This window comes from Canis lupus, chromosome 3 (assembly GCF_003254725.2).
Source record: "Canis lupus dingo isolate Sandy chromosome 3, ASM325472v2, whole genome shotgun sequence".
NCBI classification, from domain to species: domain Eukaryota; kingdom Metazoa; phylum Chordata; class Mammalia; order Carnivora; family Canidae; genus Canis; species Canis lupus.
Genome location: NC_064245.1, coordinates 66,697,747 through 66,986,104, shown reverse-complemented (window position 1 = coordinate 66,986,104; position 288,358 = coordinate 66,697,747). Strand labels below are relative to the sequence as shown.

General features: G+C 40.4%; 1 protein-coding gene, 1 non-coding gene and 2 pseudogenes across 7 annotated transcripts; 2 read left to right on the top strand and 2 right to left on the bottom strand.

Annotated features, from left to right (window-relative positions):
- Window positions 1–20,426: 20,426 nt before the first annotated feature.
- Window positions 20,427–21,953, top strand: LOC118354304 (elongation factor 1-alpha 1-like; annotated as a pseudogene).
- A 128,767-nt stretch (window positions 21,954–150,720) lies between these two features.
- RAB28 (RAB28, member RAS oncogene family) lies at window positions 150,721–288,059 on the bottom strand. Of its 6 annotated transcripts, none has more exons than XR_003132081.3 (9): window positions 287,739–288,059; window positions 283,001–283,097; window positions 277,572–277,660; window positions 264,561–264,690; window positions 198,348–198,451; window positions 193,161–193,238; window positions 168,066–168,232; window positions 154,363–154,500; window positions 150,721–150,865 (listed from the first exon to the last, which is right to left on the bottom strand). XR_003132081.3 is itself a non-coding variant. In XM_025437405.3 (8 exons), exons 1-7 carry the CDS (start codon window positions 287,811–287,813, stop codon window positions 177,756–177,758), a joined length of 663 nt encoding a protein of 220 aa, XP_025293190.1. In that variant the 5' UTR covers window positions 287,814–288,059; the 3' UTR covers window positions 176,432–176,486; window positions 177,751–177,755. The 6 variants fall into 6 exon arrangements, 3 of the variants coding, with proteins under 3 accessions (XP_025293189.1, XP_025293190.1, XP_048964578.1); XR_007409925.1 differs by lacking the exons at window positions 150,721–150,865; window positions 154,363–154,500; window positions 168,066–168,232 and adding exons at window positions 176,470–176,486; window positions 177,751–177,845; window positions 178,855–178,903; XR_007409924.1 differs by lacking the exons at window positions 150,721–150,865; window positions 154,363–154,500 and adding an exon at window positions 167,756–167,838.
- On the bottom strand, window positions 213,244–217,253 carry LOC112653447 (secretory carrier-associated membrane protein 3-like; annotated as a pseudogene).
- On the top strand, window positions 269,624–269,740 carry LOC112654209 (small nucleolar RNA SNORA25). Its single transcript, XR_003132870.1, has one exon. It is a non-coding gene; the product is annotated as a small nucleolar RNA SNORA25 (small nucleolar RNA).
- Window positions 288,060–288,358: the final 299 nt, after the last annotated feature.

The following is a 288,358-nucleotide window of genomic DNA, read 5'->3' as shown; positions in this document are numbered from 1 at the left end:
CAGAGCCCACGCCCGTGGTAAAAAGTCCCATCTTAGAATGAGAACAGAACTCAATGCCCTTGAAAGCCCCATATCAAAATGTAAACACACTTGAGAAATTCTTCCATCCCTTCTGAAAATCCCCTAGACCAGCCTATAAAAAACCCAGCTGTAACCCGCTTCGGGGTCCAAGTCCCTGCTCTGCTGTGTCGGGTATACTTGGACCCAAGCTCGAGTTTGCTAATAACCCCTCGTGTGCTTGCATCGGTGTCGGCTCCTTGGTGGTTTCTCGGATTCACAATCTTGGGCACAACATCTGGTCCAAGTCTAAAGGTTTGAGAACCAGAAGAACCAATAGTATAAATTCAGTACAAGTGTGAGTCCAAAGGCTGGAGAAGATTAAAGTCCCAGCTCACCGGCAGAGAGAGAGAGAGAAAATTCTTTCTTACTCAGCCTTTTATTCTATTTAGTCCTTCAATGGATTGGATAAGACCCACCCACATTGGGGAGGGCAATCTTCTGTACTCAGTCTACTGATTCAGGTGTTAATCTCATCAAAGACACTCTCACAAACACACTCAGAAATGAAATTCCTAGTTTTACCAATTATGTGGGCACTCCTGGGCCTAATCAACCATGACATAAAATCAGTCATTGTAATGCCCACCACATATGTCAAAAAATAGGTAAATTTGGTGAAAGCGTCTATCCCACTCTACAATATAAGAGCAAAGGGTCAGATGTAGGTTTCAAATTTCCTTCTACAAAGTACACTTGTATCCTCATCACACACTAGCATGGCTGGGTCAGAATAAGGTAACTACAACAATAGGTACCATTTTGGTGAGTGCTTTGTACATGCCACATACTGTATTAAAAGGTTGACTAATTTAATGTCTCATTTATTGTCACAACAACTTATTTAGAGCAGTATAATTATTAGCTGTCATCTAACCTATGGGAAACTGAATCTCACATGTGGAAAATAGGTAATATTCTGACCTCTAAGAGCTCACTTCAGAGCTGGGATAGTGTCTCTAATAAGTTCAGGTTCTGTTTGGCCAACGTCCACCAGTTGAGAAAGGGTGAATATGGGTGTAGGGAGCAAGGCACAGCTCTGCGACCAGGGGTACTAGAGTCTTAGGGAGTCTTAGAAGTGGAAGCTCTCCAGTGAAGGGTAATAGACATAGACCTTATTGTGCCTGAAAATACAAAAATAAGGTGAGAAGTCACCACTCTCATAAGAGAGGGAGATGCAAAATCCTAGATGGGGGTAAGGAGAAAGGGAAGACTCCAAGAGGACCATGAAGAGGAAGCAGTGGCATTTCCTTCGGAGGTAAAATGCACAGAAGCAGCCAACAGCCAAGTCTCCACGGATGGCTTTCCATCATCAGCAAGACTTTTTGAGCTTTTACTTATTGCTTACGTCCCTCACACATGTGCTAGGCTAGGTTTTCACACCCACCCATAGCCTGGGCATGTGTCATTACCTCCAGTTTGTAGATGAAGAAATGCCAGTTTTTACAGAAGTTAAGAAATTGTCTAACATTGAATGAATAGTAGGTTAATTGCAAGAACAAGGAAAGACATCAGATCTTTTGAGGCACTTGTGTGAATAGTGTGCCTTGTAAGTTTGTATTTCAACAACCCAGCTAGATGGTTCTTATTCACTGGCAATTCAGGGAAATGCAGAGCCCATCTGTACTGACACACATGTCTGTCTCATCAGCCCCCACAGCAGCAGGCTGGGTGCTGGTGGCCAGGGCTGCAGAACAGCTGCAGATTCCTGGGGGCGGGGGAGCCACTGACAGTTTGAGTGCCATAGCAGGGACCAACATGGGTAGGACAATCTCAACAACAGTGTTGACAACAAACTAGGAAGGCAAGATAGTGATACACTGAGAATGCCAGCTTTGGAGTCTGACAGACCTGGCTCTAAACCCAACTCCTTCTCTAGCCAGCTGCGACCCAAGCATCTCACTTAAACTTTCTGAGTTTCAGTGTCCTTACCTGGAACTTGTGGCTCTTGATGCCTCCCTCATAGGATTACTGTGAGGACCAGCCATCCTGTGTGAAGTGTCAGGACAATGTAGCCACTCCCACGTGGTAAATCTTACTGTTGTCCACTTCACTGTGGAGCCCTGAGCCACCTTTGCCGGGTTTGAGTCCCTTGGGCTACTGTAACAGAATACCACAGGCCAGGGGCTTATCAGCAGCAGTTTATTTCTCACAGCTCTGGAGGCTGGACATCCATGATCAAGGAGCCAGAAGATCCAGTGTCTGGTTGCTGACGGCCAGCTTCTCCTCTTGTGTTGTATCCTCACGTACTGGAGAACAGAGCCAGGGAGCAGGCTCTCTGGTGACTCTTCCAACATGAGGGCCCTACCTTTGTGGCCTCCTCTGATCCTAATCACCTCCAAAGGTCCATTTTCTCATACCATTGCACTGCAGAGCAGGGCTTCCAAGGATGAAGGGGGCAGGGTGGTGAAAACATTCAGTCAAAAACAGAAACTGGAAGGGTTAGAATTTTGGAAACAATAGCAATAAAAAACCTCGTGTGCAGCTGTGTGTGTGCACATGTGTACAGTGTATACACATGCATGTCCAGAGCTTCCCAACAAAGAACGGCAACCCCTAATATCCAACTAAGCCTTGCAAGGCCTGTTCTGGCAGCCGGTGAGGGGCCAAGGCAGGGATTATCATCACAATTTCAGGAAACAGCAGACAGATGCAGACTCAGGTGCAGGGAGCTGCCCAAGGTCTCCCAGATGTGAAGGTGGGTCAGAGCTAAGAGAGCAACATTCTTCTCCAGCTCCTCAGTTCGCAGCACTTCCCTCAGGACTGGGGTCTGAGATGCTAGAGAGGCCACACTTCCCAAAAGATGGTATTTGGAATGCGCAAGCAGAAAGAGGGAGGGAAAGAAGTGAGGGAGAACACAGCCATTACCAACTCAGAAAAGGGCCACTGATGTCTTCTAAGTTTGTAAGGGAATCAGATGGAACCCCATCCCGCTCCATCACTGAGCAGAGCTTATTTGCACTAATGATGCATCTGATGCTGCCCCCTTCATGCAGGTGCCTAGCGAGCCTCTGTAAGGCAAGTGTCATCTTCTCCTTCAGTCCCTTTTCTGGCTGTGCATCGTGAATGATCCAGAAATGAGAGCACTGGCAATGCTCCTGACCTGCAGGGTCAGTTCACTTCAATGGAGGTGGGTTGGGTAGGAGAATAGTCCCACTCCAGATATTGGCTCCTCCCCTTTCTCAGAGCCACCAAATTGGCCAGGCTGAGTAAGCCTCAGTGTCCTAACCTGGAAAATGAGGGAAGGGATGGGAATAAATAAGATGATTCAACATATGCTTTATGACGTATCTGCTGTAGTGCCGGGCATGACCCCACATTCCAAGAATGCAGTGGTGACCAGGACAGTTGCTGGCCCTGCCTTGCTGGAGCTCATGCTCATGCGGGAAATGCATGTACACTGCAATCAATTCCCAATAGATTTTACCTACTGAAGGAAGGTCAGGGAGTCAACAAAAGCCCAATTATTTGTTTCCTCCCATTATATTCCCTCCCCCCAGACTTGATCTCTTCCTGCTTTTAAGAACAGCTAGCTTTAGGTTTGCATCTAAGGCAATGAGGCCAATATAGTCAGCATATAAATATCTCTTTCAGCTTTGTATTTGAGTTTAGAACCCTACAACCCTCCATTCCCTGCCCCCCACCTCCAGCACATATATTAATAACTAATTCCCCCCAAAAGGAAATGCCTGTCTGTTAACTGGACCAAGGACGCCACTGTAGCAGGGCCCAGCCACCTTTTCTGTAAAGAGTCAGATAGTAAATATTTTAGGCTTTATTTAGGCCAAGGAGAAAAATTGAGGGTATTGTATAGTTACTTTTCTCACAAGACAGAAAACAAATTTCCATAAGCTTTTTATTGATGAAATCTAAAATGTCATAAAAATTAAGCACTTTTTTGTAATATATTTATGAGAAAAATACGTTCTTCAAGGGACATTTTGCTTAATTGGGGTGCAAAGCCAATGCTCCCTATCACCAAAATTGATTGCAAATGTCACCTGTGAAACCTGACCTGTAATGTCATTTTACATATTTCATCTTTGAAAATGTATTCTTCTTTTGATTTGTTTTGTTTGGCTATTTAAAATGCAAAAAACAGGGACACCTGGGTGGCTCCAGCAGTTAAGTGCCAGACTCTGGGTTTCTGCTCATGTCATGACCTCAGGGTGGTGCGATTGAGCCCAGGTTGGGGCTCCATGCTCATCCAGGAGTCAGCTTGAGGATTCTTTCTCTCCCTCTGCCCCTTCCTCTCCTTGACATCTACACTCTCTCCCTCTAAAATAAATAAAATAAATAAAATAAATAAAATATTTTTTTAAATGAGATGAAATGCAAAAAACATTCTCAGTTCATGGATCATACAAATACCAGCAGGAGTGCCCCTGCCCTGTCTCTGCCCACTTTGTGGATCTTAAAACACAGTTTCATAGTCTGCTGCATGGTGAGTTCCTGGTTAGAATGCTGGCGTTTTCATCACCAGCTCTGTGATGTTTCCTTTCTCAGTAAATAAACTTAATAAGCAACTTTAATAACTACTATTCATCTGGAAGGAAAGAAGAAAGAGGAAGGAAGGAAGGAAGGAAGGAAGGAAGGAAGGAAGGAAGGAAGGAAGGAAGGAAGGAAGGAAGGAAGGAAGGAAGAGGGGAGAAGGTGTTTTTAAAGAACTACTATGTTGCAGGCCTTGTGCTAAATATTTTATACCTACTATCCATTTAATCCTAATAATCCTCTAAGTGTGTGTTATCCCATTGTACAGATGAGGAAAATAAAGCTCAGAGAGGTTAAGCACTTGGAACCAAGTCACAGAGCAAATGAGTGGCAGAGACATGCCCCTCTCAGGCCAGTTTTAACTCAGAAGCCTGTGCCCTATCCACCCTTGCCTGCTTCCTTGGAACCTGTCAAGTTCACAAACCCAAATGCAAGTCCTCATGGTCCTTGTATTCTTGTACCTGAGTTTGTTGGCTTTGCAGATTGTACATAGATAAAGCCCATTCCTGCAGAAGCCACACCTGGGCTCATCCAATATTTTCCTTGAAAACCAGGAGAAAAGAACATTTTCAAGTTCAAGCAGCGCGTCCTGGCACCGGGAAGTGTTTGAGAAGAAAGGGCTCTTTGTCGCTGGTGTTGCACCGTGGACGTAATCTCATTTTCAGCTAATCAATTCATATACAGTAAAAAGCCTAATGTGATTCCTCATTAGCCGAGGCTCATAAAGAAGCTGGTTCGGAGGCTGCACTAAATCCCAAAATGCCTGGCACCTCCCGCTTGGCGATTATCAAATTGGCTGGCATTAATCATTTTTAATGGCCAATCTGTTTTTTTTTTTTTTTAAGAAAAAAAAAAAAGAAGAAGGGGGGAAGCCTTGTCTGATTACTGGTGTAAAAGAAAACAAGCAGGCTTAGTAAAATCTCATTTTTTAAAAATAGTGGGAGAGAACTGAGGGGAAGCAGGGAGCCTGAATCACTTGTGTCAGGTATTTAGCTGTGACCAGCAAAACAGACCGTCAAGAGGGGGCCTTTCAGCAGAGGCCTGCAGGGGGAGGCCGTCAATGGCCCCTTTATTTGGGCAAGATGGATTATTTTAAATAAATTACAGAGCACTTTCGCTGAATAAACAGCGCCTCGGTGGCTGTGGTGTGCTGCGCATGCTTAATTGCGCCACAGAAAATCCTAAGTGACTCTTGAGCCTGGGTCCGGCCTTTGATTCTGCAGATAGGACCTGAGTCTTCAGGTTGGGCCCAGATGGTTTCAGGCTGGAAGGCAGTGCCATGGAGAAGAAAACAGTAAGCCTAATCGGGAATATATACTTCTAATATTTCGGAAAACCACAGGGATGGAGGATTCCCAAAACTGCACAAGGCTGCCTCAGAAGTGAGCCATCTGCGTGTCATTTTTATTTGCGTTTGATATGTTAAATGCCCCCGATGTTTACGGCACGGAAGCCCACTCAAACATTGCAGGGATTCTTTGGCCAAAGCAAGACAACTCTCTCCCTCCTCTGCCATTGCACCCACCATAGACCCCCATTACTGTCCTTTCTTTAGGCGAAAGGTCTACCGTGAGAACTGCATCTTAGGAAAGATTTGAAAATCCTTTTTAAGAATTGCAGCACAATCTGACCTTGTTTTAGAAACAGGTTAAAGTGATTTATTATGTGAGGACCCAGAGTGACTACAGGCGGGAGTCAGGCTAATGCGGGGAGTAGGAAGGGGCATTTGAGCCCTTCCCAAGGAACCTAGCCTCGGGCAGGGAGCCTGAATAAAAGGGATGATGAAGAGCTCTGAGTACAGGCAAATCAAGTCAGGAGAACAGGTACCCTATGTTTTGTGGGAGGCATGGAGTATTAATTTTGACAGCCGGTATTACAGAAAGTAAAATGACCCTCATTTGCTAATATCCCCCAAATTGAATTGCAACAAGCAAGCAGCTACCAGTTGCCTTGATGAACAGCAATTGGGGGTGGGGGTGGGGAGAAAGATGGATATAGTCAAGCCTCACAAAAATCGTAGAATCTGGGCTTTCTCTTGAGAATTTCAACACATACTACTTTAATAAGGGACTTACCACCCTCCCTCAAATGTAGCTGTGAAATTCTTCCCCAAAGGTGACACAATTAATTGCATTTGCAGTTAACACAATTAAAGTGTAGCTGAAAGACTGGCCTGCACCTAATAAATCTGAAATGTTAAGAGGGATAATCAAGTTGATAAATCATTGAGTTGTACCACCTGAGAAAGTATATAAAAGCCCAGAATCGTGGGAAAGGATGAGCAATTAGTGATGGATAATAATCATTTTATGGCCCCAAAACCTTCATTTCAATGCCATGATTATTGTGAGACCCCTTCTTATTGTTTAGTTTTGCAAAGAACTGTAAAGACTGCTTCACAGATGTTCTTTGCAAACTCACTGTTCGTGAACTCCTCCGGAAGATGGTTTGCCACCTCCTTGGACTCAGTATATTGGTCATGAGCTCTTAATCTCTCTTCCATAAAGCAGTGGGATTGACTAGTTAATAATGGTGCTTACATTCAAAGAACTTGTAATAAGGGAGGAGAAGTAGGACATATACAAAAGAAAAATTAATCCTTCCAAAAAGGTGGCGGTCAGCAACTGTAAAATCTGTAAAATGGGTATAATCTTGGACAACTTAATTCCCTCAGAATTAGACTCTTCATATACAATTGGAGAGAAGACCACCCAATTCAAGATTTAAAATGTTGTTTTGAAGACTAAGAAAACAATACAGTGGATCTGCAACAGTAGGTTCACGATAAATATCTGTTTGTTTGTTTTTTTTTAAAGCACATTCTGTAGGAGGGAAAGGAAAGCATGTTTGGTAATGAGACACAGATCTTAATTCCGAGTTCTAGGGGACTAGGAGGAGGCATGTGGCAGCAAGAGCTTGCTTCCAGACGATAGATCTTAAAGACCGAACTGTGGGCTTTGTTCTAAAAGCAAAAAAGAGCCATGGGTAGATTTTAAGCTTGGAAGTCAGTGGTATTGTCAAGGCTGGCATTATCATAGGAATCTGCCCTGTATAGAAAAGGAAGGAGAATTTGAAGCTGGAGCAGAAATACAGGTGTTTTACTGTAATTATTACAGACATGGAAGAACTGGGTAGGGGCGTTCTCAATAGGATTGAAAATGAAAGAACAAGGTGCAACAGAAGGCAAAGGGGAAGGGAAACTCAAATCTCAACTTGAAATTTGACTCCTGGGGGGTTGGAAAATTTCATTCATTCACTCATTCATTGGTTGACTCAAAATATTATTTAATGATCATTATTATTGTCAGATACTATGCTAGAGAATAAAAACTAAGAAGAGCTTAGATTCCATATAGCCTGTCATGTAAATAAACATGATATGTCTTATAATCAGTATATGTATAACCATGTATAAGATGAATATGAATGTAGCAGTGTCAAACCCTGGAAAGTCAAGAAAGGCCTGCAGGGGTAAAGTGATGTTGCAGCTGGATCTAAGGCTTTCCCTAGATAGAAGGAAAGGAACAGTATCCAGGCAGAAGGGACAGCATATGAAAGAACACGGAGATGTGAACTTGAATGCTATGTTTGGGGAACTTGGAGAAGTTCATTCTAGTTGGGCGTCAAATTGTATGGTCAGGAAAATGAAGCTGGAGACGTAGGTGGAGGCCACATCATATAGATCCTTATGCATTATGACAAGTTTAAATTTTACCCCAAGTAAACCAATACAAGCTTTCAGTGTAAGTAGGTCAATGTTATTAATAGAAATGCGGGCCCTCCAGATGGAGAACTAATATCAAAGGAACGACGCCGAGTTTGATATCAAATATATTGAATTCGAGATGTCCAGATCATCCATGTGGAAATGTTCAGTAGGTAGTCATGGAAGTAACTCTAATCTTTGGAGAAGTAGTGAGGTTGAAAGAAGAATTTTGAAGTTGCTGCACAAAGGTGACTAGTAAAGAGTTTAGACCAACTAAGACATTCTGGGAGGGTACGGAGAGAGAGAAAAGGATCCTAAACTCAACTGTGTAAACCCCATGCTCACAAAGAAGGAATACAAGCCAGACAGGGAAAAGTAGAAGGAGAACTGCTCCCTGGAGTGAGAGGGAAGTCTGGAGAAGAAAAAAAAAAAATTCAGCAGGTTCAGGATAATTGAAAGACAGAGACAGGGCTAATAGAAGCAATTCAAACAACCTGCAGTTGTTGGCATGAGGAGAGAGACTACAAGAAATGGAGCACAAATAGTAGAAAACATTCTTTCCCTTATGAAACTCAATATTTAGCTGGAAAAGCAAGGTTAATCTTCTTTCTAAAATAGCAAATAATAAAAGACAAGATAAAACTCACTCCTCAATATGTGGGACATTTCATAAGAGCTATAGAAAACCTGAGAAGGGCAGGTTTTAATATCAGGAAAGGGTTTGTGGATGGGTTTGACTGACCTTGGCCTTGAAGGACAGCAAAAACCTGGCTGGAGAAACAGGATTACAATAGGCCATTCTTGCTGGAGGAAATTCCTGAACTGAGGCCGAGAGTCAGGAATGAGCGTGGTGTTTTGTCAGGACAGCTAGGAGCCCGAACTGTCGGGCCGAGAATCTGAATTTGGAAAGAGTAGGAAACAAGATAGGATAGGTTGGAATGGGATTGAATAAGAGGGCCTTGAAAGTCAGATAGAGAAATTTGTGTTTGTTGATCCAACCTTCAGTAGAAAGAGATGGTTGAGTACATAGCCTCAGTTCTATGCAGTTCTGAGCCAGCTCAGCCTCTCATTCATCCATTCATTGGTTCAGTCCTCCACTGAGTGACTGATGAGCTGGATGCCAGAGACGCAAAGACCAGGAAGGTTCAAGAGGCCAGAACAATCACCCCCATTCTTCCTTTCCTTTTTATGTGCTTGCTGCCAGCCCAGATAAGACACCACACTAGGATTTAGGTCCACAAAGGCCAAGACAAGCCAGTCTGTTACCAGTAAGTTCCCCTATAACTGAGCTCCTTCACTTGTCTCTTCTTGTAGCAGCCATTTAGAGACTCTGGAACCATTCCCTCATGACATTAGCTTCTGGCTCACTGTCTCTCTTTCCAGCACGGCTGTTGTAATTCTTGGCAGTTATCGGCACAAATAATCCTTCTATTAACACGGCCTGTCAGTGCCCCTGCCTCTTCTCCTCCAATGATCCTACCTTCTACCTACCTCAGTCATAATTGAGAACCCATCATGATCAACTACTATAGCCTCTTCCTAATCTCAGTCTCAGGCCTCCCTCTTCATTCCTTCTCCCAAACCTCAGCTCTGGTGATTCTCCTATTTCCTCAGTTCTTTTCTTGCCTGACTCAGATTCCAAAAGTTCTGGAAGAAACCAGTCAATCTCCTTGCTTCTATCTGCTCTATTATACCTACTAGAAAATCCCAGTGAGATTGAATTCTGCTTCTACGCTGGACAGTTAAATGTGCTAGGCTAGGAAAAACACAAGTCCAAGTGATCAGTCTCACCCTGAATGTATGACAGCTATTCTCAAGTATATCTTTAATGCTACCTGGCAAGCTTAGGACAGTTCCCTGTGACATCCATTCTCACATTCTCTGCTGTATCTACTTCTTGCTTCTGAAATCCCAAAACCCTCTCTCTAATGATAGTCTCAGAAATCAAATATGGGTAAGATTGGAGTTGGGATTTATCCTGAGGCAACATTCCTCTCCAGCTGTGAAACCAAATATGTTATATACTTCCAAAATACAATGGCAAGACAGGTATAGTATAGACATTTCTATTCCAAAACGTTTGGAGGGGCAAAGGGGTGATGGGTCCCATGGAAGGCCAACCAAGAAAGACAAATACCATTAGACCTCAAGGCTGGAGAATAATCCTCTTTGATTCAAAGTTCTGCCTTCTAGACCCACCGGAGCAGCAGTCCCATCCTTAGGACCCACTGGCTCCACTAGGCAGGAGTCACACCCCACAGTTCCTGGTGGCTACTATCTGGCCTGTTGAAACCAAGGAGGCAGTGCCAATGATCTCTGAATCACCTCCAGAGTCATCCTTCCCTTGTCTTGAAGAATAAGGTGCATTTCAATGGAATGATTCTATAGTCCCATCCTGTAGAAACTAAGAAGTCCAACAGTCTTCTTCCATTTTATCCTGATTCTGTCCTTTTCAGCTCAAACTGGCAGTGTTTCTACTGCAGTGGTTAATTAGATCCACGGTTCAAACCCATAACACCCATACTAATCTCCTTAACAAATGACCGTTCAACCCCTCTCTTGGCATTCTCTATAATATGGCATATTTCCAAATCTTAAGTTCTGGCTCCTTTTTACTTAACAATTTCTTCCTCAATTCATTTGTCTCTTCTTAGATTTTACCAGAAGCAGTTAGAAGGAACCGAGCTACTCTTTCAGCACTTTACTGATCTACCCAGTTTCATTGCTCATAAGTTCTACTTCCCATAAAACACTAGAACACAAACACAGTTCAGCCAAGTTATTTTCCACTTGATAATAAGGATCGCCTTTTCTCCATGGCCCAGTAGCATGTTCCTCAATTCCATCTAAGACTTCATCCAGAATGGCCTTGACCATCCATATTTCTAGCAGAATTTTGTTCATGATCATTCATGTATTCTCTTCAGGAAATGGAAGCTTTCTTGCAGCTTTTTTCTTTCTTTGCTAAGTTCTCAGTAGAATCTCCTTTCACAGTCCCTTCATGGCAACTCCAGCTTTCTCTAGTGTGTGCCACAAAACCCTCCCAAACCACTACCTCTTACCCACTTCCAAAGCAGTCTCCACAATTTCAGGTGTTTGTTATAGAAGCACCCCAAGCTCAATACCAATTACTGTCTTGGTTTGCTTAGGTTGCTATGACAAATACCATAGATTGAGTGGCTTCAACAACAGACATTTATTTCTCACAGTCCGGGAGGCTGGGGAGTCCAAGAGCAATGTGCCAGCAGATTCAGTTCTCGGTGAGGGCTCCCTTCCTGACTTGTAGACAACTTCCTTCTTGCTATATGCTCATGTGGCCTCTCTTTGACATGTAGAGAGAGAATCTCTCTATCCTCTTCTTTGGAGTGCAATAATCCCATCATGAGGGGTTCACTCACATGATTCCATCTAAACCTAATTACATCCCAAATGCCCACCTCCAAACACCATCATGTTAGGAGTTAAGGCTTCAACATATGAACCTGGGGGAGAAGAGGAACAAATACTCAGTACATAACATAATAAGACATCTTATGTCTTTATTTCACTGAAAAAAGATAGACATAATCATAAAAGAACTTCCACACACCCTGACCTGATCCACCAATCTGCTGGTATATATCCTCAAATCTACTGCCCCCTCCACTTGTTCTAAAAATGACCTTACTGCACTCCTAGCTCAAGTTAAGCTAGGCTTGGGACAATTAGGGCTCTAGCAGTTTGGGGACATTTCCTCCAGGGGGAATGGGAGGATTTGTCAGGGAGGGAAGAGGATATTCAAGCACACAGGTGTTGCTGGGCCTATTTGGAGAATTTGGAGTCTGGGAGCAGGGGATGGTCAGCTTGACTGCAGTGCACCTGGGTTTCTTCCAGGCCAATGAAGGACAAGCAGATCTGTGTCATGAAGGACAGCAGTACTCCAGGCAAAATGGGAACTGCACCAGCATTGGAGTCAAACGGACTTCATTTCAAGCCCAGCTCTGCCACTTACCACTGGCTACTTTAGCAGTCTTTCTACCTTGAGCACAGGAACACCTCTGTTAGTCCTCTTCACTCTTTCCTTGATGCCTAGTGCCCAGCACCATGCCTGAAACCATAGCCACGGTGTTAAAGAACATGGAATGGTATCTAAAGTCACACTCAGGTTGGACCCTTAATGCCACTCTTTACTAGCCATGTGACCAGAGGCATACTAGTAGCTGGTCTAAGCTTTAGTTTCCTCATCCACAATACAAGGCTAATTACAGTATTTCCCTCGTAGAGTTGAAGGATTAATTAGATCACGTGTATAAGACATTACCACAGTGTCTAACTTTTATATAGATATTTGATAAATGCTAGGTAATGCTATTAGGTTTTATTTCAAGACTCTATAATTATGCTTTTTCATCAAACGATCACCAATTTTTTTCCTATAAGGCAGCTTTCAAAAGTCCTGCTTCGATGAGTTTTGAGGACAAATGGTTTATATGTAAATAAGCTGAGCCTGTCACATAATAGGATCATTTTTATCCTGCCCCACCTACCATGTTTTGCAACGTAGACATGGAGCAGTGGCTAACATCAGCCCCATGTGGGTGGCAGGCTCTTGCTCTGGGCCCCTCCCTGAAAAACAAATTTCTCCATCTTTCCTTTAGGAGGGTCCCTGCTGTTCTTGCTCTTGCTTTCTTCCTTTCTTTTGCTGCCTTGTTTGACCACCAGCCTCAGGTGGGGGTCTTGCCTTCAGCTCCGCTCTGGGCTCTAAGATTACTGTTTTCATTTCCCCGACTGCTTGGTGACCGCGATGTGGCCCTCAGGGTGAGGGAGCCTGGGAGAGGGTGTGACCGGCGGGGATCCTATTAAAACACAGAGCAGTCATGCAGACCCGGCTGTTTGGCTCCTTCCCGCCTGCTCTGGCCACCCCGCCCCCAAATATGATCATAACAGCACAGAGCTATAAAGTTGCTTTTCATAGCACACATTGCCCGGCTCCCTAACAAAGTTCTGACTGTCAAGAAGAAAAGGAGGACATTGTGAGGAGGGGATTAAAGGAAGGGGTGATGAAGAGAGGCAGTGTGGTATAGTAGAAAGATCCCCAACCCAGGAAGCAGGACCCCGGTTATTCCAATTCTGCACCAGCCTACCCTCTGATTTGATGCAAGTGCCTCCTTCTTGGGCTTCAGTTTCCCTATTTATAAAATGAGGATTTAGGTCTAGATTGTTTTAATGTCCTTTCCAGCCTCTGGATGCTGGAAAATGCTGTTTCACCCCTAGCAGAAGAGGAAGATGTGAATTCCTGCTTGCATGACAACCTGCTGCTCCAAAGTGCAGTTGACCTTTGCAGAATGTGGATTTGAACTGCACGGGTCCACTTATATGTGGATGTTTTTTTATAAAGATAGTATAGTAATGTGAATATATTTTTCTTCCTTATGATTTTCTTAATAACATTTTCTTCTTTTCTCTAGCTTACTCTATTGTAAGAATAGGAACATATAATAATATGTATCAGACATATTAACCCATACAAAATATCTGTTGATTGACTATTTATATGATTGCTAAGGCTTCTGGTCAACAGTAGGCTATTAGTAAAGTTTTGGGGGAGTCAAAAATCCATGTATAATTTTTACATGGATTCCTGACTCTGCAGAGGTCAGCTCTCCTAATGCCCTTGTTGTTCAAGGGTCAACTCTAATTGAACCCTTTTAACCAACCCTGGGATTAGGGATCTAGAATGAAGACACCAAGCTGTGGATTTCAAATTAGAGACATCTGGGTCATCTTGATCTGCTTTACCTGTCACTGAAACACTCAGATCATTTTGAGGTTTGTTCACCGCAGGGCACCAGCCCCTCAAAGACATTAATAAGCATCTACTAACATATAGTAGTTGCTGAATGAATGTGCATTGAATGAATGGATGAACACATGCAGCAGGATGGAGCAAGGTTCTTTATCATTATTCATTATTCATTCACTCACTATTTACATAGTGATCATTATGAGCACTAGAACCTAGAGATGCATTAAAGCCAAACCAAGACCCTACCCTCATGGAGTTTGCATTCTAATAGGAAGACACAGAAAATATATGAATACAAAAACAATTACTTGCCAGATGGTGCTAAGTGCTAGAAGAAAAACAAAAGAGGGTGAGGGGAGATGAAATTAAGAAAGTCAGGGTGCCGTTTTACATGGCATCAGGATAGGGCTCCTTAGCAAAGTGACTTTTGAACACAAACTTAAGGAAGTGATAGAGTAGCAAAGGCAATATTTGGAGAAGTTTCCTGCCAAGAAGAAATAGTACTAAATACAAAGTCTCTGGGTAGGAGTCCATGCATTTAAGAAATAGCATGGGAGTCTGTGTGGTTGGAGCTTAGTGAGCCACTTAGGGGCCTATGGATGATGATGATGTCAGGGTTGGTGGTAGGTGAAGATTGTGGTGAAGATTTAACTTGAACTCCAACAAAGATTGGCATCCAGGGAGACAGTTTGTTGCTAAAAAGAGACAGGATGTGAAAAATTTTAAAAGACAGATGTTGGCTATAGAAATTTGCCAAAGTGAAGCAAGAATATCAGCAGGGAGATCAATTAGGAAACTAATGAAACAATCCAGGAAAGAAATCCTGGATTTGTGAAAATAGAGCATCATAGTGATGTAGAGATAGTAAAAAGGAATCAGATTTAAGACATACTTTAAAGGCTGAACCAATTCAGTTAGTATCTACCCTCTTTTACTACCTCTTCAGCTATTTCTAACATCTTTCTTCAACTAGATCATAGGTACTTCAAAGGCAAGGGCTCTGTGTCATAGTTCTGTGTACCTACTACGTCATATTTGTTGAACAACATGTTGGCACCCAATAAACTTCTGTTTGTTCAACTCAGTTTAATCAATGTTTACTAAGCATCAAAAAAAAAAAATACTAAGCATCAAACTCCAATCTCATCTCCCACCTCCCACAACCCAACATCACATGCTCAATTCATGGGAACTTCTTCCATTTCTCAAACCAAGTAGCTTCCATACCTTTGGATGAAGATGCTGGGGTGTCCAGTAGTGTGGGACATAGGGTTAAAGATTTGTTTTCTTTTTTAATGATGGAAGAGAAATAAATATGTTTAAAAGCTGATACAAAGTATCTGTGAAAAAGAGAAGATGAGGGAAGGAATGGGTGTAACAGAAAGGTCCCCAAGAAAGCTGGAAAGGCTGCATAAGACTTCCAAGAGGGAATAAATGGTAAGGCTGCATGCCAGTTTACAGGTTTCATGATGGGAAATGAGGAGAGGTCTCTGGTCATCACTTTTGTATGTTCTGAGCATTAGAGTACAGGTAGAGGTTGAGGTTTGAAAAAAGAGGAGAATATTTGGAATGACTCCAGGATAACAGATGAGAAATCTGAAAAGCAAAGCAGCATGTAGTAGCTGGGCAGCACTGAGGTATCTGTTGAGAGATCCATTTGTATTCATCTATAGTGGCCTTGATCTGCAGGCTGGAATGGATTTGACCTTGAGAGAATTTCAGGTGCCGTGTTAGGGAACAGAAAGAGCAGATGACTGGAATCCTGCAGGATCCATTTGTGATATGTGTGTGACAAAAAGTAGAGCAATGACATTAAAGTTCAAGGAGTTGATGTGATGAGCTGTGGAAAAATGTGAACAGGGATGAGAGGAAAGACAAGAGCAGCAGAGTGTAGGACAAAGAAGAGGGTAGATGAGTTGGAGAACCAGAAAGTTGAGAGCAAGCAAGTGACAGAATTGGAAGGAGAGGAAAGTTGTGGTCAGAGAGTGGGAGGTGTGAATTTTATGACTTCTGAGGTGGAGCAGTTCCAGAAACTGACCAAGTCCAGGGTGTAGCCACAAGAGTGGGTGAGTGAAGTGGCTTGGAGGGGAAGCCACCAGAGGTGAGAAACACCAGGGACAGAGAGAACAGCATTGAGCAGCTTACACGTGTGAACACAGAAGACCTCCAGGGTAGTAGCCATGCTTGGAAAGTGGAGGGATGAGGAGACAGTCGCCATCTTGGCAAAGAGTGAGGGGATGTGTCCAGGAAGTGAGCTGATCAGTTATGTGAAAGGGCCAAATAGGGGACCAGTGAAACAGAAGATGCATCAAGGGACCCAAAATTGTGCTTACAAATGCCTAGTCCAGCCCATACGGTAGAGTGGAATGTATAACCCTAGACGCTGTGAGGAGCCACATTTGGGAAAAAAGTTAGTGAAGACATAGGAAAATGTGATCCACAGGTGAATGCATAGGCTTCCATTGATCAGGCTCAGGCCAGAGGAAATATTCTGATTCACCTGCATCACCAACCATAGTCTTTCACTGGTCTGCAGAGTGTGTCAACTTTAGGAGCCAGTTTATAATCTGAATTCAACTTTGACAGCTGGACTAACTGGACAGACATGGGCAGATTCTGTAGCTTATGTGTGAAATTATTGGAATCCAGTTACCTGGTAAACAATACTGGGAATTCAAACAAGAAAGGCATCAAGAGAGACATAACAGAGGCCTGGAGAAGACAGGGATGTTGCTGGAGAGGATGGAGTTGATCTAAGCCTTGAGAGACATCCAGGCTGTGTACGGATGAGGGAAAAGGAGGGATTCTAGGCAGAGAAAATGCTACAACCATTTGTGGCCAAGCAAGAGTTACCAGTTAATAAAAGTACTTTTTAGAGGACTTGGAGGAGGTCTCAGACATTCTACTTGGCTTAGAGTCTTACGAAACCTATAGAAACTTCAAGGTCAAACTGAGAGCTTTGAGGACTCATCTCTAGGAATACAGACTTATATTTTAAGGAAAAGGAAATCATGGTGGTTTTAGAGCAGATGTGCAAAGGGATCAGAGCTATGCTTCTGGAAGATCAGCCTGGCAGAAGTGGGTGAGAAGGGCACAGCAAAAGAATTGCCACAAGGAGACCATTTCTAAGGCCACTGTGGTTACCCAAGAGATGCTTAAATGGGGAAGGGAGTAGTGGAAATGGGGAGAGAAGGCAGGATAGATTTTTTTTACAGTAGTAGACACAACAGGACTTGAAAGCCAAAATAAAGACGAGCAATTGTCACAAAGCATGCTTTCTGCAATACTGGTCAAGAACTATTGAGCATTATTCAGAGGCTCTAAGAGATTCAACACAAAGATCTCTGCCTCCAACTAAAACCATGTCAGCTGTTTACATCTTGAAAGAAGAAAATCAGACACCAAAAAGGAAAATTAACCTTTCTCTCCCAGAAGCCAGAAACAGCATCCAAATGTGGCAGAGAATGAAACCGCCAGCCATGTGTTTAAAAGAAACATGATATCATTGGCTAACAGAGACAAGACCCAACCAGGAAACAGACTCCAGTATTAAAATTCTAGCACACAGGACTCTTGGAAAACAAAAAATAGACACAGTGGGATAGAAAACCTCTATCTCAACGTATGAGGCCCGGAGAGACATGATCTATTGAGCTACAGCAGAGAAGGCAGCTGGGAGAGAGGTGATCAAAACTGGAAACATTACCAGAGGAAAGGTTATTGGCCACCAACGAACAATGACACGAGAGAGATTCAATATTGCTACTTCAGATAGAAGCAGGGAAAACAAGAATATGATCCGCCAGGGAGTATCATTTTCTCCAAGTGAGGCCAGGCTCCTGGAAACCCCTCACAGGTGTTGCCACACCCTTGTCTCTATGCTCTGCCCTGCCAGGAAGCTCTGTGCCACTCTGAGCAAGTGACAGAAACTCCCCATGAACCTCAGATTCTTCATCTACAAGATGAGGCTGGTCATTTCCATTTCACCGGACAGAAAATAAAGTCACATAAAACCTGTGGGTGATTAATGGGCTTAACCAAATTGACTTTGCCTTTTGAGTCCTCTCTTTTTTTTTCTGATGAGTGTGGCTAAAGGCTTATTGATTTTGTTTCTCTTTTCAAAGAACCAGCTCCTGATTTCACTGATCCTTTCTGTTGTTTTCTTAGTCACTAAGTATTTCATTGATTTCTTCTCTAATCTTGGTTATTTCCTTTCTTCTACAGGCTTTTGTCTTTGTTTGTTCCTCACTTTCTGGCTCCTTTATGTGTAAAGTTAGGTTTATATGAGATTTTTCTTGTTTCTTAAAGTAGGCCTGTTTGTTACAAACTTGTCTCAGAGATGGCTTTTGCTGCATGCCAAAGATTTTAGATTGTTGTGTTTTCAATTTTATTTGTTCCTATGAAATTATGTTTTCCTCTTCGATTTCTTGGTTGACCCATTCATTGTTTAGTAGTGTGTTATTTAACCTCCATGTACTTGTATTCTTTCCAGATTTTTTTCTTGCAATCGAGTTCTAGTTTCATACAATCATGGTCAGAAAAGATGTATGATATGATTTCAGTTCTCCTGAATTTATTAAGACTTGTATTGTGTCCTGCCATATGATCTATCCTGAAGAATATTCTATATGCACTTGAAAAGAATGTATGATGCTGTTTTGGGATGGAATGTTCTGACTGTATCTGTTAAGTCCAACTGGTCTAATCTGCTACTGCTTCCTTGTTCACTTTCTGTCTGGATGATTTGTCCATTGATGTAAGTGGGGAGTTTAAGTGCCCTACAATTATTGTATTACTGCCATTTTCTTCCTTTATATCTGTCAATAGTTGCTTTATGTATTTAGATGCCCCTATGTTGGGTGCGTAGATATTTACAATCGATATATCTTCTTTTTGGATTGTTCCCTTTATCATTAGGCAATGATCTTCTTTGTCTCTTAAAATAGTCTTTGTTTTAAAGTCTATTTGTCTGATATGAGTATTGCTACCCTGGCTTTCTTTTCACTTCCACTTGCATGCTGTTTTTCCATATTTTCGCTTTTGGTCCACATGTGTTTCTAGGTCTGCAGTGAATCTCTTAAATCAACTTAATATATACTGTTATACTCATGTTATATATGAATCTAATGGTAACTACAAATCAAAAATCTATAATAGATACACACAAAAAAAGAGAAAAGAAACCAAACATAACAATAAAGAAAGCTGTCAAGCCACCAAGGAAGAGAGCAACAGAAGACAGGAACAGAGGAACCACAAAAGCAACCAGAAAATAAGTAAGAAAATGGCAAAAGCACATATCTGCCAATAATTACTTTAAATGTTGATGGACTAAATACTCCAATCAAAAGACATAGGGTGACTGAATGGATAAAAAACAAGACCCAGTTATATGCTACCTAAAAACAATTGGAATGAGAGTGACTCTTATTTGATATTTCTGACATTACAACTCTCAAATGACCCTTGAAGTGGCCTTTTTTCTGGGAAGGACCACCTGTATGGGCCATAATGGGTCATAGGAATGCAGAGTAGAGGAGCCTGAGGGAAGAAAGCACTCCAGAAGCCTCTGGTAAGGGTTTAACGCACTGCCACAAATTGCCCCTCCTCTGGACAGGTGTAAATTTCTTGAAGGCCAGAAACTTCTTTTTCTTTACATCTCAAACATCATCAAGAACAATGCCAAGCACAAAACAGACACTGAATGAATGGATGTGTAACTAGTTGTTACAGTAAACTCCACTGAGTTAGGAGTCCCATGTATATCCTCAGCATCCAGAAGAATGCCTAACCCAGAGTAGAGACCCTCAGTGAGTATTCCTTAGACAAATAAATGAGCAAATAAATATCTGAAAAGCATGGTTAGAATAGACACAACACTTTAGGGCCCAAATTTAGAGATATATATTCACATGATTTCTGTGTAATAGGCAAGCCTACCCTATATGCACCAAAACACGTGCACATTCGCACATAACCACCGTCCCCAGGCATTAAGGTCAATGACATCTTAATCTACTAGCTTTATTTTATCACTATTTGAATGGCAGTGAATTGGAAATAGTGATGTTCCAGAGAATCAAATAATCAATGAAGAATAAGCACTTTTCTACATAGCAGACACCATGCTAAGCACTGCACAGGTATGCTACCATGGAAAACTTACAATGGTCTTGTGAAGTCTTCACAATTTTTATTCCTATTTTACACATGAAGAAGCTGAGACTCAGAGGGGTTAAGTAATTTGTCTGGAGTCACACAGCCCAACACTGACCTGTATTCTATAATACCTCTTTATATGGTATTAGAATACTACTTGACTTTTTCACAACAGGTTTGCCGCCAGAATACAGGTGTTGTGAAAACCACTGCTAACCCTAAACCAATATGGGAAAAGAAAAATCTCACATCAACATCATCATCATTGGACACGTAGATTTGGGTAAGGCTACCACTACTGTCCATCTGATCTACAAATGTGGTGGGATCAACAAAAGAACTATCGAAAAATCTGAGAAGGAGGCTGCTGAGAAGGAGGCTCCTTCAAGTATGCCTGGGTCTTGGATAAACTGAAAGTTGAACGTGAATGTGGTATCACCATTGATATATCCCTGTGGAAATTAGAGACCAGCAAGTATTATGTGACCATCACTGATGCCCCAGGACACAGAAACTTTATCAAAAATGTGATTACAGGAACATCTCAGGCTGACTGTGCCGTCCTGATTGTTACTGCTGGTGATTGTGAATTTGAAGCAGGTATCTCCAAGAATGGGCAGATCCGTGAGCATGCCCTTCTGGCTTACCCACTGGATATAAAACAACTAATTGTTGGTGTTAACAAAATGGATTCCACTGAACCACCCTACAGCCAGAAGAGATACGAGGAAACCGTTAAGGAAGTCAGCACCTACATGAAGAAAATTGGCTACAAGCCCGAAACAATAGCATTTGTGCCAATTTCTGGTTGGAATGGTGACAACATGCTGGAGCCAAGTGCTAACATGCCTTGGTTCAAGGGATGGAAAGTCACCCGTAAAGATGGGAATGCCAGTGGAACCACAGTGCTTGAGGCTCTGGATAGCAGTCTGCTACCAACTAGTCCAACTGATGAGCCCTTGTGTCTGCCTCTCCAGGACATCTACAGAATTGGTGGTATTGGTACCACCAGTGGGCCGAGTGGAGACTGGTGTTCTTAAGCCTGGCATGGTGGTCACCTTTCCTCTGGTCAATGTTACAACAGAAGTAAAGTCTGTTGTAATGCATCATGAAGCTTTGAGTGAGGCTCTTCCTGGGGACAATGTGAGCTTCAATGTCAAGAACGTTTATCTGTCAGAGATGTTCATCGTGGCATTGCGGCTGGTGACAGCAAAAATGACCCACCAGTGGAAGCAGCTGGCTTCATGTCTCAGGTGATTATCCTGAACCATCCAGGCCAAATCAGTGCTAGATATGCACCTGTGCTGGGTTGTCACACAGCTCACATTGCTTGCAAGTTTGCTGAGCTGAAGGAGAAGATAGATCATCGGTCTGGAAAAAAACTGGAAGATGGTCCCAAGTTCTTAAAATCTGGGGATGCTGCCGTTGTTGATATGGTTCCTGGCAAACCTATGTGTGTTGAGAGCTTCTCTGACTATCCTCCTCTGGGCTGTTTCGCTGTTCGTGACATGAGACAGACGGTTGCTGTGGGTGTCATCAAAGCAGTGGACAAGAAGGCAGCTGGAGCTGGCAAAGTCACCCAGTCTGCCCAGAAAGCTCAGAAGGCTAAATGAATATTATCCCCAATACCTGCTACCCCAGTCTTAATCAGTGGTGGAAGAAAGGTCTCAGAACTGTTTGTGTCGATTGGCCATTTAAGTTTAATAGTAAACAACTGGTTAATGATAACAATGCATCATAAAACCTTCAGAAGGAAAGGAGAATGTTTTCATGGACCATTTTTTGTGTGTGTGCATGTGTGGTAGTTTTAAGTTATTCGTTGCTTTTTTAATGGAAACAACTTGACCAAAAATCTGTCACAGCATTTTGAGACCCATTAAAACAAAAGTTTAATGAGAAAAAAAAATAGAATACTACTTGCGAATAGCACTCCTCAGGCTTCTCCTGTCAGAGGCAGAAGCCACCAACGACAACCTTCTTTGGTTCCATCCCTTCTAATTTGCCACCTTCGGTCTCTGGTGCACCTGACTGGTAGTTGTCCTGCAGTGTTAGGTGCACAGGGACCTAGAAGGTTTTGAGACGCAGCAGACTACAGTGGAGCTGGCTTGTTGCCACTGGAGTGGAAGCTACAGGTAGGATCCTGTTTCAGCCATCAGCCATGCAAATAAGCTGATGCTGGCTACACTTCACTAACTGCCATCCAGTCTCCAGTCGTTTCCTTAATGACTTGCTAAATTTCCTCTGAAAGTTGCACTCTCTGAAAGGTCCTGTGACTCCATCCTGCACCCACACTGATAGCACCAGGGCTCCTGACTCAAAGCCAGATCCCAGTCCTCAGTCCTCCGTGAGCCAACTTGCATGTCTCCAAAGTAACTGAGGCTCCCAGGGTCACACAAATGCCTTAGCCAGAACTTGGTTGTCGCTGGGAGCCCTATGGAAAAGGTCTTGGAAGGACTGTGGTGACTGGAGCCCAAGGCATCTCTTTCAAAGCAGAGGAAGCTTCCTTCCAGTGAAATCTGCAATGGAGAAAGCAAATAAGGGCTGAACTGCTGGGCTTGAAACATAAGTCACGTTTGGATCTTCTCTACCTCAAAGTCCCCTTGGGATCCCACATTGTTCCCCAGGGCACTTGCCCCGAATCTCTGTAGCTCCTCAGAGAGTAGTTGAAATCCTCTTACTGGGTCCACCCAGCCTAGTTCCTTTAGGGATAAGAAACAAAGGCACAGAGAGGTCACAGAACGTGGTCAAGGTCACACAGCTAGCAGGTGCTAAGCCCAGAACTCAACTCCCAAAACTCAGCTTAGGCTCAGGTGTCATATAATACTATTTTGGCTTCAGAGGTGAAAAGGATTCTCTCTCACTGCTGCTAATTTTGTTTATCCTGTTCTCAACCATCACGGGAAGCAATTGTTGAAATGAATTTTACTGCCCTCTAAAGAAATCTTCATTTGTAGCCAGAGGGAATATCATCATTTGATACTGGTGCCAAGGGGGAATGAGGTAGGGTATGGTAAGCTTTCACTACACCTTCTAGAAATAGCAAACATACAACCACTTCCCCCTTTGAAATAAAAAATAAAAAGGTTTATATGTGAGTCTTTTCTTTGTCTGGAAAGCTCTCTCTCCTAAATCCCCATGCATCTGTAGGACTGTTGTTTCTTTTCAGACTATGTCCATGTGACATCCCCAGTGAAGCCATCTGAGGGACACATCCCAGTAGTAGCGCTCTTTATAATCCCTTAATTATGTGGCTGCCAACATTTGTCCCCTTCTGCAAAGTGACCTCCTTAAGTGATGAATTAGGGTTCTGTGCATCAATCAGTGCAGAGCATTGAAGAGCAAAGTTTACACCAATAAGTGAATGTTGCTTTAATAAAGCTCAGAGTTTCACAGAAACACTGCCCATTCTGCAGCCACATGTTCTTTTCTCTCATTGAATAGAACTCTAGAATCTTATCAGTGGTGAGTCGAAGCCCTAGCTCTGCCACCTCCTCGCTGTGTGGCCTCAGCTAAGCCACTTAACCTCTCTAAGCCTATTTCCTCCTTCATGACATGGTTCTAATAAGCTGCAGGGTCATAGTGAAGACAAGAGATCATATATATATGATATAGAATAGAGAATAAGCTTTTATTCACAATGATATCACCAACAACTAGCAAGGTGCTCAGTAAATGTTTATGGCAGTAATAATTGCTTAACAGAGTAATAGATTAAATGAGCTAATGAGTAACGAACAGATGAACAGAACATCATGAGGGATCTTAACCGTTATCAAGCATAACCTCCTTACAATTCAGAGTGAATCTTTGAGAGCACTCCTAAAGTGTGATCATTTGGTGTTCAATGGAGCATGCCCACCAGCTTCCTACCACTTGCTTGAGGAAGTGCATAATTAGAAAGACACGTGTGGTATTGTAGAGAAATGTTACTGTGGTTCACCAGCCACCTGTCTTTGATTATTCTGGCCTCCCCCATCATGGTGCACATAGTAGGTGCTCATTCTTTCATCCTTCGAACAAACATTTCCCATAGGCCTTGTTTACTGAGCCAGGCAAACTCTGAATTCGGGCTGATGATGTCAAGGCAGCCCTGTCACTAGGAGTTTATGTTTTACCCAGAGACAGACCTTAACAACCAACAGCAATTATAACAAGCACATCAATAGAGTAGTATAGGGGATCTCTGGGTGGCTCAGTGGTTTAGTGCCTGCCTTTGGTCCAGGGCATGATCCTGGAGTCCTGGGATCGAGTCCCATGTCAGGCTCCCTGCATGGAGCCTGCTTCTCCCTCTGCCTGTGTCTCTGCCTCTGTGTGTGTGTGTGTGTGTGTGTCTCACATAAATAAATAAAATCTTTAAAAAAAAAAAAAGGACTGTTACAGAATACCATAGAGGAAGGGTAACCAGGAATCTTAGCACTCTGGAAGGTGGACCAGAGATTGTCAGAGAAAGATGACAGAGAAATAGAGGACCCTAGTTTCATCTGGTCCCTACAATTCAGCTAGATAGCTATCAAGTCATTCTGAACACCTGTGAACTCAACTGGAGATCTAAGAAAAGAATTGCTGATATTCTACAGATAGAAAAGTGACCACTTTTTGCAAGGGTACAATTCTCTGCGATTGTTGATGTTTTGTTCTCTCATTCATCTATTCTCCTCTGGATAGAATGACAAGATGGAAAAACGCACCTCAAAAAAGAAAAGAGGAGACAGTATTGACTTCCAGGGACTAATCAGTATGGATATAAGTAAGATGACAAAACTAGAGTTCAGAAATGATTATAAAGATACTCGCTGGGCTTGGAAAAAAGCATAGAAGACCCTAGAGAATCCCTTTTTAGAGAAATAAAAGAACTAAAATCTAATCAAGTGGAAGGTGGGCCAGAAATTTGATTGAAGGAGCATTGGGGGATAAAGAAGGAAGGAATGAGGGAGGGAGAGGTACACATACTTCTTAATATACTGGAAAAATCACCTCTTAATCCTTCCTGAAATACCCCATTCATGTTAGCGCTCTTTGTCACAAATCAACGATTATTCATAGATTTGTGAAACATAAACAAGCCCAGGCTCAAGTCCTGAGCCTGCTATTTACACTTTTGGCAAATGACTGCTCTCCTGAGCTCAGATTCCTTACCTGTAACATGAGGAGGGTAAAAAGTAGCTACTGTTCGGGATTGCTATGGAAATAAAATGCAAGGAATTCTAAGGCACTTAGCGCAGTGTCATCACATGCTCAGCAAAATGGTATCCTTGTTACTATCATAATTAATGTCCAACTGCTTCCCATTCAGGTGAGGAAGCTGAAGCTCAGAGCAGTTAAAGACATGGCTAAAGTCACTCAGCCAGCTGAAGGCAGAAGTGACAGCCAGCCACAGGTCTCCCTAAGCCAAGCCTCTTGACAGAAAATATTACTTCATATTTTTTAAATCTCATAATCAGAAATAAAACATATACGTAAACTAACAATAATGCTTTCTTTGTGGGCAGGCACTGATCACATGGAAATTTCAGAGGATGAGCTCCAGATTGGGAAGAAAAATATCTTCACTTTTTACATAATTAACTCACAAGTCTTTCACGAGCAATGTCACAGACCCAGGACTGTTTTGAACGTTGAATCAAATACAAAGACTCAGATGGGCCTCCTTCCTCTCGGGCTTTACAATCTTGTTGAATTTCCTCCTCAAAAAGCCAACAACGTGGATTCTTTCAGATAGGAGATTTAAGACTTGAAGGGGATATTTCCAAACATTCTCAGAGACCACGGCTCAGATATTTCTGGTCACTCCTTTACAGGAAAACCTCTACTTCTGACCAACACCACACCTTCGAACTCATCCATATTACTAAAAACAACAAAATAATTTCAACGTCAATGTCAGACGTGTCAGTAGCATTTAACCTTCAGTATGTCAAGACATTGACCGTCACAGGAAAGTAATTCCTCTCAACTTAATAACAACCTAGTAATAGAAACTAATTACAGGTAGGTCAAGAAACAGGCATTCTGAACCAAATAAACACCTTCATGTTAGCCAGACTTCCTGAGACTATCACACACTAACATCTATTCATTGGCCTTTCAATAAACAGTTCTTGAGCACCTACTAATAATAGCCTACCTTAATGAGGGCTTACCATGGCCAGAGCCTTATGTAAACTTTTATAACATCCCTATGAGGTGAAAACTAGTATTATCCCCATTCCACGGATAAGAAAACCAAGTCATAGAAAGCTCAAGTAACATCCCCAAGGCCACACAGCTAGCAAGTGGTAGCATTAGGTTCTCCCAGGAAGTTTGGTGCCAGAATCCCTATTCTTAATAACCATGCTGTATGCTTCCGAGAAGCAAGAATTCTCTGGATGTATTGAGAGATGCACAGGCAAGTAATCTGACCCTGAGGCATTCACAGTGCCATGACAGAGTCTGGCACATCAAGGGTGACAATAAAAGGACACAATGAGCAAATTTTGAGCACTTACCATGTACAAGGCCAAGAACTGGCTCCTCACAACACATCATAATGCATAATTTATCCCCATTATGACTCATGAAGGGTAATTGTTTGCAATAAGGCAAACAGTGAGAATGTGAGAAAGCCAAGAATTTAGAGATGTTGGGTGACCAGACCCAGGTCAAGCAGTTTGTGAGGGGTGTGAGGATTGAAGGCAGAATTCATGGTCAATTCCATTCCTCTTGGAATCACACATGCTTTCCGCTTCACCCAGATGTCTGCTACTTTACAATTCTCGGCATGGCCAAAGGCATCTCTAAAGTGCTCTTGGGGGCGGCCCTGGTGGCGCAGCGGTTTAGTGCCGCCTTCAGCCCAGGGTGTGATCCTGGAGACCCAGGATTGAGTCCCACATCAGGCTCCCTGCATGGAGCCTGCTTCTCCCTCTGCCTGTGTCTTCTGCCTCTCTCTGTGTGTGTCTCTATGAACAAATAAAATAAAAAATCTTTTAAAAAATAAAAATAAAGTGCTCTTGGACACATATGAGACAATGGCTTGCTCTCCCTGGGGAAGACCAGAAAGACTTCAGGGAGAAACTGGCCTAACGATGGGGTTGGAAAGGAGTATTAAGACAGTGAGCAACTGAAGTGGAATGTTCCAGACTGGAAATATATATAGTGTTCATGAAAACACAGAGATGTGAAAGAGCTTGGCAGGCTCAGGAGCAAAAGCTGAGGTAGGGTAGCTGCAGTGTGGGTTATCAAGTGGAGGGGGAAGAGGGGGAGATAAGACTGGGGATGCCCAGGGGACCAAGTGTTGAGGGGGTTTTGTAGGACATCCCACACAGTGTTTATACTGGAGGCCTATGAGAGATGACTCACAGCTGCCCCCTGTGGTCAAAGCCCCTAGACAAGAGATAACCATGCTTATTTTTATTGTTTTGCTCCCTTTCATCTAGTTAACTAATTCTACACAGAAAACTTTGTACAAGACTTTTGAAGATGGTTTTTGCTCAAGCATAATCTTCCAAGATCCACAAGAAATGTCACTATGTACTATTCACTTTTATAATCCCAATACCTGCATTCTGCTCCCACAAGATACATGCTTTATGAACGATTGCTAAATAAGTGGATAGATGGTTGGATGGATGGATGGATGGATGGATGGATGGATGGATGGATGGATGGACAGATGTATAAATAGATAGAGAATGGATGGACAGGGATGCCTGGGTGGTTTAGCGGTTAAGCATCTGCCTTCAGCTCAGGGTATGATCCTGGGTCCCGGGATCGAGTCCCACATCAGGCTCCCTACATGGAACCTGCTTGTGCCTCTCTGCCTGTATCTCTACCTCTCTCCCTCTGTATCTCTCATAAATAAATAAATAATGAAACCTTAAAAAATAAAACAAAAAGAAAGAGAATGGATGGACAGATAGATGGATAAACAATTGATTGAACAAATTAATGAGCAATTAAGCAAAGTAATGACTTCATGACAGAGGTGGAATTATATGTTATGTCAGAATTACTAACAATTTACATATTCAATGTCAGCATGTGTGCCTCTCTTCACAGTCCCCAATGACTAGAATTCTTGTCACATAATATATTTCATTCTATAGTAAGGAATAAGACTTAGAGTGCAAATACTTTGAAGAATTCTTAAGTACTTTTTGATCAGTTATTGAAAATAGGAACAATAAATTCACACTAACATGTAAATGACTGATCTTGGATCATGTCCTGACAGAGTGCTGGGATAGGAAGGAAGGCAGAAGATGAAGTCTGACTGTTAATTCCTTCCATTCCATAGGTAAGGAGTTTCAGAAGCTTCAGTCTTCTGCCAAACCTTACTTTACTATTCAAATACTCACCTTCACTTAAGAATGCTTTCTTTCAAAAAAGGGTGCTGGCAAAGATCTCCAGAATCTCATCCGCATCATTTGTCTCTATTAATCAGGCCAGCCACTGCCTTTTGGCATAACCCATGTTGTGCCAAAAGGTCTCTCTGACCCATTTTCGTCTTCTTCTCCTCCTACCACACTCTCCCCATCCATTCTCCCCATCCTTCAAAATCTTGCCTTACCTTCTCAGTGATCTACTCCTCCTAAAATTCCCACTGCAATAGGAAACAATACCAAAGCCCATTTCTTTCCCATTCATCCCTAACTATCTGTCATAGTCCTGGCACCTTGATCTTATACATGCAGTAAATTCTGCTAAAATTATAATAATATCTATTTATTGAGCATGCCCTTTATGCTCAGGCCCTGGATTTTGCACACATTATATCTCATCCTAAGAAGTAAAAACTCGTGAGTCCATTTTGTAGATGAAGAATCCAAGGTCGGAAAAGATGAAATACAAGCCAAATAAATGCTCCTGACCCCATTTTAGTTCCAACTCAGCCTTTCTTCTCCTAGTCGGTGTGTCAACTGAACAACAAAAATATTCCACCTTATTATTAGATTTATTTTAAACTATAGCTCAGTTTGTGCAAAACCTCTGTAAGTGACTTTTAAATTGGCTGTTAAGTATTCCACAGGAAGTATATATGGATCAGGTTTTATTTAACCCTTATTACTGAATACAGCATTTGCAGCTTTGTTTTTAAAATTATAAGGAGCAGAACTTGGAAAAAAATTGTGGGTCTTTTTTCCCCTTACTTTGAATTATTTCCTTATAATCAATTCCCAGAAGCAGGATTATTGTGTCAAAGCATATGAAAGTTCTGTGACTCAAAATACACATTTATCAACATGCATGGTGTGCACTGATAGACACTGTACCCCTGCCAGCAAATGCATACATGTCCCAAGTCTCCCAAGTCATCAGCAAAGGGCATGATCATTTTGCTTTCTTAGAATTAGTTAAGTCAGGGATGCCTGGGTGGCTCAGCGGTTAAGTGCCTGCCTTTGGCTCAGGATATGATCCTGGGGTCCCAGGATTGAGTCCCACATCGGGCTCCCTGCAGGGAGCCTGCTTCTCCCTCTGCCTCTGTCACTGCCTGTCTCTCTTTGTGCCTCTCATGAATAAACACATAAAATCTTTTAAAAAAAATAATTAGTGAAGCCAGACATTGCCTACTAATCTATCTGCTGTGCATTATCTTGTCTAGTTCTTTATGGTGTACCTCTTGGTATTCTGATTGCACTTTTATTCATTTGTACTAGTTCTTTATAACGTAGTTTAAATCCTACACTGGGCACACTGTCTGTGCTAGACCTGAATTCATTCAGCTAATTATATTCATTCTGGCAGTAAATGTGTGATGATCATACACCATCCAATGTGTCCATGCTAGCACTGGAGATAACCAAATGAAAAAGACGTGGCTTCACATAACCTAGAGACTACAAAAAAAAAAAAAAAAAGAAAGAAAAGAAAAGAAAAGAAAAAGAAAGAAAAGAAAAGAAAAAGAAAAAGAAAAAGAAAAAAAAGAAAAAGTCTGATGGGGGTCCCATGGAATAAACTCTTAATTACAACTGTAAGATATTTCTGCCCAAGATAGGGAGATGGGGCATGAAAAGGGTCATGATTTTGAAGAGGTAAGGGCAGCCAGAGAGTAATCTAAGGTTTCAGAAGAAGTAGAGAATGGACACCTTCTGTTCCATGGCATCTTCATGGAAGGAGCAATGTTCCAGCTGGGCTTGAGGGACAGTGGGATTTTCTCCCTGGGGATAAGTAGAGAGGTGGGATTTCTGGCCGAGAAGCCTGTGAATCAAAGCCCAGAGCTGACATCACAGCTGCAAAAGCAAGCTCAATGAGCAGAGGGGTGGCTGGTGCATCTGGGAAAGATTTTCTGCATGAGGACCCATGAGACATTTGTTTGTTCACCGAGCAGTCTGGCTGCTATCGTGGGGGTCCTTGAGAACCAGACCACTCAGATGAAAGTGGGCATCTCTTTACCAGAAGTTTCTCCTGGCCCTATTTTTAATCAGCTAATGAGGAGCCTATTAAATTCTGATCCTCAAGGCTCTTAATGTGACAGATACACTTTTCCCCAGGGCCTGGCTACTTGGGCCCAGGAACTAAAAGAGATTCAGGAAAGAGTCTTAGAAAGATATGAGAAGGGGATCCCTGGGTGGCTCAGCGGTTTGGCGCCTGCCTTTGGCCCAGGGCGCGATACTGGAGTCCCGGGATCGGGTCCCACGTCAGGCTCCTGGCATGGAGCCTGCTTCTTCCTCTGCTTGTGTCTCTGCCTCTCTCTCTCTCTCTCCCTATGTCTATCATAAACAAATAAATAAATCTTAAAAAAAAAAAAAGAAAAGAAAGAAAAAGAAAGATATAAGGATAAACTACCACACACTCAAAATCCTTTGCAGCATGGGATAAGTCACAAAGATATCCAACTGAATTTTCTGTTTAACAAACATCCATCGTTACCCATGGTCTGAAGCCAGCAAAGGGTCTCTACTAGATTGGATCAATTCAGTTAAAAAACTTTGACTCATGTCTCAGTAGATTTAAATGTCTAAATTATTACTTGGGCATTCCTTAAATTTAGGCTGAGTCCCCTCTGAGCACCAAGAGGTAACTTGTCTTCATTGTTCTACTTTCCTCGTGCTGATCATTATAGATCTAAACCCAGGAAATAGTTCAGAGTTCATAGTGACAGACACCCAAGGATCTACCCAACAGGGATGATGATGAATTCTCTGGAATCAAGGGGAAGATTGTTCCCAGGCTATGAAAACGAAGTTCCAGAGAGACTAACACAGACTCTTTAGATGGAGTTCTCAACAGAATGCTCACTGACTAGCCTAAAGGGCTCAGGATTCAGAACCAAAAGATCTCACCTGTCACCTGGTCACTGGGTAAACCTTAGTGTCAAATGTTGAATGGGCATAAGAGGGCATCTCCTTAGCATCTGAATCTAACCCAACTCCAGGCCTATGCATACAGTGATGGACTTGGTGGTAGAATTCAGGAATCCCACGCCCCTCCCCTTCCCCAGCCCATCCTGCACCAGCCACACCAGCCTCCTTTGCTATTTCTCAAACATACTGTTCACATCCAGGCTTTTGTTTTTTTGTTTGTTTGTTTTTTTAAATTCATTTTTCTTTTTTTTAAGATTTTATTTATTTATTCATGAGAGACCAGAGAGAGAGAGAGAGAGAGAGAGAGGCAGGGACACAGGCAGAGGGAGAAGGAGGCTCCATGCAGAGAGCCCAACATGGGACTTGATCCCGGGTCTCCAGGATCACACCCTGGGCTGAAGGCAATGCTAAACCTGAGCCACGTGGGCTGCCCATCCTCCAGGCTTTTGCACTAGCTCTTCCCCCACCTGGAATACTCTTTCCCTACACATCCACGTGGCTCCCTCTTTTACTTCATTATGGTCTCTGCTCCAGCACTGCCTTCTCCAGTAGGCTTCCCTGACTACCTTGTATGAAACAGCAGCCTTTCACCCTTCTCTTAGAAGACCAGACTCTTCCTAGCATGTATAACTGCCTGAAACACTAACCAAGGTTAAGCTCTGTGACAGCAGGAATGCATCTTATCTGTCTACTGCTATGTGCCAAGCACCCAAAACAGAACCTGGCACATAGTCAGCTTTCCATAATTACTTGGTAAGTAACTTAATCAGTTTTCCTAAGAGCTCCAAGGGGTCCCAAAGGCTAATCCTTGAACCACACTTGGTAAGCTGCTCGCCTTACTTTCTCAAGTCAAATTCTACCCATTCAGGTGTCTCTATCCCAACAAATCAAGTGTGCTCTTCTCAGCTCCCTTCTTGCTCCACTTCTCTATTATTCCTGGAGCCCCAGAGAATTCCTATGTTACAGATCTCAGGAGGTGACACATTGATCTTACCTAAACCTCTTAGGAAACTGAACATTAGTGGGTTCAATGGTTTGTTTAATGTCAGAGGTGCTGTGTGAGTATCAGACCTGGAACAAGGGACTTAGGCAAACTGACTCCTACTGCATTACTCTTCCTTCCTCCCTCAGTTGCAAATTTGACCAAGCTTAAGAGGGAAGGTTTGTGTACTGCTAATAGGGAAGAGAACTTCTCTAAGGAAGCAGACAAAATTAAGGAGGAAGGCCACAAGTTGAACTAGGGAGCAATGCAAGGCCCTGCCATCACAATCAATTGTAGAATGGGTACCCTGGTGGTGGAGAGATTCAGGTGGCCCCAATCTGTGCAGCTCCAGGACAGTCTGTCCTTGCCAACCCCACAGGCAAACCACAATGATTGCAGCCAGCAGAACCAACCACATCCGACCCTGACGTGGGTTCGAACGTGTGCAGCAGGACTGAAAGAAAGAATACTAAGGGGGCAGGGGCGGGAAAAAGAAAGGCCCCCTTAGCACAGGGAGGCCAGCTAAGAAACTAGCCAAGAACCCAATGGACACAAGAAAACATAATAGACATGGAAAAAAAAAGAAAAAGAAAAACAGAAAAAAAAATTGCAAAGGAAAGCAAGTTGGTGAAAAATAAATGCAATCCAAAAACACAACAAAACATTTTTTAAAAGTTTATTTTACCTAGAATTAATGACAGGAAAACCCCATAAACGTGGCGCAAAATGTTTAATGCCCCATTGAATGCCAACATTATGCCATTCATCTGTCCTTGCAGGTGTATTATTTCTAGTCCCCAGGATGAAAAGAAAAGTTGCTTTCCACATCTTTTATAGTACTTAAAAATACATATTTCCAGGGCTTTATTGCCAAGGGTCCTGCTTTCTTCCAGAACCCACAATAACTAATCATGTTACTGCCACCGAGTCTAGGAATTGGAATTAATAGTTGGTGGGAGGGTTTGCTTCCATCCTATGAGTGATCTTTGCTTTAACGACCCTTAGAGTTAGTGATTTCTCCTAAATATTTATTTCTCCCTGAGGGAAAGATTTCTCTAAGAACTTTCTCTCTGCCCTAAATATCCACAATTCTCGATCTGTTTTTCTTCTATTTGTCCACTTAGAGTTTTTGCTGGAATCAATTTTATTAATTTCCTTCTGAAAATTAGCAAGTCAGAGTAAATCACAGGAGCTTTTTCCTCTCTACTCTGTGAATTAGCCTCCCTCCAACTTCTGGGTTTTTCTCTCAGCGCTAGGTAACCATGAGCTAGATTGCCTTTACCTTTACCTTGTTTTTCTCCAGAATGTCTCCTCAAATTTATTTAAAAAAAAAAAAATTTTTTTTTAGAAGAAAGAGACGGAGACTAAAAAGAAAGAGGGAGAAAGGGAAGGAAAATTTAAACTAAACAAAAATTACTGCAATTTACATTGCAATTAACAGCTACAGCTCATAATCATTTTTCTAAAAAGTGCCTCCTCTAGATTTGGAAGACTTCTTTCATAATAAAGAACATTATCTGGCATTGACCCTCTGGCCCACCGTCAAATTAACCGGATGCAGAAACTTCTGGTCTCACTAGCCTTCTTCAAGTACTCCTGTTGAAATTATTGGATCAACTAAGCCACCGTCAAAATCCTATTTCAAAGCTGGTGGCTACTATCAGAATTGTGGGTCCATAAGCTTGGGGAGGTCATTTAAACTTCCTGCATCGGCAAGTTCATCCTCTGCAAAATGAAAGTGCTAGACCAGATTATCTCTAAAATCCTTTTAAGCTGTCATATTCTGCTTGTATACTGTTTCTCAGCTCAATGATTTTCATTCTACTTTAAGAGAGCGCAATATTCTGCTATTATCTAGGGACTCTAGCTCACAATTGAAAAAGTCATAAAAATAAAATAAAATCATAAAGGCTTTACTAGCTATAGGATCTGTTTCCAGAACCCCAAACCTGGAGATTCACTTGGAGGCACTCTACGCCGTAGGTTTTCTCATTGGCCATTCTGGTGGCAGCCGGCTTGTTAACTGACTTTTATCGCTTGTTTTCACAACAACCTTGAGACTCCTTAGAGCAAATTGCAATGGCCAAGCATGTTATCCAATTGGCTGTTAGGAAATCCAGATCTCAGGCCCCAGAGGAAAGACCCACTCCTTAATTCCAGCTTGATGATGAGAAGGGAGTCATGAGGAGGTTAAGTGACTCAGGCAATGGGACAGAGCAAGGCAGTGTCTGCGACAGGATTCTGAGCACGGAGCGGCTGCCTCTTTGGAGGGCATTCAGTCCCCCCCGCCGCACTTCTTCCCTGAATGCTTTTTAATCTGGTATGATCCACAAATAAAGGAAATTGTGGTTTTCACATCATGATCGAGGTTATTTTTCCGCTGTGAATAATAAAAGCAGAGTGACCCATTCGTCGCTTCAAAACGTTCCCCTTCCAGCCCGCATTGTTTATTCCTCGGGCTTTCAACAGTTTTTATTTCAAGATGTCAGTTTTTAACGCGTTTGCATAATTCTGCATTTTATTTCAGGACTCTCTGTCATAACCATTCATTTCCCCCCACCGGCTAAGCTGTTGAAAAAGAAAACTGTGTTTCGAGGCCAGTCCAATCCTACAAGTTAAACGCTGGCAGGATCCCTCTTCCCTCTCTCCCCTGGGAGGATTAATTTGCTTCTTTTTTATTCTCAAAGTTTTATGATTCCAAATAAAGGATATAATGGTGCCATTGAGAGTTGGGGAAATGTGGAAGATAAATAGTCTATGTGGGAACTGCTTAAAACGAGAATCGAAGTTTCGGGAAAGGGGGTGGGAGAAGCAGAGCTGGGTTTATCATGTGAGTGTGGCCCATTAATGATAAAGGAAATTTCCTCCTTCTAATGAGTCTTGCCTTTATGGACTGAAGTGAGGGCGAATGGCTCCATTTGTGTCATAAATGTAAAGAAGCTGAAATCGTACTCCCAAGAATGTAATATGTTTAATTTTGAAGTTAGGAGAGCAGCCGTTAAAATGCACGTTTTTGGTTTTTTGGTTGTTTTTTGTTTTTTGTTTTCTGGAACCTGCAACAAGGAGTCTGGGCTTTTAATCTTGGTTTCATTGCCTGAACACTGACACATTTGAGAAACATTCTAAAATCATCTGCAGGAAACTAATTGACCAAAGGGAGTGATTCGAATAAATTTCTTTTGGTCTAGTTCACCCTAATTACCCTCCCAACTAGGTGGGAGCATCTGGGTGATGATCCATTAATACCAGTGTTTCAAGAACTCAAGTCCCCATCAAAGAACTTTTCTGAAGGGCCCTTTGGAATTTTACAAAATAAATTGGGTGAACGTTATTAACCTCCAGGAACTTATAATTAAGGTCAATGCAGTAGACATTTATTGATGAGACACCGTGTGTAAAGTGGAGAAGCAGGGCCAACCGGGCATAATTCCTGTCGTCACTGAACACACGGGCAGTGGACAGGAAGGTGGGCCTTGTCATCAGTGCACGCTCATACTGTGAGCCGAGCGTTCCTTCTGCTGCAAACGGTTCACAGCACAGGCTACACCTGAATTGGCACAAAAGAGCCGAGAGATACAACACTGATTTAATGCACATCCCATCCCATCACACGCTGCTCACGTGCTTTTCTGGCTCCCCCTCCTACCAATTGAATCCAATCCCTTAACCATGACCTTCAGAGTCCTGCATGTCCTTGGCTCTCCCTAGTTCTTTGATTGGATCTTTCATTCCCCTCTCTCCCCCTACCAGCTTGGCTCATACCTTTCCTGCCCCCAAGTAGTCTGGTATTTCTCAACCAGTCCAGACCTAACCCTGTCCTCTGGAGAAGGGAGGGGATCTCCACTACCACCACCACCAAATGGAACATCAGCCTCTGAGCCACAGGGCTGCCCCATATAGTCCCATATCTGTCCCCTCCACCGCAAAGCCTTCCTGGACCACCCAACTTAAATCAGGCCCCTCCTCACCTCTACCCTCTCCCTTCATTCTGTTTCACTCTCTCATGGCATTTATTCCTCCCAGAAATGCACATCTTTATTTACTGATTTACTTATTATCTGACTCCTTGCCCTATGCGGAATGTCAACTCCACAAGAACAGGGACTTTTCTGAGTTATTTACTGCAGTATCCTTTGTACCAGGGAATTCAGGGCCAGGCACTCAGCTAATATTAGGTGAATCAATCAATCAATCAATCAATCAGTCAGTCAGCCAATCAATGAAGATAAAAAGATCAAAGATAGGACATTCTTAGCAGAGTAGGGGGCAAGGAGCAATGAACAAGACAGTTGTGAAGTTCAGGTGGGGAGAACACAAGGATGCCTGTGGGAACTAACAGAATAGAACTCAGGGAGGGAGTCACTGGCCTGAAAAGGTGCAATTCAGTTTTCAGACTTTCAGACACATGACTGGTTAAGAAGTGTTAAAGAATTTGGGGGTCTCTGCCTCACCTCCTTGTCCCTCAAAATGTACACCATTGAGAAAGCATGTGCACCTCAGCATTATTTTCCTGGTGCATCCCCCAACGATCTACCAAAATGTTGCTTCCACCAGCAATGGTGCACCAACCTCTCGTGCCAGGTTTTGCAATATTCTTGGAGAGAAAAAGATACCTTCAAGATAGATGGAAAGCCCTGAAAAGAACCACTTGTTCCTAAGCACAAGCAAGAGAGGCTGTAACTTTAAGATGTGTGGTTTCTGTCCTCTGCCCATCTTTAAGTGTATCCAAAAATGTCAGCTGTCACATTTAAGGGCAGACATCCAGCCCCAGCCGGCCTGCAAAGGTGGGTGTGTTATCAGGAGGCCATCACGGAGCACTTAATGGACCTCCACTCCTAAATAAACACGGCAGGGGGATGTGGGGTGCAGCCTTACGTCCTGGTTGTTTGTGTGTTCCTGTCAGACTAGTCAATTTCATTGGCCTGTGACATTACATTGACTTCCTGGAATATGAGATTGTACAGATCTGCCTTCGTGGGGACCCATGGCTAAAGTGGGACCGGTTTAAGGAATCACAACTCAGAGCCTGTATATAAAGTCCACATCGCAAGGAGATGGCCAGGCCTCTGCTCGGCACAGGGAGATTTATCTTCCCTGGGTTAGACCATGACCCCATGCTCCCTCACCCCCCTTTCACACCAATAACAATGTTATCTCACTCCCTAAAGAGCTTGCGAGGTCTTATTAGAGGCCCTTTAAAATCTGGAGCCAGATGATTCTCCAAGGGTCTAAATGACATTTTAATTGTGCTGGTCGTCACTGTGAGGCACTATGTTAACTCCTTCAGGGAAAAGTGAACAGTTTCACAAAGACAGGCTCAGTTTGGACAAACCCATGATCCCAGTTCTTAACACCTAAGTCTAAATGCCTGGCTGGCCTGAGACCACTGAACTCATGACACCATGGTCCCTCAGACTAGCTGAGAAGGATACAAAAAATGTGTCTGCATTTGGGACAGATGCCCCCGCCTCCCACCCCGCTGCCTTGGTGTCGGTCACACTCCAATTATAGATCCTTTCTTGGCTTAAGTCTTTGTGGCCCTCTCTCTGCCTGTTTGGGGCTATCTGATGATCACTCTCCTTCACATGAAGAAATCTGGTCAAGTTTTAGGTATCAGAAGGGGTGTATGTACTAGCATTCTTCCAATCCGGAAAGCCTGGATCCATGAGAAACTTTTCAATGTACCTTGCTTCTCTTCCATCTGTTTATTGTGAGATCCCCACTCCAGACCCCCAGAGCTGCAGTAACAACCAAACAAGACTTGCCACAAACATATTAGACACACTCTGCACTTTTGGATTTCTTTGCTTGTGTGCATGTCCTTCTCACATCCAGCTGGACAATTGTATCTACCCCAAAGATTCTTCACTTCTGTGGTAACTCCTTTTTAGGGAAAATTCTTTTTTTTAAGATTTTGGTTTTTTAATTAAGAAACAGGAAGGGCCGAATAACAGAGGGTTAAAGGGAGAGGGAGAAGCAGACTGCTCCCTGAGTAGGGAGACTGATATGGGGCTCCATCCCGAGACCCCAAGATCATGACCTGAGCTGAAGGCAGATGCTTAAGTGACTGAGCCACCCAGATTCCACTAGAAGAGACTCTCTTTAAAGTCTCTCTCCTGGGATCCCTGGGTGGCGCAGCGGTTTGGCGCCTGCCTTTGGCCTAGGGCACGATCCCGGAGACCCGGGATCGAATCCCACATCGGGCTCCCGGTGCATGGAGCCTGCTTCTCCCTCTGCCTGTGTCTCTGCCTCTCTCTCTCTCTCTCTCTTTCTCTCTCTCTCTGTGACTATCATAAAAAAAAAAAAAAAAAAGTCTCTCTCCTAAAGAAGTGAAGGAATGGTCCGCTTCTGGTTAGAATCCTGGGTGCCAACACCCTTTAGGTGTTGGAGGGACAGGCTCTTCTACTTCCCTTGATCAGCTCTGCCTGCAGTTGCCTTTCCGTGCCCTTCAGATCTCTCTGGACAGCATGCAAATCTCAGCACACCAGGTGATGTTGCCCATGTATACGAGAGGTCAAGATGCATGCTCCTATTTTTTCTTGAAACACAGCCTTCAAGCCTATTTTTTCTTTGCTCCCATTTCTAAGAGAGCAGTATTTCTCTACTTACAGTGAAGATGATGGTATTAGCAATAAAAAAAGGCTTCTGACTCTTAGCTTTTATCAGAGAGATGAAAGGGCGTGGTGGGGACTTGGGTTTACTAGAGAAAACTCTTCCCCCTTTAAAATGAACAGGGAGTCCCAGCCAATTGATACCAAATAGGAAATGAAAAAAATTAAGAAAACCCCTACATCCATTTTTAGGAGAAATTTCTTGATATACAGGGACTAATTTAAATCTAAAAATGTACAAATAAAAAACCAACATGGGTCAGCATGCAAGTGCTGCCTCAGGTGGATGGTATTAGGGTATGAATTTAAGTTAGCATTTCCTAGAATATATGTTACAACATTGTAGATTTCTTAGATGCTTTAAGTTCCATGGTCCTAGAAGTCTAGAAAAACAGTGATCTGAATAATATGAAGCAAATTCTAGCTCAATCTCTCTTCTTTACTAATGTGCACTGTGAATTTCTGAGAGGGAACACAAGGAACAGGGCTTCCTAAATGTCGATGACCATGAGACCCTGTCTTTGAGGACCGGCTTAAGGGATTGATGAGCCACAGAGCAAGCATAAGGGTGCCTGCCTACAGAAAAGGGGTCTCAGAAGCTGCTCAAATTGCCAGCCTCAGGCCTGGGGCACAAAAGAAGCCTTTGTGGTCTGCAGAAGGCCCAGTCCAGCTCCCAGGAGTCTGTACTGAGGTGTGAGGACAAAGCTTTTCTGCTAATAAAGCATCTGTTGGGCCATGTGCATCTGCCTCCTCTGGGGGCCTTATAGTGACCACACTAGGTCTTTCCTTCTTATCATAACAAACATTAGGTGCAGGGGGTTGGGGGAAACAGACATACAAAGACATACGTTTCTTCCTGGAAAACTTTAAGCACAAGAAGGCAGAGGTTCAGACAGAAAAATGAAGCGAGGTAAGCTCACTGCTTTAACCAAGGTTTGTGCAGACTGTCATTGGAATAAAGGAGAAGCACCCATGTTTGAGAATCAAGGAAGAAATCAAGAGCTTACCAGTAGCTTAAGGACAGCCATGTTCCAAGCAGAGAAATGTCATATACCAGTGGTTCTCAACTGGGCATAATTTTGCTCTCTCAGAAGATATGTATTTGGCAATATCTGGATACATTTTTGATTGTCGCAATGGAGAGGGGGATTGACTTGCTACTGGTATCTAGTGGGTAGAGGCCAGGAATATTGCTCAATGTCCTACAATGCACAGAGCAGTCCAACAACAAAGATCCATCCCAAATGTCACAAAAGCACTGAGGCTGAGTGCCCTGCCATGATCAAAGCAGTTTAACCCAGGGATCTGCAAGTGTCTGTTATTGCAAGTTAGGGCTGTTAGAGATAAGAATGATACAGAGAACACAGTTATATGAGGTTCCAAGAGCAGACAGACAAATCCCCATAACAGGGCAACTGAAATATGTGAAATGTATTCTCTCCAGCTCTGGAGGCCAGAAATCTGAAATCAAGATATTGGTATAATCTGTCCCTTCTAAAAGTTCTGAAGGAGAATCTTTTCTTGTCTCTTCTTGTGATTCAGATGTTCCTTGCTTTGTGGATGCATAAGTCCAATCTTGGCATCCATCTTCCCATAGGTCTTCACTTGGCCTTCTCATCTGTGTCTGTGTCTTCTCCTCTTCTGTCTCTTACAAGGACATATATCACTGGATTTAGCATCCTCTGTTAATTCAGGATGATCTGATCTCAATATTCTTTTTTTTTAAGATTTTATTTATTTATGACAGACACATACAGAGGGAGAGAGAGAGGCAGAGACACAGGCAGAGGGAGAAGCAGGCTCCATGCAGGGAGCCCGACGTGGGACTCCATCCCTGGTCTCCAGGATCCAGCCCCAGGGTGAAGGCGACGCTAAGCCACCGAGCCACCCGGGCTGCCCTGATCTCAAGATTCTTAACTGAATTATACCTGCAAAGACCCTTTATCCAAAATCGGGTCACATTCACAGCTCCTGGGAGTGTGGACTCGAATGCAGCCTGTGGGTGGGGGGACACTATTCAAGACACTTTAACGGGGGCTATGCAGCTTGAAGGTGAAAAAGGGAAACATGCATTAGAAGGGAAGAAGGGATTTGTGGCCTGGTTCATAATTTCTCCAAGGGTTGGCCACTTCTGATGCCCACTCCAAACAAGATGAAAAGTTAAAGGCATTTCATTTTGACATACAAAATATTTGCGTACAGCATATACAAGTATAAAATATTTTCAATGTTAAAAGAGGCTGTCAAAGAAAAAGCTCTGGGAAATCAACAGAACTCCTCTTAATTCATATAATGTCCCTCAATGTCAAGTCCCTGAAATCTGCTCTGGGCAAAGATTCCATCTGTGCTCTTGGTAGAAAGCCTTATTTTCCTGGGAGTGGAGAGTAAAACTTGAGAAATTCTCTAAGAAGTTCTAGATGCCATAAAGTAGCTCAGTTTGAGCCCAGTCCCCAAAATAAGGAACACTGGGCCTCTGTTTTAAAATTGGCCCTGTCACCTTAAATTATCCCCCCTTCTTGTCTTGACACAACCTCGAAAGGCTGCTGTTCAGACGTGGTTGCATCAAAGCTACATCGGTGCAAGAGGGGCATATTTTTAAGTGACAGATCTAAGAAGCCAGCCTTCAGTGCTCTAAATGAATATATTCTTTTAAAGATGGAAATGACTCCTGGAATACCCTGCAATCCAACATTGCTCAGTAAATCTTATGTAATAAATTCTCTGCAGGGCGGAAGACCTGGTCTCAGGATAAGCATGTGCATCCTGGAACCATATTGGAGGGAGAATTGAAATGAGTGTCTCTTAGGGCAGAGGACGAAGGATGCCTATGAAAGCAATTCCAAGATCATGTCACCAAAGCGAGCATGATTTTAGATGAGGGGAGATGATTGACCAGTTTAACTGAGCTCCCCTCAGACTTCTAGTTGGTAAAGATGGGACTCGAATGCATTTTCTAGAAATACTCTGGTTCCTTGTTCCTCCAAAAGATGGAGGTTGGGTGGGAAGGTTTTCCACTCTGAATGGCTTTCAATGTAATAATACTTAATACTCTTTTTTGAAACAGTTTCCTCTTTTTCTGAATATTTTCATGGGACTGTAACCCATTTGTACATAAAATTGGTTGAAAGTGACATGTTGAAAAGTCCGGCAAACACTACAGCGCACTCTATTTTCAAGGAATATAAAATTGGGCTCTGTCTGACACCTTGAGTGCTGCTTGTGAAAACAGAATGTCACATCTCAAAGGGTTATTCTTGATAGTTTAAAAAAAAATAAAATAAAATAAACAGACCTCTCTAGGCAAACAGCCCCTTTGTACTCCAGTTTCCATGGAAATGCTGGCAATTGTACTTTTCATGGCATGGTCTTTTTCACTTGATTTTTAAAAGTCTGGTATAGGCAGCTGACTTAGTGACCCTCTGAATTCAAGAAATAGTCTTTATCAAGGCAGCATATGATATTCCGATAGATCCTAAAGATAGTACCCACACTGTGGGGTCTAGTTGAAGAAAAGAAAGTGCATTAATTGGATACAATGGGAGGAAGTGGAACTCATTTTTTTTTTCTGAGCAATGCTATTATGATTCTCCATTTTATCCAATGTCCTTCCTTTGAAAATTCCTTTATTTAAAAGACCAAACATACATTATTTGGAATCTCCCTATAGAAGAATTCTCAGTCATATATGTTGATACTTCCTTGTCCAGGAGATGGAGCTTAACTTCCCACCCCCTGAGAGCAGTAGAACATGGTGACTCACTTCCAATGAATAATGTAGACAGGGATAAAGGGATATAGTGGGGAAAACGGGCAGACATGACTTCAACCAAGTGATGAATGTTAATATCCCCAACAGTAACTCCTGTCATCCTCACATCCTCTCTGACACCACATGATTAGAAGGGTACTTCACCTCGATAGGATTCTTCCCCCATATGCAAAATCCCAATATAATCTTACAAAAAAAGAAAAACATCAGATAACCCTGAGGGACAGCCTATAAAATAGTTGACCAGTAATCTTCAAAGTTGTCAAAATCATAAACTTTGACTGATAGAATGCAGCAGAAGTGATTCTATGTAACTGTGATGATTAATTTTAAGTGTGCCCCTATTTGATGACAAATATCTTTGTAAGATACAAAGAAGAAGACACACAGAGAAGGTGATATAAAGACAGAGCAGAGAGATTTGGCTACAAACCAAGGAATATCAACACCTGAAGAGACAAGGAATGGATTATTCCCTAGAACCACCGGGGGAAATATGGCCTGGTGGAGACCCTGACTTCAGATTTCTGCTCTCCAGACCTGGGAGAGAATAAATAAGTCTCTGTTGTTTTAAACACCAGGTTTGTGGTAATTTGTTACAGTCACCATAGGAAACTTAAAAAAGAAACAACAGGCCCAATATGGAGTCATTTGCTCCCCACAACAGCCAATCAAGACTTACTTATAGTGGGGATCCCTGGGTGGCACAGCGGTTTGGCGCCTGTCTTTGGCCCAGGGTGTGATCCTGGAGACCCGGGATCGAATCCCACTCGGGCTCCCGGTGCATGGAGCCTGCTTCTCCCTCTGCCTGTGTCTCTGCCTCTCTCTGTGTGTGACTATCATAAATAATAAATAAAAAATTAAAAAAAAGACTTACTTATAGTTTCAACCTCTCCCAGAGTTGATCTGCATATCAACTCTTTCTCAGTTGCTCCCAGGAATGGGACCTTTAAAAAGTCAATCTGAAATTTCCTGATCAGCACTAGTAAAGTCATCTGCATGTTATAAACCCCACCCCTGGCTTCAACACATCCCCTACCAAAGACGACCTGATCAGAAACCTCCTTGCTTTGCTTTTGCTAGTAACATCCTTGCCCCACCCTCCTGCCTGTAAAAAACATTCCATTTTATACAACTCCTCAGAGCACCTCTCTACCTGCTGGATGGGATGCTGCCTGGTTCATGACTCACTTAATAAAGCCAATTAGATCTTCAAATTTACTCACTTGAGTTTTGTTTTTTAACATGATGCAAACCCAGAGAGAAACATAAGCAAGATAGGAGATGAAGGAAAAATTAGAGCCTTCTATTAGAGAAATGGAAGAAGTCCAGTGGCACATGGAAAGTTGAGCTCCAGGTAGGAATTAGCGAGAAAGGTAACAGTCAGGTTGGGTAGGAGGAGCCAGCAGCTTGAGAAGTCTTCAGGATCTCAAGGGGGTTTGAATTTAACCTGAGGACAACTAACAGCCATCTCACAAGAGACACAAGGAGTATGCACCAACACCCGAGGAGAAAGAATCACTAGTCAATCGGAGAAGGACAAACATTATATGGTCTCATTCATTTGGGGAGTATAAATAATAGTGAAAGGGAATAGAAGGAAAGGGAGAAGAAATGGGTAGGAAATATCAGAAACGGAGACAGAACATGAAGACTCCCAACTCTGGGAAACGAACTAGGGGTGGTGGAAGGGGAGGAGGGCGGGGGGTGGGGGTGAATGGGTGACGGGCACTGAGGGGGGCACTTGACAGGATGAGCACTAGGTGTTATTCCGTATGTTGGCAAATTGAACGCCAATAAAAAATAAATTTATTATTAAAAAAAAAAGAAAGAATCACTAGAGTATCGCCCTCAGTCTGTTTCACTCACTGAATCAAAGACATTAAGGGAAGAGCTTACTGACTAATGAAGATGGATATTAATAAGCAATAACACCAGGGAATGCACAGTGATAGGGTGAAATAAATCCTCTCAAAAGAAGAATTGGCATCTGTGAATTTCCCACAGACCCTGATTGAAAGCACAAGAAGGGCCTTCCCTGAGGAGTTTCACCACCATGTGGAGACATGGCTCATATTTTTTTCTTTCAAAACAAAAATTAAGCAGGGTGTGTGATACTGTGATTTATTAAAAGAAATATATATTTGGTCTTCATTCCCATTTCTGGCAGAGCTCCTAAAGCCCTTGCAATTTCCTAAGTGATGACAGCAATACAGGGGCCTTTTGTTATGTTAATGAGTGACTTTTGGACCTCCACCTAAGGATGGTCTTTGCTGCCAGAGGAACCAATCATGTGACTAAAGGGTTGGAATTTGTATTTCCACCCCCACTGACCTCCAAGGTGGGGAAAGGGGCTAGAGGTTGAATCAATCACAAATGGCCAAAGATTTAATCAGTTCTGTGTGTGTAATGAAGCCCCCCAAAAAAACCAAAAGGACCGCGTTTGGAGAGTTTCTGGATTATGAACCAGAATGCATCTGCGTGCAATCATGCCAGGCCCCAAACTCCACTACTACAGAAGCTCTTTCGTTGAGGACATCGCCCTATGTGTCTCTTCATCTGGCTGTGGATTCACATCCTTTAAAATAAGCCAGTCATCCAGTGAGGAAACAGGTTTTCTGAATTCTGTGAGCAAAGTAATTGAGCCCAAGGAGGGGGATATTAACAATCTCTGATGGGCAGCCAGTTAGAAACGCAGGTAACAGCCTACACTTGTGACTGACATCTCAGTGAGGCCAGTCTTGTGGGCCTGAGCCCTTGCCCTGGGCAATCCAATGCTATCTCCAGGTAGATCATGTTAGAATTGAGTTGAATAATAAGACACCCAGCCGGGGTCAGAGAATTGTTTGTTGGCATGGGAAGACCCACACTCACCCTTTGGAATCAGTGCAGATCCTTTAGATCAAATGAAGGAAGGATGATGGTATATTTAAAGATGAACACTTTTAAAGCCAGGATTCCATTTTTGAAACCACACTGCTGTACACTTGTAGTTGGTAAGCTCCATTGGGATATCATTATTATTAAACAGTACCACATTATTCTATAAATTGGGAAATTCAAGGTTTAGGTTCACTGAGAAACTTTATTTTCCAACTCCCAACCGGTAAGTGCCAGGTCTGCCACAATAACAATATTGAAATTTTGGTCACCATTCAATGAATTTGACCCTGAAGACAAGTGAAATGGGGAAAGGAAAGTCTTCTGTATTGAAATAATTTGGCCCCAAAATTCTCATGATTTGAGGTACCAGGTAATTTTCCATGTAGATTTGGCCTGAAAATACAAAGGAAAGGTTCAAATAGGGACACAGTGTCTCTTTGGCCTAACCCTGCAGGGATGTTTGCCTCGACCATACATTTTTTTATTGTCCAGTTAAGTTTTGAGCAATTCAGCTGATGGGATTTTCAGCCCTGCCCATGGGCTGTGACTCATTCCACCATCAAATTAACAGCTCTTTTGGAAAATGTTTTTTCATGACTTGGCCAAAACTCTCCATGGCTTAATTTCATCCCCTTTCTTCCCAGAGAAATTCTTTGAACAAGTCCAATGATTGCGCACTTCAGAAGAGCCTTTATGTCTAGCCATGACAAATGCCTGACCAACCTATCGATTTCAGCTTCCCTCAGCACCACTAGGCTGATGCCTTCACCTTCTCTCCATATCTGTATATCAACTCTTTCTCTGCTGCTAAAGCAGATGTACAGTATCTTAAAACATCTGATTCATGGGATTAAAAGTTATTTTGCAGAAGGAAAAGATGCACAGAAGGGCAAGTCAGGATGCCTACAGTCTCCCTCTGTTCCAGTGAGATGTTAGCCAAATTGCTTTCTCTCTTGGCTTCTTCATCTGTAAATTGCTGAGACCAGAATAAATAACATTATGGTCATGACCTTCTGCCTCTCAAACTCAAGAGCTTGGTCTACTCAGATGGATGAAACTATAAAAAGTTTGTCTACAAAAGTCAAGCAATAGGTGTGACATGATACCAGGCTGAATAAGAACACTTAGATGCAGGGTCCAGATAAAAAGGATGTGGGCACAGTGTATTAGGCAACAATTTCCTCAGTAATGGTGCCTAACAAGCCAGCCCAAAAGTAGGTGGCCACTATCAATAAGCTTGTATCACCATACTCGTGGATCCATAGCTGGAGTGACTCTGCTTTATGGTATGAGTGGATTGGACTTGGCTGCAGGTAATATTCAGGTAACATTCAGGCAGACTCCACCTCTCTCATGCACATGGGGTATACTCTTCCCATGGCGATTATTGGACCAAGAGCCAAGCCAAACTATACTAGCACATTTAAAATCTCTGCTTCATTTTGCCCTCTAACATTATATATATATACCAATTGAGTTGACTTCAAGATCAAATAAGACCAGTTTCTGGAATGCACATTTTGGGAGAAAAAAAGTCTTTAAGAGGTAATTTTGTATCTTACAATTTTCATGAGACCAAAAGCAAGCTGTTCTGGGACTATGGATAATTATGTAATAAAAGAATCTGATGAGCACTGACTCTGCCAGGTATCACTCCAGGTTCTTTTCACTCATTTACTTATTTAAATTAACTATCATTTAAACACCTCAGACTGATGTTTTATACACTAAAATACACTGAACGGAATTGATCCTTAAAAAAAGTATCTTTCCAATTCACAGCATTCAACGATGTTGGTCTTAAACCATTTTTCATTATTTGATCGGTTTCATCAGGATTCACTAAATATCTCTAAGTCTCAATTTTCCCAACAAAGCCTAAAACAAAATATTATTAATCCCATGTTACAGATCAGGAAAGTGAAGATTAGGAAAGATTGAAGGACTGGTGAAAAATAAAGGAGCAAAGATATGAACCCAGATGCACCTGATGCCAAAGCCCATGGCTTTCCCACCACACCATGTGTCCTGAGGCAATATTGAAAGTATGCCATAGTAAGTGTTTAATTAAATTTTATAGAATAAAGAAAAGAGGGAAAATGGGAGGGAGGGAGGGAGGGAGGGAGAGAAGGAAAGAATAAACTTTCAAAACAGTAAAACTAACATACTTGTAACAAATACATAATAATACAAGGCAATTTCAAACTGTAAACTAAAGAAAAACAAAATTTTATTTTCCCAGAGTTGAATGGTCAATTGGTAAATTCCTTCATTCATTAAATAAGTGGTTCTACATCATGATGCAAGTCCACAGGTGGTGCAAAGGCAGTTTCTGCCCATGCCCTACTGTAGGAATCCAACAGGAACCTATAATGCCCACATCTGACTTAGAGGCTTATCAGGCTCACCATTTTCTACAACTGAACCCCCAGCCCCATCTCCCAAGCATAGGACTTAAATTCCTACACGATTTGGTCCCAGGATACTTCCTATCCACATCCCTTCCAGGCCCTCATGGTCTATCAGCACTCAGCTTCTCACCAGCCCTAGAATATGTGCCTCTCCCAGGCTCTGTGCCTTGCACCTCCCCTTTCCTCTGCCTGGAATTCATCCCATCTCCATCTGGTGGACTTTTTCTCATCCTTCAATGCCCAATCCAATTATCGGTTCCTCTGTGACACTGTCCTCAGATTTCTCTGGAAGACTGAAGTCCTTCCCCTCACTGTGTCTTCAGGCATCTTATAAATGCCTCTATTACAGCAGCATCACAGGGCACAGGATCACTGATCGACGTGCCTGTTCCACCACTGATCTTTGAGCTCTGTGCAAACAGGAAATATCTTGGGCACCCTTTGTGAACACCCTTAGCCTAAAACCTAGCAGATTATGCTGCTTTACCTTTACAGTTTTAATCAGTGCCTTACCCCACCTCTTCTACAGCAACTGGGTGAAGGGAAGCTGTATGGGAGAAGAATTGAGATGTGTTTTTATTACACCCAAAAGTAGAGCCAGGCAATGATGAGAACTTTGCCTTATTTGCCTGGCTTGTTACTATGCTTCCTTCAACACTCGCCTCCTCCCAGAGCCTTCCCCAGACCTAGGTAGAACCTGTACGCGTCCTGCCCAACAGGTCAGGACCAGTGAGGAGCCAACTACAGAACTGTGTACAGTTGACCCTTGAACAGCACAGGGTTAGAGGTGCTGACCCCTGTGCAGTTGAAAATTCATGCATCACTTTCAAATCTCCCCAAATTTACTAACACTGAAAACCATGAGACATCACTTTTTATTGTCATCCATAATTTACTGGAGGCAGGACCTGCTCACGTGGAGGCAATTAGCGTCACAGGTGTTTGAAGTGGATGCTTCCAACATGTGAGTTCACCACCATAGCAATAGGAGGTGGCTACAAAATTGTCACAGGAGTACAGTATGTACTACAGTTAATTTTATACATATAGTTTAATACTGCATCTTTACATTTGTTTGCATTTCTCTCTACTGTGAATGGTGCCGTGTATGGTCTATGAGTGTGCATGAAAGTTTTGATAAATTTTAACTTTTTATAATAGATATGTGTAAATTTTATGGTAGACTATATCTACATCTATTTTATGTACTGATGACATATCTTTTTCTTAATTTTTTCAGTGTTTCTAGCCTGTGTGAGTCATCTGTTTTTCAAATTGTTGCAAATCTCCCAAATATTTTCCAATATATTTACTGAAAAAAATGCACATATAAGTGGACCCGCATAGTTCACACCCATGTTGTTCAAGGGTCAGCTGTTCTTGAAACAGAAGTCAGGTTCAGCCAGCTGTCACTCTGAATCTATCGATACATCAAGTTTACAGGTTAAAACCTCAGCCAAGAAGAGAGCCAGCAATTCAACCCAGGAAAAGTGAATGTGCGTATAACCAGAGAATCAGTGACCAGTTGCCAGGTTAAAAGTTAAGAGTCAAGAGAACAAAATGAGGATTTGGGTACAGGACAGGAAAGCTCAGACAAGTCAAGAAATGCTATCTCTTTTATGGGATTCCTTGAAGAAGCCAGAACTAGATACGCCTCCTCTATTTCTTTTTTCTTTTTTTTTCTTTTTTTTTTAGATTTTATTTATTTATTCATGAGAAACACAGAGAGAGAGAGGCAGAGACACAGGCAGAGGGAGAAGCAGGCTCCATGCAGGGAGCCTGATGTGGGACTCAATCCTGGGACTCTGGAATCACGCCCTGAGCTGAAGGCAGATGCTCAACTACTGAGCCACTGAGGTGTCCCTCACTCCCTCTATTTCTATTTTTATTAGAACACGTCTCTTAATACCCATAACTGTTTATGCATCAACCGCTCCCGTGTGTGAATTACTTAAGAGCAACAATCTTGTCACCTTCTCCTGGGTGTCACCAGCACCTAATATGGTGTTTAGGCCTTCAGAAAAGGTAAGGAAGGAGAAAAGAAAAGGAGACAAGAAAGGAGAGACAAACAGGAAAGAAGAGAAGGGAATGAGGAAAGGGGAGGGGAAGGGAGGAGGCGGGAGGGAGGGAAGAGGAAGAGAGTATGCTTTTCAAACTTAACATGGTTAAAGAATGCTTGATTTCAGCCACCTCCAGCCACAAACCAGTACTTCTTCCAGTGTTCTCCATAATGCCAAGGATACCATCAACTACCTTGCTCCACTGACCAAAGCCTAGGTAAAATCTCACATGCTTCTCTTTCCCTCGCCCCTCACATTCAGTTCACCAGCATAGTCATCAAGCTCCCAAGTAGAAAGCAGATACAACCCTACCCACTGCTGTCAACACTGGATCTTCCTCCAAGTCCCACCTGAACTCCCAGAGTGGCCTCCTAACTGCCCTTCCTGCTTCCTCTCTAGCTTTCCCGCAAAAGCCAAAGGGACATTTTTAAAAATCTTTTTATTTGAGTATAGTTGACAATGTCACATTAGTGTCAGTTGAACAACATAGTGATTCTATTTCTCTATGTTATGCTGTGCTCACAAGTGTACCTGCCATGTGTCACCAATACGAGGCTATTATAGTATCAATGACTCTATTCTCTAGGCTGTACCTTCTGTTCCCATGACTGATTCATTCCATATTTAAGTGTAAGTCAGAATACATCATTTTGCTGATCAAAATTCTCCAATGGTGTCTCTTAAACCTGAGTCCAAAATCAAAGTCCTTGCAGTGGCCCACAGGATCCTGTGTGATTGGAGCCTGCCTCCCCCTCTGATCTCATCTTCTTTGACTGCATCTGGAACCCCAGGATCTAGCCACACTACCTTCATTTAATGCCTTGAACACATTACACTCTCCAACTCAAAGACTTTGATAATGTGTTTTGTATGGCTGTCTCCTTCATTCAAAGTGTCAGCTTCTCAGAGAGGGTTTCCCTGGTGTCCCTAGTGAAAGTAGACACACGTACACACACACACACGCACAATTACATACAATCACACCCAAGACATACACACATATACCCACATATATACATTCACACACTCACACACATATACACCTTCATTTATACACACACATACATTCACACGTATACACACACACACACACAGGTTTAAGTCATCATAAATGTAAAGTTCAGAGGCAACTACACCTTCCAGGCTGGTTCCTACTAAACATTAGATGTTCCATTTGTCTCTCTAAAAATGCATTCTTTACTATAATCTCTCAAGTTTTATGTATCAGTGGAAAACTTTGCCTTAGTTTATGAGCTAGGATAACCTTAGGAGCAGAGGGCATTTTTCATGTTTTCAGAGTAGCCTGGAGAGTTGTGTTTTAAGCTCCATATTGAGTTTTATTTAGTTCTATGGTCTGTCCCCGAAATTGGAGCATGAGACTCACTTTGACAACCTGGATCATACAATGACTGAGAAACGGCGGCTTGAATTTTAGGCACCTGAGAGTTGCATGCAACTGTGCAATTCTTATAAACATTACAGGTCTTCTGGAGCCTATGAACTGCTTCCATTTAAACTCAAAAGCCCCATGACATGGTTCCCGGGGCCTGTAAACCCTGTGATACTAGCCATAATAACTCCCCTGGCAAGAAATAAGCTTCACTTCCCCCGGCCTATAAAGGACCTTGCCTGACCTTTAATATCAATCAGAGGGAACGTGTGCCTGGGAAATCCCAGGGCTGGGGCCTGAGATGGGGAGCAGGCATGGCACCCCCAGAACCACAGCTCTGCCCGGTAGCCCTGCAAATGCTGCAAGCATGTCTGGTCCCATTGTGGGGGCGCCTGCAGGCTTCCCTGTCCTCATCTCTGAGGAGCAGACATGACTACTTACCTCACTGGACTGATGAGGATCTAGAGGCTTCAGCATTGGTTGGTGGGAAAACTATCCTGTGCCAAAGACTGTAATAAGGCAGCCTGGACCCAAGGGTTTGGCCAGAGGAAGAAGCAAAACCAAAGAAATTTAAATATATAATGGTAGGTAATGTGGATGGTAAGCCAGGGTCTGGCAAATGAATGATTCTTGGTAAATATTAATCTCCCCTAGAGATTCATGGACTCAGAGAACTTATGCAACCTTAGGAGGACTGTAGGGCTCAAATGACCTGGACAACGCCGATTTAGAGCTATTGTCCTGGAACAATTATTCCCTTCACCATCAATGGTACACCAGATAGGATAACAATGCATAGGGTAACCTCAGCCAGTGTTCTCATTTGTGCAGAAGAGAGAAGGGCAGCCCACGAGGAAGAAGTGATAGGCCATAGCTGACACCCACACCCTGATCTCCCCCAACCCAGTCATTTTTAAAACTCTGGAGAAATGCTGGAATCCATAGCCCCCTTTGCTCTCTCAGTGCTTGACTCATGGCTTGAACTTCTGGTCCCACTGTCTGTGTGGGATTCTGATCATCAGAAGCACTCTCTTTCTGAAACAACTTGAATCACTGAAAATGAGATGTGTATATGCCAGTTACAATCCATGTCAGTGAACTGACCAGACTGTGGTGACATTTATTATTAGCTTAGATTTAGAGCAACCTCTGGACCCATACAAACTGAATAATTAGGACTTACTTGGAAGTCCTAAAAAAACAAGAATTCAGTAAAGATGGACAGGTTTGTCTTAGCAGCAAAGCTTGAAGGAATAGAGGAAGAAAACAAGAAAAGAAGTTGTCACAAGTAATTGTTGGTAACTCTATGAGGTAGAAACCATCATTTCCACTTTCACAGATAAGGAACCAGAGGCCTGTCAGGTATACTCAATGTGATAGTCTTTGATGTGTCAACATGCCCAGGCTACAGTCCCCAGTTATTCACACACAATCATAGGTGTTGCTGGAAAAGTATTTTGTGATATGATTAGAGTCATAATCAGTTGCCATGAAGTTAGAGAGATTATCCCCAATAGTCTGCATGGGGCTGATTCAATCAGTTGAAAGCTCTTAAAAGCCAAGCTGAGACTTCCCTGGGTTTAAAGTTCTGCTTGTGGACTTCAGTGTCAGCTCCTGCCTGAGAACTCCAGCCTGCCCAGCCACCTGCACTACAGATTTCACATCTACGTAGCCAGCCCTCACAATCATGTAAGCGAACCCCCCCACAATGAGTCTCCTACTATATACTTCCTGCTGGTTCCGTCTATCTACTTAAACACCACACTAGTACACAGTGTAATCAGAGTGCATGCATAAGCCTCTAAAAACCATGTTCTAGTTCCTTAATATGAGTCTCTAAAATTCTTTCTCTTAGTTTGGGAAGTGGTTCACATTCTAGTGATAGTCTCATACTTGTATGAGCTGCTGATAGAGCAATGCCTTTTGCTGCTACTACTCAATTATGTGCAAAAATGACCAAGCCTCAGATGGAGGAGTGGTTAAAAGAAACAGGTGAAGAGAGGGGAGGGAAAGAGGAGAATATGGATTAATATTTATCAAATATTTACTAATACATATCAAGACATTGTCAAGGAGTTTCATGTTCTTTATAAAATTTACTAATTGTATAGACTGATTGCTAGATTATTGTTCAAAGATATTCACACCCTCCCTGAGGTGTCCGTGGATGTATAGTTTCTTGTCCATAACTTTAGGTTTAGAAATTTGACTTTCTTTGGTCAGTGGGATGTTAGCAGATGGAATATAAGTGGGCACTTGAAATGTGCTTAAGTAATATGGTATGCCTTCATATGACCCTACTATCATAATGAAAAAAAATATACTCTGGTTGGCCAACTGATTCAAGAAGGAATAGACCTTATCTTAACCTGTAGCTTAGCACCAGTAAGCAAAACCCAATCTAGGTCACCAAACTCCAGCTGACCTGTAGATATTTAAGTTAAATCAATGCTTATTTTGTATGGCATGATTTCGTGTTGTTTTTTATGCAGCAATAACTGATTGACACTCCAAAATAATAATAGGGAAATAATTTCTACCTATTATGGCTACATGAAGAGTTCAAAAGTCTTTATACAAAAGATTAATTCAGGAACTAGTGATAACGCTGGATAGGGGAACTACAATCAGGATCTAGAAAGTGGAAGCATTAGTTCTAAGTCTCCTTTCCAGGCAGCTATGATCTCCTTAGGGTCACAGGACTAACAAAAAGGTAGAGATAATCAAAGTCACATAAATTTAGTTTTATTTACCAAGGGGATTCTACAGAAAGCAGAGAAAAGGCTGTGTTGTGTCACATAAATTCTCAATATTTACTGATTACACAGGTTCTACTCCCATGCATCCCCATCCTAGATTCAACCAGAGCAAGTACATTTTTTATCTTTTTATGTTATAGGATTCTGCATAAAATTCTACCAGAATAGAAGTGAGCCCTGGGCTGACCAGCCCCACTATAAAGATGATAGCAGAAGTCTCTAAAACACACAACTGAAACTAAACTTATTGTTTTTGCCCCCTAAAACCTCTCTGGTTCTGCTTCTCAGAGATTCTCACCACCTTTTATCCTCAGCTGAGTAAGCCATCAACCTGAGAATTACCTTTATCCCTATTTTATCAATCCCATCTCCTCTGTCTCCTAAATAGATGACAAACATGTGTGCCTCCCTCCAGACTATCACCATCCTGTTCTGACAGCCATCCCTTACCTAACTACTCAAACTCTTCCAATTTTCATTCATCTACCTCTAACTGATACCCTCTGTGGGGCATAGACTCCAAGATGGCCTCCAAGCATCCCTACATCCTGGTGACATCCTTTCCCTTTGTGTAACCTCATCACCTTGAGTGACTTGATCCTGATCCTTAGAACACAGCAAATGTGATGGACTGTCATGTCCATGAATAGTTTACATAGGACTCTGGCTTCTGTCTTCCTAGTAGAGTTTCACTCTTCTGGTTTTGTTGAAACAGGCTGCTAGATTTGAGCTGCCCCATGGAGAGACACATGACAAAGAACTGAAGGTGGCTTCCAGATCAAAGCCAGGAGGGAAATGAAGTCTGAAGCCCAACAACCTGCAAAGAATCAAATCCTGCCAATATGAGCTTGGAAGCAGATCTTTATTCAGTTGAGCTCTCACATGAGCCCTCAACTCTGCCAAACATTTTGATTACGGCCTTATGAGAGACACTGAAGACCTGTCTAAGTCATGTATGGATATCTAGCACACACAAAATGTGAGGCAATAATGTATGCCATTTTACTCCACTAACTGGTCATTTGTTACACAGCAATAGATAACTAAGACACTAATACACAGACCAAAATTGTCTGACTTCAAAACTCTTCTGCTACATCTGTGCTTCCACAAAATCCAAAGCATCCTGGTTCAGAATTAGAGCAATACTAAGCCCAGCCTAAGGAGCAGATGAGCCTGACAACCTAGACAAAGAGGAAGTTCAGTGAAACAAGAGGGAGGAGAAAACTGGAATGTTTTTGCACAGTGTCTGACTTAGGAGAATTGTATTGATTTCCTTGGGAAAATGGAAGTTCAACAAAAACAAGCTGTTTATTGTTAATTCCAGGGCTCTAAACTTCAGTGTACTTTGTGAGAAGTGTTTAAAACTCCAGGGTAAAATACCAGAGCCAGCAATCTGTGGCTTCCTTGTCATAGGGCTACCCTGTTGGACAACTGCCTAAAAGAGATCCCCTAATGCAGAAGACACAGACACTTATCATGTCCCATATCAGGTTAAAGTGTCCTATGTAGCAAGAGTAAACCCTCCTCTCACCTCAGCATTAGTCAATTTGGCGGAAACTTGAACCTCCTAGAAGTATCCCATTAACCTCACAAATCCCCCCACATACCAGAAGCTGCATCAGCCTTTAAAAATCAAAAGGGCAGAGGGGAAAGGCTCACAGAAACCTTACAAGGATGTTGAGGTGTTACAGGCGTGTTCTTAGAGACGAGGCCTTTGATAAATTGAACACGAGTCTCTAAGAGAGGGAAGAGCCAAGAAGTCAACCTCTTCCTCCCCTCAGATTTATGAATCTTCCAGCTAGAGGCAAAAGCATCTCTCCATCAAGATCAAAGCTTAGAGAGGTGAGAAGAAAAGCAAGAAGACCAGAGGTTCCCCTGGGATGGAAGCATGTCTGTTTTATGTAACATACATGGTCTGTGTTCTAGAAGGCACGTTGCATAGGAAACCCATTTAATAGTCCTCATAAAATAAATACTTCCTTTGCATTAAGAATACAAAAAGATGGATATGTTCCTTGGTTGGAATGTTTAAAGCAAAGGTTAAAAGTTCCATCATGTTTTCTGCTCATGGAAAATCACTTTTGATTCATCAGCCCAGAGTCCAGTTATTTTCTTGGAAGAATCGAACCTGGAGACGGAGACTATTTGCAATACTTCAGCTGCCACAGGCTGTTGTGTCAAGGTACTTAATGTGTAAGGGCGTTTCTAGTTGTTGGAGTCAAAGCAGGTTCCCAAGTCGGGCTGAAGAGATAATAACCACGGCAGAACCCTAATCATTTGCAGAACTCTGTGGTGTGCGTTCTTAGAAGACTCTCTGCATTAATGCCGCATGATTCACAGACTCATTGATATTCCCTCTTTAATATTTGCTATTTGGTGTGATGGTCATGAGCGGAAAGCGATTAGGCAATGCTGTGTTTATGGAAAAAAGAACAAAGGCTGAGAAAAACCAACTTCTCAGTTCTAAGAAAAGAAATACCAAAAAGGAAATGAAAATATCAAAGGACCGTTCATCCCATGATGCACATTTCAGCCAAATGCAGCCATGTACCAGAGGCGCTGCTCAGCCTGGTCTGAGGAATACCTCATTCCTCACCATTTACAGAATTTGCAAAGGCTGCACGAGGACAAAAAAAAAAAAAAAAAAAAAAGAAAGAGAAAAGAAAAAAGCTGTGTTAAGATCCAGAAGATCAAGCACTGAACTAGGATAGAAGTCAAAAGGCATTGCTCCTGATCTGGATCCACCTCTTCTCTTGTTCATCTGTAAAACGGGACCAATAGTATTGAATCACTTCTTTATTTAGCCAGTCATTTGTTTCTTTCAATCACTCTGTCTAAGGCGGCACTGGGTACAAAAGTGAATGCACCATGGGGCCCTACCCACAAAGGTTCCCAGTCTGAGGGATGATGAGACAGGTTCATGGAAAATAACATTCTCACTGAGAGTGGTAAGTGTCATATCAAATAACCAACCAGATGAAACGGTGTCATGGGCAGCCAGAGACATTAGTACCAAACTTGTAACCTTCATGCCCCCAAAGCATGAGCTGTTAAGGCATGTCTTTTCCTTTTCTTGTTCATGGTACCATCTTCCTTCCTTCCTTTTTTCTTTTGGCTTAAATTTTCCCCTTTGTTTTATGTTTAGCCTCTCTAGAAATATTGTCAAATCTCTGGAAATCCTTTCTCGAGCAAAGAGGGTTATAAATAAAGGAACACGCGCATGTCTGGAAGAAGCCTCCATAAACTTGTGCTCGACTGTAAGTCGACGAATGTATGCATGAGACGTGCGCAGTTTTAACCACTGGACAGCATAAAGCAGCATCATTCTTGTTGTGATGATTATCTTCATGTAAACTTCTTTTAGTTGTATCAACGTGGCATGGAGATTTATATAAACCTTTTTCTCACAACAGATCTAACAGTGGTTCTAAGCTACAACAAAACAAGGTACAGATGCCCAGGACTGGGTAAACTGGTATCATTCACTGGGTCTCTAGCTCAGTCAGGCTCCCCTTGTGGCTGACCTCAATGCTCACCAGGACATTCTCTAGATATCCATGCACCCGCAGGACAGAATCCCAAGTCTAGTTCCCCAGGCTCTGAGCTGCCTTCTGTTCTGAGACAAGGACCTGCCAGAGTCTTCTTCCTGGACAAAAGGCTGTAAATAACTTAACAGATAAACACACGCCCCTCCCCACCCCAAACACTAAGGAGAAAGCCAATCTCCAGCTGGTCCTGAGCCAGAAATCCTGTCTTCTGTGCTCTCTGAATATTACTTATCTTCAAGGCCCAGTTCAAAGGCCACATCCTCCATAAAGCTTCCTTCCCCACATCCCCGCAGCTTGGTTGGCCACCTTCTCCTTGCTCCCAGCTCCTGTCATAGAATCGCTGCATTTTCTCTGCACTCTGTGCTCCCTCTGACAGGCTCCTAGAAGCAGGAACTGTTCCAAATCCATTTAACTCACCCCTGGGAACCTTTCCCCAGCAACGAGCATGGTGCCCAGATCTTGCTCAGTGAATACTTATTAAATCACCTTTTTTTCCCCCCAGTTTTCCTTTTATTTCTTAAAACTACTTGGATAATAAATAACAGTAAAAACTCTTCAAAAGGGGGAATCATCAAATATTATGTATCAGCCCAATAAGCAGGAACATATGTTATCTTTAGCTGAGCATGAGAACACAGGCTACAAGGACATGTCTTCTTTTTCCCCATGGTGAAGAGGAAATAGTACAGGGTGGCCCCAAAGGGTCTGAATTCCAATCCTAACTCCATAAACTTGGAATCTGTGTGACACTTTGTCTCTGAACCTCTTTGACTCTGTTTTACCATCCGTAAAACTAGGAGTATGATGGATTGCAGGAAAGATTCAAGAAAGCACATTAGAGCGCCCAGACCCTCAAGCACAGTGATCACTCAGTAAACATGGCTTCCTCCCATCCCTCAAGTGAAGAGATCATACTAATCCCATCATCCTAATAGGGGGAAAATATATGGAACAGAATTGAGTAATGTCAGAAAAAGCAAGCACATTTGTATGAAGAGCCCTCCTGCTCATGTAAGTATAACTGAATAATTCATGTTTGCACCTAAGGCAATTAAATGGCCAAGGCCCACAGACATCCATCTATGTTTTAGACACCGGAATTTATATATATTAAATTTTTAGCATGCTTAGGATACATAATTCTAAAACTAAATAAGATTGAACTAATGGTGAAAAGCATACTTTTCTTAAAAGTCAAATTTTGAATGTCTTTCTTAACAGAGTATAAATGTACTGCTCTCTGTCTATATGGGACTTGAACCATCTGCTCTATTTAAAAAAAAAAAAAAGCATAATGAAAAGAGGCCCAATCATAATTGGTAGTAAGAAAAATTGCATTCCTCCTGCCCTTTGCTCAGGCATAGAGCCATCAAAGTGCTATGCCATAAAATTTAATTTTTGAGTTTTGAATGATTTACAGTGGAGCAGAACTTATAAATCAGAACAGTAACCATTGCTATGAATAGAGATGTATGTTTTTCCAAAATGTCTAAATGAAATACTTTAAAACATGCTAAAAGACCTGCACAGTTTTCCAAAGGCAGCCATAATTGAGGTTAATCATTCTTGTTTGGACAGAAGAAAACTCACTGACACCTGGGCACCTCCCCCTGCTTGAGATGAAGTGATCAAACAGTCATCATCTCTTCTTATGAAAGCAGTTAATCACGGCAATATATCATGCTATTGCAGCTCAGTCTCTAGCCTTGTCTGTTAGGTTTGTGAACCCTTTCTGATGTCTTTGAACGTGTCTTCAATCACATGCTATTCTTAATTAAAATAGTTAGGATACCTAGAGCAACAGTGTATGAAAGCCTTGCTGTATAAGAATCCCTTCTTCCTTCCACATCCCAATATCCAAGCCAGTGGCAAGCCCTCAACACTCTGCCATTCCTGTATGTCTTAACTCTTGATTTAGGCTCAGGTCAAGGCCCACTTTGGGCTCTGCACTCAGACCAGAGTCTGCTAGGATTCTCTCTCCCTCTCCCTCTGTCCATCCTGCTTTGGGTTTCTCTAAAATAAATAACTAAATTTAAGAAAAAAAATTCTCCAGTGCCTTCCCATTGCCCTTGGCACAAATGCCCACCTTATAGATCTCACGTGAGCCTGAGCACCCATAGCGCTCATCTGTCTCTCCTCATGGATTCTTCCTATCCCGCAGACATCCTGCTTCACCGCTTCATGCTTACTCCATGGTCCCAAATCTGTGAAAAGTTCTAAACGAATGGATAAAGATAGATGGATTTATCCAAAATCCTGGAAAACATTGAAGTATTAATAGCTTTTATATTTGATGATTGGGATTTCAGGTAATTTTATATTCTTCTCTGCACTTAACTGGATATTCCAAAATTTTAGTTCAAAAGGGGAGAAAGACACCAAAGACAGCCTATTAGACTCCAGAGGGCAGAACTGGAACTCTTAGGTGCAAACTCACAAAATACACAAGGTTCAGGTCCTCAGGGTCCCACAGAACAGGGAAAACAGAAGCCTTCGTTCTCAAATTTAAACATCCCCATAAGTCTCTCCCAATAATGGACCAATCAAAACACTTGTTGAACAACTGTGCTCTGATCCCCCCCTCCCGCCTCCATGAAATGAGAACAAAAGTGCATGTGGAGCCAGTGTGGACCATGAAGATAAAGGCCAGCTACCTGCAGAACACAGTGGTCAGAATTAGGGAGAGGGTCTGAAACCATGTGATCCATCAGACATCTGGTAATACTAACATACACTTAAATATTTTCATCCCCCACCACCACCAGTTTGTAAGCTCCATAAAGGCAGGGATAATATCTATCCATAGTATTTGTTCAGCAAACATTTGCTGAGTGCCTACCTCATGCAAGCACTGTTTTTGTTTGTTTGTTTGTTTGTTTGTTTGTTTGTTTTAAAGGCTTTACTTATTTATTCACAAGAGACACAGAGAGAAGCAGAGATACAGGCAGAGAGAGAAGCAGGCTCCTTGCAGGGAGCCCAATGTGGGACTCAATCCCAGGACTCCATGATCACACCCTGAGCCAAAGGCAGATGCTCAACCTCTCAGCCACCCAGGTATCCCGCAAGCACTGTTTTAAGTGTGGAGAACACAACAGTGGAGAAGAAAGACTCGTGGGATTGTATGCTAATGGTAGAGAAAGAAAATAAACAAATTAAAAATGTTATTAGAGAGTGGTAGCAGAGATATAGGGTGGCTGCTTTAGGTGGGAAGCCAAGAAACGCTTTGAGCAGGAGTCAACACTGCAGCTGAGATAGAACAGATGGGAAGGAGCCAGCCCCAGGACATTGCCTTCCAGGCAGGGAGATAGTGAACCAAAGCCCTGAAGCAGCAGTGACCTTAGGGTGTGGGAAGAACAGCAGTAAAGCTAGAGTGGTTGGAGCTCGAGGAGGGAAAGGATGAGTGGCAATGGTAGGAGATGAGGTCAGAGACTGATGGGGGCCAGATCAGGAAAGGTCTTACCCACTGTGGTAAGGAGTTTGTCTTTTTTCTAAGTGCCATGCAAAGCCACTGGGAGATTTGAAGCAGGGGTGTGAAATGATCTGATCTAGCTTTCCAAAAACCCACTCTAGCTGCCATGTGGGGAATGGACTAGTGGACACAGGAAACAAACAGGAGGCAAATTCTGAGAAGACCAGGTCTTGGGATAGGATGGTTCCACGGAGGGGAGTGAAGGAATGACTCCAGGCTGGAGGTGGAGCTCACAGGATCAGCAATGAATCAGGTATGGAGACACTGAGAATAAGGAAAAATGGAAACCAAAGATGATTCCCAAGTTAGAAGCTTAATCACAGATGTGTCCCCACACCCCGCTCAAGTCGTGACACAAGGAGCATTGGGCGATTATTTGAGGGGATGGAAGGATAGAAGGATGGAAGGATGAATACATGGATAGGATGATCATGAGAAGTAGAGTCTAGAGCAACTCTATGTGTGGGGCGTGTGAGGGAGGCAGCAGCTATCTTTCTCAATTCCTGGGGTCCCACTAGACATTGTTTTTTTTTTTTTAGAGAGAACATACACACACAAGTGGGGGGGGAGGGACAGAAGGAGAGGGAGACAACGAATCCTAAATGGTCTCCACTCCTAGAACAGAGCCCAACACTGGGCTCAGTCTCACGACCCTGAGATCATGACCTAAGCCAAAATTAAGAGTCGACCACTTAACCAATGAGCTACCCAGGCGTCCCATACCAGTCATTTTTATAGAGATAGCAGTGGGGAGGACAGGACCCCAGAGCAGGTGGAGGTCATTGATGCCATGGAGTGAGACAGACCTGTATTTAAGATTTAATTTGGCCACTCACTCACTGCGTGTCCTTGTATTACTTTGCTAGTCTGTCTAAGCCTCAGTTTATCTGTAAAATGGGGACAACTGTATCAACCTCATAGTCTTGCATCTGCTGCACATGACTTGTGTAGTTGTGGGCGAGCCACCGAAGCACTCCAAGCCTCATTTTTCCTATCCGTGAGATGGAGCACATAACCGTTGCTACCTCTCTCACAGGGTGCATGGAGGGTTCGGTGAAACAACAACAGGTTGGTACAAGAGTACCCTCCAGGCCACCTTCCTAGAAGCTGCAGACTGGGACACAGCTCCTCCATCCCCATCTGAGCCAGCAGAGCTGGGTTAGGGAGAAGGATGCCTCGAGGCCAGATCAACCTCCGGATTCGCCTGGAGGCACCATTCCCTTTTCACCCAGCCCCACAGGGCCATTATTCCTGACTGTCCTGGTTCCAAAAGAGGCAGGACTGTGTCCCACAGGTATCTGTCAGGATATGAAGAGAAAAGGTTGTTTAAAAACGCCAGAAAGGAGAGGTTTGGAGGCCTGTGTGGTCTTCGATAGAGCCTGTGGGAAGAGCGCTGTATTGTGAGCGGTCCAGCACTAATTGAGGATGACGGGCTGGATAAATGTATTTATAGCTGCAAAACCCAGAGCTTTCTGGCGTGTTCCCCATCCTGCTCTAAATGCCCCACACCTGAGGCCCACTGGGCAGGCAGGCAGCAGGGGTAAGGAGGTACCAGAGAGCAGCAGAGCCAGAGGACCAGATATAAATCCCATCCAGACTTCCTTTCCTAAACCCAGGAAATACCAGTCAATTTATATCTCATCATCTTAACCCTGCAGGTCTGGTTAACGGTTTGACCCATGCATTCTCTCCTTTTCCAAAATCTTGTCCCATTCCCTCTTAACTTGATTTACTCAACTTACTCCAGCTGCTGACTTTGGCAGCTTTTCCAGCTCTCCACCGACCGCTGTATGCGGGCATCATCCCGAGTGAGTTTCCCTGCAGCAAGGGCGCATTGGCTCTCCCTCCGGGTTCCAGAAGGTGCCCGCTGCTCTCCTAACTTCAGCTCTGGAAAAACACCCTCCCCCAGCCCCGCCCCTCCTTACTTTCACCGCCCAGGCCCACTTTGGGGCGCAGCATGAAAAGCCAGGCTAAAAGGGGCTTGTATTTTTACACCATATTTGAGTTAGCTGTTTTATCTGGACATGAACCTGAGCAGGGAGACGAGGGGGAGAGAGAGGGGCTCTAGGAACTCAAAACCAAAATAGACCGTCCAAGCGAGGCTGAGTGAAGTCACCGAATGTGCCGTGGAAAATACTTTCAAGGCATTTTATAAATTTTGCACCCAAAAGAATGTCCCAGCCAAGTTGGACTAGCTGCGTTCAGATATTCAAATCCTCCGTTTTTCCATGATTTTCCTTATGGCTTAGGGACTTAAGAAAAACAATGAGAACGTGTCCCAAAAAGTTACATGAGCACAGCACGAAAGCTCACTTTCCTACAAATGATCCACAAAAATCAGAGGCTCTATGAAAAAAGTGACCCCCTCAGAATTCTCCCTCCTCCTTCCCCTTTACCTTCTCTTCTTCCTCTTCTCACCACTACCATTAACATTAATTGGCCATATCACCAATGGTTTCTAAGCCTCCTGGGCTCCTGGTTCTACTCCTGCTTCAGGGGTGGGGGCGTTGGAGGGACATTGAGGACCCAGAAAGCAAACTCAGCATCTTTACCGCTTTTCCTGAGAAGTCTGCTCACCTCAAAGATGGCCTGAGTTTGATGGATGCCACTGGTTTGCTGTGTCTGTGCATCTGTCTCCTGTCTCACATCCTCCACCAATGGAGGGCACTGCAGCGGGCACCCCTGGGCCCCACATATGTGTTCTCTCCTCCTGGTCTTTCCTCCTTGTGGATCGCCTTCTCTCTCAGCCTTTCCCCCTCAGGTCTACCCATCCAGTCCTCCAACCACAGCAGCCCTGGCTTGACACCACTCACCCGCATGATTCTCCCTGACTCTGACTCCACCGATCTGACTCTGCTTCCGTCCTACCAAACTCACCTCTTTCTCTCTTGGCTAAGAGACTGGCTTGACGCAGGTGGCCATCCTTGCTCTGGAACTTGTCAACTGTGTGATCTTCAGCAAATGACTTAAACTTTCTGAGACTCCATTTCCTCTGCTGCAAAACACAAATAACAATATTCATCTCACAGAGTTGTATGAAAATGAGATGCATAAAAGCGTATGTGAAGCTCTTAACACAGTGGCTAATATATTGTAATGGTCTGGTAAATACAAGTTGTTGTTTTGCTGATTACCTTGTATAAATACTTGAGTCAGGTCATACCTTGTTTTTTTAAAGATTTATTTATTTATGAGACAGAGCATCCGAGTAGGGTATGGGGCAGAGGGAGAGAGAGAAGCAAGCTCCCCACTAAGCAGGGAGCCCAATGTGGGGCTCAATTCCAGGACCCTGAGATCATGACCTGAGCCGAAGGCAAGTGTTTAACCAACTGAGTCATCCAGATGCCGCTAGTCATACCTTTTCTACCACATCACAAGCTTCTTTTTTTTTTTTTTATTGCAGTTCAATTTGCCAACATATAGCATAACACCCAGTGCTCATCCTGCCAAATGCCCCCCTCAATGCCCATCACCCAGTCACCCCAACCCCCCGCCCACCTCCCCTTCCACTACCCCATTTCCCAGAGTTAGGAGTCTCTCATGTTTTGTCACCCTCACTGATATTTTCACTCATTTTCTCTCTTTTCCCTTTCACTAATTTTTATATTCCCCAAATGAATGAGACCATATAATGTTTGTCCTTCTCCGATTGACTTATTTCACTCAGCATAATACCCTCCAGGTCCATCCACATCCAAGCAAATGGTGGGTATTCATCATTTCTAATGGCTGAGTAATATTCCATTGTATACATAAACCACAGCTTCTTTATCCATTCATCTTTTGATGGACACCGAGGCTCCTTCCACAGTTTGGCTATTGTGGCCATTGCTGCTAGAAACATTGGGGTGCAGGTGTCCTGGCGTTTCACTGCATCTGTATCTTCCGGGTAAATCCCCAGCAGTGCAATTGCTGGGTCGTAGGGCAGGTCTATTTTTAACTCTTTGAGGAACCTCCACACAGTTTTCCAGAGTGGCTGCACCAGGTCACATTCCCACCAACAGTGCAAGAGGGCTCCCTTTCTCCACATCCTCTCCAACATTTGTGGTTTCCTGCCTTGTTAATGTTCCCCATTCTCACTGGTGTGAGGTGGTATCTCACTGTGGTTTTGATTTGTATTTCCCTGATGGCCAGTGATGCAGAGCATTTTCTCATGTGTTTGTTGGCCATGTCTATGTCTTCCTCTGATATCACAAGCTTCTTAATATCAAGATTAATACATAGTTTGCCTTTGAATTTCTCACCACCCTAGCTAGAAATGGCTGAATACATTTATATGCCAAGTTATGTGCTTACTGCTTCATATGTTTGTGATGGTCAGTTTTATGTGTCAACTTGGCCAGGCTACAGTACCCATATAGTCAGTCAAATCCTAAGCTAGGTGTTGCTTGAAGGTGTTTTGTAGATATGATTAACATCCATAAGAAAATGCCCTTAAGTAAAGGAGAGTATCTTAATAATGCAGATGGGCCTGAGTCTGCCAGTTGAAAGATCTCAGGAGTAGAATTGAGACTTCCCAGAAGAAAAAGAAATTCTACCTGTGGACTATAGCATCGGTGTCTGCCTGAGAGCCCCAGCAAGTACTTCCCTGCCTGTGGACTTCAGGCTTGGCTAGCCAGCCTCCAAAATGATGTAAGTTAGTTCTTTGCAATAAATCTTTCTCTGTGTCTATATTTTTTAGATAGATGATAGATAGATAGATAGATAGATAGATAGATAGATAGATAGATAGATAGATAGATAGATAATAGATAGATAGATCCTACTGGTTATGTTGCTCTGGTGGAAACCTAATATGATGCATTTTAATATTAGTACATTTTAGGGACGCCTGGGTAGCTCAGTGATTGGCCGTCTGCCTTTGGATCAGGTCGTGATCCTGGGGTCCTGGGATGGAGTCCCGTAACAGGCTCCCTGCAGGGAGTCTCCTTCTCCCTCTCCCGGTGTTTCTGCCTCTCTCTGTGTGTCTTTCATGAATAAGGAAATAAAATCTTTAAAATAAATATTAATAAATTTTAATATTAGCATCAGTACCAGTATATTACTTTTATGCATCAACTCGGCTGGGCCATGGCACCCAGATGTTTGGTCAAACACTATTCTGGATGTCTTTCTGAGGGTATTTTTAGATGAGATTAACATATCAGTGGGCTTGAGTAACACAGAATGCCCCTCATAATGTTGTGGATCCCTTTGAATCAGATGAAGGCCTAACTGGAACAGAGACCTTCCCCTGAGCAAGAGGGAATTCCACCTGCAGATGGCCTCTGATCTTGAACTGCAGCATTAGCCTCTCTTGAGATCCAGCCTGCTGGCCCATCCTGCAGATTTAGGACTTGCCAATCTCCATAATCATGTGAGCCAATACCTTAAAATAAATTATTTTCTCTGTATGTAGACATCCTATTGGTTCTGCTTTTCTGGAGAACCCTGACTGATCCACAGTATTAGGATGGGTATCCCTATTGCAATCACTGTCACTGTTGGAACTGATATCAGTATTACTAAAATTACTCACATTGGTAGTGGTCTAGTATTAACATTACCCTTCTTAGGACTAGAATTAGGGCTGACATCCTAACTGATACTGGAAGTGAGGTAGTGTCCAGGAAATGCCTTTGAAATCTGAATTCTAATTCCTATCTGTGAAATATAAGTGCCACATCCTTCCAACTGTCCCCTGCTGCCTCCCAAGTCCAAGGGCTCACACCTGGGAGGTATTCAATAAATATTTACCCAACCAAAGTGCAGCAAACTGGAAGATGTACAAAACCCAATTTCCTTGTAGAATGAAAAATTTAAGGAGGTAGTCCCCTTCAGGGACTTTCCTTCAAAATCTGAGTATTTTCATGACTCAAAGAAAGCCCATTAAAATAGTTTCCACTGGAGCAAAGAAAAGTCCATGAAGCCAGAACACATAATACATGAGAGTCATCACACATATGTGCTGTAAGTCAAGTATTAAAAGGACAAATGTCCTGCACTGGAAACCTCAGAAATGTATGTTATGGATGGGCTCCCTGATAGGTGGACAATTGTGAACAGGACTGCAGCATGGTTGTTTGCACCCTCCACAATGAATAGCCCTGAGAGATCCCGCCTGGGATAAAAGAGAGGGAGACACCTCATTCATCTTAAGTCTCATTTTCTCAGTCTGGGGTCTTTTGGGTCCAAAACTTCCCTTTTGTGTCAACAAGGCTTTTGTGAATGTTTAATTTATTATACACCATCAGAGAGCCCAGAAGGAAAAAGTGGGAGGACTTTTTTTCATGAAATAACTACATCCCAACTATCAAATTAAATTGAAAATGCAACCTAAAGACAAATGACACCATGATTGATGTTAGCCTTGATCGTTGACAAATACATCTTCACCCAGGATGAAAAGCAGGTAAGAAAGAAGTAAAGCAAAAGTTTTGATTCACATTTTACACTTTAGGCACTTGGCAAGGTGAGTTGACACAATAAATGCAACTTTCCTTCTCCCTGCACAAAACAAGTCAGGCTATTGCCAGCCCTGCCATAGTTCATATGGCATTCCAAAGACACCATATTCCTCCTCCCCCACTTCTTTGTCCAGAGGACACACAGTTTTGGGGAATCAAGCTACGTTTCTCAACCACAGCTACATTCAAAAATCATCTGAGACCAGAGTTGCAAGATTTAGCAAATACAAGTGAAGCACGGCCAGTTAAATTTGCATTTCAGAAAAATAATTTAATATAATGTAATGTCTGTGACATACTCATTTTTCAAAATTATTCATTGTTTATCTAAAATGCAACTTTACCTGGATGTTCTGTATTTTATCTGGCAACACTATCTGAAAGGCTTTACCTTTACCTTCATCCCTCCTAGAAATTCTATCTTAATTGCTAGATATTTTCTCCCATCTACACATACATGCACACACTTCCATGCTTTTTTCCTCCTGACCTCTTCTTCTGCCCTCTCAGGTACCCCAACCTACTTTGAGCACTTGTTAATACTTATCACTTATGGGGCAGGCTATTTATTGAGATGATAGTGCTTTGTTGCTTCTTTGGTGAAATATTCCAAAAGAATGGCACTACTTCTGTTTTGGTCTTTGTGCCTTTCCTTCCCCTCCAGATCAGTTGAGCCCCTGTGTTCCCTAACTTCAGGGACCAGGCCAGTTCAAACAGTGCTTGCAGGTGCTGGGGTCCTTCTTTTTTTTTTTTTAATTTTTTTAATTTTTATTTATTTGTGATAGTCACAGAGAGAGAGAGAGAGAATGAGGCAGAGACACAGGCAGAGGGAGAAGCAGGCTCCATGCACCAGGAGCCCGACGTGGGATTCGATCCCAGGTCTCCAGGATTGCGCCATGGGCCAAAGGCAGGCGCCAAACCGCTGCGCCACCCAGGGATCCCGGGTCCTTCTGTTTTCCAGGAAAGTATATCCACCCAGATAAGTGCAGCTAACCTTCCCTGAGGGAGGAAGAGGAGGCAGGAGAAGCACATTTGAAGAGATGCGGGTGCTACCTAAACAGAGGGACAGGAGAGGGAGGTGCCCCAATACTGGAAAGAAACTATTATTGAAATAGTATCCTAAATGGTCTTCCTGCTTCAGCTCTTGCCCTTTGCACTCCCCACCTGCTTTTTAGAACGAAAATCAGATCACACCATTTATCAGCGATTCATTGTTTGGCTTCCATCTCACTTCAAACAAAAGGTGAAGCTTGATCTTCCCTTGATCTGCCCGGTGTCCACTCCAGGCCCCCACTGTTTCCAGCACACACCAGGTAGGTTGTTTCACCCTCCACAGTGGAGGGTCCATTTCTCTCTGCCAGGGACTTTCTCCTTCCAGATAGTCATCAGTTTCTGGATGTAAATGCAAGGATCACCCTGACCTCTTCCTAATGCCATCCATCCTCTTCCCTACTTTGCTTTCTCTGTAGCTCGAAACTCTGCTTAGCTTCCATATAACTCATTGATTTTATTTGTTGTCTACCTATCTATGACTCTGCTATTGAGCATCCTGAGGGCAGAAGTTTCTGTCTGTTTCACTTCTCTCTCCCCAACATAAAGGCTAGTGTCTGATTATATGGTAGGCACTCAATAAGTATTGGGGAAAGAAGGAAGGAAAAAAGGAAGGAGGAAGGAAGGAAGGAAGGAAGGAAGGAAGGAAGGAAGGAAGGAAGGAAGGAAGGAAGGAAGGAAAAAAAGGAGAAAGGAATGAAAAAAGGGAGGAAGGGAATTATAGAGGGAGAGAAAGAGGGAGGAGCCCAGAGATCCCAGATGCCCAGGATAGTGAGAATATAAGGAGCCTCCTTCCCAGTCCTAGAAAAGGTAGCAGGACCTTTGAGGGCTATTGATCTCTAGACACAGCCAAGACTGAGCTGATTCCTACATCTAAGTATGCCACTAAATCAATAAAACCTCCAGGTGTGTAGGGACCATACAGTGTATTAGGAGTAACCATGAGGTGGACTAGATCTCCCAAAGCTGTGTATTCCAGAGATAACATCTGGGCTGCTTCTAAAAGTCTAGGGCAGACAAAACTAAGATACAAAAATGACCAAGTGAGACTGAGCTTTCCACCAGCACTTGAGATACATGATGTATATTGAAAAATCTATAAGTAAAGTTTGCACTGGCTAAATTATATATATCCATTAAAAATAATGTAATCTGGGTGCCCACTTGCTAGCTGAATGATGCTGGGCAAGTCACCTCTCTGACCATGAAGTGGCACATCTATAAAATGAGATCATTGTACCTCATTTCTCAGTCAGAATGTGTTAGGTTATGCTATAGTAACAAATAGTCCCCAATTCTCCACATCCCAAACTAACAGAGGTATTTCTTGACCACATAACATGCCCATCAGGGGTCAGTGAGGGAGCTTTGCTCTTTGTGTCATTCAGGAAGCCAGGCTGACAAGGCAGCCTTCTTCTCAGACATTTCTGGTGATGTGCCAGAGGAAACATGAGCTCAGGAGGGCTTCTCAATGACAATCAAGTGCTCTGCCCCAGAAGTGGGGGGCATGTCACACCAGCTCAGCTAGTTTTATTAACCAAAACTAGTCACAAGGCCCCATCCATCAGTAAGAGGATCAGAGAGTGTAATGATGCCATGTTCTTGGAAGAGAAGGAGCAGGAAATATTTGAGAAAACATGCCATGGGGTATTACAGAGCAAGTGTGAGAATGAACTGAAGGACAGTGCTTATCACAGTGCCTGGCACATAGAAGGCACACCACAAACTGTGATTGGGCCCTTAGCGTCTTGGCAAAAGGCAAAGATGAAATTCATCTCATGCTTAATCCATAGCTCACTGACTAAAAGGCATTGCTTTAATTGACTGAACGGTCATTGATTAAATTCACTGAATTCTTACTACAGATGATAGCTCTTGCCTTCAAGAGCTTATGGGGGAAAAGGACATTAACATACATAATTTCAGCATAGCTCCACCCCCATGCCTATTCAAGCTCACACCACCAATATTTACTTAGTGCCTTCTATGTCCTAGGAAGGTACTATTATAGGTCTTGGGGATACAGAGTAAAACCAACAGAGAGTCTGCCCTCATTCAGCTTTCACTCTAAGGGGAGGATGAAGAGGCAGGGGTAAACAGTTAATCAAATATATAAGATAATTTCCTAGGTTAGTATCAGCAAGAGTGTTAGTTGAGGCAGTCAAGGAGATCTATCTAAAGGAAACTGAGTTATAAGAAGATTGCTGCAGGGGATCCAAGCAGAGGGACAAGCAAATGTAGAGAGCCTGAGATTAGAGAGAAGTGGCTGTATCAAAGGCTCAGGAGCAAAGTCAGTGTGACTGGATCTGAATACACAAGGTGGAGGGATGGAGGAGGAAGGAATGAAAGAGGCCAGTACAGTCTTGTAGGCCTGGGTTAGGAATTGAGATTTTATTTGAATTATAGCAGAGAACAAGTGCAGAATAGGTGGGATACAAATTGGAGAATAATCAATAGTCCTTTGGCTAACCTAAGTGTGAGATGGCTAATACCCAAGCAGAGTCATCAAACAGCAGTTGGAAACCAAATCTGCAGGTCAGGGAAGAGATTCAGACCAGAGATACAAAGCTGAGAATCAGTAACAAGTGAAGTCAGAATATGGTGTCTTTTCAGAGAACATTGACTGGCTTCTCTGGAGCTGGTACTGGCCAAAAAGTGAACATGGCTGAAATCAAATAATGAAAGAGATGCAGTTGAGAAGAGCCCTCTTGGGCAAATCACAGCCAAATCAGACACTACTGTTCCAAATAGTAACTGTAGAATTTTGAGGCGGAGCTTGAAAGATGATGAATATGGTCTTACCATGAAGATGTGTGAATTTCACCAAAGAGAAATTCAGTAATCCAAAAAGGAGCCATATCAGTCAGGATAAGCTAGGTTCTGCTACGATAACTACCAACATCAAAATATTAGTGGTTTAAAGCAGCAGAAATATATATATTTTTATCACACTACATCTTCATCAAGAATCAGCAGAGGGTTTTGCTCAACAGAGCCACCCTGGAGACCAGGCTAACAGAGCAGCTCCCATCTCAGAGTAAGAAAACACAGTGGGGGTCTTACATAACAATTGAATGTTCCAGTCCAGAGCGTGTATATATATATCTTCCACTCACAACCCCAGGTCATCTCCAGTCACAAAGGAGCCAGGAAGCTAAATTCTACTATGTGCTCATTTTCTAGCATTTCTGCTTCTTGTCCTCTCCTGCTGCCATTTTTTATTACAGATAACCCTCAGAACTTTCAGGATGGGACAAGTGGAAAAAATAACTGATGATTATATGGTTCACAACACTCTAATATTCACATCAATCCTACCAACTAGTTTTTATCCTTCCCAATGAACAGATGTGGAAATAGGGGCACAGACCTAGTCTGTAGCACACGGAGGACCCCACGACAAGAAGACAGAGGAACCGAGATTTTAGGGCAGGCACAAATACAAAGCCACTCCCATCCTTTCCACAACACCACACTACCATTTAACGGCCCTACTTTCCCTTTCAAATGAGTTGGCATTTTCATTTCAGGTCTATCCTGGCCAAACCGAAAAAGGAGAGGGCATATTTAGCAAAATATATTTAATCAGAGAGAAGGAATAAGGGTTATGAATGTGGAATTGGCTTGATTTTCTTTGGCCGTCTTTGTCTTCTGTGAGTGGATGGAGAAAGGAAGGGGCATTGAACACAGAGCAGATCAGAGGCCTCTGATAATGCTGGGGAAGCATATGCTTATTTTTAAAGATTCTACAGGGATTCAGACATGTGTACGCCAGCCCCATCTGAAACTCATGTTTCAGGGAGTTGATTTCTTATGAACCATAAAACAGTTTTCACTTGTCCCTAGTGTTATTTGTAGAAATATGTATCAGAGAGATCAGAAAATGATTATATAGTCTCTTTTCAAATGGCCCCAATAAGCAGCCTATTGTATTTCTTGGTTAGGGAGGTAGATTCGGTTATGTTTCAAGTTCCTGCCAGTTGGGACTGCCTTCATGCAAAGATTTGCACAAGTTTAGCTTTCAGCTAGAACACAGAATCCATGTCATTTCAGGGATCTGATTTAAATCTTCTGTAATTCAATGGGTTGAGTTAAGTTTGTTATACTTATTTTCTGATCCCTTGTTGCAATTACTTTACACCTCCAATTACAACCTTACAACATTAGAGGAGGTTATATTTCCACAATATACCCTTCATATTGCTGACAATCCACTTTATGAGATCACAGACAATGTATGTATTGGTCTCTGTCCCCCACTCCTAGCACAGAGTTCCTAAAACCTTTGTAGTTCCTAAACCCCTTGGAATTTCTTAAGTGTTAGGAGTGTCTTTGGTTCTAATGAGGTGATTTTTGGTGGACTCCTGGATAACAGCTCATCACCAGAAAGGCCAAGCCATGATTAGAAGCCTCACTCTCATTCTCCAGCAAGGGGAGAAGGACTAGAAATGGACGTTAATAATTGATCATACCTGTGTGATGAACCCTCCATAAAAATCCCAAAAGAATAGGGCTGGGAGAGCTTCCAGACTGAAGAACACTTGTAGGTGCAGGGTGAACAGCATGCCTGGAGAAGGCATGAGAGCTCTGTGCCTTTGCCCCTTACCTTGTCCTATGCATCTCTTCCATTAGAATGTTCACCTGTATCTTTTATCATAGCCTTTAATAATAAGCATTAACAGTAAGTAAACTACTTTTCCTCAGTTCTATGAAGAAAATATTTACTAAAATTCAAGGAGGAGTTGGTAAGAACTTCTGATTTATAGCCCATGAGTCAGAAGTGACTGGCTGGACTTGGGACTGGTGTCTGAAGTGAGAAAGGGATTCTAGGATCTGACACTTTTAGCCTGTGGGATCAGATGTTCTCCAAGTAGACAGTGTCAGAACAAAGTTAAATTGTAGGGCACCAAAAAAAAATTGTAAGGCACCCAGTTTGGTAGGGAAAACTCCCACATCTTGTGCCAGAAGTGTTGTGGGTGTGGTAGCAGTGTCAGTGGAAAGGAGAAACATGGGAAGAAATATGGGTTTTCCCATCATACACTTAAAATTACATTGGGCTGTTTATGAGTCTTTCTATCCCACTTGACTAAGACAGTCTCAGAGAAAGGCCTCTACCTTGTTCATCTTTGTGTCTCTGCACCTGGCACAGGGGCAGTGAAATATGTGACAGATAAGTAATCAATTAAATGACGTGTATAAATTGCACACCCCAGGTGTTCTCCAGCTTTTCTTCAATGCCAATTGAAGGCCCGTTGCTCTTTGTACTATTTTATTCTCAAACTTAGATGGGAAATTCCACCTGTATCATTGGCCAGAAGCTCTTTCAACAGTGGGAGAATATGTTTATATTTAGTCTAGAATTAAATAAGCATTTAATATAGATAAATCTAACATATTATTTTAATTTAGTAACATTCAAAATAGACCAATCCAATTTATGTATTTTGAAATTACATAGCATTTATTTTCTATTTTAAGAGTAATAAATGACCACTGTGTTCCTCACATTCATCACTGCCAAGGGCTCTTTGCTGCTACAGCTTTCTCTGTCTGGGAGGTCATCTGTCCCTTCTGCAATCCAACTCCAAACCATCTTAAAGATGTCAGTTAAGCCAGCCACCTAAGTCTTCCAAGTCAGATGAATTTTTTTCTATAGGAGTGTTAGCTTATGCCCCATAAACTCCCAACTGTTTATACATTCATTGTGCATTTCCTTAGATCTTACTCAACTCACACAGGCCTCATCTATCAGGCCAGCTTCTAAGTTTCTTCAAGTCAAAGAAGTTTTTTCTCTCCTTTTTTTAATCCACTAGGCTCAGAATACTAAATAGGTTCTACTCTATGAAACAACTGATTGGTTAGTAGGAATTACCTGGGACTCCAAAATGAAAAAAATACAGGTTTAGCAGGAAAGTGCAGTGACTGTATGTGTCCTGACCTTCCCTAAGTGGTGTTTTACCTAGAACTAAATACACAACTTGTGAATTAATGTGTTTAGACTTAGTATAGCCTTCAAATCTAACACACACACAATGGCCACAGAATTCGTTCATCCTACAAAGGATGGCCCAGAAATTAAATCTCCTACTTTACAGATTAAGAAACTGATATAGGAGCACCTGGATGGCTCAGTCAGTTAAGCATCTGACTCTTGATTTTGGCTCAGGTCATGATCTCAGGATGGTAAGATTGAGCCTCACATCCAGTTCTATGCTTGGTGGGAACCTGCTTAGGATTCTTGGTCTCCTTCTCCCTCTGACCCTCCTTGTCCTCTCTCCCTCTTCAAAAAAAAAAAAAAAAAAAAAAAGGAAAAAAGGATAAGAAAAGAAACTAGTATAGACAACCCTTACTTAGATGACTAAAAGATATTCAATGGAACAGACTGATTACCAGCAATGAAATTGAATCAGTAATTTAAAAAAAAAAACAAAAACAAAAACAAAAAACCTCTCAACAAACAAAAGCCCAGAACCAGATGGCTTCACAGGTAAATTCTATCAAACATTTAAAGAAGAGTTCATACCTATTCTCAAACTATTCTGAAAAATAGAAAAGGAAAGAAAGCTTCTAAATTCACTCCATGAGGTCAACACTACCCTGATACCAAAACCAGATAAAGACACTACAAAAAAAAAGAGAACTACAGGCCAGTATCTGTGATGAACATAGATGCAAAAATCCTTGATAAAATATTAGTAAACCATATCAAACAATACATTTAAAAAATCATTCACCACAATCAAGTGGGATTTATACCTAGATGTAAGAGTGGTTCAATACTTACAAATCAATCAATGTGATATATCACAACAGAAAGAGAAAGGATAAAGACCATTTGCTCATTTCAGTAGATGCAGAAAATGCATTTGACAAAGGACAACATCCATTCATGATAAAAGCCCTCAACAAAGTAGGTTTAGGAGGAACATACCTCAACATAATAAAGTCCACATATGAAAAACCCACAGCTAACATCATACTTAATGTTGAAAACCAGAGGTTTTCCCTTAATATCAGGAACAAGTCCACTGTCATTATTTTATTCAATATACTGCTGGAAGTCCTAGCCACAGCAATCAGACAACAAAAAAAAAACAAAATAAAAGGTACCAAACTGGTAAGGAAGAAGTAAAACTTTCACTATTTGCAGATGATATAATAAAGGCTCTACCAAAAAACTACTAGAACTGATAAATGAATTCAGTAATCATACTATTGGGTGTTTACCCAAAGAATATGAAAACACTAATTTGAAGGGATATGTGCACCTCATGTTTGTTGCAGCATTATTTATATAACCAAATTATGAAAGCAGTCTAAACATTCATCAATACATGAATTGATAAAGAAGATACAGTACATATACACAATGGAATATTATTCAGCCATAAAAGAGAATAAAATCTTGCTATTTGCAACAACATGAATGGAGCTAGAGAGTATAATGCTAAGCGAAATAAGTCAGTTAGAGACAGACAAATAGCATATTTCACTCATATGTGGAATTTAAGAAAGAAAACAAACAAAGATAAGAAAGAGGCCAAAAATCAGACTCTTGACTACAGAGAACAAATTAATGGTTACCAAAGAAGTGGGCAGATGAGGGAATGGATGAAATAGGTGAAAAGGATTAAGAGTACAGTTCTCACGATGAGCATTGAGTAATAAAAAGAATTGTTAAATCATTGTATTATACGCCTAAAACTAATATAACACCATATGTTAATTACACTGGAATTGAAATTTTAAAAAAGACATTCAAATAGAACCAGAAGTCAGGAATGTAACTCAATTATTGTCATTATCCCTTAGCAAACAAGTTGGACGCAATATTCAAAAGAAGGGAAGAGGAATCTAATAGAATCAGTAGTACCTGGTCTTCATGTAGTGAACTGTATAAAAACATGGGAATTTTTAGGTTTTATTTTTGTTTTGTTTTGTTTTTTTCTTCAAAGCAACATGGCAAGATTATCATTTGGGAGAATAAAGTCCCTCAGAGCTTCTCATCTTACCATGTCAGTTTTCCAACAGATTCCCCTCCATCCTGATGATGAATGCCTCAGTCAGCCTCCCAACAGAAAAACCAAGCAGGGAGAAGGCAAAGCAGGGCAAGTACATGCTCTTACAAGTAGAAATTTAAGCTGCTCTGAGTGCGTGCTAAGTGAGTGATCACAGTGACGGAGCACCAAGATCGGAGCCTCTTGGCTCCTTCCTGGACCAGACTGCGAGCAGGCGTTTCACGCATACAGCCCAAATCACTGGGTACTTCACTCTGTGGGTGAGACATTCCGTCTCCCCAGAATGAAGTGCTCGCTCTCAGGGGAGCCCCCAGCTCTGCCCTGCATGTAACTAGATACACTCAAAATTTAGTTCCTCATTTTGCTGGTGTAACACTTTATACTTCAACTGTGAGAAATTGAATCATGTAAAAGGGGATTTAAAATAAATTATTTCCTAAAAAATAACTCAAAAGAAACAATGTCTGAAGAGAAGACTTTTCTAAATATTCCTTGATTTTTGTTTGCCTCCAAAAGACAAAGGTATTAACTCTGGCTATCCTAAATGTGGTTGTAGTCAAGATGCTCAATTAATGAATGAATTAAAACTAAACATAGCTACCATATATTGGTCCTTCTTAGTTCCAGGCACCATGTCAAGAAGTTTATCAATATCCTTTTTTTTTAGGATGGCATCCCGTGAGATATAGCTCTTATTACCCCATTTTATAGATGAGGGAACAGACTCAAAGAAGTGAGTGGTTCTTCCATAATCACAACACCAGGGCCAGACTAGGATAAGGAAAGAGAAGCACCTAAGTATAGAACTTAAAGATACACTCACTCTCAAGCTTGTATGAGTTCAGAGCCATCATCAGAGTGTCAGTGCCACCTTAAATTTACCTCCTAGGAGCTTCCTTTGCTTCACCCTAGCCATGTCATGTCATGTGCAACACAGCAGTAGTACACCTGAGATTCAAACTCAGGTCCATCTGCCTCCAACATCCTTGATCACACCACTCATCCAGTTGTGGAAGCAAGCAATTCTATCCATGATACTTAGTTCTAAAAGATGAGTCTCCCACTTAAGCATCCTGAGAAATGATATCACTGAAGTGTGACTTCAGCCCTAGAAACACAGTAGAGTAGCATGGGGATGTGGCAGGTGCACATGTAAACAAAAATACACACCACAGCATCACAAAAGGCCCTTCACCACTATAAGAACCAATCCCTCAATCAAGCTGTAATCACAGGGAAACCCAGTATTCTAAAAGGAAAAACCATTTGGTAGCTGTCCCCAGTATGAAACAGAAGAGAATAAGAAATCTGCTATGTCTATTTGAAACCTAAGCCACCGATCAATTTGTTCTGTTTCAGAGGATCCCCCGCATATTTTTCATCAATGTAAAAACCAAAGTTGTGATTCAATAACCATGGCCAACTCGCCAGCCCCGGCTCAACCCTGCTCCCGGCTTAAGCCATAAAACTTCTATTTGCTCACCAGGGGTGGAATAAAACATGTTTCTAGAGGGTAGTAAGCTTGACTGTCATGAAGCTCATGACATTATCGCTATGGGCTAGGAAGGGGAGTACTCTAAGGTTTTTGCCTTGTAAAAAATACTTTTCCCTCACGTATTGTTGGTGAGGATGCATGGAAATTCTACATTTTTTGAGTTTGTCAAAATTATCCCAATTATAAGAGAGATTACTCAAAATGGTCTTTTCCCTTGCCAGTCATGATTTCTCATTGTAATTTTCATTTTCCTCTGAAAAGCATTTTTACCAAAATTAAAATGGCATATTTAGATTGAAAATGGGTATCAGCCAGGTGGCCTACCAGTCTAAAGTGAGTTGGTCTGATAGGCATCTGTTGGAAGCCACTGGCCTCAAGACAATAAAAGGTTGTGGGGAGTTGGCCCACAAGAGGCATAAGGAGAAACAAATGTTTTGATATTCCACACAATGGAGAAAGGTTTCTTTCCAACAGCAAAAGGCCAAAGATTTAGCCTGGCAAAACTGACAGAAAATTGGCCTATAAATGTCTTCTGTTGTTTTTAGCTTAATCTGAGAAAAAATCATATTTCAATTGAGGTTTCCATCCCAAGTATCATATTCTCATCTCCTCCAGCAAAGGAAAAGAAAATGGTGGAACTTGCACAGTATGTAAACTGACACTTCTTCACTGTAATTCCCAAAGAGTCACTAGAGCCTTGAAGCTTGTGGCATCTCCCCTGGGAACTGGCTAGAAATGCAGCCCCTTAGTCCCTGCTCCAGTCCTATTGAATCAGACAGTGCATTTTAACAAGATCTCTGGCCATTTGTGGGCATGTTAAAGTCTGGGAAGCATAGTGTTAACTTTAAGATAGAGGATGAAGAGCAAAGCAGTAAGAAAAAGAACAATAATCATCGTTAGAACTGATGGAGCACATACACGGTGCCAAAGTAGTGTCGTGTTCTTTTCCACATATTGTCATTGACTCTCCACAGTAACCCTGAAAGGAATGCATTCCACAGATGAGAAAGTTGTCACTCGAAAAAAGTAAATAACTTCTCAAGCTCACTATTTAATAAATGGCCGAGTCAAGTCTTTATCTCAAGTCTTTCTGATAGCAAAATCAGTGTGCAGCTCACTATCTTTGGTTGCTCTTTGGCATGCTTTTGTGATAAAGGACCTACCAACTTTCTAGAATTCCTTGGATTACATGATGTGGTTCCTAGATCTCAGGATAAAATACCACATCTCTTTAGGTAGTTCTGAAATCTTTCCTTTTGAATAAAAACCTTCTTCAAAACATCACTAGAGGTCGACAGTTAAAAAAAAAATTTATGCATTCCCCAAAAGTCATAAGCCATAAGTGTAATCAAGATATCGTAACTATAAATAAAACTTAGTGGAGAAAGATCACTTCAGTGTATTAGTCCGCTGAAAATTGGACTTTTTCAGCTTTCCATGAAACAATGATATCACAGTTAATATCATTGAAAAGATCTCTTAACATTGACATGAAGAAATGATAAGCTCTCAATACCTTAGCCCAACCCTCAGATCATGAATTCCTCAGGTGCCTTTTTTAATATTTTATATTTTAGAGCAGTTTTTGGTAAATTGAGAGGAAGATACAGAGATTTCCCATATACCCTTCTGACTCCACACATGCAGAGTCTTCCCTGTTACCAACATCCCCACCAGAATAGCACATTTGTGGGGGGGTGGGGGGTTAAGATTTTATTTATTTATTGGAAAGAGAGACAGAGCATGACCTGGGGGAGGGACAGAAAGAGAGGGAAAAGCAGACTCTGGGCTCTATCCCAAGACCCCAAAGATCACAACCTAAACCAAAGGCAGACACTCAACTGACTGAGGCACCAAGGCTCCCCCAGAATAATATAGTTGTTACCATTGATAAACCTGGCACTGGCACATCATAATCACCCAAAGTGCATAGTTTACCTTAGGGTTCACTCTTAGTGTTTCTTATACATGCTGTGGGTTTGCATAATGACATGTATCCACCATTGCACCACTATCATGCAGAGAAATTTCACTGTCTTCAAAACTTCCATGCTCTATCTGTTCATACTTCCCTCCCCACAACCCCTGATAATTTCTTTTTATTAATGACATAGTTTTGCCTTTTCCAGAAAGTCCAATAGTTGGAATCATACAGACTGGCCTCTTTCACTTAGTAATACACATTTGAGTTTCCCCCATGTCTTTTGATGGCTTGGTAGTTCATACCTTTTCAGTGCTGAATAATACTCCAGTGTCTAGATGTACTCAAGTTTATTTATCCATTCACCGACTAAAGGATAAATTGGTTCTTCCAGGTTTGGGCAACTATTAATCAAGCTTCTCTAAATATCTGTGTGCAGGTATTTATGTGAACATAAGTTTTCAACACTTTTGGGTAAACACCAAGGAGCATGATTGCTGGATTATATAGTAAGAGTATGACTAGTTTTAAACTAAACTGTCCTCCAAAATGGTTGTACCATTTTGCATTCACTTGAAGTATCTTTTTTCCATTTTATAGCTCTAGTTATTTACACCACAGCATGTAGCCAGCACACAGCATACAGCATACAGCAGGTGCCCAATAGATATTTGTGGAATAACAAAAGGATGAATTGTTGTATACCTTTTTTTTCAATCACTAAGCACTCACTTGGTCAGCAAATATTATGAAGCACCAACAAACTCAGGCAAAGTATTATATACTAGAGTTACAAAAATGAAAGATATTAATCTTTACTTATGTTTTCTAATCCTAAGAATAGTACAGGTTTTGGTCATACAGATCTAGGGGTGCATCCTGCCTCTCTCATCATGCCAGCCTCTACAGATCTGTTCCATCATCTATTGAATGTGGCAAAAATGAGTTGTTTTGGATGGTGCGGTGGGATAACTGAGATCAAATATATGCAATGGCAATCACATGCTTATCACATAGTATACGTTCAAAAGTAGTAACTAGAATCATTGATAACATTTGTTTATGATAAAACATTTTCCATCTTTTATTCATTTTTTTAAAGATTTTATTTATTTATTCATGAGAAATACACAGAGAGAGGCAGAGACATAAGCAGAGGGAGAAGCAGGCTCCCTCTGGGGAGCCTGATACAGGACTCCATCCCAGGACTCCAGGACCGTGACCTGAGCCAAAGGCAGACACTCAACCACTGAACCACCCAGGCCATCCCAATTTTCCATCTTTTAAATCTTTACAAAAATATTCTTCACAAATCCTCTCTTTTTTTTTTTTTTTTTTTTAGATTTATTTATTTGAGAGAGAGAAAGAGCATGAGCAGGAAGGGCACAGGAAAAAACAAAGAAGCTGAAGCAGACTGCATAGTGAGCACAGAGCCAGATTTGGGGCTTATCTCACAACCTTGAGATCAGGACCTGCACCAAAACCAAGACTCAGATGCTCAACTAACTGAGCCACCCAGGAGTCCCACAAATCCATTATTTTTATTTTTAAGGTGAAGTCAGTTTCATGGTGGCCTTCCTTAAAAAGAATAATGAATTAGGAACTCCAAGAGGAAATGACAGACATCTCAACTTCATCCAGAAATCCTGACTTGAAAGCAGAGTTGGGAGCTTTGGAGAAATCCAATGCCAGGCTAAGTGTGGGGAGATGGGCATGTCTCCTTTGATGCTGGTGGAGCCTCCAGCCACAGTCCTACAGCATCAGGTCTAGTAGCACTTACAGAGATTCACCACCTCTCAGAGAAATAAAGCTCATATTTACTATAATATTATCACAGCAGGGGAGGGAAGCCTTTCTTCCAATTGTTAATGTGGGTGACTCTGCAAGTGGGCACCTTACTAGATGTATCTGAAATGGGAAACTAGCTAAGTCACTTTCTGAGAGTTCTAGTGTCTTCTCTACACAGTTTCCTCAACAAAAACCAAGGAAAAATAACTTAACCCTAGGAAACAAGAAAAGTGGCCACCAAGAAATAGCCTCAGCCCTTCTTTGGCACAGTTTTCATATGCATGTCTGCTAGCCCCTGTGCATTTCCTGCCATCCCATACACCTGGACATCTCTCTGCCTTATGAATATTCATTGTTAATGATGGGTCCCCCAAGCAAGTTTTAAGAGGCTCTGATGTTGTAGTTTTGGATTTATGTTCAAATAAACTTAGATATCAGTATCCAATAATAGCATCAATTTCAAGAAGTTAAAAAACATCACACAAACATACAGTGCATAGCTGTCAGAGCTTTTTCTACCTTATTAAGTAAGGGACCAAGAAGTGGGTAAAAATGGTTCAGAGAATATTTGATGGATTGAGATTTTTATAGACACTAAAGAAAGGACATCAGAATAAGACCATTAGATTAGCTATAAAGCTGGTTAGTATCCTACAGGCAATAAATCCATAACCTTTGGAGTTATCTTGTCCACTAGACAGAAAACTTTTGCATCTCTACCAGACGAAACCTACACATTGGCAGATAATTTGAAGACTCTAAGCCCTAAGTAACAATAAATGTAAGTGAAATGTAGGTACCCCCTAGAGCCATACCATCAAATATGGTAGCCACTAACCTCATGTGGCTACTTTAATTCAAATTTAAATTAATTATAAATAAATTAAATTAAAAATTCAATTTCTCAATAGTCACAAGTTAAGTGCTCAATAGTCAAATGTAGCTATACCTGCTGTATAGGAGAGGGTAGACTAGAGCATTTCCATCATAGCTGAATGTTATAGTAGTAGCACCATCCTCGAGAATTCTTGGGTGGCAGTGTTAGCTTCCTCTGGGTGCTGAAACAAATTATTGCAAACTTAGTGCCCTAAAACAACAAGGGGCGCCTGGGGGGGCTCAATCAGTTAAACTTTGGCCTTTGGCTCAGGTCATGATTCCAGGGTCCTGGGATCAAGTCCCCACATCAGCCTTCTTGCTCAGTGGGGAGTCTGCTTCTCGCCCTGCTCTTCCTCTTCCCTCTCCGCTGCTTGTGCTCTCTCTCATGCTGTCTCTCAAATAAGCAAATAAAATCATAAAAAATAAAACAACACAAACATTATCTCATTGTTCTGTAAGTCTGTAACTCTGGCTGTGCTCAATTGTTTTCTCCACTCCAGGTTTTCCAAGGCCAAAGTCAAAGTTTCAGACAGCTGGACCTTTACTGGGGAGCTGTGGGGAGACTCCACTCCCGAGCTCCATTAGGTAGAGAGTAGGACGGAGGCCCACTTCCTTGCTGGCTGTCAGCCAGGGGCTGGTCTTGCTCCTAGAAGCTGATTGGGGTCCTTCTCCTGTGTTCCATGTGGCCTTCCCTAGCAACACAGGTCAAGTCCCTCAGATGTCTCCAATTCCTCTTCTGCTGTATCTCCCAGACTGACAACAGCTGGGGAAGGCTCTCTGTGTCCATTAAAGCGTCCAGTGATTAGCTCGTGCCCTCCCAGACAATCTAGTGTAATATCTCTATCTGAAATTCTATAACCTTAATTACATCTGCAAAGTCCCTTTTACCACATGACATGATAAATTTACACGATCCAGGGATTAGGATGTGAACACCTCTGGGGAGCTGATGTTCTTCCTGACACAGAAGGTTTGCTAGACATTGTTGAGTATGACCTCAAGAGAATGTGAACTCCAAATTTTGTCTTGTTTCCAAGTATTGGGTAATTTTTCTTAACTTCCCAGGGCTATCATGAGGATTAAATGTATGACCCACCTAACATGCTTAGAACAGGGCCTGGTATAGAGTAAGGTTTACAGAAATGTATTGTCAAATTTTCTGTGTCTCCGTTTCCCTTACAAATTTTCTGTGTCTCCGTTTCCCTCCGTTAGATTTGAGTAGCAACTGTGTTTTCAGTGTGAGGTTGTTTAAAGGATTAAAAAGCTAACTCATGGGTGCCTGAGTGGCTCGGTTGGGCATCTGCCTTCAGCTCAGGTCATGATCTCAGGGTCCTGGGATCGAGCCCCACATTGGGCTCCCTGGTCAGAGGGGAGTCTGCTTCTCCCTCTCCCTCTGCTGCTCCTCCTGCTTGTGCTCTGTCTCTCTCAAATAAATAAATTAAATTTTTAAAGTTTTTTTTTTAATTTTTATTTATTTATGATAGTCACACACACAGAGAGAGAGAGAGGCAGAGACATAGGCAGAGGGAGAAGCAGGCTCGATGCACCGAGAGCCCGACATGGGATTCGATCCCGGGTCTCCAGGATCGCGCCCTGGGCCAAAGGCAGACGCTAAACCATTGCGCTACCCAGGGATCCCTAAATTAAATTTTTAAAAGCTAACTTATAATAAGAATTAAGCACAGTATTCCTTACCTAGAAAAGTTTCAGCATGCCTTTGGTCTTGGTGAAGAGACAAAGGTGGCAGTGTTGGCAAGCAGTAGTCCTGCTCCTGTGGGATGGAGGAAGAAAGGTCCAGCTCCTCCCATGTCCACTCATGTGCTGGCACCCTGCATTTCAGGTGCAGATGGAAGGAAAGCAACCAAACCCACAGAGGCCCAATGAGGAAAAACCACTCCCCATGCCAGCCACCCATCCCCGCTCAGTGAGTTATCTGTCTCAACCAAAACATCTCACACTTCCTCCCTGGCTCACAAGAACAGGAACCTTCTGGAGTGCAGGCTAGAGAAGACACAGGGGAAGGAGACTAACGGCATAGTGCCTTTTGGGTGCCTCCTGTAGAAGCCAAAAAAGCCACTGCATGCTTGAGTCCTCCTCTCTGTAGACATTTGAGGCACAAAATCAATGGGAAAAGAGCAGATTTTATTAGCCTTCTGTTAAAAGTGGAACCCAAGGTCTTTTGATCTTGATCTTGTCTGTGAAACTGCTTCTGCCCCTTCCCCCAGGGGGCCCTATCCTTCCCTCTTTTGTGTCTGCACCACACACCCCCATGGGGACTTGCAGTGGCCGCAAATTCTGTCACTGCATTGTACTCATTTTTGTTGCAGGTACAGATCTCATGAGAGTCATGCACACATATATGCAGGAAATGTGCTCTCTTTTCTAGAATTCAATATAGTTTTTATTCTGTGCCTCTATTCCCACCAGGAGGCTCAATGTCCATCCATAGAGTATGTTCCTCTCCTCTGCCTGGAGTCTAACACACAACTTGAGGTTGATGTAGAACCAAGGCTGTGGAAGCTACGCAGGGCTGGGAGGATGGTGGGCCAGCTGGTCTTCACTGCCCCCAAGCCAGACTCTCAGCTGGCACATCCAGCATCGGGATGGCCCTCAGTGGTTGGCTCCTACAGGACACTCCAGGGCCCGTCTTATGTTCTGTCCAGAGATTGACTTTTTCTTGTCAGTCTGTGCTGTTCTGCACACAGAAGCATTTTTGCAATGGTTCAGCCAGTCACACCAGCTCTACAATCCTTCAGAGCCATCACAGACCCATCTACCAGCCATTTACTCTTGACTCATGAAACTTTTTCAGAAATAATCTCCCCATACAGGTACACACATGCAGATGGCCCTCCTCACATCTCACTTCTCTTGTCCAGCCAAACCCGCTTCCTCAGCCCAGAGGGGTGAGTGCTCCCAGACTGGTCACATGGATAATCACTTAAAACTAATTATTCATCTGTGTCAGAGAGATGGCCCCCAAACATCTGGTTCGGATAATCCCCCTCTCCTCCCCCCAGCCCCGCCTGAAACGTTCTACCAAATGTTGCAGGAAAACATACAACCTTTGCAGCATCCCTGCTGTCCATGACCAGCTGTGCAGGCTGACCCCTGGGAACAAATCTGCACCCGACAGAGGAGCTCTGATTTCACTGTGGTCATTTTCCATGATTCAGGACTGAACTCAGCCCCTTCCTCCCTGTCACCCCAAGAGAAGAACTTCGCCCTGGAATCAGACTCTCAACTCTAAGGAACTGCCACCAGGGAGACTACCCTAGAGCTTTGTGATGCAAGCCATTTACAATTTTCACATGATCTCTCCAAGTCACCCTGCTCTGTTCATGCATTTGTTTACTCACTACACTTTCAATAGGATTCCCCAACTAGGGTCAAGATGCCAGACAGTAGGGAGTCCAAAGAAAGTCTAAAAGATCACCTGTTACAACCCTCTCCTGCTAGAGAGCAGTCCTGGAGATGGGGAGGTAACCCACAACCACACAACTACTTCAGCAGGGTAGCCTGGACCGCAGCTTAGTGCTCTGACCACTACAGCCATGAGGACACTGAGGCCTGAGGCTCACAAACACAGCTGGCTGTGGGGGTCAGCTCAGACATGCAGACCTTCTCTCCATCCTCTTCTCTCCATCAACCACCCCCCACCCAGAGCAAGGAGGAAACATCAATTTGCTTCATGCTGTCTGCTGTTGCTGCAACTCCATTCATACCAGCAAAGAGATCCTTGTTATTAATCTGGTTGCTCTATAAAGGAATTTAAAACTTTCCAGAACCTTTATGGCATCTACCACATTGAGATTTGTCTAAGACTTATCAGCAGTTGTCACTTTGTTTCTCTCATTGAGATGGCATCTGCCTGTGAGGAGTAGCTTGAAAGATCCCTCACAGTTAGAGATGTCCCAACACCAGGGTAATTTCATGTGGCTCCTCCAGACTCTTAATGTTAGTCAGCCCCCACCTCCCTGCTTGGGGGCCTGGAGAGCTGGTTCCACTGTCATCTCAGCCCATTTCAGCAGCTCTCCAAATGTCCTCTTAGTTTCCCCCCACCATTGTCACTAGAATGATCTCTATACAGTGCAAATCTAACCAGGACCCCTGTCCCACCCAACCAACTGAAGTCAGTCGTATGGCCTCCCGAGTCAGAAATAATTTTGAAGAACTCATTGGTAAGACCTTATATAATCTTAAACCAACCAGCCTTATCAGCTTCATCTTCCAGCACATTCCTCCTCCTGGCCCTATAATCCTGTGAGACCAAATGCCACACTGTTCCCACTACCCTGTTACATGTTTTCATATGATTCCACACCCAGAATAGAATGCCTTTCCCTATACCTCCACCTCAAAATCTCCAAATCACCCTCACTCATTCAGTTGTCAATGCATTGGTTAACTATTCACCATTGTCCTAAGAAAGTGAATTATGCCTTTGTCTATTTCTGTGTTACTTTGCCCATTTATCTATCATGCATGCATTGTTTGCTAAACACTGCATACTCTTTAGCACAATTATTTTAATAAGTCAATAGTAAGACATATTTTTAATATCTCTATTTCTAATTCCTAACATAGTGCCATGGCATATGGTAAATACTCAAATTATGTCTGAGAAAGAAGAAAGAAAGAAAAGAAAGAAAGAAAAAGAAAGAAAGAAGAAAGAAAGAAAGAAAGAAAGAAAGAAAGAAAGAAAGAAAGAAAAAGAAAAGGAAGTGAAGGGGAGGAGGGAAGAGGGAAGGAAAGGGAAGGGAAGGGAGGGGTAAAAAGAGATGGAGAAAAAGAAGGGCCAAGATGCCCCTAACCCAAGTTCACCTATACTTTCTTTTCTTCATTTTTACCCTCTACCTGCATCTGACAGTAGCACTGCATATTCGTCAGGCCATTTCTTAACTTTGGGGTACCGCAAAAGAAGGAACTGAAGCAATATTTGCAGTGTGAGGCAGAATTTTTTTTCTATGTACTCCCATTAAAGCCATCAATAAATTAGATTAGTGGTTTTGACATTTTTCTGCCTACTTGCTGATCTAAGCCTTTAAATAGAGCCTCTATAGTCCTTTCTTATAGCCCATCTCAGTGTTTATAAGGTGGTAGAAGTTGTGGGACTTACCTGTCGCTGGGCCAAGGTCAGAGGGAGCAAAGCACAGCTTTATTAGACTTTGGAAAAGTTCCCAACAACAGGCTCCTTCTCACATATATGCATCGTAGCTGGTAAAATTCCTTCTAGCAGCTTCTAACCCTTCTGAAAGGGTGGGCCATGGTCAGTAACCCTCACCTAATATATCAGCAGAGATCTCGTTCCTACCACCTTTTGTTCCTTATTCCTTCTCTCCATGGCTGGGCTGTGTGAGGTCACTAGGAAGTTGTTAGAGTTCCCTTCCCTCAGGACAATCTTGCTACTCAGATTCACTACAGGTGGGAATTGGGGGTTTATGCATTGTGGCAGAATCAGAGGATCCTAGAAACAGGGGTACCTTAAGAATTCACCCATCCAAGTTTCTTACTTTATAGTGGAGGAAGCAAGGGGGGATCTACAGGGAATGAGCCTTCTGCTGTCACTAAACAGAAGGGAGTAAACTGGCTAAAGAAATATTCTGAAAGCTACTTTCGACCTGGTTTGGATCACTCTGGGCACCAAAATTTTGGCTGTAATAGAAAATTCTGCTCACACAGCTCAGGCATCTCTTCAGACTAATACCTTTAGGGTATTAGTCTGTATTAGTCAACAGCTAATGATAACAGGGTTCATTCAAAAGCATTCAACTCATGCTCTGAAATGAAAACTTCTCTTGAGTGATAACCTAAGTTTGGAGTCATACAAAAACAATCAGCTTCTATTCTTCCTTGGGTAGAAGTCCTGAGCTGTAGAGGGTAAGGAAAGACTCCTTGTTCTGGTCTGCTCTGGGTACTCATCTTCTTCCAGACTATGAGAATCCTCATAGGGCCCCACAGTTCTCCTCCCCTGTGAATGCCACTTCCTTCCCTGGATCAAGGTCATAATTTTCAGTATCAGCTTGTGCTTTTCTCAAGCTTCTTACCCTAGCAATAAAAGGCTATTTCTGTATTTGACAACTTTTTACAAAAAGGTTAGATGGAGAAGGGGGAGTTCCAATGTACAAATGGATTTGCTCCATTTGTTGGAAGCAAGGGGACTTGTTATTTCCTGTGTAATATTAATAAACACTCACCCTAAGTGGAGCAGGTCAGAGTATTTCCTGCTTAACTATTTCGTGGCTCTCCTCCACGGACTACATTACCAGGGAAAAGTAAGACCATGGGGAGCTGTTGGGATTTCTTTTATAATATAGCTTGATCTGGTGCAGTAACTTTCTAGAAAATAATTTACCTAAATGAAAAGAATGATGTTTCCCTGGACAGCACTCTGGACTCAAGGCTAATGAGATTTGGACCTTTTGAAAAATATTTAATCTACCAAGTACAAGACCCAGAAGGCACTGAGCTAAAGACTTAACATTATTATTTCATTTGATTCTCATAATGGCCCTAAGAGATAGATGCTATTGTCATTATCATCTTGCAAATAAAAATGCTAAAGTTTAAACAGATTAGGCTGTGCAATATCACACATGTTAAATGCCAGGATTAGATCTATTTGGTGCTACAGCCAATGCAGAGCATTTAACTTCCTTTCCCTTCTGTTACTTTTTCCTTCATGGATTTTGGAGCTCTAATGTTAGATTTACTTTAATAATATATTTATAATTGTATCTTCTGGTAAATTGACCCTTTCACCTATATATAATGCCCTTATTTGTCTCTCATAACAGTTTTTTGTTTTATGTTTTACTTTAGTCTATTTTATCTGGCATTAGTAGAGCCACTCAGCTCACTTTTGGTTACTGTCTGCATGGTACGATTTTTTTTTTTTAAACCTTTCACTTTCAACCTGTTTGTGTCTTTGAATTTCAGTGTGTCTCTAATAGACAGCATATAGTTGGGTGATTTTTAAAAATCTATTCTATCCATCTCTGACTTTTAATTGGAGTATTTAATACATTTATATTTAATATAATTCATTATAAGGTAGGATTTGCGTCTGCTATTTTGCTATTTGTTTTCTGTGTGTCTTATCTTTCTTTTTCTTCTTCTACCATTTTCTTCTTTAAGTCATTAAAGAGGTATTTTTAATTTCCTTGTTTCTATCACTATTTTTTCATTCATTTTCTTAGTAATTGCATGGGAATTACTAAATTTTTATTTATAGAAATCTACCTTAGATCAATACCAACTTAATTTTAACAGTGTACAAAACTTTGCTCCTATATAATACCATTCCCTCTCCCCTCCTTTCTGTTGTTCATATAATTTGTTATACAAATTATATCTTTATATGTTGTATGCCCATCAACGCAAATTTGTAATTGCTTTATGCAGTAGGGCAAGAGGGAAAAAAGCTACAAACAGAAAGTATATTTATACTGTTTTATATTTCTCTATGTAGCACCTTTACTGATTTTCTGTATTTCTTGTGCAGATACAAGTTACTCTTAGGTGTCCTTTCCTTTATTTCAGCCTGAAGGATTCCTTTAGTTTTATAAGGCAGATTGGCTAGAAAAAAATTTCTCAATTTTTGTTTACCTTGGAATGCTTAAATTTCACCTTCATTTTTTGAAGTACAGTTGTGTGAAATAAAGAATTTTTGGTTATTATTTCCTTTCAGTACTTTGAATATGCCATCCCACTGCCTTCTGAACTCCATGGTTTCTGATGGGAAATCAGCACTTAATTTTATTAATATTCTTCAACAGGCGAATTTGTCTAATGGCTTACCCCACAGTCAAGGAAATGTAGTCTTTTGAAATAAACTTCCCTGGCAAGGTTCCTAATATGTACGGGTAAGATTAAAAATTTGTTTCGATGTGTCTGGCACACTCTCACCATTCTTTCTCCCCACTGTCAAGATTGGCAGCTCATGCACCTTAGTACATGACTGATCACTTCTCATCTGCTGCTTTCAAGAGTCTCCATCTTTGGTTTAATGTATAAAAGTGTATATATCTTCAAGTTTAGCCTCTTTGGAGTTCATTAAGCTTCTTATAAATTGTGATTTTTCATCATATTTAGTCTTCAGCCATTATTTCTTCAATACATTTTTTACCTCTCTCTTCCCATTGCCCATCCCCTGCCCCACTCCCACCTTTGCAGATTCCTATTATTGTATATGTTGGTATTCTTGATGATTCCCACAGGTCTCTCAGGCTCTGTTCATTTTTCTTCACTCTTTTTTTTCCTTCTTTTCTTCAGACTAAATAATTTCAATTACTTACCTTCAGGCTTGCTGGCTTTTTTCTGCTTGCCTACTCACATGTTGCTACCCTATAGTGAATTCTTCATTTCAGTTATTGTTCTTTTCATCTCCAGAATTTCTATCCAGTTCCTTTTTATAATTTTTGAATCTTTACTGATATTAGCTATTGTGTGAGACATCATTTTCATGTTTCCTTTAGTTCTTTGGATATGTTTTCCTTTAGCTCTTCGGACCTATTCAAAATAGTTGATTTAAAGTCTTTGCCTTATAAGTCTAACATCTAGGCTTCCTCAGTTTCTGGTGACTCCATTTATTCCTGTGTATAAGGCCATATTTCCTTGTTCCTTGTTTCTTTGCATATCTAATAAACTTTTGTCAAAGCTGAACATTTAAAATAATGTGGCAATCCTGGGAATCAAATTCTTTCCCATCCTCCAACCAGGGTTTGTTGTTGCTGCTATTTATTTATTATTATTTATTATTATTTATTATTTATTGTTACTGCAATTGATGGTTTAGTGACTTTCCTAAACTAATACAGTAAGGTCGGCATTTTCTGATATATGTCAATACCGACATCTGTGCTTTGTTAGTTTAGTAGTCAGCTAATAATAAGCCAAAGATTTCCTTAAATTTCTGGAATCAATAAGTCTTCCAGTCTTTGCCAAGGGATTCTGTGTGAATGCTGACCATTCCATCAACACTCAGTTTAAAGCAGTTAACAAACTCTGCTTTAGCTTTAATTCTTCCTGAGAAGAGCCTCCAAGGCAGCCATAGATGAGAGCTAAAGGCCTTCTTGGATCTTTCCTGAGCATTTGTAGGCCAAAGCATGTACTTGGGCTTCTAGATTCTCAAGAATATGTTAAAGCCCTTTAAAGTCATGAATGAAATTATTATTCCTGAGATTTTCCTTTTAAAATATTTTGGTTAGCCTCTTATTTGTAAGCCTAATTTTTTTATTCACTACCTTGGGCAACCATGATGTTAAGCAATCATCCCTCATTGTATTCAACAAGTGCCCCCTAAGAAAAAAACTTTCACACTAGAAGAGCTCTGAATCAGTTAAATAAGAATAGCAGTGAAAATGGACTCTTCCAGGAATCCATATGACAGGTGAAATAATTACAGTTCTCTGAAAATAGGGCTTTGAAAGAGTTCCAACACTGCTCTGCTCCCTCTAGTGGATGGCAGACTGCTGGTTTTCACTGTGATTACAGGCTGCTGGTTTTCAAGGTTACCAGAGAGCTAGAAATAAGAGGATGAGACTGGGGAAAATTAAAACTCCTTTGTTCATAGCAACTTTTCATACTAAGATTCAGCTATTTTTCTGGATTAAATGATGCTCCACAGATTGCTTCAAGTTTTTGGTTAATTTCCACCATTTTGAGAGAATAGATTTTGGCAATTTTGTCATTGTTCTCATTGTTTTTATGGAGGAAAAGATCTTCAGAGATTTTTATTCCATCATTTTCACTGAGGTCCAGCCCAGATTTCATTTTATATCAATGTTTCTTTGCTTTGTTAGACACACTTTTTTTCTGGCTGCCCTGTTTCTGGTCCTTTCCATTTTCCCGTTTCCTCATTTCCCACTTTCACTCAAAACTTTTTTTTTTTTTTTTGGTCAGACCTCAAGTCTTGCAAATATTCTTTACTTAGAGGTTTTATCATCTCTCCTCCAGATTATTACAATAGTATCCAAATCGGCCCATTTGCAGCATGTCTTATTCTCTGCAAATCTGTTCACCACCCCAGAGCTAGATTGGTCATGTAAAAATATAAATATGACCTTATCTTCCCTTTCTTAAGCCCTTCCATAGATCCACATCACCTTCAGGATAAAGTTCAGTCATTATCATAGCAGGGCATACAATGCTTTCTTGATTTGGCCCTAAACCTCCTCTCTACCCTTGCAGCTCCTAGCCTAGCCATACATAAGTATGAACTTCCGTATAAATTCTGCACTCTTATAAGTATTCTTACCCCTTGTTCTCCTAGTGAATACACTCATTCATTCACTCATTTATTCATTCACTCAATATTAATTTTCTAAACATCTACCATGTGTCAGGTCCTATGTAAGGCACAGGGTAAAAAGAAATGAACATGACAGGCAAAGTTCCTCTCCCTGCAGATGTCACATCAGAAGAAGAAACTATGATCAAGTAAATTAATTTTTAAAAACCTGAGTGATTACAAAATTCTATAACTTCAATGAGGAGATTAAATAGGATAATAGTAACTAGAAGAAACCTTCATCAAATGGTTTAGGAGAAAGAGTTGTCTCTAAAAAAGAAATATTTGAACTGAGACCTAAAGAATGAAAAGGAGCCAATAAGACATGAGAGGAAAAAGACTCTATGCAAAGCCCTGAGACCAAATGAAACCCAGGTAGAAATTAAAATAGAGAAAAATTGTCCCCCAGGCCTCCATACATTCCAGTGAACACACACACAGGCTTACGCATGCGCACACTTAACTTAGTTTCCTGAAGTGAGTAACTGCTGAACGGACCAGCTGACAGATGGGAAATCCTTGCACGGAGCTATGACAAGGGGAAGTCTGTGGGAAAAGGTGCTGTTATTTAGCTGGCCCACCCCTGCTGAGTGAGTCCAAAGTTTCCCTTGGATTCATTCCCACCTGAACTTCCACCCTTATGAGCTAAAAAGACCTTTAACATTCATGTTTTATACAAAGAAAGAGATGAGGATTAAGTAGCAGCTGCTTAGGGTTTAGAGTAGAGAAGAAACACATATATGCTTGGTTGTAAAATGATTATATTTTAAAAAGAAACTTAAAACCCTCCGCCCATGCTTCTCAGTCTTGTGATCCAGTTAAGGAGTGTTGTGTAAACAAAACCCTTTAAGGGAGAGGGCAAGAGGAATGAGAAAGTGATCCACAAAGAGGGGTGTTGACTGAGAAGGTGATAGAGTCTTGCAACTAACAGAGTATTAGGCCCACACAGACCCTGCTGACATTGAGGATTTCTTGAAGAAATAGAACCACAGCCTGATGGTCTAGGAAAATTCTTCCTGATGCTGCCACTCATTGCATTCATTCATTTAAGAAATAACTATTGAGTACCTACGATGTGCTAACTCCTTCTCAAGGTCAAAGGATACATCAGTGAACAAATAAAGATCTCTTGTAGCATGACAGCCTAGTGAGGAGAAAAACAAACAATGAGTAAATAAATATGCAACATATAGAATGTGTCAGATATTATTAAGTGCTATGAAGGAAAACTAAGGCAGGAAAGGGAATCAAGAAGTGCTAAGAGGTTCTGCTCCTAGCCAAGATGGAGTGACAGGAACCATATATACCCTTCCATTTAAAAGAACTATAAAATCGAGATAAAACATATAAAACAATGGTTTTTAAGTCATCAGATATCAGGTGGTGAATGACAGACCAGGGACAGAAAACAAATGAAGCAGGTATACTGTCTGGAGAGATTTTTCAGGCTGGAGCGCAGGAAGGAAGAGCACAGGCCAAGCCCAGGGTAGTGCCTGATTTGAGAAGATGGAGCTGAGAGTCTGGGGAGACCAAGGCAGCTAGAGTTTTCAGGAAAGTGTACCAGAGAAGATAAAGCCATTCAGAGAGAAAACCCTGGAGATCTTCAGAGGGCCCACCTCTAGTATTTATCCAAGTGCTCAACACCTGCATGAGAGGAAATGCACCAAGGCTGGGACAAGAATGACTGGTGGTGAAGTGTGTCTGAGGAGTTTGAGGCATAGCAAGAGGCTTGATGTGGCTGTGGAGATCCAGGAGAGAATGGCAGGAGGAGAAATCAGAGATGTAATGGCAGCAGGGGATGGCTTAGGTAAGGACTTGTAAACCACTGGAAAGGAATCCAGGCTTTGCTTCAAGATGGGGGCCATGAGAGAGTTTTGAAGAAAAAAGTGCTATATTCTGCCTTTTGTTTTAATTTAAATGTTCTAATTTAAAAGAAGATTACTTTTGTAATCCAGCAAGACTTCATAGTGTCCAGGACCATGGACTAGAAGTGGAAGTGGTGGGAATATATCGGGTACTGGATATATTTTGGGAGAACCAAAGGATTTGTTGATGAGTTTATTCTAGAAAGTAAAGCTGTCTTATTATTAGGGAATTTTTCAAACAAACTTAACTTCTATATTATTTCTTTCTATTCATATAGCAGATGCCATGAGCAAACTTAACCTTTCTCCAAGAAAGACTAGCCATCCTTTCCATTTTATTTAATTTATTTCATGGATCCAGAGTGTAAAACTCTGAGACTCAGTTTGGGTTTGGGCATAGTGAAATAGAAATAGTAGCTTTCTTTGCCTACTTTAGTCTGAAGCCTAATTAGCTTAGGAAACATTGGTATTCTATGTGGCCCAGCCTTCTTTTCCAGAGTTCTTTAAATTGGATTATGATCTTCTTTGTAATTATTCCTTGTGCAAATTTCCTCTTCAGGAATTTCATTAGGAGAGGTGACAAGAACTTGAGGCAAGATTCAGGTATTCCTAGTTCCTCTGACCCATTGCCATAATATTACTGAGATCCACATATTATTTCTAACAGGGTGTTGTTAATATAATTCATCACATCAACAAATTAATAGAAGATAACTCTGTATTAATTTTAACAAATTTTTAAGCAATGGAAAAAATTCAAAATCTGCTATTGCTTATTTTAAATCTTAGTAAAAGTGAATAGAAGACTATTTTTAACATGACAAAAGATATTGATCTCAAAATTAATGACAGAAGCATCCACAAGTGTAGTATATCAGATAAATTCCTATGAAAGCCGAAGATAAGACTAGAACAATAGGTACCCTGTGCTTTACCATTCTTGTGTAACTACTGGATAATACAAGATAAAATAAGAAAACAAGACTTATATGTGTCTTATATGCTATATAAATGTCTTATAACTGAAAAGCTTTATTTATTTGGGGAGTATATCATTGTAAACTTAGAAAACATGCACAAATATATTGGATGGGGTGGGCAATGGGCAAAATAGGCAGAGGGATTAAAAGGCATAAACTTCCAGGGGTGCGTGGATGGCTCATTTGGGTAAGCACCTGACTCTTGATTTTGGCTAGGGTCATGATCTCAGAGTCATGATCTCACGGCCTTGCACTGGGCTCCATGCTCAGTAGAGAGTCTGCTGGAGATTTTTTCTCACTCTCCCTCTACCTCCACCCCCACTTGCTCTCTCTCTTTCTTTAAAATAAATAAAGAAAAAATAATTTTTTAAAGATATAAACTTCCCGTTATAAATAAGTCACGAAGATAAAATGTACAATATAGGAAACATAGTCAATGATATTATAACAATGTTGTGTGGTGACGATGGAGACTACACTTACTAAGGTGAGCACTGAGTAATGTGTAGAATTGTCAAATCACTATGTGGTACACCTGAAATTAATGTAACATTTTGTGTCAACTACACATCAATAATACATTTTTTAAAAATTGTAAAAATTGAATGAAAAACTTTTGAGCTAATAAGATAGTTCAACAGTGTGGCTACAAATATGTATTTTAAGATAATTTTTCTTATATATCTACAATGATAAATTATATGAGATAAGATCCTTTTTACAATAAAAATATTTTAACTTCCTATGAATAGACCTAAAAAGAAATTTCCTAGATTCGTACTCAGAGTACTTATATGTTATTTATAGAATTTATACTATATTGACATAATACCATGTGCAAATTAACACCTTACCTGTGGGAAAATCAAAGGAAAAAGGACAATATTAGAGACTGGTAGGTCAATTGAGAGGTCAGTGATATAGTCTAGGCAATAGATGGTAAAGCCCTGAAGTAGTAGAGTAGCAACAGATCTGGTAAGGAAGAGAAAATTTGGCTGATTCTTAAGAGTTACAGTTTGACAGAGGGTAGTAAACAAAGCAAATGAGAAGTGAGGGATATAGTTCAGAATAATTCCTAGCCATATCCAAATCAGCTGACTGAAGCAGAGAGTTAGGGAGCAGGAGCAGGATTTGGAGAGAAAAAAATGTTGAAACATGTTGTATTTGAGTTCCTGTGAGACACCAAAGTGAAAATCCAGGTACCTTAATGTGTGATGCTTGTCTTAGAACAGCCTATTTCATTTACACTATTTATTTAATGAATAGTTATTGAGATCTTTGTCATAGATGTAGACTTAAGAGTCATCAGCCTATAGAAGTTCAGGAATTAGAGGTGATTCCCAAAGAAAATGGATTAAATGGGATGAGAAAATGGACAAGGGCAGAGCTCTAAGGGATCACCAACATCTAGCAGGAAAGAAGGAACAGTAAGAGAATGTGAGGAGTGGCCCAAGAAGTAAAAGGAAGGGAAGGTTGGTATGGTGCCACAGAAATTAGAGATGACAAAGAAGGGCCTGTTAATAGCAGCAGGAAGTGGTTAAACAACATGAGAATTTGAAACAGTCTCAGAATCAGAAAAATATTGTTGACACTTGCTTGATAAATGAGTTGAAAAATAAAAGAGATAAACAGATGAAGAAAGCAAAAGAAGAAAATCTTTTTGAGATTTGTCAATGAAGAGAAAAGGAAGTTGTGAAGCTCTAATTATAGGTGGTAAGAGTCAAAAAAAGGTGTTTTCTAAGACAATTATCCTCATAGTGGTTTTAGGGAAATTCCTGTCCAGAGATCAGGGAGATTTCCTTCTTTTTGCCATGCCCTCATTTATAAATTTAAATATATAAATATAAATATAAATATAAACATAAATAAATATATAAACATATTATTATTATATATTAATATATTAAATAAGGCAGTGAATAAATCAATCAGAGCTCATAGAGGCAGACATAATTTATCCTGGGTTAATCAAGAAAAATGTTCCTCTATTTTCCATCCAAGATAACATTAAGTAATACCCAAAAGTTGCCCACACTGGTTTTTCAGACATAAGTAAATATGCCCTGCTATGATATTTTGGGCTACAAGTAACTCCAATTCCACTTGCTTAAATAAAAAATATTTTTATTGTCTCATACAAAGGAAGCCCAGAGGTGGGAGAACTCAAGGGTAGGTTAATTCAGACAATAAAAAATACCAATTTTACTAGTGCAAGATCCTGGTTGGTGGCAACAAGTAAAGCTGAGAGTTGCCTGTACCACCTATGCCTAAGAAAGTAAGTCTCATTCAGAGTGGGCATGTTAGCAAGCTCATTTGGCTATCACACCCAAGCTCTGTTCTCAACTACTTTATGAGAAATGAAGATGATATGTGGATATCCTTCCTAATTGTCACTTCTATTTCTCAATCAGGTTACAATTAGCTCAGGGAAGAAAGATATTATTTGCTGGACCTCATCAAATTCCAAAACAAGTGGTGAATATGTGACAAGACGAAATTCTGGCAAGGTAACTGAAGCTTTGCTTTCCACTTTCAGTGGCATCCATTACTACAGGAGGTGATCAATAGTGAATGAAGATTCCAAAGAAATTTTTCATTAACGTATAACACAGAAAATAGTCTTGATGCCAAGGCTTAAAAGTAGAGTACCAAAACTTTGTTTTAGTTCCAAAGTTTAGCTTGAAATAGCAAGAACCAGCCCCCAAAGGATTCTGTACATAATATTAAGACTATAAACCAGTATTCTTCAAACTACAGGTTGCGATCTGTTAGTGAATTGTGAAATCAACACAGTAGGTTGCAACTAGATTTTTTAAATGAGAGACCAGAGTAGAATAAAACACCAGAGTGCATTACATAGATAAGGATAATTATTGGTTTTTGAAATTTTTATTTTGGATGCATGCACATACATTCATGTATATGTTGGGCTTCCATGTAAAATATATTTCTTACTACATGAGATGTGTCAAGGACTTTAAAGACACTGCCATGAATGATAAATTTGGGGAAACACTGAGGAAGAGTCTGATTGCCCAGCCTCTCAACAAACTAGATAAATGAGCTCCAACTGAGAAAATGTGTCAGATCAGAGGGGACAAGAGTATGAAAGAACTGAAAGAATTGCAGTCATCCTTTCCTTATTCTTGGTATCACTTTCTACACATTTTTATAATTTAAATTCAATTTGCCAACATATAGTACATAATTACTTTCTGAGGTAGTTTTCAATAATTCATCAGTTGCATATAACCAATGGTCAACCACGGGCCAGAGACAGATGATCCTCCTCCAGACATATAGTCAGAAGATCAATAGTAGCCTAATGCTATGTCACAATGCCTGTATCATTCACCTCCCTCATCACATCCTCTGGGCATTTTAACATCTCACCTCATCACAAGAAGGAAAGGGGTGAGTAAAGGGCAATAAGATAGTTTGAGAAAGATCACATTCGCACAACTTTTATTACAGTATATTATTATAATTGTTCTACTTTATCATTGTTATTAATCTGCTACTGTGCCTAGCTTATAAATCAAACTTTATCATAGGTATGTATGTGTAGGAAAAAAACACGTTATATGTGGGATTCAGTACTATTTATAGTTTCAGGCAACCTTGGAGGGTCTTGGAACAAATTCCCCTTGGACAAGGGAGGACCTCCTATATATTGAAGATGTAGTCTCAGACTATCTTTCATCCTGAGCTGGACATTTGGGAGAAGAAAGAGCATTCTCAGGAAGAAGGGCAGCAAATGCAAAGATTAGAAGGTGGGGAAATATAATGGGAATTCAGAGGATAAAGAAGAAGTACATCTAGCTAAAACCAAGTTAGACTGAAAGGTGGAAAGTTGAGGTTAAATGGGATGCTTGTATGGAGAGTTGTTTCTGATGATCTGTGGAACGTCATGGAATATTTTCACTCTGGGTGACATTAAGATAACAGAATGGTCTGAAAGAGAAAGGAACTGAGGGCAAGAAGAATTTTTTTTTAATCTCGTGAATAGGTAGGGCCAAGAAATAGACAATATTTAGAGCAAAGGCCACAAAAATTACAAATATGATTATTCTAGGGCGAAAAACAAAAGTTCTCAGGGGGTACCTTGGTAGCTCAGTTGATTAAGCATCAAACTTGTGATTTCAGCATAGATCATGATCACAGGGTCCTGGGATGGAGCCTTGAGTCCAGCTCCAGCACTAAGCAGGGAGTCTTCTTCAGGACCCTCCTTCTCCCTCTGCCCTTCCCCCTACTCATGTGCTCTTTCTCTCAAATAAATAAATAAATCTTTTTTTTAAAAAATGTTTTCGGGATCCTTGGGTGGCTCAGCAGTTTAGTGCCTGCCTTCGGCCCAGGGCGTGATCCTGGAGTCCCAGGATCGAGTCCCACCTCAGGCTCCCGGCATGGAGCCTGCTTCTCCCTCTGCCTGTGTCTCTGTCTTTCTGTCTCTCTGTCTCTCTCTGTGTCTCTCATGAATAAATAAATAAAATTTTTAAAAAATGTTCTCAAGAATAAGGTACACAGAAAGGACAAGAGAAAGAAGTTCTAAGATAAAAGTCTCCTTCTTTTGGCCACTGCAAATAAGTCTACTTATTAGCATTGCTAGAATAACTAGTACTGTTAATATAAATAAGTGTTTTTACACCTTCATTGCACCTCAAACTATTTCCACAACCATTAGTCCTTTGACTTTCACAATCACCCTAAGAAGCAATGAGGGGATATACCACTATCTCTGTTTTAAAGATGGTGACACTGTATCTCAACCAGCCTTCTGGCCTCCAAAGGCCAAACAGTTAATGATGAGACTAACTCACCAGCTTTTTTCACTCTTAGCCCAGGATGCTCTATACGAAAGGCCATACCTCACAGACAGCCATTCTCGAATAATGATCTATCGATTTGTAGATTAAAATTATCCCAAGAATTGAAATGGATGGCCTAATATTTCAAGGAGAAAGCCCATGCGAAAGGCCACTGTGGCTTGGTGTAAGTTTATTTAATAAATATTTTTCTTATTTGGAGGTTTTAATTTTAAGTATGCGGTCTACTCTTTTTGTATGATTATTTGCTCAAAAAAATTTTAGTCAGCAACACACCTCATAAAAATTTAATATGTTTCAGAGCCCTTTTTACTGTTTAAAAAAGCACAAATCAGGCATTCTTGCATTTTGAATGTGGCGCCCCTGTAATTGGGCTCTCTGTGAGGAAAGCCCTTCCAAACCTCATAGTGAAATTGCTCTTTTTAAAAGAAAACAGCATTCAAACAGAGGGTTGTCTCAGACTGGTCCTCCACTCACCAAGAGTCTGAACATCAACCACTCAGATGTGTCATGACTGTTCCAGTCACCTGCATATTTCTTTCTTAAATATTAAAAAGGCCCTGCTCTCAAGTGTGCTACTGGCTCTCAGAGATGTGGAGCAGAAAGATGATGACTCAGCAGCTAAATAGCCCTAAGTTTGGATCGAAGCTCTAGCTCTCCTTGGACAGGTAACTTTGACCGAGTTAACTCATCCCTCTGAGCATCATCTTCTCACTTGTACCATAAAGTGATTAAGTTTCACATCGTAGGGCTATTGCATGGGTCTAAGAAAACAGACTGGGAAACACTGAGCATGAAGTGAGCCTTATGGAATATTCACTATCCAAGAGCCTCTGAAAGACAGGGTTTGCCAAGAGAACAATCACTGGGTTCATTATTAACTTAGAGAATTTGCACATGGACCTTTCTGCTTTGCTCTTTTATCAGGCCAACAAGATTTATAACCTTATGAGCCCTTACCTGGTCATTATAACCAGCTGCTTTGAGCAATGAATTGGTAAAATTTATTCAAGGTTGGGCTGCAACAGCCCTGCCTTCTTCAATTCCTTCAATCAAAAAATATTTATTGAGCACTTACTATGTACCAGCCATGTTTTGGGCATTGAGGGTACAGAAATAAAGATTCTGTATGGACAAGATTCTTATTCTGTGGGGCTTACTGTCTACTAGAGAATACAGACAATGGGTAGACAAGCAATATCTGATAGAGATTGGTTAAACACAGAAGATTAAAATATGGTGGCCTGATAGAATGTTGGGAGGTCAAAGAAGGCCTCTCTGAGGAAGTGACTTTTAATCTAAGAACCAAATTAAATATTAGAACATTTAATCTGATTAGAAGGGCTTACCCATGGGAGAATCAAAAGAAACAACAAAGACCCTACAATGTGAATCACCTTGGGGTTCTCATGGAATAGAAAGAACACCAATGTGGCTAGTAGATCACTCAGTACCCTGTAGGCCAGGAAAAGAGGCAAGACTTTGTTCTAAGAGAAATTGAGTTCATTAGGGGATATTAAGTACTGAAGTATCATGACTTAAAGTCATGATAGTATCATATTAAGGACTTAAATATCATGATTTAAGGTCAAAGTTCACTAAGTCTGCTCTTTGAGTAAGGACAAAAACAGGACATATCTTTGAATACTGTAGAGGTCCAGAAAGAAAAAGGGGATAACCAACTATGCAGGTCATGGTGAAGATGAAGAGAATACACTTAGAATATATTCTGGATGTGGTAAAGAGAGAACCAACATTATCCTTAGAATGTTGGTTTGGTCAAGTGGGTGAATCGTGGTGCTGTTCACTGATAAGAGGAAGATGAGGAATGAATGGATGGAAGGAAGGAGAGAGGAAGAAATTTAACTGTTCTCTTTTGGGTTTATTAAAAGACTGAATTTTGGGGCAGGAGTCAAGACAAGTTTATCTATGGAGGACCTTTCATGTTTTCATCCCTAGCGCTCAGTGTAATGCTATACACACTTTTGGCACCTCCATAGCTTATATTCATGTCATATGCACAGAAGAGCACAATGTTGAAATTCCTGTGCTTTATCCACAAGTTCTTAATTTCTCCACATTTTAATTTCCTGTCCTATAAAATTGGAATAAGAAGACTTATTTTGCCTATTCCATGGAATATTGTATCAAAATTAGACATATATGAAAAAATATTTTGAAATGATAAGCCACTGGGCAAACATAAGTTTTAGGGAAGGAATAGGATCCCATGGTAGAAGGTAAGCTTCCTGTGGGTAGGGACTCTGTCTTGTTCTTCACCTCCAGCACCTAAAATGGAGGTTCACAATAAATATATGTTGAATGAATAAATTAATAACAGATTCTTCTAGAATGTAGGACTAGAAGTCAGATGAACACTAAATATCCCCATAACATTATGATATAGTTTTCTACATATCTGTCCACTCCATAGCCCAGAACCTATCTTACTCATCTTTGTAGGCCTACTTAAGTTCAGCCACAGTAGGTGTGCAATGGACACGTAGTGAATCTGATTCTCTGTAAGCCAGACTGTGAACAGCCAGCAGCCAACTCACAAGCACCATGTCTCACCAGACAGCCACACCAGTCAATGCCCTTGGACATCTTCTGCCTTAGAGGCCTCTCAAAGCTGAGTGCTCATGCAAAGCAAAGTGTGCAAAGACAGAAGGAAACACAGGAAGCCACGGGATCAGCATGGCAACTCCTGTGGAGTGCTACTTTCATTAGAAAAATGGAGTGGGGGGAATCCCTTGGTGGCTCAGTGGTTTGGCGCCTGCCTTCAGCCCAAGCCGTGATCCTGCAGTCCCGGGATCGGGTCCCGCTTCGGGCTCCCTGTGTGGAGCCTGCTTCTCCTTCTGCCTCTGCCTGTGTCTCTGCTTCTCTGTGTGTGTGTCTCTAACGAATAAATAAATAAAATCTTTATTAAAAAAAAGAAAAGAAAAGAAAAATGGATTGAGAAAGTGAGGATAAAAATATTCCACCTCTTAGATCCAAGTTGTCTGTTAACATATACCCAGTACTTAGCTATAGTTAGTTCTCAGAAGATATTTGTTGCATGAAAGAACAAATAAACTCACGAATATATATGAAGACACACTCAGAGAAACTATAAAACAGAATTCCTTTTTTTTAAACATTTTATTTATTTGAGAGAGAGTGAGGGGAGGAGCAGAGGGAGAGGGACAAGCAGACTTCCTACTGAGACGAGAGCCCAACATGAGGCTCAATCTCACAACCCTGAAATCAACTGAACCAAAATCAAGAGTCGGATGCTCAACTGACTGAGCCACCTAGGCACCCCCAGAATTCCTATTTTTTTAAAGATAAACAGGATTCTTAAGAATTTCAAATTTAAAGTAGACCATGCCCAGCTATGTCCCCTAGATTACAATGGCTGCAGGAGCCTAACATTCTCTGCACTTTGCATGACCCTAATGTGTATGAAACAGGTTGAAAAATGGAAGCTTCCAAATGCAAGTGCTATCTGGAGGCTGCGGTCAGGTCACAGTCCCTCCAAACACCATCTCCAGCCCCTTAACTTCAGGGAATTTAGAGACTTCATCCTCCAAAATGTTAGCTCTTTAACTCAGCACATAACATGAGAGAAAAGTGAGTCATCCTGCCAGGCCCTAAGCATAGTCTACTTGTCTGGAGCTCCACACATCTCTGAGGAGCCTTCCTCATCTTAATATGGGAGACCTTCTCTTCTGTGTCACAGTGATATTATAATTATATTAAACAACACCTTATGTCTTGGAGATACACATTAGAATATGTTGGGATGAAATGTCATGATATCTCTATGTCTTTAAAATAATTAAGCAGGGAGGGGCACCTGGGTGGCTCAGATGGTTGAGCGACTGACTGGTGGTTTCAGCTCAAGTCATGATCTCCGGGTCATGGGACTGAGCCGCAGGGTTCTGCATTCAGCAGGGAGTCTGCTTGGGGATTCTCTCCCTCTGATCTCCCCCAACTCGTGCATGTGTGCGTAAGCACACGTGCTCTCTCTCTTTTTCTCTCTAAAATAAGGAGAGGCAAAAAAAAAAAAAAAAGTAAAAATTGAGGAGTGATAATTACTGCTAATCCAGATAAAGGAAATAAGAATGTGCATTGTATTATTTCTAGTTTTATATGTGTTTGAAATTGTTCATGATGAAAATAAAAATAAATCAAAAAGTCATGAAAAAGGAGTATCTATCTGGGAGGGCCATTGGGAGGATTAAATGAGCTACCACAGATGCACAGTCTATGCTCAGTAACTATTAATTCTGCTAACTGTGAGCTCACACATCAGTACACACTCTTAGCACCTTCTCCTTTGAGAATGTACAGAAACTCTTCCTTCAGGACAAAATGATCAAGCCTATAACTTAATACTGTTTCAAAGCCTTGTGTGGTAGTTTTGTGTCTAAGATCTCCTGGACACAAAGACCAAAGCGGTTCCTGATTACAGGCCACTGAGTGTTTTCCATTGACCATTTCTTTCTGGAAGGAGGGAGGAGGCAGAGGGAAGAGCTGCACCTCTGAAGTGACCACTCTTCTACACAAGCGTAATGAAAGCACGAACCTGGACAGGGTTTCTGAGCTGTACAACAGACCGTTGTGCTATCACAGGCGATGCTCTGAGGGTTGAGTAAGAGCCGGTGCGTGGAGATAATAGGGACAAGTGGTAGGCATGAGTGGTGCTAAACTGCTTCCTGGCCCGCACCCGACACACACACACACACACCCAGGGACACACAAAGAACAAGCAAAGAGCTTTTTGACAGTGGCTTATTAAAGAGTTTGGATTGAAGTAATGGATGATTATTGTATATTGACCTTCAGTTAATGTCAATTCTTTTGCTTTTTGTTTTTTATTGGTTTTCTTCTAATGAATGTATATTACGCTTTAAGGAGAAAATGGGAAATGAAAACAAGAAAAACTTATTTCCACAAACAAGCTTCTTTTAGAATGCATCTTGGAAGCAGACTAATTAAGCCAAAACTGACTTCTAGCTTGGCAAGCAGGGCAGGTCTTAAGGTCCTCCTGGTACATCAAGAAAATTGAGTTATCAACTGGCCAGAAGGTGGGAGAGTCAGATGTAGCCCTACACAGTGGATGTGGATGGAATGTAGGGGCTGTTCTCGCGTGAACAAAATATGCTTATTCCAGAGATAGGAAGGACGGAACAAGAGCAGAGTGCATCTCCTTTCCATTGCTCCAGCCTAGATGTGGCAAAGCCATGGCAAGGAGAACATTCCAACAACACAGATGCAAGCAGGATGACATTTCAAATGCACAGAGCAGCTGATGAATTGGGACAGGAGATCAAATATCAACAGTCTTCTAAAGGCCCAGAGCAGAGCAGTGCAGCCTCTCTGGGATTTGTGAATGCTCTGAAACAGGCCTACAATAAATAAGACCCAGGAGGAAGGTCCTGGAGCACTGAGATGCTGCTTCTCAGAGAGGCAGGCAGAGCGGACTTTTTATTGCTGGTCTGTGGGTTAGGCGATGCCCATATATGGACGCTCAGTTGACATTCTGTGTCTGCTTTCTGTAGAGGAAGGGCGCTCCTGACAGATGTGTGTTCCTGCAGCCCCCTGCATATGTGGAGAGCCCCAAGGGCGAGGCTTCCGCTAGAACTGTCAGGAAGAGTCAAAAAGAACCCAAAGAAATGTCCTCATCCCAGAACCCAGAGGTGAAGCCAGGTAAGAAGCATATAACCTGCCCCACGTCTGAGCCTCACAGAGGCAGGCTCTAATAAATTCACTCACTAATGCTGGCAGCAAATGTCCACGGAGCAATACTGCATGCCAGAAACCATGCTAGGCCCTGGGGGATTCAAATATTGCAGCTGTCCCCATGCAATCATTTGTTCATTCACTTGTTCATTCATTCAAGGGATAGGACTGAGCACTGCTCACACACTAAGTTCTAGAGTTGCAGCAGTGAGCAAGACAGATCTCATCCCTGACCACATCAACAGTGTCATAGTTAGAAGACATGCTGGGGGTCAGGTGACCTCTGTTTAAAGCCCATGGACAGGCAATTTGGCCTCTCCAAGTCTCAGTTTCTGCAACTGTAAAATGGGTATTATCCTACCTCCTCTATAAAGCTGTAATGCCATTGAGAAGTCAAAGATGTGGAAGCTGCTTCCAGTACTCAGGTTGGTGAGTATTCTATGGAGAGAGAAGCTCTTACAAATTCACCCTGGGCTATTTACCTACAGACAAAGAAGGCACCAAAAAGCTATATCGAGTTACTGGCTCATAAATGGGGGAACAGGGAATTTCATAAAGAGACCACTGTGAATGCAGTGACTTATTGAGTGTAGAAGGCTGTTCGGGCAGGGCAGAAATCATTTCCACTTACATTTGAAGAGTATTTTGTGGTTTACAAAGGCGTTTTTGTAATGCATAGAGCACCTCGACTAGGTTTAGCCTCCCTCAGGTGTGACTGTCCCCTGGGGGCAGAAGCTGCTTACCTGGTTTGCCCACCCCAGAGTCAAGAAACTTAACTGATATTCAGTTAAGATCCTTATATGCTGGTAGAATTGAGAATACACTGAGAATAACTGAATCCAGACTCTAGGAAAAAAAAAAAAACTATATCCTGTGCTCTACACATGTGATATAAACTGGTGCATCCCCTACAAATGCTGTCGACGAGTCCTCAGACTTTCTCAGACACCAGCACATGCGCAGAGATAATGCCTCTTTTGCAGGTAGCAATGTCTGAGGATTGAAATAAGGAGAGATGGGGAAGGAGATGGGATGTCATAGAAGAATTTCTTAAAATCTGCTGGGATAGAGCAGATTATTTAACAAGACCTTCTTGGAGGTTCTGACACTTATGCCCCCTACACCAAGTTGAGACTCTGTGCAGTGGGGTTGGCATTAGCCCTGACTTTCCCATGGGATCCTGTCCAGCACCTGTATTTTTTTGGTCACCTTGATACTGCATCGGTCCCAGGTCCTCTCATTGCCACATGATGATCAGAGTTTAACCCAACCTGCACGGGGACAGACATTTCCTCTCTCTGGGATGGGAATGCCTAATTGATAAGAAATTCCCAGTCTCTTTATCTACTTTCTCGACTGTATTTTTATGGTTCTCACTGTTGTTTTCCTAATGGTGACAGTCCAGCTCCCTGTAATGACAAAATTTGGGGATACTCGCTATCTTCCTATAGACACCCTACAAAGGTGCCTACTGTAGATGTCTGGAACTGAGGATGACATCAATCTGTTTGTCCCTGTGGTATAGCAGTGGGAAACATGATGCAAATAGCCCCAATTTTTAGCACTAGCAGAAGGTTCTGCCTCACTGTGCATACCTAAACAACTCTGAGTTATTTCCTGTACTGGAAAAGCAACAACAACAAAATCAGGGGCATGCTCTCTGTTTGAGGCAGCCTGTGGCTTTCTGGCTGACCATTTTCAGCTTATTCATGTGTAGACCATCCCTCTACAGCCAACTACCAAATTTAAGCCTCAGGACAACACTGTTATGGTCAGAATACATAAAGCCATGTCAGTTTTAAAAAAAAAAAAGTGGGGGAAATAGAATTGGGTGGTCTTGTCATTCCATCTCCTCTATTTTCAAGCTTTCTGAGAGCCTCTGGTGACTCACATAGCATCTTTTTTGATAAGCTGTCATAAAACCTCCCTGACCCTCGGTCTCTTGGTCTGTATGGAACCTAGATCCTCAAGTCATTGCATCTATGCTTAGTGTTTCCCCTTTGACTCTGGCTACAACTTGATGCAGAACTCAACTTCTGTGTGAGAGTCCCTAAGAAATCCAGTCGCAGTAAAAAGTTTATGACTTTCTAGTGATTGGACCTGAAGATTGGTGGAATCCTGGGAAGAAGGTCAGATAATGCAATGCTTAGCTGCATTCCACTAAAGAGCTCATATTCCCCAAGGGTTCCATCAAAGGTTCCCTCTCAGCCTTTCCTTCCCCCATACAACCTGACTGGCCTCTCTGCACCTTCAGGTCCCCTCCCCAATTCACCTCATGCTCAGGAGTCAGGGCCCTGCTCCTTCTTCCTGAGAGCGTCTCTGATCCATCCATTTTCCCAAGCCTTGATAAAATGTTTCTCCAAACACAGTCCCCCCTAGAAGGGAGGGTTGAGGATACATCTCGTCTCCTCTATAAGAAGAATGGAAAGAGCAATAACAGGTCCCTCTTCACCCCAGGTTCTGTTGAGGACCATATGAAGGCATGGGTGCAAACATTTTTTGCAGAATGTAAAATTCTATCGAACATAATGAGTTAAGAGAGTGGTAGCAGCAGTGTAACACTAGAGACAAAAGGTCTAGTCCAATATTTTCCTCACATTTTTAGCCACAATGAAAAATAAGAAATGAATTTGATGTCTAGACCTATCACACACACACACATGCACACACAACTGAAACCAAGACCCCACAAAGCAATATCTACCATATTATGTGTAGTCTAAGTTTTTATCTTGTTCCCTCCCATTGCATCTTCATATGCTAGTGGTGCCCACAAAAATCCTTTTAAAAGGAGGTGCACCTGGGTGGTTTAATCCATTAAGCATCCCATTCCTGGTTTTGGCTCAGGCTGTGATCTCAAGGTCATGAGATCAAGCCCAAGATGGAGCCCAGCATCAGGCTCCCCTCTCAGCATGGAGTCTGCTTGAGTCTCCCTCTCTCATTCTCTCTCTGTCTCTCTCTCTCTCTCTCTCCCTCTGCCCCTCCCCCTACTTCCACATGAGCTCTCTCTCTCTCTCAATAAATAAATAAATTAAAAATAAAAACACCAATGAGTCACCAGCCTTACTTAGAAGAACTCTGATGTAGTTCTACTCTCATTCTGTAAAGAAGAAGAAACCAAAGTCCATTTGACTTTTTAAACATTTACTGCTATCTACGAACTCATAGTGTATTGAATTCGGGAAATGACAAGATTATGGTGCCCCTGAGGACCTCATGGTCTAGCAAAGCGTTGTCAACAGGCAAGTCTGGTCAATGACTGACCCATGTTCATACCACTCCAGGGCAAAGACTAGAATTAATACTACACATAGTTGCTGGGGTTTTTTTCTTGCCTCTAGTTTTTAAAAATAGCAAAACTTTCATTTTAATTGTATTTTTAAACATTTCCATTTGTCAGCACAGTTGATTAAAAAAAAAAAACTTTCCTATAAATGCTCATGACTTTTCTGTGTATATAAATCTATTAGAGCCTGAGGTCAAAACAAACCAGCATAAGAAGGAAAAATTGGATTTCAGAAGCCAAAGAATAGAAGTTCTTACTTTCTTATAGCATTTTATCACTTAAAATCTTCCATTAACATTACTTATTTCATTTCAATCTTCACAACCACCCCCATGGTTTTGGTACTCCCGTTTATGAGTAGGAAGCAGAAGCGCAGGCTCTGACTGACCCAGGGTCACTCAATCAGCAAGTGGCAGGAATGATAAACCCCTGATGGGTAGTAATGGAAAAGAAGGAGGTGGAGTCAGTGAGGACTGGATTAGAGGGAGCCTGAGTTTTTCTGGAGGCAACATTTATGAAATGCTGCAATCCCTTATAAATTTGGAAATTTTCAAGTCATTATAATTATCATCTATCCATTTCAGTATGTCATCAGTGGTCTTCATAAACTTTGCTCTTTCACCACTTCCCTGGCATGGACTTCTGTTCTAGGGTAAATGCTGCAAGGCCACCCCCAGCTTCAGGTCTCCATGCAAGAGCCTCCAAGACATAAGCCAAACGTTCATTGTCTCCACACCCCTCCTCCCAACATGGCACTGACTCATATTCTCCACTCCCAGAGCGGGTTTCCTTCTCCAAACTGTTTATTTATTTTCAGAAATTCTCACAAGGCTAATGACAAAAAAACTGACATTTGTCTAAAAGAGCTCAGACTGGGAGAAAATGCACAGCCCCTGAAGGGACAGTTGTATGAACTTGAGAGAGGGGATTTTAAACCCCAGTTGCAAGTCAGAGCAAGAGGTCACTGTGAGAACCAGACAGAAGACAAGTTCAGCTGCAATTGATCTATGCAAGGCCTAGATCCTTGCAGAGTAAATATAAATAAATGGAATGCATACTTCCATTTGTTGGGCTTACAGAAGAGTTCTCTTGCTAAATTTCCTCTGTCTGTCATTAACATGCACATGCATATATTCACACATAAGTCGTACAAGTAGAATCTGAGATCACTCCATCAAGAATAGTTTATCAGTTTATAAAGGTTGCCTCAGGCCCATTAACCTGTAAATTGGCCTTCCATGTAAAGGAGGTAGCTCCACATTTAGTATTATAATACTAAATGCAAGATTATAATTATTAAGTGCCATTTTCAACATAGGATGGGAAAGACAGCTGAAAAGGCAGGCAAGGGCAGTCCCAGTGGCTCAGAGGTTTAGTGCTGCCTTCAGTCGGGGCCTGATCCTGGAGACCTGAAATGGAGTCCCACGTTTGGCTCCCTGCAGAGAGCCTGCTTCTCCCTCTGCCTGTGTCTCTGCCTCTCCCTCTCTCTTTCTCTCTCTCTCTCTCTCTCTCACTCTGTCTCTCATGAATAAATAAATAAAAATCTTTTTTTAAAAAAAGAAAATAAAAGAAAAGGCAGGCAAAAGTCAAATCAGAAAATATTTTTTGTTGCACAGTGAGGAAATTATCCTGTAGGAAATAAGCAGCCACTGAATAATTATAAGCAATGGTCGTTGTGTGACCCTATTTGCATTATGAAAGACAATCCTGGACACAGACGGAGGATGAGTTGGAAGAAAGCAAGACTGGGAGCAGGCTGGCCAATTGGGCAACTAGTGCGATACTACAACAATAAATGATGATTGTCCAGGAGTGGTGAAAGAAGGCAATTCTCCCTGGACCTTTTATGTCTCTGCACATCTTGTGAGTGAGGCCCTGGCTACCATGTGTTCCACACTGTCCCTTCAAGGACCTTTGCACATCCATCAGCCTTGGAAGAGGATGTCTCCCTCCAGAGCAAAGGGAAGGTTTGCTGATAGTAGAAAAGAAGAAGATAGAGCAGGCATGGCTACTGCCCATTATAAAAGATTTGGGTTCCTTGGGTTCAGAGTTCCTCTGGGGCAGCACAGCTCGCGGTGTGCAGAAGTCTCCTGGCTCTCACTGCATTATCCTGTGGGCTCCAGGAACAGGCACAATAACACTGCATCTGACCCTTCCTATTGCTGTGAGCAATAAATTGTCCTTCGTCTCAGACCCACAAGCCTGTATCTTTTACCAGCCTCCATGCAACAGGCAGGCTTAACTATTCACTTAGAGTTAGGGAACAATCTCCAGCCCTTCCCAATTCCTTATACTGGAACATAATTGTTACAGCTGGAATGAAGAGAAGCAAATGGATATGAAAGGCATTTAAGTGGTTTTTGGCAGTGAGGGAAGAACAAATTTCTGATTTGAAATTAATGCATTCTCCCTCTTCAATACACTCCCTCCTTTCCAAGGACATGTCTGTGAATGTATTCAGTTCCTTTTCTTTTGTGGTGCTGAAAGAGGTATGAATCACGGGGAAATCTGAGAGGTACAGACAGTTATGGTACCGATGTATATCAAAAACAGTCCAGAGTAGATCACAAAACAACAAAGAAGAGGAATACAAGATCCTTGGGTTTGGGGATCCTGGCAGGGTTTTAGAGCTTTTCAGGGGAAAAACAAAACAAAACAAAAGAAAGGAGCTTCTCAGGGATAGTTAAGATAGATGATAGACAGATGATAGATGATAGATAGATACATGATAGATGATAGATAGATAGATAGATAGATAGATAGATAGATATAGATAGATAGATGACAAAAGAGAACAGATGTCCAGGTTTTCTGTGGGAGATGAATGTAACCTCTCTTTAGTTCTTTATAGGATTCAGTAAAGGCTAAAATTGTTTTAAACTTTTTTGTTGTTGTTGTTGCCAGATCCTGGGCCTTTTTTTTCCCCATGAATCTAAGCCAAGGCTGACTTCCAGGAAAGAACCAGCAGGTCGGGTTATACGTGGGTTGTAAGTATGACACTTATGGGACAGCAATTTATTAGATGTTCCAGTTAAAAAAAGGGGGGGGGGAGGAATCTGTGATAGCACTCGGTTTCTAACTTAAATATCTAGTTTTATGGGGTGCCATTTACCACACTAGGCAATAAAGGTGGAGGAGGAGGTTGAGGTGAAAGTTTTCAGGTTTGATCTTGAATGTATTGAGTTGGAAGGACCTGGTGGCCTTGCAAGCCCAGGAGTGGCCTGGGCAGGGATCAGTGGCACTGGTCATGATGGAATCAGGTGAGAGATTATTGCCAAGGGCAGATCCCTGAGCTCTCCACAGACACTGAGCCTGGCCAGGGAGGGAGGAGAACACAGCGGGGAAGTGGTATCAGGAAAGCCAAAGGAAGACAGCATGTCAAGGAAGAGGGTGAAATGCTCTGATGGACAGACACGGGGACTGTTCCATTACTCTCCCCCCAGAGGAAAGCATGAAAACCAAAATAGCCAGAATAGATACAATATAAAAGACTTTTTAAAAGACATCCCTATTTGGATACCAGGTCCGTAGCCCTGCAGGCCCCACACACAGAAGAGAAACACACAGCAGTAAGTGGGAAGGGAAGCGAGGCCTGCAGAGCTCTGGGCCAAAAGCCAGCAGGGGCAGCCAAAAGTCCACAACCCAGACGACAAGAGGCCCACCTAGTGTGACGGGGGCCAGCGTCAGGCTCAACGCGTGACCCTGGAGCTGAGAGGGCTCCGTCCACGCGTGCAAGGAGGCTGAGAAAGCTGCGATCGCGGCCCGGGGCAGAGGCAGCAGAGGCCGCCTGGCCCCGCAGAAGGCGCGCCCTCTCCTCGGCAGGCTCTGACCTCCACCTGCTGGGCCTCCCCGACTCTCGCTGTGTCGTCTCAACCCGGGGGGACCCCAGCCTCTGCCCGGCTTCCCCATCCCTGTGCTGCCTCCAGGAAAGTCTCGGGGCTCCAGGCGGTAGACGTCAGAGCTCGCCTCGGGAGTTTCCCCACCGGGTGTGGGCACGTAGGAGATGCTTCCTTCCACTCTGTGCGGTCCCCTGGGTCCTCAGATGTGGGGGTAAATCTCACTCCATCATGGCCAGAAATGGAAACGGCTCCTGTGACGTACAACGCCCCGTCTGTGAGCTCTGGCTCCCAGGCTCAGGCTTCCACCTCCAGCTGTTCACTGACACCTTCATGCGGGTGTCTGACAGTTAGCACGCTGAGTTAGGGCCCCACGTACACCTGTCCGCCCCTCCCCAACCCACTTCCAACCTGAGTCTGCAGCAGGCACCTGCAGTCCCCGAGCGAGGAGTTCCTGGTCCTTCCCCCGACTCCCCACTCAGGCACATAGGTACACACGTGTATACACTCACACCCAAGTGATCCACCACTTCCACCCATCGCTCACCAAATTACATACTGCACCTGTCCTCTGCCGCCTCCAGGGCCTTCACGCAGGTCCACACCGCCCGCACCTCTTGCCTCCAGTGTCACTACAGCCTCTACATCCATCTCCTCTGTTCAATCTGCACCCCTTCTACATGACATTCAACATAACACATGAAATCATGTTTTCAAAATATTCACCTAGCCAAGTTACTTCTCTGCATAGGATTTCACCTGGTGTGGCCCTTGTGCCCGTCTTTACCCTTCCTCCTACACGCCATCTGCACTGGCTTCCTTTCTGTTCTGTGAACTGGCCAAGCCCTCTCGTGCCCCAGGACCTTCACACATGCTGTTCTCTCCTGGGATTCATTCTCTCACTGATTGGAAACCTGGCCACACCATCCTCCAATCTGTTGACTGGCCTCAGGGAGGCCTTCGTTGTCCACTCCACCCAACATAGGCCCTGCCCTTGTCTGCCCCACATTTCAGCTTCTGTTTGTTTCCTTGACAGCACTTATCAGAGTTTACTGTTTCTATTCTTGTTTGTCCACAGTGTCCCATCTATCTTTCTCACTCAACTGGCAGCAGTAGGTAGACAGGGATCCTGCTGGCCTCACTCATCATTCTAATCCCAGCCCCTAGCACAGGGCTTGGCTCTATATGGGAATGATTGAATGAATCACCCAATGCATCAAAACCTCAATGAATTGACCAACAAACGTACAAGAAAGTGTGGCTTCATCTTGGAGGTAGTGAGCAGCCCTTTAAGGATTTTGAGCAAAGAAGCAGCATAATCAGATTCATATTTCAGAGCCATTGCCCTGGCTGTGTTGTGTACAATGACAGGAAGGGGGCAAGCCTGGAGGCAGCTGGGCAGGAATGAGGAGGAGGCAAGGAAGACATCAGTGCAAACATTTAAGGATGCACTCCCCCTCATGGCCGCACAAGCATGGAGCCAACACCTGAGAGTGGGTGCTGCCTTAAATGTTATGTCCAGTTGCCTCCATCCCTCACAGTGCTGGTGCCAGCCCTGGGCAGCAGGGATGCTCTTTGGGAGGTTATTGAAACAGTTCAGACAAGTTGACAGCCACCATGGTAATGGCCAGAGTGGGCCAATCTGAGAGACACCCGGGAGACCTAGAAACCATGAAGCCCACTCTCCAGCTCATGTTGCACACATCTCAACCAATATGCCTAAAAAAACCACTGGCTTTCCTTCCCATTTGCTTAACCTGCTTATTTATAGTTTTTTTCAATCTTCCAGAGCTAATTATCTTAGCCACCTATCACCATATAATCCAGGAGTGGCATTCTTGGCAAAAATGGCTCATAGAGATGTTAGGAAAGGCCTGACTTTCGTGGACATTATAGCAGAAGAGAAACAAGAAGCCATTAATTATTTTAGCAATTCTTGAACCATGCACCCACAGAATGCTGGTGTCTGGGACTGGGCAATGGGTTCCAGTGAAAACAATCCAAAACTCATAAAAACTTTCTATTTTTTAGGTAATGTGACTTGGTGAAAGGGCATTAAATAAATATATAGAAAATCACTCAAATTTTACTAAAAAACATTTTTCTCCACTGTTCAGTATATTTGCCTTTATCTTCTTTTCCCTCCACTGACAGTATTTATTTTGAAATCTCAAATAAACCTTACAGACCATGTGAAATTTTTATGTTCAGGGCCCCTGGCTGGCTCAGTTGGTAGAGCATGCAGCTCTTGATCTCAGGGTTGTGAGTTCAAACCCTACATTGGGCATGGAGCCTATGTAAAACATAAATAAAATAAAATAAAGTTTTTATGCTCATTATAACCAGACCTGGGTTCAAAAACAGAGTGAATCATTGCCATTGTGACATTAATAACCATCAAGATAGAAAAAACATAAAAAACACTAAAGAAACCAATAAAATCAATAAAATGTAGGCCACTGGGATTTACAAAAGTCATTCTAAAAGCCAAGTCTTTGTCTTCCTCTCTCTTTCCTCATCCTGTTAGTACACTGTGTTTAGCTGAAGGGAAAAGTTCTTGGATCAGTCCCCTGTCTGGTCCCTGGTGCTCTGAGCCAGGAGACAAGGCTCCTCGTCACAGCTAGGTCTCATTCCCCTGGGGGAAACATACAGCTGCTCAAACTGACTGTGACCTGAGTTTGGCTCCTTCCTCATTGTAAAACAGGACGGCCCTGCTGCTTCTGGAAACCGTAGCCCAGTGCTCCAAAGGTGGGGGTCTGTGGGCTGCTCCTTTTTGAAGGACACCAGTGTCTCCAGGTGTCTCAGCAGCTGCTTTTTGCTGATTCGCCTTTATCTTTATCTCATTTTAGATGGAATGACACCTAGCAGAGCAACAACAAACAGCTATTTTTATTTTTTCTTGAAGATTTTATTAATTTATTTGAAGGAGAGAGAAGATGAGTGAGGGAAGCAGAGGGAGAAGGAGAAGTAGACTCCCTGCTTAGCGGGGATCCCAATGTGGGGCTCGATCCCCAGACCCAGGATCATGACCTGAGCCAAAGTCAGTAGCTTAACCAACAGAACTACTCAGGTGCCCTCCACACAGTTATTTTTCATGTAACTCATCGTGTTTCCTGTCAACTAGAAATACCATGACTTCAAGCACTGTCTCCTGAATATGGCTGAGTAATGTGACTCAACCTCTCTTGTTTTCCGATATAGTGAATTGAAATGTCCGAGTTTACCACATAAGTTGACAGCAGTACTCAACCTTGAAGATTTCTACTCCAAGCAGTGCTATTCCCTTATAATCTGCTCTTTTCCCTGTCAGTGCTTTCCCAACACGTTTACTTCCATATCAGTAAGGATGGGCTCTGTTATGTTGCATTAACAACAACCTCCAAATTACAGACTTTCAACATGCACACATAGCTTACCCTTATGCGCATTTCCAGTGCAGGTGGATGTGGTGGGAGGTGGGGGAGGGCTCTGTTATCCTAATCACTCAGCACTCCAGGTTGGTAGACATTTCAGCCAGATGCATGCTTCCAATAGGAGGATATGAATGTGGGAAATCATGCACAGATTTTTTAGTTTCTACCCAGAAGGCACACATGCCACTTCTTGCAAACTTCATTAGCCAAACCAGTCATGTGACTGTAGCTGATTTCAAAAAGACCAGAGAAGTAAACATTTACCACATGGAGAAGAATTTAGGGAACAGCCCTAAGGACTATCACACTTCCCTATACAATTCACATGAAGAGAAGGAAGAGGAGGAGGAAGAAGAAAAGGAGGAAAAGATGGAGAATAAGAAGGAGAAAAAAACCACACTAAGAGGAAAAAGAACGATTAAAAACTGCTTGTACTAAGAGGTAAGAAGGCTTAGGGGCACCTAGGTGACTCAGTCCATTAAGTGGCTGACTCTTGATTTCGGCTCGAGTCCTGATCTCAGGTCCTGGGATCAAGCCTCGGGTCGGGGTCCATGCTCAGCAAGGAGTCTGCTAGAGATCTTTTGTCTCTCTCCCTCTGCCCCTCCCACCCCACTCACACCTGTGCTGGCTCTCACTCTTGCTCTCTCTCAAAATAAATAAATAAATCTTTAAAAAGAGAGAGAGAGATAGAAGGCTTAAATTTTCTTACCAAGCTGTGTAATCTTGGGTAATGTACTTCATCCCATGAAGTCTCAGTCCCCTCATCTATAAAATAGGACTAATAGTACCTGCCTCATATGGCTGCTCAGGAGATTCAATTAAATAATCTGCAAACTGCTCCTCCCAGGCCTGGCACAAAGTGAAATTCTCTGTGCGTAGCTATTGTCTATCTCCTGTGTCACAGCTTTCAGAGCTCTTTCAAGTCTGTCAGCACATGAAACACCCCCCACCCCACCCCCACGCCCGACAAGCCTGTAAGTTCAACAGGGGGATCGTTATTATTCACATGTGCAGATGTGGAGATGGAGGTTCTTGGAAATCCAGCTGCCCGAGCTGTTACACGGGATGAGGTCAGGAGGAGCAAAGGGCCTGGGGCTTCAGGCTCTAACCCCGTGCTCATGTTTGCATGTCCTCTCTCCCCTTCTCCTTCTCTTTTCTGAGGTATTATTTTTAAAAATACACTTGTGATGGGCAACTATTTAGGCATATATCAAAGCAAACAGCTGAAAAATAAGAACATAAACTGGTGAATTTGGCCCGGGCCAGAAGACACAACACCTGTGTTAGCCAAAGGCAGTGGAAAGCCTATGAACATATTTTTGGAACAGTTTTCATGCATGTTAATGAAAAACTCACTCGGGCTGCACACAGAAGACAGACATGCCCAAGGACATCAAGGGTCCCTGAGTGAGATCATATCCTCTAGGGAAGGAGGCCCAGGAGACAGGGAATCGTGCACTTGTGATTTCTATCCAGGGCTGCATGCATTGTTGCATTTGGTAAACATTAAACCCTCGGCTGTGCGAAAGGATGAGCTATGCTCAAAGGCAGCTGGAAACAGACTCCATGCAAATAATACCTTTGTGCTTCTGTCTCAGTCTGGAGAGAGGGTAAGTTCTTAGTCCTGAAAGTCAAAGAGGGAGTCCTGTCTTCTAACAAAGTGAATACTTAAAGAAAGAACCTGGATTTTCCAGAGAGACAAATGCAAGCCTTGTGGCCACCTCTCACGGTCCCTAGCCAACTGCTTAGGGAGGGGAGGGTCTCTATAGGTCAGGACCAGTAGGATCTGTAGCTTCTACTCTGCAGTCAAGGAAGGGTCTAACGGCTGCAGAGAGAAGCTCAAGGGCTGGGCATTGTTCCAGCAACCTGTATGTCCCGGAGGAACACAGCCATCTCCCTCCCCAGAACTTTGGAGCTTTCCAGAAACCCATCTCTAGAGCCACTGCTTTCAGCACTTTGCCCTGATAGCTTCCATCCACTCTCCTATTTTCCTTCTGCCTCACAATGACCTCAAAACTGAGGCTCAGTGCATCTCTGATTGTTTTGAGTGTAATAGGACCTAGAAAAATGCATGCCTCTCAACTTCAGGTACTCTGGGGAAGGTTGGGCAGTGAGGTGGGGCTAAGCCTCAAAGGAATAACCTTGAACTTTGTGTCCCAGAGCCCATGCATAGCATGGGTAGATATGCCTGGGGTGCACAACAAATCAAAGGTGGAAAGTCTTCAAGGTCAGGAGATGCTGGATACTGAGAGAGGATTCATGTCTTTCACTGGCAAATCTTTATTAAAGTTACTAAACTCACCACATTTACTTGTATGAATAAATTTTGGGGGGTAAATAAAATGGCAAAGGGCCCAAGGTCTGTTTCCTGAGTGGCCCAGAGCCAGTCCAAGACGGTATACAGGGTTGCAGGAGCAGAAACAGAGGAGGCTGTGAGGAAGATGATCAAGAATTTGAAGAAATTGCAAGGTAGACTCGGTTCTCACCACCAAAACACTGGGTGTCCGAACAGCCCTGAGGGACAGCCGAATCACCCTTGTGTGTTTGCTAGCTTGGTCTTCCCAACTGAAGCAGAGGCTTTTTGAGGATAGAAACCCAGTCTTGGGGATCCCTGGGTGGTGCAGCAGTTTGGCGCCTGCCTTTGGCCCAGGGCGCAATCCTGGAGACCCGGGATCAAGTCCCACATCGGGCTCCCGGTGCATGGAGCCTGCTTCTCCCTCTGCCTGTGTCTCTGCCTCTCTCTCTCTCTGTAACTATCATAAATAAATTTTTAAAAAAATTAAAAAAGAAACCCAGTCTTGGTTGTCACTGTATCATGACCACCCAATGCCTCTGCATACCATGGGTACTTAATACCTGCTATGAGTTAAGCTGTTTCCACGTTCTCCCTTACACCACCCAGCACAGCTCACTGAAGCCTTGATAATGGCCCCTGGGGAATCACCACCGGTGCCCTGAGCCAGGAGCCTGGACAGCTCAGGTGTTAATCCCTGCTCAACGGTTTGCTAGCTGTGCCACTAGGACGAGGCCCTTATCTACTCTGGGCATCAGATCCCACACCTGTAAAATGGCCATTAAAAGTTGAATTGAGGGCAGCTGGGTGGCTCAGTCAGCGAAGAGCCTACCTTTGGCTCAGGTCATAACCTCAAGGTCCTGGGGTGGAGTCCCACATGCAGCTCCCTTCTCAGTGGGAACTCTTTTTCCCCCTCTGCCTGCATTGCTCCCCTGCTTCTGCTCCCTCTCTCTAATAAATAAATAATACCTTTTTTAAACAATCAAATTGAGGGACTGTATTACTAGACTACTTGATTGAGTGAAGGGATGGTGAAATCAAGGACATAAAAGAGACTCATAACTTATAAATTGCCATACAAATGATTTTTAAAACTTTTTTAAATATTACACTTTCAGAACACAACTGGGAAAGAGAAGTGTTTGGACAAGGCCATGCACTCTGAAAATATTATAAGCAAGACCCACACCCCGGGACTCTGCCAACACTGGTCCTCTGAGGCGTCTGCTGTTGACCTTCCCCACTCACCACCTTTCATCCACTGTCTCTCCTGCCTGGGCTACAGTCTCCGTCTCAATCAGTCCATCTCTTGGCATCCATCTCTGTCTGTGTCTCTGCAGGTCTCTGTTTGCCTCTAGCTCTTTGGTCAAGTGCTCCCAGCTGCAGGGTCTGTGTGTGTCTCTCCACTTCTCTGTTCCTGGGTTTTCCCATCATTTCCTGTCTCTGCCTCCCTCTCTCTGTGGCCTTGTACTTTCTCTTCTGTCTCTCCCTGTCTCTCTCTCACCATCTTTCTCTCTTGTCTCCCTATCCCATTCAGTCGCTTTCCTTGTTTCTCTCCTTTGTTTCTCTGGCTCCTTGCCTTGTCCCTGTATCTCCTATGCCCAAGACTGTCTCTGTCTCCAGCCATCTGTCTATGTCTGCCTGACCTTGTCTGTTGGGGTCCCTCTCTCCCTTCTTCCATGCTCCATTCTTGGTGATAATGGAGACAGACTCTGCTGCAGTGTAACCTTCCCGTCAGCCTCTCTCTGAACTCTCCACACTCACCATGACCATTTCTCATCACATCCCCAGATCAATGTAAATCTCCCATGTTTTCTTTAGACAGGAGCCGGGGCTCATGTTCAGCCAAGCAGCACAGCCCAGCCCAGCTCTGCAGTAGGGAAGGCACGTGCCTGAGGGAAGAGCCCCAGCAGCCTTCCTTCCCCAGGGGGAACATCAGCTTAGGGCGGGGGGTCCAAATCAAGACCACCATGAGGACCCACAACACATGTGGATGGTATTTATCTTTCATCAACCTCAAGGTTGGAGTTTTTTCCCTTATTTTTCTGATTGTTCAAACCATATGCGCTCACAGTAGAAGATTTAGACAGTATGAGAAAGAGTAAAGATGCAGCAAGAGAAGATCCTCATTATCCCACCACGCAGAGGTGGCCACTATTGCCATTTTGCCATATTTTCCTCCAAGACTTCACCCACACATTTTTTAAAGATTTTATTTGTTTGTTTGTTTGTTTATTTATAGGGAGGGAGGGAGAGAGAGAATCTCAAGTAGACTCCATGCTGACCATGGAGCCCAACTCAGGGCTGTCTCACAATCCTGAGATGGTGATCTGAGCTGAAATTAAGAGTTGGCCACTTAACCAATGGAGCCACCCAGGCACCCCTTCACCCACACATTTTTTTGCATGTCTTTACATAGATAAGATCACACTACATACAGAACTGTGCAAACTTTTTCATTGTTTTTTATCCTTCTTATTTTCCTTTGTTCTTGAAAGCTTTCTGCAAGCATAGTTTTCTATCTTCCTGAGAGAAGAAGAAAAGAAGACATCTTGGGGCATCTGATGGTTTCATTGGTTAGGCATCTGACTCTTGATTTCGGATCAGGTCATGATCTCAGGGTCCTGAGATCAAGCCTTGTGTTAGGCTCTGATCTGGGCGTGGAGCCTGCTTATAATTCTCTCTCTGTCTCTCCTCTGTCCCTCCATTCTCTCTCTTTCTCAAAAATAAATAAATAAATATTGCTGTGGGTTTAAAAAAAAAAAAAGGACATCTTCAGTGGCTCTCTATTTCTCACAGAAGAAACTTAAATATTTCAACAAGGCTTCCTGCTGTAGCCCATCTCTTCCCATAGGAAAACTCCACACTCTGAACTCCAGCCAGTTAGGACTCTCCAGTTCCCTTCCCACAGTTCCCAGTTCACCTCAGCCTCTGGCCTTTGCAAATGGTCTTCTTGTATCTAGAGCACACTTTCCTACTCACCAGAACAGTAGATATGTCACCTTCTTCCCTCCATGTTTCCTCACCCACCCTTTTATCCAGCAAAAGTGCCCATAACATCTCATACTTTTCTCATGGAAATCATTCCCTTGTATACTGGATGAGTCACTGATGTCACTGTCACTGAACTATGAGACCCTTAAAGGGTGTCTGTGCTAAATGATGCCTAGGACACATGAGACATGAGTAGATCCTCAATAAATGTTGAATATTTTGATTTGTACATTAGAAATTGACTGAACTATCTCCTTAATATTGGACTTTTATGTTGCTTTCAGTTTTTTCAACTGATAACTCCTTTAAATGGCTTATTCACAAAGCTTTGTCCGTGTTTCCACTCATTTGCACAGGGGAATATTCTCAAATTCTGTAAAATATCACATAGCTTATGTATCTTCATTGTTTAACATTATGAAACACTCCTTGACAACTTGGGATCCCTGCTATAGATTTCTTTCCCAAAAAGCTCCTGAGGGATTGAGGAGAAGCAAAGAAAAAAAAAAGTTAGGTCAGTGGAACTGAAGATTAGAGAGGCCTTATCAAATGTAAAATTGTTGTACCTCAGAATTTGTAAGCTAAGGCATTATAGCTCATATGTCTCGATACTGAGAAAAATGAAGGCTTGAGTTATGATAGTTTCTCAGAGTCACACAAGTCCTTTTCTGCTGACAGTACCTTTACATCCCTGCCCCTCACCCCAGGCAACTTCTGTACATTCAGTCAACTCCACAAACATTATGAGTTTGGCAAACAATGGTAATCCACCAAAGACACTAAGCTACATTCAGTCAAAACCAAGGTAACTTCCCTACACCCTAACTACCTTGAAATCCTAAATTCAATCCCAGATATTGAGGCCCATAACTCAGTGAGTACTTACTGTAATCTACTAGGTGTCAGATGCTGTGCTATTTTTCTGGGAATGAGAAATTTATAAGAAACAACGAGTACCTGCCTTCAGGAGCTCCCCATCCATGAGAGAGGCTGTCAGTGACATAAAAACTATGATGATGGGTGCCTTGGGTGGCCCAGTCAGTTGAGCATCTGACTCTTGATTTCGTCTCAGGTTGTGGTCTCAAGGTAGTGAGATTGAGCCCTGCATTAGGCTCCATGCTCAGCGGGGAGTCTGCTTGGGATACTCTTCCTCTTCTTCCTCTGCCCCTCCCCCTGCTCACATGCTCACATGAGTGCTCTCTCTTTCTCTCTCTCTTCTCTGAAACAAATAAGTCTTAAAAAATAGAACACTGTGGTGGCAGTAAAAAGAGCTATTCTAAGATCACAGGGCAGGACGCCTAACTCAGGGAGCAGGTGGGATGAGGGAGAGGCCAGGGGAAGGTGCATGGGCACACATGACAGGTGGGGATCTCTCTGGAATCCACTAGCATTGGCTAGGCCAGGTCACATGCTAGGTGTTTGACATACTACACTGCACTTCAGTCTTCACAAGTCTCCTGAGGGGGCAATCTCTGTCCTTGTTTTACAGAAGAGAGAGTGTAGGCTAAGAGAAGCATCCAGAGATAGCTCTGAGAGTGAACAGGCACTGAGATTCAAGTCCAGATGTGTCAGAGCCAGGCCCTTGCTACTTCCAAAGAATGCCACAGTGACCCCTATTCCCTCCCTGTGTGGTTGGACAGGCCATTCAATGTATTTTTTTTAACACTACAGATTCTACAGTCATGTAGCATTCTAGAAGACATAAACTGCCACAGGGGCAGAGTGAGGACATTAATTCTGCCTGAAAGTAAAGGGGAAGTGTCAAGGGGGCCTCAAAAAAGAGAAGCAACCTTTGCCTTGGAGTACAGAAAATCTCTTTGCAGAGAGGCAAAGCAGGGCATTTGGGGGCAAGAAAGAGCAAGCAAAAAGGACCAAAGGCTGATGTGAGGACCGACAAAGCACTTGGGTTAATTAAAGCTCAGGATGTGAAGAAAGCAGGAGAGGTGCTAGCAGATCCAGAGAAGGTCATTTGACCCTACTTCAGTGTCCCTTGGTGAATAACAAACCATCACTGGGACACCTGGGTGGCTCAGCAGTTGAGCATCTACCTTCGGCTCAGGGTATAATCACAGGGTCCTGGGATTGAGTTCCACATCAGGCTCCCTACGGGGAGCCTGCTTCTCCCTCTGCCTATTCTCTGCCTCTCTTTGTGTGTTTCTTATGAATAAATAGATGGAGTCTTTAAAAATAAACAAACCATCACAAATCATAACGATTTCAAGCAATAATGTCCCCTCTCCCATGAGATACAAGTTACTGGTGGTTATTCTCCACCTGGTGCCACCTGGGCCCCTGAGGTGGCTACAGTTATCTGGAGGATCCAGTGGAAGCTCAGCTAGGGCTAAAGGCCCAGTTTTCCTCCCAGTGGGCATCCCAATGTGGCTGCTTGGCCTACTTCACAGCATGTCATCTGCATTCCAAAAAGAAGTGCCCACGAAGGAGGATATGGCAGCTGCCCAGCCAACCAATGGCCACATTAGAGGCTGCACAACATCACTCTGCCATATATATTCTATGGGTTAAAGTAGTCACAGACCCAGCCTGGGGCAAAGTGGGAACAGGAGGGAAACCACACAAAGGTGCAAATGCCCATAGGTGTTCTTCATCAGGAGGAGGTTGCCAAAGTCAAAGTATTGGCAGTAGCAGTCACCAAACGACGAAAGCCATCATTGGCCAACCCAAGGATTCTGTGCTGAGGTGGGTGGATCTCAACTACATGGCTACAACAACACACTGGTTAGTTATGAGGTTGTGTTGCAGAAAATAAAGAAGTAAAGTTTTTTAAATCTTTTTAGTAAATTACAGTACATTTAAGGTGATCCTAGAATGTTATAATTTTACTTGTTTTCACTCATATTCTGATGTGCCATCTTTTTGGGACTCACAGAAGTATAGTTGTCAGCCCAGCATATATGAGCAGCAGCCCACACCACTGTCATCCGTAGGGTTACCCTGCTCCCATAGGTGACTGAACAACAACAGAGCAGGGACCAGGAAGGTGAAATTCTGTTCTAGAAAGATCACTTGACTGCTGTGTGGCTTATGAATCCTGGACACAGACATCTGTTTGAAGAGTCCAAGAGATGTGAGGCAGCAAAAGGGAGGCCCTTACAAGCCACAGTGAGAAGCTGCAGGAGAAACTAAGTCTGATCTTGGACTCTAAGCCTCCAGCATGGTGAGAAAATTAACTTCTGTTGTTTAAGCCACCCAATCTTTGATATTTTGCTATGAATATATATTCAATATTTATATTTGACAAATTCAATGTATACTAGAGTATGTTTACTGATAGGGCTGTGCAATCAGAACATCTTGCATATTTGGCTGACTCAGATTCCCATGAAGGTCTGTTCTGTGTAAGTTCCTTAAACCTGTGTTAAGTTCCTTAAACCTCCATCACCAGAGCAGCCTGGATGGGTGTCTATCCCCTGCAACCTTTAAAACTTGGTAAAGACTCTCATCCATCTTAGCCCTTGATCCCAAAGAGCCATCATGGTCATGTCTGAGACTTAAGTTGGATTCTTGAGTCCTCCAAAGGTGGCCCAACCTAGTAGCGTTTTTGTAAGAATAGGGATATCCCATCCAACATGGAGACTGAGGTTTCCACCTCAACTGATCTTCTGGACAGGAACTGGCCAGTGTGTAGGCATGACACATCTGACTCTTGATTTATAGTGATGCAGATGATGCATTATATAAGTTATCCAGTGTCTTCTTTTCTTTTTCTATAATGCACAACTCTCATCAGGCTCTGTAAAACTTTAGAAAGGCCATGAAATAGCAACCCTGTCTAGTGTGAAACTATCAATAAATTTCAGTTAATAATTCTTCCTAATGAGTTAATAAGGACAAGGGAAAGAATTTGAGGAGATATAATAAAATACTGCTCTAGTTACAGCAACTTATGCATTAAGTCCATACAATCTTTCAGGCACTCTATTAAATGTTTTACTTACATATTATTTCAAATAATCTTTATTCCAACCCTATAAAGTAAGTGGTGCTATTATCCTCAATTTACAGGTAAGGAAACTAAGACCCAAGGTCATATGCTTGCTATATGGAAGACACATAATTGTAACAAGGCTCTGACTCTAAAGCTTGTGCTGGTAAATACTTTACTATATACTGACCTTTTTGACAGTTTTTATGATACAATCGTGAGAAGCATGTTGACAAATGAGTTTTACACACTTCATACAAGACCTTGGGTCAAGTTCATTGTTTGTCAAACATGCTCATGTGTTGTTGGAGCAAATAAAAGTCAGGCAAGATACTAAAATGTAGTTACACGGTTACCTAGATTTTTGGAATGGGAGCAGAAACACCTATGTGTCCATGACATTGAGTCTTATCCAGAACAAGAATCCATATAGGAAGGAGCTCCCAGCACACACAGGACTGGGATCCTGTGAGGCTGGAATCACTTACTACCTTCTCATTTACATTGCTGCATGTAAGGACTTAGAGGAAGACATTCAGGGAAGCCAGCAAGGTTTTAGGAAAGATTATAAAAGACTTAACATTGATCAAAATTCATCCAGCAGAGCCCAGGGCCTGGAATGAGGCCTCCTGGCTTCTAATTATGATTCTACTGCTTCCAACTTGATCCCAAAGCTCAGTTTCCTGATCTGTGAAATGGAGATAATATTAATAAGTACCTCCCATGGTTGTTGTAAGGATTGAATGGCATATGGAACATATCTTCGACCTAAGTAGTCAGTACATACGAACGATCATCCCCATCAACTGTTTCCTTTCCCCCACAGAACTGGAAAGTTCTGCCATTATTCCAGTTTGCATCTAGACACTCATGTTACGCAGAAGGCACTTGAGAATATTGCTCTGGTGGCACTGATTAGACACTAAGGATTTCAGGTGTGTGGGGCCAAAGAAGGACATAGAAAGGGATCAGAAATGTCTCTTTCAATAGCTCTATGCTTTTCAGTTTATTAAAACAGTATGTACCACAGTGTGTATACATACACAGTATGTATATTTTGTAATCTAACAAAGTCAAAATCAAGTTACCATGACCTTGAAAATCAAAAGATAAAATTGTGATACCCTTTTCTGCTACATCCCATATTCAATCAAGTCAGGATTTGGGTCTGCAGAGACAGAAGAGGTGATAATCACAGGAACCAGAGCTGAAAGCAGACCACATTGTGCAAAATGCATAACAAAGGACAGGGGCATAACAGGGACAAGATGCATAACTCGCTCCGAATTAAGGGACCAATTGTACATATTTCAAGATATAGAACCTGTATTGGGATTTTAAGAATAATAAAAATAAAATAATGCTGAGAAACCATTCCTGCCTTTCCAGCACAGGCCCTCATCCCACACTGTGTCTGGGACGGTAGGCTTCGCCTTCATGCATTCCCCTCCCCCTCCTCCTCCCCCTGAAAACAAGCTGGTGAGGGAGGGAGGGAGCACACAGCACGTGGGAGGTGGAGGACAGAGTTCACCCTGTGAAAAATCATTAATCATCTTAAGGTCACCAGCCCTGAACACGTTTCCTTCTCAATCCCGTCCTGTGGGCGATCTGTCTCCTAACAGGTTTTGTAATGCTGAGTTGTAAAGCGTTCCTGATGAATTATTGTTGGCACTCAGTCCAAAGACTTGAAGGCTTGAGTCCACTAGAAGAAAAAGCAGACCCTCTCTCCCGCGCCTGTTGTCCGTGGGGCCAGCACAGGGCTTGCATTGTGTGTGAGGGCGGATGGTCTGTGGGCCCCTCATCCCTGCAGCCCCAACTCCAGGAAGGGCCTGAGCCAGACCGGGGTTTATCACAGGAGCTTCAAAGCAGGGACATTTGAGGGCAGGTCCGCCCTTGGCCATACCCCTGTCACAGCATACCTCTGGGTAAGGGCAGGATTTCTGTTCCTGGTTGCCAGATAAGGAACCTGAGAACAGGGCTATTCTGGTGATCCAGGGCCAGTGTAAGGCGGCCTCTTCAGAAAGGCTGCCATGACCTCCCAGTCCAAAACAGCCCCCAGTGCTCTCGATCATAATACCCTACTTTACTTCTTCATAGCACTTACCACCTTCCAACCTGTCTTGTTTATTCATCTGTTTCTTTGTTCTGTGTTTCTGTTTTCCTTGCAGCTCCAGCTCACCCAGAGTGCAAGCTGCAGGAGGACATCACCACAGTAGTCTAGTTCTCCACTGTGTGCCCAGCACCAAGAACTGTCACTGGCACCTTGTGGGTACTCAACAAGCTTTCGGTTGATTAATTAACATACAGTGATCATTTATAATGCACTCCCTTCATGTAAAGACTTGCCAAATATAAATGTGTATATAGAGATAGGTGATAGATGATAGATAGATAGATAGATAGATAGATAGATAGATAGATAATAGATAATAGATAGACAGATACGAGCTTTCCAAAGCGTTTTCGTTTGTCCCATATTAAGACAGGAAGAATAGGCTTTATTATAACCATTTTACAGATAGAGAAATTGAAGCCCATAGAGATTTAATGACTTTTTCTCCTGACCCTAAAATTAGACCTCTACAAGTCACTTACTATATAACATTAGAAAGGCCATTTTCCCCCCTTTGAGCCTCAGTCTTCTTTTAATGGGGGATTATAAATTCAAAGATCTCTAAGATTCCTTCTGGGAATAATATTGTAGGATGGTGTTTCCCAGACTATGTGCTGGGAATCTCAGTGTCTAAGGAGATGGTAACACTGTTCTAGTGTTAGATGCAAGTTTACATCAAGGCAAGTTCAGTATCCCAGAGGAAGTAAGTGAAGGCCTCACAAAGAGTAGGAAAAACAACAAGAATGAAGTAAATCAGCCCCTGCACGGTGCCAGGGGTGTGATGAGCACTTCCCACTTCCCATCAGCTGATTTAATCTTCAAACCCCCCTCCCCCAAACTTCTACTGTACAACTGGGAAATGATACGACAGAGGAAACTCAGAGATGATGTGTATGGCAGAGGATGGTTGTTCAACACAATGACCTCAAAGTGTTCATTCAAAAACCTTAAGAGGGCTATAGAAAGCTTAATTGTTGCTCTGTATTTGATTTGCCATCAACTGTAGGGAGCCAGGGCTTCATTTTCACCTTCCAAATCTCAGGTGCATCTACCAAACAAACCTAAATGGGATCTAGAATTCTAACTGCAAAGGAGTCTGGGAAATGTAGTTCTCTTGGCTTTACATCCTCTGCAGGATGAGAATGGCATACAGAAAGAGGGTGGTAATGATGCTGAGGATGCCATATTCATCATTCACCCTATGGTAAATTAGATTTCCAAAGTCTTCTCTGGGCACTGGGGGGTCTGAGATGTGAGCTGGGGAATGAGGGAGCAGAGAGGGAATTGGTACAGTGATGGATGGGGGGTAGGGGCTGGAAATTAGGGTCCAGGATGAAGATACAAAGCCCCTTTCCCGTACTGCACCAAAAGCAAGAGAGCTGAAAATAAAGAAAAAGAATCACAGCTGCAGTGGGTGAAGGGTTCTACTCCTGGTTCCTCCCATTCTCACCATGCAATCTTAGGCATTTTCTCTCCTTCTCTAAAAAGTACTTATCACTTTTCTTTTTCCTGTGTTTGACTATTAAGTGGGTCACACTACACGGACCTGATTTACTTTTACTGTTAAATGATGCACACGTGAGAGACTATGATTACCTCCTAACCAGCAAAGTCAAGTGGTTCTGCCCATTTGCCTTTTGAGCGTGGCTTATTTAACATGAAAAGTTCTGCAAATGGTAAAGTCATCTTCCACCATAATTTCAATTCAGAGGGGTGGGATTTCATATAATCTTTATTTCATAGTGACTTCATGGGTATGTCCTATTTTTGGAATCAAGAAAAAATAAGTGAAGATATTATATCTTGGGAGGGGCAGGTGGGATAGATGCATAAGCAAAGCACAGAGGATTTTTAAGGCAGTGAAAATACTCTGTATGATTCCATAATGGTGGATACATGTCATTTGGACATTTGTCCAAACCCATAGAACATACAACACCAAGAGTGAACCGTAGTATAAACTATGGACTCTGGGGGGTTATGATATGTCAGAGGAGGTTCATCAGTTATAACAAGTGTACCACAAATATACTACACTGCTGGAGGATGCCAAAAATGGGGAACGGGGGATCTGCATGTATGGGAGCAGGAAATCTCTCTACCTTACCTTCAATTTTGCTGTGAACCTCAAACTATCTTAATTTGGTTTTTCTTTTTGTTTTTTTAAGTAGGCCCCATGCACAGCATGGATGTCTTGAACTCACAACCCTGAGATCAAGACCTGAGCCGAGATCAAGAGTCAGACACTTAACCAACTGAGCCACCCAGGTGACCCATAAACTGTCTTCATTTTTAAAAATACAATGCCTTTATCAAAGTAAAATAAAATATCCGACTGTAATCTCTCTTCTTGTACATACATACACACACACATAGCTTTGTACTCATAACCATGACCTAACATTTACAGTTCTATTTGTAGGATCATAGAACATTTGAGCCCCAAAAGACCTGAGAGAGAAAGCACATAGCCAAGTGGTATCAAACCACATTCTGAGGATCCTAGGGATCCACAGGGATCTCTCAAGGACTCCCAGAGCAGAGGAGGTGTAGTGACCAAGACCTCTGCTCCTGCATGAACCCAAAGTGCTTGGCTTTCATCTATTTCATATTTTGGATTTGCCTGTGAGATTCCATTTTAAAAAGAAATCTCACTGCAACACACACACACACACACACATACACACAAATATGAAAACCAAGGAATGAGTTCAGAGCTACCTAGCTTCTGCCATTATTCAGATGGGAAAGCAGAGGCCATGAGAACTCCAAAGCCCACCTATAGTCCCACAGAAGCAGAAAAACAGGGTCTGGAACTGGAAATCTGATGCCTAATCTGTTTTCCCTCTGCACCCCTGCAAGAATCCCAGGCTGAGTGGCCCAGACAGATGTGGCTCTGATCCAAGGGTCAGATCATTGTTGGTGATGTTTGTTTGCACAACGCGGAACATTGTTTAAGGCCTGAAGTTCAGAGACATCCCCTGGCAAGACTCTCTGAGCTGGAGCCCAGAGGAGCGCACTTCAAGAGCTTGTGGTTTGGACAGAGAGAGCGCCAGTGAAGACAGGGTGGCTCTTCCCGGGGGTGCTGTGCTCTGCTGTTCCACGTCACATCCCTTCTCAGTACTGTAAACACAAGTCCACTGTATGTTTTTAAAACGTGAGAAGAAGCAGGATCCTGCCCGCGTGTTTTGACATAGCCTGCAGGGAGGGAGAATGGGACCAACGGATCTCGCCTGTGCAGAATGTAATTGCTTCCCGCACCTGATGGTTAATCTCAGGCCAGCGGGGCTGTCGGTCTGTCCCTCCTCCGAACCACCCACACCTGCCGCACAGTGCGGAGACCTGGGACACATACTTGGCTTCACCCCTCATGTGCTCTGGGACTTTGTTCCTCAGTTTCCTCACTTCAAAAGTAAGAGGCCTGGCCTACATCGTGGTTTTCCACCTATCAAAGAGACTCTGTTTGGATCCATTTTGCAAAGTGGGTGTTCTGGTAAGATTTAGGTTGAAGTTTCTGCTACTAAAAGGAAGTTGGAACTCCACTGGACTAGATGTTTCTGATAACTCTTTCAGCTCCGAGATGCTGCAGTTCTAGATTTTACTTCTCTTTAAGATGCTGAAAGAAGTTTCACTTTCACCTAAGAGAGATCGAGAAAGGCATCCTCAGTCCTTGGCAAGTGAGCTGAGGATCACAGGGTCTGAGGAGCCCAATCCTGCCACCCCAATCCTAACCCCTCTCAGACCTGCAGGGTTAGCTCCTCCCTCCTCTGCCCCATGTAGCACCCTGTGTCCCGTACCAGTTACAGGGTCATCACTGCATTATCTCTGTCCCACTACTACCACTGCTTCTGCTTCCCACCTTCCATCCCTGCTGAGCTCCTGAAGCCTGTGGCTGTGTCTTATTCCTGGCTGCAATCCTAGTGCCTGGAGTGTACCTGGTATACTGTAAATGCTTAATAAATGGATGTCGAATTTAATTGCATTCTTAACAATTGGACAACTTATTTTCAAACTTAGCAGTCATTCTAAAGCTAATCTTTAAATGTATGCAATTTCAAGAAAAATATTCTGGCCTGGTGTATAGACAGTATGTATTCAATCGGTCAGCAGATGTTGAGCACTGACCATAAGCCAAGTACTACTCTAGGCTTGCTCATGGATATGCTCATGGATAAAAGCAATCCTGTCTCCTATAGGAAGGTACTAGATCTGATTATATAGGGAGGGCTGGGATGGCCTCCAGTCCCAGAGAAGCTTTTTGGTATCGAGTCCCACTTGAAAGCTGAGGCTTGAAGTGTAACGGCTTCAGGGAAGAAATCCCCAGGGCTGGTTTCTTTACTGAGACAAGAGTGCTCCAGAAAGGAGGAGCAAGCCACCAATGGAGCATGGTAGAGGAGGGCACCACAGAGGAAAGACATACCACAGAGGGAAAGACTGTACAATCCTTCCCAAATTTCCTCTCCCAAAGACTACAGCATGCGGCAGAACCAGAGTGGACTTTGACAGTGCTGGCTTTGATTGTGGCCACTGTTACTTGCTTGCTGTGGAATGAGAGGCCGGCTGCCCTAGCCTTTCTGAGAATGTCTCGGGAGAAGGACCATGAATTAGGATGTTGTTCTGTGGAGTTGGAAGTGACTCTGGGATTGCCAACGGAAGGGAAGCATCCAGCAGACACATGGATGGTGAGGGCTAGAGCTCTGGGGAGGGGTTTGTGCTAGGGAGAGGAAGGGATTCTGGAGTTAATTTACATGTGTGTGTTTCTTGCAGCCACACCCAGAGAGAAGATGCACAAAGAACAGTGCAGAAGGGGTGGAGAAGGAACCACCCAGAACCAAACACCTCTGGGACCCGTGTTGGCTCCTCCTCCCCTCAATATTGTGAACTGTCTGAGGACAGGGCCAGGGTTAAACCACTTGTGGTTTATTCTAGCCCAGGGTTCACTGAATGAGTACATGAACAAATGAAGTCTAGAAACCATGTTCTTTGCGAAACAATTGAAGAAACTGGAAATGCTATCTTGGAGAAGGCTTGGTTCAGAATACCCTGAAAGGGCTGACCTGTGGAAACAGAACACCATTGTGGCAATATTGGAGGAAATTATTTCAGTTCAGCACTGACGGATTGGGCCATCTAGTGAAGCAGGGAGGTCTTCAGCACTGAGAACACGTACACAGAGATGAATGCCATTCTCCCAGGACCAGGGCACAGCATGTCAGCCTAACCACACCTTAAATGCATGCAGCTTGGACAGTCTAGGGTTCCAGCTTGTCACCCAGGCAACTCTATCACCTGTCCCAATTGATTTCTGAAGAGAGGAATGGAGTCCACCCTTAGCACATAAAGGTGAGATCTCTGCAGATGTGGGCTTCATTCTGTGGAACTTCTGGAAAGCCAGCTGGTCTAACCTTTCCCTCATCATTATGGGCCCTCAGTATCCGGTCCCGCCAGACCTATCGATCACTCATCAGTTCCCCATGCAGCCCTGATCTCCCTTTGGTGGGGACCCTTTGAGAGTAGGAACTAAGCATTATTTGTTCAGGAGGCAGCTATGTTGCGATGGTTAAGAGTACAAGTCTCATAGGCAAACCACTTCATTCCCTAGTCTGTAATCTGAGACACTCATAGGACTAGTGTAAGGATCAAAGGGTTAATACACATAACGTGCTTAAAACAGTTCTAGCGTGGAGTAGGCTCTCAAAAGAAAATTAGCTACTTTTATTAGATCAGTTTCTCCCATATCTGGCACAATACCTGTCAATAAAGTTCTGCTGAATAAAAAAATTAATCAATCAATTAACTAAATATTGATGTGGCAATCACTGACTAGTCAATAAATACTTATTAATTCCAAATAAGTACCCAATACTATGCTGGATACTGAAAAAGAAGAGGAAAAAAATACATGGTTCTTATTTCCAAGGATTTTGCAATCTGATGACAAAGAGAAATACTGTTAGTTTTTAACTTAAGAAGTTTATAACAAAATCTAACACAGTTTAAGGAGGGCACTCTTCGTGATGAGCACCGGGGGCTGTATGGAAGTGTTGAATCACTATATTGTACATCTGAAACTAATATTACACTGTACGTTAACTAACTGGAATTTAAATAAAAACTTCTTTAAAAATCTAACACAGTTTTATAAAGTACCACGAGGCCCAGGCCCTGCTAGCCTTCAGAGGTTATCTCATTTGATCAAATTCTAAATTGTGAGGGCCCTACAAAGAATGCTTTAGGAGAAAAGGGAGAAATCATGCGGACTTTCTCAAGGGAAGACTTTCTTTAAAAGTGCCTTTAATTGTCTTAATATTTTACAAGTTTCCCCAAAGTACTCAAACAAGGTAAGATGGAGAGGTGAGGGAAGGGGAAATAAGCTGTGACAACGTAGAGTATGACGGATTTATACTCTTTATCAATTTAAACACAAACTTAAAGCTGTTAAGCAGGTGTGGGTTTTTTCTGGGCAAATCCTGGAGTTAGCCTTCTCGCCATCCTCCTGTGTTAGGATCCACAGAGATGCTTCCCTGCCATAGAGAGATTCCGCCTTCTGACCTACCAAGGCCCAAGGAGCTAAATGGCCTTTGGCCACTCACACAGAATGGATCCCTTGCAGTGGTCATGGCATTCTGTGCAAGTTCACCATCAATGTCCTCCCAAAAGAAAACATAAGCACCATTGATTACCTTCTAATAACCACTTTATTACACATTTTATATTTATAAAAGGGCACTGAGAGAGGACTGTTATTATTTCTCTAATCCAAAGCAGATGGGCCTGACAGAGGTAAATGGGGCTTTCTGGGTGTGGCCCTGAAAGTTTGTGTTTTCCCGGAAGGTTTTGAGCCAGGGCCAAACCAGACCCAGAAGTTCCCATCCACCCCTGTCTCAACACATGACTTTCATTAACAAAATTACATTGCTCTTTTCTGCAGAAAGTGGTACCATTACTCTAATAAAAACATGTCCATTATGGATCAATTGCCACCTACATGGTGGTGAGGAGGACTCAGAAGCACGAGGGCAGGGATTGGTGAGAACAAAGAAAGGCCGGTCTTGCACAGGGAGGCCCCCAGCCACTCACTGGGCCTCCTTCCCAGGCCTGGGGCTAGACAGGAAGGAGATGAATCAAACTTGTACCATGAGCACATTCACCCAAAGTGAAGTCCCTAAATGTAGAACTTGGCCCTCAGAAGACTTCTGTTCAGAAGACTTACCCCAGCCCAGCCCACTGCATGTGCCTTATCACTGGGGAGCAACACAAGCCACCACCCGCTGCCCTCCCTCCAGGCCTGCTCTCTGGGCCCATCTAGACCCTCTCACTGTGCTCCTGACTGCCCTTTTTTCCTCCATCCCGGTAGCTGCCCCTTCAGTCTCCAGCCTCAAGCTTACTTTTTAAATTTAATTAGGACTTCTTGACTTAGTCATGTCCATGGTATGTTCTATCCACTGGTTCTATCCACTCCTAGGATGCTCAAGACACACTGCCTAACAATAGTGGAGGTGGTTTTCTCCCTATTCCTATGATTCTCAAGGTACTAGATGCATGAGAATCAGCTGGAAAAACAAATTCCTGAGTTCTAGCTTCAGAAATCCTGATTTGCTAGGTCTATCATGTGCTAAAGAATCTGCATGTCATGTGGTGGGTGGTTCAAATGGAGGAAGAAGCTGAGATGCTCTTTGGATAGCATATTCTCAAACAGCCCTCACCAGCCTCCACCAGTACGTGACCAGCTGGTGAAATGACTGGTTTTTGTATCTGCTCAACCCTCTGCAAGCACTTGTATATCCATTCGTCTTTCCCAACCTCTCTGATTCTCTCTCATGAAGGTTACTACTATCTCCATTTGACAGAAGAGGAAAGGAAGGCTCCAAGTAGTGATGTGAGACCTCGGATTCCCAGGCCACAGGTGTCTCTGCTTCACATGGCTAATGGATGGCCCAGGCTAGCATACTTGCACGGGAGCTTCTGGTCTCTCCCCTCCAACCCCCAACATACTCTACCTGAAGACTTCTCCATCCCACCAGTGGAGACTCCACCCTCTGTGTCATTGGCCCAGATCTTCAAAGCCATCCTTAATCTGCCCTTTTATAATCCACATAAATTCCTTCCAAATATATCCAGTATCAAACTTCTCTCATCTTCCCTGATATACTGGTTCCATTGTCATTCTTCTTCTCACCCCTGCCCCAGGGTCTCAGTCAATTCTGACTGCTCTAACAGAATATTTCTTTTTCACAGTTCTGGAGGCTGGAAGTCCAAGGTCAATGTGGATCCCTGGTGGGAGCTCACTTCCTGGCTTGCAGGAAGCTGTGTTCTCACTGAGTGCTCACACAAGAAAGAGAGACAGAGAGAGAGAGAGAAAGAGAGAGAGAAAGGGAGAGAGAGCACTCTAATCTCTCTTCCTTTTCTCATAATGCTACAAATCCACTGATGAGGGTCCCGCCCTCATGACCTTACCTAAACCTGATTCCTCTCAAAGACCTCACTTCCAAATACCATCACATCAGCTCTTCATTCAAGCATTGTCCTTGTGAGTCCTTCCTAAACTCTATTTAAAATTGCTGCCCACCCCCATTCCTCATCTCCCTTCCCTGCTTTATTTTCACCTCCTAATATTTCTCCATCACTATATGGTTTACTTAATTATCATTTCCTAACATGCTATATGTTCTATCTAATCACTGTTCACAACATCTCTAGACCATCAGCTCCATAAGGGCAGGTATGCAGGTATGCGTTGTTGTCTGTCAGCTCCCCAGCACCAGGAACAATGCCTGGCAGACAGCAGGTATCCAGCAAATCTCTCTTGAATGAATAAATTAAAGAATAATCCAGGCCTTGAACAGCATCTTCTCTCCCTCTCCCTGTCTCTTTGCCACTTCAATAAGGGGAAGTACTGTCCTCTACTGAAAAGTAAGGCTTGGGCACCTGGATGGCTCAGTGGTTGAGTGTCTGCCTTTGGCTCTGGTCATGATCCCAGGGTCCTGGGATTGAGTCCCACATCAGGCTCCCCACAGCAAGTCTGCTTCTCCCTCTGCCTATATCTCTGCCTCTCTCCCTGTGTCTCTCATGAATAAATAAGTAAAATCTGAAAGAAATAAATAAAAAAGGAAAGGAAGAAGAAAGAAAGAAAGAAAGAAAGAAAGAAAGAAAGAAAGAAGAAAGAAAGAAGAAAAGAAGAAAGAAAGAAAGAAAGAAAGAAAGAAAGAAAGAAAGAAAGAAAGAAGAAAGGAAGGAAGGAAGGAAGGAAGGAAGGAAGGAAGGAAGGAAGGAAGGAAGGAAGGAAGGAAGGAAGGAAGGAAAGTGAGGCTTAAGAAGAGATCTGTTCTGAGCTCTGGACTGTGGGCTCTTTGGGGACAGAAATCATGGGCCAGGCACTTCTGTATCCTGCCCAGCATCTGAGACGGTGCCCATTCTATGCCTGATAATGCTATGCTGACGCACTGAATGTGATTTATGGAGAGCAATTTGCATTAAAATCCAATTTATTGCCCTAAATGGAAACCTACTCTCCATCAGAAGAATTTCAAGCAGCAGACAGCCCATGGGAGATGTTCTCATGGTTATGTGAGAGACAGCTTTTATTGGGAGCCCACGGTGAGCTCAGAAATGTTAAGAGTAGTGGGGCCCCAAGGATCATGCTCTGCAGCGAAACAGGGAATGAATCCTGGCTCTATTCACAATTTACAGTCAAACTTCTAATACTCAGTTTTGTCTGTAAAATGGAAATGATCCTTCCCTGATAGGAAGTCGTGAGCATTAGGAGGCAAATTTTTGTAAAGATCTAGCACCTGATTAGCACTCAGTCAATGGTAGCTTTATTAAATTCTGGTCCCTGGAGTTAAAAGTAAAATCTAATTAGAGAAAGAAGAAGAACACACAAGAAAAATATGAGTCAGGGCCTGAGATGAAACAGTATGGTACTCACCAGAAAAGCTGCAGAGATCTGGAGAAGAGTCCGAGTGGGGAAGAGCTCTTACAGGAGGTAGAGTCCCCCTGGGCCTCAGAGGAGACACTGGAAAGCTAGAGAATGAGAGAGCCACTGGCCTGGACCACAGCAGGGCCATTTTGGAAAGTGAGTAATTTTTTTATTCATGCCTGCTTTGATCTCGAAAGGATCTAAAAAAGTCAGGACAAGGAAAATTATATTTTTTTCAAGTAGAAGTCAAGACCAATAATGGGCAATAGAATGTTTCAGGTCATGAGGCTACCTCCATCTATTTGAGCACCATAGATTTCACCCTGAGTAAAATCTGACAACCAAAAGGGTTGGAAAACCAGAGTCAGTCCCATAAATCTTTCTGTCAGAGAGAAGGAAAAAACACATATTGTTCTTCAGAAGGTAGGCTACTTTTTCCTAGTATTGCGTTGTAAAAAGTTCTCATTGGAGTTATTTCAAACAAAGGTTTATATTTTGAACCCGATTTGTTGTATATAATGAGGTCTACAAGGCCTTGGAGAGTCCTTCTATAAAAGATGGAAGTATTAATCAAAATGTGGCCAGAGAGAGAGGACAGGATGACACCTGAGTCAGTCACTCCTGTATCCTCCCAGGCAGATGTTGCTGATGCCTAGCTTTGTGTCAGGCCAGAGTGCAGCTACCTTGACCACCACCTCATCCATGAGTGCTGACAGTGGCCACTGGTGCAGAGCTTTTCATTGCTCCCCACTGCTCTTCCAAGCAAGTCCTTCCAACTTCCTTACCATGACCTGCAGAGACCAGCATGATCTGGCTCTTGCTGGGTCCTCGGCTCCTCCTCCCTCCCACTCAGTTCCACCACACTCCAGCCATGCAGACTTTTGGGAAGGGAGCCAAGCTGTCTCCCTTCTCCAACCCTATGTGTTTGGTCATTCAGTGAACAGGACTTTTTCCCCAGCTTTTCACGTGGTGCCTCCTCATTCTTCGGGTTTCAATGTATTGTCACTTCCTCCCATAGGTCTGCCTTGCCTGCCCCTCAAAATGAGGCCTTGTCTATCATTTTCTAGGTCATCTCCAGTGTCTCTCCCCCATGGCATGGATCACAATCTACATATTTTACTCCTGCCTTTACTCATATATTGGCATCTCCCCACTAGAATGTAAGAGGGTGGAGGTCTTGCCTGCTTTTCCCCCATTGAGTCTCTAGGGCCCAAAGTAGCATCTGATGCATAGTAGGGGCCCAATATATATTTGTTGAATAAGCAGGAAAAAAAAAATGAATGCTCTGTGGGGAGAGCCTGGGGGTAGACTTCCCTACCTTGAATCCTGGCATTAGAAAATCCCATCCTTCAAGAAGATATCTTCCCAAGGAAATCAAGGAACGTGAAACAATATTCACTCCAAGGATAGCCAGCCAACTCCAGTACACTGATAGCTCACAGGTCCCTGTGCAGACAAGGTTGGATTTCTCTGAAGAACTAATTCTTGGTAGAGCCATGTTTTTTCTTTGCTGCAATGTTTGTCAGAGTAGGCTGGGGAGCAGCACATGGAAGGATAGTGGGATTCCTTTCTTCTATCCTTTCCAATCCAATCCCCAAAGAAAGTTCTCCCAGTGGGATGAAAACATACCTCCTATCCAAAGGCACCAAAGAGTACTACATGGTGTAACAAAATAAAAAAGAGACACTGTCTGGACATGAATGGAAAAAAAGTTCCATACTTGGCCTTTTTCTGGTACCAGGGTCCACTGACATTAGTATGCAGCTAAGAGCAGCAGCCTCTCTTGAAGTGAAGCTTCCACTCTGCCCCCCCGCAGAGAGAAGCAGTAACCAGAGTGAGGCCACCCACTGCTGTCGGCAGCCCAGGCTCAACTGAGGGCTTATTATCACACCCCAGCCCTCTCTGTTCCCTTTGGTTTCCTCCTCCTTTCCCACACTCTTCCATGGCTCCACACAGGCCACCTGGTGCCCACACCCAAATTCCTACTCTCCAGACTGTCCTTCTCTACAGCCACCTGGAGCTAGGAACGTAACCTAGAAACTTCTCCAGCTAGAGACCAAGGTGGTCAGAGGCTTCATTCCTGCTTAGCCACTCTCAAGCTGTAGGACCTTGAGCAAAACTCTTCTTTGCCTTGGTTTTAGTCATTTGTAAAATAAGCAAACTGTCTCATTCATGTGCCACCTTCACAATTTTTACCATTTCTTCATATTACCTATTCTATTACTTAAAACATAATTATCTTATGTTTGCCTTTATACTTACTCATTTGTTGAGCAGTAATATCATGAGTATGCTATGTATATTTTTCTAATATACACTCAAAATATATAACTGGGAGAAACTGAATCCATCTACACTCTAAGTCACCTTGTATTCCATCAGTCCAACATATACACACTTTTGGAAATACTGGATTAATTAGCTGATCTCTATGATAAGTTCCGACAGTGAGCAGCTCCACAACATAGAGGAATTACTTTTAGTTCCTGAGGATACAAACATTGTGGCTGGGATTTCAACACATCCCTGGTGATGAATCCTCTAATTGGTATCCGTGGAATCCCAAACCTACTGCTGATGGTAACAAGCCCGAACAGTGAAGGTCGTATTCTTAGCATAACTTGATTTTTCAAGCACTGAAGCTCCTCTTACATGTCATGTCTGATGCTAGGTCCTTGTGGAACAGACGAGCTAGAAAACATAGGCTTGTGCTCATTAGGTCTAGCAGGAGACCACCTGCAGGAGCAGCAGACTAGGAGCTCTGTTCCAGTGTGGTGACAAGGCCAGGCTCAAACTCCTTGAGAAAGGAGACTGATTAGTGAGTCCTGGCACCTGGCACAGTGCCTACCACACAATGGAGACTTCTTTGGCTTCTGTTGAGTTTCAATAATGGAGATATTTATTTACAAAACACTGCAGGGGAATAGAAAAGACAGAGATTCCTTCTACATAGGGGACATCTCGGAAGGTTCTGCTAAGCAGGTTTTGGAAAGATGAAATCTTCTCTTGTGAGGAGGTCCCTCCGAAGCCAGACAAAATAGCCTAAGCAAAGACCAGGAGGAGACAGACACAGAAGAAAGTAAGAGTCATTAAAAACAGCCTTAAGGTGGTTCTGTGCAGGGAAGTGATGAGAGCCAGAGAGTTCCAGGTAAGATGGCCAAATGGGAAACAAGTAGGTGAGCTTCAGGAATTGAAGTTCCTCTGTGAGCAGGTGATGAGGAGTGTGAAGATGGAGAGAAGGCAGACTGACCAAAGGAAAACATGACAACGAGGTCTCTGGGTTTTCTATTTGCCTCAGATATTCCAGACAGAATGCAGAAGCCAACAAACCCAAACCCCAAGAGGTACAGGAAAAAAAAAAAAAACACTAGCTGAAGGACCAGGTAAAGTGCAGCTTAACTAGACAGGGAAACTTTTAGACACTAACTGCTCTCCTCCAGCTAAATATAAAAACCTATAGTCCCACTCCTATCACCACCAGCAGAGGCCAAGTAGGGAGCTAAGATTTCTGCATTCATCCATCTGTCACAAAACACCCACCCTTAGGGTCTCCTAGGTGGCTCAGTTGGGTAAGCATCTGACTCTTGATTTGGGCTTGGGTCATGATCCCAGGGTCATGAGATCGAGCCCCATGTCAGACGCTGCACTGAGCATGGAGCCTGCTTAAGATTCTCTCTCTCCTTCTCCCTCTGCCCCTTCTCTCTCTCAAAAACATAAATAAAATAATTTAAAAAAAAAATCCTACCACCAGGGTGGTGTCAGAGAAGGCAAACTGGAGAACACGAATGTTCATCTCTGCTAGGCAGTAATGAGCTCCAGGGAACTGAACTTCCATCCCAATCTGGTGGTAAAGAAGCACTCATCCTGTAGTGAGGTGTCATAGGACACCTAGTGAAGAGCCAGATATTCCTCCACTGCTCAGTGTAACAGGCCACTCTCTTCAGTGTCAGGGGAGGCCCCTGGGGAGCAACAAATCTTAAGTATCTCTGCTTCTCTCAGCCAGGATGGTATCAGTGGAGGCCAAGCAGAGAGCCTGAACTGTCATCTCCACTCAGGAGTAATGGGGCAGTGCCCTCCTCTCCTACCAAAGTAGAGTCAGAGAAGGCTGACGCTAACAGAAGTTTGAAATAAGACCCAGATGCTCATAACATAATTCCCACATTGTCAGGGTTTCAATAAAAAAAAAAAATCACTCATTATTCCCCAAGCCTGGAAAATCTCAACTGGAATAAGAAAAGGCAATCACACCAAGATGAGATGACAAAGATGATAGAATTCTCTGCTCGAGACTTTTTTTTAGGATTTATTTATTTATTTCAGAGAGAGAGAGAGAGCAAGCAGGAGTGATGTAAAAGAAGAGAGAGAGAATCTCCAGTAGATTCTGCTCTGAGCACAGAGCCTGACACAGAGCTCAATCTCACAACCCCGAGGTCATGACCTGAACTGAAATCAAGAATTGGATGCTTAACTGACCTAACCACCCAGGTGTCCTTGCCCAAGAATTTAATTCACTCATTGTATGGTCTTGAAACAAAAGAAAAAAAAATACAGTCTTATCAAAGAAATAAAGAAGAATCAATGAAAATTTTAGAACTGAACAATATAATAGCAAAAATTTCCCAGAAGTCAGCAAACTATGGCCTACAAGCCAAATCCAATCTGTTGTCTCTTGTCATAAAAGGTTTTATTAGAACACAACCATGCTCATTTGATTATATACTACCTCTCATGGCTTTGGACTACAATGGCAGTGTTGAGGAATGCAACAAAGAGTGTATGGCCTCCAAAATCTAAAATATTTACTATCTAGCCCTTTACAGAAAATGTTTGCCAGCCCCTGATCTAAGCTACCACCTCTAGAAAGTAGAAAAAGAGAAAATGAAACCTAAATAAAATAGAAGGACACAATAAACACAATAAATAACAAAGGGTCATGACAAAAGTTTTGAGACTGAGCAAAATGTTCTATATCTTGACCTGGGTGATGGTTTCATCATTTTCTAAAACTTATCAAATGACGCCCTTCAGATCTGCATTTTACTGCATGTAAAATATGCCTCCAAGACTTACCTGGGTCAGAACAAGCCACTCCCTCACTCACAAGCTCCCAGTGGCTCTCCATGTCTCTTGGAGGAAAACTCAAAGATCTTTCAGCACCCCCAAGTCCCTGCACCACCCCTACACACACTGCCCACATTGACACCACCTTCAACCCTCCCTGTTTCATTCCTCTCTAACTACACTGACCTCCATGATGTAGCTGGAAGGTTCCAGTGACTCTCCTACATGGAGCCTCTGTACCAGCTCTTTTCTCTGCCTGGAAACTCCATTTCACCTCCTTCACCTCTTTCAAGTCTTTGCTCAATTGCCATCTTCTCAATAAGTCCTAGTCTCTAAACCCGCCCTAGTTTTTCCTTTTCTATAGCATCACCTTTAACATGCTATATAATTTCCTTTTTTTTTCCTTTTTTTTTTTTTTAAGCCTACAGCAGCCACTATTCCCAGGCAGTCTCCTATCCAAGTACTAACCAGGCCTGACCCTACTTAGCTTCTGAGATCAGACATATAATTTACTTATTATGTCTGTCATCTGTCTTCTCCTACTGTGCCAACACACTAGAACGAAAGCAGAAAAGTAAGAATTTTTTCGGCTTACTCACTAATACATCAGCACTACTTAAAATAGTACCTGATACATAGTGAATGCTCAAGAAATGAACAGTGGATAAAGGTTGTGAAGACAATCTATGTAAAGCAGAGTATATATAACCTTATGTGAATATGGTCCCATGGAGCCCTTCCTTCCTTCCTTCCTTCCTTCCTTCCTTCCTTCCTTCCTTCCTTCCTTCCTTCCTTCCTTCCTTCCTTCCTTCCTTCCTTCCTCCCTCCTTCCCTCCTTTCATTCTTTCTTTCCTTCCTTTCCAAAATATCTGTTGATCACCTACTACATGCCAGATGTCATTCTAGGTGCTAGGAATATATCTATGAACAAAATAAGCTATCATGAACCTTGTGTCCTAACGGAAGAGTCAAACAGTAAATAAGTAAATTATGTAATATTAGAAAATAAGTAAATAATATAACCCTAGAAAGTGATATGTGCTGTGGAAGAAAAACCCAACAGAGGGATCCCTGGGTGGCGCAGCGGTTTGGCGCCTGCCTTTGGCCCAGGGCGCGATCCTGGAGACCCAGGATCGAATCCCACATCGGGCTCCCTGCATGGAGCCCGCTTCTCTCTCTGCCTGTGTCTCTGCCTCTCTCTCTCTCTCTGTGACTATCATGAATAAATAAATAAAATCTTTAAAAAAAAAAAAAAAAAAAAAAAAGAAAAACCCAACAGAGTAAGGAACAAATTGAATAGCCATGACAGTAGGGGGCAGTCACTGTGATTTCAATGAGGTGCTCAGGATAGGGTCATTAAGAAAGACCTGAAAGTGCTGAGGGAGTCATTAAAATACCTGGAGTAGGAGCATAGCAGGCAGAGGAAATTCCATGCAAAGGCCCTAAAGTACATACAGCTTTGAAATAGTGTAACAGTGGTTCTCAAAGTGTGGTATGAAATTTTTTTTTTCCTGCCAAAGTGGCCTGCCCCAGGATTTTGATGTGGTGCTCCCTCCATGGGGGCTGGGGTGTTGAGCATGCCAGGTAGAGAATCTCTATCATATTTTCATCCTTATCTAATTTCATCTTCAAAATAGCCTCTCCACATGAAAGCATCCACTGCTCTGCAAAGTGATGCTGAAGCCAAAGGAAATCATTTTCATCCAGAGCTCAGTGCCAGCATAGCATGTGATAGAACACCACTCCTGGTCCTTTCTCAGTATTCTTATTGTGTAGAAAAGAAAAAGATGTATTTGTTAAAATGGCCAAGATCAGACCTTTGTAACAAACACCCTCACATCTCATGAGCAGCTCCCCACCATAAAGTCCATTGTGGACTCAGATAATTCCAGGATGGATGCCGTCCTGTGGTGGCTCAGACACTCATCCTGCCTCAATCTTATGAAAGGTCCATCTCACATCTTCCAGTGCGGGCACAGTTGTGGAAACAAGCACAGAAGGGTCTCACACTGGCAGTCAAATGCTTTAGCCTAGAGGTGATGCCCCTCTCCTGTGCTTATAGCCCACTGGCAGACTGATCCATGGCCCACCTAATGACAAGAGAGGGTCCTCACATGGGCCAAGAATTAGATGTGGATGACCCCGGAAGTATCTAACTGTGTGATCAGAAGAGAGTGGTTAAGTTTACTCATGTATAAAATAAGGATGAAAATACTATTCACGGAAAGTTGAGTGAAATGAAATAATACATATAGAAATACCTACCATGGTGTCTGGCCTAAAGTGACAATTTGATATCTGTGCCTATCTTCTTAGTTATGGTGAGTACTGCTGACTTTTGAAAAGGTTTTAGGCACTGCAGATGAGGTGATGTTAAGAGGTGCCCCATCAGTTGGTGGCCCTCTGTGGGGCAACCTTTGGGAATGCATCAGGGCCAGGGTCTGGCCCTTCATCTTTGAGGCTTAGAAACTGGTTCAACATACCCAAAGGATCAATCCCTTACTGCTGGCAAATATGAGAAGTCTAACTCATTCCTGGCATCTCTTCCTAAATATCAAAGGTTGGTCATCACAATCATCCCATAGTGAGCAAAATGAAAGCAAAGTTATGGAAAAGTTTGAATCCAGATATCACCTAGATTGCTGTCCTCTAAAGATGAAGTTTTCATTTAAATCTTGTGTTTTGTTTTTGATGATAGTTTTTTAAAAAACCATGTAAGTATATTCTAGATCTACCATATGTGGATACCAAAATTTTTTTTAATTTTTTCTTTAAATTCCAGTTAGTCAACATACAGTGTAATATTAGTTTCAGGTGTACAATATAGTGATTCAACACTTACATACAACACACAGTGCTCATCACAACAAGGGTACCAAAATTTTAAATTCATATTGATGAGAATTTAATAAATTCAGAAGTTCAGATCTTCGGTCACACCAGCCACATTCCACATGCTCATGGCCACCACAGTGGACAGCACAGAAAGTTCTATTAGATGATGCTGTTCTAGATCACTATTTTATCAACACGTACTACCGTAAGATTTGACTTCTAATCGTGATTTGTCTTTGCCACTGAAATGGAGCTATGCAACATCACTTTGAAAAGGCTAAGGCTGAAAATAACAAGAACTCAGTTAACATGATATGTGGCTGTTCCCAGTAGCAGCAACAGCCATACTAAATTTGTACTGAAGCTGTCCTATTAGCACAGAGGAGAACAGGAGGGGTTGCTGTAACGGTCTCAGCAACCATGAAGTCAGAGCAGCAAAGGTATAATCTGTGGCTTCTTAGGATCTTGCAGGCTGAGAACAAAATAGAGTCCACAATCAGAGTGGAAAAACAGAACTGTCAGGCTCTTTGGGAGCCCCTGCCTCCTAATTCTTCCCAATCCATTCAGAAAGTCTCCACGTGGTATCCCTTGTGTGTCTAAGAACACAGACTCGTAGTGAGAAACAAGGTCCTCTTGGCTGAGGGACAGAGCCTGCCATGTCATCTCCTGCAGTGCCTGGTCAGGTGACATCTCTGCCACTTCCTGCCCCAGAAGCAGGAAACCCCTGTTCTGGCCACCTCCAACACTGGGGAAGTCTGAGGCAGAGGAAAATCTACCACCTACTTGGTTTTGTCTATTTAAGAGACATCTTTCAGACATCTCAGGGATGTGCAGTGAAGACTCTTGCTTTGGGTACCTGGGTGGCTCAGTTGGTTAAGCGTCTGCCTTTGGCTCAGATCATGATCTCAGGGTCTTGACTGGGATCGAGTTCTGTCAGGCTCCCTGCTTCTCCCTCTCCATCTGCCCCTCCCTCTGCTCATGTACTCTCTCTCCCTCTCTCAGATAAATAAAATCCTTAAAGAGAAAAAAAAAAGGACTATTATTTTATTGTTACATTTTACTCCCTTCAGACACTAGCAAGAGTCCCCAACAGAAGGAGAAGCCATAAGACTAGCCAAGTGCTAGATACCAGGCCTTCCTCACCTCCCATCACACCTAAAGTCGTTGAAAAAAAATGTGCATCTTCATTGTATTTTGCATTGAAGTGTGTTCCTTCAAGCTGAGTGGAAAAAAATTTAAAATAAAAAAAAAGAGAATCTACGATCCTGTGTAGAGCTATGTTAAATATATATGTAAGAAGAAAACAAGAAAGTATTACCTGTGGTTATGTGTGGGCAATGAGACTCCCTTGTTCAACAACTACCTCCTGAGTGTCTTCTAGGTGCCAAGCAGAGTTCAGGAACTAAGGATACAGCCTTGGGCACAACAAACAAACCAGTCTACCTTTGTGGGATTCAGTGTGGTGAGACACACAGTAAAAGTGAAACAGGCAAGATACATAGTCTATTAGATGCTGATGAGAGTGCGCCATGATGAAAAATGAAGGTGGAGGTGAGGGCAGTTTGAAACAGAGTGTTCACTCACAGTGAATCCCACTGACCAGACAGCATTTGAACATAGGGAGTAGCCCAAGCCCAGTGGAGCATCTGAAATTCTTCCTTTTGGGGGCTCAGCCCTCTCTTCCTCAAATCCTTAAGAATCACTTCTGTCTTCCAAGTACCACCACCAACCAAGACTTTGTTGAGCTCCAGCTTCAGGAATTTACATTAACAAAACAATATCCTGGGTTGTTTTGTTTTGTTCTTAGCATTCTAAACATAAAAGTATGTTATAATAGTAAACAATCTCTTCTAAATCAAACAGCCACTGCCCAGAAATTCCGTTAGACTGTCTCCAAATAACTGCCTTTTGGAATCAATACGTACAGCAGGTAGTATTCTTTGGGCTTCTGTCTTTCTGAAAACTCTGAATTTTCACATCCGCTCTCACTCACAGACATTTTTGCACGTGCCTGGCCTTTTTAGTAGCAGTCAAGGAATAGTCTGAAAGATACCCGGCAGGTATTGCACAGAGGAAGGAAAATCTATTCTAACAGAACCACTGGGAGAGCTGAAAAAGTGAGCACCAGGGAGAGCTTCCCCCAGCTCTCCCATTCACTACTAGCTGTGAGAGGATCCGAAGTTGAAGGAGTGAAGGGATGATCATGGATGACAACGGAGGGCAGTGAAGAGGTCATTTGAGGGTGACACCTGAGGCCACCACAACGCCTCCTGTTGACCCACACATTTGCCCAGGGCTGCCAGAGAAGCAAAGGCATTGATTTGGCCTCTTCATCTTGTAAGTCACGCTTTAGTGCCTGTTGTTGATGACAAAATCTAATCGCGAAGCTTGCTGCAAGGAACTCTGGGAAGTGTCATCCCCAAGCCCCAGGCCCTGTGATTTAGGGCTGAGCCTGAAATCTTCACCCTAGGTGGGAGGCAGTGGTGCTTACCTTGATGGGAGAGTCTCCTGAACAGTCCATTCACCATGATTTCAACCGACAGATGTAACTCATGTTGATAGCCCTTCCCCACTTGGAGAGGCTCACTTGAGCATCTCAAGCAGAGTAGGAGAGCCTCATCTCCTGCGCCTCCTGAGCCTGACAGGTGACCTGAGAGGAGGCAGCAGGTAGAGTTCTCCCAAAGGCGGAGCTTAGTTTCCTGGAGGGAGGGCTACTGATCCAGTATAGGTCCCCCTCCAACAAGAGAGCTGAGCAGGACACCCCCTGCCCCCTTCCTCCCCCTGCACCCCCACTGTCCTTGCAGCTCCATCACCCCACCCCATCCCACCTGATTTCCCATACAGAAAGCCCTGGAGTTTAATATCCCTCTCAATACACCCAGATACGCCATCAGAAAGAGCTTCTGTTGAGCATTAACCTATCAATGGAAGCTCCTGTCCTTGGGCACCACCCATGCAAAACATTGTCTAATTTCCATTCTCCTGGGTAGATGTTTTTTATCAATCCAAGGGGAGATTACTCCCCTCTTTAGAATGGCCCCAAATATTCCTTCTTGTAATTTCAAAAAGGAAGACAAAACACGTTGAGCATTCCTATAATTCCGGAAAAGTGTTGAGCACCCCACCCCCCCATGCAGGACTTAGTGGGGTTTCCATGCACCTAGACTGAGGGAAGTAGTGGTTATACAGGGAGATCTCCCCGCAGAAGGTTGCTCCTGAGTTCCCAGAGAAGGGAACTGTGGAGATCCTCTGGGGATGACAGTTGCGGGCAGTCAGGCTATAACAAAATCACATGGTGTGCAAATTACATCTTACAAAGAACAGAACTGTTTTATTGATTCCAAGTAAATTGGCAATGACCTTATCAGTATAATGTGCAGATGAAGTGAAGCCAGACACAATATGTCTCCTTAATAAGGACCCGAAGTCACAAACACATTTACACTGCAGAGTGAGTACTCAAAGCACACCTGTGTGTGAATGAAGCAAAACATGTTCCTGGGGGATCCCTGGGTGGCGCAGCGGTTTGGCGCCTGCCTTTGGCCCAGGGCGCAATCCTGGAGACCCGGGATCAAATCCCACGTCGGGCTCCCGGTGCATGGGGCCTGCTTCTCCCTCTGCCTGTGTCTCCGCCTCTCTCTCTCTCTGTGAGTGACTATCATAAATAAATAAAAATTAAAAAAAAAAAAAAACATGTTCCAGGGTAAAAAACAAATGTCCTATCTCCTTGAGTTAGGCCAGGAGCATGTTTAGTAGGAGTAGGCCATAATATGGCCTTTGTGCTTAAAAATGCCTGAAGTTCTTAAACTTTTCTATCACAGATCCTTTGAGAATGTGTGAACAACAACCTATGCTCCCTGTGCTTTCCTGGCCCCCTCCTTCTGGTGCCTTTGTGGACCTCCTCCCCCCATGTGGTTCAGGGAGACTGGCAATATCACTGTGTACAGATAGGGTGCAAAAGGGCAACCCAGGCTGATCAACCAGAGTGACTCAAGGCCCTAGCCCAGAAAGTGGTGAAGGCATATCTACATGACCCGTGCAGAAGGGATTGAGAGTCACTCTCTTAACAGCTGGAATACTAATCTGGGAGGGGTGAGCATGGAGTGGTTGATGGCTTTTCTGTCTACCAAGTGGAAAGAACCCCAAATCAGGATGAAGTGACAGGCAAGCTGAATTGAGAGGTGGAAAAAGAGAAACAGAATAACCATATTCAGCCATTCTGGAAGCTATTAGTGCCCTGGGTATGAGCCCATGAAAAATAAGCCCATAAATTACCTTTATGTTCAAGGTTTCTGTCTTATACAACCAAGAGAGTCCAGGATAAACAGATCCTCTCCCTAAAGAAAACACACACACCTACCCGTGCATAAAATAATTCATATAATATCAGAGACTGAAGTCCTTCCAAGGATCCTAGGTAGAGAGCCCTGCCCACCCCGTTCTCTCGATGGTCTTAGAGTAGAGCTGATTTTACCATCAAAACCTTCTTCCTCTGCATCAAGTTTCTGTTCCATGTTAAAATGTTAGACCCTGGAAAGGTAAATACCACGAGTCATTACTAGTCAGTAACAACCATTTACAAACAGTTCAAGGATAATAACTATGATTCAGGACTACCCACATAGACTTATTTGGCCACAGATGATGGACAAGTGACATTTGGCTCTTAGGATTTGAGTTCAAGCAAGTCATTTTCCCCATTCGAGTGGTTTCCCTATTTATATAATGAAAAGTCTGGACGTGTGTCCAAAAGTCCTTTCACTAACGGATCTGTTAAATTAGCCACAAGTGCTTCTTCCATCTTTGATTATAATGCCATTTAAAGCCAGGTCAAAAAAGGAAACATTTCTTCAAGGAGCCTAGCACTTTGCCTTCCCCCATCCATGAGTCCCAATGTTACACAGCTAGCTTTGGGTTCTTCTCCCTCAGAGTTGTTTATTAAAACAGTACACAGAGGAGCCTAGCAGAATAATCAGTGCATCCCGTTACCCTTTAATGGATGTTCTTTTAGTTATTTTAGGAAGACTCTAAACTCAATTAAATTCTCAGTGATCTCCCTGAGAGGATTGGGAAATGAATGTAGTAGTTGGCATATATTTATATACTTAAAAAGAGAAAAAAACCAAAACAAACAAACAAACAAAAAACAGAGCAAAATATTTTAAGATACAATGCCCAAATATGTGGAATATTCTCACTGGAAGGATAAAATTTAGACCTTGCAATTTGAAACATGGAAGCGTTTTTGTGTTAAAATCATCTCCAGAAAAAATGAGCAGATGAATCACTGTAGCTGAAATATAGTGTCTTTCTCCTCAAAATAATATCCTGGGGGACTCCTGGGTGGCTCAGCGGTTGAGCATTTACCTTTGGCTCAGGGTATGATCCCGGAGTTCCGGGATCAAGTCCCACATTGGGCTTCCTGCATGGAGCCTGCTTCTCTCTCTGCCTATATCTCTGCCTCTCTCTCTGTGTCTCTCATGAATAAATAAATAAAATATTTAAAAACAAAACAAAACAAACAAACAAACAAACAAACAAAATATATATATATACTGGATCCTATTCTGAGCCTCATCTGTGCCCACCCTGAGGTTTATTCACAACTGGCAATGATGGAGGAACAATGGGGCCCCAACAGGAAATATATATATATATGTAGGCTTCTAGCCCAGCATGGAGCCCAACATGGGAACCTGAACTCATGACCCCAAGATCAAGACCCAAGCTGAGTCAGATGCTTAACGGACTGAGCCACCAGGTGCCCCACGGACAGGATATGTTTTAATAAGGTAGAGAGATAAGAGTATCTTGGTAGAGAAAAGGTCACCCTATGAGTTTCTGCACACAAGTTTGACCAGAAAGCAATGTGTTTGTATCTGCGGGTGAGTCTGGGTACAGCTCATGTCGTCAATTAGACAGCCCATAGGTCCTATACTCAGGGCTCAGGCCAGATTGGGGTAAGGGAGGCTGCCATGGAAAAGTAAATCCAAGTCAGAAGAATGGGACAGGTTCAGGACAAGGTACCTGCCACCTTGATGCCAAGAGCAGATGCACCAGCTGGACCTGGTGTGTTTGAGGCCAGTTTCAGCAGTCTTGCACAGACACTGGTAGGCATCTGCAGCCCTCCTGCAAGCCCCAACAAGCACTACCCAGAAGATGTACAGCTCTAGAAACCAAAAGCAACAGAGGAACAAGCTAAAGCTGAAGCCACACAACAGCAAAAGAACAAGTTCCCAGAGGACACAAGATGTAGCCGCTTCTTGGGGTTTTCTGGAAGACTCTGAGGGGCACTTGGAGGCTAGAGTTTCTTCTTACTCCACTCTCACTCCCCCCCACCCCTGACAGTAAGGCAGAGTTGCTTTAATTTTTTTTTTTACATTCCATGGCATTTTATTCAGAGAGCCACCTTATCTTCCCACAAGATGGCATAGGCAGCAGAAGTGCCAATAAGGTAGGCCAAATGGAGCTTTGCCCACCAGTGGTCAAGAGACAATTAGAACATGGAAATCTTGGGTCAGGTTCTACCATTTCGGGCCCTCCATCCACATCAACATTATAGATTAAACAGACCAGCTGCCAGATTTCTAATTCTCCTCTTTCTGGATTCCCTTAGTTCTAAAACAATCCCACACCATCTTCATGGATACCTTTTAACTGAACTACCCAGTGATTACCAAGGTGACAAAGTGAGATTGGAATATTCCAGACACAAAGTGATGTAGGTGAAACTTTAAAATCTTGACCTAAAATGATGGAAGGGTGGGCAGGCCTGTTTACTGGTGAGTGAATACTCAAAATGTCACGTTTATCACTGTACCCTGGTCTGTTATTCACGAATCTATACTGTATAGAACCTGACAACAAGAAGTAAACAACCTGGTTAAAAATGAGACAAAAGACACTAATTGACATTTCTCCAAAGATGAGCAAATGGGCAATAAGCACATGAGAAGATACTCAAAATCACTCATCTTTAGGGAACTAGAAGTCAAAACCACAATGAGACACTACTTCACAGGTAGATGAATGGATAAACAAAATTGCATATACAGCGGAATATGATGTGGCCATAAAAAAAGGAACGACACCCTGACATATACTGTAACATGGATGAATCTTGACAGGAAATAAAACAAGTATGAAAGGACAAATATTGCCTGCTCTACCCAGAGTGGCCACGTTCACAGAAATAAGACAGTGGAATGGTACAGAATGGCATTTGCAGGCAGTGAGGAAGAAGGAGCATGAAGAACTATTGCTTAATGGGAACAGAGTTTCTGTTTGGGAAGCTGGGTAAGTGCTGGAGATGGATGGTGGTGATGGTTGAACAACAATATGAATATACTTAATGCCGCTGAACTGTACGCTTAAAAGTGATTAAAATGGTAAATGTTACGTCATATATACTTTACCACAATTTTTTTTTTTTAAAGAGCATGTACTTTCCACACTTTTCACATGTCTTTGAACAATGATCATGTATCCAAGTTGAGAGTCTGGCTCTGCTGGCCCCACACCATTTGTTAAGATGGATGCCCTGTCACCAAGACATGACTTAAATCACCCGGATGAATAAAGGTTACCCTCCAAAGGCTCCCATTGGCAGCCGTGAATAAGTGGATTCACAAGATCCTGTGCAACCCAGGCTACCACCATGTGGCAGAGAACCGGAAGGGACAAAGAAAAATGGGAGGTGAGGGTCAAAGGGGTGGGCCCGGGCCCTCTCCAGCGGCTGACGGGGCCAGCAGAGGCCTGGGGCTGGCTCCAGGGGAGCCCGGGATCCTCGGCCAGCTTCCTCGCCTGCTCAGCTGCAGCTGGAATTTGCCGGCTTCATTTATGCAGCACATGTGGTTTACAAAAGGGAGAAGCAGCAGCAAAAAAAAAACCACACCACTCCGTATGCATATGAAGCCCTTGTTTAGAGAGTCTCAAAAGGGAAGTTCATAGTCTATAATATCTCTTCCCTGAAATTCCTTCCGGGCCTCCTCCAACCTCAGCACCATATAGAGACATCAAGTGTTTACCCAGATCGCCTCCTGCTTCCTGTGGCTTCTCAGGCCGCCGGCCCTAGGATGCCAAGAGCTGATTTGCTACCTCGACTCTTGCTTGCCCGCTCTTTTCATCTTCACATTTCTTTTTATTTCACCTGTTTGCCCAGAAGACTGGGGAAGAACGTAGACACAGAAAGGTTAGCAAAATAGGCATGATCTGGACTGCGGGGAGGAAAGGACAAAAAATACTTAAACTATAAAAAACACAGCTGCGGTAGCCTCACTTCAGAGAGGCACTGTCACATGAGCTGTCTTCATCAAAATGAAGAAGCCTAGATGTTTCTAAGTGAAACAAAGCTTTCGAAGGTGGTAAATCCTGACATTTCTTACCTTGTAAAAGGGATACTGAGTGACAGAGTCGTGTTCCAACTTCCGGTGCTTACCTGCTGGAGATTTACCTGAGTGACACCACAAGACCACTTTCCCTCAGGTTCTACCCTCTTTGCAGTGGCTAAATTGAGGATTAACAAGTCTCCCAGTTACAAACTTTTCTAAGACATATTTCCTGTCATGTGGAAAAATTCAGGTACTGTGGTAAAGCCAATGAGGAGCCATTGTGTCCTCTTGTACCGTGAAGTCCTTCCTGAGAGGTAAATCTACTCTCCATGTCGCTGTATCCAACTATGAGACGCCTGTGGCTACCTAACCCCTTGCCTACTGACTCATCCCATTACAGTGTCTAAACAACTGAAAAATGGATGGGAGTGCCATGTGGGATAAATTTTCCCCACAAACGATTAATGGTGGATCGTTGGCAGCAACTGGCCATAATGCTACACCCTATTACCACCTCCCTGATTTGAAGAGAATAGTGGTAAACTTCTCACCCACCCTGTGGAAGACACAAAAGTGAGCCCAGAAACTCACCTCCATTGTCTTTTACATGCCAAGAGATTGGCTAGAAACCGGAAGCAACCCCACACAGGAAGAAAGAGATGAGAGAATAGAGAAAAGGAAAGGCAAGCAAGGAAGTACGCTTGAAAATCACCTTTCAATTAGTAAACCCACCTAATACTAATTTAGGATAGCAGCCTATTTAAAAAATAATAATAATTACATTGAGTCAAATAGCAGACTTCTGGATGGACCTGCTTGGCTATTTGTTAATTATTTCCCAATGTGGTAGACACTGTTGGTTGATTGACCCAAATGCCATTTCCAGGTGCTACTTCCTTATTTATGTTTTACATGTTGTTCTTAAAGCTAAAACTTGACCTTTTGGCCTGTCCTGTACTTGGGATGGCCTTGTGACAGTTCAGCTCTGAACTGGAAGGTAGGAAATAGCCTATGGAGAAGGTGCCTGTGGTGGGCAGGATGACAGCCCCCAAAGCCGCTCATGTCCTAGTCTTTGGAACTTGTGAATGCTACCTTCTCTGTCTCAAAGGGACTTTGCAGATGGGATGAAGGTAGGGATCTTGAGATGGGGAGATTATTCTGGATTATCCAGTAGGCCTAATGTTACCACAAGGTCCTCATAAGTGAAAGAGGAAGGCAGGGGAGTCAGGGAAGGAGATGTGATAAGAGAAGAGTAAGAGCAATGTGAGGAGAAAGAGACCCACCCGGCCATTGCTGGCTTTGAGCACAGAATGGGACCATAAGCCAAGGAACACTATAGCTTCTAGAGCTGGAAAAGGATTCTCCCCTAGAGCCTCCACAAAAGAACACAGCCCTGCTGACCCCTCAACCATAGCCTGGTGAGAATCATTAAGGACTTTTGACCTCCAGAACTATAAGAGAATAATTTTTTTAAGATTTTATTTATTTATTCATGAGAGACACAGAGAGAGGGAGAGAGGCAGAGACACAGGCAGAGGGAGAAGCAGGCTCCATGCAGGGAGCCCGACATGGGACTCAACCCCGGGACTCCAGGATCACGCCCTGGGCTGAGGGCAGGCACTAAACCGCTGAGCCACCCGGGCTGCCCTAAGAGAGTAAATTTGTGTTGGTTTTAGCCACTGTTGCTTTTGTGTGAAACTTGTGATAATTTGTTACAGCAGCCAATTGCAAACTATACAGTGTCTCTTCCCAAATAAAGACATGCCACCCTTTTTCTCCTACCCCCTTCTTGCTGCACTGGGATGTGAATACGGAGTCTGGAGGGATAGCAACCATCTTGCAATCTTGCAGCAACACCCATGAGGATGAAGGGACCATACTCAAGATGGCAGAGCAAAAAGAGTCTGGGTCCCTGATAACTTCACTGAGCCACCAGCCCTAAGCTACTCATCCCTGAATTTCTTATCACATGAGAGAAATAAAACATGAGTGTTTAAGTCACCAAGTGTTTAAGTCACTTGGTGCAGGGGTGTGCTGCAGCTGACTGAACCAGCTCCTGAGAGAGAATTGTTAAATTTTCAGAAACTTGGTGGGCCAAATTCAGACATTATTAAAAAGTAAGTTACATAATCTTACACTCAAACCATTAAAAAGTAATAAATACTCAAAACTCATCAATTCCAAATATTTTCCAAATTTTGCTATATCTATGCTCATGAGGCTATAGAAATGAATTATATCTGAATGTGGGGATAGCATATATCTCTTGACTCCATACTACATGATAGTACACTCTACCAGATACTATATATCTTCCCCACCTCCACATTTGGTGACATCACAATGGGAGCTTGAAATCAGCCCTGGTGGGAGTATTTCCACCATGAAAATCAGCAAAAACTACAAATCAGCATTTTATTTTTCCCCAGAGAGTCACTTGTTAATCATTTACTGGCTCGCCACTGGTTTATGTGTTCTGCAGCCAAATATATTTCTAATTGATGCATCCCTAATGGTTTTTCATGCTACTTGTAGTAAGACAAAAGCCTCAACTTGTCAACTCAAATTACACTTGTAGGAAACTGAGTTCTCCTATTTTCTGTCTTAAGTGAACATTTAGGTACTAGGTGCTATGTGGTTGGCAGACTCTCTTTCTTATTCTACCTCACAAAATCCTTCCTATATTCCTGAAAGGTAAATATGCAAAACCCATTTCACACATGAGTATACCAAAGCTTGCCAAAGTCCAGCCAGTAGGGGCCAAGATAAGACGTGAACACCCTTCCATCTGACCCAGAAATCTGTACTCGTTCTCCAGCAACATGAGGCATTTTGAACATGGCAGGCACTGAATAAATACTTGTGAAGTTATTGAGACAAATATTAACTATTTATTCCAGATAGTTAGGGACCCAAGATGTTGAGCTCATGTGCCAGGCGGCTTTCACACCATATGTGCAAAAGACGTTGGCACCAAGCTACTTTTCCTGAACATCAAAGAGAGCCCTGAAACTCTTATGGTTAGAAGATTGAGTTTCATGAAAGTATTAAATTTATGTTTTTTCGAACAGCATCACTGGGGGAGGGACCGTGGTTACAACTCTCTCATCTTGAAATAGACACAGAGCAATTTCCTCCATTGCTGGTTGTCAGCCTGGCTCCCAATCGTTGCCCCCAGAATTGGCAGAATTTCAATGACTCTAAAATTAATCTGCAGGGCAGAGAGTTTGTCCAGAGCCTTGAAATTCTGGGAGCTTTGCTGTGGTCAAAAAATGGGTGCCTAAAATGGGAAGTCAGGAGGTCAAAGGTGAAATCCCAATTCTGGGCCCAACTGGGAACTTTGGATAATCTTGTGGACACGTTTCTCCCCTGCTTTCATGACAGGAGACGGCACAAATTATTCTGAACTAGAGTGACCGGCTCCTAACAAAGAATTTCTAGGTACATACACGGGATTTTTACAATTAATTTGTTCAACATTTGTTTGGATTCCTCAGGAAGACAGACATGTGAACAGATAAACAGTGTTGATGTATATAGTGGAGAAGACATGTACAGGCTGCTAGGATTGTACACAACCTGGGGTGACCAAGCCCATGACTCGAGGAGGAGGAGGAGACCAGGCAAGGCTTTCTGGGATGATGAAGCCTGAGGTTAGATTTAAAGAAAAAATTGAACTGGAACAGTAAGACACGAGTATAATGGATTTCAAGTAAAGGGAGGAATGCCTCTACTAAGCAATTATGACTGTTAGACGACAAGAAGTTCAGTGTTATAAAGCATGGAGTGTAAGACACAGAGTGGCAGAAAAAGAGCTAAAGGGCCAAGCAAGGGCCAGGATGCCCTTGGATGTCTCTAGCAGGATAGGGAACTTGGATATCACAGGAGAGTACTTAAAGTGTATCCCATATGCAATAGGAAGCCATCAGAAGTTTCAACCAGGGGATGATTCAGCCATATTTATGGCTAGGAACATCCTAAAGGCCCCCAAGTCCATTAAAAGGCAATTTCAGCAGCACCAGTCAGTTAAGCAATCAACTCTTGATTTCAGCTCAGGTCATGACCTCAGGGTCATGAGTTCAAGCCCTGAATCAGGCTCTGTGCTAAGGGCAGAGCCTGCTTAAGATCCCTTCTCTCCCTCTCCCTCTCTCTCCTTACCCCCCCCCCACACACACACACTGTTTCTCTCTCTTAAAGATAAAAAGAATGAAAGAAAGGTAACTGCAAAAGAATAAATAGGAGATGAGACCCAACGATAGGGCTACAGTGGGAGGGGAAATGGTCAGTGTATAGATTCTGAAACATTCATTGACAGAGTCACAGGATCTAGAGATTGAGGTTAGCACTAGTAGTCTGGGATAAGCCCTGAGTCCTGGCTTGGTCACCTAGCTGGGGTAGCTTGGGGTAATACCAGTAACTAAGCACAGTCATGGGAGCTGGTCTGGGCAGGAGAGGAGTCATAGAATGTGTGTGCATCATCCAAGGGGAAACATCCAACAGCAAATGGACATATAATTTTCAGAAGCCATACCTTCTCCATTTTTTAAGCCAATCTAGTGCAAATCCCAGCACACATAAAGCTCTTGACAGGTATTTGTAAATTCTTTTTTTTTTTTTTTTTTTTTTTTTTTTTGTAATTTCTAAGGATGGAGGCCTGAACAAGGCTTAGAAGAATGGTTCAAGGCGATAACGGAGGTTAGCAACTACTGGGAGTGGTTGAAACTGAAAATGAATGAAATGGCAAAGAAAAACAGTCTCTAAAGTGAGAGATAAGACAGCCTAGAATGAGATCCTTGGGAGCACCAACATGAGAAATGGGTGAGACAGCCCAGCACAAGGGGATGGAGACCAAGGCACAGAGAGATTGGAGACAGGTGTAGACAGCAATGTCATGAAAGCCAAGGAAGTCAGGTGGAGCAGTAGGGTCCTAAAAATGCACACAAAGAAAGGTCCACAGGAGCCATCTGAGGATCTCTGCAAGAGCAATCTCAGTAGAATAGAGGAAACAAAGCAAGAATACCCTGGGATGTAACATGGGGGTGAGGAGCGGGAGACTAGCTGGGATCATAGGTGGACTCAAGGTCAAGGGGGGGATGTTTTAGGACAGGAGAGCCTTACACATGGCTCGCAGGGTTAAAGGGTTAAAAATACAGGCAAGAGATGGGATCATCCACCCTCTAAGATGCCACGGGAGGTTCCCAGGGAGGAGACTGGCAACAGATGTGGAAAGGACTGGTGCTGTGGCTTCATCTGAGATAGTACCTAGAAGACACAGGTAGGCAGTGATTCCTTTGCAAGAACAGAGGACAGAAACAGCATCATTTACTATAGCTTAAAAGCTGGGGAAATCCTCTGTGTCCAAAAAGAAGGAAATGGTTGTATATCTACCCAATAAAATATTTTATATTCATAAAAATAATAGTTACAAGACTATATGACCATATTAAAAAAGAGTTATAAAGTGATGCTAAACAAAAAAGATGAATGATTACCAATTCAAGAGTTAAAATTCTCTTCATAAGAAACTTCAGAAAAGGGGTACCTGGGTGGCTCAGTGGTTGAGCAACTGCCTTTGGCTCGGGGTTTGATCCTGGAGTCAGGGGATCGAGTCCCACATCGGGCGCCCTGCAGGGAGCCTGCTTCTCCCTCTGCCTGTGTCTCTGCCTCTCTCTGTGTGTCTCTCATGAATAAATAAATAAAATAGTTTTTTTTTTAAAAAGGAACCAGAAAGATTTCTAAATGATTTATTATCAACTGTGATCATGTTACTGTGTAGAGATTCTGCAGGTGCTTGCTTCTTAGTACTATGTTTTTTATTTTTTACAAGTTTGTTGAATTTATTTTGAAAATTTTTTAAAATAATAAAATAAGACTTGATAAGTTTTTCCTAGTTGATAATTCCCTCCCTTCCACATTAATGTCTCCAAGAATCAGAGCTCCAGACAGCATTTCCCTCAGCTAGAAGTCTTTCTCCCATTCTTCACATTACACATGATGGGACCATCCATCTCCCCTTTTCCTTCGCTGCCCTTCTGCTGGAGAATCTGAAGACTGCCTCTGCCATGAACACAAGGCTTTCAGTTGCTATGTCCAAAGAGCTGCATCCAAACCACAGGAAAGCTTCTGTCCTCACCCATGGGGCAGGTGCAGAGGTGCCAGCCAGCCCTGAAGTTAACACGTGTTCCATTGGATACTTTGCCAAAGGTCTCACCTAATTCTACAAATATAATTGAGTCAGGGACTTTACAGGGAGAAGCCAGGGGCTGGAGGGAGACAGACCTGGGTTAGAATCTCTGTGCCCTCTTCTTACTAGAATAAGACACAAAACTGGAGCTTCAGTTTTGATAAATGTAAAATGGGGGTAATGAAACCTGCCTTGCTGACTTTGCAGAATCATGGGGCACTTGGGTGGCTCAGCCATTTGAGCATCTGACTCTTGGTTTTGGCTCAGGTCATGATCTCATGGGTGTGAAATAAAGCCCCATATTAGGCTCCACCCTCAGCACAGAGTCTGCTTGGGCTTCTCTCCCTCCCCCTCTCCTTCTTCCTCCCTTTCTGCTCCTCTGCCTACTCACATGCTCTCTCTCTCTTTCTAAAATAAACAAATTTTTAGAAAAACAATTATATGTATATACTTATTATATCTATATGTGATAACATCTATATCTAAATGTCTATATTAGAATTTAGATATTTAGACTTTAGAATTTCACAGCCTGGGGTTTGTATTTCCATGTGGTCATTTACAAACTGTCTGAGACCGTGAGCAAGTTACTTAACCGCCAATGACTGAGGACAAGACAGGATAACAAGGGGAGTCTCTGTGGATGCTGGTGAGGATAGATGGTAGTAAAGACCAAAAGAAACAGCCCCTTAAAAACCTTCCAGAATTTGTCTGTAAGCCTCAGCAAAGGCGGAACACACCATTCAAAGGTACAAGGGGCTTGAGACAAAACTTAAGTTTGTTGTAGAAAAATAAGGGTATATATCTGGCTCCGTAGAGCTTGTGCACTGAACACTGCATGGTTAACTTGTGTGGAAAGGTGGCAGTAGGCTTAGCTGCAAGGGTGGGAGAAGGGCAGCAAGACAAGTCCATGTCCCATTCCTGATCTAATACTCACATTTTACGAAGCAGTCAGTGGAAGTCCAGACAGATGAAGCAAATTGTTCTTAATCACATAGCAAACTAGAATTTAGGTCTTCTAAATCTCAGGCTCACATTGCCTCCCAAAATAGCTTGTTATGGTTTTACCAAAAGCAATAGAATGGGAATGTGATGCCTTAAGTTGGACTGAACCAAAGCACTGAGGCTGAGCCATTTCCCCAAACTGCAATTGCTTGAAGGAGGAGTCATTATGGGAAAGGCAAAGCCAACAGTTCCTTAGTTATGCCTGAGGACACATAACCAGTGCACCCAAGCTGATTGACCTGAGAGATTTTCACCTACAGAGTATACAAACATCAGGGTTTGCTGAAGCAGTGACAGTCCAGGCCTGTGGGTATCAACTCATGGCTTCAGCTCTACAGCCACTCCCATATCCTTCAGCAGCATTCATTCTTAAGGCAGGATTGCCTGTGAGGAGCTCTGCCAGTGGGGCTCTCTTGAACCTTCAATCCAAGTGACATGGGGTCATTTTCTATCTAAATTATTGTGTTTGTTGCTTAAGATTACTTTGGCTGCAAGTAAATGAAGTTTACCTTGAATTAGCTTAAGTAAGCCTGTGAGTTTCTTGTAAGGATACTGAGTCTCACTCAAGGACAGACAGGTCTTTGGACTCTAGGATTTAGAAACCAGGGGTCTGAATGCCATCAAAAACTCTGTTTCCATCTTTCATTTCTAAGCCACATTCCATTTCTAAATTCAGTAATCCTAGAGAAGGGACTCACTGGTCCGTTTGGGTCAAGAACCCACCCTGAGTTGACCAAGGAGGCAAGAGAGGGTGAGGTGCAATTAAATGTTCCAGTTTCTGCTTTCGTTTAAGGATGAGCTGGGGGCAGACAGGCACTGAATGTTTGTTTTAGTATTTATTAAGTGTAGGGCTCTGTGCTAGGCTCCAAGAGAGAAGAGTAGCAAGGGAAACAAAAAGTTGGTGAAGAATCAGATTCCTCCCTTAAGGAGACTCCCACTTTGGGAGGGAACATGACATAATACAGCCTATGCAGTGCCACTGCCATGGGGGTGAGGGGTAGAGATAGAATGAAATCCCTTCTTACCCAGGGCTTGGATTCTGAAGTTAGGAAGCAAAGCAAAAAAGGTCTGCAGTCAAATATGATTGCCCTAAATACTTGAATTACAGCCAACACAACAAGATCCTCAAGACAGGAGACAAGCAGAACCAAACCGACTCAGCATAGAGCCACTCACTCCAGGGTACGTGCTCAACTGCATGGACTGACAGGCAAAGCCACCCACATTATTTATAATGTTCTCTTCTTTTCATGCTGTTTTACCAAGTGTGTGGAGTTAAAGCTTCAGAAATCAAAATACATTTAGGATGAGACTCATTACCTAGCCAAGCCACACAGCATGGAGCTTGAGAACCAGAATCAAGTTTGGGGTTGCTTGATTTCTCAGTCCACGATCATGCCCCTACCAAGTGTCTCCCATTCTCTGAGCCTTTTAAAGTGGAGGGCCTCTTTAAAGGCCTTTCTCCTCCTAGGAAATCCCTGGCCCCCAGCCCAGGAGAAACTGAGTGCTGCTCAGGTAGATCCATGTGAGTAGGGTTAGGTTGGGCTAAGCAGAATCAGGGGGTCATCTGGGCAAGCACAGGGGTGGGCAATTCCAGAGCAGCTGGTGCAATGTCATTCACTTTCCTGGGTTGTATATGCTATAAAGAGCTTATCAAGGAGATGTTTACAAATGGGGTGTGGGCGGTGGGGAGCATTGCTGTTTTTAACAGATTAACTATAACATGTTGGTTCAGTGACCTCTTAGTGCATTTCCACGAACTGCTAGTTTACTCTTGACTCTTTCCTGGGTGGTAGGCAGATAAAGAGGCTGCCGGGTTGACAGCAGGGAGGCTGGCCATGCCCAGAGCTTGCATTAAGCGGCAAAGCATGGACTCTGCAGGCTCTGGTACAGCCTAGAATCCAGCCAGAACTCACATTTCGCTCTTTCCTATGTGGCCATCAAAGACCTTTCACCTATTCTCTCCCCTCCACTGCCCCTCCCGCCCCTCCCAGGGTGCCTCTCTGGCCCACTCTGTGCTGGGAATCCTGTCCAAACGACACACTAGAACTTAGCTGTTGCTGCCCCAGTCAGATACATATTCCTGTCACAACCACTTGGGTCAGGCCGAGAGGACCCCAGGGCAGGTCCAAGTATATTTTCTTATCTGGAAAAGGAAAACCCACTCTCTGCAAACATTAACATGTACTGAGTCCTAATCTGTGCCGGCTGCTCTCACTGCACTAATTTTGCTTAACCTCAAAACTACTCCAACAGGTAATATTCTTCTCCTCATAGTTCTCGATAAAACCGAGGCTCAGAGAGTCAAGTTAACCAAACTGATGCAATTTACAGGTGGTAGAACCGAAGTTCTCACTTAGTCTGTCAGATTTTAGTATATATGTTCTTCTCACAATGTCGTGTGCCCTAATCCATGTATCCTGACTTTTCTAGGAAAAGGAGGCATTTGTCATTTTCAGAAGGCTTGTGGTAACGCGCTGACAGTGAAATCCAGTAGAGGCAGTTTTCTTGAATCATCAATGAGCGTAAGAATCAACTAGGGAGCTTGTTAAAAGCACCAATTCACAGAGATTCAGAGACACTGGATCTGCAGTTCAGCCAGGAAGCTGCGTTTTCAATCATAAGCAGCCGTGGTCATTGTGGTGCAGGCTCTACAGAGGGCATATCAGGGGGGCCCAACCCCCAAGAGTGCAAGTGTCTCAGATGAGAGGGGTTATCAGCTCCTATTCCATTCCTTCTTTCCGGAGCTTCCCTAACTCCCTGTAGCTGCACCTGTGTTGGCAGATTCCTTTGGATGTCTAAAGAGCCACACTTACCTTTCCAGAATTTCAATTTGGCTAAGATATCCTGTGGCCATGAGCTTCAGTGAAGGCTAAGGCACTCCACATACGAGGGGCTAAAACTTGGGAGAGTTACACCGACGATTCTTAACCGTAGATGTGTGTATGCACATACATGCTCACCTGAGTACACAACAGGGCACAACCGTGCTCAAGTAAACCAATCTCTAAGGGTATAACCTAAGCATCGGTATGTATTTTAAAAGCTTCCCAATTCTCTCTCCTCCAGAGTTGAGAGTCACTGGCCCTAACCTTTTCCATTACCACTAGTCTGGGCTGAGCATTTGATAAAATTCTGGCCAACAAAAGAAATGAGAAGTCTTCTGGGAGGTGGGGCTTTGAGGACATTTTTCTTCTTTCTTTAGAGGAGACATGAGGATGGGATGGACCCCCTTTCCTATTTCTGACCTTTGGATTTTGCGGTATAAAGATGTAAAGCCTGGAGTTCTGCAGCCATTCTGGGACCACAAGGCAGCCAGCCTAACTGCCAACAGACTGAGAAAGGCAAAGAAGAAAGGAAAGCATCTGGGATCTTGGTGGCGTCTTTGAGCAACTTAGTTTAAAAACCCTGGAATCAGCTTACCCTGAGGATATTTGTTATAAGAGGTGATTGATATTGTCTAAGACACTTTAAGTTAAATGCTCTGTTACTTGAAGCCAAAAAGATCTCAACATATATGCCCCCTAATTAGCTTTACCTGCCTCCTGCCTGAGCCATTTCTAACTGGGGCAGAGGTGCATCAGCTGCTGGGGCCCACCAGACAGTAAGGCCTAGCGAGACGAAGTCTTGCTGCCCAAAAGACTAATAACTAAAGTGAGCCCGGGCACGTCATTAAATAACTAGTTACCTTGAGAGCTATTCCAATAATAACTCTGACATTTATTATGCACTTACTTCATGCCAGAAATTGTGCAAAGTGCTATGTCACTTCATTCCGTCCTTAAAATTACCCAGTCAGCCAAGTAGTACCTATGTTTTACATTTGGGAAACTGAGACCCAGAGAAGCTAAGGAATTTGACCAGGTTTGCATCGCTAGAGAGTGGCAGAGACAGAATGCTAACCCCAATAAGTCAGGCTCTCAAGACTTTTTTTTACTTTCCAGGAGACCATGTTGTTTCATTTCCCTATGACTTATGATGCTCCGTGTGTTCACACATTCACTGAAGTGCTTAACGATGCGAATAAAAGGCATTCATCATTGTAATCCCTAATAGAGATAACAGAAATATTAGCAAAGGCTGCAGGGGAAACCATTCAAGTGAGGCCTAATTTTTTACAAGGCCAAGGAATGATTTACTTTATCACAGCAAAGAATTTTATTTGACAAATGCATACTTTATCATCTCTGGTCTGCTGAAAATGTAAGTTTACATTTTTCCTAGCCATAAAATTAAAATAATTTTGGCTCCAAAAACTCAGAAGAAGTCCCATGCTAAGTTCAAGTGTTTCCTTGGAAATATAAAGGCTAACTATGGAGCGTGAATAAATGGCATTCCCGCGGGGCAGGGCAGATTCTGGAGTCACTAAGAACAGGGTTCAAATCCCGGCTCTGCCTCTTGCTGCCCGTGTGATTTTGGACAGAGACCCATCACTCCTCTGAGTCTCTGCCTTCTGATCTGTAAGATGAGAATCACAACTGCCACTGCAGGCGGGGGACAAGGATTCAACCAGATGGCCTATGTAAATACTGCACGGCAAAGCAGATGTGCGAGAAAGGTTGCCTGTTGTGAAAAAGAGGTGCAAAGTGCCTGGCTTGGGACCTGGTGCTGAGAAGCTCGTCACTCAGTAAACCCCCGATACCCTCCCTCTACCTTCCCCTCCCATCCCCCCTTTTCCACTGTCTTCGGGCGGGGTGGGGGGGGTGGCTCTGAGGACAAGCCAGACTAGATCCGCTCTGTGCAGGGCTAGGGAAGGGAGCTGTGAGACAGAGCACACATCTTGGATCACTCAGCTGTGTGTCAGCTTCTACGGCATCTTCCCTCCACCCCGACCCAAACACAGGGCAGCTAGCCAGTCCGTTCGTGGGCCACCTGCCAATGTGGAAGACAAATTTGAGAAAGTGTCAGAGGATTGGGATAGGGACAGAATGGGGGGTGGGGTGGGGTAAGAGGAAATGGTTAAGTTGGCTCAAGAGCCAAGGGTCTTTGGAAAGACAGGAGGAAACAACTCCTCACCTCCAAATTAGAAACAAATGAGGAGATTTCAAGGGAATCTGGACTGCGGGTGAAAGAAGCAAAAGAGGGGCCTCAGCAGAAGATTGCCTATCCAGGACAAGGGGTGGGGGCGGGGGGCTCCCCCAGGCTCTGTGAGCCAAAACCCAACTCCAGGTCACACCAAGAGAAGCATACAGAAAAGACCAATAGTTCACATGCTTGTTTGGAATTGTTAGAACTTTTCCAAGTCCTTCTTCCCATGATTAGACTCTCGTGTCAGCCCCAGGAAGTTCCTAGGATAATCACCATGGCTATCATCCCATTTTACAGATTTGCAAACGGAGGCTTCAAATTGGCAATACGTTCTTGGTCACACAGGGGAGCAGTAGATACACTCTATTTGGCCAGTGGTTTCCAAACAGAATCTGGGGCCCTGCAACTAGCATCAAGCTCCAGAATGGGTATTTGGTCAAGCTTCTCAGGTCACTCTGATAGTCAGCCAGTTTGGGAACCACGGAGAGCATGTATCAAACTCGCTGCAAATAAAGACACGGAGCCTGACAGAGGTGGAGGAATTTGCCCAAGGTCATAGAGTGGGCCAGCGGCTCAGACAAGGTCAGGCCCTCGGTCCACAGAGTCCAGGATGGAGCTCATCCCAGCTCTCCCACGGGTTACTGGATTATTCCTGACAACCTATCACTCGGTGAATGTCACTGGGTGCTCCTTCAGTGCCTGGCACCAGGGAGACAGAAACAACAAGGCTCTTCTCTCATGGTGGGAAGGGCAGCAAGGCAAGGGGAGTCACTGGTGCAGGATGGCATGGTGGTGCCACACGGGCTCGGCCGGGTGCTTCCAGCCTGGGGTGTGTGGGGAGGATGCAGTCAGATGAAAAGCTGGAGAACTCACCTCCATGCATGAGTCCAGGGCACCAGGGGCTTAGAAACTTCTACCCGGTGGGAGCAGGGTTGAGGGTGGAAGGACAATGAAGACTTCAGAGGAAGGCAGAGAAAAATAAGGGAAACAAAATTTTTTGTTGTTGTTGTTGTTGTTGTTGTTGTTGTTTTTTTGAATGAAAGCTTTCTAAGGATATTTACTGGGTATGTAGGGCACCACCTGACACCTAAACCATGTTAAGACCAAAATAGAGCAGCAGGAAAATGTTACTGTAGACTCAAGTCTTCACTGTCACATGGAGACTATATCTGCCTCTACTCACGGTTGTTGATGATTGTTCACGAAAGTAGGTCCACATCAGTGCTGCGTAGGGCATGAGGCAAATCAGCGAAACGGCTAAATTTACATGAGGAATTCACTAAGGACATCAAGGTTGTGGGGAAGTGGACACTTTCACTTGCCATTAGCCGGATAAGTTGTACAATATATCTGAAATGCAGTTTGATAAAATTTATGAAAATATAAAATTTTTATATGAATTCTACTTCTAAAATTTATTCCACAGATAAGTATATAAAGGCAAATAAAGAAAGTTATACATAGGATGTTGAACAAAGCATAGTCTCCAATAACAGTGAAAACTTGGGAAAACAACCAATATCCATAGAAAGAGGAATGATTAAATAAATGACCATATTACACTCTTGAAAACCAGGAAGCCATTGAGAACGATGATGTGTGTTTATACTTAATGGATGTAGGAAAATACCTGTACTATCACTTAGTGTTAAGCACTAATTTCAAAATTAATATAATGCAACTCATTAGTATAGCTTCTGGACTTGCAGACTGATGCACAGAGGCATCTGGAAGGTGGCTTTTCATCAAAATGTCAACAATAATGAGCAGGGCAGGGGTGATTTTAATTTCTTTATTGTTCTCTGCATTACTTTACAGTATTTTAAAATGATTCTTAAAGTTTTATCTTATTTACAGCTTGAGTGGACTTGCTTGAGGCAAGGATTCAGGTTATACTTATTCCTCATTGTTGGCTGATTGTCCTAATATCACTTGTTGAATGATACACCCTTTCCCTACTGATTTGAAAAGTCATCTAGTGATTATTGCTGAGGAATAGGACAGTTATTAAGCTTTTTAAAAATATATATATAATTGGCATACAATATTAGTTTTAGATGCACAAGATAGTGATTTGATATTTGTATACATCATGAAATGATCACTGTGACAGGTCTAGTTATCATCTGTCACCATACAAAGTTATTACGGTATTATTGAATATATTCCCTATGCTGTACATTCCATCCCCATGACTTAATTATTTTATAATGGGAAGTTTGTACCTACTAATCCCCTTTACCTATTTCTCCCATCCCCACACCCTCTTCCCCTCTGGTGACCACTAGCTTGTTCTCTGTATCTAAGAGTCTGTTTCTATTTTGTTTTGTTCGTGTATTTGGTTTTTTAGATTCCACACGTAAGTGAAATCATATGTCATTTGTCTTTCTCTGATTTATTTCATTTAGCACAGTACCCTCTAAGTCCATCACAAATGGCAAGACCTCATCCATTTTTACATCTAATGTTCCACTAGACATATATACCACATCTTTGTCCATTTGTCTATCACGGGACACTTAGGTGGTTTCCATATCTTGGCCGCTGTAAATTATGATGCAGTGAACACAGGGCACATATATCTTCTCAAATTAGTGTTTTTGTTTTCTTCAGAAAAATACCCAGAAGTGGAATTGCTGGATTGCATGGTAGTTCTATTTTTAATTTTTTGAGAAAATACTGTTCTGCACAATGACTGCACCAATTTACATTCCTACCAACAGTGAATGAGTATTTTAGAATATGTAATCAGAAAAATGATAGGGGTCTTTCCATTGGAGATTAAAATTTTTAAATAAATTAGTCTTAGGCAATAAAAAACTCCAACCTGATTTAATGGAGATTGCAAATATTCATTTTATATATATGTGTATATATATGCAATTTATTTATATGTTCAGTTGTCAAAGTAGTTTGTTCATTCATTTCAAAGTGCTTAATAAGCATAAGCACCTACTGTGAATCAGCCACAGGGACACTAATAAGTAACGAATATCACACAATAGCTAAGAAGCTAGGCTTTTGGGGCACCTGGATGGCTCAGGTGGAGGAGCATGTGAATCTTGATCTCAGGGTCATGAGTTGGAGCCCCACATTGGGTGTAAAGATTACTTAGATAAACTTAAAAAGAAGAAGAAAAAGTCAAGCTTCTGAGCCTGGCAGACCTGGGTTTGGATCCCTGTCTTATCACTCCCCAACTGTACAACCTCTAAGTTATTAAACTGTCCTAAGCCTCAGTTTTCTAACTTGCTTCTTCAGGGTTCCTCTTTCTATAGAAAAAATCCCAATAGAGACACAGAGGTGAGGGACCACTTGCTAGAATGACGTAGTCACCAGAGTTGAAGATGAACAGATGTCTCAGAAGAAAGAATAGGGAAACTGTTAGAGGATTCTGAATGTCAGGCTGAGGAAGTCATTTTCCTTTCATGGAAAAGGCCATGGGGAGCCATTGAGGAGTTTGGAACAAGAGTAACTTAATTCAAACCCATGGGCCAAGTTCATTCTCACAGATGCATGAGCAGCAGATTGTGGAGGTCTCTGAAGGAAGCGAGCCTTTGGACAAATGCAGGCACCAGGGATGAGGGTAGCAATAGTGGGAAAGGAGAAGGGGCTCGGCAGACACAGTGGCTAGGAATCCCATTCATGGGCCACCTGTGGATGTGGGTTAATTAAGGCCTGAGGAGGCCAGGGCTCAAGGCTTAGGTGAGAGCGGCTAATTAAGCTGGCCTGCGCGATGCCAGTGAGATCTGCCTCTCCAGCCCAACCTCCAGCCCTGAGCCTCACTTCAATCTACAGCGTGGGAGGCCTAGGGACATTCAATACAACTTGGAAGCAGGACTTTAAAACAAATAGTCTGCTTTCCTCTCATTTCCAGCTCTCCAGTGTGGAAAACTGATGCGATGAAGGACCGGACAGAATGAAATGTATGCGGTTCTGAGCTCAGCCCAAAGTGCCTAGTCTACAGACAGTTGGCTTAACTCGGGGCTGAAGGTGTCAGGAGGGAGGGTGTCTGGGCCAGGCGGTCAGTCGGGGCCTCACCTTTCCTATCAAGTCTGTCCTGACCACTCCTTCATGCTTGTCCAGGCAGAGCTCACCTACTTTCAGCGCCCTTCCCACAGGAAGAAGCACAGCTTCTCCCCTGACCCCTAGGATGCCTCATTCAAGGCCCTGAAGACGTGAGGCCAGAGACCATATCCCTGGGCAGCGTATGCCCCCAGGGCCCAGTAGGAACACAGTGATTTTGCTTTCCAAGTAAAAGTTTGGCAAATAATTTTCTCTTCTGATTGCATCCGTCTTACATCCAGACGTTAAGGTTTACAGTCCCAAGGGTTGCAGTCTGGCTGCCATGGACATCTATGGGCTGCCATTCATATCACAGGTAGAGTAGATTTATCACCTATTTTCCAGGATGATAAAATGCCTCATTCTAACAGAACAGTGTGACAATTTTCTAAAAGAGGGAAGATGATCTCAAGTGACTTGAGAAAAGAACATTTTGTTTTTCCAGTTGGCACAACGATTCTATATGGGCTAGAAGTGGCTCTATATATACAGAAGTTTTACTGGGCTGATAGAACTTAAAAACTGGATTGGAATGGCTTTAGACAGGGCATTCCAACTTAACACCCACTCCTTACTTCTTTATATCTTTATCACGTTTTATTCTTTTATTTGCCTACCTAGCCCCTGATGCCACGTGAGTTTGCAGACCTGAGATGTGATACAACACTTCCATAAAGCAATCTCTTCCTTCTTTGGGAAGCAGATGTTTTCAATGTTCTTTCTTGGGCTGGATTGAAATCTTTCTACAGCTTCTACCTACCCATTCTATTTCTGACGTCCTATAGGTTCTACAGTAGAAGATTAATCTTTTTCTACAGCTGTCTTTCTTTCACCTACCTAAAGACCAACATCAGAGTCTCTCTGAGGCCCTCTTTTCTGTATTAAGCATACCGTCTTCCTTCAACTGTTTTATATGACATCGGATCCCCTCATCACTACCTGGTTGTGCTCTGTCATCCTCTTAAAGAGGGGTACCTGTTTAAGGGGAAATATATTGCAAGCATAGTCTTGCAATTACACTTGTAATTCGAAGTGTAATCCAAAAGCCAGCAGCATTAAGTATTATTTGGGAGCTTGTTATAAATGCAGAACCTCAACCCCCACCTGGGATCTACTGAATCAAGATTCTCCAGGTGATCTGCATGCACGAATCACCTCAGAGAATGCATCAATGTAGCCTAAGATTACATTTCCTTTTGAAGGTAATTATGTTACATGGGTGACTCTGATTCCTGTTACCTGAAATCCTTATTTGACCACACTCACTGATAAGCCACATCTTCCCGTATCATATCAGTTTTATTGATGCACGTAACAGTCTGATTACATTTTGGTGAGTTAGAGATGTGCCTACATAGACTAAGATCTTAAGGACAAAACACAGATCATGTTTACCCCTGTCTTTGATGCCAAGCCAAGGCCCCGGTACATCATAGTTGTTTGTGTAACAATTAAGAAAAAAATAAACTAACAGTAGCTGAAATGATAAAGGGAATTGAGAGTCATGCTGTTAAAACAACTTGTGATATGGGCTCAGTTTCAGGGACTGGGATTGTCTCACTTCTCACCTCTGCCCCCTTGGTACCTGGGCAACCCCCTCCCTCGGTGTCCTCAAGATGGTGGCCAATGTTGCCCAGAGCCATAGCCTTCCTCACTCAAGGCCAGTGGGCAAAGAGTAATCTGGAAACTTCAGGGGATGGAAGCTTTTTTTTCTTCTCTTTTCTTTTTTAGAAACCTCAGTAAATGTCCCTTCCAGTTTCATTAGCTTTCATGGAGTTACCCCCTCATTTCTGAGCCAATCCCTGAGGCAGGGGAAATATCCTGAGTTCAAGCCAATGAGGATCCACTCCCAGAGCTATGAGTGGCTGGAAATGGAGGAGGATCCACCAGGCAATGAGGAAAAGCTTCTGGGAGGAGTGGAGGCGTGGATGCCAGAGAGGCTGCAAACAGGCATCTATTATAGTGCTCAGTAGGTCTGCATTTCCATTGCCTTTGAATCTTGCAACCGTTCTCCAGGATGTCCAATGTTACAGCAGTCACCATGGGTTATGGCCAGAAAACTTTTCTATTTTTAAATGACACACAAATTATTATGCTCCATCACATTGTTTCAGTGATCGACTTTAAAGGGCCCTGGCTTACCTCCTCCTGGAATAATAAAGCAGTCACAGGAGTTCTTTGGGCCACTCCAAAAACCACTCCAGAGCGGTTTGCCACACATAATAGAGGGTGCACTTGAAAGGCAGCATCCAATGACCAGTTCTGGCTGAAAACTTTTGTGTTTTTTGAAAGTTCAATAAGCACCAGAAGTGACCACAATGTGTTTGAAACTTTATAGCATGTGTCTTCAGGAGACAAAGTGCCTAAAACTAGATGGAAAGACTTGTAATTTTTTAAATTAAAAACTGTAGACAGGAGAGGTAACAGTCAAAGTAAAATAAGCATGAATCCTACGTTTTTGTTTCAAAAATAAAAAACCGAGGTATGGGGAAAATTGTAATATGGAATTCAGAAATCTGCTTTGGCCATATGCTCTATTGCATGTTCACTGTTGCCTGCTCTCCTTGGACCAAAAGGCTCTCAATGATGGGTCAAGCTTAGCTGGGAAAGACATGAGGCCGATGGGGAAAAGGTGCAGAGTGGGGAGGGGAGACATTTTCTATCCTCACCTTGGTGATCAGAGAGGAAACTTACCACCACCAGACTCTTTGGACCACACTACTGGTCTTGGTGGTCATGTGAGAAGATGCAAGGACCATCACTACTTCTTGAAACAATCAGGCTTGGTCAGCTCCCAGGAAGGAGGTCAGGTGTATGATCTTCACAAATGGAAGGGAGCCTAAATCGGTACCCAGCCTTGTCCATCCTATCTCAGAAATGGTTTGTGGGGATCCTGGTTCTACCACTTGTTCTCTCAAGGCAGGAATTAGTGCAATCACTCACTTACTCTCAGCTTTAGTGTCCTTATGTGTAAAGTGAGGGCAATGATACTGTCACAGATTAATTTGAGAAAAAAAAAAATAGCTCATGTGACAAAGTGTCTGAAAATGTCCAGGACAAAGCAACCCAACAAAGGCCATTCTTCCTACTGCCCCCTGCTCAGTCCCATTCAGTGCTCGAATTGCATAAACACCCAACTCAAGTGCTTTGGTGTGATCACAGACCTCTCATAATTCTCTCTGCCTCCTCCAGAATGCCTGTAGCACTTAGCTTGTACAATCATATGCATGTGTTAAATCATACCTGCAGTAATTGGATTAGGAAAAAAAAATCTGAAAATCTTCCACATAGATGTAAAAACAACACAAAATGACCACAAGAGCATGGCCTCATCTCTTATTGAACATACAATCTAGGGAAAGTTTAGTTTAGTAGTAGACTCCGTCACAGCTTTTAAAATAGCAACATCAAACATTTCTCCTATTAGACTGTAAGGTCCTTGAGAGTTGAGCTATTTTTATTCAAATTTATATTCTGAGGAATATATATGGAGAATATCCTGTCCCTAGAAGACTGGCCAGCATGTTAGGAGATGCTGAAAGGAAGGATAAAATGAAATACTCTGAAGGGCTTATCACCTTGAATGGCATAAAAGGCTGCTTAATTTAGCTATAAAATAAAAAGTATAGAAATCAGATCTGAGAAAGATTGGACTTGCTACCTGATGACTACAGAAGTCACAATCTTTAAAATTTCTTCAACTTCAAATCACTCTTGGGAAAGTGTCAGGGTCACCCTGGCCTTGAGACAGATTTCCTATGGGATCTAGCTTTGATTCCATGACCTCTGGCGAGTTCCTTTTTCTCTCCAAAGTACAGTTTCCTTAGCCACACAGGATATGAAATAACAAGTTTTCTAAAATCTCTTATAGCTGTAAAATTAGGTGTCCAAAATTTAGATATCCATACCCGTGGCAAGTCCCTGATAAAGGCACCCTGTTAGGCACTCCAGAGAGGCGTGAAATAGAACAGACCAGACTGTTCTCAGTAGGTTCGTGGCTTATTAAGTAATGAAACAGGAGGACACAAGTAACTGTGATTCGAGGCAGGATGGGATAATGGCCATCCAGGAGGTACTCATGTGCAACTTGCACTGTATACATGAGGACTGGCTTTGCGGAGGGATGGCCTTCATTCCTGTTTTGATGCAGCAAATAGGAAGCACCGACTATGTCAGGCTTTGTGCCTTAGTACAAAAAACACAACTGTAACCAAGGGAAACAGAGCCTGCCCTCATGGTGCCTGAAGGGTGGCTGGCAGAAGATGGATGTTCGGGGGGCAGGGGGATTCCAGGCAGAGGGACCCAAGCATTGACAGGAAGGCAGAGCATCATAAAGCACACAGGAGTGAGGCCAGGGCCCAGAGGTACGCAGTGCTCAGGAGATCAGGATGAGAAAATGTAGAGAGGTTGGATGCCCCTCATGTGGACCCCTGACATGCCAGGCTACGGACTTGAGTCAGTCCAACAAAATAACCTAACGACTCTAAGAGACAGAGCTTACTAAACGTGACAGGATCCTTCATTTTGTATCCATATACACTTTGTTTACTGTAACTAAAAGGAAGATGCCTGAAAGAAAATTCTTCCAAAAAAGTAATTGAAATAAGTTTATTTGCAGGAGAAGAACATCTGAACATCAGGTACAGTCTGATCCACAATGATCCAACAACAGTCGGGACTCATTCTGGGAGTGCTCTTGGGCAGTTTGGAGGAGGAAGTCCATGTGGAGCAACAGCTGAACAGTTACCAAACTTCATAAAGCCATCCAACCTGAGTATTACACGATACATAATGACCATGACATGGTAATAAAAATACAATAGCAAATACTCACTACTTTGTGAGTTACAGTTACAATATAAACAGTTTAGGCCTTCTTTAAAAAAATGAAAAAAATATATCTATTACAGCTTTATTTCAAGCATTTTCAGTTGGATACAACTTTATATATTTTCACTCACAATAGACAGCAAAAGAATGCCTTCTGAAGTATCTGTTGATAAAATATATTACTTGTTTAAGTGTTTGCACTATGAAACGCACTTTGCCAGGTAGTTCAGATAAGAGAATGAAACTGTGCAGTGCCAAATCCAGGCTGCTGATCAAGACTTGTATTGTTTTCATATTTGTCTAAAAAAGTTCACGTCGAAGAAAAAAGAAGGGAGAATGTAAAGAGAACCAAAATTATTCTTTTTCAGTGAAGCAGTTTAATTCCAGAGAAAAGGCTTTCCATTTTGGATTCCAAGAGTGTTGTCCCAAAGTTGAAGCTGATCCTTCAGGCCAAGGAGCTGCGTCAGCTGTGGCAGCGGTGTGCACTGAGGAAGCTGGGAGAAGGTGTTAACTGAATGCTACAGAGATGGCCACTGATAACACAGCTTTCTAGAGGCCTCTGGCCATGGGGGCGGGGGTGAAGGGCAGCCAGGAATACTGGTGCAAAGGTAGAGTGTGCTCACTGAACTGCACACATAGAGCTCCTAGGAGGGTTAACAGTTCTTGACATAGGTTCCTGATTGTAGTTTACAATATCTGCCTTCACCACCCTCTGTCATAAAAGAAAACAGAGTTATTATCAGAACATCAGAACATTTAGAAAGAGCTCGTTAAAGTATATTTTTATTTTCTAAACTATGGTGAACTCCTGATGACAGACATCATAAATGAAGCCAGAGTTGAATCCATCAGAACAAACTAATGTAGAGCTGAGATGCTGAAGAGCGAGGCTTGGGTTTGTTTTTTTTTTTGTTTTTTTTTTTTTTTTGCTTTTAAGAACAGAATAGTAATTCCTTTACTCAGTCTTCCCTGGTTTTATGACATTAACTTGAGGTTACCACAAGTCTAACACAAAATTAACAAACCAGTATGAAAAATTAAACCCTGGTTATAATTTAAAGCAAAGGAATTAGAATTAGTCATTCACATATTTTAATTCATACGCAAGACCTCATAATTTAAAAGTAAAATATGTCATCATTTATTAATATTTAAATAAACCATTATATCCAGCCATAACTTTTTTAGAATGTTTGCAGCAATTTGTGAGTAAGAAAACGTGTAAATGTTAAATAGGAGTCAAATATACAGGAGAAATGTACTGAGCAACCCAATTTTTAAAACTTTTCCAATTTTAAAACTTTCCTCCCAAATCCCTAACTTACTTCCAAAGAGCTCACTATTGGGTTATGAATAATGACTCTAACAAAATACCGAATGAAATATTTAGAAAATTACCTCATATTCATGTTTTTAAAATAATTTAAACCAAAAGACACTTTTAACTCTTCTTTCCACCCCCGTAACCCACATTTCAAGAAATATCGTCAATGATGAATTTAGCAATGTGCCCTAAGTAATAATTTAAATTAAAACAGCTCTTTCACTGTTCTCAACTCTATTACTAAGTCTGCACACACAGAAGCAGACAAAGAAAGGTAATTCAAGGCAAATTTTAAAAATACTCTTTCAATTACCATGCTATTTCAGGAAAAATGGGAAGGACTGAATAATGAAATAACCGTCTCAACTCTCCACTTCACTGCACATGTGATAAACACAACCATAAAGACAAATATGTTTGAAAGCAACTGAAATGTTATTTTAATTTGTTCCAATTCCTCGTTTGTCAGTCTCCTGGCACAGAATCAATTTTTCAAAGTTCTAAAACAGGACTTACAATTAACAATATTAATTCCCAATAATGTACAATAATCATTTGAATTTCTCTACTCATAAGGAATAAAGAGCAAGACAGCATCCACTAATTCTCCCACCCTCCTCCCCCAAATTATAACCAATTTACCCATTAATACCTGCACTACTGTACTGAACAGATTCTACTCTGAGCAGAGTTGGTATGTTGATTATCTTCTTCCGGGTACTTCACTATTTCTGCCCTGACAATATGCTGCCAATTCCGTACAACACAAGCAAGAGGAGGAAAAAGGGGGGCCGGGGGGGGGGCGGGAAGAAAGAAAAAATGGAAAGTATGTTCAATGACTGAAAATAGAAGGGAACGCCAAAGCAGAAAAAGAAACACAAATTTAAACATGTCACAGAAGAAACAGCAGAATATATGCATATAAAAGAAAAGAAAATGAATGAACATCCATGAAACATTATTCTTTGCAACTCTATTTAATTACTGAAATAGCCTTGTCTACTGAACCTCCTAGACAAGTTGGGAGTTCTACTTTTGGTATCACAATGATACATAACATCTATAACACCCAGAACTACAAAGGACAACAGAGAATTACAAGGCTTTTCCATACTAAAGTGCGGTAAAAGTATTTAATTCTATCTCTTCCACAAATATTACTGAAGATCTCTCTACACTACGTGCCAGTCATTTAATACTGGGAATGCACAGGTAAATGACACAGGCTCTGTCCACAAGGTGTTCTGGACTAAATGCTGAGAGAAACGTGTACACAGCTAATTGCCATAGGAGATAAGTGCTTTGCTAGTTGACTTTAAATACATTGTGGGGTTGACCACAGGGGAAAGGGTAATTAATTTTCTCTGAAGGTAGGGAGTGGATGCATAAATCTGAAGAAGCCATGTGCCACTTACAATCTCTACACTTAATAATAACTATTACTTGTCAGAGACTTCTTTTTGGTGCTCATTCCCTTGTCCCACACAGCCCTAACCTCCATGCTTCCAAATTCTATATAGAAATAAACAAGTTCAAAATATACTTTTCTATCATTTAAAAAAAGTCCTGACATACAATATATAAGCATGATAGCTACGGTTTCAAATATCTAAGAGTTTTGCTAAACAAAAAATCAAAACTACCTTGTTAGGTTTTTGATTGCAATAACCCTCAGGATGAAGAGGACGTATGACAAGTATGTATGATAGAGATAAGACGCTTCCCTCAAATTTTTTAGACTCGAAATTAGCCTCACCTTTTTTACGCTTTCAAATATTTCAGAAAATCTTTCTTCATATTAGTATCTATTAGTTAACACATATAGAAAAACATGTTAATATAGGCAGTTGTTTGTGATAATATTTATAAAGATTGAATAAACAACTCAGAGTAAATGAAGAGGATGCTATGGTATATTAGCCTTGAATGGGCTCTGCTCCAATTCTCTAGCAAGCAGCATTAACTTCTGGACAAGACTCATGATTTACTAGGCATTCAGCCTGATGCTATCAACAGAAGCATTACCAACTGCCACATGAGGTATTAATGTGGAACACCATTATCTGACCTCCCCAAACCTAACTGTTTCATGCCAAACTATGGGTTACAATAAAGAAAAGGGATTTTCATAATCAGTAAGCGACTCATTAATCCTCCACAATGTTGGTTTAAACCCTATCCTATAAACACAACCAGGTTACTGACCTGTGGTCAAGACATTTTGGTTGAAGTATTGACTAACATAAATGACTTGGATTTTCACCATTAATTTTCATCAAATTAATGAAGAACTAACAAGGCAACATCTTTCTTGGAAGCCTTGGCTGTCTGACATAAAGATCTGTACAAAGTTTCTCAAATGGAAGCCAGACTAAGGCTTCGCAGATTCAAAACTCTACTTTCTATGAGGAGAAAAACATTGATTTCCATGCCATAAACTTCATGGTAGGTGACTTCATAGTAGTTAGCTTGTTTACAAGCCATTCATTGATGTTTTCAGAGAAAATGTTACCTACAAAACACAAAGTACCTAGCCACAAAGTACACTCTGCTATTATTCTCTATTAGTTAATGGAGTGAAAATAAAGAAATGGCCCTAAGAGGAAAGAAACCGTTGTGGCTGAAAACCAGCCTAACCCATATTTTGTCAGAGTATTTACTTGTGCGTGGATATTGGAAATGGAAGTGGCAGCTATGCAGAGGATAAGTAAGAAAGCAAGTTAGGAGCTGGGGCAGTAGGTATAAGGAGTAGAGATGGGCTCTTGGGAGGACAGTAAAGATAAATTAGGACAATTCTGCAACTGTGTCTTAATCCAGATAGTAGTAACATATATACCACTGCAAAAGCTGTAGTTTGTCATGTTTAGGATATGCAGTAAACATACCTTGAAGGCTTAAACACTTGTCACTATCACTCATTCAAAGCTAATCACTATTCTAGATACTGAAGAAACTCAGGTAAATAATACATAGTCTCTGTTTCTAAAATGCATAAGAGTCTAGCATGGAACACAGAGACATAAACTATTAAAGAATATTATGATATAAATTCAAAGTGCAACAAAATTACAGATTACCATTTAAAGCATGGTTATAGCATTATTAAAAGCATAGAACTTTGCACACAGTAGGAACTTCCACTACTTTTCTTTTCCTTCCATATAATTTGCCCTTAGATGCTGCCAGTAACTTTCATAACTTTGGGTGCAAATTACTTTACCACTTTGGTGTTCACAATCTCCTAATCCATAAAACAGATCTACATGGTTTATTAAGTCCCACCTTAAGACCTTGAAACTATATGAAAAAATAACTCTTTTAAAAGGTGAGGAGAAAAAGAAAAATTTGGGATATGATATGGAAATCCACTCAATGTTCAGTATCTGAGGATTAGAATAGTATGTACAAAGCGAGTAAATATGTCCTGCAAGAAAGGCAAGTGATGTTTAGGGTAAGAAAGGAATCCCAGTGCCGTTTTTGTAAACAAATTGGAAAAAATGATAAAGATTAACATCTAAGTAAGAAAAATCTAAGTTCCTGTGATGCCTAAGTGGCTCAGCAGTTGAGCATCTGCCTTTGCCTCAGGGCGTGATCCTGGTTTCAGGATCGAGTCCTGCATCGGGCTCCTTGCAATGAAGCCTGCTTCTCCCTCTGCCTGTGTCTCTGCCTCTCTCTGTGTATCTCTTATGAATAAATAAAATCTTTAAAAAAAAAAACAGAAAAAGAAAAATATAAGTTCCTTTTGGCTTCTGAAGGAAGGTCAATATTCAGATAAAGCTGAGGAGAGGGCCCCTAAGACCAGGGGTTAAATGGGTGCTCGAGTTGTACAGTTATGTATATGCCTACTACATGCCAGGCCCTGTACTGGATACATTCATATATAGTATGAAAATATTCAGAGAGGACATAGAGAAAAAAAAATATATATATATATACGCACACACACACATATATTAGCAAGTTTAGTATCTCACACAAGTGAGAAATTTTTGTTTTAAGGAAACTAATGCTTACCAAGTTCAAACAGAAATTCATAAGTTTATTAACTGGCAAGTGAAAATGTCAAGGCTTAAAGAATGTATTAAGTACTCTTAACACCAAGTATATAAGGAAAAACTCCTTGCAATTCAGACTGAAAGAGAAGACACAGGAGTATGCATTTTCTACTTGGATTATCTGATGCATTACCGAAAGGCTGAACGCTGCACCTTTGAGAGAACAGTAATTGGAAATTCAATTTTTGTCCCTAAAGGTTTGACTACTCTTTAAACAAACAAACAAACAAAATGGGAAATGGGAACATTTGTTAACAATTAGTCCCAACTTTTACATTATCTTAGAGGAGAACAGTTGGGGGAGAAAAGAGAACAAATAAATGATAGAAATGCCAACTATTGCTTAAATCAGGGACTGTGGACAAGTCATCTTTTTTTTTTTTTTTTTTTTACTTATGATATCACAGAGAGAGAGAGAGAGAGGCAGAGACACAGGCAGAGAGAGAAGCAGGCTCCATGCACCGGGAGCCCGACGTGGGATTCGATCCCGGGTCTCCAGGATCGCGCCCTGGGCCAAAGGCAGGTGCCAAACCACTGCGCCACCCAGGGATCCCGACAAGTCATCTTAAATGGACATAAGTGTTTAAATAGCTGTCTGCCCCTACTTGTTCTGGTAGCTCCTTGAGAACAAGGACTTTCACATATTCCTTTCTGTACCCCCAAATTCTACTGTGGTCCCTGCTAAGAAGTAGACCACCAAACAATGTCTGCTGTATTCATAAACTGTGTTCCCTTTCTTTCCTCCCTTTTCCCCTTCTTCCCTTCTTGTAAAGCTTACAAAAAAGTGCTGGAAATTCATTTTATAGAACTCCCTAAAAGGAACAAACTAGGTTAGAACTAAATAGCGGAATCTCTTTAAATAATCACTGAATGGAACCAAGTCTATAACCTGATTATAAATAACTATGTCACAAACTGAATTACTATGGAGTCAATTTCCATGTGACTGGTGAATCTACCAAATAGCTCCTTCCCCATAAAATAATACCACTTTCAAATGTTATACCAAATTCCCTCAGGAATCTTTCAAAAAAACATAGAACATAAGTGTGCATTCTCTTTCCCTCTTTGCCTTGCCTCCCTTCTCCACCTTTTTCTCTCTCCTACTTCTTTCTCACTCACCAGTTAGAATAGCCATCATCAAGAAGAAAGAGATAAATGTTGGCGAGGATGTGGAGAAAAGGGATCTATTGCACTACTGGTGGGAATGTACACTGGTGCAGCCACTAGGGAAAACAGTGTGGAGGTTCCCCCCAAATTAAAAAGAGAACTACCATATGATCCTACAATTCTACTTCTGGGTAAAAAAAAAAACGTAAGCGAAAACACTAATTTGAAAAGATATATGCACCCCCCCATGTTCATTGCAACATTATTTGTAATAGCCCAAGATATACAAACAACCTCAGTGTCCATCAATAGATGAATGGATAGAAAAAATGTAGTACATATATGGGGCACCTGGATGGTTCAGTCTGTTGAGCATACAACTCTTGGTTTCAGCGCAGGTGGTGATCTCACAGGTTGTGATCTAATGGATCATGGGATCGAGGCCCATGTCAGGGTCTGCGCTCAGTATGGAGTCTGCGTAAGACTCTCTCCTCCCTCTACGTTTACCCACCTCCCCACATGCACACTTGTGTACTTTCTCTAAAATGAATACATAAGTCTTTTTTTAAAAATGTGGTACATATACATACAATGGAGTATTATTCAGCCATGAGTAAGGAAGACATTCTGTCATTTGTGACAACATGGATGGACCTTGAGCATGTTATGCTAAGTGACAGATGTCAAAGACAAGCACTGTATGATATCACTTATCAGTGGAATTTTAAAAAGTTAAACTTATGAAAACAGAGAATAAAATGGTAGTGGCCAGGGATCGGGGATGGGGAGGACCAAAGATGTTGTTTAATTTACAAATAGTAAATATGCCCTAGACATATAACGCACAGTACAGAGAAGATAGACAATATTGTATTATAATCATCAAACGTGTTAAGATGCTAGAACTTAATTATTCCACCCGCTAAAGAGAAAGGATAATTACGTGTTATGATAAAGGTGCTAATTATCAAATTACAATATATAAATGTACCAAATTAACACATTGTAGACCTTAAGTTTATCCACTGTTATATGTCAAATACATTTCAATTAAAAAAAAAAAAAAGAAGTAACTGTGCTCAACACAGCTTGTTGGCTTGCATGTAGGGGCTTAGAGACTTCTTAAAAAACTGAGCTTTCAAAAACATTTCCACTGAGAAAATGTTAATTGTGAAATCAATAATCTAATTAGCAAAGGCATCAAATTCATCAGATTCAAGAAAGAAGAATGAGGCCTCCCTACACAAAGGATTCTTACAAACATAACAAAAGAGGGCTCTAGTAACTTGAATTCCTCTTCAAAAGAATGAATTCAAAGTAAATTCCACCAACAAACTGAAGATTGCGTTGTCACTGCATAATAAACAAGATGGGATGTGCTTGAAAGGTACAGTGTACAGAAAGGGTAGAGAGCTATGCAGTGAACATATCTGGTACCTCTTTAGTTAAAATATGCGAAATATTAAGTCCATCTCTAAAATCAAGATAGTAGCTTTCTGGCTCTCATGACTAAGAGTGTGCCAAGAACATTAATAAAGCCTCCCTACAATTTTGCCTTTCAAAAGTATCCAGGGTTAGCCCATCTCTCTGGAGCTATTCCTTAATCACTGTGGGAATGAGGGAGTACATAGAATTCTCTCCCTGAGACATCTTAGCACACCTTCGCCTCTAGGGAGGGCCCACCAATAAGGAGAGCTCCCCTTTCTCCATTCCATTAGGAGAGAAATCTCAAAGTAATCTGGGATTTCTCTCCTTTATCCAGTCATTCCACAAGCCTTGATTCTGCTCTGCTACAACCATTGTTTCTCTCCCGCCTTGATTCTGCTCCTTATCACATGAAATCAGTAGTTTCCTTGCAATCTTTCCCAACCACACACACGCCCCGCCACTTGATTAACCTTACCTAAAAACTGCCTTCATATATTTCTCTGCTTTAAAAACTATTTCCCATTATCAACATGTTACATAAAATTTATCAACTTAGCATTCATTAAGTCTCCATAATCTTTTCTCAATCCCTTCACACTACAACGCAGTGGTCATTTATTTTAAGCAAACAGCTCTTCTGCTTTCAAAATATAACCTAAGCTTTTCAGCTTGTTCAGGCCAGTTTCTCTTCCTCCCACTTCAAACTGCTCAGTAAATCTTCCCCCAATAGAGCAGAGTGGGAACAGTAGGGGCAGTGCTGTCAAACAAGCCTGAGTTCAAATCCTACCTCCACCACTGGCTAACCACAGGTCAGTGGATCAAGTTACTTAATCTCCCAACAGTTTCCATTTCCTGCCCATAAAATGATGAATTACCACTTGCCCCACAGAGTTATGAAGAAAGTGAAGTGAGATAACACAGTGCCTGGCACATAATATTTTCTTCACCTAAGGCAGGGACTATGCATCTTAAACTCCTTTAAATCTTCTCTAGACCCATACACCATACATATGTATGATCAATAAACCGCTTATGATTAGTTTGATAATAACTCATGAACTCTCTAATTAACCAGAGACAAACATCATTTAGAAAGAGAAGCTAAACAGCAGTGGAATCACTTGACCTGTGGAGTCTGCCAAGTTCTGTGCAGTCAAGCAAATCACGATGATTTTTCTTTTTGTAGCTTTCCTCCTAGGCCAAATCCAAGCACAGTTATCTTTGAACAACATAGGTTTGAAATGTACCAGAGTCCATTTATGTGTGGATTTTTTTAAATAAATACGATACTATAAATGTATTTCCTCTTATGATTTTTATAATTTATTTTTATATTGGAGTTCAATTTGCCAACATATAGCATAACACCCAGTGCTCATCCCATCAAGTGCCCGCCTCAGTGCCTCTCACCCAGTCACCCCCACCCCCCACCCACCTCCCTTTCCACCACCCCTTGTTCGTTTCCCAGAGTTAGGAATCTCTCATGTTCTGTCTCCCACTCTGATATTTCCCACTCATTTTTTTTCCTTTCCCCTTTATTCCCTTTCACTATTTTTTATATTCCCCATATGAATGAGACCACATAATGATTGTCCTTACCCGACTGACTTATTTCACTCAGCATAATACCCTCCAGTTCCATCCACGTCAAAGCAAATGGTGGGTATTTGTCATTTCTAATGGCTGAGTAATATTCCATTGTATACATAAACCACATCTTCTTTATCCATTCATCTTTCGATGGACACCGAGGCTCCTTCCACAGTTTGGCTATTGTGGACATTGCTGGTAGAAACATCGGGGTGCAGGTGTCTCGGCGTTTATTGCATCTGTATCTTCTAATCCCCAGAAGTGCAATTGCTGGGTCGTAGGGCAGGTCTATTTTTAACTCTTTGAGGAACCTCCACACAGTTTTCCAGAGTGGCTGCACCAGTTCACATTCCCACCAACAGTGCAGGAGGGTTACCCTTTCTCCACATCCTCTCCAACATTTGTGGTTTCCTGCCTTGTTACTTTTCCCCATTCTCACTGGTGTGAGGTGGTATCTCATTGTGGTTTTGATCTGTATTTCCCTGAGGGCCAGTGATGCAGAGCATTTTCTCATGTGCTTGTTGGCCATGTCTGTGTCTTCCTCTGTGAGATTTCTGTTCATGTCTTTTGCCCATTTCATGATTGGATTGTTTGTTTCTTTGCTGTTGAGCTTAATAAGTTCGTTATAGATCTTGGAAACTAGTCCTTTATCTGATACGTCATTTGCAAATATCTTCTCCCATTCTGTAGGTTGTCTTTGAGTTTTGTTGACAGTATCTTTTGCTTTACAAAAGCTTCTTATCTTGATGAAGTCCCAATAGTTCATTTTTGCTTTTGTTTCTCTTGCCTTCATAGATGAATCTTGCAAGAAGTTACTGTGGCCAAGTTCAAAAAGGGTGTTGCCTGTGTTCTCTAGGATTTTGACGGAATCTCGTCTCACATTTAGATCTTTCATCCATTTTGAGTTTATCTTTGTGTATGGTGCAAGAGAGTGGTCTAGTTTCATTCTTCTGCATGTGGATGTCCAATTTTCCCAGCAGCATTTATTGAAAAGACTGTCTTTTTTCCAGTGGATAGTCTTTCCTCCTTTGTCGAATATTAGTTGACCATAAAGTTGAGGGTCCACTTCTGGATTTTCTATTCTGTTCTGTTGATCTATGTGTCTGTTTTTATGCCAGCACCACAGTGTCTTGATGACCACAGCTTTGTAGTACCACCTGAAATCTGGCATTGTGATGCCCCCAGCTATGGTTTTCTTTTTTAATACTCCCCTGGCTGTTTGGGGTCTTTTCTGATTCCACACAAATCTTAAGATGATTTGTTCCAACTCTCTGAAGAAAGTCCATGGTATTTTGATAGGGATTGCATTAAACGTGTAAATTGCCCTGGGTAGCATTAGCATTTTCACAATATTAATTCTTCCAATCCCTGAGCATGGAATATTTTTCTATCTCTTTGTGTCTTCCTCAATTTCTTTCAGAAGTGTTCTATAGTTTTTAGGGGATAGATCCTTTACCTCTTTGGTTAGGTTTATTCCTAGGTATCTTATGCTTTTGGGTGCAATCATAAATGGGATTGACTCCTTAATTTCTCTTTTGTCAGTCTCATTGTTAGTGTATAGAAATGCCACTGACTTCTGGGCATTGATTTGTATCCTGCCACACTGCCAAATTGCTGTATGAGTTCTAGCAATCTTGGGGTGGAGCTTTTGGGTTTTCTAGGTAGAGTATCATGTCATCTGTGAAGAGGGAGAGTTGACTTCTTCTTTGCCAATTTGAATGCCTTTTATTTATTTTTGTTGTCTGATTACTGAGGCTAGGACTTCTAGTACTATATTGAATAGCAGTGGTGCGAGTGGACATCCCTGTCTTGTTCCTGATCTTAGGGGAAAGGCTCCCAGTGTTTCCCCATTGAGAATGCTATTTGCTGTGGGCTTTTTGTAGATGGCTTTTAAGATGTTGAGGAATGTTCCCTCTATCCCTACACTCTGAAGAGTTTTGATCAGGAATGGATGCTGCATTTTGTCAAATGCTTTCTCTGCATCTATTGAGAGGATCATATGGTTCTTGCTTTTCTCTTGCTGATATGATCAATCACATTGATTGCTTTACGAGTGTTGAACCAGCCTTGCATCCCAGGGATAAATCCCACTTGGTCATGGTGAATAATCTTCTTAATGTATTGTTGGATCCTATTGGCTAGTATCTTGTTGAGAATTTTTGCATCCGTGTTCATCAGGGATATTGGTCTAGAATTCTCCTTTTTTGGTGGGCTCTTTGTCTGGTTTTGGAATTAAGGTGATGCTGGCCTTATAGAACAAGTTTGGAAGTACTCCATCTCTTTCTATCTTTCCAAACAGCTTTAGTAGAATAGGTATGGTTTCTTCTTTAAACGTTTGATAGAATTCCCCAGGGAAGCCATCTGGCTTGTGGTTTTCCAAAAATGCGTCCCTTTCTTCTACATTGCCTAATTTATTGGTGTATAGCTGCTCATAATATGTTTTTAAAATCGTTTGTATTTCCTTGGTGTTGGTGGTGATCTCTCCTTTCTCATTCATGATTTTAGTAATTTGAGTCTTTTCTCTCTTCTTTTTAATAAGGTTGGCTAATGGTTTATCTATCTTATTAATTCTTTCAAAGAACAAACTCCTGGTTTTGTTAATCTGTTCTACAGTTCTTCTGGTCTCTATTTCATGGAGTTCTGCTCGAATCTTTATTAACTCTCTTCTTCTGCTGGGTGTAGGATCTATCTGCTGTTTTTTTCTCCAGCTCCTTTAGTCGCAAGGTTAGCTTTTGTATTTGAGTTCTTTCCAGTTTTTGGATGGATGCTTGTATTGTGATGTATTTCCCCCTCAGGACTGCTTTTGCTGTATCCCAAAGATTTTGAACAGTTACTTGTATCTTCATTCTCGTTAGTTTCCTTGAATCTTTTTAATTTTTCCCTAATTTCCTGGTTGAGCCTTTCATCTTTTAGCAGGATGGTCCTTAACCTCCACGTGTTTGAAATCCTTCCAAACTTCTTCTCACAGGTTCTTTAGTTCTAATTTTAAATCATTATTGTCTGAAAATATGCAGGGGACGATCCCAATCTTTTGGTATCGGTTAAGAGCTGATTTGTGACCCAGTATGTGGTCTATTCTGGAGAAAGTTCCATGTGCACTTGAGAAGAATGTGTATTCAGTTGTGTTTGGATGTAAAGTTCTGCAAATATCTGTGAAATCCATCTGGTCCAGTGTATCATTTAAAGCTCTTGTTTCTTTGGAGATGTTGTGCTTAGAAGACCTGTTGATTGTAGAAAGTGCTACATTCAAGTCACCAAGTATAAGTGTGTTATTATCTAAGTATATCTTAACTTTGGTTATTAATTGATTGATATACTTGGCAGCTCCCACAATCGGGGCATAAATATTGATGATTGTTAAGTCCTCTTGTTGGATAGATCCTTTAAGTATGATATAGTGTCCCTCTTCATCTCTTACTACCATCTTTGGGATAAACTAGTTTATTTGATATAAGGATGGCTACCCCTGCTTTCTTTTGAGGGCTATTTGAATGGTAAATGGTTCTCTAACCTTTTATTTTCAGGCTGTAGGTGTCCTTAGTCTAAAGTGAGTCTCTTGTAAACAACGAATAGATGGGTCTTGTTTTTTTATCCAGTCTGAAACCCTGCGCCTTTTGATGGAGTCATTAAGTCCATTCACGTTCAGAGTTACTATTGAAAGATATGAATTTAGTGTCATCATGATACCTATTCAGTCCCTGTTTTTGTGGATTGTTCCCTTGGACTTCCTCTTTCTATTACAGAATCCCCCTTATATTTCTTGCAGAGCTGGCTTCATGGTCACATATTCTTTCAGTTTCTGTCTATCTTGGAAGCTCTTTATCTCTCCTTCTATTCTGAATGAGAGCCTTGCTGGATAAAGGATTCTTGGCTGCATGTTCTTCTCATTTAGGACCCTGAATATATCCTGCCAGCCCTTTCTGGCCTGCCAGGTCTCTTGGAGAGGTCTGCTGTTAATCTAATATTTCTCCCCATAAAAGTTAGAGATTTCTTGTCTCTAGCTCTGTAAAGATCTTCTCTTTATCTTTGAAATTTGCAAGCTTCACTATTAAATGTCGAGGTGTTTAGCGGTTTTTATTGATTTTAGGGGGGGATCTATTTCCTGGATCTGAATGCCTGTTTGCCTCCCCAGATTAGGAAAGTTTTCAGCTATGATTTGTTCAAATACACATTCTGGCCCTCTGTCCCTTTCGGCGTCCTTGGGAACCCCAATTAAACGTAGGTTTTTCTTCCTCAGGCTGTCGTTTATTTCCCTTAATCTATCTTCATGGTCTTTTAATTGTTTGTCTCTTTTTTCCTCAGTTTCCCTCTTTGCCATCAACTTGTCTTCTATGTCACTCACTTGTTCTTCTACCTCATTAACCCTCATCGTTAGGACCTCTAGTTTGGATTGCATCTCATTCAATTGATTTTTAATTTCTGCCTGATTAGATCTAAATTCTGCAGTCATGAAGTCTCTTGAGTCCTTTATGCTTTTTTCTAGAGCCACCAGTAGCTTTATAATTGTAGTTCTGAATTGGCTTTCTGACATTGAATTGTAATCCAAATTTTGTAACTCTGTGGGAGAGAGGACTGTTTCTGATTCTTTTGAGGTGAGTTTTTCCTTCTAGTCATTTTGCCCAGTGCAGAGTCCAAAAACAAGGAGAAAAAGAGAGAAGAGAAAAAAGAAAAGAAAAAGAAAAAAAGAAAGAAGAAGAAGAAGAAGAAGAAGAAGAAGAAGAAGAAGAAGAAGAAAGAAAGAAAGAAAGAAAAAGAAAGAAAGAAAGAAAGAAAGAGAAAGAGAAAGAAAGAAAGAAAGAAGAAAGAAAGAAAGAAAGAAAGAAAGAAAGAAAGAAAGAAAGAAAGAGAAAGAAAGAAAGAAAGAAAGGAAGAAAGAAAGAAAGAAAGAAAGAAAGAAAGAAAAGAGAAAAAAAAAAAGGAGGGGAAGCAAACAGAAAACAAAAAACAAGGGAGAGTATCAGTATCCTCTGATTCTGTATACTGTAAATCCCTCGACTTCCCCTAGAACTTTCCAGTGCTGCTTTGTCGATAACTTATTTTTATTTATTTTTCCCCTGTCCGTCTAGCTGTTCTTCTGGGGGAGGGGAATCTACTGTGCTGATTTTCAGGTGTGAGCACTTGGGGGTTGCTTCTCAGCCCCCTGCCTGGTGCAGGGCTCAGTGAAAGTTGTTTAAGCTGTTTGTCCGGTGAGGCCACTGTGAGGCTCAGTGGGGGTTGTTTATCCTGTGAGGCCCCAGGAGGAACAACAGTGGCAGCGGCCAGCTCTCCAGCCCTGGAGTCAGATCCAGCAGGAATTACCACAGCTCCCAGTCCGCAGGGGCCTGGATGCTCCAGGGGCGGGGCCGCCGATCTGCACAGCTCGGAGCTGCCCAGCGGCAGGACCGTCCTCGCTGTCCTGGGCCCTCCCGGCCTCGCCTGTCCCCGGGGGAGCGCTGGATCCTGGCCTGTGTCCCCCGGCGCCCTGGGCTCCAGGGCCTGCGCGGCTGGAATCGCGCTCAGACCGCCGGAGCCGCGTCGGAGCTGCTCCCCGCCCCGCCCGGCACGCTGCAGCCCTTTAGGGAGCTCCGCCACAGGGTGTGGTGCGCTCTCCCCAGGGCGCAGGTCCTCTGTTGGTGCCCCTGGGAGCCTGAGGGCATCCCCGCCCCTCCTGGGATCCTGGGATCCTGGGATCCTGCTCCAACTCCCTGCATGCGCCTTTCTGTCCGGGAAGATTGGTGAAGCTCCTGCTTCTCCCGGACTGGGCTTTCCTGTCCTGGGGCTTTTGCTGCGTGGCCTTAGCCCACTCCTTGTTGGGCCCCTCCCCCTTGGATGCTTTTTATTTATTCCCCCCTTCGCCCCCCCCCCCCCCCCCCCCCCCGTCTTTCTACCTTGATAGAAGCTCAAACTCTTCTCACTGTGGCATTCTTTTTATTTTTATTTTTATTTATTTATTTTTATGATAGTCACACAGAGAGAGAGAGGCAGAGGAAGAATCAGGCTCCATGCACCGGGAGCCCCACGTGGGATTTGATCCTGGGTCTCCAGGATCGGGCCCTGGGCCAAAGGCAGGCGCTAAACCACTGCACCACCCAGGGATCCTGCAGCTGTTCTCTTTTTAAATCTCAGGACGAATTTGTAGGTTTTCAGGATGATTTGAAAGTTATCTAGGTAATTTGGTGGGGGACAGGTGACTTGGGGATCCTACTGTTCTACCATCTTGCTCCTCCTCCTCTTAGGATTTTTCTTTTTTTTTTTTTAATTTTTTTTTTAATTTATTTATGATAGTCACAGAGAGAGAGAGAGAGAGAGAGAGGCAGAGACACAGGCAGAGGGAGAAGCAGGCTCCATGCACTGAGAGCCCGAAGTGGGATTCCATCCCAGGTCTCCAGGATCGTGCCCCAGGCCAAAGGCAGGCGCCAAACCGCTGCGCCACCCAGGGATCCCTCTTATGATTTTTCTTAAGTAAGTTCCACACCCAGCATGAAGGCTTGAACTCACAACACTGTAATTAAGACCTGAGCTGAGATCAAGAGTCAGAAGCTTAACCCACTGAGCCACCCAGCTGCTCCTCCTCTTAAGATTTTCTTAAAAACATTTTCTTGTCTCTAGCTTACTTTATTGAAGGAATACAGTATATAGTACACAGAACATACAAAATAACATAATCAATTGTTTATGCTGTTGGTAAGGCTTCCAGTCAACAGGAGGCTGTAACTTAGGTTTTGGGAGCATCAGAAGTTACACATGGATTTTCAACTATGTAGGGGGTCAATGTCCTCAACTTCCATGTTGTTCAAGAGTCCATTGTAATGATTTTTATGTGTCTGGGAGTAATTTACATGGCATAAGATGCCATAACACTGTGCCTGACCATAATAAGTGCTGAAATAAATGTCTTGTAAAATGATTAATAAAAAAATATTTCCAGAGTTTCAAATACTGCAATCAAGTCCTAGAATCAATCACATCAGCATAAAAATTTTTCAGCTGAAATTTGCTGTTTTTTCACACACACACACACACACACATACACAGTGACCATGAAAATAAGACACAGAACACTGAAAGAATTAAAGAAAAAATTAAGGATGGGAGAAGACAATTATATCTTTTTAGCTATTTGGGGTAGGCATAGAGTGGACAGAATTGAGGAAAAATGTAATTTATTTGTTGCTTCTCAGCAAACCAAAAGCTTAACTTTAAACTCTAGGCTCCTACTCTGATTTTTCGTTCTATCAAACATGTGAATTAGTGTACTATTATGGTGGTATTTTTAAGTGCTTAATCATTGGCATTTACATTTCTAAGAACTGTCTAGAAATATTGAAAGAATTCAGAAATCTTCAACAATTAATACCATTATTAAATTCTGTATTAAATTAGCAATCAAATAACACCAAGAATTAATGTCATTACAGTGGGGGATATTTTAGAGAAGTTCAGAGAACACAGACTTAAAGAAAAAATAATGTTTCACCAAAGTGAACACAAAGGATGCCAAATGGAGTAAACTCTAAGACTGAACTTAGATAAATTGTTGGGATTATGTATGAAATAAAAAAGGATATTGCAGTACAATAATCCTGGAAGAACTTAAATAAGGAAGTATAAAACAATATGGTCGGCATCTTAACTCCTTATTTAACCACTGATGAACTTTGTATTATATTAATCTCAATTTTAGGGCAATATGAAGTTTTAAGGGTATCATAATTGGGCAAAAAGTTAACATCTTCCATCTTCCACAAAAAACACTGATTCATTCATAAACACAACTTATTCCTAAAGCTTTTAGGGATATGTACATAGGATGCATAAATGTGATAAGAGTCAGTGGTGAAAGTTAATGTCTTTTAGGAAATAAATTGTTTTGTAGAAATATAAAGCTGAATATAATCACCTGTGACTGTTCTATTTCTGCTTTGTTTAACTTGATTCCAAGGATTTCAGCAGCAACCTTCTGAAAACACAGGAAGACCTACATAACAAAAATAGGTTTAAATGATTTAAAACAGGCATGCTTAAGTTACCTTTAAATAAATTGAACCTTCTTTAAAAATGATAAACATCAAGAATTGTGAAAATATGATGTACCAGGTTACTCCAAAAATAGCTTTGTTAAATACAGTAACATTTTAAGTGTAATAATTTTAGATGATTAAATCATAATTTGAAAATCATGCAATTCACTAAATTAGTCTAAACACAGACATTTATCTCTAAAAATTTACATTGAAACTTTTTTGTTTTATTTTTTTAAAGATTTTATTTATTTGAGAGAGAGAGAGCACGCAAGAGTGCGCGAGCAGGGGGAGGGGCAGCAGGAGAAACAGACCCCTTGCTGAGCAGGGAGCCCAACACAAGGCTCAACCCCAGGACCCTGAGATCATGACCTGAGCCAAAGATAGACACTTAATGACTGAGCCACTCAGGCACCCTTACATTAAAAAAATTTTTAACATAAGAGAATTAATTACAGATACCACATTTAAAAAAATAAAACAACTACTAGCATAACAAACTCCTGAAAGTCCTGGGAAAAATAAATTAGTCTGTACTTTAGCACCCAGGTTTTCACTGGCAATTCTTTATTGGTCTTTTGATCTGGCTTTAGCCTATCTTAAAAGATCACCTTCCAATACTTTAATAATCTTTGTGGCTTTCACCAATTTCAATAAATTCTCCATCATTTCTTGAGCAAAACAACTTAGTAATCTTTATTCTTTTTATTGGTGCAGGAGCAGCATAATCTGTTATCCTTAAACAAAAATCAACAGTACTTTTCTGTAAACAGCCTTTCATACATACCTAGCTTATGCTGGTCCCACTATGATTCTAGGACTCCAATCCAGACATTGCCTATAATGTTATACTTGTTTTTGCTTCATAAATGTCTTATCATATTCTTATCCCTACTTATCTTGTGAATACTTACTGAATATTGCAACTAATTTAATTGTGATTTCTAGAGAGAGAGAGAGAGAGAGAGAGAGAGAGAGATACACATATCCCCAAAAGGCTTATGTCATTTACATTCGAAATAGCATCATACATTATAGTTCACTGATGGTCAACACTCAAGAAAAATAAGAAAGCTAGCATGGTAGAATGGAGAGAAAGAGAGGGACTGTAAAGGAAAATAAGCAAAGTGGTTAAGGGAGTATAAATCATATAAGATCTGGTAGGCTATGGAAGGGCTTTGGCTTTTACACTGAGTTAAATGGAAGCCATGGGAAAGTAGCTTGATGACCTCTATTTTAACAGGGTCGATCTGATTATTGTATTGAGTACTCTCACTACAGAAGATCAAAGGTACAAAAAGACAAGCCAGAAGGACACTAATGTAAGAGATGATGGAGGCTTGAAACAAAGTACTAGCAGTGGAGAGGGTAGAAATAGTCACCAGGTTCTGGATTCGTCATGAAAGTAGAACCAACAGGACTTGGCAATAGATAGATGTGGTATATAAAAGAAAGACAAGTTGAGAATGATTCTAAAATTTTCTCAGCCTTAGCAACTAGCAGAAGATCTGCCATTTATTGAACTGAGGAAGACTATGGGAGATTTCAGGAGACAATATCAAGAATTTAGTTCTGAACTTGAATAAAATTAGGGCTGCTTATTAGGCATCTAAGTGGAGATGATGAACAGCCAGTTGGAATATATGAGTCTGGGTTCAAGAAAGATGTCTGGTCAAAGCCTTGGGACTAAATGAGGTCACTAAGGAAATAAGTTTAGAAAAATGTTATCCAAGGGCTAAGCTTAGGGAACTGCAATATTCAGAAGTCAGAGTGAGAAGGAATCAAAAAAAAAAAAAAGAAAGGAACTGAGAGAGAGTAGCTAGTGAGGTAAGAGTAAACCAGGGGTTGCAGTATCCTGGAAGGTAAACGAGGAAAGTATTTCAAAGAAAAGAAAGTGATCAACTATTTTCTAACTCAAGGAAGATGAGGACTAACAGCAAACCACCACGTTTAGCAAAAACAGGGTCACTGGTGACTTTAATAACAGTAGTTTGGGTGAAATACTGGGTGAAGAAGTCCAGCTGACTGTTCAAGAGAAACTGCAAAGAGAGAACTAGAGACAATTCTTTCAAAACACACTCCACTGGAACTAAGGGAAAGAAAGAAGGCAACAGCTCAAGAAGGATGTAGGATCAAGAGTTTCTTGTTTTTAAGATGAGAAGCCATAATATTTTGTATGCCGATAGAATAATTCAGTAGACAGAAAAAAAGTCATGATGCAGGAAGGAAAGAGAATTGCTGAGCACTGTTCGTTACTAGGCCAAGAGAAATGGGACTAAAGCACAATGGAGGCGCAGGCCTGAGCCAGGAGCACAGAAGGCTTGTCTCACAATAATCGTACAGGAGACAGAAGATGTGGGAACAGAGACAGGGAGCAAGAAGGGTGGGGGTAAAAGTGGTGGTAAGAGTATGCAGTTATCTTCTGTTGGCTTCAAATTTCTGTAAAATAGGAAACAAAGTCATCAGCTGAGAGAATGGATGAGGAAATGTTGAAGATCTTTTAAAACTTTGGTTTAAACCAGAGTTCAGGTTTAGCCAAGTGAGTCCAATAAAGTCATAGAGGAAAGGAAATTAAGGGCATATGCATGGCAAAGATTTTGGTTGGTCATGAGATTTAAGTTAGGAAATTAGGAAAATGAGGACATGAAAGGAGGTTAGGGACATTAAAAAGGTTAAGATCAGCATCTACCAGGTCCTATCAGAACTGCAGATTGATGAATTAGGGAAGTCAAGGGTATGAGCTGGACAGACAGGAGGGTGGTCAGTGACCAGGATGTCTGACATTGAGATGGAAGGTAACAGAAGAGCTGTAGTGATCTGTAATGAGAGCCTGGGAGTGAGTGGCTGAGGTGAGGTGGAGGACAAACAAAGATATTGAAATTACTAAGAATTATGACAAAGGTAAGTATTAGAGAAAGTACAGTTAGAAGCTCAGGTGATGGGGGGAATAATCTGAAGATGGGGATCACTAAAGTCTTAAAGTGGTTCCATAAGAATAAACCACTTCAAAGTTGCATTTCAAGACAAAATAACAAGAATTTTTAAGGAGGGCTCAACACAAGTACACAAAAATCTGGAGCGGTTAAACACAAGCCAAAATACTGGAAGTTAAAATAATTCTAGGGACACTTGGGTAGCTCAGTTGGTTAAGCTTCTGACTCTTGGTTTTGGCTCAGGTCATGATCTCAGGATAATGAAATTGAGCCCCACATCAAGCTCTGTACCAGACATGGAAGATGCTCTTAAGATGCTTAAGATGCTCTCTCCTTTAAAAATAGACCTGCCCTACGACCCAGCAATTGCACTGCTGGGGATTTACCCCAAAGATACAGATGCAGTGAAACGGCAGGACACCTGCACCCCAATGTTTATAGCAACAATGTCCACAATAGCCAAACTGTGGAAGGAGCCTCGGTGTCCATCGAAAGATGAATGGATAAAGAAAATGTGGCCTATATATACAATGGGATATTACTCAGCTATTAGAAACGACAAATACCCACCATTTGCTTCATTCAATGTGGATGGAACTGGAGGGTATTATGCTGAGTGAAGTAAGTCGATTGGAGAAGGACAAACATTATATGGTCTCATTCATGTGGGGAATATAAAAAATAGTGAAAAGGATTAAAGGGAAAAGGAGAGAAAATGAGTGGGAAATATCAGTGAGGGTTACAGCACATGAGAGACTCCTAACTCTGGGAAACGAACAAGGGGTGGTGGAAGGGGAGGTAGGTGGGGGGATGGAGTGACTGGGTAACGGGTACTGAGGGGGGCATTTGATGGGATGAGCACTGGGTATTATGCTATATGTTGGCAAATCAAACTCCAATAAAAATATACATACAAAAAAAAAAAAAAAGATGCTCTCTCCTTCTCTCCCTCTGCCCCTCCCTCCCCGCTCACATGCTCTCTCTCATACATAAAATAAATAAATAAAATAATAAAATAAAATAAAATAAAATAAAATAAAATAAAATAAAATAAATAAAATAAAATAAAATAAAATAAAATAAAATAAAATAAAATAAAATAAAATAAATAAAATAAAATAAAATAAAATAGTTCTAAAATGACAGAAGACCCCCTAGGAAAGTAAGTGAAGGTAGAAGATCAATCCATGGTACTGATTTTATATATTTTTAAATGGCATGTGTGGGTATTGCCCATGTTTGCATTATCTTGGGAGAAAGTGTTCTGATAATAATCAGAAAATAAACAGGTAATGAAATTTTAAAAAGTTCAACCCTGATAGCAATCAAAGAAATTCAAGTAGCAAGATATCATTTTTTTGTCTTTTTGGGGTTTTTTTGGCCTACAAAATTGACAAAGATGTAAAAGGAAATAAATAAATCCTGGATGTTAAAAAAAAAATACTGCAGTGATACAGTACTCATACAATAATCTGATGGGTTATTAAACCTATTTAGTAATATTAAATGACATGGCCAAATTTTCTATGTGCAAATATATTAAATTAAAAAACTAAAAAAAAAAAACTAAAAGACTGAATTATTTCTATATTATAATCTTACTTTTTAAAATATTTAGTACAATTAATAACCCCGGAGTGTCACTAATTAGGTTTGCAAATCCTATCCCCACCACTCCTGAACTGTGTACCCTGGACTCCCCTTACATAATCTCTCTAGGACTCATCTATAGCACAGAGATAATGAGAGCAGCACAGCACTTGCAAGTCAGGAAACAAGTATTCAGTGAATGCAATTCACTAGCAGCAACAGCAATAGCATGAATATTTGAGAGTATCAGAAACTATCAGGAATCACATGAAGTTGTGAATGGTCATCTCTGGATGCTGAGATAGTAGGTGATTTTTATGTTCTTTTTTTAAATTTATGTTTTTTAACTCTTGTACTTTTAAATTCCTTAAAATAACCATATACTTACATTAAATGAATTGTAAAGATAATATAAACAGCATAAACATATCTATTTTATGTCTTCAATAGGAATTAATTTGTTCCAAAAATTAAGCCTAGGAAGTACACTTCCAGTGAATATTATTATTAAACAAAATATTCAGTATTCATTATTTTACTTACAGAGTCTCCTGTCTTTGCTGAGACAAAGTGGCTACTAAAACCATTTTCCTGGCAAAGCCGTAAGTGTTTTTCAAGTTTTACCGTTCGCATATGCTCCAAATCAACTAGAAAAGTGAACAAAAACAGAACAAAACTCGATTATCTGAGTCAATCAATTCACTGTTAACATGCTTAAATTTGACTTACTTTCCAATATTATATACCAGCTTAGACACTAGCTGTGTCATCGCCTTGAGCAATTTCTTTAAACTTTTTATACTTGACTCTACACGTTTTTAATAATAAATTTATTTTTTTATTTGTGTTCAATTTGCCAACATACAGAATAACACTCAGTGCTCATCCCGTCAAGTGCCCCCCTCAGTGCCCATCACCCATTCACCCCCACTGCCCGCCCTCCTCCCCTTCCACCACCCCTAGTTCGTTTCCCAGAGTTAGGAGTCTTCATGTTCTGTCTCCCTTTCTGATATTCCCTACCCATTTCTTCTCCCTTCCCTTCTATTCTCTTTCACTATTATTTATATTCCCTAAATAAATGGGACCATATAAGGTTTGTCCTTCTCCGATTGACTTATTTCAATCAGCATAATACCCTCCAGTTCCATCCATGTTGAAGCAAATGGTGGGTATTTGTCAAATTTAAAAAACTAAGAATAACAAATATGCCTATCTTATGTAGAGTTATCTGAGAGTGAATCCAAGGACAGTCCACAATGACCAGCACATGAAAAGTACTTGAAAAATGAAATTTATCATTCTAATTACCTACAGCTTCAGGCACATTGATGAGACCCAAAAAAGATCTAATTAGTATAACATGTTTAAACATAATGATTATAGTTGACCTTTGAACATCATGGGTTTGAACTTACATGTGAGTTTTTACAGTACAGCACTGTAAAAGTATTTTATCTTCCTTGTGATTTTCTTAATAGCATTCTTCTTTCTACTTTATTTTAAGAATATAGCATATAATACACATAGCAAACAAAACATGTGTTAACTGACTGTTTATGCTATCAGTAAGTCTTCCAGTCAATAATAAGCTGTTTGTGGTTATGTTCTAGAGAGTCAAAAGTTCCACGTGGATTTGGCTGTGCATGCAGGGGATCGGCACTCATAACCCCCATGTTGTTCAAGGGTCAACTGGAACTGAAAGTAAGATGCACTTACCCAAGCATATTTACTTTGAAACAGTTTAACTACTTTAATAATTACAATAGCTCTTTAATCTCTATAAACTTTCATGTTAAACAAATACAGAATTAATTTTGCGCCAAAAGATAGCAATATTTTGTTGCATGTTTACTTTATTTACAACCACAGTTTAATTTCACAAACATACATCTCAGTTGCTTTCCAAACCTAAAGTACACATTTTGAAAGTAATGGGTAAGGGTATATTTCCTTGAATAGGTGTAGGTGCTTTAAAGTAAAGCATGGTACTCATAGCCAATACTGGTTTTATCCAGCATAGTCTATTTTTTCAAATGTGATCCTTTATTGGATAGTTTCTCTTTTTATAACACTACAGACTCTATAAGGGTGTTGACTCAATGCCGTCAAATTATAAGGCAAATATATTCACAGGATTTAAGGACAACTAGGCTCTTTGAGTCAATATAGGAAAAAAAAACTTAAACTGATTTCCTGAGGAAGGGACCCAACTGACTTGTAAAAACTTGTAAATTTGCAAATCTACTAAGCCTACATAATAGTGGCAATTGATAATCAACTAAAAAATGCTCTCATACTACATAAAAGGCTTTATTTAAAATTATATTCAAGGTCTTTAGTCTGTAAGCTCAAGAGATCTTTCTCTAGTAGATTTTTGATCTAGTGAGGGATTTCTGAGTCTCATTTATATTGCTTAGCTTGGATAATATGGAGCTTTTTTCTTTTCTGGCCACAAGCTGCTGTTCCTTAAACATCACTGAAACCTTATTTACAAGAACAAGCCAAAAAATGTCCAGATACCACAGGCATCAATTTGTAGAAGACTAAAATACTAAGCTATTAGCACTGACATTTATACATCTAGTTTATCATAGTAATGAGGCTAAAATGCTTTCCTAATTCAACATGAGTAAGAACTAATCATGTCACTAAGAAAATTACCCAATGATGTCACTGTCCAATTAAAAATAAAAACAACACATGAAGTTTGTCATTTAACATGTCTGTGCTAACTAATCTTTTTGAATGGAATACTCTGTCATTGTTCTGTTTTTCCCTTCTCATTTCTCCTCCCTCTCTTCTATCCCCCAACTCCCTAACTACTACATACACTTATCTATAGCACTGGGGAATTTACTATCCAAGCAAAAGGTTTTTCCTAATGAAGATAACCATGATGGAGCACCTGGGTGGCTCAGTCAGCTGAGAATCCAACTTTTGGTTTTGGCTCAGGTCATGATCTCAGGGTCATGAGATCAAGCCCCACATCAGGAACTGTACTAACAGGGAGGGAGTCTGCTTGTGATTCTCTCCCTCTGCATCCCACCGCTCCCACTCTGGCTCACACTCTCTCTGTCTAAAATAAACAAATAAATCTTACAAAAAATATAAGATAACCATGAGAAACTAGTACTTTCACTGGTCAACTGAAAACAACATTTATTCAATAAAGCTCATTGAGTACCTATTATATGCCAAGCACTATGGTAGGCAGTGGGAACCCAAAGGTAAAAAACATATAATCCAGATCCTAAAAAAGCCACCACCTATATTTTAGGAACATAAAAGACCATCAGCAATCATAACAGTTATTTTAAATAACTGAGATTCTGACAAAGGAGACAGCAGATACAGAACAGGCCTTCACAGAACTTCACTACAAAGTTTTCTTCTGTTAAATTTAGTGGGCAATGCTTAAGAAGACTCAGTTACTAGAATATTTAATTCTAAATAATCCAGAAATGTATATTCCAAAGAAAAAGTTATAGTGAGATGCTGGTTAAATCTTTCCTTTCTTCATTTTTAAGAGCATCCTTAAAATTATTATCCAGTACCCATCTATGATACATGTGATAACACTCTCTGCTCACTGCCTTGATTTAATTTCTGTTATGTCCTTCAGTGAACCACACTTCCTAGTTCTCTTGTTTTGTTTTTGAAAGTGGAATAAAAATTTCTTAATAACAGTAATTACCCAAATACTCGGAAAAACAATCATGAAATGTAAAATGCTAGAGACAACTACTGATAACACTTTAGTATATATCTTTCCAATATCTAAGCAACTGAAGGTCAAAAAGGCATTAACATTGTACATACATGCAATTTCTCTTAACCATTCTATAGCCTCCATAAACACGTGCTTAACAATTCCAAAGGATAACCACTTTCTAGATCATTCATTCATTCAGTTAACAAATATATGAGTGCCTGTTTGGCCAGGCACTGTCCTGGGTGCTACAGATACAAGGAGCTTACATTTTAATAAAGGCAAGAGACTAACAAGTAAAATACATAGAACTGTAAGTGCAACGGCCCTATGGGAAGATTACGTTTAGCAGTAAAAGAAAAGCAGGAGGCCAAGGTGGCTGAAATGAGTTTTAAAAGCCGGAACCATGGCAGTGCCAGTGGCTCAATGGTTTAGCGACACCTTCAGCCCAGAGCATGATCCTGGAGACCTGGGATCGAGGCCATGTCGGGTTCCCCACAGGGAGCCTGCCTCTTCCTCTGTCTGTTTCTGCCTCTCACTGTGTCTCTCGTGAGTAAATAAATAAAATCTTAAAAAAAAAAAAAAAAAAAAAAAAAAAAGCCAGGAACCAGATCACACAGGGTGCACTGGCCATATTTCAAGAAAACAAAGAAAACCCAGTGTAATATGACATTTTAGAAGGTTCATTTGGGCTGTTTTGCTGAGAATAAACTACAGAAAGTCAAATGTAAGGCAGAGAAGCCATTGAGGAAGCTTTTGTAAAAATCTAAAAGAAAAAAAAAAAAGAACCTCAGGGAAGAAAGCAGAGCCAAGAGAGACTGGGTTGCAGTGATATATACATATTTTTTGAGTCTCTGGATCACACCATACCTACAGGTAGAATAGTTACTGGGTTTTTCAGTTATGTGAGGTGAAGGCAATAAAATTCCCTCCATTTTTGGTTAAAAAAAAAAGTCTAAGAAAGAGAAGATGATAGTTTGGACAATACTTGGTAGCAGTAGAGATGGTTAAAAAGTAGGGCAGATTCTCCTGCCCTACGACCCAGCAATTGCACTGCTGGGGATTTACCCCAAAGATACAGATGCTATGAAACGCCGGGACACCTGCATCCCAATGTTTATAGCAGCAATGTCCATAATAGCCAAACTGTGGAAGGAGCCTCGGTGTCCATCAAAAGATGAATGGATAAAGAAGATGTGGCCTATGTATACAATGGAATATTACTCAGCCATTAGAAACGACAAATACCCACCATTGCTTCGACGTGGATGGAACTGAGTGAAATAAGTCAATCAGAGAAGGACAAACATTATATGGTCTCATTCATTTGGGGAATATAAAAAATAGTGAGAGGGAATAAAGGGGAAAGGAGAGAAAATGAGTGGGAAATATCAGTGAGGGTGACAGCACATGAGAGACACCTAACTCTGGGAAATGAACAAGGGGTAGTGGAAGAGGAAGTGGGCGGGGGGTTGGGGTGACTGGATGATGGGCACTGAGGGGGCACTTGGCGGGATGAGCACTGTGTGTTATGCTATATGTTGGCAAACTGAACTCCAATAAAAAAAAAGTAGGGCAGATTCTCAATAGATTTTTGGGATAAAAAGTAAATCCAAATGCTAATGGATTTGACATGGGATGTGAGGCATTCAGAGAAATCACTTGAAGACAGTTACTTGGATTTAAAATGAGACACGGGGACACCTGTGTGGTTCAACGGTTGAGCATCTGCCTTCAGCTCAGGGCGTGACCCTCAGATTGGAGATTAAGTCCCACATCAGGCTTCTGCGGGGGGCCTGCTTCTCCCACTGCCTGTCTCTGCCTCTCTGTGTCTCTCATGAATAAATAAATAAAATATTTTTTAAAAATTGAAAAATAAAAATAAAATGAGATACAGTATATTATAGGATTTGTTCTAGCCACACTCAGTTGCATGGATGGAAGTGTTGAGCAGATAAAGGTTTGCATTCAAGCAGAGAAATTACTTAAGTAATTAGGCAGAGAAACTGTACCATGTACAATTACTGAAAAGAAGGGCAGGTAAGCTGAAGATAGTAAATGTAAGGAAGTGATTATATTGATGGAGCATGAAATCTAAGTTGAGTAAGGAGGGGTTCAGGAAAATTAAAATTGTTAAGATGTAATTGGTAACTGATGTTAAGCTTTTGTGTGAGTCTAAAAATAACTGGAGTTGAGTTACTCAAGGAGCTTAGCTGAAAAGACAGGAGGTAACGGATAGACTGGGATACATGAAATTGATGTCAACATTACAGAGAAGGCACAGAAACTGATACTAGGTCTTCAGAATAAGTATGTTAGCATAGGTCAGGGGCAGGAAGGCTAGAAGTAAAGGACTCAGGGAACATGAGAGAGCAAGAATACTCTGTGTGGACACTGAAATTACCAGGAATGGTGACAGCAACAGTAATGGAGCAACCGTGACCTGGAATAAATCTCAGAAATTCATGGAGTTGATTCAGGCAGGGGCTGGCTGATACTGCCAACAAATACAAGTAGCTAGCAGGAGGTATGAACATATAGCTTGATATTCAAATCTAAGGTATCTTAGGGAAGACAAAAAAGAATGTTCTGGAAAGAGCAACACGGAACAAAGTCATCTATCCCACCTCCAGTCTGACTGATAAGGTAGATACAATAGGGGAAAATCAACACTTGAAAGAGCTTCAGGAGGGGTACTTGGGTGGCTCAGCTGGTAGAGCACGAGACTATGTGACTCTAGATCACAGGGTCATGAGTTCGAGCCCCACACTGGGGATAGAGTTTCTTGAAAAATAATAATAAAATAAAATCTAAGAAGAAGAAAAGCGCTTCAGGAGAAGGCAGCATCATCCTTATAGAAGATAGACTATTCCAACAGAAAAGACAAGTGAAAAGACATACATTAATTAAATAGCAGAAGTTTTAAAATTTTTGTTCAAGGAAAATATTAAAAATACAGGTCTTTATTGATGTGGAAGGGTCTCAGAAATTATGAAAAGATCGAAACTAGGGTCTGAAAACAGGAGGTCAAGACTCTATAGGATAAGAATGCAGGAAATAAACCAATGATATCAATGTCCTAGGCCTTCTGGTATAGCTAATATCAATAGGGATAAAAAACACAAAGATGAAAAAATTCTAATACTATATTAGACAAGAAAATCCAAATTTTTTTACTATCAAAACCAACTATGAAAAAAAATTACTTGGCTCATGCATCCTGAGCATCCTAACTATACATTAAAATGGAAAAGGAAAAAAAAGTTGGTAAAATACTAAGTCTATATCAGTCATGCTCCTAAAATGACATGGTACATGAAACAGAAATTATATGTGAAGCTTAATTAATTTTGGTTAGCAATAATAACTTCAATAAAACTTACAAAGTTGTTTGAAAGAGTAACACGCAAAATTTTTGGTTTAATGTATTTTTAAAATACAATTTACAATATTTCATATTTTAAAATTTAGATTTACATCAAGAGATACCAACAGGGTTTCATGGAATATTAATAATCCAGTGAGAGTGATATTTTCTCAGAAAGGTAACTAATAATTTTTTTTAATTTTTATTTATTTATGATAGTCACAGAGAGAGAGAGAGAGAGAGAGAGGCAGAGACATAGGCAGAGGGAGAAGCAGGCTCCATGCACTGAGAGCCCGACGTGGGATTCGATCCCGGATCTCCAAGATCGCGCCCTGGGCCAAAGGCAGGTGCCAAACCGCTGCGCCACCCAGGGATCCCTGGTAACTAATAATTATATTTGACAGAATGTTAGGCTATCTTAAAGGCCTTTTTAAAAATGTTTCACATAAGCCTGTGAAAGTATTGTTCAATCTTGGTATGCAAAGAAAAACAAGTAAAAAAAATAACTAAAATTTGCCTTTCCGGTGGTGACGACCTCCCCACGAGAACATGCCCCTTGCGAAGGATCTCCTGCACCCGTCCCTGGAAGAGAAGAGGAAGCACAAGAAGAAGCGCCTGGTGCAGAGCCCCAAATCCTACTTCATGGACATGAAGTGCCCGGGATGCTACAAAATCACCACCGTCTTCAGCCATGCACAGACAGTAGTTCTGTGTGTTAACTGCTCTACCGTCCTCTGCCAGCCCACGGAAGGAAAAGCAATTCAGGTGGATGCAGCACTAAAAGCTCCCTGAATCAAGATGAGTGGGACACTATCCCAATAAACAGATTTTGGATTAAAAAAAAAAAAAGAACTGAGATTTACCTTTAAATGGTAAAGTTGAAAACAAAACAAAAAGCATGAGAACACCCAGGGTTGATGGTGTTACTAGGTTTTGAAAAGCAACTTGGAAATCTGTGCTGAATCTTACAACATTTATACTCTATGACCAGATAACACAACTTGGAAGAGTTTATCTTGAAGAAAACATCAGGGATGTGTAATAGTAACAATTATAAATTAAGAACTTCACCACAGAGTTATTTGTAATATAAAAAATATCAGAAGAAAGATAAATGTCCCAAAAGAGACATGCACAAACTCTCTGGCTTAAAAATCATAAAGACTGGGATCCCTGGGTGGTGCAGCGGTTTGGCGCCTGCCTTTGGCCCAGGGCGCGATCCTGGAGACCCGGGATCGAATCCCACATCGGGCTCCCGGTGCATAGAGCCTGCTTCTCCCTCTGCCTGTGTCTCTGCCTCTCTCTCTATGTGACTATCATAAATAAATAAAAATTTTAAAAAAATCATAAAGACATTAACTAACGTCTTAGCAATGATTTTTGGGGTCTGACACCAAAAGTAAAGGCAACAAAATAAAACATAAACAAATGGGACTATATCAAACTAAACTTCTCTACAGCAAAGGAAACCATCAAACAAAAGGAAAAGACAACCTATAGAATGGAAGAAAATATTTGCAAGTCATTTTTCTGGTAAGGAATTAATATCCAAAATATATGAAGAATTCATATACCCAACAGTGAAAAAACAAACAACTCCATTACAAAGCAGGCAGAGAAACTGAAGAGATATTTTACCAAAGAAGACATACAAATGGCTAACAAGTACACAAAAAGATGCTCAATATCATCTGGGAAATAAAAATTAAAACAGAATGAGATACCCCACATCTGCCAGAATGCCTATCATCAAAGAGACAAGTGCTGGTGAGAATGTAGAAAAGGGAACCCTTTTGCATTGTGGGTGGGAATATAAAGCAGTATGAAGTATGGAAAAAGAGTATGGAGGTTCCTTTAAAAATCCTGCTTCTTGGGGATCCCTGGGTGGCTCAGCGGTTTGGCGCCTGCCTTTGGCCCAGGGCGCGATCTTGGAGACCTGGGATCGAGTCCCGTGTCGGGCTCCCGGTGCATGGAGCCTGCTTCTCCCTCTGCCTGTGTCTCTGCCTCTCTCTCTCTCTCTCTCTCTCTCTGTGACTATCATAAATAAATAAATTTTAAAAAAAATCCTGCTTCTTGGTATATAACCAACAGGAATAAAAACAGGATCTTGAAAAGCTATCTGCACTCCCATATTCACTGCATCATTATTCACAATAGCCAAGACATGGAAACAACCGAAGTGTCCACCAACAGATGAATAGATAAAAATGTGGTATAGGGGCACCGGATTGGCTCAGTCAGTTAAGCATCCAACTCTTGATTTTAGCTCAGGTCGTGATCTCACAGTTCTGAAATCAAGCCCCAACACTAGGCTCCAGGCTAGGAGTGGAGCCTGCTTAAGATTCTCTGTCTCTCTCTCTCTCCCTCCTTGCACTCTCCCTCTCCCTGTTACCCTCTCCCTCCTAAAAAAAGATGTGATGAGTGTGTGTGTGTGTATAGATTAGATAGATAGATAGAAAGATATATATAGATAGATAGATGTGTATAGGGATCCCTGGGTGGTGCAGCGGTTTGGCGCCTGCCTTTGGCCCAGGGCGCGGTCCTGGATATCCGGGATCGAATCCCACGTCAGGCTCCCGGTGCATGGAGCCTGCTTCTCCCTCTGCCTGTGTCTCTGCCTCTCTCTCTCACTGTGTGCCTATCATAAATAAATAAAAAAAAGTTAAAAAAAAATAAAAATAATGGAAATCAAAACATTATGTGAAAATGAATTTAAAAAAAAAAAAAAGATAGATGTGTATATATAGATATATATACATACACACACACACAATGGAATATTATTCAGCCATGAGAAAGAAGAAAATCATGTCATTTGCAAAAGCATGGTTGAAACCTGTGGACATTATGCTAAGTGAAAAAAGACCAAGAAAGTCAAATACTGTATGATATAACTTATAGGTGGAATCTAAAAAAGTGGCAGCCTGGGTGGCTCAGTGGTTTAGCGCCGCCATCAGCCCAGAGCCTGATCCTGGAGACCCGGGACTGAGTCCCACGTCAGACTCCCTCATGGAGCCTGCTTCTCCCTCTACCTGTGTCTGTGTCTCTGCCTCAATATCTCTCTCTATGTGTGTTTCTCATGAATAAATAAATAAAATCTTTTTTTGAAAAAAGAGATCTAAAATAGTGGAACTCAGAGAAACAAAAAATGGTGGTTACCAGCAGCTGAAGGTTGGAGGAAATGGGAAGGTGTTGGTCAAAGGTACAAACTTCTAGTAGAAAGATGAGTAAGCAGCTATTAGAAATGACAAATACCCACCATTTGCTTCAACGTGGATGGAACTGGAGGGTATTATGCTGAGTGAAGTAAGTCAGTCGGAGAAGGACAAACATTATATGTTCTCATTCATTTGGGGAATATAAATAATAGTGAAAGGGAATATAAGGGAAGGGAGAAGAAATGTGTGGGAAATATCAGAAAGGGAGACAGAACGTAAAGACTGCTAACTCTGGGAAACGAACTAGGGGTGGTAGAAGGGGAGGAGGGCGGGGGGTGGGAGTGAATGGGTGACGGGCACTGGGGGTTATTCTGTATGTTAGTAAATTGAACACCAATAAAAAATAAATTAAAAAAAAAAAGATGAGTAAGTTCTAGGATTCTAATATACAACATTAAGCTGCTAAGAAAGCAAATCTTAAATGATATCACCACAAAATGAAATAATAATTATGTGAGGTGATGGAGGTGTCAGCTAATGCCTTGGTGGTAATCATTTATGCATATGTAAGTGTATCCAATCAACATGTTGTACACCTTAAATTTATACTATGTTAATTATCTCCCAATAAAGGTGAAGAAAAAAGACTCTTAAGTGAAATAAGCAATATAGGATGTTAAATTTAAAAGTAGGGTGCAAAATCATGCATTTAATAAAGCTCCTGTTTTGTAAACATATTATAGATGTATATATATATGCATAAATATATGACAAAAATATGCTAGAATTTGTTACACAATTTTTTGAAAGATTTTATTTATTTCTCAAGCAGGGGAAGGGGCAGAGGGAGAGAGAGAATTCTCAAGTAGATTCCACAGTGGAACCCAACACAGGGCTTGATCCCACAACCCTGAGATCATGAAATCAAGAGTCAGACACTCAACCGACTGAGCTACCCAGGTACCTTTGTTATATCATCTTTTAAATTAAAATTGGGAAGAGTAAAATTTTTAAATGACAGCTTTTATTTTGGACTACCCTTTCAAAGATTTTTTTTGGCAAGCAGCCAACATAGAGATAGTGCCTTCCTCAGGGATATGTGTAAGTCTGTCCATTGTCTATTATAATAAAGATAGTATCTCTCTCTACACCAAAGTTCAGAGGTTTACTTATAATCTATTACAAAGGATTTAGGTTTCCTAAGCTCAGGGTTCCTCAGCTATGATAAAAACCAGTGCATGCACATCATCTACATAGGCCTCCTCACACTGCCCTAGTGGAACTTAGGAGCAAGTAGAACTAGTGCAAACAGGGAGCTGACCTTGCAATTTTGCTGTGCTTTGAGTAACAAAGTCCTTTATCTCTGAACCAGGAGCCGCATGCCTTCTACCAGTGTCCACAGTGGTAGCAGGCTAACTTATTAGCTCGCAAGCAAGGTAAAATCTAAGATCTTTCACTGTTCTTAACACAAAGAAGAGTAAAATAGATAAGATGGCCAGAGTAGATAGCTGTTCTTCAACCTACCCCACATTTCTCAGCTTGGCTTGCAGTTAGGTATGGCCATATCACTAACTTCTGACCAATGATGAAGAAAGAAGTGACACTAGAAGTGACACACTACTAGGCTTGACCCATATAAACCTCCCACGTGTGGCAGTCCTTACTCTCCTTTTTCATGGTAACCCATGAAGCCATCTGTTGAAAACAGCAGTTCCAGAAAAATCAAAGGAGTCTAGGTCTCTGAAAGTGGGATGAACCACTAATGGTCAGCATTACCTGATTTGGGTCTTTACACAAACAAGAAATAAATTTCTATTGTGCTAAGATGTTGAAACTTTAGGGATTGTCTGTTCATAGCAATTAGTATTACCTTAACTAATATAGATTACCTAACATAAAATATAGATCTATATCATTCTTGCTAACAATGAACCTCTTCCTGAATATACATGGAGTCTTGAATCATTAACTAATGATAACTTAAAGTTATAATTAGCAAAATAACAAAAATCTAAGCATTACAACTGTCTCTTTCATTATGGTTATGTCTTACTCGAATATCACAAAATTACATTAAACTTAATTAAAAATTGAGAAGTCTTTTTTTTGCATTTTTTACTTACTAGGGAAAATAAAAACAAAACATGAAATATTGGAGAACTGTCCTTTCTTCTGCCATTAAATGGCTCTGACATTAATGAGGGAGACAGATAAACAAGTAAACACAAATAAACAAGGCAATGAAACAATTTTCATAATCTGAAATTGGGGGAGGAGCAGATAGAGAGTGACAGGAACCAAGATAGTAATTCTGCCAGTTTTATATGGTAGCTATGGAAGACCTCTTTGATCTGAGATCTAAAGGATGAGGATAAGCCAACCATGCTAAGAAGAGACTGGAGAAGGAAAATGTTTCAGTTACTCGAACAGCTGGGATAAAAACTGAGTTTTGAAAAATGACTGAGTACAGCTGAGAAAAACCAAGAAGCATAATAAATAAAAGTAAGGACATATATCAGGTATAACATGAGGATATTATCCAAATTCAGCAATAAGAAGCCCTTGCAGGGTTGTAACCAATGGCACAATGTGATCTTGCATTTTGAAAACACTACTTTGGCTACTATGAGGAAGAAGGATGAGAGAGGGCAAAAACAGAAAGAAACAAATCTAGAAGATTTGGGAAACTATCTAAACTCTGTTTCAAAATTTGCAAAACATTTTGGGACCTTGTAATACTCCTGGCAAATAGGTAAAGCATTGATCTCTTTCACACATAAAAAAAAAAATTCAGAGTAACTCAACCAAAGTCCCAATGCTACTCATCAGCAGCACCAGAATCAGAACCAAGCCATCTAATTCCAAATCCACCTAGTGTCTCACAAAGAACAAAGAGCATCAGCTTGGGGGATGATCACTCAGCAGTCTTTTATTGAGAGTTTTAGTTAAAAGAATAAAGACATATAAGCTTTAAATGCTTGTCATTATAAAAAAGTGAACTATTATATACCTAGTTATTTCTTATCAGTACTTTAGAAGTATTCTTTAATGATATTAAATCATAAAACTAAGCCCATCAGCATTATAAACTAAGATACTCTTTGCCTTAACACTTGATTATATAAAGTTCTTTACAAAGTACTTGCAGCTGTACAAATTGTGAAATTACATAATGTTTAAAAATGATTCATCATGATTAGCCCAAATATGACAAGTAAAATATCCTTAATAATGTATTAAATTTTATTTACATGTCCTTAAAATATGTATATATTTTGACTTCTAAAACATACACACTAATATTAATTAGCCAAGTACATGATAACTTCCTTTTTTAAGTCCTATTTGTTTACTGGCATTCAGGCATTCTTATTCAAGAGCTCCACTGCATCTACCTATTGGATTACTGAGGTAATGAACAGAACAGTCTTTAAAGTTATAGTACAAATGTAATAAATAGCTTATAAACTACATGTATCAAATATGTAATAGTCAAACCCACTGATTAGACTAAGTGATGAAAAATCCTAAGATTTTTAAAATCTGAAAAACATCACAATAGTATCATTTACTTTTTTATTTCGGCCTGACACTTTATAATATTCCTGTTTTCCTAAATATTCATTTTCAACATGCTATAAAAACATATTTGATAACAAATATGACTTTTTCATCCAAACCAGAATGTACTGTTTTTACAAAAAGGGAAAGTGCTGTATGATGCTGATCATTAATGTCTATTCCCTATCAATGGAAAGAAAGTATTAAAAGGATAAACTATATTTGCTCCTCAGTTCATATATGATAATATCATATATGATGGCCGAAATGAAATATTCTCTGTCAAATAATTATAAAATATGTCACTGTCTAACTTACAGAAATATAAGCAAAATACAAATATAGCACTTGTACAGATTTTCACAGTAATTTTTAGGGTATCAAGGAAACATCTAGAGTGTTGATCTGGTTATACTCAATTCAAACAAACTACTTGTCACATTAACTACCTCCAGGAAGTTACTCCAAACACAAAATAAACTGTTTATGCCCCTACTCAGATAGATAACATGACAGATTGTTATTAGTTGAAGACAGATGAAATACATTAATTTGATTGTGAGCATGTGTTTAATTTTACCCTGCCATGCACACTCTCTAATGCTGTCTTTCTCTGATGACATAGTAAATCATACTGTATTAAAAGAATTGCTAATGCCACAAAATAAAAAAGTGACCAGAACTTGACTTTGACTCTGCAGATTCTAAAACCAACCTTCTTTAAAAAACAGAACTACCTGAAGATCACTGTTCCACAGATTAAAAAAAAAAAAAAAAAAAAAAAAAAAGGTATCATCAAAGAAACAACTACTTTCTAGTATAAATTTAAAAACCTCAGTGCAGTTTAACATTGTTCCTGCATATTAGTTTTTATATTTATTTAGCAAATGTCTCTTCCTTTTCTATTTTCTACTGTGTTTTAAGTGTCTAACCTTATCAATGTGCAAAAGTACATTCTCTAATAAGGAAAATTGCCAAATTTGTTCCAAATATTCCCCTCGTTAGGATTTTCCCTTTAAATGTTTCATGCTTTAGAGACACAGAAATGAAGTTTTATAAAATCAAATGTATTGATATAATAAATTCATTATTTAAGCCATGCTCATTTGGTTCTTTTATTCAATGTAGCTAAAAACAAAAGCAGATAAGCACCCAAAAAAGCATATAATACAATAGCCACTTAGAAAGTATGTGTTGAATAAAGACAAAAATATTTTTAAGCCTTAAAAAATACAAAGTATCAACTGTGTTCTAAAATAACATACAGTTGACCCTTCTACAACTCGGGTTTGAACACTACAGGTCCACTTACATGTTTGTTGTTGTTGTTGTTGTTGTTGTTGTTTTGAGTTCCGTTCTACTTCCTTATATTTAAATAACCAAAGCCATTGCCTTGGCACAAGAGGGAAGCTGGACTGGAGTGTGTAAGAGGTGGCAGTGGTGTGGCCTAACTAGGAAGTAGAGGAGGGAAGCAGTGACTGGTCACAGGGGGCTCTTGGGACGGTGGGCAGTGGGCAGTGGGCAGGGGCAGGGCATGAGAGAGGAGACCTCAAGTAGTGATCTCTTGCCAAGTCCCAGAGATCTCAGGGGTGTGAACTAAGCTAGCTCCCTCCAGTGGCAGAGCCAGGGCATCCCAGTCAGGGGTCACGGGGCCTGGAAGGCATTTTTGAACCCCAGTGGTTGCACTGTAAGCTACAGTTTGTACCACCAAACTGAAGACACCAGAAGCAAATTCTGGCCAGGCCTCCTAAAACCTGGCATCTGTGCAGCAGTACAAGGAGTGGATCTGCCTGAGCATCACAATTCCCAGTACACTGATGCTAATGAAGAACAGGGCAAGCAACAGCATGAGCACAGCGACAGCCACTGAAGGCCGACAGTGTCTTCAGCACCATCAGAGCAGAGATCCAGCCACTGAACCCCCAACCTGGAATGCCTATGGCCTGGAGGACAAAAAAAATCCTGGATGAAGACAATGAAGAAAACAAAGAAACTGAATGAACTATTGCTCCCGAAAGCCTTACACATGGGGCAGTATCAGCACACAAAGGAGCAGTGAGTGCAAAGGACAACTCAGAGGAGTTGCCCAAGCCTGAGCCACTTCTGGTCTCCATGAAAAGCTGGGCAGGAGAGGAAATTCAGGAGAAGAGTCAGAGAGCTGCCCATGCAGAGGTCATACATGGTGCATAGGCTCTTCTGAAATTCTTGGAGGATCTCCATGGAGATGTCCTGTACAAAGTAGGGTCAAGCTAAGCAAAAAGAAGGGCTAACTATTCTGTCGAGGAGCTGTGTTCCTCCAGGCAGCATGCTGCATCCCTTACCTTCTCTGATCCAACTCCTCTGCCTTCCAGCTAAGCTGCTTCTGTGTCTTTAGCAGGACAGCTGGGACTGCTGAGGGGAAGCCTGGGTGCTGTAGGAGTCCCACTGTAAGCTTTCTGGAGGACCATAAGGGAGTGAGCCAAGGGTGGAAGCAATAGGCCAGAGGCAGGAGGCTCTCAGACTAGTGGTAGCTTCCAGGGCTCAGAGAGTTGCAGGCATCAAGTGTGGCATTCTGTGGGCTAGGTGAGTGCTGGATCACACAGCTGGGACCTTAAGAGGGGTTGGGAAGCTTGCGCTGAGCCCAGTTTGTAACTACATCCCAGGCTGCCCCCTACTGTCTAAGCCCTTGGACAGTAGGGGGCAGAGACAGTAACCCTTAGAGCTCCCTTCCATGTGTAGATTTTTTGGGATAAATACAGTAGAGTACTGTAAATGTATTTTATTTTCCTTATGACTTTCTTAATAACACTTTTCTCTAGCTTACTTTACTATAAAAATACAGTATATAACACATACAACATACAGAATACGTGTTAACCAATAGCTTATGTTATCTGTAAGGCTTCCAGTAAACAGTAGGCTACTAGTAGTTAAGTTTTTGGTCAAAAGTTACATGTGGATTTTCGACTGCGTGGATGTCATTCCCTAACCCCTACATTGTTCATGAATCACCTCTATATCCTTTCTTGTTTCGCAGGAATACTATACAGGACTGAAAAATTAATAGAGTCTCACTTCATAATAAGAATGAATATCACAAAAAGGTGTGAAAAATAGACGTAAGCCACAAAGGAATACACATAAATGACATCATTCATATGAAATTCTTTAAATAACCAAAATAAATATTATTTAGTGAAGTACATACAGATGATAAAACTAAAATAAAGTAAAAAAAAATGTAAAAAAAATTTTTTTAATTTAAAAAAATTAAAAATTTTTCAATTAAAAAATAAAAAATAAAAATAAATAAAAACAACAGCAAGGAAAAGATCAGGAAAAACGAATACGAGTTATCCCTAACATTGGCAAGAGGATTGTTAAAAGACACTTCAGAGGCCTCTGGGGTGCCTGGCCACACTCTACATCCTGACGCAGGAAGGGCTATTCTTCTACCTATACATATGTCTTATGGATTCTTATGTATGTATAGCCCACTATATTAAAACTTCCTGTTAAAATTAAAATGACAATATTCTCTTCAAACCTAATTTTTCATATGATCATAAAGAAGTCACTGTTGCTAAAATATTCATAGTTTTTATATTTTTCCTTTACCAGATCAGATTCTTTTGACCTCCTGTATGTGCCATGAGCCTCATGGATTTACTTATTTATCACCTGACTCTGCCAGATCCTCATTTGTTAACTACTTTACTTCTAATAATTCTCCAACACCTTTATAGATTATCCATATTATTACAAAATTTGCCTAATCACTTTGCATTGCATATCCTTTGTAGTCACATATATATCACAAACCAACGTGTAAGAATTCTGAAGCAGTAATGAACATGAACTCTGTAGAGCCACCAGAGCAACACCACCAGCAGCCAGGATCAAGAGGACAGGAGAGAGTACGTGCGAATTCATATTATTTCCTCAACTTATTTAGCCTCGCTATTTAGATTATCCAATTTCTTTCTGGGGATAGATAATGGATAACTACTTCCCCTCTAACTTCACACTAAAATGATATAATAGGTCTGAGAACATAGCACCACAGGATAAATAAATCTTTCTATATTTGTGGCTATCTACAACTTTTTATTGCTTTCTATAACGTGTGCACAAATCATCAATATTAGGATTTGCCCAAATGCCAAAAGCCTAAATGAACTGGAAAATTAACTAATGTTTTGAATATTCTCCACAGGAATTCTTACTAGAGAATTTCATACCTGCATAGAACTGTACAGGTTCACAAAATTCTGCATGATATATAGATATAATAGGGTCCAAATTCACTTATGCCTTTCATACACAGATTTGCATGGAAAAAAAAAACTGTATTTGTCCTGTCTAGATACCAGCATACCTTGGGATCTTGCAAAGAACAGAAGCCATGGTAAGAACTGCCTCAATTGGAGGTGCCTGAGTGGCTCAGTGGTTGAGCATCTGCCTTTGGCTCAGGTCATGATTCCGGGATCCTGGGATTGAGTCCTGCATCAGGCTCCCTGTGGGAAGGCTGCTTCTCCCTCTGCCTATGTCTCTGCCTCTCTCTTTCTCTCTCTCTATGTCTCAATCAATCAATCTTTAAAAAAAAAAATTGCCTCTATTGGCAATTACATTATGGTTATTTAAGTCTTTGTATTTTCCAATTCCCCATAATATATTAGATCTACTGGGAGAGGAAATAAAAGATCATTTAAATAACAACAAAAAGAAAACAGTAAAAAGTGCCTGATGCAAAAGAACTCAGTAATAAGAAGACATAACATTTCTAGAGCAGTAGTTTTACAGTTTCTCTATACATATTAAATCACTTCATCCTCACAACAGCCATCATTTGACTGATGAAAAACCTGAGGCACAGAAAGGTAAATGACTTATGTAAGAACACACATCTAGTAAGCAGGGGAGTCAGAACTCAAACCCACAGCAATCCAGCTCCAGAGTCTGCATTCTTAACACTCACACAACTTTCTCTTCACATATGTACACATGTCGTCTTCTGGGACTGCCTTATTTATACCACATTGTTTCGTGTACGTTATCCCAAGTAGAATAGTTCACTTTTTAAAATATTTTATTTATTCATGAGCAACAGAGAGAGAGAGAGGCAGAGACACAGGCAGAGGGAGAAGCAGGCTCCATGCAGGGAGCCCGATGTGGGACTCCATCCTGGAACTCCGGGATCATGCCCTGGGCCAAAGGCAGCCGCTCAACCGCTGAGCCACCCAGGTGTCCCAGTTCACTCACTTTCAATGCCATATAAGATACCTTTGATAAACATACCACAATTTATATCTCTTTTCTCCTAACTGATGGATATTTGACTTTTTTCCAATTGTTAGCTATTACCAATGACGCAACGTGACTATTCACAGTACCTGTCACCTGATACGTATGTGAAGCAGTCTGAGATATACAGTAGAGGAAAAAAAATGTTAAATCCTAGTCTATGAATGTTCATTGGTTCTCAGCCTTTGGCTGAGATCAAGGATAGTCTACAAATGTTCTTTATAGAATAATGCCTAATTATTCTCAAAGTGGTTGTGCCAATTTGTAATCCATCTAGCAGTGAATATGAACTCTTGTAGATCCTTATTACGTCTCCATCACTATTTTTCTTAGGCCTCTTGATTTGTACCTTATCACGTACCTGTGGTCATATTTTGCATTTCTTTCTCAGTGAGGAGACTGTACTTATTTTCATGTCTTTGGGCCATTTGTCTTTCTTATTCTGTGAAATTCCTATTTCTGTTTTATGTCCATTTCCCTAGTGAGTTGTATTTTCCTTGTACAATTGTAAAAGTATAGTAATCTTTTGTCATTTACTTTGTTATAAATATATTTTCCCAATTTGTGCCTTATCTTTTTCAATTCTTTAATGTGTCACTTGGTAGAAACAAACATACTTCTCTTATGTGATTGATATATTATTTAAATTTAGCAACTGCATCTTGTTTAAAGACTCCTTCCACATACCAAGATAGGAAAGAACTTACTGTATTTTTCCTTCTAAAAATTGTGCCATTAACATTTCATTCCAGGTGAAGTGATTTTTTGTGTTAATACAGATGATCCACTGTATGGGGATCCACTAATATTAATCCATTAATATGGGGTTAATACAGGGATCCACTTTCCTTTTCAAATAAACTGTCCCAGGATTACTTTTTAAATATTCTACTCTTTCTCAAAGATTTTCAATACCACTTTCAAAATAACAACCAAGTTCCATCTACATGAGCTCTGTTTCCAGCATCTCTATTCTGTTTCCCCGAGTGAATTCCGCACTGTCTTTATTATAAGCTACTTATAAAAAGTCTTGATCAATAGCATGGTAAATGTTCCTCAGCTTGTAATTCAGGAGTAGAGTGACTTATTCTTGGCCTTCTACCCTTCCATATACACTTTAGATATGGTTTGTCTAAATACCATATGCAAAAATACCATCAGGCTTTTACTGAAATTATGCTGAATCAGTAAATCAATTTGAGAAGAAGTTAACATCTATAATATTTAGTCTTTGTCGCCTTTAATGTGATATTTGTCTTATTTTATTTGGGTCTTGTGCTTGCACAATTTTTTCAACACAGGAATTTTCAACATAATCATATTTGAAAATTTAGTCATTTTGCTTCTTCATTTTTAATCTGCATATCTTATCTTTTTCTTATTGGCTAGGACCTCAAGAATGATGCTGAACACAAGAATTGTTGAGAGCAGACATCCTTGCCTTGTACCTGATTTCAGGAGGAAAGCATTCACTTTGGACTACTCAGTGTAATATTAACTATTTTTTATAGTTAGGCAACTATAAAAGGCAACTAAAGATGCCCTTTATCAGACTGAAGAAGTTCCCTCTCATTCCTAGTTTGCTGAGAGTTTTTTTAAAACATGAATTGATGTTGAATTTAGTCAAATGACTTTTATTACATCTGTTGAGATTATCAAATGGGTTTTCTTCTTTAGCCTATTGATATAGTAAATGATATTAATTGATTTTTGAATACTGAATTAGCCTTGGATTTCCAGGATAAATCACACTTGGACATGATGTAGTATTTTTTTTACACTGTATATTGTTGAATTCATTGTTAGGATTTTGTTAAGGAATTTTTTGTGTATGCATCTATGTTCATGAGGGATATCGGTCTGCAGTTTCCTTATAGTGTCATTATCTGATTTTAGTATCAGATTAATGCTGCTGCTGTGAATTGGAAAGTGTGATATCTTTGGTTTTCTGAAAGAGTTTAAATATAATGGGTATTATTTCTTCTAAACATGTTTGGTAGAATTCACCAGTAAAACCATTTGGGCCTACAGTTTTACTTGTTGAGAACATTTTAAATTATGAATTCGATTTTTTCCATAAATATAGCAGTATCAGTTTAATCTAATTCTTCTTGAATGAACTCTAGTAGTTTGTATTTTTACAGGAATTTGTTTATTTAAGCTATGTTGTCAAATTTACGGAAGTAAAATTTTTCTTAATATTCAAGATTCTCCTTTTAACACCTGCAGGATATGTGGTAAATTCACCTCTTTCATTCCTGATGTTGAAATCTGTACCTTTTTTTTCATGCTCAATTTGGCTAGAGGTTTATCAATTTCGTTGCTCTTTTTAAAGGACCAGTTTTTAGTTTCATTAATTTCTGTTTTGTTTTGTTTTGTTTTTCCAGGGGGCAGGGGATGGAGGGAAATAGGGACAGAGGGAGACAGAGAATCTTAAGCAGGCACCATCCCTAGCACAAAGCCCAATGTGGGGCTTGATCTCATGACCTTGATATCATGACCCAAGCTGTGATCAAGAGTTGGACACAATCAACTGAGCCACTCGGATACCCTGATTTCTCTGTTTTTGATTTCTACTTTTGCCTTTACTATTTCCTTTCTTCTGCTTGCTTTAGGTTAAAATTTTTTTTTTTTTTTTTTTTTTTTTTTTTTTGCTTTAGGTTTAATTTGCCTTTCATTTTCTAATTTCTTAGCTTGGATCACGGATTTTGAGAATTTTTTTTCTTTCCAAATATAAGCATTTAATAATACTAACCACTTATCTCTAAACACTAGTACTTCAGCTGTATCTTATAAATTTTGACATGTGTTTTCGTTTTTGTTCAATTAAAAATCTTTGGACCACTGGTTACTTAAAGGTGAGCTGTTTAATTTCCATATATTTTGGCATATTACAAATATCTTTCTGTTACTAAGTTCTAGTTTCATTTCACTAGTGACAAACAACATTTTCAATTCTCCTAAATTTGTTAAGAGTTTTCTTTATAGACCAGAAAATGGTCTATCTTATTCTGTGTGCACTTGAAAGCACATTTACTCTGCTGTTGTTGAATGGAATGTTCCATATATGTCAATCAGGTCCAGCTGGTCAATGCTGTTCATGTCATCTATGTCCTCCTGACTGATTATTTGTCTATAGGCCCTACCAGTATTGAGAGGGGTGTTGAAGTCTCAGCTGCATTGGCGGATTTGTCTATTTCTATTTTCTGTTCTATCAGTTTTTGCTTTAAGTATTTTGAAGATCTCTTTATGGGTTTATAGACATAAGGATTGTAATGACTTTCTGGGAATTAACCCTCTGAATGTTATATTTTCTTTTTTAATACCTGCATTAAATTCCTTGTTTATACTATTAATGTTGCTGCTCCAATTTTCTTTTAATTAGTATGTGCAGAATATTTCTTTTTCATTCCTTTCACTTTTAGCCTCTCTGAATCTTCATATTTTAAATGGGTTTCTTATAGTCAGCATCTAAGTGGGTCTTGCTTTTTTATCCATTCTGACTAGCTTTATATTTTAATTGATGTATTTAGATAAGGTTTTGGCATACTTTTCTCTGTACAGAGTCAAATAGTAAATACATTAGAGTTTGTGGGTCATATGTTCTCCATAGCAACTACTCAACTGTGTCATTGTAGTGAAAAAACAGCCACAGACACAATGTAAAAGATGAGTATGGCTCTCTTCCAATAAAACTAACTATATATGGACAATTTTCATATAACTTTTGGAATATCCTTCTTTTGATGTTTTCCAACCATTTAAAAATGTAAAAACCATTCTTATATAATGGGCCATACAAAAAGTGGACCCTTATTCTACACTACTGGTCAAAACCACTCTTCTGTTTAAAAGCCTTCAGAGGTTTTCTTTGCTCTTAGGAGAAAATCTAAACTCCTTAAAACATTATATGTTTCTCAGCTCTCCTTGCCTTACACCCTAACCTCCAAATGGGACAAATAAATTTACATTATATTTCAGGCTCTTTTCTAGCTTCTAAGGTTTTACTTCACCTGGACTGCTCTTTCTTGCCCTTTTTTTGTATGCGACGTTCCTGCATATCTCTTAAGATTCTGTTTATGTATTTACTTCTGCTGTAAAAGTCCCGTTATGTACTCAGCACATCACTCTAAAACAACACTATCATACTGTCTCCCTCACCATTGTGCTTGGTACAGCAAAGATACTCATGAATGAATGAATGGATACTTTTAAATACAAGAGGAAACTGAATGTGTGCAAATATTTACAATAATAACAGTCAAATTCCCACACATCGTTGGTTTTAATGGTCATCAGCATGCATTTTAACCAAACTGGTTTTAGAAAAAAATCTTCATTCTCAAAAAAACTGAAAGCATGTTCTTAATTACTAAGTGTCCCTTAGACTTTGATATTAAACTATTATGTAACAAGCTCAGAAGACTGTGCTAGCCCAATATGTCAATAAGCAAGAAAAAATAAGTTAAGACAATAAGCAAAGAAAACACTTCCTCTAATAAAGAAGTCTCTTCTTGGGCAGCCGAGGTAGCTCAGCGATTTAGCGGGCAGCCGAGGTGGCTCAGCGATTTAGCACTGTCTTCAGCCCAGGGCGTGATCCTGGAGACGTGGGATCGAGTCCCATGTCAGGCTATCTGCATGGAGCCTGCTTCTCCCTCTGTCTCTCTGTCTCTCATTAATAAATAAATAAAATCTTAAAAAAAAAGATTTTAAAAAGTCTCTTCTTAAGGAAAAGGCACAAATATAGATAATTCCTAACAGGAATCTTCCTTTGAAAGAGGAAAACTCACTCCTGAATCTAAGAATAAATGTAAGACTTAATTTTTGTCAATTCTTACTTAAATTTCAAAGAATGACTAGTAATCTATAATACTTAAAAAATGAAAGATCCCAAAGAAAGAAGGAGCTTTCACTGCAAAACTAGAAAAACATTCATCTCCACTGACAAAAATTTCTGCTCACAGTCTCAACATATCAGTATATCAGGTTATAACTCTATGGATATAAGCAGCAGTGATGAGGAAGAAGATAGAATAAAGAACAATTTTTTTTTTTTAAGAACAAAATTTTTTATACAACCACCTTTGGTGTTCAGTTTTAAACCAAAAAAATACTTTACTGAAACAAAAACAGACACATTCAGCAGCTAAATTTTAATAACACTTGTTTTTTGTTTTCAGATATCTGCCATTTTGTTTTTTTGTTTTTTGTTGTTTTTTTTTTTTTTTTTTTTTTTGTTAAGACTGCTGTGTACTTTTTGGCTAGTTCCAAATTAGAGAAAAATTCTGAAGTAGGATTTAAAAAGGACTCCTGAATATTTTTAAAACACTACATTCAGGTATTCATTTTCAAAAGATTTATCATTTTTGTGTAGAATATCTCTGTCTCCTAATGAAAATGTAAACCTATATTTGAGAAATAAATGGCTTGTGTTGGAAGACTGAGTGAAAATTTTCTGGCTTAGTAGGAAACAAATGCATATAGCCAAAATCTCAAATCTAAGCATCTGTGACTTAAAACTAGCAGTATTTCTTTTATTGAGGTATGTTACCATATGATACATTCTAACTTTAAAATACTTTCAAATATAGTACATGGTACTTCTTATTTAAAATTAAACCCCAGAGGGGAATCTGGCTGGCTCAGTCAGTAGAGCATGCAACTCTTGATCTCAGGGTTGTAAATCTGAGCTTCATGCTGGGTGTAGAGATTACTTAAAAATAAAAAAATAAAAAAATAATTTAAAAAATTAAACCTCAGAAATATATCTCATGAGTACAGTATGTTCAATGAAGCTGAAACAATAAACACAAGAGTTTATACCCAAAAGAGGCAAAAGAAAGCTGTCAACCTATATAAAATATACTATAAGTTAAAGAGACTATAGAACTATTAATATACTATATGTTAACTAAATTGAATTTAAATTAAAAAAGAGACTGCAGAAAATCTACCTGAAAACTGTTTTCATGTTGACGAATCATCTAATTCTGAGACTGTCAAAAAATAGACTTCTTTTATTGACTACTCCAAGAGAAAAACTTTTAATAAGAAAAACGGACAGCATTCCCTCCAATTCTATGTCCATAATACAATCAGTAAATGATGGGGCATCCAATCAGTAAAAATTTTAGGTGGCTCTTCCAAATATAGCTTTTAAAAAGTCTGCATACAAGAAAGATATGTAGGCTTAAAGCCTTAAGTGAAAAGAATATATACATATGCAAAGATATTGAGAGAATACATGTACATATTAACAACTGCTTGGTTCTGTGAGGTTGAATTAGGAGTGATTATTTTTTTCTTCATAAATTTCTGCATTTTCCACATTTTCTAAATTGAATATGTAATGATTATACTTTAAAATCCTACAAAATATCTATTATAGAATAATTGTAGAATAACTTTAGGATAACACTATAACAACATCTTAGAATACATTACACAAGCGATATATTTTAAATAATTCACTATGCTAAAACATCAATGAGATACATGTACTGAAAAGGTGATTTTTTTAAAACAAGTAAATCAGTGGCATCTTTGGCATCAATGGTACTCTACGAAGTTATGAAATTACTCTAACATTTAATAATATTATGTTAAAATTTAATATTTTCAGATCTCCTCTTGGAAATTAATCCAATCTATAATTATTTATTATATCATCTTTTAAATACAAGTGTCTCAGAAGAAAATAAGCACTATTATAAAATCTCACTTGGGTCACGAATTAAAATGAATGGCTATCAACAATTCTATCAATTGCCAACAAAAAAGTCAATTTCAAAAATCAAAACATACTACCTCTGATACTAAACAACCATAATGAAAACAAAAGATACGCAAGCCATTTCCAATAAAGAACCACATGTCACTGAAACAAGCATTTGAACTTTAAAGTTGCTGAAAAGAAAAGTTTTAGACCTAACTTTACAATGATCACATCACATTATATCACCCATCTATAGTTTAATACAAAAATATGTCTGAATATTGGTTGTCAAAACATCTCTCACTATGCCTCTGTCATGGTGTTGATGTAAAATACCACTTCTGTCTCACTCTAGGCAATTTACATATACAAACTTCTTTGGGTTTTTGTAACCTCTCCAGCTCAATGTTTTGTTAAATGAGTCTTTATGGTAAAAAGACTTCAACTGTCTTTACAAGACTATTAAGTCTTTTAAATGTTTTTAAAACCAGTACTTAAGAGTAGGAAGTTTCTCCCAGCAGCGTGGTCAGGGAAGTGGTTGGTTAGGATTTGGAGGGACTATCAATGGACACCCAGAAGGACGTTCAACCCCCAAAGCAGCAGCCAATGATATATATCTGCGGAGAATGTCACACAGAAAATGAAATAAAATCCAGGGATCCAATCAGATGCAGAGAATGTGGATATAGAATAATGTACAAGAAAAGGACTAAAAGATTGGTGGGTTTTTTTTGTTTTTTTTTTTAAGATTTTATTTATTTATTCATGATAGTCACAGAGAGAGAGAGAGGCAGAGACACAGGCAGAGGGAGAAGCAGGCTCCATGCACCGGGAGCCCGACGTGGGATTCGATCCGGAGTCTCCAGGATCGCGCCCTGGGCCAAAGGCAGGCGCCAAACCGCTGCGCCACCCAGGGATCCCAAGATTGGTGGTTTTTGATGCTCGATGAAACATGGAGTTCAGAAGATTATCTTCGTTTGTACCTGGATTTGCTGTTAATGTTGTATAGCTTTTGATTAGTGTATATATCTTTATGAATACAAATACACATGATTTCATTTTAAAATCCATCTTGTATTTAGGTATCAATAGTTTCTATAAAGAAAAGCTTTTTGTTCAATAATTGATAATAATTTACTTTTATTGTATATATAATCTGACACAGGGTGAAAAAGTGCTTCCTTAAACCACACTTTTAATCAAGGCTTAGAATCTTGTGGGGGCCTTGTTAAAAATGAAGTTTTCAAAAAAAAAAAAAATGAAGTTTTCTAGGGCTCTTTGAAGATCTGATTAAGTAAGTTCCTTGGAAGCTACTGTTTTACATCACCAAGTCTGTAAACTCTCCAGCATCATTTTGTTCTGTGTATACTAATGTACTTAGCATGAATGCATTATTTTGAGTTAAATTTTTCATTTTTCCATGATATAGGCCTTCTGTATTTGTATATAATGCTTGACCATGTTTTTAAATATTGGCTGAGGGTGGGAAGCGCAGGTGGCTCACCAAGTGAGTGTCTGTCTTTGGCTCAGGGCGTGATCCCAGAGTCCTGGGATTGAGTCCCAAATCAGGATCCCTGCATGGAACCTGTTTCTCCCTCTGCCTATGTCTTTGCCTCTCTTTTTGTGTCTCTCATGAATAAATAAATAAAATCTTAAGTAAATTTTGAAAAAGAAAAACAGTACTTAAGCACAATAAGGATTTTTTAACCCAAACTATTATTTAAGGTTCAAAGTATCACTGATATGCCAGATGAAATATTAAAACTGAGAATACACACAATATTTTTAAAAATAAAGAAAAGGTGCCAAGAGGAGAAGACAGAAAAAAATTTCTGGAAGATAAAATAAGATGGTAGAAATAACTCTCTAAATATGGGATCTAACGTGAAAGGTTTCTAGTATGAATCCTAGGAGGGTAAAGTGTATCAATTAGGGTTGGATCAAAGCAACAGAACCCAGTATGGGTGATAAAGAAGAATTTATTGTAAGGGTTACACCTTAGAATAAACTGTGGAGGCTGTTGGAGCAGTAGGTACAGGCTGTTGCCTCTGAATCTAATCTTCAGCCTGAAGTCACTACAGGTCAACCTGACCAGCAGTCAGGAAGGGAACTGGATAAACAGAGGAGCAAAAACAAATTAGAACCTATGAGGATGAGCTAGAATTGATAAAGACAACTGAAATCTACAAGAACAAACTGGATTCTGAGAGGACAACAGAAACTGGCAATGACAAACTGGAACTCACATCTGCTCTCACCAACTTTAACCTTGATGCCAAGGGTGAGCTATGTACAAGCTGGACAAGTACTCAGAGACAATGAAGGGGGAAATCTGGCAGGAGCTAAAGGAACTGCTGATCCTCATGCAATCCCACACCTACAAGGTAAGCTAACAAATCAGTGATACTGTAAAAGAGCTAACACAGTGTCTGGTACTCAGCACTGGCCCTCAGAGAGACAAAAAGCATGCCTGCCACTTCCTTGTGTCTCTTGTGACCACTACTATTCAAAACAATACAGGGAACAAAATCTGGGGAAACATTCCAGATTAGCCAAGCAGACCTAGTACACCACCACCTGAGACATAAAACAGATCAGTACGTCCACATAACCTTGAACTATTACAAAGGTATAAAGAGTGAAGAAGGACAGCTAGACAGATTGGTAAATCAGTGGTAAATAGGTCTAAGGAAATTCCTTTTCTTCTACAATGGGCAGGGGATTCAGTTATAGCCTGCCTAGGTACCCATGTTTAAAGCCTGACTTGACAACATGCCACCAATACTCTATAGTTAGGGTGAGAGATACTGTAAGTCTTGAGGTCCATCCTCACATTCAAGGTAACAACTGCTGAGAAAATCCAACACTGACTATCATCATAAATTTAAAAACCCAGATCAGCTACTAATACAATTCTATCTTCATATTTTAATAGGAATAAGCAAGCATCCACAGATCATAAGGAATCAAAAACATGAAACTGAGGCCACAGAGCTATTGGCTCTCAAGAAAATAGTAAATAAAGAAAATGAAGTACAAAAGAGAAAAAAAAAAATGCATGCATCCTGTCCTCCTCATCTCCAGTTGCTTCCTGTCGGGCAGCTGGGGCTACTGCTGCTAATTCTGCTTTCATTTCAGCATCATGGCAGAGACAATGGCTGCAGTGGGATACAGAGGGCAGTGAAGAAGGCTGGGCTCATCTAAGATGGTAATCTCCTGTATTTGATCAGGATTGAGTTATACAGGTGTGTGAACTGTCAAAATCAACAAATGGTACTTTTGAGATTTTTTTTCATTTCACTGTAAGTAAATCTCACCACCAAAAAAATTAAATTCTAGGTAATGACATGCACAATGAAATGTTTAGGTGTAAAAAGCACTGTCAGCAACTACTTATTTTGAAATGCTCCAAAAAAGTAGATGAACTGCTAGACTGATAGAGGGATGGATAGATGGACAAATTTGTGATAAAGCATTATACCAAAATATCCATTGTAAACTCTAGATCAGGGGTCAGCAAACTATATAGCCTGTAGGCCACATCCTCTGGTCTCCCACCTGTTTTTGTTATGGCCCATGAGCTAATATCAGGTTTTATATTTCTTAAAAGTTGAAAATAAATGACTAACCCATGACATGAATGTGAATTCTGAAATACAAATTTCAATGTCCATAAAGTTTGATTGGAACACAGCCACATTTATTCACTTACATACTGTCCACGGCTAGTTTTGCACTATAATAGGACAGTTAAATAGTTGTAACAGATACTGTATGGCTTGCAAAACCTAAAATATCTACTATCTGGATCTTTTCAAAAAAGTTTGCCAATCTCTGCTCTCGGCAATGAGTATACAAATGTTTAATTCTTTCAATTTTTCTGTGTGTTTGAAAATATAATAGAATGCAAAAAGTATATAATAAAATCAGTATCTTAGCTGACTCTACATTGGCCCATTGGGAGGTTAAGGGAGATTCTATCTGACTTAAGTGCTGTAGGCAGCTTTTCTAAAACCTACCCAGAAGAAAAAATCATGTGTTTAAGAATCTCAAATGGAGAGAAAAATAGCACCAAGACTCTTCTAAAGCTGAGAATCCTAAAGAGATGCCCCTGTCCATTAAAACTGGGCAACAGCCAGTGAAAGTATCAAGGCAAACTGACATCATATGAAGTCTTAGATCAAAGAAAGAAAACAGACATCCATAAGAAATCAAAACATCAAGCCTTCCTCCACTCTTTCTCAGTTGAAGACTGGTAGCTTCCAAGGGCTATTTTTTTTTTAATAAATTGATTTTTTATTGGTGTTCAATTTACCAACATACAGAATAACACCCAGTGCTCATCCCATCAAGTGCCCCCCTCAGTGCCCATCACCCATTCACCCCCACCCTCCTCCCCTTCCACTAGATGTTTCCCAGAGTTCGTTTCCCAGAGTTAGGAGTCTTTATGTTCTGTCTCCCTTTCTGATATTTCCCACACATTTCTTCTCCCTTCCCTTATATTCCCTTTCACTATTATTTATATTCCCCAAATGAATGAGAACATATAATGTTTGTCCTTCTCTGATTGACTTACTTCACTCAGCATAATACCCTCCAGTTCCATCCACGTTGAAGCAAATGGTGGGTATTTGTCATTTCTAATGGCTGAGTAATATTCCATTGTATACATAAACCACATCTTCTTTATCCATTCATCCCATTAAGAAGGTATCACAATCTAGGTTGCTTAAAACAAGAGAAATTTATTCTCTCACAATTCTGGAGGCTAGAGGTCAGAAATCAAAGTATTGGCAGGGCTGTGCTTCCTCTGAAGGCTATAGGGAAGAATTATGCCTTGTCTCTTCCTAACTTCTTGAGGTTTCCAGCAAACCTTGGCACTTTTTGGCTTATAGCTGTATCACTGCAAACTCTGACTCCATCTTCACATGGCTTTCTTCCTTATTTTCCTGTGTCTCTGTTTAAATTTCTCTTCCTTAAAAGATACATCATTGGGGACGCCTGGGTGGCTCAGTGGTTGGGCGTCTGCCTTTGGCGCAGGGTGTGATCCTGTGGTCTGGGATCCAGTCCCACGCCGGGCTCCTTGTGGGAAGCCTGCTTCTCCCTCTGCCTATCTCTCTCTCTGTTGTCTCTCATGAATGAATAAATAAATTTTAAAAACTTTAAAAAAAAAGATACGTCATTGGATTTAAAGTAAACCCTACTCAAGTATGACTCACTTGATTATACCTGCAAAGACCCCACATCTATGTAAGGTAATACTTACAGTTACTGAAGGTCAGGATTTCAATTTATCTTTTTGGGAGAAAACAATTTAACCCACAACAAAGGCTATTCTATTTCACTAAGAAACTGAAACAGTCAAGAAACCTTCTACATGTGTCACCAAATCTGTACGTCAAATATGGTAGAAGAGGTGTGCCTGGGTGGCTCAGTCAGTTAAGCTTCCAACTCTTGATTTTGGCTCAGGTCACGACCTCAAGGTCATGAGACTGAGTCCTGCGTCAGGCTCCGCACTGGGTGTGAAGCTTGCCTATGATTCTCTCTCTCCCCCTGCCCCGGCCTCCCTCACCCCCACTCACATTCGTGCATTCACATTCAAGCTACTCTCTCCTCTCTCAAAAAAAAAAAAAAAAAAAAGGAAAATAAGGAAAACTCCTCAGAAGAATAACCTATACTTATTGATTCCAATCTGGCTTTTGTCCTCAGCACTTCACCAAAATTGATCTTATAAAGATAAATAATGAGGGCAGCCCCGGTGCTTCAGCGGTTTAGTGTCGCCTTCACCCCAGGGTGTGATCCTGGAGACCCGGGATCGAGTCCCATGTCAGGCTCCCTACATGGAGCCTGCTTCTCCCTCTGCCTGTGTCTTTGCCCCTCTCTCTCTCTCTCTCTCTCCTCTCTCTCTGTCTCTCATGAATAAATAAAATCTTTAAAAAAAAAGATAAATAATGAAAAGCTGCTAATCTAATAGTCAATTATTGATATTACTTACCTATCAGTAGCACTTAAAGTAGCTGATTCCTCCCTCCTTGGAACATATTCTTCAACTAGCATCCAGAATATCATACTCAATACCAAAACTAGATAAGTAACATTTCTTTGAAATGTTCTAGAAGTACACTGAGATGCAGTACTTTAAGGCATTCTTTGAAATAACATCAATGTAGAATATCAGCAAAGTTACAGGATACAAGGTTAATATAAAAACCGTCAACAGCTATATTCAAGTGATGAGCAACTGAAATTTGAAATTAAAAACATAATACCATTTACATTAGTAACCACCCCCAAATGAAGTCCTTAGGTATAAATCTAATAAAAAATGTGCAAGATCTATACCTTGTAGAGAAAATGTATACGTGGAGGAAAACTACAAATATCTCATGAACAAAATTAAGTAAGAGTTAAATAAATGGAGAGATATTCCATGTTTATGGATAGGAAGACTCAATATTGTCAAGATGTCAATTCTATCCAACTTGATCTATAGATTCATTGCAATCTCAATGAAAATCCCAGCAAGTTATGTGCATATTGACAAACTGATTCTAAAAAGTTTACATAGAGGGATGCCTGGGGTGGCTCAGTGGTTAAGCGTCTGGCTTAACCCAGGGCATGATCCTGGAGTCCCAGGACTGAGTCCCACATCAGGCTCCCTGCATGGAGCCTACTTCTTTCTCTCTGCCTAAGTCTCTGCCTCTCTCTCATTCTGCCTCTCATTAATAAATAGAATCTTTAAAAAAAAATAAAGTTTACTTAGAGAGACAAAAGGCCCAGAATAGCCAAAACAATATTGAAGGAGAAAAGCAAAGTAAGAGAACTGACACTACTCAAATTCAAGACTTATTATAAAACTCCAGTAATCAAGACACTCTGGTATGGCAAAAAAAAAAAAAAAAAAAAAAAAAAAAGACAGATAGATCAATGACATAAAAGAGAAAGCCAGAAATAGGCCCATATAAATAGAGTCAACTTATCTTTAACAAAAAAGCAAAGACAGTCTTTTCAATAAATGGTGCTAGAACAAGTAGACATCCATATGCAAAAATAAATGGATCTAGATACAGACTTTATGTTCTTCACAAAAATTAATTCAAAACAGATCACAGACCTAAATGTAAAGCACAAAATTATAAAACTCCTAGAAGATAACATAAAAGAAAACTGAGATGGTAAGTTTCTAGATACAACACCAAAGGCACAATCCATGAAAAAAAAAAGATAAGTCAGACTTCATTAAAATTAAAAACTTCTACTCTGGGAAGCACAATGTCAAAAGAATGAGTAGACAAGTCCCCACACTAGCAGAAAATACTTGCAAAAGATACATCTGATAAAGCAATGTTATCCAAAGTATACAAAAAAACTCTTAAAATTCAATAATAAGAAAACAAATATAAAAATGGACCAAAGACTTTGACAGACACTTCATCAAAGAAGATATACAGATGGCAAATGGCATATGAAAGTGTGTTCCACATCATATATCAATAGGAAAACACACATTAAATCATGATACCACTGTAACCTATTAGAATGGGCAACACCAAATTTTGGTAAGAATGTGGAACAACAGGAGCTCTCAATCATTGCTATTGTGAATGCAAAATAGTACAGCCCCTTTAGAAGACAGTTTGACAGTTTCTTACAAAACTAAACATACTCTTGATCCAGCAATCGTGCTCCTTAGTATTTACTTGAATGAGCTGAAAACAAGTCCACAAAAAAAACCTGCACACCAATGTTTATAACAGCTTTATTTATAATTGCTAAAACTTAAAAACAACCATTCAGTAGGTTAATAGAAATAGACTGCATTAAAATGAATGAGCTATCAAGGTATGAAAAGACATGGAGGCGATTTAATGCATATTACTAAGTAAAAGAAGCTAATCTGAAAACACCGCATACTATATGACAAACTATATGACATTCTTGAAAAGAAAAAACTATGGAGACAGTAAAAACATCAGTGGTTGCCAGAAGTTGGGCAGAGGGATCGGGGGGTGGAGGAAAAGGTAAAGCACAAAAGATTTTCAGGGCAGTAAAAATAATCTGTATAATAACCACAATGATGGACCAATGTCATTATATATTGCACAAACCCAGAGAATGTATAATATACCAAGAATGAATCAGGGAACTATGGACTTTGAGTGATACATGTCAGTGTAGGTTTGTCAAATGTAACAAATGTACCACTCTGATGGGGTGTTAATAATGGGAGAAGCAATACATGTGTGAGATATATGGTAGGGTATATGGGAAATCTCTGTATCTTCACTTCAATTTTGCTGTGAACCTTAAACTGCTCTTTAAAAAAAAAATGTCTTTTTTAAAAAAGATTTTTTTTATTTATTTATTTATTTATTTATTTGACAGAAAGAGAGAGAGTGAGCACAAGCAAGGGGAGCAGCAAGCAGAGGGAGAAGGAGAAGCAGGCTCCCCACTGAGCAGGAACTTGACAGGGGCTGGATCCCAGAACGCTGGGATCATGACCTGAGCTAAAGGCAGACGCTTAACCAAACGAGCCAACCCAGGCGCTGCCAAAAATCAGTCGTGATAGTAATATATTAAAAAAAAAAAAAAAAACAAAAGACCATCAGCAAGAGTCAATTGATTCTGGAATTAAATAAACTTGCTGGATATTACTTAAATTAAAGACTGAAACCCAAATAAAAACTACGTCAACAAATGCCGTTTTCCTGAAATACTTCATAGTAATTCAACACAGATCTTTCCATTTCAAAAGCAAATATGAGCAAATTCAATTTCTAGCCTCATGAAGAGCACTCAAGATCCTATATCAAAGCTCTGTGTGTATGTGTGTACACATTCAATTCAATAGGAAGAATTCTTAGAGAAAGCCAAATTTGATCTACATACATTTTTTTAAAGATCTTGATGAATTTGGCATTATAGGAGGATCAACAGAAGTTTCTAACCTCCAGCAAAGTTCTTGGTTCTAATAGATCCTGGCAGTTTTGGGGGTTTTGATTTTTTAATTTCCCACATGTATACAAAGTTCTGTGGCAAGAAAAATGTGACAGTATGATAGAGTTGATTCAATTCTAAGCAATACATAAGTGACTATCCTCATAGGATATCACTACTTTTCCCCTTCCACTCCCCCTCAACACCTTATATTCTAGTAGTGAAATATAAAAGAACAAGAAATTAAAGCTTAGGTTAAAGACTAGATTTCAAGTTTCACACTGACTTTAGCTTAAGTTTTATGACTATCATATTAGTCTCATATCTATTTTCTCTAGAGATTTAAACTTGAGATAACATTCAAACTGATGAGGACAAAAATTTGCCTGATTGCTGCTTCAACCTGAAGACCCTCTCTCTTTAACATCCCCATCTTTTGAAAAAGTTCCTGTTAAGACTCCATAAAGATTCAGTACAAAGAGCCTTACTGGGGAAGAGAGGACAGAGCAGAATTCATCCTCTTCTTAGCCTCAGGTTATCATCTGAGCCAATCTGATAGGAATCCTGCACAATTCCAGAAGAAACCTTGGAGAAGAATCTCTGAGGAGAGGAACCTGGCATGAAACCTCAATAGAATGAAGGCCATGAGGAAAAAAAGTAAATGAACTCATAAAACCCCAAACAATACTTCATCAATATCTATGACTTTCTTATTTCAGAGTCTTCACATAGTACTGATCCTTTACCTTGATCCCCATTTAATATCCCACCCTCCTCTGCCTGCCCATACATTCAGTCTCATAAATCCAACCTTCCTCGAAATTTCATGGCCATATCTTGAAAAGTATCAGGTCTTTAAGGGTAGACCATTATCTTGAAAAGTATCAGGTCTTTAAGGGTAGACCATATCTTACTCTTCTTGTATTCCTAGTGTTTAGTATGATTCCTAGTGAAAGCAGGCCCTTAACAGATGTTTGCTAAATAAAAGCATACTACCATATTGCACTGATGAGATGACAGTCATGTTATTCAATAGTTAGTCAAAATATTTGGCTGACCTTTAAAGTGCTTAGTTATTAGTATTAGTCTTAGTAATCTTTATTCTCAAGATTATGACTAATGACATTATTTTCACCCTATGGGTAACAACAGTACTTCAGAAGTTTGGATTTTCAAGGCCACTTCCTTAAAAAGTTTGTATATTTTTTAATCATCATTAGCATGTCCTTCTCCTAGATTTCCATGAAATTAAGATACGCATGGTGTAAGAAAATAGCTCTGCCTCATGGTCCAAATGAATAGATTCCCTATAGATCTGATATTCTGAAATAAACTGATCTATGTTTGAGCTTCTCTATTTCTAGTTTTGAAATTCTCTTCATTAAAACATCTAATACAAAACACTGATAAATATAATCTATATTTTATTTGATATGCAAACTGTAAAATACAAAACATTTTGAAGATATAAAATACTTGAAGACTTAAAACCCTTCTGAAAGTACTATCTTCCAGGTATGAGAGAATACCTGGGACAAGATTTTCCTCCTGCCATAAACCACCAGAGAATTGGACAAAATATATAAAGCAGACATTGAACATCAGGCTGGATGATCCCTGAAAGATGAGATACAAATAAATGACTTTATAGTCACTCTGACATTCTACCTGGAGGTACTTTCTGGACCACACAAAGGCAAAGAACTAAAGGCAAGCACCACTAGTCCGGGACTGGGGAAGACTGAGAACACAGTTCAAATAAGGGAAGCACTTGGGACTCTGTGAAGCAGAGTACTGGAAAGGACAACTCTACAAAGATAAAAAGGTCCAGAAATCTTTTTAAGGGTCTCTTTGAGCCTGTTCTTAATTAAGCTACACGTATGGAGGGCAAAACTCCATGAGGCTGGGCAAAGAGGAACTAGAAAAACTCCCAGAATGCAAACAGACCTGGGAAATATTCAACTTCCAACCAACTACAGAGGAAGGTACTCATGGAATACCCAAGCATTCAGTGGAGAACACAAAAGGATAACACCTTAGGAATGGAAATAAACTAGCCCTAGAGATAGGCACTCTAACAAAGCTCAAAGACTAGCAAGCTACAGATAATTTAAATGCCTACCAAGTACAAAAGATAATAATAAAGTACAACACTCAAGAATGTCCAGAGCCCAAAACAAACAAAAAAGTTTGAAGTCTAATAAGAGAAATATTAGCTATATAAACAATAAAATCTGAGCAAGCTCAGGGGGAAACAGATCCAGAAATAATAAAAATCATGGGTTAATTATCAAGTACTAACAAAAAATTTACTAGAGAGATTCAATAGCAGATTCAAGCAGGCAGGAAAAACAATCTGTGAGCTTGAGATAGGTCAATTGAGATTATTCATAATCAAACTGTAATAGAAAAAAAATTTTTTTTAAAAAAAGAAAAAAATTACTGTCTCCACAGATACAGTTGCATTTCACAAAATCCAATACTCTTCCATGATAACAACATGACAGAGATAGCTGCTCTCATCATTTTTGTTCAATGGAAGTTCTAGCTGCAGCAATTAGGCAAGAAAATGAATTAAAAGCCATCCAGGGGGGAGGGGCAAGATGGCGGAAGAGTAGGGTCTCCAAATCACCTGTCTCCACCAAATTACCTAAAAAACCTTCAAATTATCCTGAAAATCTAGGAATTCGGCCTGAGAATTAAAGAGAGAACACCTGGAATGCAACAGTGAGAAGAGTTCGCACTTCTATCAAGGTAGGAAGACGGGAAAAAAGAAATAAAGAAACAAAGGCCTCTAAGGGGGAGGGGCCCGCGAGGAGCCGGGCTGAGGCCGGGGCGAGTGTCCCCAGGCACAGGAGAGCCCCGTCCCGGAGACGCAGGAGCTGCACCGACCTTCCCGGGCGGAAAGGGGCTCGCGGGGAGGTGGAGCAGGACCCAGGAGGGAGCAGATGCCCTCGGGCTCCCCGGGACAGTAACAGCAACTGCGCGCCCAGGAGAGTGCGCCGAGCTCCCTAAGGGCTGCAGCGCGCACGGCGGGACCCGGAGCAGCTCGGGGGGCTCGGGGGCGGCTCCGCAGAGGGGTCTGCGCGGCCCCGGGAGCAGCTCGGAGGGGCTCGGGCAGAGGAAGAGGCTCCGTGCAGAGGGGGCTGCGCGGTTCCAGGAGCAGCTCGCGGGGCTCGGGCGGCGGCTCCGCGGAGGGGGTTGCGCGGCCCGGGAGCGCGAATCCACCAGCGCAGGCTCCGGAGCACAGGGCGCCGGGACACAGCCCAGGATCCCGCCTCCCCCGGGACAGGCAGAGGCCGGGAGGGCCCAGGACAGCGAGGACGCTCCTGCCCCGAGCTGAGCAGATCAGCAGCCCCGCCCGGGAGCCTCCAGGCCCTGCAGACGGAGTTCCTGCCGCGGCTGAATCCAGGTTTCCAGAGCTGGCCCCGCCACTAGGGCTGTTGCTCCTGGGGCCTCACGGGGTAAACAACCCCCACTGAGCCCTGCACCAGGCAGGGGCAGAGCAGCTCCCCCAACTGCTAACACCTGAAAATCAGCACAGCAGGCCCCTCCCCCGGAAGACCAGCTAGACTGACTGACAACTTCCAGGGGAAGCCAAGGGACTTAAAGTACACAGAATCAGAAGATACTCCCCCGTGGTTCTTTTTTTTTCTTTTTTTTTTTTTCTTTTGCTTTTTGATTTGTTACCTTCCCCCACCCCCCTTTTTTCTCCTTTCTTTCTTTTTCTTTCTCTTTTTCTTTTTTTTTCGTTTTTTTTCTTCCTTTTTTTTCTCTTTCTCTTTTCTTTCCTTCTTTCTCTCTTTTTCTCCTTTTCCCAGTACAACTTGCTTTTGGCCACTCTGCACTGAGCAAAATGACTAGAAGGAAAACCTCATCTCAAAAGAAAGAATCAGAAACAGTCCTCTCTCCCACAGAGTTACAAAATCTGGATTACAATTCAATGTCAGAAAGCCAATTCAGAAGCACTATTATACAGCTACTGGTGGCTCTAGAAAAAAGCATAAAGGACTCAAGAGACTTCATGACTGCAGAATTTAGAGCTAATCAGGCAGAAATTAAAAATCAATTGAATGAGATGCAATCCAAACTAGAAGTCCTAACGACGAGGGTTAACGAGGTGGAAGAACGAGTGAGTGACATAGAAGACAAGTTGATAGCAAAGAGGGAAACTGAGGAAAAAAGAGACAAACAATTAAAAGACCATGAAGATAGAATAAGGGAAATAAACGACAGCCTGAGGAAGAAAAACCTACGTTTAATTGGTGGTCCCGAGGGTGCCAAAAGGGACAGAGGGCCAGAATATGTATTTGAACAAATTCTAGCTGAAAACTTTCCTAATCTGGGAAGGGAAACAGGCATTCAGATCCAGGAAATAGAGAGATCCCCCCCTAAAATCAATGAAAACCGTTCAACACCTCGACATTTAATAGTGAAGCTTGCAAATTCCAAAGATAAAGAGAAGATCCTTAAAGCAGCAAGAGACAAGAAATCCCTGACTTTTATGGGGAGGAGTATTAGGGTAACAGCAGACCTCTCCACAGAGACCTGGCAGGCCAGAAAGGGCTGGCAGGATATATTCAGGGTCCTAAATGAGAAGAACATGCAACCAAGAATACTTTATCCAGCAAGGCTCTCATTCAAAATGGAAGGAGAGATAAAGAGCTTCCAAGACAGGCAGCAACTAAAAGAATATGTGACCTCCAAACCAGCTCTGCAAGAAATTTTAAGGGGGACTCTTAAAATTCCCCTTTAAGAAGAAATTCAGTGGAACATTCCACAAAAACAAGGACTGAATAGTTATCATGATGACACTAAATTCATATCTCTCAATAGTAACTCTGAATGTGAACGGGCTTAATGACCCCATCAAAAGGCGCAGGGTTTCAGACTGGATAAAAAAGCAGGACCCATCTATTTGCTGTCTACAAGAGACTCATTTTAGACAGAAGGACACCTACAGCCTGAAAATAAAAGGTTGGAGAACCATTTACCATTCGAATGGTCCTCAAAAGAAAGCAGGGGTAGCCATCCTTATATCAGATAAACTAAAATTTACCCCGAAGACTGTAGTGAGAGATGAAGAGGGACACTATATCATACTTAAAGGATCTATTCAACAAGAGGACTTAACAATACTCAATATATATGCCCCGAATGTGGGAGCTGCCAAATATATAAATCAATTATTAACCAAAGTGAAGAAATACTTAGATAATAATACACTTATACTTGGTGACTTCAATCTAGCACTTTCTGTACTCGATAGGTCTTCTAAGCACAACATCTCCAAAGAAACGAGAGCTTTAAATGATACACTGGACCAGATGGATTTCACAGATATCTACAGAACTTTACATCCAAACTCAACTGAATACACATTCTTCTCAAGCGCACATGGAACTTTCTCCAGAATAGACCACATATTGGGTCACAAATCGGGTCTGAACCGATACCAAAAGATTGGGATCGTCCCCTGCATATTCTCATAATGCCTTGAAATTAGAACTAAATCACAACAAGAAGTTTGGAAGGACCTCAAACACGTGGAGGTTAAGGACCATCCTGCTAAAAGATGAAAGGGTCAACCAGGAAATTAAGGAAGAATTAAAAACATTCATGGAAACTAATGAGAATGAAGATACAACCATCCAAAATCTTTGGGATGCAGCAAAAGCAGTCCTAGGGGGAAATACATCGCAATACAAGCATCCATTCAAAAACTGGAAAGAACTCAAATACAAAAGCTAACCTTAAACATAAAGGAGCTAGAGAAAAAACAGCAAATAGATCCTACACCCAAGAGAAGAAGGGAGTTAATAAAGATTCGAGCAGAACTCAACGAAATCGAGACCAGAAGAACTGTGGAACAGATCAACAAAACCAGGAGTTGGTTCTTTGAAAGAATTAATAAGATAGATAAACCATTAGCCAGCCTTATTAAAAAGAAGAGAGAGAAGACTCAAATTAATAAAATCATGAATGAGAAAGGAGAGATCACTACCAACACCAAGGAAATACAAACGATTTTAAAAACATATTATGAACAGCTATATGCCAATAAATTAGGCAATCTAGGAGAAATGGACGCATTCCTGGAAAGCCACAAACTACCAAAACTGGAACAGGAAGAAATAGAACACCTTAACAGGCCAATAACCAGGGAGGAAATTGAAGCAGTCATCAAAAACCTCCCAAGACACAAGAGTCCAGGGCCAGATGGCTTCCCTGGGGAATTTTATCAAACGTTTAAAGAAGAAACCATACCTATTCTCCTAAAGCTGTTTGGAAAGATAGAAAGAGATGGAGTACTTCCAAATTCGTTCTATGAGGCCAGCATCACCTTAATTCCAAAACCAGACAAAGACCCCACCAAAAAGGAGAATTACAGACCAAATCCCTGATGAACATGGATGCAAAAATTCTCAACAAGATACTGGCCAATAGGATCCAACAATACATTAAGAAGATTATTCACCATGACCAAGTAGGATTTATCCCTGGGACACAAGGCTGGTTCAACACCCGTAAAACAATCAATGTGATTCATCATATCAGCAAGAGAAAAACCAAGAACCATATGATCCTCTCATTAGATGCAGAGAAAGCATTTGACAAAATACAGCACCCATTCCTGATCAAAACTCTTCAGAGTGTAGGGATAGAGGGAACATTCCTCGACATCTTAAAAGCCATCTACAAAAAGCCCACAGCAAATAGCATTCTCAATGGGGAAGCACTGGGAGCCTTTCCCCTAAGATCAGGAACAAGACAGGGATGTCCACTCTCACCACTGCTGTTCAACATAGTACTGGAAGTCCTAGCCTCAGCAATCAGACAACAAAAAGACATTAAAGGCATTCAAATTGGCAAAGAAGAAGTCAAACTCTCCCTCTTCGCCGATGACATGATACTCTACATAGAAAACCCAAAAGTCTCCACCCCAAGATTGCTAGAACTCATACAGCAATTCGGTAGCGTGGCAGGATACAAAATCAATGCCCAGAAGCCAGTGGCATTTCTATACACTAACAATGAGACTGAAGAAAGAGAAATTAAGGAGTCAATCCCATTTACAATTGCACCCAAAAGCATAAGATACCTAGGAATAAACCTAACCAAAGATGTAAAGGATATATACCCTCAAAACTATAGAACACTTCTGAAAGAAATTGAGGAAGACACAAAGAGATGGAAAAATATTCCATGCTCATGGATTGGCAGAATTAATATTGTGAAAATGTCAATGTTACCCAGGGCAATATACACGTTTAATGCAATCCCTATCAAAATACCATGGACTTTCTTCAGAGAGTTAGAACAAATTATTTTAAGATTTGTGTGGAATCAGAAAAGACCCCGAATAGCCAGGGGAATTTTAAAAAAGAAACCCATATCTGGGGGCATCACAATGCCAGATTTCAGGTTGTACTACAAAGCTGTGGTCATCAAGACAGTGTGGTACTGGCACAAAAACAGACGCATAGATCAGTGGAACAGAATAGAGAATCCAGAAGTGGACCCTGAACTTTATGGTCAACTAATATTCGATAAAGGAGTAAAGACTATCCATTGGAAGAAAGACAGTCTCTTCAATAAATGGTGCTGGGAAAATTGGACATCCACATGCAAAAGAATGAAACTAGACCACTCTCTTTCACCATACACAAAGATAAACTCAAAATGGATGAAAGATCTAAATGTGAGACAAGATTCCATCAAAATCCTAGAGAAGAACACAGGCAACACCCTTTTTGAACTCGGCCATAGTAACTTCTTGCAAGATACATCCACGAAGGCAAAAGAAACAAAAGCAAAAATGAACTATTGGGACTTCATCAAGATAAGAAGCTTTTGCACAGCAAAGGATACAGTCAACAAAACTCAAAGACAACCTACAGAATGGGAGAAGATATTTGCAAATGACATATCAGATAAAGGGCTAGTTTCCAAGATCTATAAGAACTTATTAAACTCAACACCAAAGAAACAAACAATCCAATCATGAAATGGGCAAAAGACATGAACATAAATCTCACAGAGGAAGACATAGATATGGCCAACATGCATATGAGAAAATGCTCTGCATCACTTGCCATCAGGGAAATACAAATCAAAACCACAATGAGATACCACCTCACACCAGTGAGAATGGGGAAAATTAACAAGGCAGGAAACAACAAATGTTGGAGAGGATGTGGAGAAAGGGGAACCCTCTTGCACTGTTGGTGGGAATGTGAACTGGTGCAGCCACTCTGGAAAACTGTGTGGAGGTTCCTCAAACAGTTAAAAATATACCTGCCCTACGACCCAGCAATTGCACTGTTGGGGATTTACCCCAAAGATACAAATGCAATGAAACGCCGGGACACCTGCACCCCGATGTTTCTAGCAGCAATGGCCACGATAGCCAAACTGTGGAAGGAGCCTCGGTGTCCAACGAAAGATGAATGGATAAAGAAGATGTGGTTTATGTATACAATGGAATATTACTCAGCTATTAGAAATGACAAATACCCACCATTTGCTTCAACGTGGATGGAACTGGAGGGTATTATGCTGAGTGAAGTAAGTCAGTCGGTGAAGGACAAACATTATATGTTCTCATTCATTTGGGGAATATAAATAATAGTGAAAGGGAATATAAGGGAAGGGAGAAGAAATGTGTGGGAAATATCAGAAAGGGAGACAGAACGTAAAGACTGCTAAATCTGGGAAACGAACTAGGGGTGGTGGAAGGGGAGAAGGGCGGGGGGTGGGAGTGAATGGGTGACGGGCACTGGGGGTTATTCTGTATGTTAGTAAATTGAACACCAATAAAAAATAAATTAAAAAAAAAAAGCCATCCACATTGGAAAGGAAAAAGTAAAATTATCTCTACCTAGAGATGACATGATTTTTATAAGTTGAAAATCTTAAAGAATCCACACTCTAATGTAAGACTATTAGAACTAATAAACTAGTTCAGCAAGGTTGCAGAACATAAGATCAATATACAAAATCATTTGCATTTCTATACACTGGCAATAAACATGAAATTAAGAAAATGAAATTAAGAAAGGATTTCAATTAATAATAGGATACAATAGCACTAAAAAGAACAAAATACGAATAAATTTAACAAAACAAGTATAAATTTTATTCTCTGAAAACTCTACAACATTGTTGAATGAAATTAAAGAAAAACTAAATAAATGGAAAAACTTCTCATGCTTATAGATTGGAAGACTTAACATGGCTAAGATGGCATTACTCCCCAATTAATCTATGGATTCAACATCATATGTACCAAATTTCCAGTTGATTTCTTTGCAGCAAATGAGAAGTAGATCCTAAATTCATACGGAAATGCAAGGAACTCAGAATAGTCAAAACAATCTTGAAAAAGAAGAAAATAAGAGGAATCACACTTCTTGATTTCAAACGTACCACCAAGCTATGTGGTAATACTCAACGTGGTACTGCCATAAGGACAGACATAAAAATCAATGAAATGCAAGTGAGAGTCCAGAAATAAATCCATACATCTATGGTCAACTGACAGTCACAAGTGCCAAGACCATTGGAAAAGAATATTTTCAGAATATTATGCTGGGACATAATGCAAAAATAATCTCGACTCCTATTCACATAATATAAAAACTTATTCAAAATGGATTAAAGACCTAAGCCAAAGAGCAAAAACCATAAAACTCTTAGAAGAAAACATAGGAACACATCTTCATGACCCTGGAGAGAGCAACAATTTCTTAGATATAACACTTAAAGTGTAAACAACCAAAGAAAAAAATAGATAAAACAGATTTCATCAAAGTTTAAAACTTATGTGTATCAAATGGCATTACCAAGAAAATAAAAAAGTAAACTGCGGGAATCAGAGACTTATAAATCACAGATCTGATAAAGGTACAATATTCTATAAAGATCACTAACAACTCAGTAATAAAAAGTCAACCCAATTTAAAAAGTGGACAAATGATTTGAATATACATTTCTCCAACGATAAGCAAATACACATGAAGTACATGAAAAGATACCTAACATCATTAATCATTATGGAAATGCAAATCAAAAACACAATGAACTATCGCTTCACACACATTAGCATGGTTATTTTTTAAAACGGGTACAATAATAGTAAGGATATAGAGAAACTGCAGCCCTCTTACAATGCTGATAGAAATGTTAAAGGGGGCAGCTGCTATAGAAAACAGCTTGACAGTTCCTCAAACAGTTCCTCAAATATGACCCAGCAATTCCATTCCTAGGTATGTTCCCAAGAAAAACGAAAACTTCTGTCTATACAAAAACTTATGCACAAATGTTCATAACAGCATTATATATAATAGCCAAAATTTAGAAACAACCCAGTGTCCATCACCTGATGAATAAATGAACAAAATGTGGTGAGGTATATCCATACAATGAAAAGAAAGGAAGTAGTGATACACATCATAACAGAGGACCTTGAAAACATCATTACAAGTGAAAAACCCAGACACAAAAGGCCATGTATTTCATGATTCCATTTGTAAGAAATTCGCAGAATAAGCAAACCCATAGAGATAAAAAATAGATTAGTATTTGCCAGGGGTTAGGAATGGGGGAGAGAGGGAAGAAGGGAAAAAGAGCAGTGACCACTAATGGGCGAAGAGTTTCTTTTTGGGGGTAACAAATATGTTCTGTAATTAGATAGTGGTGATGGTTGCATAACCTAGTGAACATACCAAAAACTATTTACTTTAAAATGGTGACTCTTATAGTATATGAATTATTTCTTAATATAAAAAAAATCCCATAACTATAGTATCTTAAATTTGTAAAAGTATAAAATGGTCAATAGTCTCTTGGAGTGATAAATATATTCTGATTCCTATTTTACCAATCTGAATGAATATAATGCATTCAAAACTCCCAGATCCTCTCTTAATCCTCAAATTTTTCTCCAATTCAAAACCCAGTGAATAATGCCATCAAACACAATTATGTATGTACAATTACTAAAGCACTGACTGTATCTCCACCCATTTCTCTCTCTTTAGCAAGCATATCAAAATATAAAGTAATATATATGTTACATTACATATATATCACACATTATATATATATCTGCTTCATTATTAAATCATTTGTAATACAGAGCACAACTGATCACATCAAGTGTATCATGCCTGCCTTTATTGTACCTGATCTCTGTGATGATCCACTTGAAAAAACAGCTTTTGTCTCTTCAATAAACAGTATTTGGAAAACTGAACATCTACATGCAAAAGAATGAAAGTCAACTACATTTATACATCACACACAAAAATAAACTCAAAATAAATTGACCTAAATGTGAGACCTGAAACTATAAAAATCCTAGAAGAGAGCACAGGCAATAATTTCTCTGACATTGGCTATAACATCTTTCCAGATATGTTTTCTGAGGTGAGGGAAACAAAAGCAAAAGTAAACTACTGGGACCACATCAAAATAAAAAGCTCCTGCAGAGGAAAGAAAACAAAAGACAACCTACTGAATGGGAGGAGATATCTGTAAATGATATATCTGATAAAGGGTTAGTATCCCAAACATAAAAAGAACTTATACAACTCAATACCAAAAATAAATAAATAATCCAATTAAACAATGGGCAGAAGTCAAGAACAGACATTCCTCCAAAGAACTCATTTATATGACCAATAGACACATGAAAAGATGCTCAACATCACTCATCATCAGGGAAATACATATCAAATCCATAATGAGAGGAGCACTTGGATAGCTTAGTCAGTTGGACATCTGACTCTTGATACTGGCTCAGGTCACGATCTTGGGGTCCTCGGATTGAACCCTGAGCCAGGCTCCCCATTCAGTGAGGAATCTGATTTTCTCCTTCTGTCCCTCCCCCTGGTCACATGTGCTATCTAAAATAAATAAATCTTAAAAATAAACCACACTGAGATATTACCTCATATCTGTCAGAATGGCTAAAATCAAAAACACAAGAAACAAGTGTGGGTGAGGATGTAGAGAAAAAGGAACCCTTGTGTACTGTTGGTGGGAATGCAAACTCCCGCAGCCACTGCAAAAAGACAGTAGAGAGGTTCCTCGAAAAATTAAAAATAGAACTACCCTATGATCCAGTAATGGCATTGCTGGGTACTTACCCAAAGAATATGAAAACACTAATTCAAAGGGATGTTTACTACAGCATTATTTATAATAACCAAAATACGGAAGCAGCCTGAGTATCCAACAAAAGATGAATGAATAAAGAAGATGTGGTATATATAGACAATGGATTAATCAGCCATAAAAAAATCATGAAATCTTGCCATTTGTGACAATATGAATGGATATAGAGGATATAATGCTAAGCAAAATGAGCCAGTCAGAGAAAGAAAAATACTGTATGATTTGATTCATGTGTGGAATTTAAGAAACAAAACAAAAAAAGAGGAAACAAAGAGACAAACCAAAAAATAGACTCTAAACTACAGAAAACAAAGAGAGGGTTACTAGAGGGAAGGTGAGGGAGGGATGGGTGAAACAGGTGAAGGGGATTAAGAGTACACTCCTAACTCTGGGAAACAAACAAAGGGTTGCAGAAGGGGAGGGGAGGATGGTGTAACTGGGTGACCTGCACTAAGTAGGGCACTTGATGGGATAAGCACTGAGTGTTATGCTGTATGTTGGCAAATTAAATTAAAAAAAAAAAAAAAAGGGCAGCCCGGGCGGCTCAGTGGTTCAGCACCTTTGGCCCAGGGCGTGAACCTGGAGACCCTGGATCGAGTCCCATATCGGTCTCCCAGCATGGAGCCTGCTTCTCCCTCTGTCTGTGTCTCTGCCTCTCTCTCTCTCTGTGTCCCTCATGAATAAATAAATAAAATCAAAAAAAAAAAAAAGAGCACACTTGTTTTGATGAGCACTGAGTAATTAATGAATTGCTATATTGTGCCCCTGAAACTAATACGACACTATGAGTTAACTACATTGGAAGAAAAGAGAAACAACTACTGACACCAAAATCTTTGATCATATGAAGACTGATAGATTATAAGACTAGAGATTCTTCTTAAAAACAATTACTTTTAGTAAATGTCCAGTAGCTTCTTGGACAGATAGTTCATTTGTATCTCATCATCTACCAAAAGTGACTAAAAACTAATAGTTTCATACATATCACATTTATTAAATTGGAGAAAAATCAATAGAAAAGTATTAGTTCAAAAAGAGGTAAAATAATCAAACTTTTGGAATTAAACCTACCTTTTTTAACTCAGTAAAAAAAAAGTGCATTTGAATTTTAGATATGCTTCTAAAAGTTGTATGTAATACTGTATTTCTGTAAATCAACTCACTTTCATCCTTCCTCTGGCTTCCATTATAATTTGAGAAGTACTAGAACAGAAAAAAAAGAGGGAGGGCACCATTTACTTTTAGAAGCATTCTTCTTTAATTTGCATAGTATATGCATTTGAATATCCTAATACCAAAAAAAAAGTTATTCATAGCTTTTATAATCTATTATAACTTTTATAATCTGATATTTCATCACCATAATAAATTACATTTTTATATACTAAATATTTAAAGCTATGTTAAAAATTTAATTCTGACTCATTTTTGTTTTCAAAAAAAGCTCTAATTTTGGTTTTCTCATTAGGAAGTAAAATAATGAAATTAGAAGAGTTCTAGATTCTTCAAGTTACAACTTCCATGATTGAGATTCACTTCTAACATATTAAACATAATGGTTCTGTTTTTTAGTTAACTGTGTCACGCTCATCTCACCAATGCGACTCTGGAGATAGGGCCTTCAAAGAAGTAATAAGGTAAGTCAAGGTCCTATGGATGGACCCTAATCCAAAATGACTGGTGTCCTTATAAAAGTTAAGACCCTTAACCGATACCAAAATATTGGGATTGTCCCCTGCGTATTTTCAGACCATAATGCTTTGAAATTAGAACTAAATCACAAGAAGAAGTTTGGAAAGATTTCAAACACATGGAGGTTAAGGACCATCCTGCTAAAAGATGAAAGGGTCAACCAGAAAATTAGAGAAGAATTAAAAAGATTCACGGAAACTAATGAGAATGAAGATACAACTGTTCAAAATCTTTGAAATACAGCAAAAGCAGTCCTGAGGCGGAAATACATCGCAATACAAGCATCCATCCAAAAACTGGAAAGAACTCAAATACAAAAGCTAACCTTGCACCTAAAGGAGCTGCAGAAAAAACAACAAATAGACCCTACACCCAGCAGAAGAAGAGAGTTAATAAAGATTCCAGCAGAACTCAATGAAATAGAGACCAGAAGAACTGTGGAACAGATTAACAAAACCAGGAGTTGGTTCTTTGAAAGAATTAATAAGATAGATAAACCATTAGCCAGCTTTATTAAAAAGAAGAGAGAAAAGACTCAAATTACTAAAATCATGAATGAGAAAGGAGAGATCACCACCAACACCAAGGAAATACAAATGATTTTAAAAACATATTATGAGCAGCTATACGCCAATAAATTAAGCAACCTAAAAGAAATGGACGCATTTCTGGAAAACCACAAACTACCAAAACTGGAACAGGAAGAAATAGAAAACCTTAACAGGCCAATAACCAGGGAGGAAATTGAAGCAGTCATCAAAAACCTCCCAAGACACAAAAATTCCAAGGCCAGATGGCATCCCTGGGGAATTCTATCAAATGTTTAAAGAAGAAACCATACCTATTCTACTAAAGCTGTTCGGAAAGATAGAAAGAGATGGAGTACTTCCAAACTCGTTCTATGAGGCCAGAATCACCTTAATTCCAAAACCAGACAAAGAGCCCACCAAAAAGGAGAATTCTAGACCAATATCCCTGAACACAGATGCAAAAATTCTCAACAAGATACTAGCCAATAGGATCCAACAATACATTAAGAAGATTATTCACCATGACCAAGTGGGATTTATCCCTGGGATGCAAGGCTGGTTCAACACTCGTAAAGCAATCAATGTGATTGATCATATCAGCAAGAGAAAAAACAAGAACCATATGATCCTTTCAATAGATGCAGAGAAAGCATTTGACAAAATACAGCATCCATTCCTGATCAAAACTCTGCAGAGTGTAGGGATAGAGGGAACATTCCTCAACATCCTAAAAGCCATCTACGAAAAGCCCACAGCAAATAGCATTCTCAATGGGGAAACACTGGGAGCCTTTCCCCTAAGATCAGGAACAAGACAGGGATGTCCACTAACATCACCCCTAAGATCAGGAACAAGACGGGGATGTCCAATCGCACCACTGCTATTCAACATAGTACTAGAAGTCCTAGCCTCAGCAATCAGGCAACAAAAATAAATAAAAGGCATTCAAATTGGCAAAGAAGAAGTCAAACTCTCCCTCTTCACAGATGACATGATACTCTACCTAGAAAACCCAAAAGCTCCACCCCAAGATTGCTAGAACTCTCATACAGCAATTTGGCAGTGTGGCAGGATACAAAATCAATGCCCAGAAGCCAGTGGCATTTCTATACACTAACAATGAGACTGACAAAAGAGAAATTAAGGAATCAATCCCATTTACAATTGCACCCAAAAGCATAAGATACCTAGGAATAAACCTAACCAAAGAGGTAAAGGATCTATCCCCTAAAAACTACAGAACACTTCTGAAAGAAATTGAGGAAGACACAAAGAGATAGAAAAATATTCCATGCTCAGGGATTGGAAAAATTAATATTGTGAAAATGCTAATGTTACCCAGGGCAATTTACACGTTTAATGCAATCCCTATCAAAATACCATGGACTTTCTTCAGAGAGTTGGAACAAATCATCTTAAGATTTGTGTGGAATCAGAAAAGACCCCAAACAGCCAGGGGAGTATTAAAAAAGAAAACCATAGCGGGGGGGCATCACAATGCCAGATTTCAGATGGTACTACAAAGCTGTGGTCATCAAGACACTGTGGTACTGGCATAAAAACAGACACATAGATCAACAGAACAGAATAGAGAATCCAGAAGTGGACCCTCAACTTTATGGTCAACTAATATTCGACAAAGGAGGAAAGACTATCCACTGGAAGAAAGACAGTCTCTTCAATAAATGCTGCTGGGAAAATTGGACATCCACATGCAGAAGAATGAAACTAGCCCACTCTCTTGCACCATACACAAAGATAAACTCAAAATGGATGAAAGATCTTAATGTGAGACATGGTTCCATCAAAATCCCAGAGGAGAACACAGGCAACACCCTTTTTGAACTTGGCCACAGTAACTTCTTGCAAGATACATCCACGAAGGCAAAAGAAACAAAAGCAAAAATTAACTATTGGGACTTCATCAAGATAAGAAGCTTTTGCACAGCAAAAGAAACAGTCAAAAAAAAACTAAAAGACAACCTACAGAATGGGAGAAGATATTTGCAAATGACATATCAGATAAAGGACTCGTATCCAAGATCTATAAAGTACTTATTAAACTCAACAGCAAAGAAACAAACAATCCAATCATGAAATGGGCAAAAGACATGAACAGAAATCTCACAGAGGAAGACATACACATGGCCAACACGCACATGAGAAAATGCTCCGCACCACTGGCCATCAGGGAAATACAAATCAAAACCACAATGAGATACCACCTCACACCAGTGAGAATGGGGAAAATTAACAAAGCAGGAAACCACAAATGTTGGAGAGGATGTGGAGAAAGGGGAACCCTCTTGCACTGTTGGTGGTAATGTGAACTAGTGCAGCCACTCTGGAAAACTGTGTGGAGGTTCCTCAAAGAGTTAAAAATAGATCTGCCCTACGACCCAGCAATTGCACTGCTGGGGATTTACCCCAAAGATACGGATGCAATGAAACACCGGGACATCTGCACCCCGATGTTTATAGCAGCAATGTCCACAATAGCCAAACTGTGGAAGGAGCCTCGGTGTCCATCGAAAGATAAATGGATAAAGAAGATGTGGTTTATGTATACAATGGAATACATAAATTAGAAATGACAAATACCCGCCATTTGCTTCGACGTGGATGGAACTGGAGGGTATTATGCTAAGTGAAATAAGTCAGTCAGAGAAAGACAAACATTATATGGTCTCATTCACTTGGGGAATATAAAAAATTGTGAAAGGGAATAAAGGGAAAGGAGAAAAAATGAGAGGGAAATATCAGAAAGGGAGACAGAACGTGAGAGATTCCTAACTCTGGGAAACGAACAAGGGGTTGTAGGGATGTGGGTGGGGGGTGGGGGTGACTGAGTGACAGGCACTGAGGGGCGGGTAGTTGATGAGATGAGCACTGGGTGTTATCATATATGTTGGCAAATTGAACACCAATAAAAAAATACATTAAAAAAAAAAAAAAAGAAAGTTAAGACCCAGGAATGCACAGAAGAAAGAACATGTGAAGACAATGGAAGATGACTGCCAACTACAAGCCAAGGAGAGAAGTCTCAAAAGGAAACTTTGATCCTGGACTTCTATCCTCCAGGGAAGAAATACATTTGTTTAAACTACCCAGTGTGAGGCACTTCGTTATGGCCCTGGCAAACTAACACAGGCTCTAATTTTTTCAGTTATTTAGATCTCCTTAGTATGGAAACCAACACCAAAATAAAGAACTCATATTTCAAGAAACTGTAAAATAAGTTCTTTGGAGAAATAAACATGTAAAAAGGCTCTGGACATCCTTTCTTAGAAGCTGAATTATTTTGGTTGCAGCAGGACTATAAAAATAGCAATTCCACATCTTAAAGCAAAAGTTAACTTCCTACTAGCTTTTTGTGTTTTGGTATAGGTATACATGTTTGTTTAGCTGGGATTTTTTTAATTGCAAAGAGCCTATATTAAATTCCAGACTGGTAGATACCCTTGAGCTGGATCAAAACTTAGCTGTAACAAGATGGAGAGAAGTGAGGTATTTTGGAGGAAAAGATCTGGGTTCAAATCTTGGCTCCACCTCCTCCTAGCTACTTAACAATAATCAATCTACTCTCTCTGAAATTCAGTTTCCTCAGTTATAAAGGGAGATCACTTAGATGCCTGGCACATAACCAATGCTCTATAAAAAGGGGCATCATTTTATCACTGTATTTAAACAACTCAACATTAGCCAAAAGGAACAGTAAGCTATCTACCTAAGCAGCATGTGTGTGTGTGTGTGTGTGTGTTGTGTGTGTGTTTGTGTGTGGCATCAATGTGCCATGTACTATTATCTAATTTTTACTATAATTTAAGTAATAATAAAGCCCAAATATAATCAAATTGACACCACAGCCTATATTGCTTTGAAAAATAATAAATACCTGGCATAGGTTCTCTTTAATGACTCGAATACTTAAGGATTCAAGATTTCTGCCAATTTCTCCCTAAACAGACCTTTTTTTAAAATGCTATATTTTGCCTGAAATTCAGTATTTCTATTTATGCACCCAAACTCTACTAGTTTTACAAAGACTTCAGTTTTAAGTTCCACATTCCTCTTAATACTTTGGTGACAATTTTTCCCTCCCATTGATGGAATAGTACTAAATTATATGTTGTCTTTCCTCTATACTTTTTATGTTAGTCTTACTTCTACAACAAGACTTGAAGTTTCCTGACAGTAGGATTCATAATATATGGACCTAGAAAGCAGCCATGTACTCACAGAAAGAATATACTACTTTATAGACTGTGTTAAGCAGTTATAAAGAAGTTTGCTACTGCCTTTCTATGTTACTTAATTTAAAGGTATTTCAAATTAGGGACCCCTGCGTGGCTCAGTCAGTTAAGTGCCTACCTTAAGCTCATGTCATGATCCCAGGGTCCTGGGATTGAGTCCCACATTCAGCTCCCTACTCAGTGGGGCGTCTGCTTCTCCCTCTGCTCCTCCCGGTTTGTGCTCACATTCTCTCTCTCTCTAGCAAAACTAAATGGATAAGATTTTTATTTTTTTAAGAAATTGCATTTGTAATTTTTAAAAGATTTTATTTATTTATTCATGAGAGACACAGAAAGAGACAGAGACATAGGCAGAGGGAGAGGAAGAGGAAGAAGGAGAAGCAGACTCCCTGCAGGGAGCCTGGTGGAGGACTCAATCCAAGGACCCAGGGAGCACGACCTGAGCCAAAGGCAGATGCTCAACCACTAAGCCACCCAGGTGCCCTAAATAAAATCTTAAAAAAAAATAAAAACAGAAAAAAACATATTTCAAATTAGGGAGAATGTAGAATATATATAGAACCACATATTGATCTGAAAGCATCTTAAAGAATCACCTAATTTAGCATAATTAATTCTTTAGAAGTAATTATTAGATAAAATACAGATTACAATAACATTTTTCTCATTTTTTATTTTTTCCATTGTTAGCAATATATCTCTTTTATAGTCTACAGCAGTTAATCTCTACCATTCCCTGAATGATAATGAGAATATATTTTCACAGTAGCAACTGGTGACATTTCAATAAATCAATGTGCTACAGTGATACCTAAATAAAAGCTTATTTCACTATAATGATGCTTCCAGGCTTCCCTCAAGTCAGGTGGTTACTTGCAGTTAATGATCTGTGACATACCACACAAGTAGTCCTAAAAAGACTTATTATCCACTGCATGTGCAACAATATTTGCTTTATGGATGGCTACATGAATGAAGACATTCAATGTAACTGTAAAAGTAAAATCAAAAGAAAACTTACAAGTAACATGTTTTCTTTAAGTAAAAGGGCTGTGACCATTTTCCATTAATACTTAACCTTTTGCTGGAGCAGTGCAACCACATATAACGCTCAAATCCATAAAGCCCAAGAGCTGTTCTGGGTTAATGCTAATTAACTGCCCCCAATCAAAAGACCAGTAACTTTCCAAAAATGTAAGATCATCAACCTCTATTGTTGACATCAAAGTCATAAAGCAAAGCTTAAAGAACAATAAAAAAGACAAATATGCCTTATATATGTTAAGAACATTTTAATCAAATCTCTATATACCTGTACAATACAAACATGCTGAGAAAAGAATTATTATGCTGCATACAAATTTGCTAATCTCAAACAATACTCTATCTTTCATAGCTGCCAGACATTGCAAGCATTCACATGTTTACCATTTATAATTTTATTTCATTCACTAGACTCGGCTTTTGTCCACCATATGTCCACTGTGGATTAACTATTCCCTTAGGTACAATTAAGGCCTTTCCATTTGTTGTAAGAAGAGCTAAGTATGAAGGACACGGCCAGAAATAACATTTATACCTCAACCAAAAACAGAAGCACATTGAAACTCACACCATCGTTTATGCAGCATCTTTTTTTTTTTATTAGACACATGTCTACATAACAAAATAAACTTGAGATAAAAATTCATGGCAACTATACACCAGCTTTCACCATTGAGATTAGATATCAAAATCATATCACCACCAACTGAGTTCAAATAATTTTTCAGAAAAATATATTTCTAAAATATAAGTTAAATGAAGGCTAACTTCCAAACATTAATTATAACTGAAACTTTCATCATTATTTATGTATTTTCAAGGACATTTCATTTAATTCAATTAATAATGTTTTTGACTTTTAAATCCTTAAATTAAATGTATATATGTATATATATTTATACACACTTAGCAATACCTCCTCCCATTACCCATGACTAGAAGAGAATCTGAGGAGACAGCAGGAGACACAATAATAACAATGAACACATATAGCACCTGTTACATACATGCAGTGATTCTAGGGGCTTTATATATATATCTCTTACAACAACTTCCCTATAATGTAGGTGCTATTATTACTCTCACTTTACAGATGAGAAAATTGAGCAATGAAGAAGGTAAGTTCCTTACCATGGTTAACAATAAATAAATGAGTCCATACCTGAACTTAAGTGGTCTTACTTAATGTTTTTGACTTTTAAATCCATATGTATACATACACACACACACACACACACACACACACACACACACAACTTAGCAATACCTCCTCCCATTACCCATGACTAGAAGAGAATTTTTTATATATATATATTAAATCTTTATTACGGACAATATTGGTCCATACACTACACAATACCAACAGTGCAAGTATAACCTTTCAAAATCATCATTTAAACAGCAATTGACCAAGAAATAAAATGAGTCAACTGATTGTTTTTCAAAATATTCTCAAAGCACATTATCCTTAGTTTCCTTATTATAGTGAAACCTACAAATACAGAAAAATACCCCATTCAACATGTACTAGTGTTAAATGGTTATTTGGCTTAAAATCTGAGTTAAGAAAATCCTTTTTAGCAACCTCCATACAGATAAGTAGCAAACTTTATTATATTAAACAAATTCATTCCATTTAAAACAAGTGAAGAATTTCATCCATCATGTATTCTGACCCCTAACACAAGTGTCTATTCTCTCACCATGATGGTTCTTATCTGAAGGACCAACTCAAGGAGTTGTCTTAGACATAACCTCATCTTCTTCCCCAATACACTTAATCCAAAAGTCTGTTCAATAGATGGCAGCAGGAGTGGCAATAGTAACAACACATATAGCACCTATTACATACATGCATTGATTCTAGGGGCTACATATATGTGTATATATATATGTGTATATATATATATATCTTATCTTATATATATGTGTGTGTATATATATGTGTGTATATATATCTTATATATATCTTATATATATCATATATATATATATATATATATATCTTACAACAACCTCCCTATAATGTAGGTGCTATTGTTACTCTCACTTTACAGATGAGAAAATTGAGCAACGAAGAGCATTAAGTACCTTACCATGGTTAACAATAAATAAATGAGCCCATACTTGAACTTAAGTTGTCTTACTTAGAAGTCTGTGCCCTTAATATAAATATCTATAAAGGAAAATACAATTTCTCATCATTTTAAAAATAAAATTTTTATGGAAATTAAGAGATTCATTAGAGTTAGGAGTTCAGTTTTCAAAAGAAATATGTGTGTAATGTAGCAGATGTCTTACGTGGTCTGATGAGGTAGAGTGACTCATAAGCAAAAAGTGAGTCTGTCATTATTAAACTCTTCTTCCAAATGAAAAACACCCAGGGTCAGAGCTGTACAGAACCTAGAACAGTATTATTTTCACTTTATCATCTCAAGAGGTCTGTAATTCCATTTTTCACTGAGATAGAGAATTAATACTAGTCATTCATAACAAGTACCTATTGACCACTTCCTGTGTGCATGGACTAAGCTACATACTAAAGCAGCAGCCATGAACAAGGCAGTCTCTGCCTTCATGGAGTTTCAACTACAGAACACCTGAATTAACTGTGGGGCAGGGGGGGATCTTTAAATAGCTAATAATTATTAAAATCACATGAGAAACCACCTAGTATCCTGTCCTAGTCCTTCTATTTATTGGTTTCTCTGAAGGGTTTAAGATTTAGGAAAGTCTTTGTGGATTCCTCAGGTTCTACTTTTTCACTAAATCAGATCAATGCAATAGACCGAAGATTAAGGAATGGAGATGACTCATTCAAAATTATATCTAAAAACAGAACAAGTTCAAAAACAAAAAGATAAGCATTTTTATATCATCAGGTGTTTGTTCACATACCCTATGTCTTTCTCTTCCTGTGAACATAAAACATGCCATAATATATCCCATCCTTAAAAAACAACACCACAGAGTTCTGACCCACATTCCTTCCAGCTGCTGCCCCATTTACCAGCTCCCTTGTAGAGTGGCATTACATATACACATCACATCTATTAACTGTCAACAATTCACTGACTTCTCTCTTTAACTTACTCTCCTCAGCTTTCACCCCCACCACTCCAATGAACCTGTTTGCCAAGGTCACCACCCATCACCTCTACATACTTAATCTAATAACCATTCTAGGTCCTCGTCTGTCGCTCATCCCCTTCTTAAAACATCTTTAAATATAGCTTCCAGAATACTACACTCTCAGGATTTTCCTCCAATCTCCACTGGCCACATACTAATTCCTTTGTTGATCTTTATTTCACAAAACTTTTAAAACATGGCTGTAACCCAAGGATTAATCTTTGGGCTTCTCATTTTATACTCACTCCTATGTAATGTTCATCCAGTCTCAAGGATTTAAATACCATCAATATGTTGTGGACTCCCACACTTTTATCTCTAGACTTCCTCTTGCTCCTGAACTCCAGATTCATATATCCAACTACCTATTAAATATCTCCACAGAGATAACTAACGTAAGTACCTCAAACTTATAGCATGTCCAAAAGCAAACTTGTGACCCTCACCCAAAACTGGTTCTTCCTGGACTCTTTCTCAAGTCGGTAGATTGATCATTAGCCTTCCAGATGCCTAGGCCAAAAATCTTGGCATTATCTGGTGTCTTCTCTCCTCTAACTCCACAATCTATGAGAAAATCCATGATGCCTGCCTTCAAAATGTATCCAGAAGCCAATTCCTATTCACTACTTGTACTGCTGTCACCCTAGTCCATACCACCATTATTTCTCACCTGGATTATGTCAAAAGCCTCTTATCTGTTTACCTTACTTCCACGCATACCCACTACAGTAAATTCTCACAACAAGAACTGTAGTGCTCCTTTCAAGTTAAATCGCTTCACTCCACCGAAATCCCTCAGTGACTTTCCATCTCACACAGAGTAAAAGTTGAAGGCCTTAGAATGGCTATACTGATCTGTCCTCTTCCTAGATCCTTTCTTCCTTATATCTAACTTCATGTCTTACACTATTCTTTCACTGACTGTTCCCTATATATACACACACAGCTACAAACACACACATACACACACACACACACACACACACACACACTCCCCTCCTTGTAGTTCCAGAGAAGGGACAAATACCAAAATAATACCTCAAAGGTTTTGCTCCAACTCTTCCCTTCTACTTGGATTACTCTTCATCCAGGTATCTATGTGGTGCTCTCTTCCTCTTTGCTCAAATGTCATCTTCTCAAACTTTCCTGCTACTATATTTAAAATCTTAACACCCTCTTCCAAATCTTCCTTTTTCTCCCTTCCCTGCTTCATCTATACACAACTTATCATCATTTAACATTTTATATATTTCTTATTCGTTTATTTACTATCTTCCTCTACTGGAACCAGGCTAGATAAGGACAAGAATTTTTGTCTGTTCATTACTATATCCTTAACACTTAGACAAGCATGTGCTAGTAACTATTTGTTAAATGAAATTGAATAAATGAGAGAAGACGTAGAAAACAAAAAGGAAATACCTGCCGAATTGATTTATTTATACTGCAAAAATTAGACATTCATGTGAAATTTTAGAAAATAATGTCACAGAAAAAAGTAAAATTTAAGCTCAAGAATATTTTTAAATTAAAAAGAAGCACTATTTTCAGAGTCCCCAAAACACTCCAAAGTTGACAATATTTCCAAGGTGTACCTGGCAATTAATAAGAACTCAATAAATCTTAGCCAGAGTCATTATTATTACTGTTATTAGGTATATGGACCTATCCATGTATAAAGAAAATAGATCCTTAATCTAACAATTGAATAAAATGAGCCTAAGAAATCATCTGCAAAGAGAAGATGACAGGGTTTACAGGACATATAAAGTTAAAATTAAACTCTTTTAAAAATTATATGCAGTAAATTTGTTCAATTAAGCAGATTTATTACTAAACATGTTTGGGTCATCATATTTTAGGAACTGAAGGTGCTTATGATTACCAAGTACAATCCTTTATTTTATGCATGAGAATGATCCTATGTGATGTAAGTAAATTGCCCAAGGTGACATAATCAGAAAAAATGCCAGCCCCAGGACAAAAGCTAGAGTTTTCTGATCCCCACTCTAAGTGTTTCTTTAATCTGTATTGGCTTTGTTCCACAATCATTGCAAATTAAATTAATTATTAAAGGGGCTTAAACGACATTATGAAAATTTTAAATCTCCTTTTCACAAAGAAATCTGTCTACAGCTATAATTTTTTTAATTTATAAATTTTATAAAGCTATACATTTTTATAATTGTAATTTAATGAATTAAAATTAAATTTAATATTTAACAATTTCTTCTAACTTTTATAATCAGAGACTCACCACAGAAAACAAAAAGTAAAGTGGATGATCCTTTCTTTAGCATTTAATAAACTTTCTCTATCATGACAAGAAGAAGATGGACAGAAATTTCATAAACAGATTGTTACAACAGAAATGCTTACACAATACAATCAGGACAAAACCACAGAAACCGTAATGTTTCTCAGGCTAAGGACATCATAATACTGTCAAATGGTTTGTAGTAGGCTATCTAAAAAAAAAAAAGTAACTATGAAATGACATAATAACATTATTGCAACACCTGTGAAAAATGATTTTGATGAGTATTATGAAAAAGCACTCATTTGACATCTTCTTCCCCAATAAGTATCAGTCCTAATACCAGTCTGAATGCAATCTTATGCATTTAATTTGAGGAAACTACTCCACCAATTGAACTGGAGATACTAACAAAATGTTCTGAAAGTAGAGCAGGAGTATGAAGTATTATGTAAAAGAACAGCTTTAAGAGTATAAATTAAAATACTCTCTTGCTATACAGAATACTGATGCTGTATCAGAATCAGATGCTCTTAGCATCTTCCAGTAAGTAAATAATCATAGCTCCGTTAACAAATTTACATGCAAAGTGAGGAAAAAGAAAAAAATGAAGCAATAGAAACAAAAATATAAAGTCCATCTGAAAAAAGAGAGGAAAAAGAAAAAAAATGAAGCAATAGAAACAAAAATATAAGTCCATCTGAAAAAGACACTTGGATTTGATACTTTGGGAATACTATTCCCAGAACAAAAAAAGAACCAAAGTAATAAAATAAATGGATAAGAAGGCAGAATGTTTTAATTCACAATGTATAAACAGAATGAACTTTTCAAATTCTCAAGAGTTTCTGTTCATGCTTTATATAAATTATAAACTCTCTTAAGCAAACTGATAATGAGTCATTCGTTCACTTTGTTATAATATTGTAGATGATAACTTTTATAGAAGTTGATATGAATCCTCCAAAATAGGAACCAAAGTAAATGTTACCTACTTCATATTTTCTATTCTCCAGATAAAATAAGAATTTTTGAACACTCAAAAGAGTCACAGGATAAGCAAGCACATTTGTGTAAATTCCCATGAAGTTTTTCAAACTGAATGTATAACCATTTCTTATACTCCTCTGTCACTAAGAATAATCTTTTACAAATTTTGTGGTAATTTTATTGAGGACATCAGTTAAATTTTTCAATCTGAAATTTACTTGTTTTACTAATACATTTCCATTGAGTTCAGGGAACACAACTACAGAGTACATTAAAATGTAACCTTTGAACTTCGCAGTGTAAAACATCACTTCCTGGGCAGAGATAGCACTCCAAGAACAATCAATCACTGTTAAGAAGAATATACACTCAACATTGTTAATTAGTGTTGATGCACTCTCCTCTATGCCCTCATCTGTCATGAAGATTGTTTAAAAATCTGAGTTATTAGTCTTTATTTGGGAAAGGATCTGGTTAATATCTTTAAGAGCAGAAATCATTCATCCATCCACTCTATCCCAGAGCATGATAATTCCTACCCCCAATACAAGTTACTGATAACCACCACCCCTCCACTAACTAAGAAGCTATAAATCAGGAAGAGGGCAGCTTCTATGCAACCCCTGTTAATTTCTGTTTACAATCTATCCAACTGAGAATGTTAGCTAGTCAGGGGAGAAACTAGCTGATGGATCAGATAGTAGGAAAACATAACAGCTTAAAGATAGAAAATAACAAAATGACAAAACGCCATTGCTTATAAAACATGGATTAAATTTAAAATTAATCTTTAAAAAATTAATATTCCTGAATGTTCATTTCAATGGGAGCCTTTCCTAAAACACTGATAGAAAAATTAAAACTGTTACTTCAACACAGATGGTTTTTGGAATTAAACACAAAAATTAAACAAAAAAGAGCCAAAATGTGTACGTTTCTACCATTACATAAAAGTCACATTAGGAAAAGGCAAAATTACTAATTCTTTTATATTTATTTAACCTAAAATCATGATATAAAATCTATGACAGTTTATCTCAAACATGATCCTGCATAATATAACTTCAATATACTAGCTAAGAAATACTCTGACATTATTCACCACGGTGGAATTCAGTAGGCCAGTTGGGCCCGAAAGCCATCTAACAGATTCCCTGTATCTACCCATGTATTTTTCCTCATTAAGAAAACCATTTTCCCTTAATAACACATCCCCGGCCATAAACACTTCTAATTTCAACGGAGGCTTCATGAAAAGGCTTTTATTCATTCATTCAGGCACTGTTTTCACTGATGAGTTTCCTTGGTTTCATTGAGCTTGGAATTAAGTGGGGAAGATAGACAAGAAACAGACAAGAACATCAGATGGCACTGAGGCTCCCCAGATAACTGAAACCAAAGAGAAAGGGACTGCAGGGCCTGTTTAGGCTGAGCGGCCAAGAAGGGGAATTCTGAGGGGATAACATTTAAGATGAGATCCAAAAGACAAAATGGAGCCAGTCAAGCAAAGACCAGAAGTATTTCAAGCAGAAGAAATCCTATGGTACAAAATAACTTAGAATGTTTTAAGTACAGAAAAAAAAAAGAAATGTGTGCCTTAGCATCTAGTGGGTGAGGGAATATACAGTAGAAGAGGTCTGAGAGGCAGGCAGGGGTCAGATCACCCAGTGCTTGGCAAACTTGGATGAGGAGTTTGGAATTCGTTCTAAGAGTGATGAGAAAGCACTAGAAGAGGCATAACAATATGATTTGCCATTTGGGAACTAGATTGTAGAGGAGCAAACCCAAGAGGAGGAAGGACAGTTAGGAAGCTACTGTAGCAGTTCACATGAGAAGTGATAGTGGTGTGTCAGGCCATGACCAGGTCTACCTGTTATAAGCCCAGAAGCAGACAAAATGAAAAACCCTGAGGCTCCATGGTGTAGGCTCTGATCAAGTGAGAGAGCAAGACCTTCAAGGCCAGGAAACCAGGTACCAGACCTGGTAAATCTGGCTCCGTGAATTGCAGATATTGCCTTGTATGGTAATAAAATGTTTTTCAGGTGCTATCAGTTGTTTCCTTTCACATTGGGCTTCAGACACCATCAAACTTCAACAGAACTTCTGTAAAGTACACAGAATAAGTAGATGGCACCCTCTTTCCCATTTCAGAAGTTACTGACCAGGAATTTATGCTTACCTTGCTAGGGAAAAGTAGGGCCTTCCATGAAGATCTTTGACATAATTGTATTTATTAATCCCAACAACCAAACAGAACAAAAGACAGGCAGTCAGATTTTTAGAAAACTTAAAGGGAGCTAAGTAAAATAATAAAATTAGACTAAAGTTAGCAGGTCCCTTATCACTCCTTAAGCACTCTCTTAAGCACCCCCAACCTTTGTGCAAATGAACAAGTTAACCAAATACACATAGTTGGCACTCCAGAGTGTTTGCTGAATTAAAATACTCTACCCATCATATGGTATGGGAAGTATCAATCTAAAAAATAAAAATAAAAATAAGATGATGACAAAGAAATTCTCTGGGAACCTTTCCCTCTAGGCCACTTTTTAAAAATATGTTTCAGTTCTTCTAATTTGTAATTTGTGATCATTCAAATTGAAGCTATAGCCAGTGTTTTTAAAAGGCTATTATAAGTAATAATAATAATAATAATAATAATACTTCTGAGCACTTACAGTGTACAGGCTAATGCTAAGGGCTTTCCATGTAATATCTCATTTAATCTTTACACCAACTTTCCCAGACAGCAGCTATTATCCTTATCTGCAGACAAGGAAGTTGAGGTGTACAGATACAAAGTAACCTGTTTGTCACACCGCTGTTAAGTGAAGAAACTGGGCTTGTAAAAGCAAAATATACAGACATTCAAAGCCCTATGATCTTAACCACAATTCAATACTTCATTTAAAATCATAAAGAGTACAAAGACACTAACAAGTGTCTTAGAGCCTTTCAAAATAGAATATAGAATAAAAAATTTGTTTTAGGCATTATACACTGAAATAATTTAGTCATTACCAACTCTATTTTGTAAAAGTAAATCTTTTCCTCTACTGGCTACTTCATTAACCTATTCTAGTTACTCTTTATATTTAAACAAAATAAAACACAATTTTTAATAAAAAATAAACTCATAATTCATTTTAACCTAAGAATACCCTCAATCCTCAGCCCAAATTTCTGTGAATTTACTATATTTTAATAAAAAACAAATGATTTTATAACATTAATTATAAGTTCTTCCTATAAAACAAATTCACACATACATACATATATGCATACTTCCTCTCCTCTCCCTCCCACTCTCTCCCTCTCTCCTTCCCCGTCTCTCTTCCTCTCTCTCCCTGTATAGAAATTTTCTATCTTATACTTCTGCTAAACCTTGGCTAAAAATTGGCTACTGTTGGAGTACCTGGGTGGCTCAGTCATTAAAGCATCAGACGGGTGATTTCGGCTCAAGTCATGATCTCATGGATTGTGGGATTCATCAAGCCCCACATGAGGCTCCTCACTCAGCATGGAGTTGGCTTGGGATTCTCTCTCTTCCTCTCTCTCTGCTCCAGCCTCCATGCTATGCCTCCCCCACCCTACTCCCTGCCGCCTACTCAAACATACAGGTGCTCTCGCTCTCTAAAATAAATAAAATCTTCTTAAAAATAGAATAAAATGAAAGTTGGCTACTGCCACCAATATTTTCATAGTCTATACATATTTCTTTTCAACACATTTTGCAACTTAGAAAGTTGCAAAGAACAGGACACAATGATGAGTTTTTAAAAGCACAGTTAGGTAGATGACTCCCTGTAAATAAGGAACATAATAATCCAATTTCAGATGCCTTCCCATCATGTTTCCTTTGCTTTGCCTTTAATCCATATGTAAAATCTTTGCTTTCTAATATAATTTTGTTCCCCAAAACAGAAGATGAGTACATACTACTACACTGATATAACATTAACTTGGAAACACAGATTTCCAAGATCTTTTGTTACATGACCATATGAAATCAGGCCAGTGACAGAGTATGCAATAAATAATATCCAGGAAAATGTTCACCTTAGAATCTCTTCATTTTACAAATGTAACATTACATGTAACTGCACACTTTATTCTATGATCTCATTCTGAAAAAGAGTATTATAAATACAAGGAAAGGGCTAGAGCTAAACCAAAAGCTAAAAAACTCAACTTTTTATGCTATTAAATCTCAAACATAACACTATAATAATTTTTTTTGCATAAATTCATATAACTTATATAAATGTTTGTTTTTAAATCTTAGGAATTGCATCACAGCACAGTCCAATAGCCCATCTAGTCTAACAGCCTCTCTTTGACAGTGACCAATGGCAGATGCCTCACAGGACAGCATAAACACATAACATAATGTATATAATTATGTGCCACTATACCATTACTCTAGATGGTAGTCAGATTATGTCTTGAAAGAAATGAAAACAATTCTCAACCCCCATCCTTTTCCTGCTCTATAATTTCCTAAAAGGTGATGAGAAACTGCCAATAAAGCACAAATTTAACCATAACATAAGCCAGTGCTTCAGTAACATGGCAACTAAGAAACAATCTCCTAAAAATGAAAAGTTGCGCTCAGAAATAGAACTAAGGTCATCAAAACTTATGATTTCTGAGCACTGGGTATTATGCTAGATGTTGACAAACTGAACTCCAATTAAAAAAAATTTTTTTAAAATTTATGATTTCTAAAGGGGAATTTCAATGAATTGAAAAGCATCTGATTCATTAAATTATAATCATTTATGAACAGAAGAGCAAAATTCAACTAAAGCTTAAAAAAAACTCTATCTCTTACCCAAGTCATCCATTTCATGATATATAATACTATTTTCTAAAAAAAAAGTATTATAAAATTTATATTTTTAACTCTTCAGAGAAACGGTATCCACACCTGTTTTATAATGGTTTTAAAGTAAGGCTTGGATTTATTAAATGTTCATCTAAGTGTGCAAAACCACATAATGAAGAAATTTTGGTTTAGTCCTTCAGGAAGGACTATTTCCTAAATAATTACAGACTAAAAAAAATGCACTATACTTTTAAAGACCTTTGGAGAAGATAATTCTCTTGGTAGTATACTTGGTATTGGTTTAACAATGCTTGTAGTCAGGAAACTATTCCTGACCTAAATCCTCCATGGTATAATTTAAATTCATTTTTTCTTTTTCTGACCTCAAATAGTTGTAGAAGATTAGGTCGTATCATAATATTTTATATATTTAAAAACCCTTACTAACGTCTCCTTTTCCAGGTAACTACATTGCAGGACTATGAACCAACTAACAGTCTTGTACTAAATGCAGTCTTATAATTTCATATGCTGTATATTATAGCCCAAGAGACAGATCTCAAAAATTATTTACCCACCATTTTTACCAATCACTACTCCTCCCCAACATACTCTCTTAAAAACATATTTTACAACAAACGCCAAAAATTTAGAAAGAGAACTTTATGAGAAATGAGAGTAAGGAACAACACACACAAAATTCCACTGCTTTCTTTCCTAGAAACAGAGGATCGCTAATGAAATCTATCTCTCAAAATCTCTAGGGCAGAGCTGAAGCTGCAGTGCAGTATCATAAAATCTGCAGCTGTGCTGCTGTTCTTAACAGTCCATGCTGCTTCCTCAGACCACAGGAAGCCAAAACACACACCATCAGAACAGAACTTACCTGAACATGAACTGGCCAAAGCAGCAGAGCAGTTACAACAGATCAAGCATCAAAACTGTTACTGAAAACATTGTATACATCTTTAAATATGGTCTCCTCGAGCAATGTACTTACTCCAGGAAAGCTGAATCTTTTATGTTTCTAAACATCAACATTTTTGTAAAAATAAAGACTATAGGATAGTCTATGGATAGGATAGCTACCATCCATAAATAAGCATTAATAACTTACTTTTATTGCCCACCAACGCAACCAGCGGCTGAGTTTCTGACTCCTCGCTCACTTTCTTCACCACAGAATACCAGTCTTCCAAATTCTCAAAGCTTTGATAATTTGTAATATCATATACCAAGAGAATTCCCTGTCACAAAAGAGTTACAGAATCTTTGTAAGGTATTTGGCATATGCATGGTAAGTTAAAATAAATTCAAGAAAATTGTATCATAGAGGTAAAAAAGCTTCACAGTCTACAATCCTGCCTGTAACTTTCACGAGGTCAAACATTTAAACCTTTCAATAAATAACCATCTGCTGCTGCTCTTTTTAAATATTTTCAAAAATGGAGATTCCATGACATCCCTTGATAGTCAATTTTAATGTTTAACACAATTTTCTTTAAATGAAATAAGTCGATTTCCTCTTTTGGTCCTCTGTGCATTTGGAGAACAACATGAGAGTATCCTCTTTATAATAACCCTTCATGTACTTGAAGATAGTTAAGTAACTCCTTTACCGTCTCCTTTCCAGAATAAACAAACTCAATTCCTTAAACTTGCCTCAAAGGACCTATTTTCTATCCCTTTAATCATAGTTGTTGGGTTCTTCCCAGGACACACTACATACAGCTTTTTGACATCCTCTTTAAAATGAGCAATGTAAAACTGGACATGATACTGTAATAAGAGCCTGAACAAAACCAAATATAACAGAGGGATTGCTTCCTGCCTCTTATATATCATATTCCTTTTAATATATCCCATTATTTTGTGTGGGAAGGAGAAGTATGTACATACACAAAAATAACAGTGCCACATTCTTGATTCTCATCCAGTTTGTGGTCAAACACTTAATCAAAGTTCTGCATATAGTGTAAGTCTGGACCCTAATAGCATTATGTCTCCTTCTTCTTAGGTTATAATCATAAATTTTAACTACATTTTTGTACCTACTATGTACCTTGACATATATTTAGACCTTTTCATTAGGCCTTACAGCAATCATGCAACAGTGGTATTCTTATTCTCATTATACTAATAAACAGACATTATAATAACCAAGGTCACACAGCTAGGCAAGTGATGAAGCCAGATATGAATCAAGGGCTGAATGAATATAAAGCGCGCTCATTCATTCTATAAGCATTTGTCTGCCAACTATATGCCAAGCATTGTGCTGGGTCCTAAGGGCATAAATTACAAACCTCAAGACACTGTCTTGCAGCAAGGCCAGGTACGTAAACAGACAAGTATAGAACACACATACCAGTGATATGCCGGTAAATATTAATCAACTGGCTAGGGTTGTGGTAGGGGTACGGAATTTCAGAGTATGATTTGTAGAATTTACCTATTTTTATGGTGTAAATACTCCACTAGGGCCATTTTCAAGCTACTGAGGTCACTTTACTGAGGAGAGCTGGGTAGGACACCACCATATTACACCTGCACCATACAAATACACTAGACATAAATAATTTCAAAAACATAAATAGCAAAAATATATGATAAAATTAGTAAATGATGTATTTGTGTATGTATCTTTGTTTCTAGCATATTTTATGAGTTTATATATAATTTTTAATCATGAATGTATTCAACTGGGTCACAAAAATTTCCAAAAACTTAACGACTGACTTTCTCAAGTCAGTTATAGCATATTACTCTTATAACTTTCTAATACCATGCTCTTTTATTAAATTACACCTGGCTCCCAAGTCACTTAGCTTCCCTGGGCCTCAGGTTGTTTCGCCTCTAAAATTAGATCATTAAAAGTAAATGGTCTATAAGATCCCTTCCAGTTTAAATATTCTAAAATTTTTATGCAAAATCACTTGACTGATTCATTTTGATAACACAGACACCTATCTCTATTTTCCCAAATGCTTTGAAATAATGCCCAACATAGAATTATTTGAAATACTCAGCAAAAGTCCACTTTTCTTATTAAGAATAATGCCACAGGGGTGCCTGGGTAGCTCAGTCAGCTGGGCATCTGACTCCTGGTTTCAGTTCAGGTCATAAGATCAAGCCCCGGGTTGGGCTCCATGTTCCATGGAATCTGCTTGGGATTCTTTCCCTCTTCCTCTTTCTCCCCCTCTGCCTCTCCTGTACACACACGCATCCATGCGCACACACGTGCACTCTCTCTCTCATCCATACGTACATAAAATCTTAAAGAAAAAAAAGAAAAATGCCCCAGAACTGGCTTTTGAAGAAAACTAATCTTCAACCTACTGACTCTATGTCCAGTTGACTTGAATGATACAATATATTGTGTTAAAAGAGCTTTGCCCTGAAAGTCAGATTGTTATTAGATTGCAGTTTTGGCCCTACCACCTGCTGATCTTGGGGAATGCTTCTGTCATTCACCTTTATAATACTTGCCATGTCTACACGATTATGTGAAGTATAAAAATACTTATTCTTTTTTAAATATTTTATTTATTTATTTATTTATTTGAGAGACAGAGAACAAGAGAAAGCTTGAGTGGGGGGAGAGGTGAATGGAGGAGAGTAGAAGACTCTCTGATGAGTAAGGAGCCTGATGCAGGACTCAATCCCAAGACCCTGGGATCCTGACCTGAACCAAAGGCAGATGCTTAACCAACTGAGCCACTTAAGCACCCCAAAACAGACTTATTTAAAAAAAAAACATGCTACATAATTGCTGGGAATTTCTTATTATTCGAGTAAGAATCACATTTTCAAGGCAACTTTGAGATAGTTTTTACACTCATAGGTTGAGCCGTTGACCTAGGATACCTCTTAAACCTTAAGACTGGGACGCCACTATGGCTCAGTGGTTGAACATCTGCCTTTGGCTCAAGTCGTGATCCTAGTCCTAGGACTGAGTCCCATATCGGGCTCCCCGCATGGAGCCTGCTTTTCCCTCTATCAGTGCCTCTGCCTCTCTCTGTATGTCTCTCATGAATAAATAAATAAAAGCTTTAAAAAAATAAAAAATAATAATAAACCTTAAGATTTTTGTAACTCTTCTAAATCAATATATGAAAATCTTCACCTCAGCATGGGTCAATATGTGAATATGATAGAATATGCAAATAAAATGTGGTCACCATCTGTTTGTTATCAGTACTAGAGCAGAACTACAGAATAAAAATTACATACTACTGGGGCACCCAGGTGGCTCTGTTGATTAAGCCTCTGACTCTTGACCTCAGCTCAGGTCTGCATCTCAGGGTCATGAGTTCAAGTCCCACATTGGATTCCATGCTGGGCATGGAGCCTACTTAAAAAAAAAAAAAAAAAAAAAAATCAGGGCACCTGGGTGGCTCAGTCCATGAAGTGTCTGCCTTTGACTCAGGTCACTGTCCCAGGGTCCTGGGATGGAGCCCCACATCATACTCCCCTGCTCAGCAGGGATTCCACTTCTTCTTCACTCTCTTCCTCTGCCCCTCCCCCACCACTAGAGCAGGCTCTCTCTCCCTCTAATAAATAAAATATTTTTAATTAAATACTACAGGAGTTAATAAACTATGGCCCCAGGTCAAATTTGGCTCAAAGACCATATTTATAAATAAACTTGCATTGAAATATAGTCATACTTATTTGTTTAAGTATCATCAATGGCTGCTTTTATACTACAACTAACTGCAGAACTGAGTAGCTACAACAGAGACAGTATGGCTTGTGAAACCTAAAATATTTTTTATCTGGTTCTCTAAGGAAAAGTTTGCCAATTCCTGATCTAGATCAATGTGTCCTATATTTTTCAGAGAGCAATACTTATGAATCTTCCAGAACTCATAAGAAAGGGAGAAGAATAAATGCCTCTCATTAATCTAACTATCCACCAACCCAAACATCTGTTCACATACTCCAGTCTCAATAACACCTTAACGTAAAAAAAAACGTGATTCCATCTTTGCTCCTAACATGACAATCTTTCATCGGTTCTGACCTACACCAATGAGGTCAAAATCTGAAAAGGGAAAATGAGAAAACCAAAAAGGCATTAAAATACAAAAAAAGTTCTAGAATTTTCAGTTTCAACTCTGACCTGTAAAAAGCCTGGAAGTCGTCACGTCTGTCCTTACAGTAAGAAAAAACCTAGACAAACTAAAAATCAATGACTTTTCTTGAACAAAGCAGAGAGCTGAGTTTGCAGAATAAATCACCACTCTGAAATCTGGGAGTTGGGTGAATCCAAAGAGTCAGAGCCAAAATGAACTTACCTGAAGCAGAAGCCACTATGGCCAGTAAAGGGTGGCAACATTTAAATAACAATTTTGATAAACTGCTGGAGGCTGCGTGTGATCCACTTTGAGAATGAAAAACTGCAAGGCAACACTGTTACGGGGATAAACTCATGGATTTTACCTGCAGAAATCCCATCAGATCCTCCTGGTAAAGCATCAAGAAAGATTGCTCACATGGCTCTGACATGGCAAGGGAGAAATGAACCATTTTAAAATACACCCAGAGTACTATCCATTAAAAAAGGCATACTGTCCAGGAAAAATGCTTAGTCGGTGTCCTATTTCACACAGGAAGAGAACTGGTTCCCATCTCCAGGCCCTTCTAGCCATCCGGTCTCACCCAAGTGGGAAGAGCTAATGAATACCTGTGACAGTCACAGCCAAGGAACACAGGTCCACTATAACACTGTGACTTAATCGTAAGAGTATAGAAAGCTTCCCTGCCTCCATACTTTACCATAACACCAACTGGGATCCAGTGTAATAGTAGTATATTACACTTGAAAGAACTGCAAAACACAAACTTCAAAGGAAGCGTTCTTTGAGAAAGGGGAGAAAAAAACAAAGATATTAGAGGAATTGGATGTCTCTGGCACCTAGAGCCTCAGCAAACATTCAGACAGACCAACTCCTGGCCAATTAACATAAAACCTCACACTAAAGGCCTATTTACCTGAGTTCTTATTACTCTATACATCATATCTCACTTTCAAGAAAAAATTAGAAGACACACTAAAAGGCAGTTTGAAGGAAAAAGCATTAGAACCAGACTCAAATATGATATGGATTTTTGGAATGATCAGATCAGAACTATAAAACAACTATGATAAATATTTTTAAAAAGGTTCCAATGGCTAGGTCATTTCAAAGAGGGCTTTGTGGAACTAAAACCAAGGGCTCTTAACTCTGTGACCAAATATTAGAGTTCTCCATAGGATGTAATAGTGCTATGTTTTCCTGAAGAGATACAAGATTTAGCTGCTTCTATCCAGGACTGGTCAAGTAGGAAAGAAGAAATGTCTTTCAAATATACATTTGTCCTCAGGGCTATTTTGAAGATTATGATTCTGACTTTAGAGGAACTACAGTGATTGGCAGCAGAAGGAAATAAAAATTTAATGACTTAAAAAGTTCCAATGGAAAAGGTAGACAAAATACAAGAACTGATGGATAATGTATACAAAGAGATGGACACACTAAGAATAATAAAAAGGAAATGCTAGATATCAAAACTACTACAACAGAAATGAAGAATGCCATTGATGGGCTCATCAGTAGACTAGACACAGCCTAGGAAAGAATTTGTAAGCTTTAAGGTAACAGAAATTTCCAAAACTGAAATGCAAAGAGAAAAAGAATGAATAAAACAGAACATCAAAAAAACTATGTGACAATTCTGAATGGTATATCATACATGTAACTGTACTACCAGAAGGAGAAAAGAGAATGGAACTTAAATATTTGAAGTAACAATAGCCAAGAAATTTCCATAAATCAATTAAAGACACTAAACCACAGATCTAGAAATCTCAGAAGACAACAAATAGGACAAATGCCAAAAAAATTACATGTAGGCACACCATATATTCAAACTAACACAAAACACTACGAGGGGCACCTTGGTCGCTCAGTCGGTTAGGTGTCTAACTCTTGATTTTGGTTCAGATCATGATCTCAGGGTCATGAGATCGGCATGGAGCCTGCTTAAGATTCTCTCTTCCTCTCCCTCTGCTTGCCAACCCTCCCCCACAGCCTCTCACTCACACAAGTTCTCGCTCTCTCTTAAAACAAATAAACTGGGATGGGATCCCTTGGTGGCTCAGCAGTTTAGTGCCTGCCTTCGGCCCAGGGCGTGATCCTGGAGTCCCAGGATCGAATCCCATATCGGACTCCTTTAGTGCCTGCCTTTGGCCCAGGGCGTGATCCTGGAGTCCCAGGATCGAATCCCATATTGGACTCCTTGCCTGCTTCTCCTTCTGCCTGTATCTCTGCTTCTCTCCCTCTCTCTGTGTCTCTCATGAATAAATAAATAAAAAGCTTAAAAAAAAAAAAACAAATAAACTAAGAGAAAAATCTTAAAAGATGCCTGGGGTGAGAGAAGGGTTGATGAGAGGAACTACTACGTTATCTCTAGAGGAACATGGATAAGAATTACAGAACAGAGAAACTATATAAGAAAAGAAAGGAGCGAAATATTTAAAATGTTGAAAAAGGAAAGGACCAATCTAGAATTGTATATGTAAAATTATGCTTCATAAGTGAGACATAGACTTTCTCAAAATAAACAAAACCTGAGGGACTTCATAGCTAGCAAACCTACTCTGAACAAACATTAAAAGAGGCCCTCAGGGAGAGACAAATGATATGGGTCAGAAACTGATTTCTATATAAAGAATGGAAGAGCATCAGAAAAGGAGTAAGTAAAGGTAAAATAAAAGCATTTTTTTATTCTTAGATTATATAAAATACAACTTTTTTTAAATACAACTTTTTAAAGCCATAGTAATAACAATGTATTGAATAATTACAGCATATGGGTGAGTGAAATGAATGACAGCCATGTCATAAAGGATGGGGGATGGATTAAGAATATGCTTTTATCAAGTATCTGAACTATACAGGCAAAGCAATACAGTGCCATGTGAAGGTGGACTTAACCTAGTTAAAAATATATATATTTGGAAACTCCAAGGCAATTGCTTAAAAAAAAAAAAAAAGTGTTTAACTAATAGGCTAAGAGTTAAAATGCTCAAATAAAACAATGAAAACTTTAAAAGACTAGCACAAGAAATAGAAAACAAGTATGACAGAAATTAACCAACCTGTATCAATAATCACTTTAAATGTGAATGGTCTAAATATACCAATTAAAGGCCAGGATGCCAGAGGATACGAAAAAAAGATTCAAGATTCAACTATACACTGCCCAAAGGAAATTCACTTTAAATATAAAGACACAATTAAAAGTAAAGGGATCGGGAAATACCATGCTAGCACTACTGATAACAAAACTGGAATATTCTATTCATATTTATTTCAGACAAAACAGACTTCGGAATAAGGAAAGGTATTAAGTATAAAACCCGGCATAATGATAAAGGGGTCAATTTTCCAAGAATGCGTAACAACCCTTTATGAATATACATCTAACAACAGAGTATCAAAATATGTAATGCCGAAACTGATAGAACTATAAATCCACAGATCCATTAGTACTGTTGGAGACATCAATGCACTTTTTTTCACTGACTGATACATTAAGCAAGCAGATAATAAGTAACTCACATGAAACATTCACCAAAACAGACTACATTCTGGGCCATAAATCATACTTTAACAAATTTATAAAACTAGAAATAATACCAAGCATGTTCTGAAACTACAAAGGAATTAAGCTAGAAATCAATAACAGAAAGATAGCTGGAAAAACTCAAAACCTTTGGTAATTAAACATCATGCTTCTAAATAACACATGGATCAAAAAAAAAGAAGTTTCAAGATAAGTTTTAAAATATCTTAAATTAGGGCAGCCCCGGTGGCGCAGCGGTTTAGCGCCGCCTGCAGCTCAGGGCGTGATCCTGGGGACCCTGGATCGAGTCCCACGTCGGACTCCCTGCATGGAGCCCGCTCCTCCCTCTGCCTGTGTTTCTGCCTCTCTCTCTCTAGCTGTGTCTCTATGAATAAATAAATAAAATATTTAAAAAAAAATATCTTAAATTAATAAAAACACAACCTATCAATACTTGTGGGATATAGCAAAAACAGTGGGTAGAGGAAAATGTATAGCATTGAATGTACATACTAGAAAAGAAAAAAAAACATCAATAATCTAAGTTTTTACTTGAAGAAACTGAGGAAAAGCAATTTAAGCTTAATGAAAGCAGATCAGAAAACTCACAAGAACTAAAGCAGAGATCAAGTAAATTTAAAAGAAGAAAATAATAGAAAAAATCAACAACACCAAAAGATAGTAAACCTCCATAGCCAGGTTAACCAAAAAAAAAAAAAAGAGAGAGAGAGAGGAGGGAACAGAAAATGCAAATTAATGAGGAGCCATCCCACAAACATTAAAAGAATAGCAAGGGAGTAATATAAACAACTCTTACCGCCAAAAATTTGATCACATAGATGAAAGGGACCAATTCTTTGAAAGACACGAACTACCAAAACTCATACAAGCAGGCATTGACCCCCGCCAAGGCCTCTACACACCAGCTTCAATATACCAAAGTCAGACCTCTGAGTACTCACCTTTTCAGGAGCCTATAACACAAGCACCCTCAAAGCCCTGAATCTCTCACCACATCCATCAATCAGGACCTCCTCTGACTGCTTCCAGAAAACTATCAGAATCTTCTCAGCCACAAGAAAGTATAACACCCTCAGAAATGTAACAACTTGGCAACAACTGAAGCAATCTACTAGGAACTGCTGGAAGTAATTTTCTTGGCAACCCTGTGGCCATCGAAACCCATCTCCCAGTCTCATGTCCCCAATGCACTTTTATCACCGCACTTTTATCACCTATCTGCCATTCATCTTTCTCCTGTGTCTTTTCCCCATGCTGCCCCATGCTTGCTCTTCCCGATTTACCCTCCAACTGTTTCCCTTCATCCCAAATCTTTTTGCTGTGACTTTTGGAAATCAGATTTCAAGCTTAATACATCCTTCTATATCTTCAAATTCTTCAACAAAAATTCCCTATATTTTCTATGCCTTAACTTCACCTTTTCCCCTTGCAATTCCTAAAAGATTCCCACCCCTTCTCTTCATAAACCTCAACTTTTAGTAAATATTACATAAAGTTTCTTTATACAGTTCTTTGTTTTCATCTATTTTACTTATCACCATATCTAACGAACATGATGAGCCATTAACCAGATAGCATTTTCAAAGGAATACTGAAGTCTTAAAGGACAATACTTAACTACTGTAAATTTTTGTACGGATTTAGTTCTGAAATTTAACAGGCACAGTACACAGACAACTACTTAACCTTGCCCAAAATGAAAGGTTCCCAGTTCCCATAATCCAGGTACTTTTTTTCTCCCTGATTTGTATGACAATCTACTTTAGCTTTTAATAATATGTGGAAATAGGTTAAATCATATAGATGGTACCATAGTCCTTACCATATATACACTTTGCTGAAAAAGTACAACTTGTAGGAAGAAACACTAACGCAAGAGAGGTCTGTATAATCAGTTATAAGTTGGCAAATATCCAACTAAAAAAATGCACAGTAAAAGACAGCAGAGGGTCTCAGAGAGTCCAGCTTTGAGATGCACTCTCCGCAGCTGCCATACAGGCAGCCAAATCCTTTTGTTGGTAGCTAACAGGCTGCCTCATCTGTGTGGGGCACTGGCACACAATAGTAGTTATGTTCTGCCTCACAAATGACTACACTTCATTGAGTTTATACTCAGTAGGGCAGTGTTTGCAAACCACTTAGATTCCAGGACGGAAAGAGCTACAAAAATGAAACACCCAGTCCTTCTCTGAGGTTTGTTATTAGCCTCTGTTAGCCACAGGTTACAGGGCACTAAACACTATGTACTGTGTGTTTGCTCGTAACCACTATGAAAAATAGCCTATAACATCTTTCTGAAGACTCCTAGAAAATTTTAAGTTAATTTAAAATCTGGGAATTTAACTGGGAAATACTTCAATTCTTAGAACTAGTTCTTGTCAAAATACCTCACTAATTCTTTCTTGGGTGTCAATCCAATTTTGTTTCAACCAACACTATTCAATAGACGACTACTAAAGTTTAATCCTACTGGGGGGAAAATGTGAACAGGGTACAATAATCAGTTCTATTTGAATCTAAGTCCATTCCCAGCCCACCAATAAGCTTCTTAAAGTTAAGAAATGCTTTAAGGAAAATAGATTCACTAGCTTAATAGCCCAGATATGCATATGATAATTCTTTCTATATACAATACATAGAGAACCTAAAGTAAAATCTTAAATAATACATTAAACTGATGTCCTCAAAACAGTCTGTCAAAACATCATTTCTTGGCAGCCTGGGTGGCTCAGCGGTTTAGCGCCTCTTTCAGCCCAGGGCGTGATCCTGGAGACCCGAAATCGAGTCCTACATCAGGCTCCCTGCATGGAGCCTGCTTCTCCCTCTGCCTGTGTCTCTGCCTCTCTCTCTCTCTCTCTCTCTCTCTCTCTGTCTCTCATGAATAAATAAATAAAATCTTAAAAAATCATTTCTGAATGATTTCTATCCTGTGGCACATAGACCAAAATGCAAAGGACTCATGAATAATATAAGCATCTACAAGAACTCCAGAAGCAGTACCGATCAACTTTGAGGAATAATTATATTATTATATAATATAAAGCTATTAAGTATAGCTTAATATTGGAATGTTTTTGAAATCAATGTTTTTGAAAAGTAACATCCCCCCCTCCAATTTATGGTAGTAAATTGTCATCAGAGTTTCTCTGGTTTAGATAAAAAATTTACCTATATTTTACCAAATAAATTGTTGGTAAATGTATTTTATGTATTTTCCATAATCTAATTTAGAATCTCTGAAAAGCAGAGAAAATTTATTATATTATCATTAATTTATGATAATTAATTTTATCATCTCAGAATTCCTAGTTTCCTGGTAGAATTTCATGAAAATGTTCATGAACTCAGAAATACTGTACTTATGTTATTATTCAATAATACAGGGTATATACTCTTATTATATCCACAGAAATTGTGAAGTATAAACAATATAAGGCACCATCAAGAGAAAAAATTGTCATATGTACCTTCAAAACAGAAATATTAGACAAGTTATAAGAAGGAATATAACATGCTCTCTCTCACAGAAGAGAATATAGACATTTTACTAAACTCAGGTCCTCTCAAAAAAGATGAAATTTTTAAAAATTTCTACAAATTTGACCAATAAAGTCTGCTGATTTTAAGCAGTTACATAATAGCATAAAATACTGCAAAAAAATGATTTAAAAGAATGGCCACCTAACATTGTGAGTGCAATAAATGCCACTGATTATATACTTTTATAGTGGTTAATTTTATATCATGTCAATTTCACATCAACATTAATTTTATATACAATTTTATATTAAGCAAATAATAAATAAATCAAATAATAAATTTTTAAATGATGTAGAGGTAAAATTAAGAGAATCCAAATCACGAGCATTATATTACCTCAATTTTTAGTGAAAAAAAAAAATTTGTTCATTGAATTTTATAGTATTATTTGCTTTGAGATTCATAAAATCTTCCTGTTCTAGAAGAGGAACTCGTTCTAGATAATCTATAAACAATAAAAAGTCATTTTATTTGACATTGAGAGTCAAATATTATGAGAAGCTTGACTAACCTAATGCATTTTTTTAAATCCAATACGAACCTTTAAAGGTAGACTTTAATGGACAAAGAGGAAAGAGATTATTTTATCAAATAGGTGAGTGAAAGAAAGAACTGTGACTTCCACAAATCTCTGTCCAGCAATTTTTCTTTATCTTAATATCTACTTTGAATGTAATCAGTTTAAAATAGAAAAAATTAAACAACGAAAAAGCCAGACACAAAAATTTGAGGTATATCTTTTAAGAGAAAAACAAACATGCATAAATATCAAATGTTATGGTCACAAGCAAAAATCCTAAATGAGCAGGAAGATTTTCCAGGAGACAAAGGACAGCATAGAAGTGGCATAGGAAAAGTAATCCTAAGAGCCAAATCTATTTGTCAATAATGCAAAAAAACAAAATTCTGGGGCCTTCACATATGATTTAGAACCATATGAGCTTCATTTATCCTCCTCTAAATGTTTTAGAAAATAACTCAGAATCTATTTTCCATCCAAAATGAAGGCCATCATATAAGTAAAGCATTAAACTTCATACAGAACAGTGCTTAACATTCTGTCTTTGTCTCCTGGACTCCTCAGAAACAACAGTTTCACAGAAGCAAGGTAAGACTCTCCCACTTAAAACATTTAAATCCAATAAAGACCTAAAGAAGGATTATGACTATTATCCCCTCTAATGCCTCATGACAGTGTAAAAGACACACAGTAGAGTGGAAGAATAAGCAAAAATAAATAGCAGGTCAATAATTAACTTTTTGAAGTATATCACTATCATGCATATTTTCTATTGGTATAATAATTTAACAGCTTATAAATTATGTCTATATAAACTCATGCTGCCTAAGAATTTTGTCATATTATTATTTAAGCAGTTTTTCTCCGCCTACATAGATTTTCTTCTGAAAAGACATCATTATCATGTAAAAATATTGTTATGTGCTTCATATATAGAATTATTCATAGTTTGCTTATGCAATATACTGATATGTATTAAATCTGAAGAACTATAAATATTTAGTAAACTAATTCATAGCACAAAAATATATAAATATGCTTTTTGTCCTTATAACTTAAAATGAAATTTCCCCTTCTATATTTTTCATTCAGTTTACACATTCTGAAAGCAGTCTCTATAACCAAATCAGCTAATAAATATAAAATATCACCTATCACTACATTTACTGAACTGCTGATAAAAATATCTAGCAATATAAGGAAGCATAGGAAAGCTATTAGAGTCACACCAATTCCCTGACCCAAATCATTTCAACTATAATTTGGGGAGGATGAAACCAAAGGATTAGCACAAAGATAAAATCAGTTTCTCTAACATATCAGATAAAAATCAAGTTATAAAGAGTGTGTGTATGTGTGTGTGTGTACCCAGTTATATGTGCTTGTGAGAGGAGTATTTTCAGTATTGGAATAATCATAGAATTTACATCGTACCTGTGCTCCATAGATATATTTATCCAACATCTTGCCTCCTATTGTCTGTCCTCCTATATCCCAAACTTGAAGAGTAACATTCAAGTTTCCTTAAATATAAAAACAAGAATACAGAAAAGGTAAGTAAGAAAATAAGAAATGAATACAGTTTCAGGAAATACTAAGTCACAATGATAAACTGTGTAGCTAATTTGCCTTTTATTCTGCATGGTCAGATATTTGGAATTGTGAAACAATATCAAAAGAAATCATAATGGGGAATTTAGGTTTACGCATTTACCCCATTTCTATAGAACCAAATTTATAATCACCTTCAAAACAACAACAACAAAAAGCTTTAATTCATAATCTACTCAAAACTTTTAAAAAAGTTCTCTTAAACAGAGAACGGAATGATAAAACACTTGTACAGTGGGTAAAAAACTATACATTAAAAATAAACTTTATATACTAACCTACCCTGTAGCACATAATGAATTTTACTATAAACTCTAAACTCTATAGGTTCTAATACAGATTAATAAGACTACAAAAATGGACCCAGAGTTTCAACTTAAATTGATGAACTTCTAAAATTTAAATGTCACTTATGATATGGAATAGAAAACATAATTTTTAAAACTACATGTTTTCAAATTTAACCTATAAAATATAAACACATACGATAGCCCTCTTCCTAACAAGTATAGGATACATACCCAGTATATCACTAAATATTATGAAGCATTTGTAATCGTTTAAAGCATTTCCATTGAAACAAATTATAACATGTGCTTCAAAGCCTTCATAATGCTGGAACAAATCTCCACACAATCATTACAAAAGCATTTAGAAATACTAAAAAGCAATCTTTAAAATTCTTATGTCTATTTTTTAAAATATTTGGATGATACAAAAATTTACTAGATAAGCTATTTTCTCTTATAAATGCATAACCCCAGAAGTTAAAGACCATGTCCAACATACTTTTTAGTTTAACATTTCAAAGTATTTCTCCTAATAAAATAATGCAATTTTTTCCACAAGTAGACAAAGCCTCAACTAGCACCTTCAAAACAAGCTCCCATACTAAAAAAGAAACCTTTCTGAATGATTTGCAATCAAAAAAGCTTAAAACAAAAATGTAAGGCACTAAAAAAAATGTGTTTGCTTCAAAAACAATAAAAAAAAGATTATAGACCTGAATTTTTATGCCAATGCCAAACATTAAAATCAGAGAATGTTAGTCACACCATTTAACTGAAAAGCAAGTACAACACTGGATTAACCAGGCAAGTTTTACCCTTAACTCTAAGTTGTGTTGGGTTTGTATTACAATCTTTCCATTATTTTGAGATAGGTCTCTGCTTCAGCCAACGTGCTGAGATTTACATGAGGAACTTCCATTAGCATTAATGAGAGTTCCTGAAGTTTATCACCCATCATCATTCCCACATACACACACTTTCAACGCTCACAGACTAATGCAAAAATGTTCTTAAAGCTCTGTGAAGACGAAAACCAAAATGTCACAGATCAAGTAAGACTTATTCAACAACTGGGATAAACCCACTTACTGAAAAAATCTAAATTTTTCATGTTTCAAAGCTGATCTCATTCTCCTATGACACTGTCTCAAATTAAGCAGGTGAGAAAGGACTAGCAGTCACTAGCAGTATGTTAAATCTCTTCTGAGGCCCCTAGATAAATAGGCAGTACTCTATTCATTTTACTTGCACACTCTTTACAGTCATTTGTTTACTTCAAAAAAAAAAAAAAAAACAGTGCTTAACAATATAACTTTCTTACAGTAAGACCGTACGCAACACTTCATAAAAGGCACTGACTCCCATTTTCTTCAAGGCCAATAAATCTTATCCCTTAGCTTCATATCAAAAATTAGAAAGCTTTTCTTCCTTTAAATTCTGACAGATCCCATCTAAATTAGTTATTGCGAACACCTTAGCTACAATTTTACGAACATGATATTCATATTTCCAAATCCTGACTACATCACTTCAAGACTAAATCATTTATTCAGTTGCCTCCCATCTGAGAAGTTTATATTTATATCATGTGTTGCAGGGTTTTTTTAAATTTATATCTTTCTAAATAAACACTGTTGTTGTTGGCTTATTTTTTTAATATACATATTCTAGTGCCTCAGAAATAAAAATAGTTATGTATTACTGATAACCCACAAAACTAGCCAAAAAAAGCACTTTTGCCATCATTATAGCTTCAACAAGTGATACTAACTTCATAGTTATTTCATATGTCTAGGAACATATTTTTAACTTCCACATTTGAATTTTAGACTTATTAACACATAAAAATAAAAATAAACGGGTTCTCTATTTGGGAAACAAAAATCACATAAAGATGGAACTCCAATCAATATTCATTTTATTTTTTTTCAATATTCATTTTAATTTCCCCAAACATAAATATAAAAAGTCTCCATGTATATTTTCAAAATGACATAGCTAATAACCTATTAAAGAGTATTCAAATAATCAATACTATAAAATTTTTAAAAAATCAAGAACCCATCTAATATAAATTTCCAACTAACAAAGAACATTAAGGAAACTGTCCACAATATAATCTCAAATGCAAAATGCTACAAAATTCCTGTTTCTCGGTAAGAAATGACATGTAACCAAGGGAAAAAAAAACAAAATAAATGAGGTGACAAAATACAGGTAAGTTGCTTTTGGTATGAATCAAAGCCACCAAGAGGATTCAACAGTGACCTTGTAAAAGTACACTTGGTGCCTTGGTTAACCTTACTTAAAGTGCTGCATAGTCAAGATGGAACTAAAAACACAAGTCTGCCCACTTCTTGTGCTAAAGACTTAGAAATCCTTTTCACAGTAGAACGCTGTTTACTGGACTGTACCCACAAGCTTCCTGAAAGTATTTTGACTAAGGCTCTTAAGAAGCTCTATCAGCAGAATCTCTGACTAACAGATACACTATTTTAAGCAGTAAACTCTGCACAGTGGTTGCATCCAGACTATACAGCATACCGGAACATGAAATATACTAAAATGGATGAATATTTACAAAGTAATGACCTTGAAAACTTGCATGAAGAGAATGTCAATAGATGGACAGGAGGTATTCACCTCTAACAATCTGAATGGACAGAAGACTTACTAGAATACTTAACAAACATTAGATTCACCCAGTATGCTCTTTACTTTAAATTCAATAATGCTGCCTCTGATGTTTTAGCAAATGATACAAATATTAATCATCCTAATTTGACACTTACAATGAATTAAAATTAAGGTTAAAATACATAAAGTTTATACTATGCACCTTGTAATTTATTTATCTCATTTCTCAATGTACTTACTATATAAAATCAAGTCACATTAAAACAATTTTTTCGGGCAGCCTAGGTGGCTCAGAGGTTTAGCACCGCCTTCAGCCCAGGGTGTGATCCTGGAGACCCGGGATCAAGTCCCACGTTGGGCTCCCTACATGGAGCCTACTTCTCCCTCTGCCTGTGTCTCTGCCTCTCTCTCTCTCTCTCTCTCTCTCTCTCTCTGTGTGTCTCTCATGAATAAATCAATAAAATCAAAAAAAAAAAATTTTTTTTTCCTACTGATATTGCTAACACAATTTTGAATCCATTAAGTAACATAAAACCAATTGCCTTAAAAAAAATTTTTTTTTTCTGGAACTTACCCATCAAAAAAAAACTTAATCAGGAATTCATTAAAATATACATTTGTTAAGAATATAAATTTCCTAACATTTTTAATGCAAGTATTTTCTAACTCTAAAATATTATACTATAAATTTTGATTTCAAAAATACCAAATATTTTTTACAAAGTAATCAAAACTTCAAAATGGGTAGTATTGTGCAACAGATGAGAAATCAGTATATGTATCACCTACATAAAATGTTCAAAATCTGTCCTAAAATAGTTTTAATGATTGAATGGTGCTTGTTGCCTTTGAACTAAAAAAAGTCAGAAAAATGAAATAATATTAATGGTACAGAAAGCTGATGCTCTTGCTAATTAGCAACAAAAACAACAGTCAATAACTAAATGTATATATTAAGGTTCTCTGTGTACAACTAGCATCTCTGAGACAACTGTTGCAATAAATAAGCTTTCAGCATGTACATTATATATTTTGTGCATGTATTCTTCTAGTGACCTCTATAAATACTCTGAATGTAGCATTAACCTATCCAAACAAATGAGAATAATAAAAATAAAATGAGATTTTTCAGTTTTGAATACATTAAAAGGAAATACAAATGAAACAAAATATACATATGTTTCTCATTAAGCCTCTTGCTGAACAATAACATAGTAATAGAAAGTTGGAATTCTTTTCTCATACTGTATCTTTCAATTTATTTTTCATTGGTAGCTGAATATAGACAATCACAAAATATAATAGAGCATATTACTAGTAAGATATGCAGAATACTTTCAATTACCAAGAGTTTTCATTAGCTGCTCTAAAACTTTCATGGAGAATTTTCTGACAGATGGGGTGTTTGAGAGGTTAACATATTTCAATAATATTGGAATTTATTAAACCCCTTCCCACTATATCACTCATGCTCCAGTATATGAATCTGACACTACACTTGCAACCGTTTTTATTCAAATGTGTTTCCTCAGAGAGGAGAGGGATGGACTGGTTTAGAAAGTCAATCAAGATAAACTGCTTTTAATAAAATACTTTAAACATATAATTTAACCATCACAAATGAATGGACAGAGCATTTTAAAGCCCCAATTGTTCAGAAACTAACTTAAAACAGAAACCACTCTCTTTTTGTTATTATTTCCCTGTATTTCCCACAAAATGTGCTGCAACTGGCATCTAAATAGTTTCTTTGCATGGTGAACTGAAACATCTTGAATGCTCAAACTGTATTTTTATGAGTGCCTAGGGACCCTAAATTTTAGTGGTCTATTAAATGCCAGCAATTTCATGCTGCCTTGCATAAAACAGCATTCACATATTAGAGCACAGAAGTTCCATAGCTACATTATACTTCTGTTCCAACTTTCTCTCGAACAAAAAACTGAAGCAGAGGCTAATCAAAATAATATTTTAAAAAAATAATCCTTTCCAGTCTTTTCACATTTAGTTTTCATGATATCTGTTTATAACTGTATAGCATTTGATTTTTTTTAAACTTCTTAGAATTTTATAAGCAACTATTGTTTATCCTTGAAAAATGTGTGGAGTGGTCAAAAACAGCGGGAAAGTAGGGGAATATATAAACTTTTCTCTCACACCCATGGACAGTATGTCTTCATGGTAGATGCTAATTAAAGCTAATCTAAGATAGATTTGCTAATTATATATATTTTCATGCAGATGCAGCCCCCAAATTTATTTTACACATTTCTGTTATTGTAAGATATGTACCATTTTCTATGTTAAGAGTTTTTACTCTCTTACCTGGAAGTGTTATCCTTCTCAAAAAGAAATCCAGTCCTATAGTTTGTTTGTACTGTTTCCCAAAAGTTTCTTGAGCAAAGCACGTAGCTAAGGAGGTCTAAAAAAATTGATGCACAGAATATCAAAATTAATGACTCTGTTTTAAAAATATAAACATAAAATCATTACTAAACCTTACTAAATAATCTTAGTAGTTACACTACCATTAATCCAACAAACAACTTTAAGCAGTTCTCATCAGTTACAAAGGGAGGAGAGACTTAATACTTGACCAGGTAAATTTCACTTGCCAACAGCTATCAGTGGGAACAAAAGACTAATCTGTTAGATCTCCTTAAATCCCTTGATAGTCAAGCTCCTTCTCCTTGCTAGAAATTAGAATTTGAGATTTATCAACAAGAAAAGTAAAACAACACAACTAAAGATCTGAATCCTATATATCAATATAAATCAGTTTAACACAAATTTCAAAGAACTCTAAATTTCATGTCTGAGGTTAAATATTCTGAATATCTGTGCTCTCAGCCAAAAATAAGAAGTACTAATTAAAAGGGGAAAACCTATTCATAAAATTTTTCTTTTTTCCCTACAAAAAAAGTATCTTTAAATGTCTAATTTTTCTCTAAATTAAAGATGTTAAATGAAAATGATCCTACAGTATGATTGAGATAATATTTATCTTTAAAATTTAAAAGTCAGTACTTTTAAGACTAATATTAGCAAAGTAAGTATTTTCCATCCAACAACCATAAAGATTAATGAATACTATAACCAGAACACACATACATAGATCTACACTTTTTTTTTTAATAAAGTTGTATTCAAAACTCAGGAGTACCGTTTCCTATCAAAGAAGAATTAAAATCATTCTGGTAACAACTGAAATAATAACTTAAAAGCTTCTTAAACATTTGAAATGCACTATTTGTAAACTTCACCAAAAAGAAGAAAGGCAGCTTCAAGAGATGCTTTCATGCTCTTTAAGAAAGACTACCCAAGTGAAAATAGCCCTTTTCTATTTTAAAAGTTAAAATTAGATGTCAATTCCCAAAATAATGAAAACTAAAATAAAATTTCCAAAATAGCTTAGTATAATTAATTATGACATAAGTACAGCAATGCAAAAGAAAACTTGGCCAAATTTCAATTCCTTCAAACAAAAAACCTAAAATTCCTTTGGACACAAAAGCCATATTTTTCACACAGATGACAATTTGTACATCCTAACTCTAATTCTTTTATTAAATATTCAGCATTTGTAATAATTAAGATATATTGCCAAATATTTATTGAGCACCATAAGAAAGATGTTCTCCTAAGCACTTAGAAATAAACTCACTACACCCAAATGAATATTTCTTTGGCTTCCTGAAGCATGTAACAATAATATAAAAACTAAGAGACTGGAATAAAAAAAGGTAAGCATTCTTTTTTAAAACTTTTTGGGTTTCATTTAGCTTTATTTATGCCATTGAACTTGTTTAACTTAGGGTACAGAATCTTCTGTTAAGAGGCTCAGAGTTACAGAGAAAAATAATTGCCACTATTTATTACAGATATTTCAAAATGTTTAATATAGAGATGGTAGATAAAGTTCTACAAGACAAAGAGAAACTCAAGGTACAAGTAACAGCATAGTGCCATTTAAGGTAATTTTTCACTTTCACGTAAGGTTCTCGGAGTTCAGTACTTTTATATTAATGAATATTTTAAAAATCCAAGGGTTCTTTTTTTGGAAATAGGACTTTGAGATTCTGAAAGCCTTACCCTCACACTTTTGAGGCAAACATAAAACTAAGATTTTTGATTAGAATAAAGTATAATCTGTCAAAAGCAGGGGGCTTGGGAACACAGAATATTAAAATGGGTTCTTATACCATTTCTAGACATACCATAAAAATTAAACAGAGAATCAACTGAATCAGTGGTAGGCACTTCCTCTTCAATACTCTAGACTCTCTGGCCTCTTTCACATTCAATAATTTCTCTCAAGTCATTATATAAATACCCTTCTTAAATAATTGTGAGGTGAACAATCATCTACCATATCTGAAACATCTTTATCTGATCCTTTACATTGTTTTGCTTGGTGAGCTCCTGCTAACAATTTTTACCATACTACATTTACTAATACAAAAAAAAAAAAAAGACCAAGAAAGAATATTTTGCCTCAAAAAATCTTAAGAAATATGTAATAAAATCAAAAGTATGAATCAAAACAGAAAGAAACAGAAACACATGTTACTAGGAGGAGGAGCAAAATTTCTCTTGGAGAAACTGTTAATGATGATTATCTCAATACTCGATTGCTCCCGTCAATGTGTATTTAAAGTCAACATGTACTTAAATGTCATTAAGTTAAAACTGACAAGAAAAACTAATGCTAGAAAATATAGCCACGAGTTCAATCAGGATACAAATAAGAATGAAATGAAAGAGGCTGAATTCATATAAGGATAGTAAAGGAAATAGAATGGGACTGTTGGTAGCTGCCAATAACTTGAGAGCTGAATAGGGTATGGCGAAGAAAAAAGCTTGATACACAAATAATGAAAAAAGGTTAGGTTTCTGACTTTGGTATCTGAAAATCTCTGGCAGAAAACGCCTTTACAGTTTTAAAAGAGATTAGTTAAGATGATAAAGACTAAATCAGAACCCCATAGAGAGTTATCACTCTTACCCTTTTAAGCAGAATGATAGTCCTAATTCAACAATATGGAAGAGAAAGAAATCATGTCTTGTCCTACACTAGACAGAATTTTAGACAGATGAAAACCCACAATTATTCACACTAAATTAGCAAAGAGAAGAAAACATAGAACAGGCTAAATAAAAAACCCAGATACAAGGTGATGAACAAACTTCAACTAGTAACACATGTATGAAACTGATACATACTGGGAGAAAAAAAGAAATTAACAGAAGCTTAAAGAATTATGATAGAATGTAGGGTAATGGGCAATTTTTTGTCTCTTTTAACAACCGTTATCAGTGCTATAGATCGTCGTGGTAATTTTAAGCAGAAAACAAATTCATTTATGAGTTGACCGTAAAAGGATTTAGGAAATGAAAAAATCAGAAGGTATTCGAAAGAAAATCGAATAATAAAAATACTGTGCAAATACACCTTAAAATTTTTATTGAATAAGAGTGTTAGAAACAATGGTGATTTATCTAAAACAACCGAACCATTCAAAAAGTTGGTTCCCCAAAACCTTTAAAGGTCATCAGAGCATATTAGGTTTGCTTTCCCTCAGCAACAAAAAGCAGTGACAAAACATCCTCCGGGAAGGCAAGAAGGAAATAACAGAATGCTCCAAATTTTGCACGCGAAGGACCCCTCTCCCAGGTGCCCTAGGATCTCAAGTCTCAGAAACCACGACAGGAGCGGCTCTGCAAGGGCCAACCGCCAGGGAGACGCAAGGAGCAGCCGTCACCACGGAAACCACGGTCCAGGCTGCACCAGTAACCGGGAATCGTGACGCCGGAAACCGGTCACCACAACAACCTGCGCTTCTGGGGACTCTGGCTGGGAACAGGGAGGGAAGAAGAAAAGGAGACGGACTTTAGCAATATTCCCAGAAGCAGTGTTGGCGCCTGGGACAGAAGCGACAGGTGTGAAGACACCCGGGGCAGAGGCGCTTCACTCCATGGGGGGGGGGGGGGGGCGGTCGTTGACCCTTCCGAGGTCCCACGGACCCTCCCCCAAAGAGCCAGCATCCAGAGATGAGGATCCCATTTCCGGAGCTCCACAACCCAGAGTTAAAGACCCTATAGCCCAGCATGTAAGCAGCCTGGATGTCGGAGAGCCCCGGGCACTCAGTGTCCTTTATTCAGCCCAGCCGGCACCAACCCCCAGGCCCTAAAGTAGGACCCCCCGCCGTCCGGGGCGCAGCTCTACCCGCAGCATCCAGCCCCCTAGCTGGAGCTCGACGGGTATCTGCGGAATGAATGCTTGTGCCGACAGGTGCTGTGCCAGGAGCAAGGACCAACAGGTACGATGCCATAAAAACAGCAACTAGCGTTCACTGAGCGCGCAACCATGTCCTGAAAGCTTTACGTGGGTTTTCACGTTTCACGTGTATTTTTGCACACCTCGCCCTTGGAGGCGATCCCTGGCAATACCCACCTGACCGCTGGAGCACAAGGAGGTCAGCGAGTTTGCCCTCCAATGTCCCGACCCGCTAGGGAAAGGAGCCCCAGTGGTCACCCAGGGAATGGGATTCCGGAGCCAACCAAGTCCTCGCGAGCTGCCAGCGCAGGGGAGGTGCGAGAAGCCGTCAAGGGGCCGGAGGGGGGAGGGGGAGGGGGAGGGCCCGGCATCGGGGGCGGGGGTGGGGGGCGGCGGCGAAGTGTGCCCTGGACTAAAGTAAAAAGGGGTGAGATGCCTTGGCAGGTCCTTGCCAGTCCCCGGGGGCGAAGAGCTGGGGAGCCTCCCGGAGGGCGATGCTGGCCCGACTCTTGAACAAGTAGGAGTTCGCGATCCAGGCGGGGAGGTGGGAAGTGACTTTTTTTTTTTCCTTTTTTTTTTTTTTTTTTTTTTTAATGTAAGGGGAGCTGGACAGCTCTCCTCAGCCTTCACCGGCGCCGACTGGATGCCTGGCCCCAGGCCACCTCCAGGCTGGCGGGCCCCGGCCCCGGCCCCGGCGGTAATGAGGCGACGCCGAGCGGCGGGGAGGAGGCGGGGGGTGCCGGGGTTCCTGCAGCCCGGGGACGGCGGGCCCGCTGGAGGACTGACCTTCCCGGAGGTGCCGTCCCCCAGCACGACGATTTTCAGTTGCCGGTCCTGGCTCTCCTCCTCCGAGTCCGACATGGTGTCCCGGGAACCAGGCCCGCTCCCCCACCCCCACCCCCACCCCCACCCCGAGGTAGAGGGAGGAAGGGTAGGGGGGGTCTCCGGGGGCGGGAGGAGAGGAGGACGGGCGGCAGTGGGGGCAGGACCCCCCGCCCGGGTGTCTCAGCGGCCGCTGGACGTAACTAGGGTGAATCACTCTCCGGGCGCCATCTTGCCCGCCTCTCCTCCCCTCCCCCCGCGCGCCGCCCCGCCCCCCGCGCGCTACGTCAGTCGCGCTCCCCCTCCTCTGCGCCAACCCGCGCCGACGCGAGCCGCCCTGGCAAGCCGGCCCATTCGCCGGCCTGGGATGGGGGAGGCGTTCGAGCCCAGCAGGGCGACACGGGCGTTAGTCCCGCAGGGACGGCTGTGAAGAAGAAGAGTAAAATGTAGCACTGTAACCAGGTAGGAAAACAGGAGCCGAGTGGCATTCGGATGTTCTATCATATTCCGTGTTTCCATCACCCCCTGAGCAGGTCCCCCACTGAAGCGAATGGTTTAGCCCGACGGGGGGGGCGTGGACGCCT

Bases quoted from the DNA above. Each gene is read 5' to 3' on its own strand.
- RAB28 (XM_025437404.3), bottom strand. From the start codon at position 287,813: ATGTCGGACTCGGAGGAGGAGAGCCAGGACCGGCAACTGAAAATCGTC. The intron at 264,691-277,571 runs GTACGATGTAAA...CTTTTGTGACAG, and splicing joins AATATATCTATGGAGCACAG to GGAATTCTCTTGGTATATGA. The intron at 193,239-198,347 runs GTAAGTAAAATA...TTTGTTATGTAG, and splicing joins CAGCAAAGACAGGAGACTCT to GTCTTCCTGTGTTTTCAGAA.